At 48.4% G+C, this 288,358-nt stretch overlaps 1 protein-coding gene and 1 long non-coding RNA gene across 2 annotated transcripts; both read right to left on the bottom strand.

Annotated features, from left to right (window-relative positions):
- Nucleotides 1-104,555: 104,555 nt before the first annotated feature.
- Nucleotides 104,556-217,099, bottom strand: MBD2 (methyl-CpG binding domain protein 2). The gene is made up of 7 exons (XM_063960039.1): nucleotides 216,761-217,099; nucleotides 174,018-174,177; nucleotides 150,287-150,427; nucleotides 135,480-135,570; nucleotides 128,912-129,089; nucleotides 106,618-106,748; nucleotides 104,556-105,038 (listed from the first exon to the last, which is right to left on the bottom strand). Exons 1-6 carry the CDS (start codon nucleotides 216,868-216,870, stop codon nucleotides 106,631-106,633), a joined length of 798 nt encoding a protein of 265 aa, XP_063816109.1. The 5' UTR covers nucleotides 216,871-217,099; the 3' UTR covers nucleotides 104,556-105,038; nucleotides 106,618-106,630.
- A 29,238-nt stretch (nucleotides 217,100-246,337) lies between these two features.
- LOC134915107 (uncharacterized) lies at nucleotides 246,338-247,702 on the bottom strand. The gene is made up of 3 exons (XR_010177395.1): nucleotides 247,622-247,702; nucleotides 247,334-247,546; nucleotides 246,338-246,717 (listed from the first exon to the last, which is right to left on the bottom strand). It is a non-coding gene; the product is annotated as an uncharacterized LOC134915107 (long non-coding RNA).
- Nucleotides 247,703-288,358: the final 40,656 nt, after the last annotated feature.

Below are 288,358 nucleotides of genomic sequence, written 5' to 3'. Positions count from 1 at the left end.
TCTCAAGATCATTGATACCCCACGAGGTGAGATCTTGCATGGAGCCCCAGGTTGAGGGAGATTGTCAGTGATCTTGTATTTCTTCCATTTTTTAATAATTGCGCCAACAGTTGATCTCTTCTCACCAAGCTGCTTGCCTATTGTCGAGTAGCTCATCCCAGCCTTGTGCAGCTCTACAATTTTGTCCCTGGTGTCCTTAGACAGCTCTCTGGTCTTGGCCATGGTGGAGAGGTAGCAGTCTGACTGTTTGAGGGTGTGGACAGGTGTCTTTTATACAGATAACCAGTTCAAACAGGTGCCATTAATACAGGTAATGAGTGGAGGATAGAAGAGCTTCTTAAAGAAGAAGTAACAGGTCTGTGAGAGCCAGAAATCTTGATGCTTGGTAGGTGTCCAAATATTTATTTTCCACAATAATATACAAGTAAATTGTTTAAAAATCATACAATGTGATTTCCTGGGGTTTTTTTCAGATTCTGTCTCTCACAGTTGAAGTGTACCTATGATGGAAATTACAGACCTCTCTCATCTTTTTAAGTGGGTCAACTTGCACAATTGGTGGCTGTCCAAATACTTTTTTGCCCCACTGTATATATATATATATATATATATATATATATATATACCGAACTCGAACAGCCGGCACTCCATGGAAAGATATCAATAACCTGCCAGGGTGCTCTCTAGAGGCCTGCCAACCTCAGTGATATCCTCCAAATAATAGAGTCACTCCTGGACTACCAACTTGGTGAAAAACAAGGTGCTTTAATCTTCAACGTTTTGGGGTACTGCCCCCCGTCATCAGGACACACATAACACTCAGTGCAAAACAAACAGTGCTTAAATACATAAACTTACAGATCCCCAGGTCACGTTTACCGCCTCTCATCGTGTGTCTCGGCGTTTGTCGTCCCACTTCCGGTCCCGACTGTGACGTCAAGCCGGAAGTGACGTTCGCCGGCCCACATCGTCGGAGCTGTATAGGTTTCCATAGCAATGTGGCTATGTTATGTGTGTCCTGATGACGGGGGGCAGTACCCCGAAACGTTGAAGATTAAAGCACCTTGATTTTTCACCAAGTTGGTAGTCCAGGAGTGACTCTATTATTTGGAGGAGATAAATATATATATATATATATATATATATATATCACATTCTGTATCTGGAAACCCCTATTTAGAAATCCTGCATTTGCCCCTGGGACTTTTAAATTTGTTATTTCAGCAGGAACAGCATTGGGGGCGTCCCCATTGGAGAATACTACACCTGTGCGGTAACGATGTTGGTCACCTTAAGGGTATAGTTCTTATTTTTAGGATTAAGGTGGGATTTGGGTTAGCTTGCATTGGCCTGAAGTGCGTTTAGTGTGGTTGGACATTGGGGGTCATTCTGACCCGATCGCACGCTGCAGCTTATCGCAGCAGTGCGATCGGGTCAGAACTGCGCATGCGCCGGTGCCACAGTGCGCCGGCGCATGCCAGATGGCCTAAGGCTGTCGCTGCGCTACGATCACCTCTGCCTGTATGACAGGCAGAGGTGGTCGCTGGGCGAGGGGGGGGCGGAACGGCTGCGTTTGCCCGCCGTTTCATGGGTGCGGCCCGGCCAATGCAGGCATGGCTGGACCGTGCAGGGGGCGGGCCGCAGCAGCTGCGTGATGTCACACGCAGCCGCTGCGGGCCGGGGAGTGATGAGTAGCTCCCGGCCAGCACGCTAAAGCTGCACTGGTCGGGAGCTACTCCTAAAGTGCAAAAGCATTGCCGCTGTGCGATGCTTTTGCACTTCTGCCTTGGGGGGGGGGGGGGTCGGCACTGACATGCGGGGCAGGCTAGCCCTGTGCTGGGCGTTCCCCCGCATGTCTATGGTCATGATCGTAGCCCTGCAAAATTTTGCAGGGCTACGATCAACTTGGAATCGCCCCCATTGTTCCTAGGTTTCTCTGGAGGGGATCGCGAAATGTAGTAGCACTAGACAAGGCTAGGAAGAAGATTAACTTTGCTGCGTTGAAGTTTGTGTTGGCTACTGGTGGTTTGGATTTAGGCATCCGCTATTGGTGCTGCAGAGTCCTTTTTATGTTAGGAAAGATGGTGTGCATCTCTCCCATCTTGGGATTGGAGTTTTTCTGAAGGGTCTTTATTCTTGTATGGATTAGTTTATCTTCTGCATCTAGGGATAGGAGTTTTTTCTGATGAGTCTTTTTTCTTGTATTGATTAGTTTATTCTTAGTTGGATTCAATTTTCGTGTTGGGATGGCAGGCTCTCTCTGAGCCTGGCATGGCGGGAAGGCGCTACTGGCCAGCGGTCACGTGTAGCATAAGTGGTGTTGTGGGGCACTTACCCCTTTTGAAGGACGGCGAGTATGTCCTGTTTTTGTGGTGGGGCAGTGGGCGCTTCTTTGAGGGAGCGTCCTCACTGTACTATAGAAAGGGGTGGCGAGACCTTCACAACACAGGTTATGCTTGTATCTATGTATATATATATATATATATATATATATATATAGATAGATAGATGGGGCATTTCAGTCGTTGCCATTTCAGTTGGGGTGTTTAGTCACACCCATTTTGTAAGATCTTTTACTAGAGCTGGTTAGTGGTAGCGTCTTCCTGGCCGCCCACTACGAATAAGGTCATTCCAATTATTAAATTTAATGACCATTTAATCCAACACAGCTGTGTCTGTGACTTTATTTTAGTTGATAAGCTAGCTTAAAGTGTATGGTTAATGTTTAAGCACAATAAATTAATAGACGGCTTAAATACTTATAACACTGCTTGTGTTTTATATCACAGGGGCAGATGTACTAAGCCTTTGATAAAGTGGAGAGAGATAAACTACCAACCAATCAGCTCCTGGCATTTTTCAAATACAACCTGTCACATTACAGTTAAGAACCTATAGGCTGGTATTTTATCTCTCTCCCCTTTATCACTCTCCAAAGCTTAGCTCATCTCACCTGTTTTAGAACTCCTATAGAACCCGCTAGGTGAGGTCCAAGGTAGCCGCATGGTAAGGAGTGACTGTTTGCTACACTAACGCAGGGCCTTAACTAGGTGTGTGCGGAGGGGGCACCACACATAGCGCTGCAGAGTAGGGGGCGCTGTTGGCAATTATCTGTTTTAATTACTTTCACTTGCAGCTTCCCCCCTTTTTGAAGCTCACCATCTCCTGACCGCCCCTGTATCCTACCCTGACCCCTTCTGTCGCTAATACCTACACAACATTCATGAACTCAACTTGAGATTTCTTTGTTAATCAGTCACACTGTCCTTTATTACATTTCAAGATGCTGACATGCCCAGGATTTGAACCCATTGCCTGTGGCATTGCAGTCAGGCACTCTATTCATTGATCTGCTCTTGCATAGAAAGGTAGATAATTCTAAGATAGTGAATTTTAACTATTTGAAACTTACCTTGTACTTTGTGAAAAAATGATCAGCATTGCGGCTGAGCAGATCTATGTAGTGTGTAGCTGTAAGAGATTGGCTGTGTGGCTGCACACTACATAGATCTGCTCAATTGCGATGCTGATTATTTTTTACAACGTACCAGTAGCTTCATATAGTTCCCATAGTTTTTATGCAGGATCAAATAGCTCAATGAGTAGGGTGTTTGCTTAGAATTCAACAGGTTATAGGTTTGAATCCTGGGTATGGCAGTATATTAAAGTGTATTGTTTAATAAAGGGTATTGTCAGGGGTTAAAGTGGGGGGGGGACGAGGTGGAACTGAGTTCCACCACCTGTAATGGTCGGGGGAACTAGTTCCACCAACTCCATTGCCCTGCACAGTAATCCAACAGAAAAGCCCACCCCATCATCTGCGTTAATCGATGATACAGGCGGCACTCGTGTTACTGATGAGCTGCAGCCACCTACTCCTTCCTCAGGTCCTGGTGCCTCCATGGTCCTCCTCCATGAGTTCCACCACCTCACCAGGACCACTTTTAGCCCCGGGTATTGTAACTGAATAACAGCGAGCTCTCAAGTTAAGTGCTAGAGTGTGGAATAGAGAGGATTTGTGTCCAAATCCATTTTCTTGCAATGTTCTATAAATGTGTATTATATATAATGTGGGAAGGGGCATCATAGCATGGGCTTTCTCTGGGATCAATCTTATCCTGCTCCTTCCCCGAGAGGCATGCGCCTTATGTCCCTATTGGAAAAATGGAGGGGTTGGGGGCGCAATTCTTTCACTGGCACAAGGCACTCAAAAGTCTAGTTATAGCTCTGCAATAACGCAATATTAAAAATAATCCTTAATACTCAGGACACGTGTAGGGTAAACCTCCTGGAATCTATACACAGTACAGTGGGCACGATTCATCAACCTGTGATCATTAATAGCTCACCAGCCATCATGCCCATTTTCTTATTTCTCATTTGTTCATTGAATATTTGAGATAAAACTATGTTTTTAGCTCTTTTCTCACCCGTGTGTATTTTATAAAAAAGTCTAACGTGGAAAAGCCGATTATAGGATTCCACTGTTAAAAATCTGCTGTACAGTAGGTGTAGACGGCCGCCCCAGAGTGCAGCTTCCACTGGGATTAATAATTGATTCCACAATCTGCAGTGATATCCGTTGTGATAATAAGCGCAGCAGCCTGGCAAGCAGACGTATAAATCTTCTGATTTGAAGGTACTTGAATTGGCAGCATTTTGGCTACAGAGAAAAGGACCTTCACTGTTAACCTCAACCGGCTTTATATATTGAACGTAATCAAACATTTGGAGCATTTGAACACAACTACTGTCCTGTTTGTTTTCATGTATCAGTGTACAGAGAGAGAACCGATGCCCCTGCCCCCCCCTCACCTCTCGCACATGCCATGGTCAATACAGGTGCCACCATGGGCAGCGATTGTGCCGCCAGTACAGGCGCAGATGGAAAAAGCGTACAGGTTCCCCGATATGCGGAGCTCTACGCATTTCTGCCTGTGCGTGTGCAGCAAAGCGTCTGATGTGTTACAGGTCCTTATCAGTGAGAACTTGCACATATATGTGTATATATATATACATATATATATACATATGGGGGAAATGTATTAAAGCTTAGAAAGAGAAAGTGGAGAGAGATAAAGCACCAACTACTCAGCTCCTAACTGACATTTTTCAAACACAGCCTGTAACATGGCAGTTAGACTTAGAAGTTGATTTTGTATTTATTACATAGAGCCTATTCATTGCTGCACCTAACTGTAGTGCCATATTGATCTGGTTTTACCGGCTAAATTATCTGTAGTGGCACAGTCGGAAGCAAGCAGATGTTTGTGCATGTGTCCTAGTCCCACTGCACAATTCTCCTGATGGTTACTGCTCAAAAGCACAGATCGGAATTGCATGGAGAGAGATGGAATTTTGGTGGGTGTACTATATGTGCAGGGCCAGTTCTAGTCTTTGTGGGGCCCAGAGAAAAAGTTTCCTTTGGTGCTCCCCCTCCTCATTCAAAATAGACAGTGCGCAAAAATATATTGGTGTCGCTTCATGGAGCGTGGCCACAGAGCATGGCACGGCCACAGAGTTCAAGGGGCGTGGCTACAGAAAAGTACCAATTCACAGTACACCATACAGAAGTGTCCATTAGTCACATTACACCAGACAGTAGTACCTCTTATACACATTTTGCCATGTTAGAGCACCTTACACACATTACACCACAGTAGAGCAGAGCCCCTTATATACATTATGCCAGGTACAGCCCCTTATACACATTACACCAGGTAGAGAACCTTTTATAAACGTTATGCCAGGTAGAGCCCGTTACACATGGTGCGCCAGGTAGAGCCTCTTTTATACACATTACGGCAGGTAAAGCCACTTTAATACACATAACACCAGGTATAGCCCCTTTTATAAATATTTACACCAGGTAGAAACCAGGTACACCTTATACATGTTACACCAGGTAGAGACCCTTTTTTACACATTACACCAGGTAGAGCCCATTATGTGGCACCCTGGAAAATGGTGTGTGCGCCCCTTTAAAGTTTACTTACAGGTCCGCAGCAGCAAGGGGAAGTGCTGGCACAGCAGGCGTTAAGTGTAGACGCTGGTCCGATCACATGGTCTGTATACTGATGGCTGATTGAACAAGGCAGTCTGGGTGCAGAGGAGCCTTGTGGGAAGAAGAAGGAGGAGTCTGCAGGAGTGACTAGACGATCTGGACGCATGCTGAGTGAGGAGCAGAGTGGGAGCTGAGATCGGATGCCAACCGCAGGGTCATGCTGGGCGGTGAGAGCAGCGCTGCAGAGTAGAAGCGGGGTGCTACCGGGAATCCGAGAGCCAGATGAGCGAGCGTTAGACATCACAGCTGGAGACTGGACACCGCCAGGCCTAGTGAAAGGCGTGGACACTGTGGCCATCTTGTAACAGTGCGGTGTCATTGAAACTGGTCCAGCAACTGAATACCTCTTTGAGACTGATTGTGACCTAAGCCATGGGCAGACCAGACACCCGGCCCGAGTATCCATGTAGTCAAATGATGCGCAGTGTAAAGGGTGCGGACAGCAGAGCGCCATATCAATAAGTCAGTCCCTGTTAAGGGGTCAGTAAAGGCAACCATCACCCTGCTTTAACATTGTTGGGACACTAGAGACTGAGTTATTTGTGCAAGGACAAGTGAGTTGCTTCATCTGGAAAAGAATGAGTTATTTGTACAAGTGAAAGTTGACTGAGTTTATTTAACCAAGAGACCCTGATTGCCAATTAAATTATATTTGTCAGGAGACACTACCATCCCTTCGCTAGCTACATCCTCTTTTAAAATAAAACTGTCATCCACTGATATTATTACTGCCCAGGATTCTTTATAAATCTGTGTGCCTATTCCCCCATTACAACGCTGTGGCACCGAAAAATTCTACAAGAGCTCCAATGTTATTTGCCTGTGAAGATCATTACACCTTGGCTATGGAAATTTATTAAGTAATTGTTATTGAAAAGTGTGGTTTACTCTTCTCATTACCATATTATAGATTGTGATTATACTATGTCAATATCTGTGATTCAATTGATTGTTTTTTGCATTTTTGAATGATCCATTGTGATGTTACTGTAATGTCACTTTGAATGATTGAGTGATGTCACTTTGAATGATCCATTGTGATAGCCAATTGTCTTCTCTTTATCTTTCTTTAATGCCCAATTCTTCTTGTGATTATTCGTATTTTATGCCAATTAACCAATCATCATCCTCAATCCAGAGTTTATTGCGGCTCAATAAAAAGACATTCTGTTGGAATTGCTGACTCACTCCTGTTTCATATTACTCTAGCCTACCTCTCTGAGCAAGGTACTAAAGGACAAGGTAAGGGAAGAAACATTTCAGGGAAAAGATCCATCACAGCCACCCAACACCTCTGATACCTTTCTCAACCACTTAGACATAACTGCCAACCCCGGTGCAACAGTATGTCATACCATCACTTCTCCCCTTCAGTCAGTCACCCCTTGATGATTAACTGTCACAATCAAATTTATCTCCTATGCAGAAAACACTGTTCCTGAGAGATTTACATAGGATCCACTCTTCCCGAATGATTTACATAGGATTCAGTGTACTTTGGTCTTCAGAAAAATGGCTGCCACTTGTACAGCTCAGTCCGTACTAGAGACACAAATTGAGATAATACTTAATTCTCCTAAATTTAATCTTCTAGCAAAACTTTATTTAGGAATCTCCCTTCAGAGAATTAACAAACATTAGGTTCAACAATCTGTTTCATCATAGGGATGGACATCGGAGGCCTCTCATCGAATGGATGTGCTTTCAGCATCGATTCGTGCAATGTGATGGTTAGTTACCATCGCATACATACCAATCAATTGTAGAACCATTGTGATAGTCTGTGTATGTAGAAGAAACACAGTTTACATATGCACAAGAGGGACTTGTGTTTATGCCGCATCCATGCAGTATTTATAATAGCTATATTTTAGCATCAGGAGACAATCGCTTCTACACCATTCGATGTCAGCGAAAATTGTAAAGCTGCCATCAATGCCATTGGAAATAAACCATTGATGGTTGAGTACCATCGGCTACCGTTGTCCATCCCTATTTCTTCATTACTCAATAGCATTCTCAGCATCTGTGTCAGCACACAGGTAAGTACTTTTACTGACAGAGACAGATTTCTGCATACTGGATGTTATTCTTGGTTCTATGTGTTTTTTTTTCAGTATCTTAAATGCTTTTAAACATTGTTTAGTAAAATACGAAAACATTTTGTACCTGATTCTCCGTTTGAGACCAATCACACACAGTCATCACTATAATTTTTACACTTAAACCAGGGTCGGAGCACACACAACTCAGAACCCTTCTGGAGGCTGCATTTGAGACTTTGAGGCAACCGTGTTAGTTTCAATTGCGAATACACGTCCAGACCACACCCTTACCATACTATCGCTGCTACGTCAACTGCACATCCACTTCCTGCAACTACATGTCAATTTCAGCCCTGGTCTTGGCCCAACTACAGTAGTTCCAAGCAAACTCAACTCACGTTTGAAACATTAAAAAAAAAGTGATTTGTGAAAAGCCGCACATGCGCACTGTGAAAAATCACGACTTGAGACAAAAAAATCTCAAATTGCCTTTCAGACTGAGGTCGAGATGTCAAACAAATATTTACTGCATAACTTTTGTGGGATGCTTATTATTTGCGCTCTATCCCTCAAAGGCATCAAGGCACAATGCACATTGGAAGCCTGAAGAAGAGTCTGGTGAGCACACGGAGCCAACTTCCGGGATTTGCAGTGACATCATCAGTGGACGATCACGGCCAGATGCACCCACAATTTCCCAGCGCGTGGAGTTGGAAAACCATACCAGCTCCTTCCAATAACCCCCCAAAAGGGCTGCAAACATTAAAACCTACTATTTTCTATTTTACAGGTGCCCCTATTTATAAATTAGCGCTCATATTGTTTACCATGCTCAAGTAATAATCGATAACTAGGCCCCATAGTGAGAAACTGATGCTTTATGCAATGGTAAAGTGGAAATGTGGTAATGTGTAATTACACACCCCTATAAAACTCCGGTAATGCTGCTCTAAGGATCATTCCTAGCGTGGCTACGTGGGAAATATAGCAATTAATAAGCCCAGTGTTTTATTATTTTTATTTTCAAAAATTCTTTCTGCAAATAACCATTTTGTAAGCCCTAGAATCATAACTTCTTTCTTGTCCTCTATTATTATTTTTCTCACAATGATACTGTAGGATTAATCTTATTGCGTGCTTTAGCTATAATAATCATCGAAACTACTCGTAAGTGGCCAGGTATCATCTACTAAAATGACCTTATCTCGCTGCGAATGCACCAAAATGCTCTTTTATCTCCTCTTCCTCTCCACCTTTTGATTAGAAATTCTTCAGCACGGTAATAGTAATTCACCAAAGTATGGTTTTTACTTCAGAGTAAATGGTTTACAGCTGTTTGTTTACCCAGAATGCCTGAACATGGGCTTAATGCTGCTTGCACAGTACTTCCTTCCAGAAAGGCTGCTTAATGTTGCAAGACGCACTCAAGTAAATTATAACTCAGAGGTGGCTGGTGTTATTTCCCGATCACTATGTCTCTGTGCTTTCTCATGCATTTAGGAAGCACAAAAATAAAAACTAACTGACTGAATCTTCGCCATTTGGTAAAATGTTAAATGTATTTGAATAATGTCAAAGTTAATCATTGGTTGGGTGTATTAGATTTTCCTAAAGGTGAGATCTAACACAGTATAATGTAATTGTAAGTCAGAGATTTGCAACCCTGAAGCACTGCAGGTAATTGGCTTATCCTGTCTTTTTGAACAAAAAACAAGAACAAATAAAGCTGGGTAATTCAGCAATCTGGTTTAGTGTGGGAATGTATCTGTGTGTTATACAATAACATAAACATTCTAATCCACAGGTTCTCAAACTCGGTCTTTAGGACCCCACACAGTGCATGTTTTGCAGGTCTCCTCACAGAATCGCAAGTGAAATAATTAGCTCCACCTGTGGACCTTTTAAAATGTGTCAGTGAGTAATTAATACACCTGTGCACTTGCTGGGTTACCTGCAAAACATGCACTGTGTGGGGTCCTGAGGACCGAGTTTGAGAACCACTGTTCTAATCTATACATATAATAATACTGTAACCGTTGTGTCTGTACATAGCAATTTTTTTTACTGTTTATGTACTATGGAGACAAAACTGTCTGACTGCCTGTTTGTATGTCTGTTCATCCAGCTACTACTGGATAATTTTTGGATGGCATTTTCACTATTGTATAGCTTAGTGATCTAGAAAGAAACTGAGGTATGTATGATCTCGATGTGACATCAGGAAGAGGAACAATAAAGGAAAAAACAGACGCTTGACTTCTAGAGCAAAGCATTGCACTGAAAATTGGTGTTCCGATCAAACTTCTGCCAAAGTTATGCAATGGAACCCAACTTACAGTGACTGCTCTAAAGAGGAACCTTATTGAGGCAGAGGTTCTAATGGGATTTGACGCAGGTGAGACTGTAATACATATTTACTGGCAAGCTGCACAATCAGATTAATGATGTCACATACCTCCCAACATTGAAGAACTTGAAAGAGGGACATCTCGGCGTGCGTAGTGCGCATGCGCCCGGAAAGGGGGCGTGGTCTATGGGAAAGGGGGTTGCTTCACGGGAGAGGCGCTATCGCGAGCCACGCCCCCTTTTTCGTCAGTGAGGGGGCATAGCCAGCGCTCTATGGGCTGCTGACATGCCCTCTCTCCCACTGTCTGCACTTAATAGACGCTGTGCGCATACGCACAGCATCTATTCACCGCTGCTCTGCTAAGCAGGGCAGCGAGAGACAGAGCCTCCCAACTGCCCCCCCCCCCCCATGCAGGACACTGCGGGTGGGACAGCGGGACAGTCCCAAAAAAATGTGACTGTCCTGCGAAAATCGGGACAGTTGGGAGGTATGATGTCACTCAGGTGCTAAAAGGGAGGGGTAATTCTGAGTAAGAAAACCATTTTGGTATCCCTAATGCACAATGAGTGACTTTTGAAATAACACTACATAGTAGCAAAATATACAGAGGTCTTGGTTGCTTATATTTGCAAATATAGGGTTTAAGCCCCCAGGCCAATCGGCAAGGTGTCTCTGTTTCACTGGGGGTCCCTAACAATAGGTATGAATCCGGGATGTGGGACCCCACCACGTCAGCACAGGCTGGCCACCCCAGGGCAGCACACAGGTGAAAATTAAGAAATTAGTAAGGGTTAATTAAGAAGCACATAGGTGCTATGTAAGTGATAGGTGTGATTAAAATAATACAAAAATATTAAAAAGTGATTAGAAAAAACATTAGTAAGCATTAATAAAGTGTTAGAGTGTGCCACCCTAAAGTAGCCCAGCCACTCCAGCACAGGGGGCACCGCGCCCCAAACCCACCACAAAAAATAAATATAATACGTCAGATATCCCAGTGTAAGGCCACATGATAACGGCTCCTACAGCATCTGAAAGCCAGCTTACCTAGAGACACCCCTAGCTTCTCTAATGGCACTCTGGAGTCAGCAATCCCTCCTAATGCTGACCCATCCATGCCTCTCTAAACTGCAATACATATTTACTGGCAAGCTGCTCAAGATGAGACTGTGTTTATATCACGTGTGTTTATACCACGTATACCTCTTATCCCCAACAATTTCCTTTGTCATTTCAGTTTTAATGCAGTTTCCTGTAAGTGTCTGCTTCGCTAAAATGATCAGCAAGTTGCAGGAGCAAATGCTCAAGGCTGCAAGCAAAGACCTCAGGACCAGCTACTTCTCCCATGGACAGCTTTACGTGGCTTGCTCACGAGTTAGTAGCACCAAGCATCTTCATGCTAATCCCTGAAGGAAAAACTGCAAATATTGTTTACAAAGTCATTTTGTGATCAATGTCTACAATATAAAATATACATCACAATATTAGATGGCACTACTGTCTTTGTAAAATTAGTTCCACAGAGCAATAACAGACATCCACACGAGGAAAGCCGCTGGCAAACGCACGCTTAAAAAAAGTACCTCAGTGAAACACTGGCTACACAACCACGATATACCCCGACACACAGTGTCGGACTGGGACATGAAGGGCCTACCGGGGGAATGCAGTTATAGGGGACCATACTTAGCGGTGTGGCCAGCCTACAAAGGGGGTGCGGCCAGCCTCCACAGATGCTTGAAATACACAATAGTTTAGTGCAGTGTAATACAACATACTGTATCTACCATATATAATACAAGTGCATAGTCTGGAACCTGATTCCTAGAGGAAGGAGTGGGCCCTCAGGCAGTGGGGCCTACCGGTGGTTTCCCTGGTACCCCTGTGGGCCAGTCTGACCCTGCCAACACACCCCCAAAGCACTCGCTTACCTGCATTTGCTTTGTTGCCACCAAGAAATACCCACTTAGTGGCTGCAGACAAACAGCTAAGAAACAAACCACTCTGATTTGTGCATACGTTCGCAAAAATGTGTATGCAGCATTGTGCAAACACAAACTAGATGTGGCTGCATTCAGACCTACAGTATGTGGGACTCAGAATCAGGCTAGTTATAGTTAAGTAGATAAAAAGTCAGAGGTGCATAGTGCAATCCTGGCATCTTTACAAATGTACCTTGGACTAGGGTGTAAAACAAAATTGTAATATTGCCAGTAATAAACCCTTGATAGAGAGCAGTATTCTCTGGAGTGCTTTTCTCAGTTTAATAAAGAAAGCCCATGGGGGAATTTAATTATGGGCGAAGGGGCCGAATTGCTGTTGCTGCTGCATTTAAATGCCAGCAATGGCAGCTCAGTTCTCCCTCTTCACCCGGCTGGCCAAAGGCCCCATTTGCCTGAAAGCGCTCACTACCTAGAGGGTAGCAAGAACTTTTGAGCAAGATCCCCGTTGCACTCGTAGTAAAATGTGGCAGTGTCGGGCGGATTTGCTGGGCTTGCTCCCAATTTTCATATATGTTGACACAAGTGTGACACCCCTAGTGGTGGTTGTTGTGCGTAGTGTGGATCGTACCTGGTCTCAGAAAGCTCTTTGTATTCTTCTTCCTGTCACGGCACAGCGTCGACTTAAGGTGTTACACACACATGCCCTGCAAGTTTATGTGTTGCAATGTTGGAAATCAAGACCGGCTGACATATTGGATTTGGAATGAGCAGGTGGAACGCAAACTGTGCTGTGTTGGAACGCAAACCGGCGGCCATACTGGATCCAGTTTCTGCATGCGTCACTTCCACCACAGCACGGTGAGGTGTCCGGTAATGGAATGCAGCTGGTCTCAGTAATTAGAGGGGTAGCGATCCAGCCATGCTTCTTACAAAGCACCCGTTGCGGTCTGAAACGCATCAAGCGTGGCTCTTTGTACTCCATTTGGTGGCTGCAGACATTGGTGTGCATTTTACAAGGAGGGTACAGAATCCGTAACTGAAACCTTGCTGCATCCCCTACCTGTCACCTCCATGGGATATTGAATGGTGACCTATTTGTTCCTGCTTTCCCATTAAGGAGATTTATCATGCTTTTTATTACGTCTCTACTTTGTAAGTACATTGAGTTATTAAAATTCTTTTAGTATATCAAAGGTCTCTGCACTATAGTCTGTCTTTGTTCTTGTGTCCTTCCAATCTGTGTTGATTGGCGCGTGGGAGGAGGATTCTTGTTTTGTTTCTGATCAAAAGAAGAGGAATTCATTATCCTACAATACTGCCATAATAGTCTGGAACATTTTGTGAGGACTGCACATAGAAGAATACTTATATAATGCCTTTATGTGATTAAAGGACAACCTTTTAAGGGTCATTAACCTTCTTTAATATTGTGTGTGGATATCCCACTTGGTACTGTGTAAGTATCACATATTTGGTGGTGTAGTATTGCATCATTTATTCCTGTATGCTTTTCTTTTAGAGTGCTAGATGAGCACTCTATTTATGTAATCCTAGCAGCCAGGGCTGGTGCTAGGGTGTTCGGCGCTCTCCTGCAAACAATACATTTGTGCCCTCCCTCCCATACGTAATTAAGGGACAGTGCGCACCAAAGGGGTGTGGTCTCACATGGAAGGGGCGTGGTCACACAATAGTACCCCCAATTAAAATTACACCACATAGTATCACAATCTAATTCACATTATACCCCACGTACTGCCCCTGATTCATATTGCATCAAATAGTAGGTGCATTACTATTTGATGCAATATGAATCGGGGGCAGTACGTGGGGTATAATGTGAATAAGATTGTGATACTATGTGGCGTAATTTGAACATTACGACACACAGTAGTGCTCCTTATGCACATAACGCCGACAGTAGTGCTCCTTATGCACATAACGCCGACAGTAGTGCTCCTTATGCACATAACGCCGACAGTAGTGTCCCTTATACACATAACGCGGACAGTAGTAGTGCACCTTACACAGGGGAGGATGCAGAACAAAATGACGGGGGGGGGGGGGGGGCTCCATGACAGAGAAAGAGGAAGGGGAGAGAGGGGGGAGTGCGGTACTTACTGCACACAGAACAGTGAGGGAGTGCTGCAGGCGTCGCTGCCAAAAGTGCAGCGGGGAGGAGGAGAGAGGAGGAAGGGAGCCAGCTGGACCGGGCTGGAGAGACTTGCACCGGAGCTGCACGTCATACTGCCTGCATCTATCATACAGAGCCATAACTAGACATTTTGGTGCCCTGTGTCAGAAAGAGTATTGGTGCCCCTTTCCTCCTCCATATTTAATATACAAAAATATAGGGGTGTAGCTTTGTGGGGAAGGCCACAGAACAGTACCAACCGCATATTGGTGTCCGTTAGTCACATTACACCGCACAGCAGTGTGCATTACAAATGTTATGCTCACACAGTAGTGGTGCCCCTTACACACGTTATGACCACAGGAGTAGCAGTGTATGGAGACTCCGGGGCACATGTACAATAATACAGGGAGGAAGTATACCTCCAGGCTGCTCAGGTGATGGTGTGCATGTCATGGTCGTGTACCGTGTGCTAATACATTACATATATAATTATTATTATTATTATTATTATTATTATTATTATTATATACTGTACCATACTTATATCAGCACTGTGCTGGCAGAATAATGAGGCTGCTGATATATATGTGATAGCTGCTGCACAGTAAAGAAGACCGTACACCCTTATGATATATATATACTGTAGACCCTGTACATGGGGAACACTACAAAGCTATATAACACAGATCACTCCATGTGATCAACTCAGTTATAATATACCTATGGACACGGAAGTTGGAACTCCGTGTCCGCTACCATGCACCATGCATGCACCTCTGCTGGCTGTTACATGGAAAGGTACCTTCTGCACCAACTCCTGTACTGTCATCGCTGCTTCCGCCAGGTAAAAGACACATCATCACGGCTGGGCAGGCTGCTTTCACCTAGTGAGAAGTTTTTTTTTGGGGGGGGGGGGCGGTGTACCCAATGCGGCCGCCTCGAGAAGTGGCTCCCCTGTCACAGGCCCGCTAACTGGGCGGCCCTAGCAACCGGATGGGACACCTGATGGTAATGGTGCACCCTGCTCTTCTCCCCAGCAGCGGTATAGGGGCAGAGCACGGCAGGGTCTGGAGGTGATGGTTCCTGGGCGGCCACTGCTGCTCTCCGGAAAAGAGAACCACCAATCCCCATTACAAGGCAGACACCAGGAAATAAAGTGCTGTTTACATTTATTAACTTGTAATGTTTCATCACTGTAAACTGTTCAAGAGAAAAAGAGTCAACAACAGGCATAGTAATGAACAATCTTACAGTTGTAAAAAAAACAGTAAAGGCCACGATTACCATAATATTGTAATACTTTAGATCACAAAAAAAGACCCGATGATCAGGGGCGTTTTAAGAGAGATGGGGACCTGCGTGCAGCCTCCGTCGCCGGCCCCCTCCTCTCTGGCAGCTAGTAGACTCTGGCTTAAAGCCAGAGTCTACTGCGCATGCGCAGGTCTCCAGGAACATGGCGCCCGTGCCTTGTCCACGGGGACACCTCCAGTGAGAATGCCCAAATCACTCGGAAATGGCCGCAGTGGCCACTTTCCGAGTGATTTGTGCCCGCACTTCAAAGCTGCCGCCACAGGACCCCAGAGGGGTAAATATATTCTATGGGTGCACTGTGTGCGGTATGTGCCCCCCCCCCCCCCCCCCAAACCTAAGGGCCCATGTACACCGCACATACTGGACCCATTATAGAAACGCCTATGCTGATGATGCAATAGTTCAAATGCATTCAAATAACAACATAAATATTATTCACTATAATGAAGTAATGGAAGGTAAACGTATCACATAACAACTACTAGTGCAATAAGTCCTATAAGAATGCCTAACCTTAGCACAATGGATCCTGGTAAAGACTGGGTCAACCTGTTAATCTTCACTGGCCAGCTCTTTCATTGGTGCACATTAGGGTGGATAAAGGAGGTAAATGGCTTTTAGGATGCTCAGTATTGATTATCTCTATTCTTAGATACAATGGGCAATCCTGTTACTCCAGTATAACAACAATGGCTTTAGGATACTGTCCAAGTTACTAAACAATGTGGTAAGATGTCAGTGCTCTTAGCACGTTGCTATAATGCAGTCCAGCAAACTTTAGACGATGACAATACTGCCCATTTGCTTGCAGATCCGAACTGTGATGGGTAGCAGAGCGCTCCAAACACAACATGAGTTATTGCCGGGAAGCTGCGCTCTTTGTAGCTCAGTGGTTTCTAGGGTCAGACTGACTGTAGGGTTGGATAATGGACTTTACTTCTTACGAACATCTCATTAAAATATCTCACAGTTTTGAAGAAGAGTTTGCAGTGGTGTAGATGAGGGTACTAAACTGTGACGGGCTCAGTATATACATGTGTGGAGTAGCTGCTCATGGTTAGATACATAGACCTGGTCCACATCACTTTGGTAGCTGTTCAGTGTGACTCTCCTTGGCGTCTCTTTATATGCTTCTGCTGCCCACCTCCTGCTGGTGTCCGTGAGATACAAGAGCCCAGCAGCAGCAGCAGCTTCCGGTATTATAAAAAGATGGGGCAGAAAGACAAACAAAGGAGGAAATCTTGAAAGGGGGAGGGGGATTGGAGCAAGCTTAAATAAAGGCTCCCCCAGCAGCACAAACGGGTAGCTCCTATGGAAAGTAGAAACTAAGCAAGCATAGTGTTAGAATAGAGAATATGAACTTCAGTGAAGGTCACAGCAGCTCTGCTTGATCAAGGGAAAACACAACTTCCTAAAATGGCTGGCTAGCTATGCACCTAGAATTGTTTTTCTTTAACCATACAGCATGTGCTCGATTGGTGTGCACAAGCTTCCAATTTTCTTTAATACAGTCTGGGTACTGATGTAACATAAACAATACAGAGACCAGCGCTGGCTGTGCGGATATAAATAATCTGGACGGTTTGTTAAATTAAACAATAAACAATTTATTTACCAATGAACAATCAAAAAAATATATATAAAAGGGTATGCATATAGATAAAAGCTAATAAAATGTAAACAATGCCATAGAAATGGTTTGAATTAAGCTGCTAACCAATTGAAATATTTTTGAATTCAGCCGATCCACCAAAAAGGTTCCTGTAAATGAGTCCTCATAGGTTAGGACCTCCACCAAATAATAACAGTCAGCAATAAATACTGGATATTACCAGAACATTTGGAATCATCTCTTGATGTGCTATCAGCCTAAGGAATTGTCCATTTATGGCCAAAGGGAAGTCCAGATAGTAGAAGCTTAAGTTGATAATCCAGGTGGTGGAGTGCAGTGTCCAATAAATGCCAATGGTATCAGGAATCTAAGATCGCTGGTGTGGTGTCGGCTATCAGATTCAGGCTCTACGCATTTCGCTGGCTACAGGACATGCAGCTTCATCAGGAGCATACGATGTAATTTAATTTTGAAGAGCAATATCAAGTTAACATATGGGTAAAAAGCATTGTGTCCACTAGTGCCACACCAAGGCACTTCCCCTACCCCTGCGCACCTGGTGTCGTAGACAACAGCAAAAGAGGAGGCTTGGAGTAGTAACGTTGGTTCAAGTACAATCTAAGGACTCACCCTGCACCGCTCTAGATAGCAGTGTTCCACTCCAGAGACCCTACAAACCGCCACTTGGGCAGCATCTGCCACTACTCAGCCTTGCACCCTGGGTATGGCCCTGGTGGTCAGCCACTTTGCTAGGAGCTAAATGATTCACCTCCATTTCTTGTAGCTCATTTAAATAGCTCATCCCACTAGACAAAATTTATACAAGGTGCAAGAGTGCTCCTAGCCTATTTTCAGCATGATCAGGACACATTTTAAGCCCCCTTGCTATAGAACTGAACAGACCACAGTCCCCATTATGTTCATTGAGGACTGCAGTCTGAGCCAATTCACCAAGCTCCAAAAGTTAAGATTTTTGGAGCTTGACTCAAAAATATATCTCCATCTCCAAATGGCATTGGTTGTTCTAACCCTATGGAGAGAGAATCGGTGGAGCGGGGTCTTCTGATCCCTCTCCTTACCATGCCTCTCCCCTCTCAGACATTACAATAACTGCCTGTGCATGCGTAGTTGCTGTCACTGTGCTGCAGACTCCTCACTGGGGAAGGCACTTATGGGAGTTGCGGTCCTAGCAGGAGTATGTTAATTAATTGATGCAAATAATCACTGATTATTGTTGTGATTTGCAGAGATAGGAAAGTTATCTTTTCAGAGCCTCACGGCCGCAAATGAAAAGCATGTGACATGTGCAGGACAGTAGAGAGCCTGGCTGGGCCCAGGTACTTTTCAGGAGTGTGGCCTAATCACAGGAGGTGTGGCCTAATCACAGGAGGCGTGGCCTAATCACAGGAGGCGTGGCCCTGAAAAAAATACAGAAACAAATAGTACTGTAAGCGCCTCCCTGGCCCCACTGCACAGCCCAGCACACAGCATCAGGTGCAAGGCTGAGGGGAAGAGCTGCAGCTGCTGTTGCCAGGTAAGGGGGTGGGACTTGGGCCCCCACTAGGCACCTCCATCAGACATGGGCCCAGGTAGGTTGCACCTGCAACCCCCCCCCCCCCCCTTACCCCCTCCTTGGCACCACTGGCCTTGTGCTTTCCTTAATAATTGGGATCTACTATACAATCACAAACATTCAGTATTATTATAATTGGGTAATTGGGTGCTGCGGATCCCATTTGGCGCCATATAAATAGAGGATAATAATAATAGTATTGTATTAATTTTTTAAAGGCTTATTCAATTATAGTTTCTGTCTTGCTGAATCTTGTTCTGTGCATTCTGAAGTAACTTCATGGCAGCTCTTATTTTTTATTATTATTATTATTATTATTATTATTATTATTATTATTATTATTAATAATAATTAATATATTAATAATAATCCATTCTGCACATGCTCCCTATTGGGATTGCGTACTACTCTGAATCGGGCCCCATGTAAACCTCCTCTTTCTTTTAAACTGAAACTATTCTCTTTTACCTCTGTCCCTTCCTACAATAATGGCCCTCATTCCGAGTTGTTCGCTCGGAGATTTTCATCGCATCGCAGTGAGAATTCTCTTAGTGCGCATGCGCAATGTTCGCACTGCGACTGCGCCAAGTAACTTTACTATGAAGAAAGTAAGTTTACTCACGGCTTTTTCATCGCTCCCACGTTCGCATTGTGATTGACAGGAAATGGGTGTTACTGGGCGGATGCACGGCGTTTTAGGGGCGTGTGGCTGGAAACGCTACCGTTTCCGGAGAAAACGCAGGAGTGGCCGGGGAAACGGTGGGTGTGCCTGGGCGAACGCTGGGTGTGTTTATGACGTCAGCCAGGACCGAAAAGCACTGAACTGATCGCACAGGCAGAGTAAGTCTGAAGCTACTCAAAAACTGCTAACTCGTTTGTAATCGCAATATTGCGCATACATCGGTCGCACATTTAAGAAGCTAAGATTCACTCCCAGTAGGCGGCGGCTTAGCGTGTGTAACTCTGCTACATTCGCCTTGCGAGCGATCAACTCGGAATGAGGGCCAATGTCTGATATAATGAAATGTCTGAGACAATGTAGCCATCAGTCCATGCAGCCTCTGATGTAGTGAAAAATGACATTGTAAATCTCTCGCTGTTTAACTCATTTTCTAAACCAAGTTCCTATTGAATGCCCGGGAATCTTCCGGAAACAGCAGAGTTTTATGCTTCTTCTGATAGAAGCTGCAGTTGTAACTGCTATAGTATATCTGCTCCAGCCGCGCTCTCAGGGGTTAGCATAACACACTGCAGAGTAATTGGACTCAAGCCTCGTTAAGCACGTTACTATAATCTTCCATGAAGGTTTATATTGTAACTTACAGTTAATAACACCTAGGTTGGACTTTATGTCATTAATCACAGTGCTAAAATGAAAGGTCCTTCTGTTTTGTGGGTGTTGGAACATTATATAATTGTCGTATTATTTTAAAATCTATTAAACGCACATTTCTCTTTTTGGAAGTAGGCTAAATCATATTATCCTGCTTCCAAATTCAGGACGCTCTCCCAAACTCCAGAGGGAGATGTCGTGATCCACCTACTTCCCCAGAGAAGTGCAGGGGTGGCTGTGTGACTGAGATGAGCAATTTACGTGTGACTGTGATGAGCAATTTACACCCTAAAACACCCCAACATTTCCCAGTAGCCTTGGCAAAAAGTCAATGGGTGTGATTACATTTTATCCTCACCAGCAGCCCTATCCTCCTTTCACTATGTGTCAGGCTGTAGCTTCCTGCTGCCTCCATTCCCCTCCTCACATCATGTCACTGCCCCTGTCAAATGCAGCCCTGTCCTCACTGACACATCACTCATCTCCTGATATACTCTGTGCTGCTGGGATACCCCGGTCTTTCCACGATATAACTCTGTCTGTGGCGTCATGCTGCTCCATTCCCCTGCTCACATCATGTCACTGCCCCTGTCACATGCAGCCCTGTCCTCACAAACACATCACTCACCTCCTGATATACTCTGTGCTGCTGGGATACCCCGGTCTTTCCACGATATAACTCTGTCTGTGGCGTCATGCTGCTCCATTCCCCTGCTCACATCATGTCACTGCCCCTGTCACATGCAGCCCTGTCCTCACAAACACATCACTCATCTCCTGATATACTCTGTGCTGCTGGGATACCCCGGTCTTTCCACTATATAACCCTCAGTCTGTGGCGTCCTGCTGCTCCATTCCCTTTCTCACATCATGTCACTGCCCCTGTCACATGCAACCCTGTCCTCACAAACACATCACTCATCTCCTGATATACTCTGTGCTGCTGGAAGACTCTGCTTCTTCCACTAGATAACTCTCAGTCTGTGGCTTCCTGCTGCCTCCATTCCCCTCCTCACATCATGTCACGGCCCCTGCAGCCCCCTCCTCGCTAACACAATGACCCGACTGGATCCATCACTACCTCTGCAAGCTCATAGGGGTTTATTGATTAAAGGTTGTTTATCACCTATTTTCATCTTTTTTTATCTATGAAAAATGATCTCAATCGATGTTTCAGGTGCTGAAACACACATTTACTTATAGATGATTTGTTTATATTACTTTTTAAATGTTAGTAAATGTGTGTTTATCCCTAGAAGTACAACATCGATTTAGATCAATTTAAATATCGATAACAGCAGCTTTTAGTAAATAAACCCCATATACTGAAATGACCTATGCTGAAATGAATTCCGACCATCTGATTGGCTACAAGTACTTCTATCTCAATATACTGAGTACACATGGATAAACAGAATATGAAGAATGAACAGGAAAGTGATGAGACACCAGTCAGATACGTATGGAAAAGGAACGCGTTAAGCACAAAATATACTGTGCTTAGTTTAATTTAGTACAATGCTCCAAAATGACAGCACATTTACAGCTAATACATATGGATCAAATAGCCTAGGAATGTATTAATTATTTGTTTTGTAAGATCACATTTACATAAATTAGCATATGACATTCAGTGTATTCCTGATTTTGCTGTGATTTATCAAGCTTTCATTATATTTCATTGAAATGCTAAGTGAATTTAAATGGCTGTAATATTGTTTTCAGTTTCTGCCATCCTATAGTTTCACACATCCATCATTTTACCGATCATTTGGACAATTTTATTTGCGACCTAAATTAAAGGAAACCAAACGATTCAATTTCTTTATGTTTCTCATTATTGTCCACGTAGGCACTCATTCCGAGATGATCGTAGCTGTGCTAAATTTAGCACAGCTACGATCATTTACACTGACATGCGGGGGGACGCCCAGCAGTGGGTACCCGTTCGCTCGGCTGCGATAAAAAGCAGTGAGTGAACGGGTCAGAATGACCCCCTTTGTTAATATTTATACTTATATATTTCCTTAAGTCCTAGATCCCTCAGGATTGCCACTTTATATCTGTTCCTATACATAGCGTTGGTACGGTATCCGGTCTTTAGGTCGACAACACTTAGGTCGACACTCATTAGGTCAACCACTATTGGTCAACATGCATTAGGTCGACGTGGTCACTAGGTCAACATGGCAAAGGTCGACACATGAAAAAGGCGACATGAGTTTTCACTTTTTCCCCCCATTTTTTTAACTTTTTCATACTTTACGATCCACGTGGACTACGATTGCGAATAGTAACCTGTGAGGAGACACAGTGCACTAATTGGGGTTCCCGGTCACTTTACAAAGAAAACAGGAGGATCTAGGTAGACTAGAGGGGTATCTGGACTCCAGGTCGACAACAAAAAGGTCGACACACCTTAGGTCGATGCCAATTGGTCGACTTACTTAGGTCGGCATGGACAAAAGGTCGACATGGACAAAAGGTCGACAGGAACAAGGTCGACATGGAAAAAGGTCGACATGAGTTTTTCACAATTTTTTTCTTTTTTTGGAACCTTTTCATACTTAACGATCCACGTGGACTACGATTGGAACGGTAATCTGTGCCGAGCGAAGCAGAGCGGTGCGAAGGCACCATGCCCGAAGCATGGCGAGCGAACGCGGTGCTATAATTGGGGTTCCCCGTCACTCTACGAAGAAAATGACACCAAAAAAACATGGACCTTTTGTCCATGTCAACCTTTTGTCCATGTTGACCTAAGGTGTGTCGACCAATTGACGTCGACCTAAGGTGTGTCGACCTTTTTGTTGTCGACCTGGAGTCCCAGACCCGACTAGAGGAATGGTCAAGAACGTGGCAATTACAGTTTAATGCCAAAAAATGCAAAATCATGCACTTGGGTCTCAAAAATCCAAAGGCTAAATATAGTATTAATGGCACTATACTGGAAACTTCTGAGGAGGAAAGAGATCTAGGAGTCTCTATTTCAGGTGACTTAAAGGCAGGTAAGCAATGTAACAAAGCAATGAGGAAGGCTAGTCAGATGCTTGGCTGCATTGGGAGAGGAATCAGCAGCAGAAAGAAGTAATAATACCACTGTATAGGTCATTGGTACGGCCTCATCTAGAACACCGTGTTCAATTCTGGAGACCATATCTTCAAAAGGATATTACAGATTGAGTATCCCTTATCCAAAATGCTTGGGAACAGAGGTATTTTGGATATCGGATTTTTCCGTATTTTGGAATAATTGCATACCATAATGAGATATCATGGTGATAGGACCTAAATCTAAGCACAGAATGCATTTTTGTTACATATACACCTTATACACATAGCCGGAAGGTAATTTTAGCCAATAGTTTTGGTAACTTTGTGCATTGAACAAAGTGTGTGTATATTCACACAATTAATTTATGTTTCATATTCACCTTATACACACAGCCTGAAGGTCATTTAATACAATAGTTTTAATAACTTTGTGTATTAAACAAAGTTTGTGTACATTGAGCCATCAAAATACAAAGGTTTCACTAACTCACTCTTACTCAAAAAAGTCCGTATTTCGGAATATTCCGTATTTCGGAATATTTGGATATGGGATACTCAACCTGTAATCAGGGCCGGCGCTTCCATTAGGCAGCTTTAGGCAGCTGCCTATGGGCGCCTGGACCTGAAGGGCGGCCCGCTGAGGCTGCCTGGGGGAAAAATGAAGGTCTTCTTCCAGACACCCGGAGATGGCAGACTACACTCAGTCTGACGAGTGTGCGCCCGCCCATGTCTTTTCCTATTTGCCAGAGGTGGTCAGCGTGTGTAGGTCAGGTGGTCGTGTCACTCCCCCCCCCCCCCCTCCCCAAGTACCTGGCACTCCTCCACTTCCGAGGGCAGGCTGGACAGCCACTTCCACCGACAACCCCCCTGCATGATGACTGCGCTGATGGGTCCCTGCAGCTCTTCGGCCAGCACGGCAGCAGGGGCACCGACAGGAGACCCGTGGATACATGGTGAGTCAGAGTGTGATTATGGCAGCGCCGGCGTTTCTTCCCTGGAGCCTGGCCTGGCTCTGTAGTGCCAGCTTGCTGTGTATGTATGCAGGGCCAGATTATAGGAAAGACAGGGCGGGGCGGTCATCCAGGCGACCCCACTATGTGGCAGCAGGGGGAATGCATTGCCGCGATTCGCGGGTGGAAAGGGGGCGGGGCCTAATTCCGTGACTTGCCCGCCCCCATCGGAGACATGCCCTGATGCCTAGCAAGGCTGGAACAGGTAGTGTGTCTTTCCTCATCCCTCTTTCTCTCTCTCTCCCCCCCCTCTCCCCCCCCCCTCTCTCTCTTCCCCCCCTCTCTCTCTCTCTCTCTCTCTCTCTCTTCCCTCCTCTCCCTCCCTCTATCCAACTCCCTATCGCTCCCCCTCTCTATCTCCCCCCTCTCCCTCTCCTCTCTCTCCCACTATCTCTCACTCCCTCTATCTCCATCTATCTCTCCCTTCTCTTTCCCTCTGTCGATCCGCTCTATCACTCCTCTCTCTCTCCCTCTATCACTCCCCTCTCTCACCCTCTATCAATCCCCTCTTTCTCTCCCTCTATCGATCCCCCCTCTCTCTCCCTCTATCTCTCCCTCCCTCTATCTCCATCTATCTCTCCCTTCTCTTTCCCTCTGTCGATCCGCTCTATCACTCCTCTCTCTCTCCCTCTATCACTCCCCTCTCTCACCCTCTATCAATCCACTCTCTCTCTCCCTCTATCGATCCCCCTCTCTCTCCCTCTATCTCTCCCTCCCTCTATCTCCATCAATCTCTCCCTTCTCTTTCCCTCTGTCGATCCGCTCGATCACTCCTCTCTCTCTCCCTCTATCACTCCTCTCTCTCTCCCTCTATCACTCCTCTCTCTCTCCCTCTATCACTCCCCTCTCTCACCCTCTATCAATCCCCTCTCTCTCTCCCTCTATCACTCCTCTCTCTCTCCCTCTATCACTCCTCTCTCTCTCCCTCTATCACTCCCCTCTCTCACCCTCTATCAATCCCCTCTCTCTCTCCCTCTATCACTCCTCTCTCTCTCCCTCTATCACTCCTCTCTCTCCCTCTATCACTCCTCTCTCTCTCCCTCTATCACTCCTCTCTCTCTCCCTCTATCACTCCTCTCTCTCTCCCTCTATCACTCCCCTCTCTCACCCTCTATCAATCCCCTCTCTCTCTCCCTCTATCACTCCTCTCTCTCTCCCTCTATCACTCCTCTCTCTCCCTCTATCACTCCTCTCTCTCTCCCTCTATCACTCCCCTCTCTCACCCTCTATCAATCCCCTCTCTCTCTCCCTCTATCGATCCCCTCTCTCTCTCCCTCTATCGATCCCCTCTCTCTCTCCCTCTATCGATCCCCTCTCTCTCCATCTATCGATCCCCTCTCTCTCTCCCTCTATCGATCCCCTCTCTCTCTCCCTCTATCGATCCCCTCTCTCTCCCTCTATCGCTCCCCCTTCTCTCTCCCTCTGTCGCTCCCCTCTCTCTCCTTCTATCTCTCACTCTCTCTCCCTCTGTCGATCCCCTCTCTCTCGCTCTATCCATCTCCCTATCGCTCCCCCTCTCTATCTCTCCACTCTCCCTCTATCTCTCCGCTCTCCCTCCCTCTATCTCTCCGCTCTCCCTCCCTCTATCTCTCCGCTCTCTCTCCCTCTATCTCTCCCCACTCTCCCTCTATCTCTCCCCACTCTCCCTCTATGGCTCCCCTCTCTCTCCTTCTATGGCTCCCCTCTCTCTCCCTCTATGGCTCCCCTCTATCTCCCATCTTTCCTCCCTCTATCGCTCCCATCTCTCTCCCTCTCTATCTCTCTCCATCCTCCCCCCCCTCTCCCTCCCCCACTCTCTCTCCCCCTCCATCTCCCTCTCTCCCCCTCCATCTCTCTTTCTCTCTCTCCCATCCCACTCTTTCTCTCCCTGATGCGCACTCTCTCTGCCACTCACTACCCCACCCATCTCTTTTGCTCCCCCCTGTCTCCCTCCTTTCCTGACACCCTCTCTCTCCCACTTGCTCCCCTCCCTCTTTGTCTCTCTCTCCCTCTTTCTCTCGCTGACACACTCTCTCTCCTTGACACCCTCTGTCTCCCACTCTAGCGCACTTGCCCCTCCCTCTCACTGGCTCTCCCCTCTCTCCCTGACACACGCTCTCTCTTGCTCTCCTCTCTCTCTCCCTGACACCCTCTGTCTCTCTCCCACTCACTCCCCCTCCCTTTCCCTCTCTCCCTGACACGGTCTCTCTCCCTCCTTTCTCTCCCCCTCACTCTCTCTTCCCTCTTATCCCTCTTTCTCCATCACTCTTTCCCCCCTTTCTTTCCTTCTCCCTTCTCTAACACCCTCTCTCTCTCTCCACTCTCTTTCTCTCATTCCCTCTTTCCCTCTCTCTCTCTCGACAGAAAAAAAAAAAGAGAAAGAAACTCTTGTTGGGCACTCTTGTCTATGAAAAAATGGATTTAGTTAACACGTAACTTTTATTAGTTCTAATTAGAATAGATATACGATAGCCTCTGAGATACATTTTTCATGGGGCATAACTCTAGAAAGACATTTCTAGTGTTGGTGAAAATATCAGGAATAATTTTTAGAAATTTGAGTCCAATTACTCAATTCAAAACAGGGCACACTGCTAACTCGACTGCTCTCCACAGCTGCCCACTCTTCCTTCCTTCTATCCGGTCACAGCTGCGGCAGGACCCACACACTGCTGTCCACTGTGACTATACATCACACACAGCAGGCAGCAGCGGCTCTCCAGAACCTCACCGGAACTTTGTTCTACCCCTCTCCAGCTCTATTCCTCTTCTCTGCCCACACCTCATCTCATCTCTCTATCTCTCCAATCCAAAGTGCTGTCATTGGATCATGTGTCAGCAGTGTCCCTGCACTGAATTTAATTAAATTGATCAGGGACAATCTGACAATTTTTTTCTAATAGCAGACACTCTATATACCCCCGTCTCCTCTCTAGAGTGCCGGCTCTGCGGACATGGTCACTCTGTCATCACTGCGGCCCTTTGCATGTGACAGAGCCGCAGCTGCCATACAGAGCTCATACACCGTGAGACCTTCTTTTCTATCACCCCTGAGTGTACCCATCCAGGGTTTTATTGTGGTAGATACTGCACATCACTGAATCTAAACTAATCAGCAAAATTTTCACTGCACAACTTATACATTGTACCCATCTATGCGGCAGACTTATTTTGAACTGTACTTTAATGATTCTGATTTGTTTCTTTCATTACCCTTACACAGCAGTATTGTATCACATTAAGTTTTACATTGACACATTGTTAGCCAGTTCAGGAACACACTATTGTTTGTTACCATATAGAGGGAATCTGTTAGCTATTAAAATCCAGGTTGTTGAGATGGACTGCATATGCCACTCATGTGTGTGTGTGTGTGTGTGTGTGTGTGTGTGTGTGTGTGTGTGTGTGTGTGTGTGTGTGTGTGTGTGTGTGTGTGCGTGTGCGTGTGTGTGTAAATAGCTTCGGCCTAATATAGTGTCAGTCTGACCTTTAATTGATGAATCTCCTTATATCGAAGCATCCGGCTTTTTATTATCTATATTTCAGGTTCTGGACAATTTTATAACAGTATCAGACTGTCATTATATTTATATAGGACTGCCTATATGTTTTGAATTGAGTCATTGAACTCCAATTTCTTAATATTATTCCGGATATTTTCGCCAACAGTAGAAATTTCTTTCTTGTGTTATGCCCAATGTGAAATTTATCTGAGAGCTATCATATATCTATTCTAATTCTAACGAATAAAAGTTGAGTTTTAACTAATTCCATTTTTTCATAGACAAGAGTGCACAACAAAAGAGTTTCTTTCTGTCTTTTTTCTGTTAATACTATATTTATTCTCTGGGCGCACCTCCACCTGCTATATGAAATATACGCTAGTTATTTGATGTCTTTGATGTGGACTGTTCTTTGACCCCTCTCTAACTACTTTGACTTAAATTGCTGTGCTCGCTGACTGTTTCCCAAAACCTCCCCTCTCCTTGGTTGACACCCTCTCTCTCCCTGACACCCTCCCTCTCTCTCTCTCTCTCTCTCTCTCTCGCTCTCTCTCTCTCTCACGCTCTTCGTTTCTTTCTTTCTCTCTCTCCCTGACACCCTTTCTCTCTCTCTATCTCTGACACCCTCTTTCACTATCTCACTGTTCTCTTTCTCCCTGATACAGTCTCTCTCACTCATCCCCCCCTCTCTCTCTCTCCCTTGCTCCCCCCTCTTTTTCTCACTCCCTGAAACCCTCTTTTTATCTCTCTCTTCCCCGTTCTGTCTTACAACCAACCCTTACACACCGTGACTCACCCCTCTCACCTTTCCTAGATGGAAAGAGGGTATTGGGAGGGAGGGGAGGGGGGGGGGGTAAAAGGCAGAAGTTTTGCCTAGGGTGTTGAGAAACCTTGCACCGGCCCTGCCTATAATAAGTTAGAGACTGTACAAAGAAGGGCAACTAAAATGGTGCATGGCCTACATCACAAAACATACCCAGAAAGACTAAGAAATCTCAATATGTATAGTTTGGAGCAGAGAAGGGAAAGGGGGGACATGATAGAAACTTTCAAATATATCAAGGGTTCCTAACAAGTCCAGGAGGGAAACATTCTCCAAATGAAGAGAAGCAATAGGACATGAGGTCATGCACTGAGACTGGAGGGGGGGAGGTTCAGGGGGAATTTGAGGAAAAATTACTTCACAGAAAGGGTAGTGGACAAGTGGAATAGCCTCCCATCAGAGGTGGTAGAGGCTAAGACAGTAGAGCAATTTAAACATGCATGGGATAGACATAAGGATCAAATAAGGTTAGAGATTTAAAACTCATGTCGATCTTTTTACATGTCGACCTTTTCCATGTTGACCTAATGACCATGTTCACCTATTCCAGGTGTTGACCTAGACACTGTCAATAGAGGTCGACCTAATGACAGTCGACCTAGTTACTGTCGAACCAACGATCCACACCCCATGACTACCTGGGTTGTCATCAGAAATTGATGCGATTGAATTGTGATTGCGGTCTCAGGGGCTAATTCAGGTTGGATAGAATAAGCGTTCCAATGCGCAGTTTCCTGATAATCGGGAAATTGCGCACGCGCAGGACCCGTTCTGTGCATGTGCAGAACTGGTCCTGTGATTGACAGGCAGAGGCGTTTTGGGGGGGGGTGGCGGGGGTTGGGACGGCTGGCGTTGCTGAAAACTGGGGAGTGGCGACGCCAAGGACTGTGTAGCGTACACAAATGTTGTGAGAGGTAATAGCATGAATGGAGTATGTTCGGGGCATGTATCAGCAGCTGACTGCTATCCTCTATGCAAGAATCACATCTCCAGCGTCTTAGTTGTGGCGGTCACCCTGAGTGACAATGCACTTATTTTCGGAGTCGATGTTTTCAGGATCTATGTCAATGATGTGTGTGTACGCAGTTGCGGGTAGTTGCGAAGGCTCTAGTGGGCATCTCAATATGTTACATTAGTACATTTTCGCACATCGTCCCTCATTCCGAGTTGATCGCTCGCTAGCTGCTTTTAGCAGCAGTGCACACGCTTGGCCGCCGCCCTCTGGGAGTGTATCTTAGCTTAGCAGAATTGCTCGAAAATCTTTTCCTGCAGTTTCTAAGTAGCTCCAGACCTACTCTTAGATTGCGATCACTGCAGACTGTTTAGTTCCTGGTTTGACGTAACAAACACGCCCTGCATTCGGCCAGCCACTCCCCCATTTCTCCAGCCACTCCTGCGGTTTAGCCTGACACGCCTGCGTTTTTTAGCACACTCCCGGAAAACGGTCAGTTTCCGCCCAGAAACACCCACTTCCTGTCAATCACTCACCGATCAGCAGTGTATAAAGCGTGTATAAAATTGCTTAGGTTTGTGTGAAATTACTTGGCGCGTGCGCCCTGCGGCCCATACGCATGCGCAGAACAGCCGATTTTTAGCCTGATCGCTATGCTGCGAAAAACGGCAGCGAGCGATTAACTCGGAATGACCCCCATCATCTGAAGCAACACTAACGCATTACTATGAATCACATCCTCAGTGCTGCACAATCAGTCCTGGACTCAGACGCCATGTAAACATTTTATAGAGCTAGATACATTGCACAGTGCAAAAAAAAGTTAATTTAATGTATGTTGCATGTGGATGGTGAAAGTTGCATCATTGATTCCACTTGTTACACAGACAGCGTTTGCTACACAGGAAGTGTTTGCTATACAGGAAGTGCTTCAGCAGCCTTTGTTCAGCATGACTGCAGCGCCAGCTAGTAAATAGAAGACACACTTCTGCAGCTCTCCAGAATGTTGTGGTAATTTGGACACAGACCACTTTACACAGTGAAAGACTGCGTAGGTCATGTAATATGGCCGAAAGCAACATAAACTCACCGGATGGGCATGCGGCACGCCTCTTAGTGCATCACTCTGGCACGTAAGGGGTTACAGTTTTTGTGGGAGGAACGGAAGGAAAACTGCCTGGATTGTGATTGGCTGGATTCTGCATAGGGGCCGGTCTGACATACATATAGTCTTTAGACCCAGCACATCCTGCCTCTCCCAGCTTTTTCCGTGGACTGCTAAGTACACTTATTTCTATTATCTGCTTATTTTCCTTGCTCCATCTCATTTCCCTAGCTCTCTTTCTCTCTTGTGCTTTCCCTAATCTTCCTTCTATCTATCCCTGTGTCTCTTCTTTTGCCTATCTTTTTCTTAACCTTTATTGTAAGAGCATAGCTCCCAAACAGATGAGCAGCTTAGATCCTGCTGTACCATAAGTACGCAGCAGGATCTTCATAGTGCCGTAATCATGCTGCCCCAGCGCGGCGCGGCCCCTCCCCCCCTTCCCCCGGCTCATGGACTCCGTTATGGTCCGCCCCGGCCCGGGGGGAAGCCTGCCGCGCCTGCAGTGCGGGAGCGTGTGCGGCCACCCACCCGTGCTCACCTTGTTCTCTCCATCCCCGCCGCTGGCTGCGGCTGGGGACGGAGTGCCGGGGGTCCGTGAGCGGCTGAGGCGCCCTTCCAGGGACGGGGTTAAGCCGTCCCTGCACCCGCCTCTGCCGCGTATTGCTGGTACGTCGGGGCGGCTGGCGGGCGCGCTGGTCCTGGACTGACGGATCGGCGCTCCCGCCCGCCCCCTCCTCCCCCCCCTCCTCCACCATCAGCCCCCACATGTTTTTACCTCTACGGAGGGCAAGGGGGGTTTTCCACCATCTCTCACTCCTCCTCCATCTCTCCCTCTCCACTGGGTGGGCGGGGGGGTCGCGCTGCTGCCGGACGCAGTGGTTCCGTGCAGCGCGCGCGTGCTGACATATGTCAGGCCCACACCAGTGTAGCCCCAGGGAGGCCCCCTCTTACTGGGCCCGGTAGGGCTCATAATGTCCCAGCTCAGAAACGGGTTGCGTGCTCCCGCAGCGTCTTGGCACGCCGTGCCTGCTCTGCCATGGCTGACGGGCCGGTACCGCCGGCGGACCGTTTCGGGGGTGTCGCGCAGGGATGTTCTGCGTTCGCCCACGGTGGGAAGGGCCACCAGGCCTCTCCTGCAGTGGTTGGACCTGTGGCTCCGCCCCCATCTGTGTTTACACCCGCGTTTCATAGTAACGCTGCCAGTCTTGGCCGTGCGGCCCCGGCCGGTCCTATGCGGGCACCGGGTTGTCTGCCCCTCGCCGCGTCCGTATTGATAACTCGGACGCTGTTGCGGACAGCCCTCTATCGGCCGATGCGCTGCATCTTTTTAGTAGTGCCGGCATTCGGGTATTTTATTCCAAGTCTAATGCCCGAGATAGGAGTAGGTCCCGGCGCAGGAGGATCAGGCAGACCTCTTTGCAGCGGGGCAGCTAGGCCGGCATACCCTACAGTTAGGGTCCGCCCAGGTCCTTGCTCCTTACGGGTGGTGTGCGAACCTCCCTTGGGGGCGCGGGACTCGCGTGCCGTGCCTAAGCTTACAGCCACGGCGTCCGCACCTTTGGTGGACGCCACAGTCTTGTCCATCATTTGTTCCGCATTATGCTGCCTCCTTGGCTTATGGCATCGTGCAGACGTTTACGCCGTTCCTGTCCTCTGGCGGAACGGCCAACCCGCCAGCCCCGCTCGCGGCGGCTGCGGGACTGGTGGGGTCCACAGGAACAGGGTCTTTCTTTTGTCTCCCCAGCCGTGGACATCGGGACTGGAATGGAGTCGGCCATTACCTCAGCAAGTCATCCGGGGTGCAGGGATGGATGGTGTTGCTTCTCGTGCAGGTGAGTCTTCATCGGACCCTGACGGGTCCCAGGGTAGTGCGGTTACCCCCCCCCCCCCCCCCCCCGTAGCGGGTTGGGATCTAATACTCAGTCCCGCTGCTCTAGCGAGGGTAGCATTACGCATAGGGTTTCTGGCTAGCACAGTAGATGCAGGCGCAGGGACACGGGCTTATCCCTTGGCTCCACATACTCTGAGGGGGTTTCCTTCTCCGACGGCGGCTTGCACAGGGCAAACGGCGCATGTGCCGGTGTTCAACCTCTTCCGCCTTGCAAGTTTCCGTCGAGTCGGACACCGGTCACCGCGCTAACACGGTGGTGCAACGTGGTCTTAGGCCCCGGGACCGGGACAGGATCCGTAAGGGCCAATACGTCAATATCTTCGCCCTTACTGGCGATCATCGTGAAGTTTCGCTTGCGGCTAGGTAATAGGACAGGGCAGCTAAGGTGCTTTGCTATCATACTCTATTTGGTCAGGCGCATGTTAATCTTCACGGAGTGTTCTTTAGTGACGCGCACGGACGAGCACATGACCCTAGTGCGCTATCACTTCCTTCTACACATACGGTACCATAAGTATAACTGGTCGGCTTGGCAACGTTATGATTAGGACTTCCGGCGCAAACTTCACGGCCGGGAGACCTACAATTTCGGTAAACCGGACGTCGAATCGTGCTCGGAGCCGACACGGGGCGCCGAGGGGGGGCATTTCTGCGAGTCTATGTCCAACGCGGCCGGGCTCTCAATCTGCCGCTTTTCGAGTGGGTCCGTCGCGCACGGGGCATCGTAACCGCTTCGCTTTTAATAATGCCCAATGTGAATTTGGGGGTATGGTGGCATTTTTCCTCCGCTGCATGGGATCAAGGACTGCACCAGTCCTGGGACAGGGGGTTATTCCGGCCCGCAGAGTCGCGTTCCCACGGCCCAAGCGCTGGCCTTGGCCCCCGCCCAAAAATTAGATTACTTGCGCTCATACCCTGGCTGCGAGGGTACCCCAGGTGGTGTGGATGCCCAATTTTGGTTCTAGGGTTTCGCATACGGGTTCCCATTGCCGATATCTGGGTTAGTGGGTCCCGGGGCTGGTCCGACCCTGCGTTCAGCCTGAGAGTTTCCGGACGTGCTCCGACGGGATCTTCAGGCCGCGGTGTTGTTGGGCAGGATGATAGGCCCCTTTTCGAATTCCCACCCCTTACCGGATTTGGTCTTGTCCCCCGTCGGGACGGTGCCCAAGAATACCTCGGGCACATTTATGCTCCCACAACATCTTCCTTTCCTTCGGGGTCATCAGTACATTATGCTACCCCTGAGTATCAGTGTAGGGTCATTTACCTGTCCTTTGATTCGGCCATCACCACCATTAGGTCTTTTGGACCGTGGGCCGTGATGGGTCAATTGGACATCCAGTCAGCATTTCGTCTTCTCCATCTGCGCCTTTCGGCCTTTCGGTATATGGGTTTTACATTGGACTATGGCCTTACATAGATCGGTTCTTCCCTATGGGTTTTTCCATCTCTTGCGCATACTCCGAGAGATTCGGTTCTTTCCTCCATTGGTACCTGGAGCATGCAATGGGCGAACGGGGACTTTCGCACTGCTTGGACGGTTTCCTTTACATCGGGCCACTGGACTTGCTGTGGAGGAGACTCGCCCTCTTTGCACACTTTGGGGTTCCGGTGGTGCCTGGGACGGCTGGGGGGCCCTCTACATCCTTGGTTTATCTCGGAATTCAGATTGATACGGTCACCAGCCTCTGTAGGCTCCCAGGGGATATGGTGTTGCGTCTTCACGATGATATCCTTTGTGCGCTTGCTGCGGGCAAGCTTACTTGCATGAAGGCTCAATCCCTATTGTGCCTGCTTAATTTTGCTTGCAAAGTTATCCCCATAGGTAGGGTTTTCTGTAGAAAATTGGAGCGGGCGACGGTTGGAATTCGACGCCCGCATCATTTTCTCAGATTGTCCCTCGAAATTCGCAGGGAGTTACGTACATGGGGTGACTTTCTAGTTCGTTTCAACGGCATCTGTATTGGGCAGAAGGCGGTCGTGTCTAGCTCCTCCCGGAAGCTTTTCACGGATGCCTCTGGTGCTTGCGGTTTCGGAGATTCTTTCGCTACCGGTGGTGCGCGTCTCCTTGGCCGAGGGCCTGGATTAGCGAGCGCATCACGATTAACATGCTGTTGCTGAAAAACTTTCCTGTTATGGACGCATTGCAGCTATGGCGCGATGCACTGCGTATCAAACTAGTGCTTCTGCGTATCAAACTAGTGATCTTCTGGTGCGACACTTTGGGCGTGGTTTTTTGCCATCATCAGGCAAAGATCCGCATCCTTGCCGGGCCTACGGGGCATTGCGCAGATAGTCTTGCGAGGCTTGGTGAACAACATTCCGTTGCGAGCCAAGTATGTCCCAGCCGTGCGCAACGACATTGCTGATGCCCTTTCTCGCGGCGCTTGGCAGCGGTTTAGGTGGTTGGGTCCTGCAGCTTTACTCCAAGGGGAATTATGTTCTGCTTATGTGTGGCAGGTTATCCGCTCGGATTGAGGCTTTAGCCCACAGGTCGTTGGCTCCTGTAACTTTCGCGGCTTATCTGGTCGCCTGGGAGCGGTGGAGTCGCTGCCTTCTGGAGAGGGGCCATAGTGGTAAGACACCCCACGACTTACTTTTCGTTTACATCTGGGTTTTGTACACCAACTGAGGTTTGCGGGCGTACGTTGGTAGGGTTCTAGAGGGTATATCATAATTTCTGCAACTTCGGGAGGAGGTGGCCTTTATTAAGTCCATTTTCCTCCAGAGGGTGTTGAGTGGATGGGCTCCTGTGATCCCGTCCCCAATCACTGGGTCTTTGTTGAGGCGCATTTTAGGATCCCTACGGAGTATTTTCTCTTCGGGGTATGAAGTTCGCCTCTTCATGACGGCCTCTACGATGGTGTTTCACGGTGCGTTCAGGGTGGGCGAGCCGGTGTCCGTTTCTCTGACTTCTGCCTCGCCCATGCTGGCGGCCTACGTCGACGTACGTCCCGACGGTTTGCGGTGTGGGATTCAGCGCTCCAAGACTGCTGTAGCCGGCAGGGGCAGTGGGTTCGAGTGGATCGGGCTTGGGTGCGGGGCATTTGTCCATTTGCCGCGGCCCGGTCTCATTCGTCCGTACGGCCTCCTATGCCTGACGGGTGGCTCGTCCATTGTGACGGTTACCTGTTGACCAGATATCATTTCCGGCGGTTTTGGGGCGTTGTATTTTATACCTGGGTCTAACTCCGGCCGACTATGGGACTCACTCTTTCCGCATCGGCGCTGCTTTAGCTGCTGCTGCGGCGGGTTAGTCCAGAGTTGATGTCCGGGCACTGGGTAGGTGGAGGTCTGGTGCAGTCAGTCGCTATACCAGGCCTTTTCCTCCCAGTGCGCCCCTTTGAGGATTAGCCGCTCGTCACATTCGCCCTTTGCGATTGTGGGGGCCTTGAGGAATTTTTGCTTTATCGTTGGTTTTAATTACGGTTTTTGCCGGCTGACGAAGTTTTGTGTTTTTGCCTCAAGTCAAATTGGGCGACCCCCCCCCTCCCCCCCTCCCTGTTAGGGACGCAGGTTAGGTTTCCCAGTTTCCACTATATTTTGTTTATTAACCTCAGTCACAGGGACGCAGGTTAGGTTACTCATTTTCTCCATACTATATTTCATTTATTAACCTCGGGTGGCAATGATCTGGTACGCCGGGTCTTGAGGTCTGTTTAGCTTCGGTTCTGTTTTCTTTAGTTTGGAGTTGAGTTTTTCCTAATTTTATGCTTTGTTTAGTTGAGTGGAGTTTTCGGTTCGGTGGCGGTGGCAGGTTGGTAACCTGGCAGTTGGCCGGTTTCTGAACGGTTATTTTAGTTTAACTTAAGGAGTTTATTGTTAGTAAGTTCGGGTGAACTTTTAGGTATTTTTATAGTCTTATAATTAAGTGATGGGCTCCACCGTACTTGGTGGGCCCATATGATGGATCATAAACATGTGTGGATATCGGGGCCGGAGGCCCAATTTTTTATCCCGTAGGGGCGGAGCGTACCTCCGTCCCTACAACTGTTGGTGGGCAGGGGTAGTGGCAGAAGGTCGACCCCTGGCCTTGGATTTTGGATTTCTGATGTCTGGGATGTAGGCAGGAGGCCGATCCCGGAACATCTGGGGCAGAAGGCCCCCTCACACATATGTTTTATTGCTCGGGATGGAGGCAGCAGGCCGATCCCGGAACATCTGGGGCAGAAGGCCCCCTCACACACACATGTTTATTGCTCTATTTTGTCATATAATTTTGGATCACCCTTATTAAGTTGTTTATCATGCTTAACCGTTCTTCTCCCCGCCACCTTAGTTAGAGAGGGAAGTCTGCATTTTTAGTTTTAGTTTTAATAGGCCTTCCTCTCAGTCAAAATAAAAAGCTGACCCCTTTCACGCCAATTACAGTTGTTGTGTCTTCATTTATTAGGATAAGTGTGCTTGAGTGGCGTGCGGATGCATCTGACGTGTGAAGTTTAAGACTGCGTAGGTCATGTAATATGGCCGAAAGCAACATAAACTCACCGGATGGGCATGCGGCACGCCTCTTAGTGCATCACTCTGGCACGTAAGGGGTTACAGTTTTTGTGGGAGGAATGGAAGAAAAACTGCCTGGATTGTGATTGGCTGGATTCTGCATAGGGGCCGGTCTGACATACATATAGTCTTTAGACCCAGCACATCCTGCCTCTCCCAGCTTTTTCCATGACCCACCCTCCCGCCCTGGGGAGTTGGTTTTTGTTGCTCCAGTAGGGTTACTTGTGTCGGCTTTTGGTGGCCGGTTTCTGAACGGTTATTTTAGTTTAACTTAAGGAGTTTATTGTTAGTAAGTTCGGGTGAACTTTTAGGTATTTTTATAGTCTTATAATTAAGTGATGGGCTCCACCGTACTTGGTGGGCCCATATGATGGATCATAAACATGTGTGGATATCGGGGCCGGAGGCCCAATTTTTTATCCCGTAGGGGCGGAGCGTACCTCCGTCCCTACAACTGTTGGTGGGCAGGGGTAGTGGCAGAAGGTCGACCCCTGGCCTTGGATTTTGGATTTCCGATGTCTGGGATGTAGGCAGGAGGCCGATCCCGGAACATCTGGGGCAGAAGGCCCCCTCACACATATGTTTTATTGCTCGGGATGGAGGCAGCAGGCCGATCCCGGAACATCTGGGGCAGAAGGCCCCCTCACACACACATGTTTATTGCTCTATTTTGTCATATAATTTTGGATCACCCTTATTAAGTTGTTTATCATGCTTAACCGTTCTTCTCCCCGCCACCTTAGTTAGAGAGGGAAGTCTGCATTTTTAGTTTTAGTTTTAATAGGCCTTCCTCTCAGTCAAAATAAAAAGCTGACCCCTTTCACGCCAATTACAGTTGTTGTGTCTTCATTTATTAGGATAAGTGTGCTTGAGTGGCGTGCGGATGCATCTGACGTGTGAAGTTTAAGATGTCTGGCTGTGATGACACAAGGTCTATGGCGCATAGATCTGCTGGTTTTCGATGACACCATCATGGAGGCATGGCTCAAGTTCCAGAGTGAATGACACATACACCGCTGTGCTGGGCTCTCAGACAAAGCAAAAAAAGGTACAGGCATACACCTTGCTCAATCTAGTTGGTGCTGAAGCTATTAACAAAGAAGTATCCAGTCATATGCTGCCAGATTGAAACGACTAGCAAATAAATGTGATTATGTTGCATTAGCAAGTGAGCTCATCAGGGAAAGGATTGTGTGTGGGACTTATGACCAGTGCTTAAAGCGGTCCTGGAGCGGTGGTGGAACTCATTTCCCCATCACCCTTCCCCCCCCCCCCCCCCATTAGGCGGAGCCAGGACTAGTGCTAAGGATTAGGCCCCCCCCAGCTGCAAAAAAGGTGTGTGCTTTCAGTAGATGGGTGTGGTCACACAATAGTACCTCCAATTCAAATTACACCTCACTGTGGAACAATCTTATTCACATTATACTGCACGTAGTGCCCCTGATTCATATTAGTAGTGCCCCTTATTCACATTACAATACACAGCAGTGCCCCTTATTCACATTACTTCAATCATTACGGCCCCTTATTCACATTGCATCACTCAGTCGCTTCTACACAATGCCCACAGTAGTAGTGCCCCTTGTACATACTGCCCACAGTAGTATTGCCCCTTACATATAATGCCCACAGCAGTGGATCTTATACAAATCTCTACCTCTGTCACTCCAGCAGCTCAATCCCCTGCGTCCCACCAGCAGATTCCCTGTCTCTGTGTCCCTCCAGCCCCTCTCATCTTGTCTTTGGCCTGCACAAAGCCTGCTCCTCGTCGTGGCTCTTCTCTTACTTCAGCAACAGTGATGGCATGACATCACATACACTGTGCCAGAAAAGGAAGCCATTGAGACCTGAGGAGAGGATGAACGCCATCCTACAGACACAGCTTATGTGAGCAACAGGAGGGGCGGGTCACAGGCAGAGGACCATTGAGCTGCCAGGACCTGAGGAAGGGGGAGGTACCTGTAGATGGTCAGTGACACTAGCTGTCCCCCCCCCCACACACACACACACACACTTTAACCTATACTTATAACGATGTCACTTGTGTAAATTAACTATGTGAGAAGAAATTAACACTGTACACTCCAATAGAACGCCCATCACTTTGTTGCTCCATGTTTGATAGCAGCTATCTCTCTGGCAATAGCACCTTAGGGTATAGCACCTCAGGTTAATGTATGCACTGTAGGGGTTTTCATAAGAATTTCCTCATACGCAGTAGGAAATAATTGCTCAATGTCGGCACTGTGTTCAGTTCACGTCCACCTCTCAATCAGGCCACCTATGTCCTGTGCTGTCTGCATTATACCTTGCATTAAATGTCTCGTTATTAATAAACTGTAACACTGCAACAGTAATCCATCAATAGAACCAATACAAATCTGCATCCGCACTTCAGTGACAGAACGCTTGTCTGACCTTATTTGCTGCACCTAGCAGGATATAATGAGGACTATGGATTTATTGCTTGTGTGCTGTCCTTGAACTAAGGGTCTATTCAAAACACTGACAATTCCACAGTGTAGCAAGTGGAGATCATAATGTTGGGAGATCCTACTGTGTTTAGAGAACAAAATACATCAATGACTTGTTCTTTATTCAACACAGGAAGACCATAGAGAAATGCTTTTATTCTAAAAGAAATGGCAGTGTTTCATATTTTCCTATATTTCTATACTTTACTACAAAATAATAATTATTATTATTATTAATATTATTATTATTATTATTATTATTATTATTATCATTATTATCAGTAGCAGATTTTTGTTATGGCCTGTAGGATGCAGCCTATTGGAAGTCCTACCTGTCAGTCATAGACACACAAGGCAGTCCCATTGGGAGGTGTCTCTTCCTCTGGGACTGCCAGACCGTGCTGCGATACGCAGAGAGCTGTAGGAAGCCACACCCTGCCTTGACAACAACATCGGCTTCTATGGGCTGCAGCCGATGCAGTCCATAGATGCTGGGTGTTTGCGCATACGCAGTTGCACCGTGGTGTCTGCACATACACCGATCCCGGCACCTGCACAATGGCTGGCTGTGTCCTCCCACTAACTGTAAGTAGAAGGTGCTGCTGTTAATTATTATTATTATTATTATTATTATTAATTGCACATCTCTCTCACTCTCTCTCTCTCTCTCTCTCTCTCTCTCTCTCTCTCTCTCTGATATATATATATATTTATATTAATATATATATATATATGGCACATACCACTGACTCATCACAAAATCTCTTGAACCATAAGGGCTAGGAACTTGACATTTGGACAGTAGCTTGCTTTTGTGACGTAGTCACCCACTAAGAAGGGAACTTTCAAAATTCCACCCACAAAGGGGATAAAAGGAGTGAGATGATTATTGGGAATTCCCCCCTCACAGTAGAGATTAAAACAGCCCACCCATATAAAGAATGCATGGTGCCAGCGATACCAAGTCACGGAGGGGGGAGGACACAATGCTCTGTTCCTGGACTTCCTTGCCAGTGGCAATTGCAGAGCAGTCCATTATTCAAATAGGGGGGCCACATCAATTGCCACCCCTAAACACTGTCAAACTTTGCTGAGTGTGGCTCCCCTATTTGAATAATGGACTGCTCTGCAACTGCCACTGGCAAGGAAGTCTAGCCTTATGGTTCAGAAGATTTTGTGATGAGTCAGTGGTATTTGCCTTTTATATATATAGATTTCAGATATAAGTACTTAACCAACCTATTTCCAGTCAGGAGAGGATAGTGTCTCAGTTATCAGAGGTTAACTTGTCACTTGAACTAAACATTGCAGACTCTCTCAGAGGAAAGGAGACATAGATATTTTGACTCTTAAATGCATTAAAAGAAAGATTGATAGTCAGCAGCTGCTTACCTGGGTGTAAAGGGAACCGACAGCTCTCCCAGTGACCTTAAGTGTTGTGTGAAAATATTTACCGTTTTACCTCAAAGGAGGAGCCCTAAGGAGAACTAGAAGTTAAGCAAGGAGACCGAGGACCCTTTGGAATAGAGTCAGCCTATCCCTGCAAACCTTACATGATTAATATACAGCGGGCAGAGCTTGGCCTGCCGTCCCAGCATTTACAGCACTGAGCAGGGCAGCATCAGAAGCGGGACAGAGCAGAGAAGGCCAGTTATTCTTCTCAATGCCAGCCTTTTGACATCATCAATCCGGAGAAGGCCCGCATGGAGGAGTGGCCTGACAATGATTGGCAGTGGCGGGCGGAGCATGTCCTGTAGTAAGTCTAATTGCTGATCTTCTGTTATAAACTAACCATATAACTTTAGGCATATCCGGTTGTGCAGAAAATAAGACAAAGAGGGGGTTATTCAGACTTGGCTGCAATAGCGTCCTGCAGCGCAGTTTGCTGGCGCATGCACAGCAGATGCATAGTGGCTGTGTGAACACACACATCCCCGATGGATGCAACCGCAGCACGATTGACAGCGGCGGGCATTTTCGGGGCAGCGACGCAGCATTAGGGGAGGGCCAAACGAGGGCGGGCTGAGACTGCTTTCGGGTCGGCTGGGTGACATCACATGTACATTGGGGTTCCTGGTCATGTTACGGAAAATATGACACCATAAAACAGTTCAAAAATCCATGTAGACCTTTTCATGTGTCGACCTGCCCCGTGTTAACCATTTTCATGTGTCGACTATTTGTCCACGTCAACCATGTCAATGTCGACCAATAGTGGTCGACCTAATGACTGTCGACCTCAACACGGTCGACCATTCATACCAGAACCACGTGCACAACCCTTCTCCTTGCCGCAATTTGAGTGACAGTGGCAGGCGCTCAGGTGGGCGGTGTTTTGACATTTTGCGGGTGTGTCGGTCAAAACGGAGGCGCGTCACAAGCATTTTCGGGGTGACTGCGTAGCATCACGCGCAGCCGCTTTGATTCTAAAAAATGGTGGTGGACCGCTTGCCGGTGCAGCCTGCGCAGCCTGCGCAAGCAGGGGTTGACTTTAAATCGATGCATCCGCAATTAAATTGCGGATGCACCGTGAGACGGTGCCACACATGCAGGGTGGCCTCGCCCTGTGCTGGGCGGCCCCCAGCATGTGAGGAGATGGATGCAGATCCCGCTGTGGATGCAACAATCTGCATCCATCCCTGAATAACCCCCACTGTGAGGAACATAATCCTAAATTCCATGTAATACCTATGTTCTGTTGTCCTGCGTGCATTCTATTCAGCGAATTAAACAAAAACATTTTTGCAGGAATCAAAGAAAAAATGCTGCTGACAGAAATACATCTCCGAGGCTGCTGAAAGACGCGGCGGAGAATTAATGGCGTCTAGCGAGCACAATACTTAGTCCTGATTTCACCCTCAGCTGATTCTCTGCACAATAATAATGCATTCTGCGCGGATCAGGACAGGTGTGACTGTAAACTGTGAGACTTCCTATGGAATATTTGATTTAATCACACAGTGACAAAGAAAAGCTCCAAACAAGATAAATAGACTACATAAGCTGAAATGCAGCGCACCGGGAACATCAGCCATTGGGGGTAATTCCAAGTTGATCGCAGCAGGATTTTTGATAGCAACTGGGCAAAACCATGTGCACTGTAGGGGAGGCAGATATAACATGTGCAGAGAGAGTTAGATTTGGGTGTGGTGTGTTCAATCTGCAATCTAATTTGCAGTGTAAAAATAAAGCAGCCAGTATTTACCCTGCATAGAAATAAAATAACCCACCCAAATCTAACTCTTTCTGCACATGTTATATCTGCCTCCCCTGCAGTGCACATGGGGGGTAATTCCAAGTTGATCGCAGCAGGAAATTTTTTAGCAGTTGGGCAAAACCATGTGCACTGCAGGGGGGGCAGATATAACATGTGCAGAGAGAGTCAAATTTGGGTGTGGTGTGTTCAATCTGCAATCTAATTTGCAGTGTAAAAATAAAGCAGCCAGTATTTACCCTGCACAGAAACAAAATAACCCACCCAAATCTAACTCTCTCTGCACATGTTATATCTGCCTCCCCTGCAGTGCACATGGTTTTGGCCAACTGCTAAAAAATTTCCTGCTGCGATCAACTTGCAATTACCCCCATGGTTTTGCCCAGTTGCTATCAAAAATCCTGCTGCGATCAACTTGGAATTACCCCCATTATGTGGCCAGTAGACAGGGCAATAATGGGAGCTTTTAATTGGATGGAAAGATCAGTAGTAACATTAAAAACATATTTGGTTCTTTTCATGCCCAAGAGGTTGTCACCGGTACTTGGTTGTACACAGGGCTCAGCGGTTGATGTATCAAGAAGTGAAAAGAGTGTAGAAGTTGCCCATTTCAACCAATCAGCTTCTAGATAGCATTTAAAAAGAACATTCTATATAATGATAGGTACAAGCTGATTGGTTGCAATGGGCAACTTCTCCAATGGTCCATTTCTCCACTCTTTTCATTGCTTGACACAACAACCCCTTTACCTCAGAGTAGAGATAACTTATCACAGTATGAAATACTATAAAGTGGCCTATTAACAGGGCTTGTGGGGGACCTGCGGTAAAAGAGTTGTGGGGGCCCCTGCCCAAAAATGTCCCCTTGCCTTGCCCCCGCCTATATGTCCCATACTTGCCTCCCATGGCAGTGTGCTTCAGGCTCTTCTTTCTACATCTACAGCCTACATGCTGCCACAAGTCCCTACATCAGCGGCACAGACATGTGTCACATGATACTGATACATGCTGCCACAAGTCCCTACAACAGCGGCACAGACATGTTCTGTCACATGATACTGATACATGCTGCCACAAGTCCCTACATCAGCGGCACAGACATGTTCTGTCACATGATACTGATACATGCTGCCACAAGACCCTACCTCAGCGGCACAGACATGTTCTGTCACATGATACTGATACATGCTGCCACAAGTCCCTACATCAGCAGCACAGACATGTTCTGTCACATGATACTGATACATGCTGCCACAAGACCCTACCTCAGTGGCACAGACATGTTGTGTCACATGATACTGATACATGCTGCCACAAGTCCCTACATCAGCGGCACAGACATGTTGTGTCACATGATACTGATACATGCTGCCACAAGTCCCTACATCAGCGGCACAGACATGTTCTGTCACATGATACTGATACATGCTGCCACAAGTCCCTACATCAGCGGCACAGACATGTTCTGTCACATGATACTGATACATGCTGCCACAAGACCCTACCTCAGCGGCACAGACATGTTGTGTCACATGATACTGATACATGCTGCCACAAGTCCCTACCTCAGCGGCACAGACATGTTGTGTCACATGATACTGATACATGCTGCCACAAGTCCCTACATCAGCGGCACAGACATGTTGTGTCACATGATACTGATACATGCTATCACAATTCCCTACATCAGCGGCACAGACATGTTGTGTCACATGATACTGATACATGCTATCACAATTCCCTACATCAGCGGCACAGACATGTTGTGTCACATGATACTGATACATGCTGCCACAAGACCCTACCTTAGCGGCACAGACATGTTGTGTCACATGATACTGATACATGCTGCCACAAGTCCCTACATCAGCGGCACAGACATGTTGTGTCACATGATACTGATACATGCTGCCACAAGTCCCTACATCAGCGGCACAGACATGTTCTGTCACATGATAGTGATACATGCTGCCACAAGACCCTACCTCAGCGGCACAGACATGTTGTGTCACATGATACTGATACATGCTGCCACAAGTCCCTACCTCAGCGGCACAGACATGTTGTGTCACATGATACTGATACATGCTGCCACAAGTCCCTACATCAGCGGCACAGACATGTTGTGTCACATGATACTGATACATGCTGCCACAAGACCCTACCTCAGCGGCACAGACATGTTGTGTCACATGATACTGATACATGCTGCCACAAGTCCCTACATCAGCGGCACAGACATGTTGTGTCACATGATACTGATACATGCTGCCACAAGTCCCTACATCAGCGGCACAGACATGTTCTGTCACATGATACTGATACATGCTGCCACAAGACCCTACCTCAGCGGCACAGACATGTTGTGTCACATGATACTGATACATGCTGCCACAAGTCCCTACATCAGCGGCACAGACATGTTGTGTCACATGATACTGATACATGCTGCCACAGGTCCCTACATCAGCGGCACAGACATGTTGTGTCACATGATACTGATACATGCTGCCACAAGTCCCTACATCAGCGGCACAGACATGTTGTGTCACATGATACTGATACATGCTGCCACAAGTCCCTACATCAGCGGCACAGACATGTTGTGTCACATGATACTGATACATGCTGCCACAAGTCCCTACATCAGCGGCACAAACATGTTCTGTCACATGATACTGATACATGCTGCCACAAGACCCTACCTCAGCGGCACAGACATGTTGTGTCACATGATACTGATACATGCTGCCACAAGTCCCTACCTCAGCGGCACAGACATGTTGTGTCACATGATACTGATACATGCTGCCACAAGTCCCTACATCAGCGGCACAGACATGTTGTGTCACATGATACTGATACATGCTATCACAATTTCCTACATCAGCGGCACAGACATGTTGTGTCACATGATACTGATACATGCTGCCACAAGACCCTACCTCAGCGGCACAGACATGTTGTGTCACATGATACTGATACATGCTGCCACAAGTCCCTACATCAGCGGCACAGACATGTTGTGTCACATGATACTGATACATGCTGCCACAAGTCCCTACATCAGCGGCACAGACATGTTCTGTCACATGATACTGATACATGCTGCCACAAGTCCCTACATCAGCGGCACAGACATGTTCTGTCACATGATACTGATACATGCTGCCACAAGACCCTACCTCAGCGGCACAGACATGTTGTGTCACATGATACTGATACATGCTGCCACAAGTCCCTACCTCAGCGGCACAGACATGTTGTGTCACATGATACTGATACATGCTGCCACAAGTCCCTACATCAGCGGCACAGACATGTTGTGTCACATGATACTGATACATGCTATCACAATTCCCTACATCAGCGGCACAGACATGTTGTGTCACATGATACTGATACATGCTATCACAATTCCCTACATCAGCGGCACAGACATGTTGTGTCACATGATACTGATACATGCTGCCACAAGACCCTACCTCAGCGGCACAGACATGTTGTGTCACATGATACTGATACATGCTGCCACAAGTCCCTACCTCAGCGGCACAGACATGTTGTGTCACATGATACTGATACATGCTGCCACAAGTCCCTACATCAGCGGCACAGACATGTTGTGTCACATGATACTGATACATGCTGCCACAAGACCCTACCTCAGCGGCACAGACATGTTGTGTCACATGATACTGATACATGCTGCCACAAGTCCCTACATCAGCGGCACAGACATGTTGTGTCACATGATACTGATACATGCTGCCACAAGTCCCTACATCAGCGGCACAGACATGTTCTGTCACATGATACTGATACATGCTGCCACAAGTCCCTACATCAGCGGCACAGACATGTTGTGTCACATGATACTGATACATGCTGCCACAAGTCCCTACATCAGCGGCACAGACATGTTGTGTCACATGATACTGATACATGCTGCCACAAGTCCCTACATCAGCGGCACAAACATGTTCTGTCACATGATACTGATACATGCTGCCACAAGACCCTACCTCAGCGGCACAGACATGTTGTGTCACATGATACTGATACATGCTGCCACAAGTCCCTACCTCAGCGGCACAGACATGTTGTGTCACATGATACTGATACATGCTGCCACAAGTCCCTACATCAGCGGCACAGACATGTTGTGTCACATGATACTGATACATGCTATCACAATTTCCTACATCAGCGGCACAGACATGTTGTGTCACATGATACTGATACATGCTGCCACAAGACCCTACCTCAGCGGCACAGACATGTTGTGTCACATGATACTGATACATGCTGCCACAAGTCCCTACATCAGCGGCACAGACATGTTGTGTCACATGATACTGATACATGCTGCCACAAGTCCCTACATCAGCGGCACAGACATGTTCTGTCACATGATACTGATACATGCTGCCACAAGACCCTACCTCAGCGGCACAGACATGTTCTGTCACATGATACTGATACATGCTGCCACAAGACCCTACCTCAGCGGCACAGACATGTTGTGTCACATGATACTGATACATGCTGCCACAAGTCCCTACATCAGCGGCACAGACATGTTGTGTCACATGATACTGATACATGCTGCCACAAGTCCCTACATCAGCTTCACAGACATGTTGTGTCACATGATACTGATACATGCTGCCACAAGTCCCTACATCAGCGGCACAGACATGTTCTGTCACATGATACTGATACATGCTGCCACAAGACCCTACCCAGTGGCGGATTTAGCGGGGGCGATTAGGGCGAACGCCCCCCCTACATATACCGGCAGCGGGATGGAGACCGGGTCCCGCCGCGGTATTGGGAACGGGTTGGAGAGCGGTGCAGCGCGGCGGGGGACGAGGAGAGAGAGGAGCGTCCTGACGCGCGTACAGCGGCCTCTGTTCTGAGCACGCCCCCTCCTCCCTGTACGCGCGTCAGGACGCTCTCTCTCTGTCTTCGTCCCCCGCCGCGCTGGACCGCTCTCCACCCGTTCCCAATATCCTGGCAAGACCCGGCCTCCATCTATGAGTAGGTGTGTGTGTTGTGTGTGTGTGTGCCGTAGTCTTTGGAAAATTATGTGCATGAGCAGTTGCAAATACACACTCTAGTACGTGAACGTGGATATTGCGTGCAACTTAGAATCAGGCCCACAATATCTTATATAGCCAACAGTGCTCGTCTCAGTCCTTGGAGGTTTAGAAGTTCTTAATTTTAATATCACCATATGTAGCTGTTATTTGTGTAGCTGACACCAATATTGCAGAACATTAATGTTTATATTCATCAGTCATAGAAGGTCTGTGGAGTAGTGATGTATGTGTGTGTGTGTGTGTGTGTGTGTGTGTGTGTGTGTGTGTGTGTGTGTGTGTGTGTGTGTGTCCCATTTCTCCCCCCCCCCCCCCCCCCTCTCTTCTCCCTGCATTATGACCCTGCATTATTTTGCCTCATTCAGTGTGCTGTAATGTGCACTTCGCCTCATTCGGCTCATTCAGTGTGCTATAATGTGAATTTTGCCTCATTCTACGTGCTATAATGTGAATTTTGCATCATTCGGCTCAGTGTGCTATAACGTGAATTTTGGCTCATACAGTGTGCTATAATGTGAATTTTGCCTCATTCTGTGTGCTATAATGTGAATTTCGCATCATTCGGCTCAGTGTGCTATAGCGTGAATTTTGGCTCATACAGTGTGCTATAATGTGAATTTTGCCTCATTCTGCGTGCTATAATGTGAATTTCGCATCATTCGGCTCAGTGTGCTATAATGTGAATTTTGCCTCATTCTGCGTGCTATAATGTGAATTTCGCATCATTCGGCTCAGTGTGCTATAATGTGAATTTTGCCTCATTCTGCATGCTATAATGTGAATTTCGGCTCATTCTGTGTGCTATAATGTGAATTTTGGCTCATTCTGTGTGCTATAATGTGAATTTCGGCTCATTCAGCGTGCTATAATGTGAATTTCAGCTCATACAGTGTGCTATAATGTGAATTTCGGCTCATTCAGTGTCCTATAATGTGAATTTCGGATCATTCACTGTGCTACAATGTGAATTTCGGCTCATTCAGTGTGCTACAATGTGAATTTCAGCTCATACAGTGTGCTACGATGTGAATTTCGGCTCATTCAGTGTGCTTTAATGTGAATGTCGGCTCATTCAGTGTGCTACAATGTGAATTTCGGCTCATTCTGTGTGCTGTAGAAACAGAATTTGTTGGCAGATAAGAACCACTTGGCCCATCTAGTCTGCCCCCTTTTTTTTTTTTACATTATTTTTCTCTCTAACCTTATCTAATCCTTATTTCTTTGTAAGAATATCCTTATGTCTATCCCATGCATGTTTAAATTGCCCGACTGTCTTAGCCTCTACCACCTCTGATGGAAGGAATGGCGATTTGGCAGTCTGTATCACCAGTGCGCAGGGTTCTCTCCACTAACTGGCAACATTTTATTAGTAATGGCAACAATAGGAAATTTTAGAAGCGAACGGGAAGGGCATTACTAAGTGGGAGGGGCTATGATTAGGGGGAGGAGTCATAATTCTTAAACCGCCCCCCCTAAAAGTTAAGTCTAGATCCGCCACTGACCCTACCTCAGCGGCACAGACATGTTCTGTCACATGATACTGATACATGCTGCCACAAGTCCCTACATCAGCGGCACAGACATGTTCTGTCACATGATACTGATACCTGCTGCCACAAGACCCTACCTCAGCGGCACAGACATGTTGTGTCACATGATACTGATACATGCTGCCACAAGTCCCTACATCAGTGGCACAGACATGTTGTGTCACATGATACTGATACATGCTGCCACAAGTCCCTACATCAGCGGCACAGACATGTTCTGTCACATGATACTGATACATGCTGCCACAAGACCCTACCTCAGCGGCACAGACATGTTCTGTCACATGATACTGATACATGCTGCCACAAGACCCTACCTCAGCGGCACAGACATGTTGTGTCACATGATACTGATACATGCTGCCACAAGTCCCTACATCAGCGGCACAGACATGTTGTGTCACATGATACTGATACATGCTGCCACAAGTCCCTACATCAGCGGCACAGACATGTTGTGTCACATGATACTGATACATGCTGCCACAAGTCCCTACATCAGCGGCACAGACATGTTCTGTCACATGATACTGATACATGCTGCCACAAGTCCCTACATCAGCGGCACAGACATGTTCTGTCACATGATACTGATACATGCTGCCACAAGTCCCTACATCAGCGGCACAGGCATGTTGTGTCACATGATACTGATACATGCTGCCACAAGTCCCTACATCAGCGGCACAGACATGTTCTGTCACATGATACTGATACATGCTGCCACAAGACCCTACCTCAGCGGCACAGACATGTTGTGTCACATGATACTGAGACATGCTGCCACAAGTCCCTACATCAGCGGCACAGACATGTTGTGTCACATGATACTGATACATGCTGCCACAAGACCCTACCTCAGCGGCACAGACATGTTCTGTCACATGATACTGATACATGCTGCCACAAGTCCCTACATCAGCGGCACAGACATGTTGTGTCACATGATACTGATACATGCTGCCACAAGTCCCTACATCAGCGGCACAGACATGTTGTGTCACATGATACTGATACATGCTGCCACAAGTCCCTACATCAGCGGCACAGACATGTTCTGTCACATGATACTGATGAGGGGAGTAGGAAGCCGCTCTGCACTGCGTGAAGTCTGTGCGTGCAGAACGCAGAGCCGCGGCAGCCCCGATGCGGGAACACCTGTTCTCTGCAACTGCATGGCCAGATTGACCATGTGTGCGGACCCCCTGTAGTGCTCCCTCTCCCTTAATCTGGCCCAGTCTATTGGTACCACTTTTGGACACCATTGCAGGGATGATACATGATGCACCCACAGAATGCAGCAGACACAGCAGATAGCTGAAGGGTATGCAGTTAAGTTGACAGCAGTTGGGATCCCGGCGATCAGGACACCGACGCCAGGACCCATGACCACTGACAATACAGACAGCCTGAATCCCGGCTAACAGGGGCTATTCCCACTCCCACCGAGCCGCAGCATGGGGAGTGCAGCCTGCCCGCAAGGGTACTCTGTGCGCTCTCCCCGCTGCCGGCATACTGACGATCGGAATGCCGTTGTCGGTATACTGACGGCCAGCATCCTGATCGATGGTAAATCCTACTGATCCCAGCTGAAGTACACATGATATCAAAGTCACTACCCCTACGAAGGGGTACATTTACTACCAAGGGTGTATTTACTACCAAGGGGTGCATTTACTACCAAGGGGTGCATTTACTGGGAGTCAGCCATAATGAGGACATTTACAATGAGGATGCGACAGAGAAGACAGACCTACACAGAGAGGATTATAAAGAAATGGACAGAGACTCTCGTACTTGGTAGAGGCATGCACATTGCCCCTGTAGATTTGCCCCCAGTAGAGGTGCCCCTGTAGTTATGCCCCCTTAGATGTGCCCCCAGTAGAGATGCCCCCTGCAGATTTGCCCCAGTAGATGTGCCTCCAGTAGAGATGCCCCTGTAGTTATGCCCCCTTAGTTGTGCCCCCAGTAGAGATGCCCCTGTAGATTTGCCCCCATTAGATGTGCCCCCAGTAGAGATGCCCCTGTAATTATGCCCCCTTAGATGTGCCGCCAGTAGAGATGCCCCTGTAGTTATGCCCCCTTATATGTACCCCAATTAGATGTGCTGCCAGTAGAGATGCCCCCGTAGTTATGCCCCCTTAGCTGTCCCCCCAGTAGAGATGTCCCCTGTAGATTTGCCGCCATTAGATGTGCCCCCAGTAGAGATGCCCCTGTAGTTATGCCCCCTTAGATGTGCCCGCAGTAGAGATGCCCCTGTAGTTATGCCCCCTTAGATGTGCTCCCAGTAGAGATGCCCCCATTAGATGTGCTGCCAGTAGAGATGCCTCCTTGTAGCGCCGCTTACAAACACTATTAAAAAAAACTCACCAGCCCCGCTCCTGCTTCCTGACTGCTACTTCCGCTGCTGCTCTGTCTCTGCCTGCCGCCGGCTCCTCTCTATGGGAGAGACGTCATGACGTCTCTCCCATAGCAGCGCCGCACAGACACTAGAGGTCAATTATGACCTCTAGTGTCTGTCTTAAAATAGAGACTGCTGCAGCGGGCGCCTACACTGTCCACGGCACTTGCTGCAGCCGGAGTGCGGGATACGGGCGGGCGGCCCTGCTCGCCCGTGCCTAGATCCGCTCCTGATTCAAACAAAAGAGAAACACACAAAGAAGTGCATTATGGGCCTAATTCTGATCTGATTGTCGATGTGCTAAATTTAGCACATATACGATAATTTTCTCAGACATGCGGGGGGACGCCCAGCACAGGGCTAGTCCGCCCCGCATGTCTGGCCCTCCCCCCGCACTGATGCAAAAGCATCGCACGGCGGCGGTGGTGAGTAGCTCCCTGTCTGCTCAGCTCCTGCGCTCTAGCAGGGGGCTACCTGCCGCATCCCGGGTCGCAGCAGCTGTGTACCCCCCCCCCCTCCAACGGTCCGGACACGCCTGCATTGTCCAGGCCATATCCCGCCAATGGCGTTCTAATGCCGTTGGCATGCCCCTTCCCGCACCGCGGCCGCCTCTGCCTGTCAATCAGGCAGAGGAGATTGCAGCCCTGGGATGCTTTTAGCATCTCACTGTGCTCCCGGGGTGCACGCGCACACTCTACAAGAAAATTCAGACTGCGATCGCTGCGGATGCAGCGATGCAGTCTGAATTACCCCCCATGTGCACTGCAGGTGGGGCAGATGTAACATGTGCAGAGAGAGTTAGATTTAGGTGGGGTGTGTTCAAACTGAAATCTAAATTGCAGTGTAAAAATAAAGCAGCCAGTATTTACCCTGCACAGAAACAATATAACCCGCCCAAATCTCTCTGCACATGTTACATCTGCCCCCCCCCTGCAGTGCACATGGTTTTGCCCATTATCTAACAAATTTGCTGCTGCGATCAGGTCTAAGTCAGGCCCTATGTTTTATTGTCATAATAACTGTGTTGTACGTGACACTGCTTCTATGATGATAGTCAGAGATTAATAATCACCGTCAAATGCTATTGTCATTTCAAAGGCAAAGCTAATACTTAGATTACTGTTTCTTCCTGTAGCAAGTAGAGAATAAAATACATTTGTGGATTTCCACATGAGATCACATAAATATATATATGCTATGATACTCCAAATGATAATATTTTATAGAAGAAACATTCATGAAAAGCAACATAAACACTCAAAACCAGCAAATGTATTGGTTTTGATTCTATTTCACCATCGTGTTTTGTGATTTGGTTCAGATCTTGTTTTTGGTTCGGAATTTGGCTTCATTTAAAATCGATAAAAATCAATAAAAACAGCTAAACCATGATGTTTCAGGATGCGGTCAAGATCCCGCCGGACAGAATCCCGGCGGTCGAAATACCGACACCGGGATCCCGACCGGCACAATGCCGACATATTCTCCCTCTGTGGGTGTCCACGACACCCATAGAGGGAGAATAAATTAGTGTGGCGAGCACAGCGAGCCCGCAAGGGTCTGCGTTGCGCTCGCCCCCCCTGTCGGGATTGTGCCAGTCGGGATCCTGGTGTCGGTATTCCAACCGCCGGGATCCCGTCCGGTGGGATTTCGTACTGATCCCGTTATTTCGACCTCTTTACATGCAATCTAAAACCTGAATTCATTTTTCAAACCCAAGTTTCAAACTGACAACAGACCCGAGTCGGGACACGGTTACGCTCAGTACACCAAAGTGATTCCGAAGTGGGACCCTTAAGTTCAGGTGTGTTCGTAATTCAGGGAAACTGAGCTGCAAATCTCTAGTATCGCCTGCATGGCAGAAGAGCCTGTCTACTTTAATTTTTCAATGAAAGAAGGTTCCCTGTGGCCGACATCAGAAGGTCATGTTGTGGCTTAGGACCAGTTTATCCAATATGCCTCTGGCAGGGCAGTGGTACGTTATTGCAGTGGTGTCACAGAGTCATCACCAGAAGAACACAGCTGATATAAAGGTCACCTGGAACCATTTCAGCTTAAGTTGTGGACCCAATGAGTCCAGTAGAAAGATGTCTACAGTGAAACAAGCGAGATTACCCTGGTCGGAAATCCTGCTAACCCTCCTTTTTCGTGTGTTCCCATAGGTCACCGGTTCTCAAACTCGGTCCTCAGGACCCCACACGGTTCATGTTTTGCAGGTCACCTGTAGATTTTTAAAACGTGACAGTTGGTGATACACAGAGCACCTGCTGGGTGACATGGAAAACGTGAACCGTGTGGGGTCCTGAGGACCGAGTTTGAGAACCACTGCTCTAGGTCTTAGATTGTAAGTACATTTGGCCAGGACTATCTTTACCTCAGTTTATATCATTGCATGCATGTAAAGTGCAGTGTAATATAATAATAGGTTTAGTTGGACACATCTCTAGATGCGGCAAGCTCTGTGTTACCAGTATTTGTGAAAGGTGTATACCAGGAGTAAGAAGTGTGTATACTGTCTGCAGTACTGATGCCCCGCGATGTAATGAAGTGTAATATACACTAGAGGGCATGCTGTCCTGATATTCATGTTCCATGTAAAATGTATGAATGCAAATTGAATGAAACTAAACATACAGTATGTTGATATCACTGACAGATCATCATCATCATTACGTTTATTGCGCCAGCTGTTCAACACCCATCAAGAGATTCGCTTCCAGAATGGAATATCTCCATATGTGTCCAGGCTGACATGAAACACAATTATGGCACCATATCACTTACTGCAATCGCCCTCCACTTGCATGCCCCCATGCCTTCTCCGTTCCGCCTCTCCAGGTGTAAGGTGTCATAAGTGTAAGAGACGCCAGATTCTAGCTGCACCTTCACTTGGGGCTCAGTGGGAGGAATTGGGTGACAATGTACTGTAGGATAAGTGCGGCGTGGGTATGCAGACCAGATAGCGGACTATTCAGCAGTGAGAGCTTGAAGAGGTCCAGCCGATCTCTTGCACCAGGTATAGCACTGGTGCAGATGGACTGTGACCGGTTGGTCCTTTGGATGCTCCACACATGCACACTGCAGCCTGTACACTCTCCTGGAACATCCTGATGATGCTCCTGGCCAGAGGCAGAACTCTGGGAGGCAACGGAGTCATCTGCCGCCGGGCTCCTGCTCTGAAGGGGGGCACCTCTCCTCCCATTCTGTGACACCATTCAATTAAGTTAATTGATGGTTGCCATTATTTCTTCAGTGGCCAACTTCCTCACTGGTCCCTGCACCTTACAAATCACACCCTTTTTATTATACTGAAGATACACATTTTACATGAATATACCCAGGATTAGAAACTAGAAGCTATTTGCTCCTGTATAGGAAATATGAGAATTCTAACTACTGTATATGAAGTTACTTCTCTGACAATTACACATAACTTCATATAGTTACAATTCTCATGCTTCCTGTACAGGAGCAAATAGCTCAATCAGTAAAGTGACTGCTGTCAGTGTAACAGGTCATGGGATCTAATCCCGGGTATGACTGCTAAGAAATGTGTGATTTAAAATAAAAGACAATGAAATGTATATTTACAGTGTATACATGTTTTTTTTCAGAACACTTCATACACACACATACATACTGTATATATGCACACATACATACATACATACATACATACATATATCTATCTAAACATGGGGGGGCAACTGGGATGAACTTGCCTCCGGGCAACTTGTACGAACTTACGCCACTGCTCCTGGCGGTGCAGTATTTACCAATGCTGGCTGCCTCACCCCTCCCAGGGCTGGTTCTAGCCCTTGTGCGCCTCAGGTGAAAATAGGGGCGTGGCTTCATAAAGGGGTGTAGTCAATGTGCCCCCAGTAGTATTGCCCCCGTTTGTGCCCCCAGTAGTATTGCCCCCGTTTGTGGCCCCAGTAGTATTGCCCCCATTTGTGGCCCCAGTAGTATTGCTCCGTTTGTGGCCCCAGTAGTATTGCCCCCATTTGTGCCACTTTTAAAAAAAAATAAAAAAAATAATACTTACCATCCTCGCTCCTGATTCACGACCGCTGCTGCCCTTCGTCTCTGCCCGCTGGCGCCGCTCCTCTGATCTATGGGAGAGACGTCATGACGTCTCTCCCATAGAACCGCATAGACAGTTAGACAGTAGAGGTCAATCATGACCCCTAGTGTCTAAGTGCCGCTCCCACAATGCAGTGCAGTGCGCGATGACTTCATCGCGCACCGCACAGCAGTACCGGCACCGGGGGGGGGGGCACCACCAGTAGTGGATCTTGCCACGGCGGCGGTGCCCTCCGGAAGGTGGCGCCCCGGGCAAAAATCCTGTGTGCCCGTAGCAGGATCCGCTATTAACCCCTCCCATACCCCACTCCACAACTCATGCTGAATTAGGCTCCATGACTTGTCCCGTCTCCCTCATGCTGTGTAAAAATGATGCATAAGTATAGCAGGGCTGGGGCGGACATGGCGTATGCCACTTCCAAAAGTACTACTTAAATAATAACAGTCGTAAAACTCAAACCACATCGAGAATCAGCTAAAGTCCTCACACGAAACAGCATTTTACAATTACATATCTATGTGACCACAGGCTCCTGTATGTGTCCTGGGAATTTCCTGGGTAAATAGATTTTTCAACAGGGATGAAAAAGATGAACATCGTAACACGTGAAAATTGTATTTCACTCTGGATTTTGCCCCAAAGCTGCAAATTTAGCATTCTTTCCAAACACACTCCCAGCGATGATGAAATATATTATAAATACGTTTCTTGATTTACAGAAACCAATTAAGTGATCCCACAAAAATTATAATGCTTAAATGGAATAATATTTTTTATTTATTTTTTGTCTGTCCTTCTGTGGAACTGAAACAAATGTTTTTGGATTTCATTTAAAGGAAAAAATAATTTGGTCCACAACGCCAAGGTGAAGAATTTTGTGTTGTTTTGTGCTGCATTCATTAAACTTTTGTTGCAGAAAACCCAATACGTATTCCCTTAAGACTCTTGGCAGAGCCTGATTCCTCATTTTCAATTTGTTCTCCGTCCTAAGGTTACTGAACTGAGAAGGATTTAGATTCATAACTCTGAATTACAGGAAGCATCCAAAAGTGTTGAAATCCATCTTTGTGAAGACTATGGAGTCACAAAACTGGCGACGGCCCGCGTGTTCAGGAATTGTGATTAGTGAAGAGAGAATGCCTTCTCGTACATGGCAGCGTTGCCAATATTGTGCGAGAAGGACAGAATGGAAATAGTGTAACACCTCTTCCTAAATATACATTGCTGCAGGCCCTTGCTGGAGAAGGGGGGAGGGGGCGGGGGGCAGATTCAGCATCTATGAGCAAACAAATCTAATAGTCTTGTATTAATGTACAATAAGCAGGCTTGGACTGGCCCACAGGGCTACAGGGGAAACCACCGGTGGGCCCCACTGCCTGGGGGCCCACTCCTGCTCTAAGGATCAGGTTCTAGACTGTGCACTTGAATTATACATCATACATATGTTGCCTTATACTGGGCTATGGTGTTTTTTCTACAGTGCATTACTGTTATTAATCTGGTACATTATGATGCATGCAGCAGCTGAACTGACTGTATATATTTATGAAGGGGCCCAGACGTTGTACACTCTAATTTTTAGTCAAACCTATGAGGTGGCAGTCCACACCCCCTCAGCAGACTGGCCACACCCCTAAACACGGGCCCTTACCACTGCATTTCCCCGGTGGGCCAGACACGCCCCAGTCCGACACTGACAATAAGGATCCAAGTTATCCTATAGCAAAACTCTGCCGATGCGTATATCGCCTCACCACGAAGCAGCGCGGCACCAAATGCCGTCATTTCCCATCTATACAGAATAAATCAACGTGCACGACCAAGGATGACAAACTAAATAATAGAGAGTATAAAGTCTCAATTACAGTATATAGACTGCTGCAATCACAACATTGATCTTCAGAGTGTAGATTATAGAGCGGGTATAGATTATGGAGGATGAAGATGTTAAATGATAAGCAGCCATTATTAAATCTGTCAGGTCACTTGGGGCTGCAGGTTAAAAGACACTCCACCGCCTGTCTTCCTATGGAGGAATGCTGTGTAGCATGGCGGCTGTAAGGAACAGACATAACACTGGGCTGATTCTGAATCGGATGCACCTGTGCCAGCATTTTCTGTACAGCCGTGGCGGCCTGCTTACCAGTTTATGCTAATGCGCCTTTAAATACGGAAACCTGTGCGAATGCATGTGGGAGCCTATCCCGTTCTCCGTTGTTATGTCAGCTGTCATCATTAGTATGGGGAATTACGCCAGCCCCGAGCTGGGTTCACAAGCAGACATTCCATCTCCGACACATTACACCTACAGTTGGGAAAGGAAGTCAACTGACACGGGTCTGGGACTGAGGGTCGACAGCACAAAGGTCGACATGCCTTAGGTCGATGACAATTTGTCGACACACCTTAGGTCGACATGGACAAAAGGTCGACCGGAACAAGGTCGACATGGAAAAAGGTCGACATGAGTTTTTAATGTTTTTTTGGTGTCGTTTTCTTCGTAGAGTGACCGGGAACCACAATTAGTGCACCGCGTCCCCTCGCATGGCTCGCTTCGCTCGCCATGCTTCGGGCATGGTGCCTTCGCTCCGCTACCGCTTTGCTCGGCACACTTTACCGTTCCAATCGTAGTCCACGTGGATCGTTAAGTATGAAAAGGTTCCAAAAAAGAAAAAACGTGAAAAACTCATGTCAACCTTTTTCCATGTCGACCTTGTTCCTGTCGACCTTTTGTCCATGTCGACCTAAGGTGTGTCGACCAATTGGCGGTGACCTAAGGTGTGTCGACCTTTGTGCTGTCGACCTGGAGTCCGGATACCAACTGACACATGCATGAAACTCTTGTGAGAAAGAACAGAACAGTGCAATCGCCCAGTTTCCGCCCATAGACACCTACTTCACGGAAAGAGTGGTCCGGCGAGGGGCAGAGCAATTTGCTTAATCCACAAGATGCATCCGTATCTGCAGATACATCCATATCAGAATCAGGCCCACTGCGTCTGATTATAAGACTTGCCTGTTTCCTCTGTATTCTCTATTCTGTGTTACCTTCTCTGCAAATGTCAATCAAAACTCAAATAGGGGAGCCACACCAACTGCCAGCGAGTGACGGCTGGTGATGTTTGGTAGTGTTTGGAGTGGAAATTATTGTGGCTTCTCTATTTGAATTTTGGACTGTGCTGCAACTACCACTGGAAAAGAGAAAGTTATCTCTTTGCTTATTTTTTGAGATAATTATGTTTGTTAAATATACCCCCATGCGTGGTCACAGGGGAGAGGCAGATGCAGTTTATGGCGACCGTTATGCATACAGTGCCTGAAGGCAGATGTCATTTTCAGCCACAATGATGGCGCACAATGCTGCATACACTTACCTATACTGAGGCTGCAGTTTGAAAAACCTTAAGGCCCAGATTTATCAAGCCTTAAAGAGTGATACATTTTACGGTGATAAAGTAGCAACCAATCAGATCCTGACTGTCATTTTTCAAACACAGCCTGTAATATGACAGTTAGGAGCTGGTTGGTACTTTATCACCGTGCTATTTATCATTCTCCAAGGCTTGATAAATCTGGGCCTAAAGCTGTTACCATCCACTGCTTATTATATGTAACACAACTAACTGCTTGTTATACACCACCCACTGCTTATTATACACCCAGGGGCGGCGCCACCATTAGGCAGCTTTAGGCAGCTGCCTATGAGCGCCCGCAATTGGAGGGCGGCATTCTCCCTCTGAATCTGTTGTACTTAACAATGATGCAGTAGCCGTGGGTCCAGCCAGTCGCAGACGCAGCAATTTGTCACCCTCACCACCGGCAGTGCTGGCTGTCCTGTGGGGTGTTGGGCACAAGGTGTCAGTGTGAGGTAGGGGAAGGAGGATAGCAGTGCAGTCGCAGCAGATTTAATATGTATTCCCATTGAGGCCACGCCCCCTTTGCAGCCGTGTGCGGCACATGGGGAATACAGACAGAGTGTGACCCGGATGTCACTAGATGTGGTGATTGGTGAACACTTCTGAAAGGATATATGTCCTTATATTCTTTAACCCTCGATGTGATGGCCTCTCAGACGTCTGGGAGTGTAAACCTTTATGCTATGAGTTACATGCACAACACAAGCAGTAAAAATTCACACTGTTTATTATGAGGTTAACAAAAGTATATAAGACAATGCATATGGGTGTAACTGACATGTCGTTACACTCCCATTGGCTCGCCAGCAGCCACCAGGCAGAATAGAAAAAGGCGGATGTTCATATATGGGTTTTCTACAAGTTTCTCAAAACATTTAAAAAAGTCTGTAACAGGTTTCATCTGGTATAGAACTGTCCTTGAGAAACAGACACATACAAGCCTGGTATTGTATGAGGAGATAAAGGTATCCTGGCACAGGGTAATACGTATCTATGCAAACACATAACAGTTCATATAGCATGTTTTAACCCTTCATTAGGGAGGTAGAAATATTCACTTTTACACTATACTTATTATAAGGAAATTGATCATATAAAAAGTAATATTTACAAAGACAGAAGAGCTAACCCTTCAATCCCCTCTTAGAATCATGATTATTATATGACATGATTCTTGAGTGAGGCTCCTTTCTTGTTCCTCCAGTTCTTGAGATATTGGACATAATCGTCGGGTCCCTTACTATCAGAGGAGGTGACAGGACTGGTGGTTATATCATAGTACATCAGGGCCTTATCAATGCCTTTGGAGGTAAGTTTCTTTCCACAGGGAATTACACAATAAACTATAATGCCTACAAGAATTAAAGTTACAAGTATGAATATGCTTATTTGCACAAGAGCCTGTTTCCAATTTTCAAACCATCCAAAATATTGGCTCCATGGGTTATCAATACCTGAATTTTTCTTAAGTTCTATGGATAAGGTTTCTAACTTGTTTATGGCTAAAGTAACCTTACCATTGGGACCAGTGTTGTCAGGAATATATGTACAACAGCCTTCCACCTTACTAATGTAAACACATGTACCGCCTTTTTCTGCTAGGATCATGTCAAGGGCCATTCTATTTTGGAATGTCATTTGGGAAGTGGCTTCTAGCTGTTCAGCTATACCTTTAAGAGCATCTTTGGTATCATTAACAAATCTTTGTTGATTATAATATATATAATTAATCCAGGCTACGTTTTTATTTACAGTTACTATAGGAAACAATGACTCAAAACCCGCAGCCACCTCATCTCTAGCTTTGAACTCATTTGGAACACCTCTTGGGACCCCTATAGCATCAATGTATACGTGGGGGTCAAAGCTACCTCCTGGGAGTGCTCTTTTCTTTCGATTAGCAGGAGTATTAGAGGGAGGAGTGGGGTCATCGGTGATCATTAGGAGTGGCATTATGACTTTGGCCAGGGCACACTCACCATACCATGGTGTGTCTAATTTAATTCTAAGCTTCATATCCCCACATATGTAATAAATGTCGCCTAATGATCTAGTTTGGTTGACTAAAACAGTTGTTCTTTTATTTGCACAATACCCTGGTGGGAAGGTTTTTAAATTTCTCCCTGTGGTGGTGTTAGATGTATAACAAGTGTAGTTTCCAGGATATATGGTTATGGTGCTTCCTGGGTTGGGATTTTTTGACAATATGGGATATTCCCTTTTCCACATTTCGCACTGACTGTCATTTGTTTTGGTGTCATTAAAAAGGCTGAAAAAACAATTTTCTTGTTCTAGGGGTATATTAAGGGGCACTGTACCTAGGTGGGGCCTAGATTTGCCACAGACATAACAGTTGCTTTTATTGTGTTTGTTAGCACTATACTTCATCCATTCCAACCAAAAATTAATAGACAATCTTTCAAGTAAGTTCAGATGTTGACCATATCTGTTTCTGGCAGCTGATGGGCGATATCCCCAATCTGTTCCTGTATTCCACCCCACAGCTTCCCAGGAATTACAATTAGATCCATAATATCTAATGTCATAGTACCATTCGTCAGTAACACAAATATATACTGTCTCAGACATTCCTGATTTCCTTCTTTGTTGTATATAACATAAAATAGTCAAGGATATATGTGGCTACGTGTGTGTTAGAGGAATTATACCACAAGGTGGGGATCCCATTAGTGTGTGTAATATCAACCTCACATATTGTGTGGTGAGTGAGGGCCAGTAGGGCTATCAAGGTAGTCCCCAGGATAAAGATAGGGGACAGGTTCCTCATCTTCTTCTGTTCTTCTTTCTTCGCTAGGTGGGAGGTCAGGGCTGTCTGCCCCGGTTCGTACCTCACTGGAATCACTTGCTTCCCTCTCTAGGTCTGGTCTACGAACCTTTTTACTCGGGATGCATGGATCCAGGTAGGACTTTCCTCTGTCAGGACTGCTGTTCGGGTAACTGCTACGACCTCTGTCTCTGGACCATAGGTGAAGTCTCCTGGGCTCTTGTTCCTGGGGAGCACCTTCACCACGACTCTGTCTCCGACTTTAAAGGGGTGTGTAGGTTCCTGTGGATTCAAAAGGGTTTTTACAAACAACCTCATGTTCAATTTCATTCAGTTTTGTTATCAGGGACCTGACATACTCTTCTCTGATGAGTTCTAGATCTCCTTCCTGTATTACTAGTGGTTTCTTAGCCCAGGGTGTAGGAAAAGGGTCTACCCATTAGTATTTCAAAGGGTGAGTATCCTAGAGTTTTCTGTGGGGTATTCAAGATGCTGGTGTTTAGCTTTATTAGGGTTGTTCCTGAGGCAAGTGATGCATCTGCTAACATACTGGTCCACAAGTGATTTGGCATTAGTAACATAAAAATCATTGGTTAGTAGGAGGAGTGTTGTGGCTTCACCACGGTGACCAACACCACGGCACTGGGCAACGAGCAAAGGGGCACTGGACTGGGGTATACAGGGTTTCCCCTCTTTGCAGATTAATCCTGATTTAGGATTTTTTCTGCAGAATTGGGTAAGTCCAGTCGGAGAGATCAGTATTAGTCGCAGCAGCTTGAAGTTGAGTGAGCAGATGGACGTTGTCAAGGGAGGGACATGCTCTAGTGAGTGCAATGAGTTCTGCAGCTTGCGCGGACTGATAAGGTGTTGGTAGGGTTTCCAACACAGTGTCAGGGAGGGTGACAATGGCATAGCCAGCCTGGTATGTATTGTCATTGGGCCTACTACAGGAGCCGTCAACAAAAACTATGTCTGCGCCTGATATGGGAACGGGAGACATGTCAAGTCTGGGAGAAGTTTCAGCTTCAATGGAAGCAGCACAGTCATGTAGGTCGGGTGGTTCATCCTCGGGACCTTTCAAGCCCAAAAGGGCATTGAGAATGGGTGCAGGGCCAGAAGAACCAGCAGTGTACTTGATGGTAAGGGTAGGGTTACTCAAAAGGAGTACTTCATATCCACTAAGGCGTTGTGCTGACATGTGCTGTGTGTGTAAGCCTTTAAGTATTGCCAGGACATCATGTGTGGTGTGGAGTACTGTGATGTGGCCTAAAGTGAGGGTAGTGGCCATTTCTGCAACCATTGCACAGGCTGCCAAAGTCCTGAGGCAGGCAGGCATACCTTGCACAGACACTGGCATGACTTTGAAAAAAAATGCCACGGGGCGCAACTTCCCTCCATGAAACTGTGTGAGCACCCCCGCCATGGTTTTACAATTGTCCCTTGCATATAGATGGAAAGGTAGTACATAATTGGGGAGGCCAAGTGCCGGACTTTTCATCAACATACATTTTAAACTTTCATATGCAGTTAACATTTCTTGTGACCATTGTACAGTTTTAGGTTTGTCCTTCAGTGTGGCTTGTCTCAAAATGTTATCATAATAAGAGCAATCAGATATCCACTGTCTGCAGTAATTTACCATACCCAGGAAGGACAGTAGTTCCTTCTGGGTAGTTGGGGTGACCAGGCCCAATACAGACTGTATGCGTTGTGGACTGATTTTCCTCTCTCCCTGAGTGAGCACAAAACCTAAGTAATCAACATGCTTTTTACACCATTGCATTTTTATTTTGGACACCTTGTGTCCACATTCACAAAGCCAGTTTAGTAATGAAACACCATCCTCTCGGCAGGCCTCCTCAGTTTGACTACAGAGCAGCAGATCATCTGCATACTGTAGCAGGACTGAACCATGGTGAGGTTGCCAGGGCCTCAATGTGGCCTGGAGACAACAGGTGCGTCAATAATCTGCACCAGGTAAGTTGTTTACCCTCAAAAGAAAAGGCAAAAAGTAATTGTGTCTGTGAATCTACAGGTATGCTGAAAAAAGGCATTCTTCAAATCAATTACAGAGAAGAACGCAGCATCTGCAGGGATTGCAGAAATGAGTGAGTTTACATCTGGAACAATTGGTGCAATTGGGACAATTAGCTGATTGATCGCTCTGAGATTCTGTACAAATCTTATACTGCCATCAGCTTTGGCAACAGGGTTCACAGGAGTACAGTATGGTGATACAATATGTCTGAGAATACCCTGTTGTAAGAATTGCTGTATCATGGGGCGGAGACCTTCTATCTTTTCTGGTGAGAGGGGATACTGCATAGGTCAGAACACAAAACACTGGTTGTTGCACCGCTGTCCACTAAAAAGGGAATTTTACTTCCATTTATAATAAGTGGCAGCAGAGGTGAATCTTTACTATGACGGGTGAGTTGAATAAAGGCTGGGATACCCTCCTCCGGGCCCCGTCAGTGCGCGGGGTCTTTGGAATCTTCCCTGACTGCGGGGTTGGTTCTGTCTGTCAAAGCGTCTGGAGTTCTGATAGTTATGAATGGGTGGGGAAATGAGTAAGCTTTCTGAGTTAAGCAAAGGTAAGCCAGCGTCATCTGTCCAGCAGTCCTTAAACCTTTTCCAAAACGCAGTAACAGACTATGAAGGTTTCTGTTTACAAGCCACAGTGACAGGCAAAAAAAAAAGCACAGGCAAAAAAGCACAGGCTTTAAAGACTTCCTTCATATGTGTATAGCTGCGTCCTTTGCAAGCTTTGCGCAAATAAGATATACAGCCATCGAGGGTAATGGTGGGCTTGGGCAGTGTTTTACTATTATCTAAACTCTGGGTTATTGGTGCGTTAGGGATAGAGCTAGTGGACGCACCCTCCAGCAGTGAAGTTGGAGGCGATCCCATCTGTTGTGAAAGGGTTACTGCTGCCAAGAGATTTGTGTCTCTGAGCGCAGGATACATTGGAATGCAAGGGGGAGGGAGAGGGTTTTCAAAGATTTACAGTTTCTCTGCAGCTTCGCTTCTGTGCTGTTGGGAACTGACATTTTTTCTTAAATCTCCATATAGAAAGGGTAATTACTGCCTTCCCGTAGGAATGGGTCCTGTCCTGCTTTCTCTATCCATCCCGCTAAATTATCCACCCATGGGTTAACTAAGTAATACTCTGAGGTAGAGTTGCGGGCGACATACATCTTGCATGTTTCCCCTGGTAAAGGTGGGGGGTAAATGACTGTCTTACTCTGACCCCCTCCCATAGTAAAAAATGCAATTTACACCAACGTTCTATGCAATTTTACAATAACAATGCAATTTACAATAACTTTCTATGCATGCATCAGCTTAACCAGTTAATTAGTCATTGACAATATCACAATATTATCTTGTATAGTGAGAACATGAAATCTTTTGACGTGTACGATACTTACCATTCGTACAAGATGTCAGAAAAATACAGCGTTTTAGACAGGAAGCAAGAAAAGTGTTTGAGTAAAGATATCTGGCAGACGAAAACTTACCAGCCGTCTGGACCAAATATAAGAACTTATCTCACTACAAACATACAAAAATATATAGACGATCAAATCGAGGTATTCTCTACGTTACGTATAGACCCCAGGTCTATTTTTAAGTATCCCAGATACTAACGTCTTTGGAGAATTGCGCTTGGACCCCTGGTCCCTTCTCAGACGTATCTTTAAGTCCCAGACATTAAAGATGTTTGGTCACGTGTTCCCAGAACACTGACACGGATTCAGCTTCAGTGTATCTTTAAGTCCCAGACATTAAAGATGTTTGGTCACGTGTTCCCAGAACACTGACACGGATTCAGCTTCAGTGTATGACCGCAATCCCGCATGACAAAGACAGACAATAAATTCTCTATCTTTACCATTCGGGGACGATCACTGAATCGCGGACGTAGCCCCCAGCTGAAAGGATATATGTCCTTATATTCTTTAACCCTCGATGTGATGGCCTCTCAGACGTCTGGGAGTGTAAACCTTTATGCTATGAGTTACATGCACAACACAAGCAGTAAAAATTCACACTGTTTATTATGAGGTTAACAAAAGTATATAAGACAATGCATATGGGTGTAACTGACATGTCGTTACACTCCCATTGGCTCGCCAGCAGCCACCAGGCAGAATAGAAAAAGGCGGATGTTCATATATGGGTTTTCTACAAGTTTCTCAAAACATTTAAAAAAGTCTGTAACAGGTTTCATCTGGTATAGAACTGTCCTTGAGAAACAGACACATACAAGCCTGGTATTGTATGAGGAGATAAAGGTATCCTGGCACAGGGTAATACGTATCTATGCAAACACATAACAGTTCATATAGCATGTTTTAACCCTTCATTAGGGAGGTAGAAATATTCACTTTTACACTATACTTATTATAAGGAAATTGATCATATAAAAAGTAATATTTACAAAGACAGAAGAGCTAACCCTTCAACTTCTGACCTCCTGCTGATGTCAGTCAGTGCCATGTCTATTCAGCTAGTGCGGCTTGCAGTTGACATCTTCCCATGGTGGCAGAAGCCATTTTCTTGATTCTCCCCTGATCCTGTCCCTCCTGAGATCCTCTCCCTATGTGCTGGTCAGCAGTTCCAGTTCTCAGTGAGCCAGGTAAGGTCAACATTCTCTATGGTAGATATGACAACACTACACTTGGGGACTCCTCTCTTCCTGTACATTCCCATAGTCAGGCTTCATCCGAGACAGACATTACCTAACAACAGCATTATCACATACGGTAGGGTGACCATAGTATCCCTTTAACCTGGGATGCTCATGAATTACACAGGTTCTGTGGCTGGCTGACTACATGCCTGCATTTCACCTGGTTTTAAGCAGCCACCGAACCTGTGTAATTCATGAGTGTCCCAGGTTAAAGGGATAATATGGTCAGCCTACATATGGTGGCAGGCAGAGTATAGGTCACAAAGAGAATATTGGTCCAGGCAAATGTGCATGATTGGGGTACAGAACAAAAGGTCTGTACAGGAAGCCTACAAGTCTGAGTCTGGGTGATAAGCTGGAATCAGGAATACCAGCTGAGCGGCAGATACAGGGACACTGAAACAGTGGCATATTAACACTGGGAACATTAGAGAAGTGTGTTATATTGGTCTAGTTCCAAATAATTGACAGCACTTCTAATAGAGAATAGCATGCCATTCAGCAGGAACAGGTGAGCGTCACTAGAGAGCTGTGGTCTGTCATGTTAAATTGCTCTACTGTCCAAAGGGCCCTACACACAGGCCGACTGGCCGCCGAAATGCCCGACGGCCGATACAGGTCGACGGATGACCCGGCGGTGGGGGGGGAGTTGACAGGGGGAGCGGAGTTTAATCACTCCCCCCGTCACCCGGCTCCATAGCACTGCATGCAGGGGCACTTTAAGAGAGGAGGAGGCTTGTGTGCAGCCTCCTCCGATTGGGCCCTCTCCTCTCTGCCGGCAGCGCTGAGAGTCTGAGCACTAGAGCGCTCAGACTCTACTGCGCATGCACAGATCTCCAGGAAAATGGCACTGCGGCCATTTTCCATGAGATTTCTCTACTGTGCATGCGCAGAACTCTGTGAAAATGAGTTTTAATACCGCTTGGACGTCGCCGCGGGACTCCGGAGGGGTGAGTATTTAGAAAATGGGTGCAGTGTGTGCTATTCCACTTGTCCACTACCCTTTCTGTGAAGTTATTTCTCTTACATCCTAGAGGAAACTGGGGTCCACATTAGTACCATGGGGTATAGACGGGTCCACTAGGAGCCATGGGCACTTTAAGAATTTGATAGTGTGGGCTGGCTCCTCCCTCTATGCCCCTCCTACTAGACTCAGTTTTGAAAATGTGCCCGGAGGAGCCGGTCACGCTTATGGAAGCTCCTGAAGAGTTTTCTGCATTTATTTTTTCTGTTTGTTATTTTCAGGCAGGACTGGTTGGCACCAGACTGCCTGTTTCATGGGACTTAGGGGGGGAAAAGGGGGGTTGGCCCAACCTCCTATAGGGTTAATGGTCCCGTTCCCCGCTGACAGGACACTGAGCTTCTGAGGGAACCATTCGCAAGCCCCACCACGGCAAGCGTACATTCCCACAGCACGCCGCCACCCCTAACAGAGCCAGGAGACAGAAGAGTGGTGAGTACTATGCTGGCGTCCCAGTTAGCGGGTCGCCGGCTATTATGGCGTCATGAGGGTACAGAGCGCGGCTTTGAGAGCAGGCTGTGTCTCCAGGCTCAGAACAACGCGGCTGTACCGCTTATGAGGGGGCAAGCTGAGCCATCTAAAACTGTACCCACACTGGCAATACGCTTACAGGGACCCTGGTTCACTGTATTTAGCACCAAACACCTCAGCCAGTATTAAAAAAACCGGGGGGGGGGGGGGGGGGGGCTTCACTATGAGCGGATCCAGCAGCTCACCAGCTGCAGTTCCACAGTGACAGACTGACAGAGAAGCGCAGCTCCTCAGAAGGTACTCCAGATTACCTCAGCGGTACCAGGGGGTCATAGCAAGGGGGTAGGGGTGCGTTATTAGTGAACTAAGCACCTATCAGGGTACTTAGTCTGCGACCCAGCTAAACTTGCAATTAGCAGTAAGGGCGCTGTGTGGCTGGCTTCAAAATATTCTGTATCTCCCTAACAGGGCTCTGTGTGGGTGACTTGTGCTTTTCCTTTCCTGTGAGTGTGTTTCATGCACGGCAGAGTGTTTTTCTTCCCCAGGGGGATCACTACAGTGTACTCAGGATAGTACACATTCTCAAGCTAGTGGGTCCGAACCAGCATGAGTGGATTCACTGAAAGGGATGATCTCGATTATTTCTAACACATTTTATCCCAAAATGAGAAAGACACGCAATACTTAAGACAGTCTACGGATGACCTGATGAATAGAGATTCAGGCACCACACCAGCGCCTCAGACCCCTTCCATTTATCCACAAACGCACACTCTGGCTCAAATCCTGCAGGCTGACACTGATGATGAAGTGTCAGACGCAGAGGAGGGTGAGATGGACTCAGTGGGAGGGGGATGCAGCTCTGTCACAGGGGGTACAGGCTCTGATAGAAGCTATTAGAGACATTCTGCAGATTCCTGATAAGGTGACAGAGGTAGAGGAGGTATCTTATTTTAATAATAAAAAGAAATCCTCTGCTACTTTTCCTGCATCAACAGAGTTGAATTCTCTGTTTGAAGAAACCTGGGTTAATCCTGATAAAACAAGGAGTGAACATAATACCGTACCTGGACGATCTGCTGATAAAAGCACCATCCAGGGAGAGGTTGGACAACATTGCCCTCTCAACCCGACTACTCCAGGATCACTGGTTGATTCTGAACCTACCAAAATCTCATCTGTAACAACACGGAGGCTTCCGTTCCTGGGGATGATTCTGGATATGGAGGTACAGAAGGTATTCCTTCCTTTAGACAAGGCATTGGTAATCGATGGCACGGGATGTTCTAAAACCAACCCGGATATTGGTGCATTTATGCATTCGCCTCCTGGGGAAGATGGTAGCCTCTTACGAGGCACTGCCGTATGAAAGGTTTCACGCAAGGCCCTTCCATTTGGATCTGTTGGACAAATGGTCCGGATCACATCTTCATATGCACCAGAGGATCCGTCGCCAAAAGCCAGGATTTCTCTTCTGTGGTGGCTTCAGACTTCTCACCTGACCGAGGGCTGCAGGTTTGGGATTCAAAATTGGATTCTGCTAACCACAGACGCAAGCCTCAGAGGTTGGGGAGCTGTCACTCAGGGGGAACAGTTCCAAGGAAAATGGTCAAGTCAGGAAACTATCCTTCCAATCAACATTCTGGAACTAAGGGCCATATACAGTTCAATGCCCTTCTTCAGGCATCACATCTTCTTCAAGATCACGCCATTCAGGTTCAGTTGGACAATGTGACGGTGGTAACTTACATAAACCGACAGGGAGGAATGAAGAGGAGAGCAGCCATGTCAGAGGTAACAAGGATTCTCATCTGGGCAGAAAGACACGCTGTGTCATTGTCGGCAATCTTCATCCCGGGCGTAGACAACTGGGAAGCAGACTTCCTCAGCAGACACGACCTCCACCCAGGAGAGTGGGGCCTTCACCCGGAGGTGTTTAGGTGCTTGACACGTCGGTGGGGAGTGCCACAGATCGACATGATGGCCTCTTGTCTCAACAAGAAACTACAGCGGTATTGTTCCAGGTCGAGAGACCAACAAGCAGTGGCGATGGACGCTCTGGTGTCTACATGGGTCTACTGGATGGTGTACATGTTTCCACCACTTCCATTTATCCCAAAAATTCTCAAAAGAATAAAAAGGGAAAAGGTTCAAGCAACTCTCATTGCTCTGGACTGGCCAAGACGGGCTTGGTACACGGATCTGCTGGAGATGCTCCTTAAGGACCTCTTCGCGAGGAAGATTCTTCACTCCCCCCGTCACCCGGCTCCATAGCAGTGCAGGCAAATATGGATGATCTCGTCCATATTGGCCTGCATGCACAGGCGACGGGGCACCAGCTAAGAACGAGCGTGAGGCCGCGCATCGTTCATCGCTGGTGCCTCCACACTGAAAGGTATGAACATTATCTCGTTCATTAATGAACGAGATCGTTCATATCTTTCATTATTATCTGCCAGTGTGTAAGGCCTATTAGTGTACAAAATTGTTCTTTATCAGGTTGTTTGCTGATTTGTGTTACATTTTTAGTGATTTTGTTTTGTAATTACAGTATTATTGATCTGTCTGGTAGCAGTGTGCCACCTGGGATTTTATATATACAGGTATGTGTTAACTGGGCCTGACCAATTTCCTCCTCTTATTAATGCACCTGCCCGGCCAGTTGCTGCACTTTCAGGAAGATCTGCTACTAGCATAGAGCTGGTGAAAGTTTCAATGGTGCACCGATGGTGGTGTCTAAAGATAAACAAAGCATGATTGCAGCATCTATAAACACTGAAAGTGGGCATCTCAGTCCTTGCATATTCTTACGCATCGATATTCATGAGGGAAGGGCATTGTAGCAGCATTAGCATAAAGTCGCAGATGCATCTGCTACAAGAAATTCAAGGAAGGCCGCAACTGCATCCAACTCATAATCAGGCCTTATGCAGGGCTGTCTTTGTGTATGGGCTGATAGCTGAGAGTCCCCTTTTTCCAGGGATAACAGATTTTTGAAAATCAGCCCTGGAGAACCGGAGATATCTGACTTCAAAGCAGTAGTCCCTATCCGAGCCTGTTCTGTCTGACTTAGAGGTTTTTCTGAGGGTGTACTCCAAAAGCTGTGACTCTCCCCTTTAGGAGGACACTGACAGCCTGTCTCGACTATGCCCAGAACCAGAGATATCAGCCTTCCAGCAGTTTTATATTTTTATCAGTAAATTGCTCTGGCTCCTGAACTATGATCTCCAAGTCCCCAGAACCTTCTGAAAGGTGGGGCTCTATAATTGTTTCATCCAATTAAAAGCTAAGAAATCTATTTCAAGGAACTGGAGATATCTGCAGTCAAGCAAGTTGCCCTCCTACCGGAAAATGATGAATATTAAGCCCACTCCCCTATCCACCGCTCCCCTGCGTATTAAACACCCCCTACTGCCCTGGAAGTCATGTACTGGAGTCCCTTCTTTCAGCACAATACCCCCTTCTACAGTTTAGTGTTCTCCCTCCTGCCCCATCTGTGAAGTAAAGAAGTAATTAGCAGAAATTACTGCTCCAGGTCCTACATGCTGAGCGGAAGATAGAACACCCACTACCGCCCGCGGGTCATCAAAGCTGCTGCTGATAGCACCCCCCCCCACCCCTACCGCTGGAGGATGGGTAGGGTCCCAGTGCATGCTTTGCCCAGGGACTTACACTGCTGTTAAGACAGCCCTGGCCCTATGGGAAGGGATCCTGCCCCCTTCAACATACCCCATCCCTTCAACAGACCCCGCCCCTTACTAGGGCTGCTTCCATGACTTTCCCGGGCTGGTTTTCCATCCCAATCCGCCACAGATCCGTAACAGAACACTTCAATCTCTCCCAGCGGCCTGCGCTCATGCTATATATGGAGTGAATTTTCTTTTTGCTTGCAATGCTGTTATAATGTATGTTTGGCAGACATTTTGGTTTGATCAGAAGTATCAGACACTCATAAGATACCGGGTTTCACTGAACTGCAGTTAGGTCTGAAAGCGCCATTGATTGTCTTCTTCAAGCTGCTCCCAAAGGCACATTTTATAGGATTGCAGATGAAGGAAATAAACATTACGGCTCCTCATGAAATACACAGGGATTGAATATGGTTGTTGCGTTATTGTCCAGATGTTCTGGAGTTAAATACCAACAAAGAGAGGTGTGCTGGGCATTTGGCAGTATGTACTGCAGGATACTATTGATGGCCTCTTTCTTTTCATTTATTTCTGTAGTTTGCGGAAAAAGATCAATAAACCTGCAGGACATTTTTACAGAAATTTGCTGCATGGGAATTTCCAAAAACTAGAAATTGGAAGAAATGTTTTTTACAGTCACTGTGAGGAGCAGCGCTAAACAATGTAATGAGATGGGGGAAGACTTGAATAGAGATATGGGGCCTGATTCAGAACTGTACGCAGCTGCATTTGCAACTGCATATTCGGGCGCAGCGGTGCTGTGAAAACTTGCTAATGACACAGCCACTGTTATGCGCACATAGACACTCAATGCGGCGTCTATAACCCGGATGAATGACGGGCTTAGGGGGGAATTTAATTAGCCACAGTAAATTGCCATGGCTAATTGATCAGGGGGGTAATTCAATTAGCCGACACTAACAGGGATTTTTGTTCTGCTTGAAACAAAATTCCTGATAAACGCCGTGTTTTCACAGCTGCTATTATGAAAATATATGGATCCAGAAACTTATCCTGGATCCTGTGTGTTTTTGCACAAAAACGGGCCAAAAACAAAAACAGGGGGTAATTGAATAACCCCGGAAAAAAATGTGGTAAAGCTAGAATTTACCGCAATTTTTCACCGCCAAAACTGAATAGATGGAAATTGAATTTCCTAAGGCTGGATATCGGATACGGTTTACGGCTATAATAGATCAAAACTCTGGCTATGCAGATCCTTATATTTTGTGAAGGGTTGTGGAATATAAGCCTGATTCATGTTTGTAAGTAAAGCAAATTATCAAGCACCTGGGCAAAGTCATGTTGCACTGCAGGTGGGGCAGATGTAACATGTGCAGAGAGATTAGAATTGGATGGGGTGTGTTCAAACTGAAATCTAAATTGCAGTTTAAAAATGAAGCTGGTCTAACATTTGAGAGCTACACGCAAAAGCAGCCAGTATTTACCCTGCACAGTAAAAATATAACCCACCAAAGTCTAAATCTCTCTGCACATGTTACATCTGCCCCACCTGCAGTGCAACGTGGTTTTGCCCAAATGCTTGACAATTTGCTTTACTTACAAACATGAATCAGGCCACATATAAATAACTGGTAATAAATAAATATAGGACAAAAGGTGCATCATTTGCAGAGCACTGGAATTCTACAAAAATTCTGCAGATTTCATTTATTTGAGAAAAAAATACCAACTGCTATCAAAGAGCAGACAGTCCCAGCGACAGCCTGTCTGACATTTGTCCTCCAGCTTTTTTTATTTTAAACAAGTGAATAAAACCCTGAAATTGCTTTTTAGGATATATATTCTGTCTTCTAAAATACATGTAGCAATCAAAGAAATTAAGGGGTATAAGGATTATAAATCAAGACGCTACAGGAAGGGATTTTACAGCTCTGCTGGAAACAAAGTAAGTTCGAGCGAGTAGAAAATGGAAGGAATTTCAAGATCCAAAACTGCAGATTGCAAAATAAAAGACTATTAAAAACATTAAAATCTGGAGGGTGCCATTGAATAATTGTGCTTAATGTTAATAAATGTCCTTACTTAAGGGATGTGCTTAACTCAAACAACAGAATATAATAAGAGTGGGATGGAAGAAAAAAAAACTTATGCAGAGGAAATTATTCTTGTCTCTGGGTGAAAGCTTACTCTAACCTGCAAAGGACATGGTGTGATTGAAATGTTAAGATGTCTCATCATTCAGAATTAGGATCTTCTTTAAAAAAAAAATGTTCAAAAATGTTGGGTTGTCCTGCCATCTGGAGGCCAGAAATATTTTTGCAAGGTTTAATTTCCAAGGAATTACATTAACTGCAATAGTGTGAAGATGAGCACAGCTCTTTTCCGGAGGAACACAAATACGAACTGTGCCACAATGAAATGAAAACTCTTTTTTCTCATGGCCGTTACTTGAGGCAGCTCTGCAGCGTACAGTATAATTCCTCGCCGTTGTCCAAAACGCTAATTAAAATTCACAGTTAGATTAGGCTGCAAGCACCGAAGCACAGATGTTTTAGTAGCCAAAGACTCTGGGTTTTGCGGTTACCATCTGCTCCTTTCAACTGACCACTTTGTTACTGACCTACAGCTACAGACACGTAAAACTTTCCATACAGTTTTTCTACGTTTTGATGGCGCATGCAGATAAGGGGAAAAGCTGTTTCTTTGATGCAAGACTTATATTGGATACTTAGGCTTAGCGGGAGAGAAGGATCTGTGATTGGTCATTCTTCTGTATCGCAGAATAATTAGCGCGGTGGACAGATGTACAGTATTAGACTACTGGGATGAAATTGAAAATATGAATATAAAATATATTATTACAGACATTAAGCTGAGAGCCAAGTAGTAGTTTCGTTAAAACCAACTGCTACAGTTACCAACAGTCTCTGATTTTCATGGGCAATATACATTTTCTGCTCACTGTTTCTATTTCTATATCTATAATATTATTACAGTAGTTGGTATGCTGGTGACAGGTCACGTTATAGGTACAAATATCTAGTCAATACCTACCACTGGCCCAACCGCTCCTTCTCCACGCCTATCTTCACCTCTGCTCCACTTCCTCTACCTATCAACATATCCCAAGGGTCCATTCTCAGACGTACACAAAAATGGCAAGTTGCTCAAATCAATTTATTGGTCCATTATGGTTACAGGGGAGGGGCTAATCTAGACAAAAGAAAACATAGAATTCCCCCAGCGCACTGTAATTGAACAGTAAATGAGATTTACATCCTATAAGATAGTAGTAATGCAGAGATCTGAGCTACATATATTTGCAAAGATATAGCTAAGCCACCAGCCACTTCATGGCGTCTCTGATATGATGGTCCTAACACTACGTGATAATAGTACCCACTTCGGATCATACATGATACTAGTACACACATTTATATATTTAGGAATTGAGAGGCAAGTCAACTAGAGGCACCCCAAGATCTTCCAAATGGCACTACAATTGCCACAATGCCCTCCAACTGCTGATAGCAATTGTATCTATATATATATTGTAACAGGAGTCTTGCTAGAATGTGCTCTGCTACAAAAATTCCACCAGCGACCGACTCCAGGCTTGTGCAAAAACAACAAATACCTTTTATTCAGGTAGCTCAAAAACAAAGATATACATAAACAAAGATCACTGTCTTTAGTATAAAGTATACCAGGGAGGTTAGGCCCTGCCTCACTCCCTCTTACTTAATAAGGAACCCTTCAGGTCCCGGCATCCTGACACTAGTGTCCCAGCCCTCCAGATCCCACTGTCCCTAGCAGGCCTATCACCTGGACACTAACTGCCTTCAGGAGCCCTGACTCATGGGAGAGACTCTGCTTTAAACCCAGCACCCAGGTGCTGGCTGATGAAACAGCTTCTTGGGCTAAGAAGCCTATAAGACCTGGTCTGGGCCAAATGGATGGGAACCCGGTCCATCCACATTTCCCATCCACCCCCAGAACCCTGTGTGTAGCTTACAGGTGGCAAAGTACCTCTCCTGCCACAATATGAATTACTGATGTCCATCCCTAACACAGAGCCTGGTTCAGTGGTGGATGCAATGTCGATAACGTACCAAGTGGAGTGATGTTTTGTTACTGCGCAGGCATCGAAGCCGCACGTGTGGCAATGGATTAGTGGTGGCTGTCACACAGAGAATTTTTTTGCAAAGTGAGTGACAGGTAGAGAACATTGCGGGGAGATAACAGGTGCTGGCAAGTAAAATGAAGACCTGTCGGGATTTTTCTGGGAGTGCCAAAATCAGCCACAGCAAACTCATTCGCTGTTGGACTAGCCCCCGCTTCGGGCTTGATTCAGAGGCGCACGCAGTTGTATGTGCCGCTGCGATTACTTTGTCAATGGATTTGTGAAAAAATGCTAATGACTTAGCCGCCATGTTGTGCACAGAGACACCCACCACCGTGCCTCACATCCGCCACTTACGTACCTGAGCCCCTGGCATACATATAATGGATGCAGGGTGTGCAGGGGACGCAGAGTCCCGCGCCGGCAGCAGCAGCGCCACAGAGACCACCAGGAAACTGGCGTGACATAAATTTTTTGCCCGTTTTCACGCATGCGCAGTAGTAAAATCACTGGGAAAATGGCCGCTGTGCCATTTTCCCAGAGACCTGCACATGCTCACTAGACTCTGGGACAGCGTCAGGGTCTCCTAGTGACCCTAGTGCCCAGAGTCTATTACTCTGTCGGCTAGAGAGGAGGTGGCCAGTATGGAGACTGCACACGGGCTTCCTCCTATCTTGGAGCCACTGACATGAGCGGAAACATTGGGCACACCACTGAACCTCTAAGTAACCGTATGCTGTCTCCGAATGAGCGTCTCACCTACGACGCTGGAACTTCACCGGCTTTGATCAAATGTGCAATGGCTGACTTGAACACACCCAGAAAATGGTCCCGACACGCCTGCATTTTTCTTGCCACCCTCCATTACCTCCTCCTCCAAACGCTGACTACCTGTCACCCACTTGCAAAGAAATCCTCTGTGCATCTGCTATTCAATCACTGCATGTGCGCGGCGAGGCTTAGGCACAAGCGCAGTGGGATAAAATCTCTCGGCTGCGCCCACACGGCCACCTCTGATCAGGACCTGAGTCAGTGCAGACGCTGCGGAGAGGTAGTATGATCTGTAATCACTTGATGCCTTCTGGCTGTGGGCTCTAAAACAGCTGAGGGGCCACAGGTTGTCTATTATAGGCCTATACTATAAATAAAATGTATTTATACAGGAATTACTGGTAAATAAACAATGATATTCTCGCCGAGCACAATACCGTTTCCCTAGCCCACAGCTGTTGCTGCTGCCGTAGCAATCTGTCTCATGCATTAGACCACTGGATAGGCCTCTCTCATCGGGCAGTAATGGGAACTCCAACACTGCAGGGTATATAATAAATATACCTTTGTTTTATATTTATTTGTGGTCAATAAATCACACAGCAAAGAAAGTAGCTTGTGTTAATCAGTGGTAATAGACCTACAACGCCTGCAACAGAAAATCTGAATTCCATTCATGTAAAATCGTTCTTGTTTTTTAAACATACTTATATGACAAATGCTAGAATGCTATTTTTTTTGTTTGAATAGTGAAAGAAAATGTACACATTTATAAAACCATCCTATAATAGACCCTGCTGTGCATCATTAGTACTGTACTTTGGGGTCATTCCGACCCGTTCGCACGCCGCGTTTTTTCTCTGCGGTGCGAACGGGTGGGCAATGCGCATGTGCGGCGGCCGCTGTGCTCGTGCACGACGTTGCCCGGCGTCAGGGGTCGCCGGGTTACGTCGTGGCTACCAACGGAAGCGGTCGCAGCGGCGACCGCTAAGAAGATTGACAGGAAGGAGGCGTGGATGGGCGGATCAAGACCGTTGAAGACCGTTTTCAGGGAGTGGTGAGTAAAACGCAGGCGTGTCCAGGACAACGGATGGCGGAGGTGTGACATCAAAGCCGAACCCATCATCGCTGGATCCATCGCACAGGGTAAGTATGTCCAGCGCTAGTCTTCTTCTGCTTGATATTTTTTTATCTTAGCAGGGCTGCACAAGCGATCGCAGCCCTGCTAAGCTAAAATACACTCCCCCATAGGCGTGGACTATTGATCGCAGCAGCAGCTAAAAGTTGCTGGCTGCGATCAACTCGGAATGACCACCATTGTGCAACAGATGTACTCCTGTGGAAATAGGAAATATTTCAAAACGTCTCTCTGTAAAAGTATATTTGTAAATTTTCAAACATCACAACAGTGGGGGTGATTCAGAGTTGATCGCAGCTGTGCTAAATTTAGCACAGCTACAATCAGGCACACTGACATGGTGGGGGGACGCCCAGCACAGGGCTAGCCAGCCCCACATGTCAGGCCCCACCCCGTCGCAGAAGTACAAAAGCATTGCACAGCGGTGATGCTTTTGTACTGTAGGAGTAACTCCCTGCCAGCGCAGCTCCTGCACGCTGACAGTAGTTACCCATCGCTGTGAGGGCCGCAGCGGCTGCGTGTGACGTCACGCAGCCGCCGCAGACTGCCCCTCCCCTCCCCCAACGGTCCGAGCACACCTGCGTTGCCCGGACCGTGCCCCTAAACGGTGGCCAAACGCCGCCGGCCCGCCCCCTCCCGCCCAGCAACAGCCCTCTGTCTGTCAATCAGGCACAGGCAATCGCAGGGCTAAGACAGCCGTCGACTGTCTGGCATGCACCGGCGCACTGCGGCAGCGGCGCAGTTCAGACCCGATCGCTGCTGTGCAAAAACGCACAGCAGCGATCGGGTCTGAATGAGGCCCAGTGTCCCCAAGTACAGAAAACACTTATCAAAAAGTGTGAGGTGGGGGGGGGGGGGGGAAGGGGTCTTGGTGAGAAACATGGGTGGGAGAAGTTGTACTGTTGTAATGTGTTCTATATTTCCTACTAAATTAATAGTGCCTGGGAACCTCCATCCCCAGATAGGGCATACCATGTGTGACCAATATGAGGCGCTCTGGAGGCAGACCAATGATACAGTACTCGTTAGCTCTTTGTAACAACCTTTAGCCAGTGCTTTTTTCTGAAGGTACCAGACAGTTCTGGTATCTTATTTTCAGGAAGTTCTTTTACCATCATCGCTGGTATATTTTAAAACTCCTGCCTGCAACCTGTATTATAAGACTCCTCCGTTCCAGCTAGTTTATAGATCATGAAGACACCTGTCTACAGGATTGTCAGCAAGCAGAAGGTGAGCTTAGGGGGGTACCGGAACCTTTTTCATACAGATAAAGCATTGCCATTGGTGAATGTCAGACTATTTTAGGGCAAGATGCAAACAGAGCAGTATTTCCATACCTGTCTACTCTCCCAAATGTTATGGAACCCCAGCACTATTGTGTGAGACCCCTATAGCCAGTGAGAGAGTCTTCCACCAATAACAGCCTCCCATTGTTCCCTTAGTCTATGACTCACGCCGGTACTTAGGTTGCCATCTGGACTTATACTTCTAGCAGCAGGGTCTTCCACAATAGGCAGGAGACCACAGAATTATAGGGTGGAGTAGTAGCAGAGAACAAGTATGTGGGTTTCTGGGTGGTAACTGACCGTTTGCTGGGAGTGTCCGGAAAAACGCAGGCGTGCCCCAGCATTTTCATGGAGGATGTACGACGTCAGCTCCGGCCTCGATCAGCCTCTTCTCATTGCACTGAAGGAGTAAGTCCTGGGCTGCGCAGAGATTGCACACAGTGGATTTAAGCGGTATACACATGGGATCGCACACTTGCCCGGTGAATTTACACTCCCCCTGGGGGTGGCGACTATCTGAATGCAGGACAGCAAAATTATCAGCCCAGTGATCAGGTCTGAATCACCCCCACAGTCTGATAACATTTAGAACCTGTTATATGCACATGAAAAGTATTATTTGTATATGAAATGCAAAACTATCTATTTTATTTTGTGGCTAAAATAGTTAAATGTTAAAAGCATCCATTCCAGTATAGAAGTGTAAAGGCCCATAGACACTAGAAAAAATGTTTCCAGCGATTTGAGCGATAAGGATGGTTTTGAACGATTTATCGTTCAAATCGTCTAGTGTGTACTAGAGATGAGCGGGTTCGGTTCCTCGGGATCCGAACCCCCCCGAACTTCACCTATTTTACATGGTTCTGAGGCAGCCTCGGATCTTCCCACCTTGCTCGGTTAACCAGAACGCGCCCGAACGTCATCATCCCGCTGTCGGATTCTCGCGAGATTCGTATTCTATATAAGGAGCCGCGCGTCGCCGCCATTTTCACTCATGCATTGGAGATTGAACGGAGAGGACGTGGCAGCGTTCTCTCCCTGAAAAGCTCCGTAATCTGTGCTCAGTGTGCTGCAAATATCTGTGCTCAGTGTGCTGCAAATAATCTGTGCTCAGTGTGCCGAAAATATCTACGTTCTCTGCCTGAAAACGCTCCATATCTGTGCTCAGTGTGCTGCAAATATCTGTGCTCAGTGAGCTGCAAATAATCTGTGCTCAGTGTGCTGAAAATATCTACGTTCTCTGCCTGAAAACGCTCCATATCTGTGCTCAGTGTGCTGCAAATATCTGTGCTCAGTATGCTGCATTCTGGGGACTGGGGACCACCAGTATATAATAATTATAGTAGTACAGTACAGTAGGCCATTGCTGTATCTTGCAGCTCTGTGTCACTGCAAGTATCCATTCCATATCTGTGCGGCATTTTTGTGAGCAGTATATATAGTAGTACAGTGCAGCATTTTGGTGACTAACAGTATATAGTTGTACAGTACAGTAGGCCATTGCAGTATCTTGCAGCTCTGTGTCACTGCAAGTATCCATTCCATATCTGTGCAGATAGATAGTAGGGCCTCTACGATGCTAAACTCTTTTCTTTTCTCCTAGCAGCAGTGGCCCCTGACTAACTTAATCGACAGAGATTTTGTTGTGTAAATAGAAATATGAAATACATATATTGTTCTCCCGCTCAGGAAGTACAAGGTATGTTAGATACTCCTCAAAGACTAATGTTGCATTCCACCGTTCTAGATTCATGTCCATCACAGGTAGAGGAAATTATCTCGCAGATACCGGGTTCTCTATGAACTTAAGATGGACCGGACACTGGATTGATGGCTGAGGTAGTCCCAGTAGTGACACAGCAAGCACAAGAAGTTAATCAATTCTCCATAGTGCCCAATCCAGCTGTCATTTTAATAAAATCCTCTCCACCTCTACAAACTTTACTGTCACCAATCTCTATTCTGTTTTCTTCAGTTTCCTCTTCATCTCTGCGTTCACAAAGGGGGTATAATACATGGACCCGACTCTCCCGAGGTTTCAAGTGACAGCCTGAGTATTTTCTCCCAAGCCCTACATGACTGTTTACAGTCCTTCAGCCTGAGAATGAGTCGGTGCTGATACAATATGTTGATGACTTGTTGTTATGCGCTGATTCATTTGAGTCGTCCCTGGCAGATACTAAACAGTTTCTGTTTCATCTCTTCCAGACAGGACACAAGGGGATATATTTACAAAGATTCGTGTTTTTGCCGTTTTTAAGGGTGTTTCAACTCGAATGGTATCGGGTGCATTTTACTGCAACTTTTTGAATCCTGATACGATCATTCACTAAGCTGCCGATTTTTCCAAATTCGTATTTTCCGATGTCGATGTGATTAGTAATGTCAGGCAGTGTTTTACGGGATTGATGAGTAAAACACTGCCTGACAAAACAATAGGAATCCCGGCCGGATCTGTGAGATCCGTGCAGGGCTTCATTGTGTACCTTAAGAAAGTGTTTAAAGTGTTAAAAATTCAGAAAAAAATTGCGTGGGGTCCCCCCTCCTAAGCACAACCAGCCTCGGGCTCTTTGAGCCGGTCCTGGTTGACAAAATATGGGGGGGAAAATGACAGGGGTTCCCCCATATTTCATCAACCAGCACCGGGCTCTGCGCCTGGTCCTGGTTCAAAAAATACGGGGGACAAAAAGCGTAGGGGTCCCCCGTATTTCTTAAACCAGCACCGGGCTACACTAGCCAGGTACATAATGCCACAGCTGGGGGACACTTTTATTGTGGTCCCGGCGGCCCTGGCATTACATACCCAACTAGTCACCCCTGGTTGGGGTACCCTGGAGGAGTGGGAACCCCTTAAATCAAGGGGTCCCCCCCTCCAGCCACCCAAGGGCCAGGGGTGAAGCCCAAGGCTGTCCCCCCCATCCAAGGGCGGCGGATGGGGGGCTGATAGCCAAGTGTAAAAAATCAGAATATTGTTTTTAGTAGCAGTACTACAAGTCCCAGCAAGCCTCTCCCGCAAGCTGGTACTTGGAGAACCACAAGTACCAGCATGCGGGCGAAAACCGGGCCCGCTGGTACCTGTAGTAGTACTACTACTAAAAAAATACCCAACAAAAAACAGGACACACACACCATGACAGTATAAGTTTATTACATGCATGCACACCTCCAAACATACATACTTACCTATGTTCACACGAGGCTCGGTCCTCTTCTCCATGTAGAATCCTCGGGGTACCTGTGAAAAAAATTATACTCACATAATCCAGTGTTGCTTGTCTTCTTTGTATAATCCACGTACTTGGCAAAACAAAAAAACGGAAACCCGACCACGCACTGAAAGGGGTCCCATGTTTACACATGGGACCCCTTTCCCCCGACTGCCAGGACCCCCCCTGACTCCTGTCAAAGAGGGTCCCTTCAGCCAATCAGGGAGCGCCACGTTGTGGCACTCTCCTGATTGGCTGTGTGCTCCTGTAGTGTCTGTGAGGCTGCACACGGCAGAGATACAATGTAGCGCCTATGCGCTCCATTGTATCCAATGGTGGGAACTTTGCGGTCAGCGGTGAGGTTACTTTCGGTCAACCGCTGATCGCAAAGTTCCCACCATTGGATACAATGGAGCGCATAGGCGCTACATTGTATCTCTGCCGTGTGCATCCTCACAGACACTACAGGAGCACACATCCAATCAGGAGAGTGCCACGACGTGGCGCTCCCTGATTGGCTGAAGGGACCCTCTTTGACAGGAGTCAGGGGGGGTCCTGGCAGTCGGGGAAAGGGGTCCCATGTGTAAACATGGGACCCCTTTCAGTGCGTGGTCGGGTTTCCATTTTTTTGTTTTGCCAAGTACGTAGATTATACAAAGAAGACAAGCAACACTGGATTATGTGAGTATAATTTTTTTCACAGGTACCCCGAGGATTCCACATGGAGAAGAGGACCGAGCCTCGTGTGAACATAGGTAAGTATGTATGTTTGGAGGTGTGCATGTAGTAATAAACTTATACTGTTACGGTGTGTGTGTCCTGTTTTTTGTTGGGTATTTTTTTAGTAGTAGTAGTACTACAGGTACCAGCGGGCCCGGTTTTCGCCCGCATGCTGGTACTTGTGGTTCTCCAAGTACCAGCTTGCGGGGAGGCTTGCTGGGACTTGTAGTACTGATACTAAAAACAATATTCTGATTTTTTACACTTGGCTATCAGCCCCCCATCCGCCGCCCTTGGATGGGGGGGACAGCCTCGGGCTTCACCCCTGGCCCTTGGGTGGCTGGAGGGGGGGGGACTCCTTGATTTAAGGGGTTCCCACTCCTCCAGGGTACCCCGGCCAGGGGTGACTAGTTGGGTATGTAATGCCAGGGCCGCCGGGACCACAATAAAAGTGTCCCCCGGCTGTGGCATTATGTACCTGGCTAGGGTAGCCCGGTGCTGGTTTAAAAAATACGGTGGACCCCTACGCTTTTTGTCCCCCGTATTTTTTGAACCAGGACCAGGCGCAGAGCCCGGTGCTGGTTGATGAAATATGGGGGAACCCCTGTCATTTTTTTCCCCATATTTTTTCAACCAGGACCGGCTCAAAGAGCCCGAGGCTGGTTATGCTTAGGAGGGGGAACCCCACGCATTTTTTTTTCTGTTTTTACACTAAACACACTCTTTCCCATAGATAACCATGCACAGATCTCACTGATCCATGCATGGTTATCCAAACTCGACTGGAAAAAGCAGGTCTATTTTTTTGCTGCTTTTTTTAACGATTCACAAAAAAATAGACCCGCACTTGAGCACTCAGAGACTAACACCCAAATACGAATGAATACTGAATACCCGTATTGTATGAAATAACAGCCACGTTTGACCGATGGTCTATTCATTCGTATTTCAGAACTTTGCCGTTAAATCCATTACGAATAGACCAGACACTGCCAAGATTTGTGCTTAGTGAATTCCCGGATTGGGACTTTTAAAAAAAAAACACAAATCGGACAAACTCGATTTTTTAGTAAATATAAGCCAAGGTCTCAAGGGATAAACTGCAGTTGTGTAGGACAAGGGTTAAATACTTAGGACGTAGTACTGGTACATGATTTGACAGTTCATACACCACATGCCGTATTGGTCCTTCAAAGTTCTGCCCGAACCCGGTATGTCTCATCAGCACAAAAGGGAGCTGTCACTGAATGACACCAGTATATTACTGCATGTGCCTTGTAATGCACAAAGGGTGGAGGATGAGAATTTTGTATGGACACTGATATGCATGATTGTGTGGAATATCTGAATCAAACTTTTACTACGAGACCAGACATAAGTGACAGCCCGTTAGTAAACGCAGACCTGATATTTTTTTTCTCCCCCTAGACTGACGGTAGTTACCACAGACAGACAAACATGTCACAGGATATGCTGTTGTAGATGACCGAGGTATTATAGAAGCTGAAGCCTTTGGGCAGACCGCATGCAGCACTGGTCGCTGAGCTGCACTCACTGACCAGGGCATGCGAGTTGGCAAAAGATACGTCAGCCAATATATATACCGACTCTAGAGATGATTCTGGAGTGATGCTGTTAGGGTCTCCTGCTCTGTGCTGCCACGTCGTCATGGCAACCGGGAGACAAGTGCTAGCGGAGTAACTTGAGCGTAGCTGATACTCCGGTTCGGGTCTTTTGCTGTGCAGTGGTTACAGGCTCTGTGCACGGCAGGGGATCCGGTGCTGGTTTTGTGCTCACAGTCTGTGAGGTCTGAGTGGGGCGTGGACAGCACCTGCTATATAAACCCTCTTCTCAGGTTAGGCAGATGCTGCTGAATCTTTGTTGGTTAGTCAGTTCCTGAAAGCTAGCTAGTACCTCGCAGTTCCCCGATAAACCCGGTGGTAGGGGTTCTTTGACCCTTCGTCAGAGGGGGGGTACTGTTAGGGTCTCCTGCTCTGTGCTGCCACGTCGTCATGGCAACCGGGAGACAAGTGCTAGCGGAGTAACCTGAGCGTAGCTGATACTCCGGTTCGGGTCTTTTGCTGTGCAGTGGTTACAGGCTCTGTGCACGGCAGGGGATCCGGTGCTGGTTTTTGTGCTCACAGCTTGTGAGGTCTGAGTGGGGCGTGGACAGCACCTGCTATATAAACCCTCTTCTCAGGTTAGGCAGATGCTGCTGAATCTTTGTTGGTTAGTCAGTTCCTGAAAGCTAGCTAGTACTGTGTAAACTTTGTATTTGTTTGTTGCTTACTGCAAATAGGCCTTGGGATTTGGTATTACACTCTGCCAATCCAGACCTAGCAGTAAGACTGGAGTCAGTCGTTTAACCTGCTGGGGTTCTTTTGCTACTCTGTGAACATAGCAGGTTTGCGGCTGTATTCTCAGACTTGCCTGCCAAAATCCTTTCTCACTGTGCGAGGTGTTCAGGTGTCAGTTTAGTGGCAGTAAGCTGAACCAGTGCACTGCAAGTGAGGACTAGGATTGTGGAGACTCTCCTTGTGTCTATTATTCCATCTCTGACCAAGGAGTTTACTGCCACACCCGTTGGTAACCCTTTAGGGTTTTGCTGTTGCCCTTAGCAACAGCATTTCGGGTTCTCTACGTATTAAATCACTACATCTCGCTTCTTTCCATCTGAGCATTCCTAATACTAGGGAGACACCCAGTTTCTTAGCCTTTGGGCTTCTCTGTTCACTTTGTGTTTATTTTGTTACCCTATCACCTTCTGTGTATGTAATGTCATATTCCTCAGTCTGTCTGTGAGTTCATTTGTTTTGCATCCCTCACCGTTCAGACACCAGTACATTCCTGCTGGCACTGGTGTGCATAATAGATGCTCATGGTACTCTACAATGCAAACACACAACAATAAAATTGAGATGCAAATTTGTGTTCCCTACAGGAAAAGGAGGTCTGGAAGGTGAAGGGGTATGGTCAGGAGTCCTCAGGACTCTGGAGACATGGACAAGGTAAGCCAGTAGCCCCCAGGACGTATCTCGCAGGCCTAGCTGAGGCGGCACATGGTCTGACTCACCTAGGGTAAGGAAGGTATGTGCAAATTGGTAAAATCTTACTGGCGTGCACCAGGGTTCTCTTCTCAGGCAAGCAGGAAAGCAATGACCTGTCTTACTTGCACGAGGAAGAACATTTTGTAAGGTAGTACCAACAGAGCCATCCCATACTCCTCCTGCAGACGGACCTTTTCAGGTAATACAAATCAACTTCGTACAGTTAACACCCTGTAGGAATTTGAAATATGTATTGGTGTGCACTGATGTTTTCTCAAACTGGGTAGAGGCATTTCCTGCCGCCACAAATACTGCTGTGTTTACCGCAAAGAAAATTGTGCAAACATTTGTGTGTAGATATGGTATCCTTAGGAGTAGAAACAAAGTGATAGCTGAAACTGGACTATTGTGGTCATAGCCACTGCCACTAGTGTTATGTAGCATCGGAACCACTCCCAGATCCCCACTTAACGAATCACTCTCTTTGAAAAAAAAATTTTTGTGGGAAGACAACCTCATGTCATGATCGATCCGCACCAGGATCAGAAATACACCAGTGAGGTGACAGTACAGTACCTTATCGAGATGAGCCAGCATCTGAGAACTTAACAAAAGAACTTGAAACTGTTGATTCCTGGTAGGCCAACTGCTAACTGTCTTGATTGTGAACCAAGAGACTGTGTGATTATTCTTGCGCTCAGGTTGCCTAATAGACAGGTGGGAAGGACCGTACCAAGTTTTGTTGACAGCACGATTTCAGTGAAAGTAGCCGAGAGACTTGGAGCCACGATTCCCATCGCAGGAAACTCGTTAGTCCGGAAGGAACTCGTAAAGGGAGTGAAATCGCAGAAATATCACTGGAGAATCTGTTCCGTGAAGACTGAGAGGCGGCATTGTTGAACACTACCTGAGCGTACTAAAGGATTACAAAAAGACAAGTCGTAGTAATGGATTTGCTATTAGCAAGATTTGTTTTTCTCTGACGTCCTAGTGGATGCTGGGAACTCCGTAAGGACCATGGGGAATAGCGGCTCCGCAGGAGTCTGGGCACATCTAAAGAAAGCTTTAGGATCACCTGGTGTGCACTGGCTCCTCCCCCTATGACCCTCCTCCAAGCCCCAGTTAGATTTCTGTGCCCGACGAGAAGGGTGCACACTAGGGGCTCTCCTGAGCTCTTTGTGAAAGTTTTAGTTTAGGTTTATTATTTTCAGTGAGACCTGCTGGCAACAGGCTCACTGCATCGTGGGACTAAGGGGAGAAGAAACGGACTCACCTGCGTGCAGAGTGGATCGGGTTTCTTAGGCTACTGGACATTAGCTCCAGAGGGACGATCACAGGTTCAGCCTGGATGGGTCCCGGAGCCGCGTCGCCGGCCCCCTTACAGAGCCAGAAGAGCGAAGAGGTCCGGTGAAATCGGCGGCAGAAGACGATCCTGTCTTCAGATAAGGTAGCGCACAGCACCGCAGCTGTGCGCCATTGCTCTCAGCACACTTCACACTCCGGTCACTGAGGGTGCAGGGCGCTGGGGGGGCAGCGCCCTGAGACGCAATAAATCGATAAAAACCTTATATGGCTAAAATAAATGCATCACATATAACTCCTGGGCTATATGGATGCATTTAACCCCTGCCAAAACATACAGAAAAACGGATGATAAGGACGCCGAGAAAGGGGCGGAGCCTATCTCCTCAGCACACTGGCGCCATTTTCCCTCACAGCTCAGTTGGAGGGAAGCTCCCTGGCTCTCCCCTGCAGTCACTACACTACAGAAAGGGGTTAAAAAAGAGAGGGGGGCACAAATTAGGCGCAGTATAAACAATACAGCAGCTATAAAGGGAAAAACACTTATATAAGGTTATCCCTGTATATATATAGCGCTCTGGTGTGTGCTGGCAAACTCTCCCTCTGTCTCCCCAAAGGGCTAGTGGGTCCTGTCCTCTATCAGAGCATTCCCTGTGTGTGTGCTGTGTGTCGGTACGTTTGTGTCGACATGTATGAGGAGAAAAATGATGTGGAGACGGAGTAGAGTGTCTGTAATAGTGTTGTCACCCCCTAGGGGGTCGACACCTGAGTGGATGTACTGTTGAAATTGCGTGACAGTGTCAGCTTTGTATAAAAGACAGTGGTTGACATGAGACAGCCGGCTACTCAGCTTGTGCATGTCCAGACGTCTCATACAGTGGGCTCTAAAGCGCCCGTTACCTCAGATACAGACGCCGACACGGATACTGACTCCTGTGTCGACGGTGAAGAGACAACCGTGATTTCCAATAGGGCCACTCATTGCATGATTGATGCAATGGAAAATGTTTACACTTTTCTGATAATATGAATACCACCAAAAAAAGGGGTATTATGTTTGGTGAGGAAAAACTTCCTGTAGTTTTCCTGAATCTGAAAAATAAAATGAGGTGTGTGATGATGCGTGGGTTTCCCCCCGATAACAATTGATAATTCTAAAAAGTTATTGGCAGTATACCTTTTCCCGCCAGAAGTTAGGGTGCGTTGGGAAACACCCCCTACAGGGGATAAGGCGCTCACACGCTTGTAAGAACAAGGGCTCTACCCTCTCTTGAGATGGCCGCCCTTAAGGATCCTGCTGATAAAAAGCAGGAGGGTATCCTAAAATGTATTTACACACATACTAGTGTTATACTGCGACCAGCAATCGCCTCAGCCTGGATGTGCAGTGCTGGGTTGGCGTGGTCGGATTCCCTGACTGGAAATATTGATATCCTAGATAAGGACAGTATATTATTGCCTATAGAGCAATTAAAAGATGCATTTCTATATATGCATGATGCACAGCGGAATATTTGCCGACTGGCATCAAGTATAAGTGCGTTGTATTCTACCAGTAAAGTGGTCAGGGATTCCAAACGGCATTTGGAAGTATTGCCTTAAAAAAGGGGATGTACCCTAGGTCGCCTCTCAAAATAAGACGCCGTATTATCAGGCGCAGTCCTGGTTGGCAAGCGGACAAAAGGGTTCCTCTTTTCTGCTCGTGACAGAGGGAGAGGAAAATGGCTGCAGAGATCAGCCAGTTCCCAGGAACAGAAACCCTTTTCCGCCTCTGCCAAGCCCTCAGTATGACGCTAGGGCTTTACAAGTTCAGGCACGGTGGGGGCCCGTTCTCAGTGAATTTCAGTGCGCAGTGGGCTCACTCGCAAGTAGACCCCTGGATCCTTCAGGTAATATTTCAGGGGTACAAATTGGAATTCGAGACGTATTCCCCTCGCCGTTTCCAAAAGTCTGTTTTACCGACGTCTCCCGCTGACAGGGAGGCAGTTTTGGAAGCCATTCAACGGGGTATTATTCCACACTATTGTGGTACCGAAGCCAGACGGCTCGGTGAGACCGATTTTAAAATCTAAAATCTTTGAACACTTACATACAGAGGTTCAAATTCAAAATTGAGTCACTCAGAGCAGTGATTGCAAACCTGGAAGAAGGGGACTACATGATGTCTCGGGACATCAAGGATGCTTACCTTCATGTCAAAATTTACCCTTCTCACCAAGGGTATCTCAGGTTATGGTACAGAACTGTCACTATCAGTTCAGACGCTGCCGTAGGGAGGGTCCACGGCACCCCAGGTCTTTACTGAAGTAATGACCGAAATGATGATATTCCTTCGAAGGAAGGGAATTTTAGTTATCCTTTACTTGGACGATTCCCTGATAAGGGTAAGATCCAGGGAACAGTTGGAGATCGGTGTAGCACTATCTCAGGTAGTGTTGCGGCAGCACGATTGGATTCTCAATATTCCAGATTCGCAGCTGGTTCCGACGACTTGTCTTCTGTTCCTAGGGATGATCCTGGACACAGTCCAGAAAGAAGGTGTTTCTCCCGGAGGAAAAAGCCAGGGAGTTATCCGAGCTAGTCAGGAACCTCCTAAAACCAAACCAAAGTCTCAGTGCATCAATGCACAAGGGTTCTGGGTAAAAATGGTGGCTTCCTACGAAGCAATCCCATTCGGCAGATTCCACGCAAGACTTTCCAGTGGAACCTACTGGACAAATGGTCCGGGTCGCATCTTCAGATGCATCAGCGGATAACCCTGTCACCAGGGACAAGGGTATCCCTCCTGTGGTGGTTGCAGAGTGCTCATCTTCTAGAGGGCCGCAGATTCGGCATTCAGGACTGGGTCCTGGTGACCACGGATGCCAGCCTGCGAGGCTGGGGAGTAGTCACACAGGGAAGGAATATCCAGGGCTTATGGTCAAGCCTGGAGACATCACTTCACATAAATATCCTGAAGCTAAGGGCCATTTACAATGCTCTAAGCTTAGCAAGACCTCTGCTTCAAGGTCAGCCGGTGTTGATCCAGTCGGACAACATTACGGCAGTCAACCACGTAAACAGACAGGGTGCCACAAGAAGCAGGAGGGCAATGGCTGAAGCTGCAAGGATTCTTCGCTGGGCGAAAAACCATGTGATAGCACTGTCAGCAGTTTTCATTCCGGGAGTGGACAACTGGGAAGCAGATTTCCTCAGCACGACCTCCACCCGGGAGAGTAGGGACTTCACCCAGAAGTCTTCCACATGATTATAAACCGTTGGGAAAAACTCGACAGGTATTGCGCCAGGTCAAGGGACCCTCAGGCAATAGCTGTAGATGCTCTGGTAACACCGTGGGTGTACCAATCAGTGTATGGGTTCCCTCCTCTGCCTCTCATACCCAAGGTACTGAGATTGATAAGATGGAGAGGAGTAAGCACTATATTAGTGGCTCCGGATTGGCCAAGAAGGACTTGGTAACCGGAACTTCAAGAGATGCTCACGGAGGATCCGTGGCCTCTACCTCTAAGAAGGGACCTGCTTCAGCGGGGACCTTGTCTGTTCCAAGACTTGCCGCGGCTGCGTTGACGGCATGGCGGTTGAACGCCGGATCCTGAAGGAAAAAGGCATTCCGGATGAAGTCATCCCTATCCTGATCAAGGCCGGGAAGGATGTAACAGCAAAACATTATCACCGCATTTGGCGAAAATATGTTGCGTGGTGCGAGGCCAGTAAGGCTCGACGGAGGAAATTCAACTGGGTCGATTCCTACATTTCCTGCAAACAGGAGTATCTATGGGCCTGAAATTGGGGTCCATTAAGGTTCAAATTTCGGCTCTGTCGATTTTCTTCCAAAAAAGAACTAGCTTCAGTCCCTGAAGTTCAGACGTTTGTTAAAGGGGTACTGCATATACAGACTCCTTTTGTGCCTTCAGTGGCACTTTGGGATCTCAAGGTGGTTTTTGGGTTCCAAAAGTCACATTGGTTTGACCCACTTAAATCTGTGGAGTTAAAATAGCTCACAGAAAAAGTGGTCATGCTGTTGGCTCTGGCCTGGGCCAGGCGCGTGTCAGAATTGGTGGCTTTATCCTGTAAAAGCCCTTATCTGAGTTTCCATTCGGACAGGGCGGAATTGAGGACTCGTCCTCAGTTTCTCCCTAAGGTGGTTTCAGCGTTCACCTGAACCAAACCTATTGTGGTGCCTGCGGCTACTAGGGACTTGGAGGACTCCAAGTTGCTAGACGTTGTCAGGACCTGGAAAATATATGTTTCCAGGACGGCTGGAGTCAGGAAATCTGACTCGCTGTTTATCCTGTATGCACCCAACTAGCTGGGTGCTCCTGCTTCTAAGCAGACTATTGCTCGTTGGATTTGTAGTACAATTCAGCTTGCACATTCTGTGGCAGGCCTGCCACAGCCAAAAATAAAAAAAAAAATCTGTAAATGCCCACTCCACAAGGAAGGTGGGCTCATCTTGGGCAGCTGCCAAGGGGTCTCGGCTTTACAACTTTGCCGAGCAGTTACTTGGTCAGGAGCAAATACGTTTGTAAAATTCTACAAATTTGATACCCTGGCTGAGGAGGACCGGGAGTTCTCTCATTGGGTGCTGCAGAGTCATCCGCACTCTCCCGCCCGTTTTGGGAGCTTTGGTATAATCCCCATGGTCCTTACGGAGTTCCCAGCATCCACTAGGACGTCAGAGAAAATAAGAATTTACTTACCGATAATTCTATTTCTCGTAGTCCGTAGTGGATGCTGGGCGCCCATCCCAAGTGCGGATTGTCTGCAATACTGGTACATAATTATTGTTACCAAAAAATTCGGGTTATTGCTGTAGTGAGCCATCTTTTCTAGAGGCTCCTCTATTATCATGCTGTTAACTGGGTTCAGATCACAAGTTGTACAGTGTGATTGGTGTGGCTGGTATGAGTCTTACCCGGGATTCAAAATCCTTCCTTATTGTGTACGCTCGTCCGGGCACAGTATCCTAACTGAGGCTTGGAGGAGGGTCATAGGGGGAGGAGCCAGTGAACACCAGGTGATCCTAAAGCTTTCTTTAGATGTGCCCAGACTCCTGCGGAGCCGCTATTCCCCATGGTCCTTACGGAGTTCCCAGCATCCACTACGGACTACGAGAAATAGAATTATCGGTAAGTAAATTCTTATTTGTTCTACCATTCTTTTTCCCGTTGAAAAATATATTTTTTTCTCTAGGACATTCTATTTTTGTGAGGTTTCATGAGGATTTTCTAGAGAGAGGACACAAGGTCCAAAGGACACTGCACAGGTGAGCGAAATTTTTTTAAAGGATATCGATAAATAAACCAACCATTTAAAGAAAGATTTACAATTAGGGCCAATGAGAGGTCCCTATAAAAATCAATGGGGGTTGGAGGTGCGCCACTAAGCTGAGTTATAGTATTTTTCAGGGGGGGATTATTAGTGTGAGCCACTAGTGGGCCTAACACTAAAAAGAGGCTTAGTGTGTGGCGCACTCTTTTGAAATGATCATTCAATATTAAAATATTTTAAATTTTTATTTCCATATTTAAAAAATAAGCACCATAAACAGGCATAGTGTTTAGTCTGATAACCTGAAAGTGCAGAAGAAAAATCATGAATGAGCTAAACAGTAGCTAAACTAGCACTGATCAATTTCACTAATATTTCACATAGCTTAATTAACCCTAATTGAACAACCTTTTTTCTACTTTTGCCTAGATAATAAATTTACTGAAAATTGGCATCATTTTGGTGACCCAACTTCATTGGCGAAATATACATGGTAGTTATCCTATATTTATATCTTATATAGGATTTTTCTTCTGCACTTTCAGGTTATCAGACTAAACACTATGCCTGTTTATGGTGCTTATTTTTTAAATATGGAAATAAAAATTTAAAATATTTTAATATTGAATAATCATTTCAAAAGAGTGCGCCACACACTAAGCCTCTTTTTAGTGTTAGGCCCACTAGTGGCTCACACTAATAATCCCCCCTGAAAAGAGGTTTCATGAGGAGTCGAGTGTGAGAATGGAACTGGTTCTGGAGAAAGGAGCGATGTCTTGATAGCAGGGGTGGGGAACCTTAGGCCCGAGGGCCGTATAAGGCCCTCAAAGCCACTTGATCCTGCCCAGCCAGGCTCACCTAAACGAGAGAAGATGCAGAGCGCCCGCTGAGATTTTACCACCAGCGGGCGCCCGGCTCCTCAGCAGCAGCCACAGGCAGGAGCTCACTCCTGAGATCCAGCTTCTGGCTCAGGCAGTGTACATGTGTGGCTGTGCGGCGCTATGGGAGAGACGTCATGACATCTCTCCCATAGTTTCGAGGAGAGGGAGGGCAGCGGTCCGGAAGCAGGAGCAGGGCTGGTGAGCATTGTGTTTTTTTTTCTTTCTTTTAATGTGCGTGTGTAAGCGGCACTACTAGGGGGCATATTTAATGGGGCATAACTACAGGGGGCATAACTACAGGGGGCATATTTAATGGGGCATAACAACTGACGGGGCCTATCTAATGGGCCAAAACAACTGACAGGGGGCATATCTAATGGGGCATAACTACAGGGGGCATATTTAATGGGGCATAACTACAGGGGGCATATCTAATGGGGCATAACTACAGGGGGCATATTTAATGGGGCATAACAACTGACGGAGCATATCTAATGGGCCAAAACAACTGACAGTGGGCATATCTAATGGGGCATAACAACTGACAGGGTGCAAATCTAATCAGGCATAACAAGTGACTGGGGGCATAACTACTGACTGGGGGCAGGCTAATTTAAGTTGATAATTTTTGTATGGCCCCCGAAGGATTTAATAAATATCCAAATGGCCCTTGGTAGAAAAAAGGTTCCCCCACCCCTGATTTATAGGATCCCAGGATCAGCCTATCACTTTGTTTAAAGCCAGAGAAAATCAAAGGTCTAGTAGTTACGGAGTTCGGAAGTAACGTGATAGGCTATTGTCTGAGGAATACTGTATTTTGTAGTTATTGTGACCCTATAATTGAAGATGAGTGCATCCACAGATGTCAGTTTAGCAATAAGGCTGCATTTGACAGACATCCCTTGAGTGATTACCACTCACTAGTGGGTAAGGTCGTAAACCAAACGGAATGTTGGGTGTGCTCACATGTACCTCTAAGACAAAATAATGCAGGAGTAGTGCCATATTCTTTAGCGTTAGCGGAGGTACTTGAATTACACGGGGGGGGGGGGGGGGAGACGACCAGTGGAAGAGGAATATAATATAACTGAACCCCCTAGTCTTAAGATCCACCAGTACCATAAATCCCTGGTATGTTTAAATCTCACCAATTTCAGGAAACCAGGAAATTGGGTGGTAATCGGGAACAATCAGACAATGGCTTGTTGACACATAGCAGATAAAGAGTTCATTAATATATGTGGAAGAAAAGTAGAAAAGTTTATGAGTGGCTCTCACCGAACTCCGAAGGTTTATGTTATCTAGGAAGGACACAACCTGAAATAATAACCCTTGTTCAATGATGAAACAGACCTAGCATACGATCCAGAAATGGAAACAATGTTCAGGGAATGATAGGAATATATATCATAAAAATTTTATATGTCTCTTTCAGAACTTGTCTGTGTTTTCTCCCTTTAACCAGGAAAACCTCTATCGAATCCGAACATCAGTGTACAAAGACGTAGGTACATGTATGTATGCAACGATTGTTCAGATCAGACATCATAGGCTATAGCACTGTCCCAGCATACTCTATAGGTTGAATGTCGTCCCACGGCCGCCGAGTGCATATAGAGGATGTCCCGTCCTCTTCCCTGTCTTCCCCAACTATAGTCAATGTCTAATTTGTGAAATGAATACATACGTGTGTCTAGGTCACCAATTATTGTTTGAATTTTTTTTTTATTATGTTTAGTGTGACAGTTATTGTTTACTGTCAAAGGGTGGACTGTCGAAGTCAAAAATATTACATACACACAACATACAAACTCCAAACAGAGAGGTCTCTGTGCGCATACACGCAGTGTGCACAGGATATACAGTAGCATATGCATTCACAGAGAAGCCACAAAGACATATTCAACTCATATTCATACAACACCTAGACAAAAAACATATTTAGCACCATTTTGTATTAAATTATATTTATATAATAGAGTGTAACATCATATATATATGTATTATTGGAACGGAGCAAGTTAATTATATCATGCTTAGTGTCAAAATGATCAGGATAATGTGTGTATTAATTTGATAGCTATGGGTAAATTGTAGCACATTGCAACGATTAGTTATGACCAAATGTATGAATACAAAGGACTTCCTGAGACTTGAAACTGGCTTCACAGCATGGCCCTGGGAGCAAACACATGTGTTTGCAACATAGGACAAAAGCCCTCACACTGACCTATGAGCCATCGAGTTTTTGAGAGGTCTGGCCTCTGGAAGAAGATGAAACCCACTGTTGTATACAACCATTATTTCACTGTATAAAAAGAGGGACCCAGGATCAGGCAGCACACACACATTCTCATTCACTCTCACACACACACACCCTTATCAGAAGTCTCCTACCTGATGACTGGCTGCCTGGAAAACTTGCGTATGTATATTGGCTGTAACTGATTCTTATGTAACTGCAACTGCTTCTTTTGTAACGGTAACTCTGTAACCAAATTTATATGTTATTTTGTATGCATAACTTTTTATATCAAATATATATATATCTGAGCGTTGGACCTCAGTAATACAATGTGTGCGACTGCTTGCTTTTTCTTAAGGGACATAGTGCTGTGACGTTCAGCGCACTTTTATCGTATATGGTAATAAGATGCGCCTTGCGTCCGCAGTATATATATTAACGCTGGCATTTAAGTGTTTGTTAGAAATAATGGAAATTCACAGAGTTCTCGTTCATTAATGAACGAGAACGTTTATATCGTGCAGTGAGATCTGCCAGTGTGTAGGGCCCATAAGAGTTAAGGTTGTTGAATATAGTATTATGGGAGGAATGGTTTACTGACAGTCTGCTTTAAGGGAGCAAGTACCTGTGTATTCATTAATTCCAAACAAGTTATGTTGCATGCTATAAAGTGTTTTTATTTAAAAACCTGCGATACTTGGGTCAGGGGTAGCCTTCACCTCTCTGCCATGGAGGAAAAAGGAAGCACACCTACTGCGAATGACTGAACCTACCGGAACCACCATACACCAAAAAAACTAGATTTATGGCAAGAACTTACCTTTGTTAAATATCTTTCTGCGAGGTACACTGGGCTCCACAGGGAATCACATTGGGGGTGTAGAGTATGATCTTGATCCAAGGCACCAACAGGCTCAAAGCTTTGACCTTCTTCCCAGAATGCCTAGCGCCACCTCCTCTGTGCACAGGAGCTCAGTTTTTAGTTAACCAGTCCAATGCAGTAGCAGGCAAAAGAGACGACAACTGTTAGTAGCCACAAACACCACACACTCACGACAGGAGAGGGTGTCAGCGGCTAATGCCATACCAACCCAAAGAAGCTAAGTGCATCAGGGTGGGCGCCCTGTGGAGCCCAGTGTACCTCGCAGAAAGAGATTTAACAATGGAAAGTTCTTACCATAAATCTCGTTTTCTGCTGCGGGGTACACTGGGCTCCACAGGGAATTACATTGGGGATGTCCTAAAGCAGTTCCTTATGGGAGGGGACGCACTGTAGCGGGCACAAGAACCCGGTGTCCAAAGTAAGCATTCTGGGAGGCGAATGTATCAAAGGCATAGAACCTTATGAACGTGTTCACTGAGGACCACGTAGCCACCTTGCACAATTGTTCAAGAGTGGCACAACGGCGGGCCGCCCAAGAAGGTCCAACTGACCGAGTAGAATGGGCCTTAATAGTAGCAGGAGCTGGAAGACCAGCCTGTACGTAAGCATGTGCAATCACCATTCTAATCCAACTGGTCAGGGTCTGCTTGTGAGCAGGCCAGCCACGTCTGTGAAAACCAAACAGAACAAAGAGAGAATTCGACATCATGATGGAGGCAGTTCTCTTTACGTAGATACAGAAAGCCCATACCACATCCAAAGACCACTCTTTGCTAGACAAATCGAGAGAGGCCAAGGCCGGAACCACGATATCCTGATTAAGGTGGAAAGAAGACACCACCTTAGGTAAATATCCAGGGCGTGTTCTAAGAACCGCTCGATCACGGCGAAAAATCAGATCGGGAGACCTACAAGACAAGGCATCCAAATCTGACACCTGTCTAGCAGAAGCAATAGCTAGCAGAAACACTACCTTAAGAGAAAGCCACTTAAGGTCAGCAGATTCAAGAGGCTCAAACGGAGACCCTTGCAATGCCTCCAGAAACACCGACAAGTCCCAAGGGGCCACCGGCGGGACATAAGGAGGTTGAATCCGCAACACACCCTGAGTGAACGTATGCACATCAGGTGAAGTTGGAATCTTTCTCTGAAACCAAACCGACAAGGCAGAAATATGAACCTTGATGGAGGCCAGACGAAGGCCCAAGTCCAAGCCTTGTTGTAGAAAGGCCAAAAGTTTGGCCGTACTAAACCTGTAAGCGTCATGATTGTTAGATGCGCACCAAGCAAAGTAAGAATTCCAGACCCTATGACAAATCTGGGCGGAAGCCGGTTTCTGGGCCTTTAACATGGTTTGAATGACCGCCTCAGAAAATCCTTCTGCCCTTAAGACGGAAGCTTCAAGAGCTACGCCGTCAAATCCAACCGGGATAAATCCTGGTATACACAGGGGCCCTTAACGAGGAGATCTGGGCGCTGCGGAAGTAGAAGAGGACGCTCTATTGTGAGACCCTGAAGGTCTGAGAACCAATGCCGTCTGGGCCACGCTGGAGCGATCAGAAGTAGGATACCTCCTTCTTGTTTGAACTTCCTTATTACTCTGTGCAGGAGGACATCGGAGGGAACACGTACGGCAGCCGAAAGTTCCATGGAATTGCCAGTGCATCCACGAACGCTGCTTGAGGATCCCTTGTCCTTGCTCTGAAGAGCAGAACCTTGTGATTGTGTCGAGACGCCATCAGGTCATCATCTGGAAGGCGCTACTTGTCCACAAGGAGTTGAAAAACTTCTGGATGGAGGCTCCACTCTCCGGCGTGTACGTCCTGACTGAGAAAGTCCGCTTCCCAGTTTAGGACCCCCAGAATGAACACTGCCGATATGGCTGGTAGATGACATTCCGCCCACTGAAGAATCCGTGATCCTTCCCTCATTGCCATGCGGCTTTGAGTGCCGCCTTGATGATTTATGTACGCCACCGTGGTGGCGTTGTCCGACTGTACTTGAACAGGTTTGTTCTGTATCAGATGCTGGGCCAAGTTCAATGAGTTGAACACCGCCTGCAATTCTAGAATGTTTATCGGGAGGAGAGACTCCTCTTTGGTCCACCGACCCTGAAGGGAGTGTTGCTCCAACACCATGGCCCAACCCCTCAGACTGGCATCCGTCGTCAGAAGGACCCAGTTGGAGATCCAGAAGGGATGACCCCTGCTTAATCGTTGGTCCTGAAGCCACCAGCTAAGTGACAGGCGGACCTCCGGCAATAATGAGATCATATGAGACCTGATCCGGTGAGGCAGGCCGTCCAACTTAGCAAGAATCAGCCTCTGGAGAGGGCGGGAATTAAATTAAGCGTACTCCACCATTTCGAAAGCCGACACCATGAGACCTAGTACTTGCATTGCCGAATGTATCGACACTTGCGGACGAGATAGGAAGCATCGAATCCTGTCCTGAAGTTTCAGGACTTTCTCCTGAGACAAGAACAACCGCTGGTTGCGAGTGTCCAACAACGCTCCCAGGTGCACCATGCCCTGAGCAGGGAGGATTTCTTCCAGTTGATGAGCCACCCGTGGGCTCGCAGTAACCGGATAGTCAAATCTAGATGACATAGGAGAGTCTCTAGGGAATTTGCCAGGATCAACAAGTCGTCCAAGTACGGTAGGATCCTGACCCCTTGACGGCGGAGTATAGCCGTCATTACCGCCATAACTGGTAATGGAGGTTGCCGACCGCAAACCTCAGGTACTGCTGATGCGACACTGCAATGGGAATATGTAGGTAAGCATCCTGTATGTCCAGTGAGACCATAAAGTCCCCAGGCTCCAAGGCTAGAACAATCGAGCGAAGAGTTTCCATACGGAACTTAGAGACCTTCACAAACTTGTTCAGGGACTTGAGATTGAGAATGGGCCGGGAAGACCAATTTGGTTTCGGGACTAGGAACAGCGGGGAATAGAACCCCTTGCCTCTCTGAGCCAGAGGCACCTGTACTACCACTCCTGTGTCCAGGAGGGACTGTACCACCGAATGAAGAGTTTTTGCCTTCACCTGATCCGAAAGGACGTCTGTCAGGCCAAATCGACGAGAGGGACGATTCTTGAAGGATACGGCGTAACGTCGAGTGACGACGTCCCGTACCCAGACATCGGAAGTGGTCTACAACCATTCCTGGGTAAACCCTAGAAGTCGGCCCCCCACCCTGGGATCCCCCAGAGGGAGGCCCGTCGCGTCATGCGGCAGGCTTGTCAGTCTTGGAAGCGGGCTGACGGGCTTATTGGGTTTGGAAGTGCGAACCTGCTTTGGGTACGCCTGACCTTTTACTTTCCCTGAAGGATGAAAGGAGCGAAAGGAAGTACTTTTAGCCTTCGGCACCGAAAGAGCAGTACTAGGAAGACATGCTGTTTTAACAGACGCTAAGTCAGCCACTATCTTGTCAAGGTTTTCTCCGAAAAGAATGTCTCCTTTGAAGGGTATTACCTCCAGAGAATTCGGCGAGCCAAAATGGACATGGTAGAAGCCTTGGCCGCCAAAATACCGGCATCAGAAGCCGCCTCTTTAATGTAATGAGACGCTGTAACAATATATGATAGGCACTGTCTAGCATGATCAGAAGCATTGGAAGGCAACTCCGCCTCCAGCTCCTGAACCCACTCTTCCACAGCTTCTGCAGCCCAAGTTGCTGCAATAGTGGGCCTACGCACTGCATCGTTTAGGGTGTAGACTGCCTTCAAACAACCCTCCACATGCTTGTCCGTCGGCTCTCTCAAGGACGTGACAGTAGTTACAGGCAGAGCAGAGGATAGGCTCCTGTTCATCATCAACTTGAAGAATAAGCCTGATAGCCTCTAACAAGTCAGGAACACCCACCTGCGAAACAACTTCCCCATCAGAAGCATCAGGAACAAAATCTGTGGGGTCTGTATAAGTGCCATCCTCATCAGACGAGGTGTCTGGGATATGGGTGGATTGTGAGGAAGTAATTGCCTGTTTAGAGGATCCTTTGGTCTTAGGCGGGCGAGGGTTAGACTTTTGAGTAGTCAGTGATTGGTTCAATTGCTGTAAATGATTGGACAGTTGATCTGTCCATGGCGGGTTAACCGCAGGGACCATAAGCAGTTGTACCGGCACAGGAGGTCCCATAGGGGGCGTTAGTCTAGTTACCAGCGTATTCAATAGCGTGGAGAAGGTAGCCCAAGGTGGGTCATTTTGCACCCCCGTTGCTACAGTTCCACTGGGGAACAAGGAACCCCCAGAACCTGAACCCTCAGCTGCTATGTTATCCTCAAATGTGTCTGCAGCGTCAACACCACACAGTGTGGGATCAGCCCCAGCTCCGTTGCCCTTTGTATCTGACATAATCAAAAGCTCAATGCAAGGCAACACAGTACAATTATCAGCAGCAAAATACCTGACAAGAACTCCATGGGCAGTGTATCAGCACAAACAGGGAATTCAAGAGGTATATGGTGACTAAAAATCACAGAGAAAAATACACACTGAGTATATCCTGTGAACTGCCTATATTAAGTTAAACCTGACACACTTAGCCCCCTCAGGATATAGAATATAGGGATAGTAATCTGAGTGAGAGACACACGAAATGGAGTTCACACAGCAGCTATATGCACACACACAAAGTCACAGTTTGTACAATGCAGAAATTATGACATGCAATAAAACTGCACTGGGCTAGCAATACAGAGTAGTACTATGTATAGCTAAACACTGAATCAGATACAGTATAACAATACACAGTAAAGACTGCATGTATATCACAGGGTACTTGTACTAAATAACCCTGACTAAATGCACTTTTTCTTAAGTATTCTACATGTCTGCTGACAGTGTTAGTTAAGTGTCCTGTAAAATGCACAGCGCTGACAGGCAGGCGGCTTTACAGAGGAGGATTTGGCCAGACAGTCCCAGGAACAGTGTTGCTCTGTGTAATGGCGCCCAAACACTGACTGGGAGTGAGGGAGAGAGAGATATGCAGCTCCAGGGCGGGGACATTTACTCTAAATGGCGGCCTGGGGCTGGGGGAGGGGCTACAGGTCAAAGCCTTATCCCCCTGCTGGACTTCACCACCGGGTACTGGGGGCTAAGAAAAACATTTTTGGAGAGAAAAAAACCGACCTGTGCCCATGTCCTGGTGGTCTAGTGGGGTCCCTGTACTGCCACAGTGTCCATGCAGCGATCCGGGAGAACAGCGGTCGTGTGTGTGAATGACTTCAGAAGGAAACCGGAGCCTCTGCTGTAGGTACCCGGCAACCAGGGCGCGGGAGTGTACAGCGCCGCTGGGGGAGGTGATGGAGCTGCAGCAGGAGATGTCTCACTGACATCTAACACAGTCAGTGTCTCTGCTGCAGCCCTTGAAGTCTTCACATTTTCTTAAAAGCTTCTTTTAGGGCTGCTGGAGCAGCCCCCCTGTTGTATGCCTGCTTACTGCAAGCCACCAACTACAAAAACTAAGCTCCTGTGCACTGAGGCGGGGCTATAGAGGAGGCGGCACTAGGCATTCTGGGAAGAAGGTCAAAGCTTTGATCCTGTTGGTGCCTCGGATCAAGATCCTACTCTACACCCCCAATGTCATTCCCTGTGGAGCCCAGTGTACCCCGCAGCAGAAAGGGAGTGTTACAAGAGGATGCAGTCAGCATCCCGGCACACTGAATGCCAGTGATCAGGTGACAGATGACGGAATCCTGGCACCGGAACCCTGACCTAAGTCATCCTTAGCCCTAGCCGCCACCCTAGGCGGGTTAGGGGCAGGAGGGGTAAATCAGTTACCCCGTCCTCGTCAGCATTCTAAAAGTCGGGATACCACAGTCAGTCCTGTGACCTAGGGTGACCATATTATCCCTTTTACCTGGGATGCTCATGGATTACACAGGTTCTGTGGCTGATTAAAACCAGTTGAAATGTAGGCTTGAAGTCAGCCAGCCACAGAACCTGTGTAATTCCAGAGCGTCCCAGGCAAAAGGGATAATATGGTCACCCTACATGACCACCTGCATCCCAACCTCTGGGATAGCGTACCGCACCCGTTACAAGAGTACTTGACTGTTAGGATCTCCTGCTCTGTGCTGCCATGGCAACCGGGAGGCAAGTGTTAGCGAAGTAACCTGAGCGCAGCTGATACTCCGTTCCGGGTTTTTACTGTGTAGTGGTTACAGGCTCTGTGCACGGCAGGGAATCCGGCGCTGGTTTTGTGCTCACAGTCTGTGAGGTCTGAGTGGGGCATGGACAGCACCTGCTATATAAACCATCCTCTCAGGCTAGGCAAATGCTGCTGAATCTTTGTTTGTTAGTCAGTTCCAGAGAGTTAGCTAGTACTGTGTGACTTTGTATTTACTTGTTGCTTACTGCGAATAGGCCTTGGGATTCGGTACTTCATTCTGCCAATCCGGACCTAGCAGTAAGACTGGAGTCAGTTGTTTGACCTGCTGGGGTTCTTTTGCTATTCTGTGAACCCAGCAGGTTTGCGGCTGTACTCTCAGACCTGCTTGCTTAATCCTCCCTCACTGTGCAGGGCGTCCAGGTGTCAGTTTAGTGGCAGTAAGCTGAACCTGTGCCCTGCAAGTGGGGGTTAGGATTGTGGATATTCTCCTTGTGTCTATATTTCTATCTCTGACCAAGGAGTTTATTCCCACACCCGTTGGTAACCCTTTGGGGTTTTTTCTGTTGCCCTTTCAGGTGCTCCACATGTTAAATCACTACACATCGCTTCATTGTCCGCTCTATTCCATCTGAGCATTCATGACACTAGGGAGACACCCAATTCCTGAGCCTTTGGGCTTCTCCGTTCACTTTGTGTTTATTAGTTATTCCATCACCTCCTGTGTATGTTATGTTATACTGTCTGTGAGTTCGTTTGCTTCGCTTCCCGCTCTGTTCATACACCGGTATACTCCTATTAGCACTGGTGTGCGTAACATTGACCTTGTCCTTTAAATATTGGTATATTTTATTAAATTGTTATTTTGTATTACTTGTGTCAGCTGTGCTTTTAGTAGCGCCACCCGATTTATTTGTTGATGGAGAAACCAAAATCCAGACTAAAGTGGATCTAGGAGGGAGTATGAGGAGTATTAGCTCTATTTATTACTGTGACTGGTGTGATGTTCTACTCTGCAATCACTCTTAACCAGATTAGGTAGAAGCATTGACTAAATTACTTAATATTAGGCCGCAGTGACGCAGTCATCAGCTATTATCTAATACACATCAGCCCAGGTCTTATGGATATTTATATACTAACATGCTCCGAGAGGGCAACAGGAAAAATACTCAGTGTTGCTGCATCGTAAACTGCAACTATCCCGAAAAACGGAGACATGGTAGAAACGTGGAAGCAAATACTGTACATGCTAGCCAATCATACACTGCCGATGAAGAGAATAAAAATAGCATCGGTCCATGTTGGGACTGAAACATCGATGTATAATTGTATCAAGGCATTTTCTGAATAAGAACAATTCAAATCTGGTAAGGCCACCCCTTTTTTTTCCATAGATAGATAGATAGATAGATAGATAGATAGATAGATAGACAGACAGACAGACAGACAGACTTACTTTCACACCAAATATATCAAGATGATCAAACACACAATGACAAAATTAAATCATGGCACATAAAGGTCTTTATATATTTTTTTATTTAAATATAAGATGGCAATAATGTACACAAGTCTCTCAGCTGAGGTATAAAAAGGGATTTTAAATAAACTGCAATATCTATAAACGCCAATCAGAAATTCAAGAGACATCATCGGTTTATTACACCAATATTAATAATAAAAATATGCGCTCCGAACACCAGCTGGCTGCTTCCTGATATTTAAAACATAGGATCAATTAATAATAATAATAAAAATAATAATAATAATAATATTGCTTTACATTTAAAAAGTCAGACATTCAGCAGACAAAATAAAGACGTTTTCCTTTCAATAATAATATAGATCTGTACATCAAAAATAGAATTCTAGGAAGGCATCGGATTGTTGCTATAGACAAAAACAAAAGTCCTATATAAATGTGCATACGTCTTCATTGTAAGGTCAGACCAAGGAATTGCGGTTGTTTGTTTTTGATTGTTTTATTTTAAACGGTGATTGTACCTAGGAGAGAGAACAGAGAGAACATTATAAGATTACAGTCTCTGGGTTACTGAACACAAAATCATTACGTAGGATTTAGATGTAAGATTGGTGAAGCTCTTCTTTAATAATAACAATTTAACAAGCACAATATATTGGTGTAATATGTTCAGGGGTCACGCCCTTCATGATTATAAATCACGTTTGAAACTGCATTAGAATGACACGGTGTGAAAATACAGCACTGTTTGCAACTGTGCACAGCAGTAGTTAGCAAAGCAAAAACCTGAAAGTAACTTTGCATCTGCAACAAACCATGCTGCAATGCAAAGGGGAGCAAATACATGTATTTATTGTTTTTGCATGCAGGGTAAATACTGGCTGCTTTTGCATGTAGCCCACACATAATGGTCAGCTTTATTTTTACACTGCAATTTATATTTCAGTTTGAACAGGCCCCTCTCAAATATAAATCTCTCTGCAACATTTTACATCTGCCCCACCTGCAGTGCAACATGGTTGAGATGTCAACTTTCAGGATCCCAGCAGTCGGAATGCCGACACCCATTAGAATGCTGACGTTAGATACCCGACAGGGTCAGGAGACCAATAGCGGAATCCGGACAGCAAGCATCCTGACTGTATAGCGGGCAGGTTAAGGCCATGGGAGGGGGGGGATCGGCTGTTAGTGTTCCCCCTAGGAATTTTTGAGGGCAGGGCGCTGGTCTGTGGGGGCACTTGAGCACGCGTCTCGGCGGGCGGTGGCGTCACTACAGGGGGCATGGGCGGCATCACTAAAGGGGGCGTGGGCGGCTGGTGGCGTCACTAAAGGGGGCTTCCCCCAAGCGCTCTCCTGCAGTGTGAATGGATGCTGTGCGCATGCGCACGGCATCTATACACGCTGGGAGAGCAGGAAGCGGGCAGGCTGTTTAGCAGGGCGCCGCAGAAAGGGCAGGGCGGGTTTTGCCTTAATAAAATCGGGCAGGGCGCGGCGCCCTGCTAAAACAGCCTAGAGTGAACACTAGGCTATGGTTAGGCACCAACGGGGGGGAGGTTAAGTTTAGGCACTAAGGGGGGAGAGTTAGGGTTAGGCTGCGGGGAAGGGGTGGGGGTTAGGTTTAGGCACCCCCGGGGGGAGATGCCTAAATCTACACAGTTACTTGCTCTTTGCTCACAACTTAGAATCAGCCTGATATCTGCTCTTAAGAGTTCTCGGGGCTCCAAATCAAGGTCAAAAACAGCTGACAATACTACAGATACAGTACAATGCACCTTTTTCTATAGTTCAGAATGCACCAATTGGACACTTTCCTAATCCCTCCCAGCAAACGCCCCAGTGTAATGGGGCGGTTGCCATCGATCCTGCGGTGCCGTGGCCCTAACATGACGCCGCTACACTCCTCTATCTTGGTAATGTATAAGTGGACGGCTCGCTGTCAGGATCAGTGAGGCGCTCAGGAAAGAGGGAGGCACTGTGTAATAAGTACCATCGTAGCGGCAACAGAATGGGGAGTGTCCACAGCACATGCATATCCGAGTATGCAAGTATCTCCTTAGAATTTATAGTAATGACAGAACTGTACACAGGGAAGATGCTCACCCAAGACGGAGAGTTATGTTCCGATAGCGATTTCTGTGTTATTAGCGGTATCGGCAGCACGCGCCAGGATATCGGCCATTAGAGCCTCTTCTAGTTTCTTTCGGACATGATGTACTCTCTCTTCTTGTTTTCTATAACATACAAAATAAAGTTATAAGAGATTGCCCACATTGGTCGAGTGTGGTTTGTCTTGACAGAATCAATCATATAGGTTAGTAAAAGACAAAGAAAAATCCATGTTTTTGTACGTGAAATTTAATCTTCAGTTTACAAGTAGGAGCGGATAGAACTGGCACTGAGAGATGAGGGTGCTCACAGCAGCACATTGTATTTCAGGAAATTAGTGTGGGAGACGGTAACTGGTTTACTTTATGATTGCTAGTAAAGACACGTTCTAATGTGACTGGGGTAGTAATAATGCCACAGCAAGCATGGGGGAAGATGTATTAATCCTGTTGAAGTGATAAAGCAGTGATAAGTGAATTGCGATAACCAGCCAATAATTCCGAGTTTGAAAAATGACAGTTAGGAGCTGATTGGCTGGTGCATTTTCACTTATCACTGCTTTATCACTTCTCCAGGCTTAATACATCTGCCCCATTGTGTTGCGATATCTCAGTGTTCATTTAACGTCTGTGCTACAGACTTCAGTAAGTTAACCGGTTAATATATCTCTCAGGCATATGGAGACTTTGCCCACAGGCTGAGACAGGTCTTCACATCACAGTGCTGTTTGAGAGCAATTGCACATTCGTAACCAACTAACCATTCTGAGACCAGACCACTGCCCGTCAGCACTTATAGCGAGATATCACCTAGCAGTCAGTGCTAGGTGATTGCTCTGTAGAACCTACACTGTGTACACCACACAAAGGGGCAGATGTATTAACCTGGAGAAGGCATAAGGAAGTGATAAACCAGTGATATGTGCAAGATGATAAAGGCAGCAGCCAATCAGATTCTAACTGTTAATTTACATATTGGAGCTGATTGGCTGGTGCCTTTATCACCTTGCACATCTCACTGGTTTATCACTTCCTTATGCCTTCTCCAGGTTAATACATCTGCCCCAAAGTTTTAATGAGTCGCCCGCTGTTGACTTGCATCAGTCTCCTACTTTCCTGAACTACTGTGTACTGACCTGGTTGCTACCTGACCCTGCTTTGCTTAAATCCTCACCAGCTATATACCCAATGCTGTGTGGCGAACCTTGGATTATGTTTTGTATAGTTGTCGGTGACAGTCATAATGTGAGGAAGGGGGTAGACTCAAGCATAATGCCACAGACTGAGTTACCGTGCAAGGAGCAAGTAGTCATGTGATGCTCTTATCAAACTAATACAGAGAGACTGATGTCACATCAGCCTGTATATTAAATTAAATTCATATAGCCAACTTGATAGAAGATTTGGTGGACTTCATTATGTTTAAACACTCCAGTTATTGCATACTTGTTCTTCTGCTTGGTAACACACAGCCCCCACTTTTTACTTAGATAAATAATATTTGCAATAGAATAAGCGGTATGTAAAATAGCCAAATAAGTAACATGTTCAGCATAATATACAACAATAATTAGACACCAGACTGTGTCCTGGGCGCTTATAAGATAAGTGATATAAGAAAAAAGATATAAAATATATACAATACGTTCCTCATAAAGATGGATGACCTCAGAATTAATTCACTCCTTATGTGAATATTATGATCTCGTCCAATAGAATTGAGTCGAGGTTATCCGTACATGTGAAACAAAAAAATAACACGCAATGTGTGATATTGCTAATAGTCCAGAAATGAGACAGTTATAAAACAGATGAAATGAACGGTGATCCACAATTGTCTCGCGTACCCCACTCACACTGAGCAATGTATAGATGTGCCCATAAAGGTATCTTTCAACGCAATGATGTTAGCAGCATCCAAGTGACTAAACATAAGGTGTGATGAATTAGTCATACATAGGCGTACCAAAGACTCACACAAGGGATGTCGAGTACATTCCTCAAAAGGTATCTTTAAGCTTTCTATTTTTCACAAAAAATGAGGCGTACCCCAACTCACACTTGAACTTGCAGTTCTATTCCTATCAAGGTTTCTTTATCCTTGAGTGGTGTTGTCAGCAAACTCCAATGTTCTGGTTTGATGGCTCGCAAGTATGCAGAGAAAAAGAATAACAGCAGACAGTGTGTAGTATTGTTTTAAGAAGAAATGTGCACAAATAATGAGGCACTGGTGATTAGTGGGAAACTGATAATTATTGCATATCCCACTCACATCAAAAAATAGATGGTGAGGTGCCCATACAGATATTATTTATATGGGGACTCTCCCAAACCATGGGTGAGAGGTTTTGATCCAGAAGAGATTAATACACAAGCGTACCCGAACTCACACAAGATGTATGACAGACGTTCCTCTAACGGTATCTTTCACACCTTAACCCTCAAATGTGGGCGTACCCAGACTCACGTTGAAGTGGCATGGAGGAATCCTATCAGGGTATCTTTGCGGGCTCGAGTGATTTATTCTGTCTATTCTGTCTTGAACAACTTCACCAGTCAGTGTGTGATGGCAGGAAGGATCTTATAAAGTCTATTGATCACACTTAATGATGTGTGATAGTCCCAAAAAAATCCCAAATGCAAATGGTGCTTTATAAAAACAATTACTTCTTTAATCCATTCCAACAGCACAAAAAATTGAAGTTAAAAATTTTATATATAATACATAAAAAATATGAAAAAATAATTTCCTATTTAAAAAAATATTTTCGTTGGCCTTTTAAAAGAAATTGAAGAATAGGAATCTTGCTACTCACAGTCCAGATAATGTCGACGCGTTTCGGTCGTGTGACCTTTGTCAAGACCTTTGTCAAGATGTCTTGACAAAGGTCACACGACCGAAACGCGTCGACATTATCTGGACTGTGAGTAGCAAGATTCCTATTCTTCAATTTCTTTTAAAAGGCCAACGAAAATATTTTTTTAAATAGGAAATTATTTTTTCATATTTTTTATGTATTATATATAAAATTTTTAACTTCAATTTTTTGTGCTGTTGGAATGGATTAAAGAAGTAATTGTTTTTATAAAGCACCATTTGCATTTGGGATTTTTTTGGGACTATCACACATCATTAAGTGTGATCAATAGACTTTATAAGATCCTTCCTGCCATCACACACTGACTGGTGAAGTTGTTCAAGACAGAATAGACAGAATAAATCACTCGAGCCCGCAAAGATACCCTGATAGGATTCCTCCATGCCACTTCAACGTGAGTCTGGGTACGCCCACATTTGAGGGTTAAGGTGTGAAAGATACCGTTAGAGGAACGTCTGTCATACATCTTGTGTGAGTTCGGGTACGCTTGTGTATTAATCTCTTCTGGATCAAAACCTCTCACCCATGGTTTGGGAGAGTCCCCATATAAATAATATCTGTATGGGCACCTCACCATCTATTTTTTGATGTGAGTGGGATATGCAATAATTATCAGTTTCCCACTAATCACCAGTGCCTCATTATTTGTGCACATTTCTTCTTAAAACAATACTACACACTGTCTGCTGTTATTCTTTTTCTCTGCATACTTGCGAGCCATCAAACCAGAACATTGGAGTTTGCTGACAACACCACTCAAGGATAAAGAAACCTTGATAGGAATAGAACTGCAAGTTCAAGTGTGAGTTGGGGTACGCCTCATTTTTTGTGAAAAATAGAAAGCTTAAAGATACCTTTTGAGGAATGTACTCGACATCCCTTGTGTGAGTCTTTGGTACGCCTATGTATGACTAATTCATCACACCTTATGTTTAGTCACTTGGATGCTGCTAACATCATTGCGTTGAAAGATACCTTTATGGGCACATCTATACATTGCTCAGTGTGAGTGGGGTACGCGAGACAATTGTGGATCACCGTTCATTTCATCTGTTTTATAACTGTCTCATTTCTGGACTATTAGCAATATCACACATTGCGTGTTATTTTTTTGTTTCACATGTACGGATAACCTCGACTCAATTCTATTGGACGAGATCATAATATTCACATAAGGAGTGAATTAATTCTGAGGTCATCCATCTTTATGAGGAACGTATTGTATATATTTTATATCTTTTTTCTTATATCACTTATCTTATAAGCGCCCAGGACACAGTCTGGTGTCTAATTATTGTTGTATATCTGTGTTCTATAAATGTGGTGACATTTATTTTGACACCAGAAGTGTACAGGCGGCTTTGCGCCAAGGAAATTTGTTTCACTGTTCTTATACTTTGATGTTCAGCATAATGGCTACAAGGAATAATATGCAAGAGGCCTGATCAGAACATTGGTTTTAATCCGGAGGACCAGACAGACAGTTCACAGGCCACAAAGATAGAGATCAGTCACTCGCAGAGGATGCTGTGACTTTGGGGACACGTCTAGATTCTTGGCAGCACAAGAGACAGGAAACAGCATCTTCAAGAGAGATTGGTAGCGCTGCCCATTAATGTATTGATGAAATGATCTGCCCGCATGCCCGGCGTTTACACAAACTGCTGCGCTTACACTGTCCTGGGTGAACCGGGGGTAAAGCACTACCCTTATAAAATTGTGATACAGAATCAGATCAGCACAATGGCCCTCATTCCGAGTTGTTCGCTCGCAAGCTGCTTTTAGCAGCTTTGCACATGCTAAGCCGCCGCCTACTGGGAGTGAATCTTAGCTTAGCAAAATTGCGAACGAAAGATTCTCAAAATTGCGAATAGACACTTCTTAGCAGTTTCTGAGTAACTCCACACTTACTCTGCCACTGCGATCAGTTCAGTCAGTTTCGTTCCTGGTTTGACGTCACAAACACACCCAGCGTTCACCCAGACACTCCTCCGTTTCTCCAGCCACTCCCGCGTTTTTCCCAGAAACGCCAGCTTTTTTCCCACACTCCCATAAAACGGCCAGTTTCCGCCCAGAAACACCCACTTCCTGTCAATCACACTCCGATCACCAGAACGAAGAAAAAACCTCGTATGCCGTGAGTAAAATACCAAACTTCTTAGCAAATTACTTGGCGCAGCCGCAGTGCGAACATTGCGCATGCCCAGTTTGCGGAAAATCGCTGCGAGTTTGCGGAATGATGGCCAATATGTGGGACTATGGGGGAGATGTACTAAGCAGTGAAAAGAGCGGAGAAGTGAGCCAGTGGAGATGTTGCACATGGCAACCAATCAGCAGTGAAGTAACACTTATTATTTGCATACTATAAAATTATACAGAGCAGCCATGGGCAACTTCTCCACTCTTATCACTGCTTTATACATCTCCCCCTATATTACATAGTGTGTATCTGCAGGATTATTGGGACTATAGCTACATGCAATGTTGTACATTTACAGGATTGCCAAAACATTCTGAAATTAAACAATTCTCATGTAGATCGATCTGAATAATTATATAACAAAAATATGAGGCAAAAACGTTCTTTAAGGTACTTTTATAGGTGCAATTTGGTTGGATGTGAGGATTTAAGCTAGGTACACACTATACAATTATCTGGCTGGTTGGAATGAAAATCTGGTAATGGATGAGAACAAATGACAATAGACCATTTGCTCCCAAACACTGGAAAACGGACAAAACCTGTCGTTCATACAAATTGGTTAAAACACAAATTTAACCAACTTGGATGAACAACTGTTTTTGTCCATTTTGCCGTTTTTGGGAGCAAATGGTGGACTGCCATTTGCTCTCATCCATTACCAAATTTTCAGTCCAACCATCTAAATCTGGCAGATTATCTGCCAGATAATTGTATAGTGTGTACCTAGGCTTACAAAGTAGTGCAGGAATCTGTACAGTAATAACCATGGATCTGCTGTAATTGCATAAATTCTATATTACTCTTAACTGAATTGCCCGTTCAGACGCTTTATACTTCCAAACGGTTGTAGACAAACAATTTGGGGACTATGGGGCTAATTCAGTAAGGACTGCAAATTCTGCTAATTAGCAGAATTTGCAATCATTTTGTTAACATGCTGGGGCCGCTCATCGCAGGGCAAGGCCGCCCAGCATGCTAACCAACGCCTCCCCCCCCTTCAACAAGCAGAAATTGCGAACGCATCACAATTTCTGCTTGTTAGCAGAAATTAAGGATGCCTCTTGCTGCCGCAGGAGGCCCACCGCCATGTTTCTTATCGCGGTGGCTGCGTGTGACGTCATGCAGCCGCCGCAAACACTCCCCTGCCACGCCCCACCTCCCCTCATTTGCCAGCCTCCGCAACGCTTCGTCTCCGCCCTGGAAACGGAGCGTTGCCGCCCTGCAACCGCCCCTGCCTGATTGACAGGCAGAGGCGATCGTATTTTCTGCGATGCAACCTGAATCAGCCCCTATGTGTCAAACCTTAAAGAGAGATAAAGTGGAGGTTTCCCATAGCAACCTGTTTTTCTCATTTTGTACAGCTGTGATATATAAATGATAGCTAAGGTGTGATACTTCTTCCCCTAAGTCTGAAAAAATAAGAATTTACTCACCGGTAATTCTATTTCTCGTAGTCCGTAGTGGATGCTGGGTACTCCGTAAGGACCATGGGGAATAGACGGGCTCCGCAGGAGACTGGGCACTCTTTAAAGAAAGATTAGGTACTACATCTGGTGTGCACTGGCTCCTCCCTTTACGCCCCTCCTCCAGACCCCAGTTAGGGAAACTGTGCCCGGAAGAGCTGACATTACTAGGAAAGGATTTGGAATCCAGGGTAAGACTCATACCAGCCACACCAATCACACCGTACAACTCGTGATAACTATACCCAGTTAACAGTATGAACAACAACTGAGCCTCATTAAACAGATGGCTCAGAACAATAACCCTATAGTTAAGCAATAACTATATACAAGTATTGCAGAAAGTCCGCACTTGGGACGGGCTCCCAGCATCCACTACGGACTACGAGAAATAGAATTACCGGTGAGTAAATTCTTATTTTCTCTGACGTCCTAGTGGATGCTGGGTACTCCGTAAGGACCATGGGGATTATACCAAAGCTCCCAAACGGGCGGGAGAGTGCGGATGACTCTGCAGCACCGAATGAGCAAACTCAAGGTCCTCCTCAGCCAGGGTATCAAACTTGTAGAATTTTGCAAACGTGTTTGATCCCGACCAGGTAGCAGCTCGGCAAAGTTGTAAAGCCGAGACCCCTCGGGCAGCCGCCCAAGAAGAGCCCACCTTCCTCGTGGAATGGGCTTTTACTGATTTAGGATGCGGCAGTCCAGCCGCAGAATGTGCAAGTTGAATCGTGCTACAGATCCAGCGAGCAATAGTCTGCTTAGAAGCAGGAGCACCCAGCTTGTTGGGTGCATGCAGGATAAACAGCGAGTCAGTTTTTCTGACTCTAGCCATCCTGGAAACATAGATTTTCAGGGCCCGGACTACGTCCAGCAACTTGGAAGCCTCCAAGTCCCGAGTAGCCGCAGGCACCACAATAGGTTGGTTCAAATGAAACGCTGATACCACCTTAGGGAGAAATTGGGGACGAGTCCTCAATTCTGCCCTGTCCATATGGAAGATCAGATAGGGGCTTTTACATGACAAAGCCGCCAATTCTGACACACGCCTAGCCGAAGCCAAGGCCAAAAGCATGACCACTTTCCACGTGAGATATTTCAACTCCACGGTCTGAAGTGGCTCAAACCAATGTGATTTTAGGAAATCCAACACAACGTTGAGATCCCAAGGTGCCACTGGAGGCACAAAAGGGGGCTGAATATGCAGCACTCCCTTAACAAACGTCTGAACTTCAGGCAGTGAAGCCAGTTCTTTTTGAAAGAAAATAGACAGGGCCAAAATCTGGACTTTTATGGATCCCAATTTTAGGCCCATAGTGACTCCTGACTGTAGGAAGTGCAGAAATCGACCCAGCTGAAATTCCTCTGTTGGGGCCTTCATAGCCTCACACCAAGCAACATATTTTCGCCATATGCGGTGATAATGTTTTGCTGTCACATCCTTCCTAGCTTTTATCAGCGTAGGAATGACTTCAACCGGAATGCCCTTTTCCATCAGGATCCGGCGTTCAACCGCCATGCCGTCAAACGCAGCCGCGGTAAGTCTTGGAACAGACAGGGCCCCTGCTGTAGCAGGTCCTGTCGGAGCGGCAGAGGCCAAGGGTCCTCTGAGATAATTTCTTGTAGTTCCGGGTACCAAGTTCTTCTTGGCCAATCCGGAACGATGAGTATAGTTCTTACTCCTCTCTTTCTTATTATCCTCAGTACCTTTGGTTTGAGAGGAAGAGGAGGGAACACATAAACCGACTGGTACACCCACGGTGTCACTAGAGCGTCCACAGCTATCGCCTGAGGGTCCCTTGACCTGGCGCAATATCTTTTTAGCTTTTTGTTGAGGCGGGACGCCATCATGTCCACCTGTGGCCTTTCCCAACGATTTACAATCAGCTGGAAGACTTCTGGATGAAGTCCCCACTCTCCCAGGTGGAGGTCGTGCCTGCTGAGGAAGTCTGCTTCCCAGTTGTCCACTCCCGGAATGAACACTGCTGACAGTGCTATCACGTGATTCTCCGCCCATCGGAAAATCCTTGTGGCTTCTGCCATTGCCATCCTGCTTCTTGTGCCGCCCTGTCGGTTTACATGGGCGACCGCCGTGATGTTGTCTGACTGAATCAGCACCGGCTGGTTTTGAAGCAGGGGTTCTGCTTGACTCAGGGCATTGTAAATGGCCCTTAGTTCCAGAATATTTATGTGTAGGGAAGTCTCCTGACTCGACCATTGTCCTTGGAAGTTTCTTCCCTGAGTGACTGCCCCCCAACCTCGGAGGCTTGCATCCGTGGTCACCAGGACCCAGTCCTGTATGCCGAATCTGCGGCCCTCGAGAAGATGAGCACGCTGCAGCCACCACAGCAGAGACACCCTGGCCCTCGGGGACAGGGTGATCAGCCGATGCATCTGAAGATGCGATCCGGACCACTTGTCCAACAGATCCCACTGAAAGATCCTTGCATGGAACCTGCCGAAGGGAATTGCTTCGTAAGAAGCTACCATCTTTCCCAGGACTCGCGTGCAGTGATGCACCGACACCTGTTTTGGTTTCAGGAGGTCTCTGACCAGAGATGACAACTCCTTGGCCTTCTCCTCCGGGAGAAACACCTTCTTCTGTTCTGTGTCCAGAATCATACCCAAGAACAGCAGACGCGTCGTAGGAACCAGCTGCGACTTTGGGATATTCAGAATCCAGCCGTGCTGTTGCAGCACTTCCTGAGATAGTGCTACTCCGACCAACAACTGCTCCATGGACCTCGCCTTTAGAAGGAGATTGTCCAAGTACGGGACAATTCTAACTCCCTTCTTTCGAAGGAGTATCATCATTTCGGCCATTACCTTGGTAAATACCCTCGGTGCCATGGACAGACCAAACGGCAACGTCTGGAATTGGTAATGGCAGTCCTGTACCACAAATCGGAGGTACTCCTGGTGAGGTGGGTAAATGGGGACATGTAGGTAAGCATCCTTGATGTCCAGTGATACCATATAATCCCCCTCTTCCAGGCTTGCAATAACCGCCCTGAGCGATTCCATTTTGAACTTGAACTTCCTTATATAAGTGTTCAAGGATTTAAAATTTAGAATGGGTCTCACCGAACCGTCTGGTTTCGGTACCACAAACATTGTGGAATAGTAACCCCGTCCCTGTTGAAGGAGGGGAACTTTGATTATCACCTGCTGGAGGTACAGCTTGTGAATTGCCGCCAGTACTACCTCCCTGTCTTTGGGAGTAGCTGGCAAGGCTGATTTGAGGTAACAAAGAGGGGAAAACGTCTCGAACTCCAGCTTGTATCCCTGAGATACCACTTGTAGAACCCAGAGATCCACCTGTGAGCGAACCCCCTGGTCGCTGAAGTTCCGGAGACGGGCCCCCACTGCACCTGGCTCCACCTGTGGAGCCCCAGCATCATGCGGTGGACTTAGTGGAAGCAGGGGAGGATTTTTGTTCCTGGGAACTGGCTGTCTGGTGCAGCTTTTTCCCTCTACCCCTGCCTCTGGGCAGAAAGGACGCGCCTCTAACCCGCTTGCCTTTCTGAGGCCGAAAGGACTGTACTTGATAATACGGTGCTTTCTTAGGCTGTGAGGGAACCGAACTGTTGCTGTGGATACGAGGTCCGAGAGACCGTCCCCAAACAATTTATCACCCTTATAAGGCAAAACCTCCATGTGCCTTTAAGAATCAGCATCACCTGTCCACTGCCGAGTCCATAATACTCTCCTGGCAGAAATGGACATTGCATTAATTCCCTCTGTGCATCCCTCATATATAAGACTACGTCTTTAATATGCTCTATGGTTAGCAAAATAGTGTTCCTGTCAAGGGTATCAATGTTATCAGACAGGGAATCAGACCATGCTGCTGCAGCACTACACATCCATGCTGAAGCAATAGCAGGTCTCAGTATAGTACCTGAGTGTGTATACACAGACTTCAGGATAGCCTCCTGCTTTCTATCTGCAGGCTCCTTTAAGGCGGCCGTATCCTGAGACGGCAGTGCCACCTTTTTTGATAAGCGTGTGAGCGCCTTGTCCACCCTAGGGGATGTCTCCCAGCGTAACCTATCCGTTGGCGGGAAAGGGTACGCCATTAGTATCCGCTTAGAAATCACTAGTTTCTTATCTGGGGAACCCCACGCTTCTTCACACAATTCATTTAACTCATCAGATGGGGGAAAAGTCACTGGCTGCTTTTTCTCCCCAAACATAATACCCTTTTTTGTGGTAACCGGGTTAATGTCAGAAATGTGCAACACATTTTTCATTGCCGTAATCATGCATCGGATGGCCCTTCTGGATTGTACATTTGTCTCATCCTCGTCGACACTGGAGTCAGACTCCGTGTCGACATCTGTGTCTGCCATCTGAGGTAGCGGGCGTTTTTGAGCCCCTGATGGCCTCTGAGATGCCTGGGCAGGCGCGGGCTGAGATGCCGGCTGTCCCAAAGCTGCGTCATCGAACCTTTTATGCAAGGAGTTGACACTGTCGGTTAATACCTTCCACATATCCATCCACTCTGGTGTCGGCCCCGCAGGGGGCGACATCACACTTATCGGCACCTGCTCCGCCTCCACGTAAGCGTCCTCATCAAACATGTCGACACAGCCGTACCGACACACCGCACACACACACAGGGAATGCTCTGACTGAGGACAGGACCCCACAAAGTCCTTTGGAGAGACAGAGAGAGAGTATGCCAGCACACACCAGAGCGCTATATAACAGAGGGATTTACACTATACACAAAGTGAATTTTCCCCCAATAGCTGCTTATATCACAATTTGCGCCTAAATTTATGTGCCCCCCCTCTCTTTTTTACCCTTTCTGTAGTGTATACTGCAGGGGAGAGCCTGGGGAGCGTCCTTCCAGCGGAGCTGTGAAGAGAAAATGGCGCTGGCTGTGCTGAGGAAGATAGCCCCGCCCCTTCAGCGGGAACGGACGATCGAGGTCGGGCCCTGTGTTCGATTCCTCTGGAGCTAATGGTGTCCAGTAGCCTTAGAAGCACAAGCTAGCTGCAAGCAGGTAGGTTTGCTTCTCTCCCCTAAGTCCCACGTAGCAGTGAGTCTGTTGCCAGCAGATCTCACTGAAAATAAAAAACCTAACAAATACTTTCTTTATAGTGAACTCAGGAGAGCCCACTAAGTGCATCCAGCTCTGGCCGGGCACAGATTCTAACTGGGGTCTGCAGGAGGGGCGTAGAGGGAGGAGCCAGTGCACACCAGATGTAGTACCTAATCTTTCTTTAAAGAGTGCCCAGTCTCCTGCGGAGCCAGTCTATTCCCCATGGTCCTTACGGAGTACCCAGCATCCACTAGGACGTCAGAGAAACAACATTTGAAAAAATTTTTACTGCAAAGGATAACCTTATTTCTTTACTGCGCAGGAAGATTGTGCGCCAGATTGCCGGTTGATCCACAAGTGTACATAAGAATACACGTAAATAATAAGAATTTACTCACCGGTAATTCTATTTCTCGTAGTCCGTAGTGGATGCTGGGAACTCCGTAAGGACCATGGGGAATAGCGGGCTCCGAAGGAGGCTGGGCACTCTAGAAAGATCTTAGACTACCTGGTGTGCACTGGCTCCTCCCACTATGACCCTCCTCCAAGCCTCAGTTAGGTACTGTGCCCGGACGAGCGTACACAATAAGGAAGGATTTTGAATCCCGGGTAAGACTCATACCAGCCACACCAATCACACCGTACAACTCGTGATATGAAACACAGTTAACAGTATGAAACAATAGAGCCTCTCAACAGATGGCTCAACAATAACCCGATTTAGTTAACAATAACTATGTACAAGTATTGCAGATAAACCGCACTTGGGATGGGCGCCCAGCATCCACTACGGACTACGAGAAATAGAATTACCGGTGAGTAAATTCTTATTTTCTCTAACGTCCTAGTGGATGCTGGGAACTCCATAAGGACCATGGGGATTATACCAAAGCTCCCAAACGGGCGGGAGAGTGCGGATGACTCTGCAGCACTGAATGAGAGAACTCCAGGTCCTCCTCAGCCAGGGTATCAAATTTGTAGAATTTTGCAAACGTGTTTGCCCCTGACCAAGTAGCTGCTCGGCAAAGTTGTAAAGCCGAGACCTCTCGGGCAGCCGCCCAAGATGAGCCCACCTTCCTTGTGGAATGGGCATTGACAGATTTTGGCTGTGGCAGGCCTGCCACAGTATGTGCAAGCTGAATTGTACTACAAATCCAACGAGCAATAGTCTGCTTAGAAGCAGGAGCACCCAGCTTGTTAGGTGCATATAGGATAAACAGCGAGTCAGATTTTCTGACTCTAGCCGTTCTGGAAACATATTTTCAGTGCCCTGACAACGTCTAGCAACTTGGAGTCCTCCAAGTCCCTAGTAGCCTAGGCACCACAATAGGCTGGTTCAGGTGAAACGCTGACACCACCTTTGGGAGAAACTGGGGACGAGTCCTCAATTCTGCCCTATCCATATGGAAAATCAAATAAGGGCTTTTACAAGACAAAGCCGCCAACTTTGATACTCGCCTGGCAGAAGCCAAGGCCAATAACATAACCACCTTCCACGTGAGATATTTCAGATCCACGGTTTTTAGTGGTTCAAACCAATGTGATTTTAAGAAACTCAACACCACGTTGAGATCCCAAGGTGCCACAGGAGGCACAAACGGGGGCTGACTCTGCAGCACTCCTTTTATAAATGTCTGAACTTCAGGTACTGAAGCTAGTTCTTTTTGAAAGAAAATCGACAGAGCCGAGATCTGTACCTTAATGGAACCCAATTTAAGGCCCATAGTCACTCCTGCTTGCAGGAAATGCAGAAATCGACCTAGTTGAAATTCCTCTGTTGGGGCCCTTTCGGCCTCACACCATGCAACATATTTTCGCCATATGCGGTGATAATGAGTTGCTGTAACCTCTTTCCTGGCTTTAGTAAGCGTAGGAATGACTTCCTCCGGAATGCCCTTTTCCTTCAGGATCCGGCGTTCAACCGCCATGCCGACAAACGCAGCCGCGGTAAGTCTTGGAACAGACAGGGCCCCTGCTGCCGCAGGTCCTGTGAGTGGCAGAGGCCATGGGTCCTCTGATATAAATTCTTGAAGTTCTGGGTACCAAGCTCTTCTTGGCCATCCACGAGTATCGTTCTTACTCCTCGCCTTCTTATTATTCTCAGTACCTTTGGTATGAGAGGCAGAGGGGAGAACACATAAACCGACTGGTACACCCACGGGGTTACCAGAGCGTCCATAGCTATCGCCTGAGGGTCCCTTGACCCGGTGCAATATCTTTTATAGCTTTTTGTTGAGGCGGGACGCCATCATGTCCACCTGTGGCCTTTCCCAATGGTGTACAATCCTATTGGAAGACTTCTGGAGGAAGTCCCCATTCTCCCGGGTGGAGGTCGTGTCTGTTGAGAAGATCTGCTTCCCAGTTGTCCACTCCGGGAATGAACACTGCTGACAGTGCTAACACATGATTTTCCGCCTATCGGAGAATCCTTGTGGCTTCTGCCATCGCCATCCTGCTTCTTGTGCCGCCCTGTTGGTTTACATGGGCGACTGCCGTGATGTTGTCTGATTGGATCAGTACCGGCTGGTTTTGAAGCAGAGGCCTTGCCGGCCTCAGGGCATTGTAAATGGCCCTCAGGTCCAGAATATTTATGTGTAGGGAAATAACCTGACTTGACCAAAGTCCCTGGAAATTTCTTCCCTGTGTGACTGCCTCCCAGCCTCAAAGGCTGGAATCCATGGTCACTAGGACCTAGTCCTGTATGCCGAACCTGCGGCCCTCTTGAAGATGGGCACTCTGCAGCCACCACAGTAGAGATACCCTGGTCCTTGGAGACAGGGTTATCAGCCTATGCATCGGAAGATGCGATCCGGACCACTTGTCCAACAGGTCCCTCTGAAAAGTTCTTGTATGGAACCTGCCTAATGGGATTGCTTCGTAGGAAGCTACCATTTTTCCCAGGACTCGCGTGCAATGATGCACCGCTACCTATTTTGGCTTCAGGAGGTCTCTGACTAGAGATGACAACTCCTTGGCTTTCTCCTCCGGGAGAAACACTATTTCTGGTTTATGTCCAGAACCATCCCCAGGAACAGTAGACGTGTCATAGGAACCAGCTGTGACTTTGGACTGTTTAGAATCCAACCATGCTGTTGTAGCACTTTCCAAAATAGTGCTACCCCGACTACCAACTGCTCCTTGGACCTCGCCCTTATAACGAGATTGTCCAAGTTCGGGATAATTACAACTCCCTTTTTTTGAAGGAGTATCAACATTTCAGCCATTACCTTGATAAAACACCCTCGGTGCCATGTACAGTCCAAACGGCAGTGTCTGGACTTGGTAATGGTAATCCTGTACCACAAATCTGAGGTACTCCTGGCGAGGATGGTAAATGGGGACATGCAGGTAAGCATCCTTGATGTCCCAGGATACCATGTAATCCCCCTCGTCCAGGCTTGGAATAATCGCCCTGAGCGATTCCATCTTGAACTTGAATTTTTGTGTTCAAGGATTTTAAATATAAAATGGGTCACACCGAACCATGCGGTTTCGGTACCCCAACCCGTGTGGAATAGTAACCCCGTCCTTGTTGAAGTAGGGGCACCTTGAGTATTACCTGCTGGGAATACCGCTTATTAATTGCCTCTAGCACAGCCTCCCTGCCTGAGGGAGTTGTCAGCAAGGCATATTTTAGGAAACGGCTGGGGGGAGACATCTCGAATTCCAGCTTGTACCCCTGAAATACTACTTGAAAGAAACAGGGATCCACCTGTGAGCGAGCCCACTAATTGCTGAAATTTTTGAGACGGCCCCCCACCGTACCTGGCTACACCTGTGGAGCACCCGCGTCATGGTGTGGCCTCACAGGAGGCGGGGGAAGAATCTTGATTCTGGGAACAGGCTGACTGGTGCAGCTTTTTTCCCTCTACCCTTGTCTCTGTACAGAAAGGAAGCGCCATTTGACCCGCTTGCTTTTCTGAAGCCGAAAGGACTGTACCTTTGTCTGTGAGGAAACCCGAGGTAAAATTATTTCTTCCCAGCAGTTGCTGTGGATACGAGGTCCCAGAGACCATCCCCAAATAATTCCTCACCCTTATAAGGCTCTCTATGCGCTTTTTAAGTCAGCATCACCTGTCCAGTGACAGGTCTCTAATACCCTCCTGACAGAATGGACATTACATTTATTTTGGATGCCAGTCGGCAAAATATCCCTCTGTGCATCCCCCATATATAAGACGACGTCTTTAATATGTTTTTATGTTTGCCAACTAGTATCCCTGTTTGACAGGGTCACCGACCACGCTGCAGCAGCACTATCTGCAGGTCTCAGTCTAGTACCTGAGTGTGTAAATACAGACTTCAGGATAGCCTCCTGTTTTTTATCAACAGGTACCTATTAAAGTGGCCGTATCCTAAGACGGCAGTGCCACCTTTTTTGACAAACGTGTGAGCGCCTTATCCACCCTAGGGGATATCTCCCAGCGTAACTTATCCACCTGGCGGGAAAGGGTACGCCATCAGTAACTTTTTATAAATTACCAGTTTCTTAACGGGGGAACCCACGCTTTCACACACTTCATTTATTCATCTGATGGGGGAACAAAACACTGCCTGTTTTTTCTCCCCAAACCTAAAACCCATTTTTAGAGGTGCTTGGGTTAAAGTCAGAAATGTATAACACATTTTTTATTGCCGGGATCACGTCACGGATGTTCCTAGTGGACTGTGTATATGTCTCCACCTTGTCGACACTGGAGTCAGACTCCGTGTCGACATCTGTGTCTGCCATCTGAGAGAGCGGGCGTTTTTGAGCCCCTGATGGCCTTTGAGACGCCTGGGCAGGCGCGGGCTGCGAAGCCGGCTGTCCCACAGCTGTTACGTCATCCACCCTTTTATGTAAGGAGTTGACACTGTCGGTTAATACCTTTCACCTATCCATCCACTCTGGTGTCGGCCCCACAGGGGGCGACATCACATATATCGGCCTCTGTTCTGTCACCATATAAGCCTCCTCATTCAACATGTCGACACAGCCGTACCGACACACCGCAGACACACAGGGAATGCTCTAAACGAGGACAGGACCCACAAAAGCCCTTTGGGGGGACAGAGTAAGAGTATGCCAGCACACACCAGAGCGCTATATATATATACAGGGACTAACTGAGTTATGTCCCTAATAGCTTTTATATAATATACTGTATACAGTGCCAATTTTAATGCCCCCCCTCTCTTTTCCCTCTTACTGTACTGTAGAATTGCAGGGAAGAGCCAGGGAGCTTCCCTCCAGCCGAGCTGTGAGGGAAAAATGGCGCCAGTGTGCTGAGGAGATAGGCTCCGCCCCTTTTTCGCGGCCTATTCTCCCGTTTTTTATGGAATTCTGGCAGGGGTATTTACCTCATATATAGCCCCTGGGGCCATATATTGAGGTATTTTAGCCAGCCAAGGTGTTTTTATTGCTGCCTCAGGGCGCCCTGCACCCTCAGTGACCGGAGTGTGAAGTGTGTATGAGGAGCAATGGCGCACAGCTGCAGTGCTGTGCGCTACCTTGGTGAAGACAGGATGTCTTCATGCCGCCGATTTTCCGGACCATCTTCTTGCTTCTGGCTCTGTAAGGGGGACGGCGGCGCGGCTCCGGGACCGAACATCAAGGCTGGGCCTGCGGTCGATCCCTCTGGAGCTAATGGTGTCCAGTAGCCTAAGAAGCCCAATCCGGCTGCAAGCAGGCGAGTTCGCTTCTTCTCCCCTTAGTCCCTCGCTGCAGTGAGCCTGTTGCCAGCAGGTCTCACTGAAAATAACAAATTCTAAGACTATAACTTTCTAAGAGCTCAGGAGAGCCCCTAGTGTGCATCCAACCTCGGCCGGGCACGAAATCTAACTGAGGCTTGGAGGAGGGTCATAGTGGGAGGAGCCAGTGCACACCAGGTAGTCTAAGATCTTTCTAGAGTGCCCAGCCTCCTTCGGAGCCCGCTATTCCCCATGGTCCTTACGGAGTTCCCAGCATCCACTAGGACGTTAGAGAAAGTGTCATTGTTTAGTTGAAAATGGAGACACATTTATCACATATATGCAGATTCAGGATTGAATTCAGCAGGATTTTACCCAGCCAGGATCTAAGTGACCTGCTATAACCTATTCTGAATATACTGTAGGGCTTGGTTATGAGGTGGAAGTAAAGCTGGAAAAAGTAACTGTACACCTGGGCAAAATCATGGAAGAAACGAGAACTTTTGCAACACCCCCCCAATCCATAACAGTTTGGTCTGTTCCTGGTTTTACTATCCAGGTGCTTATTAGTATAGCAGAACATGACATTATTTCAGACGCACATGTAAAATCTGCTTCCACAGCAAGTTTCCGATGTCTTATAAAATGCGGCGCTCTTGTTGGAAGAGAAGTTTTGGCTGACACAGACAACATATATTTATTTTAACGCAATCTCTTTATTTAGATGGCACATGGGAGATTTCTTTACCTTCAACCCAAAAGCATTTTTACAGCCTCTTTATTACCCTCTCTGCTCATCCGACATAAAACTTTTTCAATCCCACTGGTGTTTATATGTAATACAGCCGGATTCTTTGTCTTCAAGTGGTATAAATCTGCCAGCCGTTGTATACAGTAACAACTGATGGAACCACTGTGCAAATGCCCCAGAGATTCCTTACACAAATCTCAGGCTACGGGATACCGATCGCTAACATAACAGTTTGCACACAGGAACAGCACGCAGGCATATAAAAGACATCTGTTTCTAAGGAGATTATCCAGGGCTGTTTACGCAGATAAAACTTTTAAGATTAAAAACCCCAAAACAAAGGCTGTTTCCGTGTCTCATACAGAGATCAGGGATGACTATGGAAAGACGCTGACGCAACATTCACACGTGTTCTCATACACTAGTGTCTTCATTTGTGCCAAGCCGCCTATCTCGGAGAGCCAGTCCCGGACGGCTTGTTTGCGGCAAGCCTCGATCTCGCTCAAAAATGAGATTCTTATTCGCATACATAAAACAAGTGGAAGCAACACAGCTACTTTGCTAGATTACACTGGTCAATTGGATGTGCAGCACTTTTACATCTGTGCGCGACTGAGCCTGAATCTGTATGCGAAATGCTACGATGCAGCAGCTGCGGCTTTTTTCCACTCTAAGTTCCGTTGTGCTTTCCCTGAGACTTTTGTATGTTTTTAAAACTAATTCCTGTGCGGTTTAAGTAGCAGCCCAGTATCTCTAGCATATCATAGATATACGGTACATAAACCTGATGGTTATGTACAGTATATCTCCAGTGGTGGGGCGGCATCACATGCACAGGATCCATTCTGCGCAGAACGGGTCCTGCATCTTTGCACGCAGTGCCCCAAGCATCAGACTGCCAAATCTGGCCCCAATAGGTCATCTGCGGCACAACTGGGAGATTATGGCGCTCACTGCTCAGCCTGACCGGCAGGAGCGTCACAAGCATAGAGTATCAAAAACAGCGGCTCCGCATGCTGCACTGGAGTACAGGACACAACACGTATTTCCTAAATAGATAAAACATCTACCCCTGCAGCAATACATCTACCCAATACAGAGGAGGTGGACTAACTAGATGTGCCTTCCCTCCAAACCCCATACCACCTGCCCACCTTCAATGCCCAACTCAACTGCTTGGTGACAATGTACAAAGACACTGAGATACCACACCAGCCCAGTGCCACAGAAACGCCTTTCCGCGCAATTCTCACTGCACTGGGAACACAGATTTTATTCAAGTAGTGTTTTGCCCTAAGGTTTCAGTGGTGACGTTTAAGTGTAAACAAAACCCCAACAAACCCTCGGTTTCTGCCACCCTGATGTCCTGCCCCTTGATGCAGCAATGTTATTATACCATGTATTCTTGTTTTGCTCATTTGTTTATGTACTTTGTTAGGCGCGGCAGAATCCTTGTGGCGCCACAAATAAATGAGGATGAAGAGGGAGAGAGAGAGGGAGAAGAAGAAGAACAAAATGTTTTATCCGGACTATGGCCTTCATTCCGAGTTGATCGCTCGCTAGCTGCTTTTAGCAGCAGTGCACACGCTAGGCCGCTGCCCTCTGGGAGTGTATCTTAGCTTAGCAGAATTGCGAACGAAAGGTTAGCAGAATTGCTTGAAAATCTTTTCATGCAGTTTCTGAGCAGTTCCAAACCTACTACTACGTTGCGATCACTGCAGACAGTTTAGTTCCTGCTTTGACGTCACAAACACGCCCTGCTTTGACGCCAGCCACTCCCCCGTTTCCCCAGGCACGCCTGCGTGTTTACCTGACGCGCCTGCGTTTTTTAGCACACTCCCGGAAAACGGTCAGTTACCACCCAGAAACACCCACTTCCTGTCAATCACTCACCGATCAACAGAGCGACAGAAAAGCGTCGCTCGACCATGTGTAAAACTGCATAGTTTTGTGTGAAAGTACTTGGCGCGTGCGTACTGCGGCCCGTACGCATGCGCAGAAGTGCCGATTTTTTGCCTGATCGCTGCGAACAACGGCAGCTAGCGATCAACTCGGAATGAGGGCCAATATAAGAGCCACAATTACATTACAGTTTAGTTTCATTGTTAACTACTCAAAGATGCCCTCTAGTGGTGGAACTACAGAAGACATGGGCATCTATTGCTCACTATGGCAACAGTATTTTATTTATATGAAGCTTTTTTGCTAGTAAGATTCAAAGCACTTTACATTTGCAAATATGGTGGGGGGAAACAAACAGACATAGAAGTGGTAAGGAAACAGGATGAATTGGAGGGGTGGCCAGCCAAATTAGGTGCACTCAAGTAACGCATAAAGGGCTTAATTCAGATGGATCTGAGGTACATAGCGTAAATTACAGAATGTTGTTACTTTGCGCATAGGCTGGATCCATACTGTGCACGTGCAGTATGGTTCCTGCATCATTGGGCGCACTATGGCTGCAGTTGTTTGGGGGCGGGGAGGGGGTGGCGATGGGCTCCGTTTCACAAAACAGGTGTGTTGCCCGCTGTGGGGAGAGTGACGAGGCCAGGAGTCCCATCGGAAGACTCCATCCTCTTGGTTGGAGCTGCGGCGGTGGGGTCACGCAGCCGGCCAATGGTGTCGCTGATGCCACATTGCTGCAACCTAGGATGCAGCACGGATCACTAATACATGCAGGAGGCGTCTACTTATACCAGATGCCTCCTGCTGCAGTAACATATCTTAGCATTAGGGCTGCTCACTCCAACCACACAGAATCAGGCCCAAAGATTGCAGGGGACGAGGATATAAATGGTAAAGACAGCCTGCACACGTAATGGAAGCGACCGTTTGTGCAACACGCTTGCTGTAGATACGCTCTCCAGAACTACTAACATATTCATAACCATATTAAGGATACGGTACGGACTGTGCAGTCACTATATACAGTATATAATAGCTTACAGTAGACATTATAAAGGTTCATTATTTATCAAAGTGCAGAAGAGAAGACGTCTTTGTTAGTAATTATAGCAGAGGTTTCCAAACGCGGTCCTGAAGGCACCCCAACAGTCCAGGATTTAGGTCTATCCATGGCTTAGCACAGAGGGTTACATCAAAGTGACCGAGGTGCTAATTAAGTCACCTGTGGCCAAGCATGGATACATTGAAAACCTGGACCGTTGGGGTGCCTTGAGAACCGCGTTTGGGAACCTCTGAATTATAAATCGGTGGTTCTCAAACTCGGTCCTCAGGACCCCACACAGTGCATGTTTTGCAGGTCACCCAGCAGGTGCACAGGTGTATTAATTACTCACTGACACATTTTAAAAGGTCCACAGGTGGAGCTAATTATTTCACTTGCGATTCTGTGAGGAGACCTGCAAAACATGCACTGTGTGGGGTCCTGAGGCCTGAGTTTGAGAACCTGTGGTCTAAATAGTCGCTTTGAGATTGAAATGTAGAAGAGAATGATGTTGTTGTTTTTTTTTTACTTTGTTTTTATTGAAAATTGCATCATTTCCATCTTGCTTATTTTTAATCTTTACTTTTAAGAACAACTTTGGGTGATGTGAAATACACTTGTTTCAGGTGATTTGGGACCTGCTGTACTACAGATAATAAACTGATCTACCTCTTCAAATAACCCTTTCAACTGGAGACTTGGGATCATTTGCACTAGCATTAAAGCGGGTCATTCAGTCTGATTGCTGCTGTGCGTTTTCGCACAGCAGGCGATCAGATCCGAACTGCGCATGTGTATGCACCGCAATGTGCAGGCGCAACGTATGGCTGCAAAGGGGATTGTCGGTCAGCGGCGGATCTGTGCGAAGGATCCATTCGCACGGGCGTTTGCAAGGAGATTGACAGGAAGAGGGTGTTTCTGGGTGGCAACTGACCGTTTTCAGGGAGTGTCTAGAAAAACGCAGGCGGGATCAGGCGTTTGCAGGGCGGGTGTCTGACGTCAATTCCGGTCCCGAACAGGCTGATGTGATCGCAGCGGCTGAGTAATTCCTGGGCTGCGCAGAGACTGCACAAAATCAGTTTGTGCAGCTCTGCTACAAATGCGTTCGCACACTTGCACAGCGAAAATACACTCCCCCTGTAGGTGGTGACTATCTGATCGCAGGACAGCAAAAATCACTGCCTAGCAATCAGATCTGAATGACCCCCCCAAGTCCGTTCCAGGAGCCTCACTGACCATCAGCGGATACTTAAACCTGACGATTACCTGTCTAGACCAGCATGGGGCAAACCGTGCACATACACCTCCGGAGCCCCAGACACTCACCGAATGTCCTCATCTGTGACGATAAAAGCTTTGCAGAGCGGTTGTGATGTGTTAAGCCAGACAGACGGGTTTTTCTCCACCGCTGCAGACAGCTGTCCTGTGATTGGTGCAGAGCCAGTGTGCAGCGCACTGGCAATGGCGGAAAGTAGAGTGTTCTCGTTATTGCCTGGACCAACACCTGCGGGGGGGAAAACACACATTTACTATTCAGCCCTACAAACTGCACAATGCAATGTGAACACACAGTAAAGAACGAGTCTGAAGGCAAGAAATTACAATACTGTGCGAGGCCTTGGCCAAGCATCTATTAGTCCCTGAGGAGCGCCACCTATGGGTTAGGAGGATCTCCAAACCTATTTATCAGGACCCTGGGGCAGATGTATTAAACTGGAGAAGGCATAAGGAAGTGATAAACCAGTGATATGTGCAAGGTGATAAAGGCACCAGCCAATCAGATCCTAACTGTTAATTTACATAGTGGAGCTGATTGGCTGGTGCCTTTATCACCTTGCACATATCACTGGTTTATCACTTCCTTATGCCTTCTCCAGGTGAATACATCTGCCCCCCGTGTTTGCCAGATATGCAACATTTTCTACGAAGAGCGTCCTCTTTTGGTGTTGCAGACGGGGAAACGGGCACAGTGTCTCAGCTAAATAAGGGTGAGCATCGCTGCAATATACCATCCCAACTTCATCCTTTTCAATTTTATTACCTGCCCCCTACTAGTCGGGGGAATTGGACATAGGATACTACAGGCAGAAAATTCAAAATAATAAATACCAAAGATACATATGTGCTATTATATCCTATATAATAAAAGACTAACACTGCTCCTCGCCTCTATGGGGGGGAATTCAAGAGATTTGCGCACCAGCAGCCAATAGATGGCGCCCGACATAGCAGTTCAAGTGTTGCTCAGTTCGGGCGCTGACATTACTGTTATGTTGTTCCATCATTTTGACGGGCTGGTACCTAGCGCCACATAAATATCTGTTTTAATACTGATGACTTTCTTCACGGACTCATCCAAAACAAATGGTTCATTACGGCAAAATTGATAATAGAATGTATTCATTATGTAAGATTACCAATTAAAATAAATGACTGCATACACAGATAATGGAGTTAGATAGCAATTATACGGCATATCTGGGATTAGAATTCAGAACCAGTGGTGACTTATTAGCTGACGACACCGGTTTCCTAGTGGACAATACTAAAGACAGGTAAATAATACAGGTTGATAAATTCTCATTCTTCTCTTTTTCTCCATTTGTAACAAATGTATATTTTGCTATTAAAAGCTATTTAGTTTTTTATTCTTATCTTTCCTGTCATGAGTAACTCAGCACCAACTTGATCATCTTATTTGCTAAGTTATGTTATGTTACAATACACTGATATCGGCAAGTACGGTAAACGTTATCAGATAGGAGGGCTTCCGTGTTTTACTTATCAAGACAAAATGGGTCAATCAAACAAATTCATTTTTCAGCTAGTAACACCCTGAAATGACAATGTTTGTAAGAAATGTTGTTATATTCTAATACTTAGGGGCTAATTCACACCCGATCGCTGCAGTGCGCATGCCAGAGAGCCGATGGCCATCTCAATCCAGCAATCGTCTCTGCGGGATGGGGTGGTCGCTGGGTAGGAGGGGGAGGGCCGGCGGCGTGCCCAGACCGTGCAGGGGGTGGGCCGCGGCGTCTGCGTGACATCACACGCAGCCGCTACTACCCAGGAAGCGACGAGTACTGTAGCTCCCTGTCAGCGCGCAGGAGCTGCGCTGGTAGGGAGCTAGTCCTCAGGTACAAAAGCATCGCCGCTGTGTGATGCTTTTGTACCTGAGACCTGTGCGGGGGGGGGGGGGGGGGGCAGAGCCTGACATGCGGGGCGGACAAGCCCTGTGATGGGCGTCCCCCCGCATGTCTGTGAAACGGATCGTGGCACAGCTACGATCAGGTCTGAATTAAGCCCTTAGTTCAGCAGGTCCTACAATTCCTCTGTTGAATACAACACTAAGGTCTGCTGAGCCGTTACTGATGAATAAAATAAGAGGATTTAGTTCTCGATGAGGAAGGAAAAAAATAGGTAGTTTATAGATCTCTTTGGCCACTGGAGAAACTGCTGACATGCAATATACAGACTGTATTTTATCTTACACTATCAGGTGGTTTCACATGAGGAGCACCTGAGGCCTCCAGGCAGTGGAGGGCGCCATTTCATGGGCTACAGTAATATTGCACCAAAGTAAACTAGCACCCAGCGACATCACTGCAGCATCTCGTGACTGATAGTGAATTACAGTACCCATATCCGTGAGAGGCACAGATTCCTAGTGATGAGAGCGGCTGAATGTGGCAATAATTGACTGTAATAAATGTAAACATGCCTATGTATTTATCTGTGCAGGATGACCCGTGTCTGCAGCATGTTGTACTGGATGAACACTGGGCGCTAATTCAGACCTGATCCCAGCAGCAAAATCTTCCTCTAATGGGCAAAACCATGTGCACTGCAGGTGGGGCAGATATAACATGTGCAGAGAGAGTTAGATTTAGGTGGGTTATATTGTTTCTGTGCAGGGTAAATACTGGCTGCTTTATTTTTACACTGCAATTTAGATTTCAGTTTGAACACATCCCACCCAAATCTAACTCTCTCTGCACATGTTACATCTGCCCCACCTGCACTGCACATGGTTTTGCCCATTAGAGAAAAAGTTTACTACTGTGATCAGGTCTGAATTAGGCCCGTTGTCTGTTCCTGTGTAAGTACAGACACAGTGTGTATTTGTGCTCTAAGCGTCCCCTTGTGGAATGATACAGAAGGGACACCGAGGAATTAGTAAATGATGTTATTGCTACTGGTGCAATATAGCTCCGTCATTGAGTAAGTGAAGCAATATCTGACGTAGGATGAGCAATGTCTCGTGTGTACTGGACTGATGATCGGATGGGTATCCAGGATGATGAGACTGCAGAGATCACACAGCTGACTTCACAGTGTCAGAGTGTTACAGCAACAACTAAGGGATGCCCAGCTCATTCCGCTCCCCACTAACATCAACTGCAGGTTTCAGTGCCACAAATCATCGCAACATTTGGTTACGAATATGGAAAACAAAAACTTACACAGAATATTATCTTGATATCGCGTGTTTGGTTCCGGTACTCTTCCTTGGTGAAACTGGCCACTGCACCCCATCATAACCCACTCATCAGCTGATCACAACGCATGGCTGTAAGCCTGATTTGCTGGACTACATGAACAGTGTAACGTGGGTCGCCATCCGTTAGGAGAAAGTACATAACTCCTCTCAAGCTGGAGTAATATAGAAACCTGCCATTATATTACTATAAAAGTGCAGCATGCGGTCCGAATACCAAGCAGCCTGTTCTAGCTTGCATTTGGTCACCCCACTGCGGGATAGTCAGATCCTGTTGGGCACGGTTAGCATGGCTGAACAATACAATCATTGCCCAAGTGGAGTGTCCCAATCTATTTAAAAGGTTCAGATCAGAGTTAGATTGGGATTGGGATATTTTCGGTCCCTCTCACATATCAATAGTCCGTGCGATCTAACACAGCCTACGTGGCGGGCAGAATTGTACCGGCACCTTAGCTGGTCGTCAAGTTCAAAAAATGAGAGAACAATAGGAAATGAAACCAAGAACTCATCCTAATTAAACTACACTGTACATGCACATTGTTACCAATAAACCAAGGTGAGCCAGAATAATGCTGCAGGACGTGTAAATATAGATCTCTGTCAATTTGCTTGTTAACTATGAACATAAACGACTACAGACCCCAGAAATGATCTTGCTAAACTGTGGCTGTATTACATATTGGGGGTAATTCTGAGTTGATCGCAGCAGGAACTTTGTTAGCAGTTGGGCAAAACCATGTGCACTGCAGGGGGGGCAGATGTAACATGTGCAGAGAGAGTTAGATTTGGGTGGGTTATTTTGTTTCTGTGCAGGGTAAATACTGGCTGCTTTATTTTTACACTGCAATTTAGATTGCAGATTGAACACACCACACCCAAATCTAACTCTCTCTGCACATGTTACATCTGCCTCCCCTGCAGTGCACATGGTTTTGCCCAACTGCTAACAAAATTCCTGCTGCGATCAACTCAGAATTCCTCCCATTGGATGATCGTGGCTGAGATGCAGTATACTATATATTGGATAAGGTAGGGGGGGGGGGGGTCTTTTATATGCTGGTCATTTGGATTCATGGGTGTAAGAACGGCTACAGGCAGGCGACTGGGTAAGCTTTAGCACCACTTTGACTATAGTGCTGTTGTACATTGGCGAGTGTGGCTTTATAAACCAAGCACCGGTGCCTTGTGTAGTACTTCCTGTCTGTAACGCTCTCCCAGTGGATCTCATACGGTATGTCACCGGACGGGCAGTTTGTCTCCTCATCTGCACAAAGCAATGAAATAACTGATACCTCTTTCACATCGCCAAAATAACCCGGGTTATTGCCGGGACGAGTTGCATTGTGAAAGCGACAAAATTAATAACTCGGGTCGAGCAACCCAGCATTTCAACCTGGGTTAAAAGAAGGGTTAAACACAGGTTGGACCCGGGTCACTGTGCAGTGTGAAAGCCTCTGACCCGGGATATTCAATCCGGGTCTCAGAAAAAGCTGCTGATTGGCTGTTTATGTGTCTGCCCAGAGCAGTTCACAGTCCCTCCTTGTATTTCCTTTAAAACCTCATCAGTGTGAGCCAGAAAAGTTCATTTTAAATCACAGTGGGTGACCCGAGATCAGTGTGAAAGGCACCAACCTGGGAATAACTCGGGTCGAAGCTGCAATGTGAGCCAGCTCGTACCCGGGTCGGACCTGGGTTCAAAAGCCGAATCCGACCTGGGTTTGCGATCTGTCTGCATATACCTCTCCTAAAATCACGCCAAATAGCCCAGTTTAGCGCATGACAGACTTTGCGACTCAGCTGCACCAAAACACGAATTCTATGTACCTAGTAAACAATCCGCCAACTAAGACACAAAACGGAGGAAAAAGTAGAGGAACTGAAGAACAGTATACAATCTAGGATACAAAGGCAAATGACAGGTTCGATACGAGTGACCCACGCCATGCATCGCTGTGTACAATAGGAGACTTTACACCAATTCCTTTGCTACAAATACACTGATCCTACTACACAGGTGTCCTCATACACCAAGCCGCAATACGCCACGCCGCGCCAGGCGCCTGTTGAGAGTGGACTGCGCCAAGTGGTTTAGCGTCTTTTCACTTGAATGTGAATCTTAATCACAATACAATGCAACACTTCATGAGACTGCACTGATTAATCTGATAGAATACGAGATATGCGCCAACATGGTTCCAGCAGCCTATGGGGTATATTCAATTGAAGTCGGATCCACTCCGACATTCATTTGGCCTATTCAATGGACGTCTCAATTCGACTTTTGCAAAAGTAGTAGCGCTGTAGCGCTGCTCTCCCCCGTCTGCCCGTGGCTCTCCCCCATCCCTCCTGTCTCACAGCCGCCGCTCCGTCCCTCCTGTCTCACAGCCGCCGCTCCGTCCCTCTTGTCTCACAGCCGCCGCTCCGTCCCTCCTGTCTCACAGCCGCCGCTCCGTCCCTCTTGTCTCACAGCCGCCGCTCCGTCCCTCCTGTCTCACAGCCGCCGCTCCGTCCCTCTTGTCTCACAGCCGCCGCTCCATTCCCCGTCACTGCCGCCGCTCCGTCCCGCTCCCCCTCTCTCGCTTGCTGGAGCTGGGCGGACGCTGCTGTGATCGGCGGCTGTCCTCCAGCGCTGCTCTCCCCGTCCCCGCCTCGGCTCTTCCCGTCCCCGACGCTGCTGTCCCCATCTCATTCGACTTTTTTTAAAGTCGAACTGAGATGGTCGAACGACTGCGCATGCACCGCAATTAGCAAGCGCGTCACCAAACAGTGACAGGATGGTGCGAAAATTTCAATTGCAAGGGTTGTTCGCAAGATGATTAACAAGAAGCGGACGTTTTGGGGTGGTAACTGGCCGTTTTCTGGGAGTGTCAGGAAAAACGCAGGCGTTCCCAAGCGTTTTCAGGGAAGGTGTGCGACGTCCGCTCCGGCCCCGATCAGCCTGTTCTCATCGCACTGTTAGGAGTAAGTCCCGGGCTGCGCACACACTGCGCAATATGGAAAAATCATTGGATGGTGAGTGAGTTGCGAACGGATTTGCCGCTGTCCGCTGCCTGGCGGAATGTTTGCACGCCATACACAAGCATTTCCACACTTGCATGGGGCGGGTTTTCCCTCTCTATCTGCTCGCAGACCTCTGCAAATTTGCAACACAGCGATCAGGTCTGAGAGAGGAAAAAGTAGCATAAGGAAGAAAACTGAGTAACAAGGACGCTGTGCAGGATACGCGCCAGACGTCTGACGCAATACGATCCATAAAGGAGAGGTGTACAAGGACACGTCTGTATTAATAATAGAAGATGATGCATTAGCTCCACATTAGCACAGAACGTCACATTCTATTTATAGTATAGCAATATAGAAGGTAACCCAAATACGTGGCTGTACTAGTCATACCTTGCAGGCCCTTAGGAAGTTCCATTGATTTTAGAACTTGTTCCGTTACATCTGATGCACACAGTCCCTCTAGTCTCTTCTCCCAGAACAGCTAAAATAAAATATAAAGATCATTTATTTTCCAAGAACCTTAAGGAGTCTTAGTTTTACTGTAGATCATCACCTAAACAAAAGTGTTTCCATCACTTACAGAACCACCAAGAAGTCGTATAAACAAGGTGTGCTGGCAATTGTGTCATCTCATAATATTCTTATTACAGTATTTAACAAGTCCCGGTAACTATGTGCAGGGGTGTAGCCAGAGCCGGTCCTAGGCATAGGCAAACTAGGCAATTGCCTAGGGCATTTGATATGCCTAGGGGCACCAGCAGCTTCTGCTGATAAAAATGATATGCGGCATGCCTATATTCTGTGTGTAGCATTTCGTATGCAGATACAGCCACAGTTGCACACAGAATATAGGCATGCTGCATATCCTTTTAATCAGCAGAAGCTGCTTGTGCATCCTAGCCACATAGCAATGCAAATAAGATGCATTTTCATTAAACAAGGCTCCCAATGTTACCAGAGCTGCCAGCTGACTCATGCCAGGCATCTCCTGCTGCATGGCGTATTGAGACAAGATGTAAGCGGACACATCTGTATACAAGCAGAGGCAGAGGTCAGAGTGTTAGCAGCCATGTGAGTGTTGTGTGCGGGTAGGTTTGTTGTGCAATAGTGTTAGGCATATGTGTAAGGGACATTATATGTAAAAGTGCATTCATAAAGGTTGGAATAATGTGTAAGGCACATTATATTTATAAGGACATTAATGTGTGTCATATGTGTTAGGGGCATTACTGTGTGGTATTATGTGTATAGTGGCATTACAGTATGTGTATAAAGGTGTTCTACTGTGTGGTGTTACGTATAGAAAGGGCACTACTGTGTGGTGTAATGTGAATAAAGAACAATAGGGTGTGGTGTAATGTGAATAAGAGGCACTTCTGTGAGGAGTAACGTTTATAAGGTAAATTGGTACTACTGTGTGATGCAACGTAAATAAGGGACACTATCGCATGATAAAATGTGAATAAAGTTGCAGTACTGTGTGGCGTAATTTGAATTGGGGGTACTATTGTGTTGCCATGCCCCTTGCCAGCAAAAACACGCCCCTTTTTGGGCTGTGCACCGAATGTGCGCTCTTTTCCTATTTAAAATATAGGGGGTAGGAACGACAAAATAAGGACTGCTATGGGTGTGGGGTGATGGCGCTGGGAAAGGGGTGCAGGGTCAGAAGCGGAACAAGTGGTGGTGCTAGGGGGCACCATCCAAAATCTTGCCTAGGGCATCATATTGGTTAGGGCCGGCTCTGGGCGTAGCCAGAACTTTGGGGCCACATAGCTACATTTTAAAGGGTCCTCTGTCTCAATTCTTCTAGAGAGACACCTCTCCTTCCAGAGACACCCCTCCTTCTACAGAGACACCCCTCCTTCTAGAGAGACACCTCTCCGCAGTTCATTTTATGCACCATAATAGTGCCCTAGTTCATTTTCTAAACCTCGGAAGTGCGTTAGTTAATGTTATGCCCTAAAGTAGTGCCCTAGTTTATTCTATGATTCATAGTAGTGCGCTAGTTCATTTTATGTTGGGTATTCAATTACCTGCGGTCAATGACCGCGGGTAGTTGTATCGCCAAGGGCTATCCTATTAGCCCCGATGTGGCGGGCTCCTCCCACTGATGCCGGCATTTATCAGGGATTACGCTTCGGGTGCCTCTGCGATAAGCAGACTGCTGGGGCCGCGATAACACCATATCACCGATCCCATGCGTTATCGTGCGATCACAGTCCATTTTCCGCTGATGAAACGGCCTGTAATAGGATACCGCAATAATGACCATCGCAATATCAGGACTTTTTTATCAGCTGAAAACGGATCGGGGCTAATTGGATACCCCACTATGTCACATTCTAGGTCTGCCAGTGCACAATATGTCACACAGTACCCCCAGTTCATATTATGAATCATTGTCATACACTCCAGTTTATTTTCTACAACATTACATTGAGCAGGTCCAGGAGCGTAACCAGATATGTTGTAGGCCCCAAGACAAAAGTTGGTAAGGGCCCCTAGGTATCACCCAATGGTGAAAATCTTTCTATGACATGTGATGGTCACAGGGAAGGCGGGCCCCTCTCAACTCTGGGCCCCACAGCAGCTGCACTCCCTGCACCTATGTCAGCTACGCCCTCGTATATAACACATATAACTGTGACATGGAAGGTGGCCCCTCTCAGCTCTGGGCCCCATAGCAGCTGCACTCCCTGCACCTATGGTAGCTACGCCCTTGTATATATCACATGTAACTGTGACAGGGAAGGTGGCCTCTCTCAGCTCTGGGCCCCATAGCAGCTGCACTCCCTGCACCTATGTCAGCTATGCCCTTGTATATAACACATGTAACTGTGACAGGGAAGGTGGGCCCCCCTCAGCTCTGGGCCCCATAGCAGCTGCACTTCCTGCACATATGTCAGCTACGCCCTTGTATATAACACATGTAACTGTGACAGGGAAGGTGGCCCCTCTCAACTCTGGGTCCCATAGCAGCTGCACTCCCTGCACCTATGTCAGCTACGCCCTTGTATATAACACATGTAACTGTGACAGGGAAGATGGCTCCTCTCAGCTCTGGGCCCCATAGCAGCTGCACTTCCTGCACCTATGGTAGCTACACCCTGTATATAACACATGTAACTGTGACAGGGAAGGTGGCTCCTCTCAGCTCTGGGCCCCATAGCAGCTGCACTTCCTGCACCTATGGTAGCTACACCCTGTATATAACACATGTAACTGTGACAGGGAAGGTGGTCCCTCTCAACTCTGGACCCCATAGCAGCTGCACTCCCTGCACCTATGTCAGCTACGCCCTTGTATATAACACATATAACTGTGACAGGGAAGGTGGCTCCTCTCAGCTCTGGGCCCCATAGCAGCTGCACTTCCTGCACCTATGGTAGCTACACCCTGTATATAACACATGTAACTGTGACAGGGAAGGTGGTCCCTCTCAACTCTGGACCCCATAGCAGCTGCACTCCCTGCACCTATGTCAGCTACACCCTGTATATAACACATGTAACTGTGACGGAAGGTGGCCCCTCTCAGCTCTGGGCCCCATAGCAGCTGCACTCCCTGCACCTATGGTAGATACACCCTTGTATATAACCCATGTAACTGTGACAGGGAAGGTGGTCCCCCCTCAGCTCTGGGTCCCATAGCAGCTGCACTCCCTGCACCTATGTCAGCTACGCCCTTGCATATATCACATGTAACTGTGACAGGGAAGGTGGTCCCCCCTCAGCTCTGGGCCCCATAGCAGCTGCACTCCCTGCACCAAGTCAGCTACGCCCTTGTATATAACACATGTAACTGTGACAGGGAAGGTGGCTCCTCTCAGCTCTGAGCCCCATAGCAACTGCACTCCCTCCACCTATGGTAGCTACGCCCTGTATATAACACATGTAACTGTGAAAGGGAAGGTGGCCCCTCTCAGCTCTGGGCCCCATAGCAGCTGCACTCCCTGCACCTATGGTAGATACACCCTTGTATATAACCCATGTAACTGTGACAGGGAAGGTGGTCCCCCCTCAGCTCTGGGTCCCATAGCAGCTGCACTCCCTGCACCTATGGTAGCTACGCCCTTGCATATATCACATGTAACTGTGACAGGGAAGGTGGTCCCCCCTCAGCTCTGGGCCCCATAGCAGCTGCACTCCCTGCACCAAGTCAGCTACGCCCTTGTATATAACACATGTAACTGTGACAGGGAAGGTGGGCCCCTCTCAGCTCTGGGTCCCATAGCAGCTGCACTTCCTGCACCTATGGTAGCTACGCCCTGTATATAACACATGTAACTGTGACAGGTAAGGTGGCCCCTCTCAGCTCTGAGCCCCATAGCAACTGCACTCCCTCCACCTATGGTAGCTACGCCCTGTATATAACACATGTAACTGTGACAGGGAAGGTGGCCCCTCTCAGCTCTGGGCCCCATAGCAGCTGCACTCCCTGCACCTATGGTAGCTACGCCCTTGTATATATCACATGTAACTGTGACAGGGAAGGTGGCCTCTCTCAGCTCTGGGCCCCATAGCAGCTGCACTTCCTGCACCTATGGTAGCTACACCCTGTATATAACACATGTAACTGTGACAGGGAAGGTGGTCCCTCTCAACTCTGGACCCCATAGCAGCTGCACTCCCTGCACCTATGTCAGCTACGCCCTTGTATATAACACATATAACTGTGACATGGAAGGTGGCCCCTCTCAGCTCTGGGCCCCATAGCAGCTGCACTCCCTGCACCTATGTCAGCTACGCCCTTGTATATATCACATGTAACTGTGACAGGGAAGGTGGTCCCCCCTCAGCTCTGGGCCCCATAGCAGCTGCACTCCCTGCACCAAGTCAGCTACGCCCCTGTATATAACACATGTAACTGTGACAGGGAAGATGGCTCCTCTCAGCTCTGGGCCCCATAGCAGCTGCACTCCCTGCACCTATGTCAGCTACGCCCTTGTATATAACACATATAACTGTGACATGGAAGGTGGCCCCTCTCAGCTCTGGGCCCCATAGCAGCTGCACTCCCTGCACCTATGTCAGCTACGCCCTTGTATATATCACATGTAACTGTGACAGGGAAGGTGGTCCCCCCTCAGCTCTGGGCCCCATAGCAGCTGCACTCCCTGCACCAAGTCAGCTACGCCCTTGTATATAACACATGTAACTGTGACAGGGAAGGTGGCCCCTCTCAGCTCTGAGCCCCATAGCAACTGCACTCCCTCCACCTATGGTAGCTACGCCCTGTATATAACACATGTAACTGTGAAAGGGAAGGTGGCCCCTCTCAACTCTGGGTCCCATAGCAGCTGCACTCCCTGCATCTATGTCAGCTACGCCCTTGTATATAACACATGTAACTGTGACAGGGAAGATGGCTCCTCTCAGCTCTGGGCCCCATAGCAGCTGCACTTCCTGCACCTATGGTAGCTACACCCTGTATATAACACATGTAACTGTGACAGGGAAGGTGGCTCCTCTCAGCTCTGGGCCCCATAGCAGCTGCACTTCCTGCACCTATGGTAGCTACACCCTGTATATAACACATGTAACTGTGACAGGGAAGGTGGTCCCTCTCAACTCTGGACCCCATAGCAGCTGCACTCCCTGCACCTATGTCAGCTACGCCCTTGTATATAACACATATAACTGTGACATGGAAGGTGGCCCCTCTCAGCTCTGGGCCCCATAGCAGCTGCACTCCCTGCACCTATGTCAGCTACGCCCTTGTATATATCACATGTAACTGTGACAGGGAAGGTGGTCCCCCCTCAGCTCTGGGCCCCATAGCAGCTGCACTCCCTGCACCAAGTCAGCTACGCCCCTGTATATAACACATGTAACTGTGACAGGGAAGATGGCTCCTCTCAGCTCTGGGCCCCATAGCAGCTGCACTCCCTGCACCTATGGTAGCTACGCCCTGTATATAACACATGTAACTGTGACAGGGAAGGTGGCCCCTCTCAGCTCTGAGCCCCATAGCAACTGCACTCCCTCCACCTATGGTAGCTACGCCCTGTATATAACACATGTAACTGTGAAAGGGAAGGTGGCCCCTCTCAGCTCTGGGCCCCATAGCAGCTGCACTCCCTGCACCTATGGTAGCTACGCCCTTGTATATATCACATGTAACTGTGACAGGGAAGGTGGCCTCTCTCAGCTCTGGGCCCCATAGCAGCTGCACTCCCTGCACCTATGTCAGCTACGCCCTTGTATATAACACATGTAACTGTGACAGGGAAGGTGGGCCCCCCTCAGCTCTGGGCCTCATAGCAGCTGCACTTCCTGCACATATGTCAGCTACGCCCTTGTATATAACACATGTAACTGTGACAGGGAAGGTGGCCCCTCTCAACTCTGGGTCCCATAGCAGCTGCACTCCCTGCACCTATGTCAGCTACGCCCTTGTATATAACACATGTAAACTGTGACAGGGAAGATGGCTCCTCTCAGCTCTGGGCCCCATAGCAGCTGCACTTCCTGCACCTATGGTAGCTACACCCTGTATATAACACATGTAACTGTGACAGGGAAGGTGGCTCCTCTCAGCTCTGGGCCCCATAGCAGCTGCACTTCCTGCACCTATGGTAGCTACACCCTGTATATAACACATGTAACTGTGACAGGGAAGGTGGTCCCTCTCAACTCTGGACCCCATAGCAGCTGCACTCCCTGCACCTATGTCAGCTACGCCCTTGTATATAACACATATAACTGTGACATGGAAGGTGGCCCCTCTCAGCTCTGGGCCCCATAGCAGCTGCACTCCCTGCACCAAGTCAGCTACGCCCCTGTATATAACACATGTAACTGTGACAGGGAAGATGGCTCCTCTCAGCTCTGGGCCCCATAGCAGCTGCACTCCCTGCACCTATGGTAGCTACGCCCTGTATATAACACATGTAACTGTGACAGGGAAGGTGGCCCTTCTCAGCTCTGAGCCCCATAGCAGCTGCACTCCCTGCACCTATGGTAGCTACGCCCTGTATATAACACATGTAACTGTGAAAGGGAAGGTGGCCACTCTCTGCTCTGGGCCGCATAGCAACTGCACTCCCTGCACCTATGGTAGCTACGCCCTGTATATAACACATGTAACTGTGACAGGGAAGGTGGCCCCTCTCAGCTCTGGGCCCCATAGCAGCTGCACTCCCTGCACCTATGGCAGCTACACCCTTGACTGTATGGTCAGGTCTGCTTGATGTGTACCACAATGACCATGTTCCCTTATCTCCTCTTCACACAGTCCTTAGGTTGGTGATGATGTTGCTGTCACAGTAAAACATCTTGGTATGTGGCCTAGGAGCACTTGGCACCAGATTTTGCTTGTATTGTACAAGCACTTGCAATGATACAGGATCAATGCTTGGTGCATGCAGAACAATTGCCACAATAAAGAGGGCTCAATGTATTCTGTGCATAGTGCAAACAGCGGGCACGAGCGTTCACTGTACACATTCAATGGAACATAACCGGACAGGCTTGGGCTCTGGCCCATCCAGTACTGGCTCTACAGTATCTGTATTGTGTGCGGTTGGCATTTTGCCAGCACAGAGTGCACTAAATAAAGGGGACAGGGAGCAGTGAACAGCTTTATGTAAAAGCCTTTAAATGAATATACGATCAGACCCACAATGACTCCCACGGTCAGTAGCTTGTACGGAGGGCAACCAACACTGAGAATGAGGCCCTCTACACTAGGTAAAAGGTATACATGAGGGAGACAGACTGTAAGCAGCCAGGGAACATGTATACACCGAGAATGAATCCACAAAATGAGTCTCTAGCAGTAACAGGCTGATGCAGAGCATCTTGCGTGAATTTGCACGGAGCATGCTCAGAAAATCCGTCTCCCCAGAGCTATAAGCAATTTGGGTGCATGAACCGCTGGCAGTGTCTTGGATTTCAGTCACTGCGCGTGTCTAGATGTACCACTGACGCACCATCAAACCTGCACTAGCCCTATGGCATGTGCCGTTTATCCATCCGAGTATAGCGCCCTGTGTGAGCGGCTGTGCCTCTTTGGATGCAGAAGCTTCAGCGACACATCCGCGTCGGCCTCGCCACCCCCCTATTACATCCCAGGAACACCCACTAAAATTCTCATACTGGTATCTGATACTGTGCTGCGTCTCTCTTCACAGACAATCGGCGAGCATGCGCGGTGTGGCCCGGATGTATGCGCAGACTTAAAATATCATCAGCGTGAGTGCAACACCGCCACTGCACCCACTGCTGAATCAGGGGCTAAGAGGAGGAAGCGTATTCACGTAGGCAAAGTTCAGCAAGGGCACGTTCACGCAAATAATGCCAACCTGCAAGCGGATAGACGCCTGCCCAGAGGTGCACGGGTGTGGTTCAGCGGGTCCACCCTAACCAGGTCGACAGTCATTAGGTTACCCACTATTGGTCGACAGTGACTAGGTCGACACCTGAAATAGGTCTACACGGTCATCAGGTCGACATGGAAAAAGGTCGACATGAATTTAAAAAAAAAATTGTGTAGTTTTCTTCGTAAAGTGACGGGGAACCCCAATTAGTGCACCGTGTCCCCTCGCATGGCTCGCTTCGCACGCCATGCTTCGGGAAAGGTGCACCGTTCCCAACCATAGTCCACATGGATCGTAAAGTATGAAAAAGTTTAAAAAATAAATAAATAAAAAACTGTGAAAAACGCATGTCGACCTTTTCATGTGTCGACCGTTGCCATGTCGAGCAATAGTGGTCGACCTAATGCCGTTCGACCTAAATGTGGTTGACCTAACGACCGGATACAGAGGTGCGCCTATTGCACCTAGTACAGGGATGATACAAGTGAATGCCAATACTGACTTGTAGAGTACACCAGGCACAAATGCTGGCCACACATAGATGCACAGGACTCTGCATATTAAGATGCACAGGACTCTGCATATTGGGGGTCATTCCGAGTTGATCGCTAGATAAAAAGGTTCGCTGTGCAGCGATTAAATGAAAAAGTGGCACTTCTGGACATGCATATGCTGCGCAGTGCGCACACGCGATGTACTTTCACAACGGGCAAAGTATTTTTACACAGGGTCTAGCGAACCTTTTCAGTCGCAATGGCAGCCGCAGAGTGATTGACATGAAGTGGGCGTTTCTGTGCGTCAACTGACCGTTTTCAGGGAGTGTTCGAAAAAACGAAGGCGTGCTAGGAAAAACGCAGGCGTGGCTGGTCGAACGCAGGGCGTGTTTGTGACGTCAAATCTGGAACTGAACAGTCTGAAGTGATCGCAAGCGCTGAGTAAGTCTGAAGCTACTCTGAAACTGCACAATTTTTTTTTGTAGTCGCTCTGCGATCCTTTCGTTTGCACTTCTGCTAAGCTAAAATACACTCCCAGTGGGCGGCGGCATAGCGTTTGCACGGCTGCTAAAAACTGCTAGCGAGCGATCAACTCAGAATGATCCCCCATTGTCTAATATACTAGTGCACACTTCTCTTGTGTAATACACGCCCGATTAACTTCAAACCCCTTTATCGGACCCAAAACCTTCAGTCAACGGTGTTATCTGGAAGCTTTCAACAGCCCTGATATAATGGCCTGGTAATATTAAATTGCAGGACGCTCCACACTAATATTAAATTGCAGGACGCTCCACACTAAGAGACACAGCTAAGGCGATGCACTTACAGAGAAATCACAAATGCAACGGAACGGTCTTCCCATCACAGAGGCAACTTACCCTCATCTCAGCGCATGCCCTTGCTTTATTACCGGTATCAAGAGGTAGCGGCATAATAACAGTTTTAAACAGGTTGTGCAAAATTAAATAGTGAACATTTCCTATTATGTATAGAGTATATATAATGTATTTTCAGTTTCTCCTATATAATCTCTTTAAATGGAGATCAGTGCATTCTTGTGGCCTCTAGATGTCCCTGTTGCTGCACATGCACAGTGCTTCGGATGACAGCTGTAAATCGCCCTAGCACAGTAGTAAACACCTGCAGGCTATGAAACAGTATTCTGCAAGTTTGATACTTTTTATTTATTTATTTATTTAGCATTATACAATACAAGCAATGTTCAAAAGAATGCAGCCTGTCTAACAAGGCACTTAATCACCAAGTAGTATCACAGGCTATTGGTAAAATGACGGGTGGCATTCACACGAGTATTCATTTATTTTCTACTGTGGGTAGGTGATGGGTGCAGTGTAATGCACATAGAGACAGGAGACTAAGGAGTTTATTTACTAAACGGCGGCTTTTCAAAGCTGCCACTTACAGGCTTTCTTGGCCACAGAATGTGGAATTTAGTTTTGCAATTGACAGTCCTGATGTTTTAAATTCTGCAGATGAAAACTCTCCACCCTGTTCAAGATCTGCGCCTCCCAACCACACGCATTATCTGGTCCCATTCACGGTTCGGGCTGCACCCACTCTGTGGAATGCCCTCCCTCACACAAGACTTTCTTCTAGCCTCAAAAAAAACCTTCACACGCTCCCTAAAACAGTCAGACAGCTTCTCACATTCCAGAGCCACCCACATAACCTCCACAGACTACTCTACCCCACCAGCTCCCTCTACACAGTGCACACATGACTGATGTTCCCCTTCTACACTCTCACACCCCAGGACAACACTGCTGTGTGACTGGATAACACAGCCCGCCAAGAGCCTCTGCCATCTCTCTAGACCAGTACACTGTGGGGGTCATTCCGAGTTGATCGCTCGCTGCCGATTTTCGCAGCGGTCAGGTGAAAAAACGGCATTTATGCGCATGCGTATGCCCCGCAATGCGCACGCGCGACGTACGGGTACAAAGCCCGTTGTGGTTGTGCTCAGGTTCTAGCAAAGTTTTTCTTCGCACTGACAGTCGCAAGAAGATTGACAGGAAGGGGGCGCTTCTGGGTGTCAACTGACCGTTTTCAGGGAGTGTTTGGAAAAACGCAGCAAGTCTGAAAAAACGCAGGCGTGGCTGGGCGGATGTATGATGTCAAACGCGGATGTATGACGTCAAACCCGGACATGAATAGGCTGAAGTGATCGCAAGCGCTGAGTAGGTTCAGAGCTACTCAAACTGCACAAACTGGTTTTGTAGAGCTCGGCTGCACATGCGTTCGCACTTCTGCTAAGCTAAAATACACTCCCCAGTGGGCGGCGGCATAGCGTTATCACGGCTGCTAAAACTAGCCAGCGAGCGATCAACTCGGAATGACCCCCCCATATCCTGACTGTCACAATACTGGCGAGGTAGGTGATTCTCCCTCTATGGGTGTCCACGACACCCACAAAAGGAGAATAGAACCTTTAGCTCGCCACTGAGCTCGCAAGGGGCTTCGTTGCGCTCAACCCCCTGCCCCCCCGATGTCGGGATACTGACATTCGGCATCCCGGCAGGCGGTAATTCATACCGAACCCCTTATCCCGATGTATCAACTGCCTATTTCCATATAGCAGGGCCCTCTTACCGCTCTGTCTGCACGCTAGTACAGTAATTGTACAGCGCAATGGGATATGTTTGCGCTATTTAAGTAAACGTTAATAAATACATAAGTAAACTAATTTGATAACGTTTTGATCCTGCGTTACGGATAAAACATAGTGATATAGAGGCAGAGGAGATGCTTGAGGTAGAGGAACCCAAAACATAACTACCATGGTTCCCTCACCAAATGTAACCACCGTAACCCAGTGAATGAATAGGCAATCTGACCAGGCCTCTATGTGGCGGTGCCTCTCTGGCATCTATTCGCCAGGTGATCAGGCCGCTCGTTCCCAATACACAGCGCCCGGACCTCAGCGAAGGATGCCAAAATCTCCAGGTGTTTGGCGTTAGGACAGAATGTCCAAATTACAGAGGACGGGTGTGGATCATAGGGTCGATAGTAACTAGGTCGACAGTCATTAGGTTGACATGGAAAAAGGTCAACACGAGTTAAAAAAAAAAAGTATGGTGTTGTTTTCTTAATAAAGTGACCGGGAACCTCAATTAGTGCACCGCATCCCCTCGCATGGCTTGCGAGCTTCAGGGAAAGGTGCCTCGCTGCACTCAGCAACGGTTACTATTTCCAATCGCAGACCACGCGGATCGTAAAGTTTGAAAAAGTTCAAAAAATTTGAAAAACTCATGCCGACCTTTTTTCATGTCGACCTAGTGACCATGGCGACCTATAGACCATGTCAACCAATAGTGGTCGACCTAATGAGTGTCGACCTAAAGACCGGATACCGAGAAGACACCAGGAGCACAATCAGATGGATGATGGGATACACTGGCAGACGTCATCACTGTCTGAGCTAATTCACCAACTATCCAACCCGACCTATAGTTCCGCATCCGACCGGCGCTCTCTCCATACACACTGCACGTGGTAGTACAATGAGGGCACAATACAGCCGGACGTGCTGTCACAATTGTCACCTACTGCCAAGCGGTTTTTATGGAGTGATTTAAAGCGAAGGGATTAATGAGCGGATGGCGCCTGGCAGAGACTGGTCTGATCAGGGTGACTGCCAGCCACTTACGATCCATAGAACTTTGGACCCATGTCTTAAGGGAAACAACTTGTGTGAGAAACACACTCTACAGCGATATGTCACCAACCACAGAGGAAGAGATCAGAGAGTGTGTTTATAGCCCTGCTGCTTCCTGCAGGTCTCTTTTTTGGTAAACCACAAGGTTCACAAGCCAACGTCAATAGCACGTAGCTGACAAAGGGCTTCCACACCCAGCCCAGCCAGCAGATCAGCTTGTAAAAAGGTAAGCCCCTAGATTAAATCACTATGGCGGGTGTTGCACTGTACGGGAATGACAATTTATAGGCACAATTGGACTGCGTGCAATTGCTTGTTGAAAACACGTGGCAACCAGATGGAAGCCTTTGGTTGTAAAAGCTGACATTGGCCAAGATTTCTTTTTTTCATAGATCTATTTAAAATTTGTAAACATTATACACTATAAAACAGCGAGATGCAGATCAGATCTAGGAGAACAACTCGCCAGGTAAAAAGGTCAAAGATTATGTTCAATTCCCCTAGATTGTAAACTCTTTGGAGCAGGGCCCTCTTCCCTCCTGTTCTCCCAGTCCTCTTCTCTCGCACTTCAATTACAGCGCTCTCCTACTCAGCGACCGTCCGCATCTACTCGTACTTGTCACCGTTTATCTCTTACAGCGGCTGCCGCCCCTACTAGTACGCGGATTACTCCTTTGCTTCCTGACATCTCAGCTGTAGTGTGTACTGAGAACTGTGCTGCTAATTGTTACCTGTGCTCTGTTTTAGTTTGTCAGTCACTGTAATGTTACGTTCTGCGTACCCTCTATTGTTCTAATGTCTGCTGTACCTACAGAGCTGCGAAACACTTGTGGCGCCTTATAAATAAAATACAATAAGAATTAGATAATTTTTCCTATAGAGGATGGTGATGAAAAAGACAGTGAAGGACATCTATAGTCCGTCCCAACTTCAGCAGCTTTCTAAGCACTGAGGAACAGAGGATAAGCAAATGTATTACTAAACGCGCACCGGAGTGGGAGAAACACTCTATGCTCCAAATATGCACTTTGGGCCTAATTCAGACCTCGTCGCTGATGTCCGAAAATCGCTATGTTCTTCAGAACGCAATTTAAGACATAGAGGGGGGAGGGGGGGGAATGGGGCATCAACGCTGCGTTTTGTGGGCGTCGATGCTCCGTTTAAAGGGCGTGGTCCGGACCGTTGCTAACGCAGGTCACGGAGGCTGCATGACGTCACACGCAGCCGCTGCGACCCAAAACATGGCGGGTAGCTGTCTGCTTACACACCTAGGATGCGTAGGCAGAGGGCTACTCGAAACGTGCGAAAGCATCGCCACCGTGCGATGCTTTTGCATGTCTGCGGAGGTGGGGGGGGGGGGGGGCAGGACCTGGCATGCGGGGCGGACTCGCCCTGTGCTGGGCGTCCCCCCCACATGTCAAAGAATTTGATCGCAGATGTGAGTTTTTTCGCACATCTATGATCAGGTCTGAATTACCCCCTTTGTCAGGCGCAAACCAAACACAGAAAAGAGCCTGCGCGAAAAAAGCTCATCACAATATATTTTACAGCTGTGCTAAAAGAAAGAATCAACTCTGTAATTTATTATTACACAGTAGACTCTAATAACCAGAGTGGGACTGAAATCGGGGACATCTGATCCAGCTATGCGTTGCAATGTATCTTGAGCTGCATCCAACCCCTAGCTGTACTCTTGGTTTGATATTCATTGTCATCAGTATGCACATGCAGCAGTATTACTTGTTCCAAAAAGATCTGTCTGAACACAGGTGGATTTATGCTGACATAGCCCGCAGCTGCATTGGCACACCCTCACTGATCTTCGCCTACGCCCTGTAAGAGTTCAAGCCAGCATCAGGCCCTATATTTACTGTTGAAATACAGGCATGTTTTATTGCCAGGCTGCAGCGCCACCTATGGGCTGTAACTATTTACAAACCAACATACCTGGAGACGGCATAAGGAAGTGAGAAACCCGTGATAAATGCACCAGCCAATCAGCTCCAATATGTAAATTAACAGTTAGGATCTGATTGGCTGGTGCATTTATCACTGGTTTATCATTTCCTTATGCATACCTCCCAACTTTACTGTACTGTGGAGCGGGACACTTGCGCGGCAAAGCCGCGCGTGCTCCAGAAAAAGGGGCGTGGCCTGTGAAAAGGGGGCGTGGCTTCGCGGGAGGACCCGCGATCGCGAGCCACGCCACCGTTTTCGTCACTGAGGGGGCATGCCCAGCGCTCTGTGAGCCGCTGGCATGCTCCCTCTCCCTCTGACTCCACTGAATAGACGCTGTGCGCATGCGCACAGCGTCTATTCACCGCTGCTCTGCTAAGCAGAGCAGCGATTGACAGAGCCTCCCAACTGACCCCCCCACCGCGGGACACTGCGGCCCGCGGGTGGGACAGCGGGACAGTCCCCAAAAAATGGGACTGTCCCGCGAAAATCGGGACAGTTGGGAGGTATGCCTTATGCCTTCTCCAGGTTAATACATCTGCCCCACAGTACTAAGAATGCATGAGGATAATGATAAGACATTAAACAGCCATAAGTTGGATCATGCTCCAATGCCAGCCTCTGCCTTCCTGCACTGATTCGGGGAACTCTTTTGATTTGATTCCCAGTTACCCAATCACATTCCAGAGACCAGCATATCCCACAAAGCAGAAGTTCCAAGCTCGTTCTCTGTATAAAACCTCTATACCTGGCGAGGCTGTTCAATGACGCGCTGGGGATCGGATTTCACTTTATTGCTGGGGTGGTTGGTAATTTTGGTAACTGGTTGCTTGAAGATGGAAGCAGTCTGGCGAATCGGTAAGGAGGTGTTCAAGTCTGGTTTATTACCCTAATAGGAGAAAAAAAAAATGAAGGAAATGAAAGTGTATTTCTAATGTTGCAGAATAATAAATATACTGCAGTTAAAACAACAGCCTTCTTCTTCCTTCCTTTACATATAAGTGATCACTAAGTCTATATGGTTGGTTCTAAATCGGAGTGGGAGAAGGGACCATCTGTCGTCACTAGGGGAGGAGACAAGTCACCAGGGGGAGGAGCTACGGCCGAAAAGGGTACCTGAAAAGTATACTCGCCAAGCTTCGGGCTCTGTGTAATAGTTGGTGGCGTGGATAGTAGAGGAACTATCCCGCTGGTCTAGCTTCTCCCCCTTGTGCCGTGGCTCCCCCCCCCTGACATAAAAGGTCCCTTAGGCCACTTGAATCTAGCATCAACCAAGTCTATACTGGCAGAACCTAAATTTAGATTGTGATCGTCCGCTGCTAGAGACAATTAAGGGCTATTTACTAAGCCTTGGAAGGAGGTAAAGTGGACGCAGATAAAGTATCAGCCAATCAGCTCATAACTATCATTTTTCAAACCCAGCCTGTGACATGGCAGTTAGGAGCTGATTGGCTGGTACTTAGGGGGACATTTACTAAGCAGTGATAAGAGCGGAGAAGTGAGCCAGTGGAGAAGTTGCCCCTGGCAACCAATCAGCACTGAAGTAACATCTATAATTTGCATACTATAAAATTATACAGAGCTGCTGATTGGTTGCCATGGGCAACTTCTCCACTGGCTCACTTCTCCGCTCTTATCACTGCTTAGTAAATGTCCCCCTTAATTTCCATCCAAGGCTTAGTAAACAGACCCAATAACATTAAATAATTCAACAGGAAGAAAAAAAAAATATTGTACATAATTAAAATCACAACGCTGTATACTTAAATTCCCCAGAATAACACCAGATATTTGGAAAAAGGCTCCTGCCTGAAATTGCCTGCTCCTGATATCTGACCGATAGGTCGTCCTAACTAACCTTATTTGGCAACACCGGTAACCAAGGCAACTAACTACATGTGACACGGATTTCTTTAGTTTTCAAAGTGTAATAACCGATAACACAAGAAGAAGGAAACGCAACACAAAGGCAAATAAAAATATGCTGCCCAGATAATAACGCTCCCAATTCACCTCAATATCTTCAAACCGTAATTAAAAGATACGCATTGCAGTCACAGCAACGTGTTCCGGCTGACATGGGAGACTGACGTTTGTGACCAGAGGACGAGGTTCTCTTTTCCACGCTTCACAAACTTGTCATCAGAAAGAGGAAGCGATACCAGCGGCACTGAGCGTGCCCCCAGACTACTAACACGTCAAACCAAAGCAGCTGTGGCGGGCAGCAGCTGCGTAGATCGCCATGAACGGGCGTTGCAACAGGAATCTCAGCAACGCGGCCATGAATCCGGTGTCGCAACCAGACTCCAGAACGCACTCAGCGGAACCAGCGCATCTATGGGGTGTGGTAACTAACAGACGGCCAAAGTGACGGCATTTATCATATCAACATTAACACAAATGTTATGTTAGCATGCCGACATGGTAGTTTTGTTCTAACTGCGTCCCTACCGTGTAATCCTCTTGGACAAGTTGACATTATGTCAACATTTTTTTTAGGAGTAGACATTAATGATGTCAACATTTTAAACATGTTGACATCATCCATGTCGACCTTCTGACGTAAATGTGAATGCCGACATTCTGACTGCCGTCATCATGACTGCATATGGCATCTTAGTACACTGCCCATGTATACTGACACGGGCATTGCATTTGAACAAGGAGAGGGCATTTGGGTTTAGCGGAGAGCTGGTAGTAAACCGTGGAGCAGCCATTTACATCTATCTTATTGAAAGGGATCAGTACGAGATCCCGCCGGACGGGATCCCGGTGGTCAGAATACCGACACCGGGATCCCGACCGGCACAATCCCGACAGGGGGGCGAGCGCAACGCAACGCAGCCCCTTTGCGGGCTCGCCACGCTTGGCACACTAATTTATTCTCCCTCTATGGGTGTCGTGGATACCCACAGAGGGAGAATATGTCGGGATTGTGTCGGTCGGGATCCCGGTGTCGGTATTATGACCGTCGGGATCCCGTCCGGCGGGAACTTGACCGCATCCTTATTGAAAACGTTCTGTGGTATCATCCACAGTAATGTAAAGAACGAACAATGTAAAAAATATTTGTGGACAAAATAAAATGAGACATACAGTCATATACACACGGATTCCATGTAACAACATTCAGTCATTTACTTAGGGAGTGGAGGCATTACCGAGGCATGAAGCAGAAAGTGCCTCATGGCTCAGTAATGTCAGTAGTCTCTAATAAGTTGCATTCTTGCGAGTAATCAGCCTGCTATACGGCTGCCTGTACTGTGTGCAATAAACCACGTATGGCCTACGTATTTAACCTGTATCTGTCATGTTCTAAGCTACTTCTCTCACACCAAGAACACAGAGCCTAGAAAAAAGTATTCAGCCATAAATATGTTTTTGTGTTTTACCATCACAGATTCTGAATTTGAAAGACTGAAAAAAATTTAGTTTTTTTTAAATGATGCAAAAAGTCCTGATTACTAACTTTAATAATAATAATAATAATAATAATAATAATATTACAAATAATAATACTAAATAATGTTCCCCCAAGGATTGGGCTGGGCAGGAAGCATAGGTGCAGGGCAGGAAGCGCCCGCACTTGAAAAGGAGGCGCGGCCCCATCGGCGTCACTATAGGGGGCAGTACGGCCCCCTTGGTGTCACTAATGGATGCATACCCCCATCGTGGCATCACTGATGGGGGCGTGTCCAGCACCTGCGGAGGTATTTGGCTTCCCCCAAGCGCTCCCTTCATCTACTCACTCGGTGGCAGGCTGTTTTAGCAGGGTGCCTCTAAAGGGACATGGCGCATTTTGCCCTTTAAAAATGGGCAGGGCGCGGCACCCTGCTTAAACAGCCTAACGTGAAGACTAATAAAAATAACTATCCCAAAACTTTTCCACAGTTATCAGTGAGATGTACTATAGCCCACTTACCATGCCACTGCAGCTGTTTCTGCTTTGCTTCTAATCGAGGTGAAGCAGGAAGCAATAGGGTAACTCCAAGTTGATCGCAGCAGGAATTTTGTTAGCAGTTGGGCAAAACCATGTGCACTGCAGGGGAGGCAGATATAACATGTGCAGAGAGAGTTAGATTTGGGTGTGGTGTGTTCAATCTGCAATCTAATTTGCAGTGTAACAATAAAGCAGACAGTATTTACCCTGCACAGAAACAAAATAACCCACCCAAATCTAACTCTTTCTGCACATGTTATATCTGCCCCCCCTACAGTGCACATGGTTTTGCCCAACTGCTAACAAAAATCCTGCTGCGATCAACTTGGAATTACCCCCAATAACACAGAGATGTACTAACATCTCGGCTACAAGAGTGGGGGAGAGAAAACACAGAATACAAAAAGTGTCTGCTTATGAGGCCTAATTCAGATCTGACCGCTGGGCTGCGTTTTTTGCTGTCCTGCGATCAGATAGTCGCCGCCTACATGGGGATTGTATTTTCGCTGTGCAAGTGTGCGATCCCATGTGTAGCAGAGCTGCGCAAAATCACGTTGTGCAGTCTCTGCGCAGCCCAGGACTTACTGAGGTTAGTGAAATTTCCATACACTGTGAATTATCCCTACCAGGGTATTCCATTTACACAAACCTAAGTAAGGTGTGTATGTATGCATATATATGGATGGGGGATCCGGTCTGAAGATCGACACTGTCTAGGTCGACAATGTTTAGGTCAACCACTATAGGTCGACAGGGTTGGAAGGTCGACAGGGTTTCTAGGTCGACAGGTCAAAGGGTCGACATGAGTTTTTCACAATTTTTTTTCTCTTTTTTTGAACTTTTTCATACTTAACGATCCACGTGGACTACGATTGGAACGGTAGTCTGTGCCGAGCGAAGCGGTAGCGGAGTGAGGTACCTTGCCCGAAGCATGGCGAGCGAACACGGTGCACTAATTGGGGTTCCTGGTCACTCTACGAAGAAAACGACACCAAAAATAAAAAAATAAAAAACTCATGTCAACTTTTTGACCTGTCGATCTAGCACATGTCGATATAGAACCCCTGTCGACCTTCCAACCCTGTCGACCTATAGTGGTCGACCTAAACATTGTCGACCTAGACAGTGTCGATCTAATGATCCACACACATGTATGGCACCCCGTGCAGTTTGCTCAAAATTTGAATAGTAGAGAAGCTGCAGTGTTGTATCTACAATGGGTGCATGGTGTGCGGTGCCCATGGGCCCCCACACTGCATGCCCTGCCCCCATTTCTTCCAGAGCGATTGAATCCTGTTGATAGGGGCCGGAGCCGGCGTCAGACACCCTCCCTGAATACGCCTGAGCCCGCCTGCGTTTTTCCGGACACTCCCTGAAAACGGTCAGTTGCCACCAACAAACGGCCTCTTCCTGTCAATCACCTTGCGAACGCCCGTGCGAATGGATCCTTCGCACCATCCCGCCGTTGACCGCAGATGCCCGTTGTAGCCGTCCGACACGCCGGCGCATTGCGGCTCATACACATGCGCAGTTCGTATCTGCTCACTCACTGTGTGGAAACGCACAGCAGCGATCAGATCTGATTTAGGCCCCTAGTTTTTTAGTAACATTTGCATGAGTTTTTGGCTAAATTCTCCGATGTTTGCAGAGAAGACGTTCAATGTAAGTGTCACATAGCACGGGTTATAGCGCATCTGAAACTCATCAGTCAGCAGATTGTATACTAGTACAGAAGTGAGCAACACGGTCGATGTAGTGGTCAGCATTACTGAACCACAGCTACAAGGTCATACAAAGTCCAATTCTTGAGCAAGGCACTATCTGTGCGGAGTTTGCATGTTATCCTCATGTTTGCATGGATTTTCACCAACACTACCAAAAATATACTGGTAGGTTAACCCTAGTGTGTGAGCCCAAGTGGTAGAGACTATGGCAAAGACTGGTACGAGAGACTGTAAGGCGCTGTGTGATATGTGTGCGCTACATAAGAAGTGTGTACCCACGCTGCCTGACATGTTACATGTGTTACACCCGCAGACACACAGGATTCTGCAGCACAGCATGTGAGTAGGTTTTATTTATTTATCTTCAACAATTCCTACGTGTACAACTGTGGGAGAACCCCATACATTCAGCTATCCTTCCCCAGCGGTCCGGAACCAGACACAATACCATGGTACATAAATTACACTGAGTCTGCAACAGCATGGAAGGAATGCAGCCTACTACAGATGTCCCAACCGCACAGCGGCACTGCTACGTTTACAAGACGGATACAGTATATGTAACATAGCGATGCAGAAAGTGATCTTACCCAGCAACCAGCTGAAAGGCTGATCGCCTGCCAGGGAATAACAGCAAGAGAGATCTGTGCAGCACAGCAGAATCTGGCACTGACTGGTGGATACTGGAAGCAGAGGGAAAGCCTAAGATTCCTCCCCCCCCCCCACAGAGGACAAGACCTTCTAACAGAGGCCCAGTAGGTGGGAGAAGTCCAGCAATGCCATTCATTCCTGTGGAAATACTTTAGAACGGGCATCGGGCCTAATTCAGACCTGCTCGTAGCAGCAAATTTGTTAGCAGATGGGCAAAACCATGGCCCTCATTCCGAGTTGATCGGTCGCAAGGCGAATTTAGCAGAGTTACACACGCTAAGCCGCCGCCTACTGGGAGTGTATCTTAGCATCTTAAAATTGCGACCGATGTATTCGCAATATTGCGATTACAAACTACTTAGCAGTTTTAGAGTAGCTCCAGACTTACTCTGCCTGTGCGATCAGTTCAGTGCTTGTCGTTCCTGGTTTGACGTCACAAACACACCCAGCGTTCGCCCAACCACTCCCCCGTTTCTCCGGCCACTCCTGCGTTTTTTCCGGAAACGGTAGCGTTTTCAGCCACACTCCCATAAAACGGCCTGTTTCCGCCCAGTAACACCCATTTCCTGTCAATCACATTACGATCGCCGGAGCGATGAAAAAGCCGTGAGTAAAAATACTATCTTCATAGCAAAGATACTTGGCGCAGTCGCAGTGCGAATATTGCACATGCGCACTAAGCAGAATTTCACTGCGATGCGATGAAAAATACCGAGCGAACGACTCGGAATGAGGGCCCATGTGCACTGCAGGTGTGGCAGATGTAACGTGCATAGAGAGTTAGATTTGGGTGGGTTATTTTGTTTCTGTGCAGGGTAAATACTGGCTGCTTTATTTTTACACTGCAATTTAGATTGCAGATTGAACACACCGCACCCAAATCTAACTCTCTCTGCACATGTTATATCTGCCTCCACTGCAGTGCACATGGTTTTGCCCAACTGCCAACAAATTTGCTGCTGCGATCAACTCTGAATTAGGCCCTTTGGGGGTCATTTCGACCTGATCGTAGCTGTGCTAAATGTAACACAGCTACGGCCATCTTCCCTGACGAGCAGGGGGGGGGGGCGCCCAGCACAGGGCTAGTGCGCCCCGCATGTCAGGCCGTTTCCCCCCCCCCCCCCCGCACAAGTACAAAAGCATCGTCCCTACCCGGCTCGCAGCGGATGCGTGTGATGTCACGCAGCTGCTGCGGCCCGCCCCCGGCTCGGTCTGGCCACGTCCGCGCTGGCCGGACCGCGCCCACAAAACGGCGCCCAAACTCCGCCGTCCCGCGCCCTCCCGCCCAGCGACCGCCCCTGCCTGATTGACGGTTGTCAGCCATGGGGATAAGGCTGTTAGGTCGACACAGCTTAAGTCGACAGTCATTACGTCGACCACTGAAGGTCGACATGCATTAGGCCGACAGGGGCAATGGGTCGACATGTACTAGGTCGACAGGTCAAAAGGTCGACATGAGATTTTCACATTGTTTTTAATTTTTTTGGATTTTTTCATTCTTAAGGATCCACGTGGACTACGATTGGAACGGTAATCTGTGCCGATCAAAGCGGTAGCGGAGCGAGGCACCTTGCCCGAAGCATGGTGAGCGCAGCGAGCCATGCCAGGGGACACGGTGCACTAACTGGGGTTCCCCGTCACTTTACGGAGAAAACAACGCCAAAAACAGTCAAAAAACCCATGCCGACCTTTTGACTTGTCGACCTAGTACATGTCGACCTAATGACCATGTCGACCTACTGTCCCTGTCGACCTTCCATGGTCAAACTAATGACTGTCGACCTAAGTTGAGTCGACCCAACGACCCATACCCCAGCCATGCGCCGGCGCAGTTCTGACCTGAACGCTGCGCTGCAAAGAACTGCGAAGAACTGCAGCGAGCGTTCAGGTCAGAATAACCCCCTTAGTCACACAGTTTGCCAATGGGCCCATTTTACAAGGAATGCGTTTTATATCTTAGTATGTAAGAGTAAACCTTATATCGTTTTGTCTTAAGTGACGCAAAATAAATAGTTTATGGACATTTCATAAAAGTGGACATAAATAAAATAAAAAATTTCCATGACTCGTCATATTTTTTATTTCTTTTTTTACACTATTTCTACTACCCCATATAGGGCCCGATTCAGTAAGGAATTCTGCGATCAAACAGTCGCCACCCATAAATCGAGAAAAAACGCCCATCGTGAAAATTGCGAATGCATTGCAATATGCGAGCTGGCCGCAAAACCATAAGCAATTACCGGAACATCAAAGATTTTTCCTATCTGCGCCAGGCAAGGTCGTCCACAATTTTTGCTACACAAGAGGCTGGAAGTGGTCATCGCTGACGTCAGAGGCCCTCTATAAAAACGCCTGGGCACGCCTGGGGTTTTTCAGACACACCCAGAAAACGTCCTGTTTCCGCCCAGAAACGCCGGCTTCCTGTCACTCAAACAGCGGCCGCATTGCGATCACAATGTGTACGCATTTTCTGTCACTGTGTTTGCTAGTGCGTGCGCAATGCAAACGCTGAGCATGCACAGTCGTTCATTAATTGGCCAGATTGCGAATCGCAAATTTTGCAATCCAACCTGAATTAGCCCCATAGTCTCTAAATGTAATCATCTTGTTCTCTGGAGTGTTAGTAACATATCAGAGTCCAGGTATTCCAAATAGGTGTACTTCATACAAAGGTCCAATCTGGACTTCTCACAATGGGGGTCATTCAGAGTTGATTGTAGTTGTGCTAAATTTAGCACAGCTACGATCATTCACACTGACATGCGGGGGGGCGCCCGTTCGGTCCGGCCACGCCTGCGTTGGCCGGAGCAAACCCACGAAACGGCGGCCAAACGCCGCCGTTCCGCCCCTTCCCGACCAGCGATCGCCTCTGCCTGTCAATCAGGCAGAGGCGAGTGCATCCCTGCTATGCTAACGCAGCGAGCGAACGGGTCAGAATGACCCCCAATGTCCCTAGAGGATTCCCATAAAGAATCCTGGCACCCACCCATCAATTACTACGGAACTCCGCCCTTGTCCAGAGCTGGACCGTCAGTGGGTCACAGAATGTCCAGTTCAATTACAGGCAGGAGCTTGCAATAATATGCAGAGGAATGGCAAAGGAGGAGCAGACAATCCAAACAGTGATAAAAGGGCTCTCTACTATCAATCCCCCCATTTATCACAAACTGAGGATTAAATCAACTAGCCTTACCTAGCGAAACCAGCTCCCAGCAACATGGACACTGTCTGACAGGTCTGCAGACCTGCATATCCACGGACACACCTTGCCTTCCATGCCTTGTTATAATGTGCAATAGGTTATAACACTGCTCATGACGTATATATTCCAGTACAGCAGGGCAAGCAGAGTAGTCTCGTGAAGACACGGATCTGCAAACCCATTAAGATTTTCCCAGGGATCTGTGAGCCCGAGCGATGTACAAAACCTGGAGAGAGGGCAGCCACAACCTGGAAAGAGTGCAGCCACAACCTGGAGAGAGCGCAGCCACAACCTGGAGAGAGCGCAGCCACAACCTGGAGAGAGCACAGCCACAACCTGGAGAGAGCGCAGCCACAACCTGGAAAGAGCGCAGCCACAACCTGGAAAGAGCGCAGCCACAACCTGGAGAGAGCGCAGCCACAACCTGGAGAGAGCGCAGCCACAACCTGGAGAGAGCGCAGCCACAACCTGGAGAGAGCGCAGCCACTACCTGAAGAGAGCGCAGCCACTACCTGGAGAGAGCGCAGCCACAACCTGGAGAGAGCGCAGCCACAACCTGGAGAGAGCGCAGCCATAACCTGCAGAGAGCGCAGATACAACCTGGAGAGAGCACAGCCACAACCTGGAGAGAGCGCAGCCACAACCTGGAGAGAGCGCAGCCACAACCTGGAGAGAGCGCAGCCACAACCTGCAGAGAGCGCAGCCACAACCTGCAGAGAGCGCAGCCACAACCTGCAGAGAGCGCAGCCACAACCTGCAGAGAGCGCAGCCACAACCTGGAGAGAGCGCAGCCACAACCTGGAGAGAGCGCAGCCACTACCTGAAGAGAGCGCAGCCACCACCTGAAGAGAGCGCAGCCACTACCTGAAGAGAGCGCAGCCACAACCTGGAGAGAGTGCAGATATAACCTGGAGAGAGCGCAGCCACAACCTGGAGAGAGCGCAGCCACAACCTGGAGAGACCGCAGCCACAACCTGGAGAGAGCGCAGCCACAACCTGGAGAGAGCGCAGCCACAACCTGGAGAGAGCGCAGCCACAACCTGGAGAGAGCGCAGCCACAACCTGCAGAGAGTGCAGATATAACCTGCAGAGAGCGCAGCCACAACCTGCAGAGAGCGCAGCCACAACCTGGAGAGAGCGCAGCCACAACCTGGAGAGAGCGCAGCCACAACCTGGAGAGAGCGCAGCCACAACCTGGAGAGAGCGCAGCCACAACCTGGAGAGAGCGCAGCCACTACCTGAAGAGAGCGCAGCCACCAACTGAAGAGAGCGCAGCCACAACCTGGGGAGAGCGCAGCCACAACCTGGGGAGAGCGCAGCCACAACCTGGGGAGAGCGCAGCCACAACCTGGGGAGAGCGCAGCCACAACCTGGAGAGAGCGCAGCCACAACCTGGAGAGAGCGCAGCCACAACCTGGAGAGAGCGCAGCCACAACCTGGAGAGAGTGCAGCCACAACCTCAAGAGAGTGCAGCCATGATTACAATCCACCAGCGAGTCTAATGTCTAAACCTCTCATTATGAGAGGTGTAAGAGGATGTAACGTGCAAGTTGATTAATATATATATATATATATATATACACGTAGACAGTGTGTGACTGGCACTCGGGAGACTTGAAAAGATAGGCTGACACAGTTGCTGATGGCAACGTTTCAGTGCTGTTGCTCCTTTATCAAGACGAACCGGTTCGTCTTGATAAAGGAGCGACAGCTCTGAAACGTTGACATCAGCAACTGTGTCAGCCTATCTTTTCAAGTCTCCCGAGTGCCAGTCACACACTGTCTACGTCCATATTTCTAAAGGACAGGGCACCGGAGCCATTTCTATTATAAATTACAGGAGGAGTGCCAAACCTCTATATCCACTGCTATATATATATATATATATATATATTTCTCGGACGTCCTAGTGGATGCTGGGAACTCCGTAAGGACCATGGGGAATAGCGGGCTCCGAAGGAGGCTGGGCACTCTAGAAAGATCTTAGACTACCTGGTGTGCACTGGCTCCTCCCACTATGACCCTCCTCCAAGCCTCAGTTAGATTTCGTGCCCGGCCGAGGTTGGATGCACACTAGGGGCTCTCCTGAGCTCTTAGAAAGTAATAGTCTTAGATTTTTTTATTTTCAGTGAGACCTGCTGGCAACAGGCTCACTGCAGCGAGGGACTAAGGGGAGAAGAAGCGAACTCGCCTGCTTGCAGCCGGATTGGGCTTCTTAGGCTACTGAACACCATTAGCTCCAGAGGGATCGACCGCAGGCCCAGCCTTGATGTTCGGTCCCGGAGCCGCGCCGCCGTCCCCCTTACAGAGCCAGAAGCAAGAAGATGGTCCGGAAAATCGGCGGCATGAAGACTCTGTCTTCACCAAGGTAGCGCACAGCACTGCAGCTGTGCGCCATTGCTCCTCTCACACACTTCGGTCACTGAGGGTGCAGGGCGCTGGGGGGGGGGCGCCCTGAGGCAGCAATAAAAACACCTTGGCTGGCTAAAATACCTCAATATATAGCCCCAGGGGTTATATATGAGGTAAATACCCCTGCCAGAATTCCATAAAAAACAGGAGAATAGGCCGCGAAAAAGGGGCGGAGCCTATCTCCTCAGCACACTGGCGCCATTTTCCCTCACAGCTCCGCTGGAAGGAAGCTCCCTAGCTCTCCCCTGCAGTCTACAAAGGGTTAATAAAGAGGGGGGGGGGGCACTAAATTTAGGCGCAGTATACATTATATATAAAAACAGCAGCTATAGGGGACATAACTCAGTTAGTCCCTGCATTATATAGCGCTCTGGTGTGTGCTGGCATACTCTCACTCTGTCCCCCCAAAGGGCTTTTGTGGGTCCTGTCCTCGTTTAGAGCATTCCCTGTGTGTCTGCGGTGTGTCGGTACGGCTGTGTCGACATGTTGAATGAGGAGGCTTATATGGTGACGGAACAGAGGCCGATATATGTGATGTCGCCCCCTGTGGGGCCGACACCAGAGTGGATGGATAGGTGAAAGGTATTAACCGACAGTGTCAACTCCTTACATAAAAGGGTGGATGACGTAACAGCTGTGGGACAGCCGGCTTCGCAGCCCGCGCCTGCCCAGGCGTCTCAAAGGCCATCAGGGGCTCAAAAACGCCCGCTCTCTCAGATGGCAGACACAGATGTCGACACGGAGTTTGACTCCAGTGTCGACAAGGTGGAGACATATACACAATCCAATCCGTGACTTGATCCCGGCAATAAAAAATGTGTTATACATTTCTGACTTTAACCCAAGCACCTCTAAAAATGGGTTTTAGGTTTGGGGAGAAAAAACAGGCAGTGTTTTGTTCCCCCATCAGATGAATAAATGAAGTGTGTGAAAAGCGTGGGTTCCTCCGTTAAGAAACTGGTAATTTATAAAACGTTACTGATGGCGTACCCTTTCCCGCCAGGTGGATAAGTTACGCTGGGAGATATCCCCTAGGGTGGATAAGGCGCTCACACGTTTGTCAAAAAAAGGTGGCACTGCCGTCTTAGGATACGGCCACTTTAATAGGTACCTGTTGATAAAAAACAGGAGGCTATCCTAAAGTCTGTATTTACACACTCAGGTACTAGACTGAGACCTGCAGATAGTGCTGCTGCAGCGTGGTCGGTGACCCTGTCAAACAGGGATACTAGTTGGCAAACATAAAAACATATTAAAGACGTTGTCTTATATATGGGGGATGCACAGAGGGATATTTTGCCGGCTGGCATCCAAAATAAATGTAATGTCCATTCTGTCAGGAGGGTATTAGAGACCTGTCACTGGACAGGTGATGCTGACTTAAAAAGCGCATAGAGAGCCTTATAAGGGTGAGGAATTATTTGGGGATGGTCTCTGGGACCTCGTATCCACAGCAACTGCTGGGAAGAAATAATTTTACCTCAGGTTTCCTCACAGACAAAGGTACAGTCCTTTCGGCTTCAGAAAAGCAAGCGGGTCAAATGGCGCTTCCTTTCTGTACAGAGACAAGGGTAGAGGGAAAAAGCTGCACCAGTCAGCCTGTTCCCAGAATCAAGATTCTTCCCCCGCCTCCTGTGAGTCCACACCATGACGTGGGTGCTCCACAGGTGTAGCCAGGTACGGTGGGCGGCCGTCTCAAAAATTTCAGCAATTAGTGGGCTCGCTCACAGGTGGATCCCTGTTTCTTTCAAGTAGTATTTCAGGGGTACAAGCTGGAATTCGAGATGTCTCCCCCCAGCCGTTTCCTAAAATATGCCTTGCTGACAACTCCCTCAGGCAGGGAGGCTGTGCTAGAGGCAATTAATAAGCGGTATTCCCAGCAGGTAATACTCAAGGTGCCCCTACTTCAACAAGGACGGGGTTACTATTCCACACGGGTTGGGGTACCGAAACCACATGGTTCGGTGTGACCCATTTTATATTTAAAATCCTTGAACACTTACATAAAAAAATTCAAGTTCAAGATGGAATCGCTCAGGGCGGTTATTGCAAGCCTGGACGAGGGGGATTACATGGTATCCCGGAACATCAAGGATGCTTACCTGCATGTCCCCATTTACCATCCTCGCCAGGAGTACCTCAGATTTGTGGTACAGGATTACCATTACCAAGTCCAGACACTGCCGTTTGGACTGTACATGGCACCGAGGGTGTTTTATCAAGGTAATGGCCGAAATGATGATACTCCTTCGAAAAAAGGGAGTTGTAATTATCCCGTACTTGGACAATCTCGTTATAAGGGCGAGGTCCAAGGAGCAGTTGGTAGTCGGGGTAGCACTATTTTGGAAAGTGCTACAACAGCATGGTTGGATTCTAAACAGTCCAAAGTCACAGCTGGTTCCTATGACACGTCTACTGTTCCTGGGGATGGTACTGGACATAAACCAGAAATAGTGTTTCTCCCGGAGGAGAAAGCCAAGGAGTTGTCATCTCTAGTCAGAGACCTCCTGAAGCCAAAATAGGTAGCGGTGCATCATTGCACGCGAGTCCTGGGAAAAATGGTAGCTTCCTACGAAGCAATCCCATTAGGCAGGTTCCATACAAGAACTTTTCAGAGGGACCTGTTGGACAAGTGGTCCGGATCGCATCTTCCGATGCATAGGCTGATAACCCTGTCTCCAAGGACCAGGGTATCTCTACTGTGGTGGCTGCAGAGTGCCCATCTTCAAGAGGGCCGCAGGTTCGGCATACAGGACTAGGTCCTAGTGACCATGGATTCCAGCCTTTGAGGCTGGGAGGCAGTCACACAGGGAAGAAATTTCCAGGGACTTTGGTCAAGTCAGGTTATTTCCCTACACATAAATATTCTGGACCTGAGAGCCATTTACAATGCCCTGAGGCCGGCAAGGCCTCTGCTTCAAAACCAGTCGGTACTGATCCAATCAGACAACATCACGGCAGTCGCCCATGTAAACCAACAGGGCGGCACAAGAAGCAGGATGGCGATGGCAGAAGCCACAAGGATTCTCCGATAGGCGGAAAATCATGTGTTAGCACTGTCAGCAGTGTTCATTCCCGGAGTGGACAACTGGGAAGCAGATCTTCTCAACAGACACGACCTCCACCCGGGAGAATGGGGACTTCCTCCAGAAGTCTTCCAATAGGATTGTACACCATTGGGAAAGGCCACAGGTGGACATGATGGCGTCCCGCCTCAACAAAAAGCTATAAAAGATATTGCACCGGGTCAAGGGACCCTCAGGCGATAGCTATGGACGCTCTGGTAACACCGTGGGTGTACCAGTCGGTTTATGTGTTCTCCCCTCTGCCTCTCATACCAAAGGTACTGAGAATAATAAGAAGGCGAGGAGTAAGAACGATACTCGTGGATGGCCAAGAAGAGCTTGGTACCCAAAACTTCAAGAATTTATATCAGAGGACCCATGGCCTCTGCCACTCAGACAGGACCTGCGGCAGCAGGGGCCCTGTCTGTTCCAAGACTTACCGCGGCTGCGTTCGACGGCATGGCGGTTGAACGCCGGATCCTGAAGGGAAAGGGCATTCCGGAGGAAGTCATTCCTACGCTTACTAAAGCCAGGAAAGAGGTTACAGCAACTCATTATCACCGCATATGGCGAAAATATGTTGCATGGTGTGAGGCCGAAAGGGCCCCAACAGAGGAATTTCAACTAGGTCGATTTCTGCATTTCCTGCAAGCAGGAGTGACTATGGGCCTTAAATTGGGTTCCATTAAGGTACAGATCTCGGCTCTGTCGATTTTCTTTCAAAAAGAACTAGCTTCAGTACCTGAAGTTCAGACATTTATAAAAGGAGTGCTGCATAGTCAGCCCCCGTTTGTGCCTCCTGTGGCACCTTGGGATCTCAACGTGGTGTTGAGTTTCTTAAAATCACATTGGTTTGAACCACTAAAAACCGTGGATCTGAAATATCTCACGTGGAAGGTGGTTATGTTATTGGCCTTGGCTTCTGCCAGGCGAGTATCAAAATTGGCGGCTTTGTCTTGTAAAAGCCCTTATTTGATTTTCCATATGGATAGGGCAGAATCGAGGACTCGTCCCCAGTTTCTCCCAAAGGTGGTGTCAGCGTTTCACCTGAACCAGCCTATTGTGGTGCCTGCGGCTACTAGGGACTTGGAGGACTCCAAGTTGCTGGACGTTGTCAGGGCACTGAAAATATATGTTTCCAGAACGGCTAGAATCAGAAAATCTGACTCGCTGTTTATCCTATATGCACCTAACAAGTTGGGTGCTGCTGCTTCTAAGCAGACTATTGCTCGTTGGATTTGTAGTACAATTCAGCTTGCACATACTGTGGCAGGCCTGCCACAGCCAAAATCTGTCAATGCCCATTCCACAAGGAAGGTGGGCTCATCTTGGGCGGCTGCCCGAGGGGTCTCGGCTTTACAACTTTGCCGAGCAGCTACTTGGTCAGGGGCAAACACGTTTGCAAAATTCTACAAATTTGATACCCTGGCTGAGGAGGACCTGGAGTTCTCTCATTCGGTGCTGCAGAGTCATCCGCACTCTCCCGCCCGTTTGGGAGCTTTGGTATAATCCCCATGGTCCTTACGGAGTTCCCAGCATCCACTAGGACGTCAGAGAAAATAAGAATTTACTTACCGATAATTCTATTTCTCGGAGTCCGTAGTGGATGCTGGGGTTCCTGAAAGGACCATGGGGAATAGCGGCTCCGCAGGAGACAGGGCACAAAAGTAAAGCTTTTACAGGTCAGGTGGTGTGTACTGGCTCCTCCCCCTATGACCCTCCTCCAGACTCCAGTTAGGTACTGTGCCCGGACGAGCGTACACAATAAGGGAGGATTTTGAATCCCGGGTAAGACTCATACCAGCCACACCAATCACACCGTACAACTTGTGATCTAAACCCAGTTAACAGTATGATAACAGAGGAGCCTCTGAAAGATGGCTTCCTAAACAATAACCCAAATTAGTTAACAATAACTATGTACAAGTATTGCAGATAATCCGCACTTGGGATGGGCGCCCAGCATCCACTACGGACTCCGAGAAATAGAATTATCGGTAAGTAAATTCTTATTTTCTCTATCGTCCTAAGTGGATGCTGGGGTTCCTGAAAGGACCATGGGGATTATACCAAAGCTCCCAAACGGGCGGGAGAGTGCGGATGACTCTGCAGCACCGAATGAGAGAACTCCAGGTCCTCTTTTGCCAGGGTATCAAATTTGTAAAATTTTACAAACGTGTTCTCCCCTGACCACGTAGCTGCTCGGCAGAGTTGTAATGCCGAGACCCCTCGGGCAGCCGCCCAAGATGAGCCCACCTTCCTTGTGGAATGGGCCTTAACAGATTTAGGCTGTGGCAGGCCTGCCACAGAATGTGCAAGTTGAATTGTGTTACAAATCCAACGAGCAATCGACTGCTTAGAAGCAGGAGCACCCAACTTGTTGGGTGCATACAGTATAAACAGCGAGTCAGATTTTCTGACTCCAGCCGTCCTTGAAATATATATTTTTAAGGCTCTGACAACGTCTAACAACTTGGAGTCCTCCAAGTCGTCTGTAGCCGCAGGCACTACAATAGGCTGGTTCAGGTGAAACGCTGATACCACCTTAGGGAGAAAATGCGGACGTGTCCGCAGCTCTGCCCTATCCGAATGGAAAATTAAATAAGGGCTTTTATAAGATAAAGCCGCCAATTCAGATACTCTCCTGGCCGAAGCCAGGGCCAGTAACATAGTCACTTTCCATGTGAGATATTTCAAATCCACATTCTTTAGTGGTTCAAACCAATGGGATTTGAGGAAATCTAAAACTACATTTAGATTCCACGGTGCCACCGGAGGCACCACAGGAGGCTGTATATGCAGTACTCCTTTGACAAAAGTCTGGACCTCAGGGACTGAGGCCAATTCTTTTTGGAAGAATATTGACAGGGCCGAAATTTGAACCTTTATAGATCCCAATTTGAGACCCATAGACAATCCTGATTGCAGGAAATGTAGGAAACGACCCAGTTGAAATTCCTCCGTCGGAGCACTCCGATCCTCGCACCACGCAACATATTTTCGCCAAATACGGTGATAATGTTTCGCGGTGACTTCCTTCCTTGCCTTTATCAAGGTAGGAATGACCTCTTCTGGAATGCCTTTTCCTTTTAGGATCTGGCGTTCAACCGCCATGCCGTCAAACGCAGCCGCGGTAAGTCTTGAAAGAGACACGGACCCTGCTGGAGCAGGTCCCTTCTCAGAGGTAGAGGCCACGGCTCGTCCGTGACCATCTCTTGAAGTTCCGGGTACCAAGTCCTTCTTGGCCAATCCGGAGCCACTAGTATCGTTCTTACTCCTCTTCGCCGTATAATTCTCAATACCTTTGGTATGAGAGGCAGAGGAGGAAACACATACACCGACTGATACACCCAAGGTGTTACCAGCGCGTCCACAGCTATTGCCTGCGGATCTCTTGACCTGGCGCAATACCTGTCCAGTTTTTTGTTGAGGCGAGACGCCATCATGTCCACCATTGGTTTTTCCCAACGGTTTATTAGCATGTGAAAAACTTCTGGATGAAGTCCCCACTCTCCCGGGTGAAGATCGTGTCTGCTGAGGAAGTCTGCTTCCCAGTTGTCCACGCCCGGGATGAATACTGCTGACAAAGCTATCACGTGATTCTCCTCCCAGCGAAGGATCCTGGCAGCTTCTGCCATTGCACTCCTGCTTCTTGTGCCGCCCTGTCTGTTTACATGGGCGACTGCCGTGATGTTGTCCGACTGGATCAACACCGGTCTTCCTTGAAGCAGAGGTTCCGCCTGGCTTAGAGCATTGTAGATCGCTCTTAGTTCCAGAATGTTTATGTGCAGAGACTTTTCCAGGCTCGTCCACACTCCCTGGAAGTTTCTTCCCTGTGTGACTGCTCCCCAGCCTCTCAGGCTGGCGTCCGTGGTCACCAGGATCCAATCCTGTATGCCAATTCTGCGGCCCTCCAATAGATGAGCCTCCTGCAACCACCACAGGAGAGATACCCTTGTCCTTGGCGACAGGGTTATCCGCAGGTGCATCTGAAGATGCGACCCTGACCATTTGTCCAACAGATCCCTTTGAAAAATTCTTGCATGGAATCTACCGAACGGAATTGCTTCGTAAGAAGCTACCATTTTTCCCAGGACTCTTGTGCATTGATGTACAGACACCTTTCCTGGTTTTAGGAGGTTCCTGACCAGGTCGGATAACTCCTTGGCTTTTTCCTCGGGAAGAAAAACCTTTTTCTGAACTGTGTCCAGAATCATCCCCAGGAACAGCAGACGAGTTGTCGGCATTAATTGGGATTTTGGAATATTCAGAATCCATCCGTGCTGCTTTAGCACCTCTTGAGATAGTGCTAATCCCATCTCTAGCTGTTCTCTGGACCTTGCCCTTATTAGGAGATCGTCCAAGTATGGGATAATTAATACGCCTTTTCTTCGAAGAAGAATCATCATCTCGGCCATTACCTTTGTAAAGACCCGAGGTGCCGTGGACAACCCAAACGGCAGCGTCTGAAACTGATAGTGACAGTTTTGTACAACGAACCTGAGGTACCCCTGGTGTGAGGGGTAAATTGGAACGTGGAGATACGCATCCTTGATGTCCAAGGATACCATAAAATCCCCTTCTTCCAGGTTCGCTATCACTGCTCTGAGTGACTCCATCTTGAACTTGAACTTCTTTATGTACAGGTTCAAGGACTTCAGATTTAGAATAGGCCTTACCGAGCCATCCGGCTTCGGTACCACAAATAGAGTGGAGTAATACCCCTTCCCTTGCTGTAGAAGAGGTACCTTGACTATCACCTGCTGAGAGTACAGCTTGTGAATGGCTTCCAAAACCGTCTCCCTTTCGGAGGGGGACGTTGGTAAAGCAGACTTCAGGAAACGGCGAGGTGGAGACGTCTCTAATTCCAACCTGTACCCCTGAGATATTATCTGCAGGATCCAGGGATTTACCTGCGAGTGAGCCCACTGCGCGCTGTAATTCTTGAGACGCCCGCCTACCGCCCCCGAGTCCGCTTGAGAAGCCCCAGCGTCATGCTGAGGCTTTTGTAGAAGCCGGGGAGGGCTTCTGTTCCTGGGAAGGAGCTGCCTGTTGCTGTCTCTTCCCTCGTCCTCTGCCTCGTGGCAGATATGAATAGCCCTTTGCTCTCTTGTTTTTAAAGGAACGAAAGGGCTGCGGTTGAAAGGTCGGTGCCTTTTTCTGTTGGGGAGTGACTTGAGGTAGAAAGGTGGATTTCCCGGCCGTAGCCGTGGCCACCAAATCCGATAGACCGACCCCAAATAACTCCTCCCCCTTATACGGCAAAACTTCCATATGCCGTTTTGAATCCGCATCGCCTGTCCACTGTCGTGTCCATAAAGCTCTTCTGGCCGAAATGGACATAGCACTTACCCGTGATGCCAGTGTGCAGATATCTCTCTGTGCATCACGCATATAAAGAAAAGCATCCTTTATTTGTTCTAACGACAGTAAAATATTGTCCCTGTCCAGGGTATCAATATTTTCGATCAGGGACTCTGACCAAACTACCCCAGCACTGCACATCCAGGCAGTCGCAATAGCTGGTCGTAGTATAACACCTGCATGTGTGTATATACTTTTTTGGATATTTTCCATCCTCCTATCTGATGGATCCTTAAGTGCGGCCGTCTCAGGAGAGGGTAACGCCACTTGTTTTGATAAGCGTGTTAGCGCTTTGTCCACCCTAGGAGGTGTTTCCCAGCGCTCCCTAACCTCTGGTGGGAAAGGGTATAAAGCCAATAACTTCTTTGAAATTAGCAGTTTTTTATCGGGGGCAACCCACGCTTCATCACACACGTCATTTAATTCTTCTGATTCGGGAAAAACTACTGGTAGTTTTTTCACACCCCACATAATACCCTGTTTAGTGGTACCTGTAGTATCAGCTAATTGTAACGCCTCCTTCATTGCCAAAATCATATAACGTGTGGCCCTACTGGAAAATACGGTTGATTCGTCGCCCTCACCACTGGAATCAGTGCCTGTGTCTGGGTCTGTGTCGACCGACTGAGGCAAAGGGCGTTTTACAGCCCCTGACGGTGCTTGAGGCGCCTGGACAGGCACTAATTGATTGTCCGGCCGCCTCATGTCGGCAAACGACTGTTTAAGCGAATTGACGCTATCCCGTAATTCCACAAATAAAGGCATCCATTCCGGTGTCGACTCCCTAGGGGGTGACATCCTCATATTTGGCAATTGCTCCGCCTCCACACCAATATCGTCCTCATACATGTCGACACACACGTACCGACACACAGCAGACACACAGGGAATGCTCCATACGAAGACAGGACCCACTAGCCCTTTGGGGAGACAGAGGGAGAGTCTGCCAGCACACACCAAAAAGCGCTATATATGACAGGGATAGCCTTATGATTAAGTGCTCCCTTATAGCTGCTTTTTATATAAATATATAGCCATTAATATGCCCCCCCTCTCTGTTTTACCCTGTTTCTGTAGTGCAGTGCAGGGGAGAGACCTGGGAGCCGTCCTGACCAGCGGAGCTGTGACAGAAAATGGCGCCGTGTGCTGAGGAGATAGGCCCCGCCCCTTTTTCGGCGGGCTCGTCTCCCGCTATTTAGTACATTTAGGCAGGGGTAAATATCTCCATATAGCCTCTGGGGCTATATGTGAGGTATTTTTTGCCTTTTAAAAGGTTTTCATTTGCCTCCCAGGGCGCCCCCCCCCCAGCGCCCTGCACCCTCAGTGACTGCCGTGTGAAGTGTGCTGAGAGGAAAATGGCGCACAGCTGCAGTGCTGTGCGCTACCTTAGAAGACTGCTGGAGTCTTCAGCCGCCGATTCTGGACCTCTTCTTGCTTCAGCATCTGCGAGGGGGCCGGCGGCGCGGCTCCGGTGACCATCCAGGCTGTACCTGTGATCGTCCCTCTGGAGCTTCATGTCCAGTAGCCAAGAAGCCAATCCATCCTGCACGCAGGTGAGTTCACTTCTTCTCCCCTCTGTCCCTCGTTGCAGTGATCCTGTTGCCAGCAGGAATCACTGTAAAATAAAAAACCTAAGCTAAACTGTCTAAGCAGCTCTTTATGAGAGCCACCTAGAATTGCACCCTTCTCGGCCGGGCACAAAAATCTAACTGGAGTCTGGAGGAGGGTCATAGGGGGAGGAGCCAGTACACACCACCTGACCTGTAAAAGCTTTACTTTTGTGCCCTGTCTCCTGCGGAGCCGCTATTCCCCATGGTCCTTTCAGGAACCCCAGCATCCACTTAGGACGATAGAGAAAATAAGAATTTACTCACCGGTAATTCTATTTCTCGTAGTCTGTAGTGGATGCTGGGCGCCCATCCCAAGTGCGGTTTATCTGCAATACTTGTACATAGTTATTGTTAACTAAATCGGGTTATTGTTGAGCCATCTGTTGAGAGGCTCTATTGTTTCATACTGTTAACTGTGTTTCATATCACGAGTTGTACGGTGTGATTGGTGTGGCTGGTATGAGTCTTACCCGGGATTCAAAATCCTTCCTTATTGTGTACGCTCGTCCGGGCACAGTACCTAACTGAGGCTTGGAGGAGGGTCATAGTGGGAGGAGCCAGTGCACACCAGGTAGTCTAAGATCTTTCTAGAGTGCCCAGCCTCCTTCGGAGCCCGCTATTCCCCATGGTCCTTACGGAGTTCCCAGCATCCACTACGGACTACGAGAAATAGAATTACCGGTGAGTAAATTCTTATTATAATGTTACGGGAAGCGATCAGAACTGAGGGTGTTGGATACAGCTGGCCACACCTGTTGTCTAGGACAATTGGTCAAATTAATCCGACTGGTGTGAAAATGAATGGGTGCATGGCGGAGGGGAGGACAATTCTGTCACCTGGGGATGCAGACGTGTGCCAGCAGGAAGCTCTGATGATGATAAATGACTGCAGTCAGCAATGAAAGCTAATACGGCAAACAGCAGAGGAAACCAGCAGGAGAGGGGGAGTCTGACATACAGTATATACAGCGATATGTGCTTCTATTGAGGTGGGAGTGCGTGCTCTTCAAGCACCAGTTCTAGGTTTGATATTTATTCTAAAGAGATTATCTGTGAGTCACTGATTTATACAGACGCTCAGCATCATTACATTGCACAAACTATGCAGGGAAGCCAGCATACTGTAATACCCTGACAATAACCATACTCGCTGGTCACACGTCCCAAATTCCATACGCACCAGCTTCAGACTGCTGCAACCTGTGCATAGACCGGGAAGTGTCACGGGCAGCTGGACTGAGAGAAGAATGAATACAATAGTGGTTGCTGAACCTCTCCACAGACCTAACCACCAGTGCATGTGTGACTGACTGGCATCCTCAGAAGCAGGCAAGTCAGATAATGATCTTGGTGCCCATATTTTCACCTCTCTATTGCCAGGAAAGGAGCGGATCTAGTATTGGGGTTAATAGAGGGCAGTTGTCAGAGCAAACTGCAACAGAACATCTATACTGTGCTAATGTTTTGACACCATGACACATATCGCCACCTACCAGATGTTAGAAGGTACTGCACCAGTGAGTCAAGTTTATTATCATTTCTAGAAAAACTTGGTACTTTATCAATTCCGCCATCATTGGTCTGACGGGTGTCGGGATTCTGGCGTCAGTATTTCGAACTGCCGAGATCTTGACCGTATACCGTTACAAGAGCGCCCCAAACCAAAAGTCATAGGCCATTTTTGTTCTAATAGAAGTGAATAATCACGCTCATTGATAGAACTTCACTAAATGTTTGCTGGAAAGGCCATAGACTTTGGGCCTCATTCAGGTTTGTTAGCAAACCAAAAAAACTGACTAATGGGCAAAACCATGCTGCACTGCAGGTGGGGCAGATGTAACATGTGCAGAGAGAGTTAGATTTGGGTGGGGTGTGTTCAAACTGAAATCTAACTTGCAGTGTAAAAATAAAGCAGCCAGTATTTACCCTGCACAGAAACAATATAGCCCACCCAAATCTACATCTCTCTGCACATGTTACATCTGCCCCACCTGCAGTGCAACATGGTTTTGCCCATTAGTGTGCTACTTCAGAGGCCCTGGTGGATTCAAAGGAGGATGGAATTAATAAACCGCAATTCAGTGGAACCAACAGACACTGCTGCTGCTACCGTCCTTTATGTACAGCATTCCACTTACTCCTGAATACTCCCCTCATGGGAACCTCAGTAGACCCCATTGTTAATTTTAATAGTGCGGACTTGTTGTGCGGTGAATGCTTCACCGGCAACATACACTTCTCAGCTACGATCGAAAGCTGAGCTAGAGGTCAACTTCAGTGGCAAGGGTGGCTTGGAGGGAAATGACAATATTTCCTGGAAAATTAGCAAATTACTTAGATCAGTTACCGAAGTTACGAGTCTAAACTTTTTGTTTGCGGTTTTACAGATTCCTGTGGTTATGTGGGCTGCCATCGCCACATAGCATCACAGATAGGGTTCTTTAGTATCAGTTTCAGGCTAGGAAGAGTTTTGTAGAACTGAAAAGGTCATTGGAGCTTCTAACAAACCTTTGTTTGATTGAGAGGGTCATTTCTTAGTCTCTGTTTGTTCTTCTGCAATTTACTGGGCATCATCTTTCCCGTTCTGAAGTCAAAACTGTTGAGGTCAACAGAGTTCCCCAGGTACCTGGCCAACTGGGGCTTGCTTCTGAACTTCTTACCGCTTGGACTAGAAAGAAGAAAATACTTTAGTAGAATTCTTTAAAAAAGAGAGAGGGGACTTAGCTTCAGGAACGAGTCCTGCAAACTGTAAGAATTCTTTACGTATAGGTTCAAATAAATAATATGCATCTGGTTCATTATGTACTGGAAGCGGACCAGGTCCTTCAACCCTCAAACTCAAGGCCGCACAACCTGACATTGGGGCAGATGTATTAAGCCTGGAGAAGGCATATGGAAGTGATAAAGCGGTGATAAGTGCAAGGAGATAACGCACCAGCCAATCAGCTTATAACAGTCAATTTACATATTAGAGCTGATTGGCTGGTGCGTTATCACCTTGCACTTATCACTGCTTTATCACTTCTCCAGGCTTAATACATCTGCCCCACTAATGTTTAATCATTTTAATTAATAACTGCTTCTAGGCTTTTATTTACTCCTCCATGTAATTCATGAAGCCACATTCTACTAGGTCCACTGGGAACAGGTAGCGAAGTACAAAGGAGGTAAATTATGTAATCTGATTGTCAGCCAAATGCTTCATATTACTCACTACATAAAAAGATTGCGGCCAATACGGCCTGCGTTTCAGATTCATACTGCAGACTATGGTGGTTGCCATCACCAAGACCTTGGGTGCTGAGAGTGATCACCAGGCCGGCAAGGTGGCACCAACACACAAGTAAAATTTAGTGAACAATTGGTGGGACGCATGGAGAAAATTAACACAATCTTACGACGCCATTGACCCACTGGTACGGTAGAGAGGGTACAGGGATGTGCACAAGTCTCCATCCAGGCAAGTAGGCGCATTCAGTTCTGTGCGTGCAATGTGGGAGCAATTACAGCCGACTTACGTCAATGAGTTGCCTTAGGTTATATGAAAGACGGCGTTACTACACTAAATAATGATGGAAGCGCAGGGGGCACTGTGTGGCAGTACGCCGGCTACAATATTGTGTTTGGGTGGAGGAATACTGGCTGATCTGCATAGTGGGGGTTGACGGGGGGGAGAGCGGCTCTTATTTAGTAGGAGTCATTGGCTGGTACACTGTGAGGAGCACAGATATACTGTGGGGGACTCAATGCTGGTCTGGTGTGGGGACAGTAGCTGGATAATGGGATATACTGTGCAGGTAATGTTACCTGTATAAAATAGCCCTGATCATGGAACCTGGTGTGGCCCGTGCACCAGAGATTGTGTCCAGACAATTTTGAAACCCCAACTTTTGGAGGAACTTACCCAGGCCAGGCCTAGGTCTTTATCATCATCAAATCAGGAGCAGTTATTAATTCAGCAGGAATGTCCAAAGTGCTCCTTTTCCCTATGTACAGTGGAGGCAGATATACGGGCTACATTAATATTCATATGAATGAAGCCTATATATGAACTAAGCACTAGTGACAGCACAGAGACCCAAACTGGCCAACCACTACACACTGTAGCTGATCCATAGTATGAACACAAGTCATCAGGAACATTGCATGTGCAGAAGTCCATGCCTACATTTGCCTGTACGCGGAACTGTACTCATTTCTGCATCAGTACTGCCCTTATCCGTACAACTGGTCTCACAGTCCTTATCCTTATCAGTGCGCACCTGCACCAGCCCTAGCCTTGGTGCAAATCATCTGTCTGTACAAAGATGTATTTACACCAATATTCAAATATGCATGGCCACAATTCCATTCATACGCCCTCACTGAGGATTGCCCATGTACAAACGCCCGGTTCCAGCTCAGAGGCGCCCTTTAAGCCGCGTGTAAAGAAACGACTGACTCGCCTTCACCTATGCGCTAACACCCATTTGCTCTTCACTGGGTCAGAGTCATCCTACTGACTTGCATTTAACACAATAAAAGTGGAAATCCAGAATGACAGCTTTCCAAATCAGCTGTTCAGTGTAACCCCTGTACATTTGGAACCTGCATCACTCACAGAACTGGCGTTCCTGCCAATATGGGTTTTTTTTTTTGCCTTTGAAACATCTCAGCAATGCCCATACCCCATATTGCCAGATTAGCCACTGCGGAGACCTTTGCAGCATGGCAGGAATAATGGTGCCACCAGTGACTGGCAGCCCAGACATTTAGCTGTCTAAGGGCACCGTGCCACCTTCCAGCGCACAGGCTCTTAGCACTTCTACATACTGGCTGCTTGCGACATATGTATTTCACAATATCCTATGTCCACCACTGTAGGTCTACTGTAACAGCGTGCTCCAGCTTGGCATCTTAAGTTCTACATGCAAGACCCTGTAGCTCAGGCAGACGACGCAGCCACACGTAGCCGACGGTAATGATCGCGCTGCAGACAGTCTGCAGCTGTCAGAGGCAGGACATAGCTATTAGCTGCACGGAAGAGTGTTTCACAGTTTTTACACAAGTCCTGCCACATTTGCACTAGCATACTTCTGTCGTACGTGCTGCATGTGCTCGTATACTTGTCTTAGGCAAACACAGCCACTAGCCAGGCCGCAGTATGACTCAGACACAGATCGCTGCTCCCAGCCTGAAGGCGCGGTGCTGACAGGGTCACGGTAAAATCAACTCGTTCTGGTGCCAAATGCACTACAGCAGCTCTCTCCCTGTGCACTAGTGTAACGTACATGAAAACACCTAGATATATTCTGCAGATTTATATATTATATATAATTTGTGGTGGCACTCAGGAGTGCGTAGCTAATTCTTCCAGCTAGTACCAGTGTGGAAGGCACCAGAAATCTCGCATCAGAAGACGCGCACAGGCACGGTGTTATATATAATATTTGTCTTGGGGGACAAAAGTGATGTCATCACGGCCAAGCACAGTGTCACAGTGCATGCGGCCATGGAACACAGGCTACGGTATGAAATCAAAGGTATGGCTTCTGCGCAATTCAGGTTGGAAAAATGTAAACTTTTTTTTTCTTAACCCTTTATGACCCATTGCACGTTGACAGTGAATCCCAGTGAAGACAGTGGTGAGGTAGATGAATGAGGCCCTATGTAACCTCCCAAAAAAAAATAAGAATTTACTTACCGATAATTCTATTTCTCGGAGTCCGTAGTGGATGCTGGGGTTCCTGAAAGGACCATGGGGAATAGCGGCTCCGCAGGAGACAGGGCACAAAAGTAAAGCTTTCCGATCAGGTGGTGTGCACTGGCTCCTCCCCCTATGACCCTCCTCCAAGCCAGTTAGGTACTGTGCCCGGACGAGCGTACACAATAAGGGAGGAATTTTGAATCCCGGGTAAGACTCATACCAGCCACACCAATCACACCGTACAACTTGTGATCTAAACCCAGTTAACAGTATGATAACAGCGGAGCCTCTGAAAAGATGGCTCACAACAATAATAACCCGATTTTTGTAACTATGTACAAGTATTGCAGATAATCCGCACTTGGGATGGGCGCCCAGCATCCACTACGGACTCCGAGAAATAGAATTATCGGTAAGTAAATTCTTATTTTCTCTATCGTCCTAGTGGATGCTGGGGTTCCTGAAAGGACCATGGGGATTATACCAAAGCTCCCAAACGGGCGGGAGAGTGCGGATGACTCTGCAGCACCGAATGAGAGAACTCCAGGTCCTCCTTAGCCAGGGTATCAAATTTGTAGAATTTAGCAAACGTGTTTGCCCCTGACCAAGTAGCTGCTCGGCAAAGTTGTAAAGCCGAGACCCCTCGGGCAGCCGCCCAAGATGAGCCCACCTTCCTTGTGGAATGGGCATTTACATATTTTGGCTGTGGCAGGCCTGCCACAGAATGTGCAAGCTGAATTGTATTACACATCCAACTAGCAATAGTCTGCTTAGAAGCAAGAGCACCCAGTTTGTTGGGTGCATACAGGATAACAGCAAGTCAGTTTTCCTGACTCCAGCCGTCCTGGAACATATTTTCAGGGCCCTGACAACATCTAGCAACTTGGAGTCCTCCAAGTCCCTAGTAGGTGCAAGGCACCACAATAAGCTGGTTCAGGTGAAACACTGACACCACCTTAGGGAGAGAACTGGGGACGAGTCCGCAGCTCTGCCCTGTCCGAATGGACAAACAGATATGGGCTTTTTTGAGAAAAAACCACCAATTTGACACTCGCCTGGTCCAGGCCAGGGCCAAGAGCATGGTCACTTTTCATGTGAGATGCTTCAAATCCACAGATTTGACTGGTTTTAAACCAATGTGATTTGAGGAATCCCAGAACTACGTTGAGATCCCACAGTGCCACTGGAGGCACAAAAGGGGGTTGTATATGCAATACTCCCTTGACAAACTTCTGGACTTCAGGAACTGAAGCCAATTCTTTCTGGAAGAAAATCGACAGGGCCGAAATTTGAACCTTAATGGACCCCAATTTGAGGCCCATAGACACTCCTGTTTGCAGGAAATGCAGGAAACGACCGAGTTGAAATTTCTTTGTGGGGCCTTCCTGGCCTCACACCACGCAACATATTTTCGCCACATGTGGTGATAATGTTGTGCGGTCACCTCCTTTCTGGCTTTGACCAGGGTAGGAATGACCTCTTCCGGAATGCCTTTTTCCCTTAGGATCCGGCTTTCCACCGCCATGCCGACAAACGCAGCTGCGGTAAGTCTTGGAACAGACATGGTACTTGCTGAAGCAAGTCCCTTCTTAGCGGCAGAGGCCATAAGACCTCTGTAAGCATCTCTTGAAGTTCCGGGTACCAAGTCCTTCTTGGCCAATCCGGAGCCATGAGTATAGTTCTTACTCCTCTACGTCTTATAATTCTCAGCACCTTAGGTATGAGAAGCAGAGGAGGGAACACATACACCGACTGGTACACCCACGGTGTTACCAGAACGTCCACAGCTATTGCCTGAGGGTCTCTTGACCTGGCGCAATACCTGTCCCGTTTTTTGTTCAGACGGGACGCCATCATGTCCACCTTTGGTATTTCCCAACGGTTTACAATCATGTGGAAAAAACTTCCCGATGAAGTTTCCACTCTCCCGGGTGGAGGTCGTGCCTGCTGAGGAAGTCTGCTTCCCAGTTTCCATTCCCGGGATGAAACACTGCTGACAGTGCTATCACATGAATTTCCGCCCAGCGAAAAGTCCTTGCAGTTTTTGCCATTGCCCTCCTGCTTCTTGTGTCGCCCTGTCTGTTTACGTGGGCGACTGCCGTGATGTTTTTCCCACTGGATCAATACCGGCTGACCTTGAAGCAGAGGTCTTGCTAAGCTTAGAGCATTATAAATTTACCCTTAGCTCCAGTATATTTATGTGGAGAAAAGTCTCCAGACTTGATCACACTCCCTGGAAATTTTTTCCTTGTGTGACTGCTCCCCAGCCTCTCGGGCTGGGCTCCGTGGTCACCAGCATCCAATCCTGAATGCCGAATCTGCGGCCCTCTAGAAGATGAGCACTCTATAACCACCACAGGAGAGACACCCTTGTCCTTGGATATAGGGTTATCCGCTGATGCATCTGAAGATGCGATCCGGACCATTTGTCCAGCAGATCCCACTGAAAAGTTCTTGCGTGAAATCTGCCGAATGGAATTGCTTCGTAGGAAGCCACCATTTTTACCAGGACCCTTGTGCAATGATGCACTGTTTTTAGGAGGTTCCTGACTAGCTCGGATAACTCCCTGGCTTTCTCTTCCGGGAGAAACACCTTTTTCTGGACTGTGTCCAGAATCATCCCTAGGCACAGCAGACGTGTCGTCGGGATCAGCTGCGATTTTGGAATATTTAGAATCCACCCGTGCTGTTGTAGCAGTATCCTAGATAGTGCTACTCCGACCTCCAACTGTTCCCTGGACTATGCCCTTATCAGGAGATCGTCCAAGTAAGGGATAATTAAGACACCTTTTCTTCGAAGAAGAATCATCATTTCGGCCATTACCTTGGTAAAGACCCGGGGTGCCGTGGACAATCCAAACGGCAGCGTCTGAAACTGATAGTGACAGTTCTGCACCACGAACCTGAGGTACCCTTAGTGAGAAGGGCAAATTTGGGACATAGAGGTAAGGATCCCTGATGTCCCGGGACACTATATAGTCCCCTTCTTCCTGGTTCGTTATCACTGCTCTGAGCGACTCCATCTTGATTTGAACCTTTGTAAGTGTTCAAAAAAAATTTTTTAGAATAAGTCTCACCTAGCCTTCTGGCTTCAGTACCACAATATAGTGTGGAATAATACCCCTTTTCTTGTAGTAGGAGGGGTAATTTAATTATCACCTGCTGGGAATACAGCTTGTGAATTTTTTCCCATACTGCCTCCTTGTCGGAGGGAGACCTTGGTAAAGCAGACTTCAGGAGCCTGCGAAGGGGAAACTTCTCGACATTCCAATCTGTACCCCTGGGATACTACTTGTAGGATCCAGGGGTCCTGTACGGTCTCAGCGCCATGCTGAGAACTTGTCAGAAGCGGTGGAACGCTTCTGTTCCTGGGAATGGGCTGCCTGCTGCAGTCTTCTTCCCTTTCCTCTATCCCTGGGCAGATATGATCTTATAGGGACGAAAGGACTGAGGCTGAAAAGACGGTGTCTTTTTCTGCAGAGATGTGACTTAGGGTAAAAACGGTGGATTTTCCAGCAGTTGCCGTGGCCACCAGGTCCGATGGACCGACCCCAAATAACTCCTCTTCCTTTATACGGCAATACACCTTTGTGCCGTTTGGAATCTGCATCACCTGACCACTGTCGTGTCCATAACATCTTCTGGCAGTTATGGACATCGCATTTACTCTTGATGCCAGAGTGCAAATATCCCTCTGTGCATCTCGCATATATAGAAATGCATCCTTTAAATGCTCTATAGTCAATAAAATACTGTCCCTGTCAAGGGTATCAATATTTTTAGTCAGGGAATCCGACCAAGCCACCCCAGCTCTGCACATCCAGGCTGAGGCGATCGCTGGTCGCAGTATAACACCAGTATGTGTGTATATACTTTTTATGATATTTTCCAACCTCCTGTCAGCTGGACCTTGAGGACGGCCCTATCTATAGACGGTACCGCCACTTGTTTTGATAAGCGTGTGAGCGCCTTATCCACCCTAAGGGGTGTTTCCCAACGCGCCCTAACTTCTGGCGGGAAAGGGTATACCGCCCATAATTTTCTATCGGGGGGAACCCACGCATCATCACACACTTTATTTAAATTTATCTGATTCAGGAAAAACTATGGTAGTTTTTTCACATCCCACATAATACCCTCTTTTGTGGTACTTGTAGTATCAGAAATATGTAACACCTCCTTCATTGCCTTTAACGTGTGGCCCTAATAAGGAATACGTTTGTTTATTCACCGTCGACACTGGATTCAGTGTCCCTGTCTGTGTCTGTGTCGACCGACTAAAGTAAACGGGCGTTTTAAAACCCCTGACGGTGTTTTTGAGACGTCTGGACCGGTACTAATTGTTTGTCGGCCGTCTCATGTCGTCAACCGACCTTGCAGCGTGTTGACATTATCACGTAATTCCCTAAATAAGCCATCCATTCCGGTGTCGACTCCCTAGAGAGTGACATCACCATTACAGGCAATTGCTCCGCCTCCTCACCAACATCGTCCTCCTACATGTCGACACACACGTACCGACACACAGCACACACACAGGGAATGCTCTGATAGAGGACAGGACCCACTAGCCCTTTGGAGAGACAGAGGGAGAGTTTGCCAGCACACACCAAAAACGCTATAATTATATAGGGACAACCTTATATAAGTGTTTTCCCTTATAGCATCTTTTTTATATATTTCTAACGCCAAATTAGTGCCCCCCCTCTCTGTTTTAACCCTGTTTCTGTAGTGCAGTGCAGGGGAGAGCCTGGGAGCCTTCCCTCCAGCCTTTCTGTGAGGGAAAATGGCGCTGTGTGCTGAGGAGATAGGCCCCGCCCCTTTTTCGGCGGCCTCGTCTCCCGCTCTTAACGGATTCTGGCAGGAGTTAAATATCTCCATATAGCCTCCGGAGGCTATATGTGAGGTATTTTTAGCCAAAATAGGTATTCATTTGCCTCCCAGGGCGCCCCCCTCCCAGCGCCCTGCACCCTCAGTGACTGCCGTGTGAAGTGTGCTGAGAGGAAAATGGCGCACAGCTGCAGTGCTGTGCGCTACCTTTAGAAGACTGAGGAGTCTTCTGCCGCCGATTCTGGACCTCTTCTTACTTCAGCATCTGCAAGGGGGCCGGCGGCAAGGCTCCGGTGACCATCCAGGCTGTACCTGTGATCGTCCCTCTGGAGCTGATGTCCAGTAGCCAAGAAGCCAATCCATCCTGCACGCAGGTGAGTTCACTTCTTCTCCCCTAAGTCCCTCGTTGCAGTGATCCTGTTGCCAGCAGGACTCACTGTAAAATAAAAAACCTAAGCTAAACTTTTCTAAGCAGCTCTTTAGGAGAGCCACCTAGATTGCACCCTTCTCGGCCGGGCACAAAAATCTAACTGGCTTGGAGGAGGGTCATAGGGGGAGGAGCCAGTGCACACCACCTGATCGGAAAGCTTTACTTTTGTGCCCTGTCTCCTGCGGAGCCGCTATTCCCCATGGTCCTTTCAGGAACCCCAGCATCCACTAGGACGATAGAGAAATATGGTTTGGTCATTTAGACCCAACGTTCATCCTAATGGACAATGATTTGCTAGCGTTGTAGCTCGAACACCAAAATATTGCGATTCGTTGTTATTCGATATTTTCAAACTCCAATTACTGTCCGTATAACGATTTTGCCAAAAGCCAATTGATAACGTACGTCGTATTACTTGTAAAGTGAGACACTCATCTCGTGGCGATCTCTCTGGGAGAAGCCAGCTGTCAAACTCACAGAGACCGTCACAAGCCGGTGGCGACATCAGTATTTTCGTACGTTTAAATAAATATTGGTATTTGAATGGCAACCATCATCGCAACACAATCTATGCATTACAGTTTTTAATAATGTCCAGTTAAATGGACAAGGGGCCATATAGGAGTTAAGCTTGACCAGTGTGTCATCCAGACTGTATAATCTGTAAGATCAGGCCTACATGGAAGACCTGCTAAAGAACCACCAACACAATCGTACAATGGCCTTACCCATGCTGAGAAGCGATCACCTGCTCGACTCAGTGTTGATACAGGCCAGAGGTTCTTCAGAACCCACACTCAACGTGAACTGTGACCTTCGGGCCTGACTCGCAAGCGGCTCCATGCTGTATGTAGATGGAACTGCAAAGTGAATGCTAATGTCACTATAGGCATGTCCTCATGCATACCACCCCACCTTTATCTATACACGACACTGGCAGTCACCGTCGGCAGTTACACCTACCCTATGCTACAGTAGGTGCAGGAGATCCGTCTGAATACGGCGTCTAGAGTGCATCCACATGACTCAGAACAGTGAGCCAAAGTGACAGTCATCTGATCTATGTAACACAATGGCGCCAACAGGGGCAGTCAGTCAGAAGGGAATGCATAGAGTGGCCGACAGCGGACATCACTAATCCGGTCACCGGTAAAATATCTAAGAGACAGATTCTTACCAGAGCCACTATAGGACTATGCAGGCTGCAATAGTGAGCATGGATGTCCAGCACCATATTAAACCTGGGTGCTATCAATCATCAGAGAAAGCAGCACTCGCACAGAGCATATATAGAACACTCTACATAGTTTAGAACGGTCATTATTTAGTGGGCCTTAATGGTCTGACAATTCTATGTAACTACATTTTTTCAAAGGCAAAGCGAGTTAGTGTTTAAGCTGATAAAAAAAATACTATTTATGGCAACAGAAATTAATTTATCATAATATTGTGGCCACTAGGTGGCCCTGTTCTGGTGGCATCTGTGAATGACACTTTTTTTTTTTTTTTTACCTGGAAGGGCAGTGGTCCATTGTTAAATGGGCAGATTAGGGTGTGCTAATGTGAAAGGAGGGCAGGCCTTCAGGCAGTGGCGGATCCGGGGAGGGGGGGCACGCGGGCCTGTGCCCCTCCTGTCATGTCTAGCACTTAATTAAAAAAAACAACAACAACAGTCCCTTGAAAAAAGAAGTGGCGGCACAGACTGTGCAGTTCACTGGCGCCCGCCGCGATGGAGGGTCTAGTGGCGGCGGCAGCAGTACTAATGAGTCAGACTCATTACAGTACGCTGCAGCCGCGGCCAGTGTGTTAGTAGCTGGGAGCCAGTGGGAGGCGAGCAGAGCGAACTGGCGATTCCACCATTGAGAGGAGAGAGGCACAGGAGGACGCATACAGCGCCAGACAAGAGATTGAGCCTCCCACAACCGCACGGCCCGGCCAAGCCTCCCCCATACAGAAGCGCCCTGTGCTGGGGATCTCTGCACAGGAGCGCCCCCCCTCCTCCTCATTGCTACGTTCCCCTGACGGGCAGAGACATGGCGTGGAAGCTCCTCAGCCATAACTCCACACAAAACAGCTAAGCAAAGAGTGCTTTTAATTGCGGAAATGGCGGAGGGGAGCTGCGGGTACCTATCAGGAGCAGTGGGTACTCGACTGGACTGTACTCCTGGGCACCTGGCTACACAGCAGAAGTGGGTCTGATGTCAGAGGGCTTCCAGTTCAGGTGGAGATGCTTAATTCAATGTGTATGTCTGCATGTAACTGTATTAATGTGTGTGTATATAGCCAGTTGTTGCTTCCCTCCCCTCTGTACAATAACACCCCCCCCCCCACACACACACACACTATTGGCCTTCCATATGGAGGAGACCCCGTTCACTGCTGCCCTACCCTCCATATCCCCCCATCCCTCCTCCTACTGCCCTTGTTGTGAGGCCGCGCGCACCTTCATGGGACCACACGCCAAAGGCGTGCACAAGTTGCCCCCCCCCCCCCTGTCATTTTTTCCTGGACCCGCCCCTGCCTTCAGGGATGGAAGATGGAAGTTATTTTGTCCCTAGCAGTTAATGGTGGTATGTGTGCACGGTTGGTTCTATATCGGAGTGGCTGAAGGGACCTTGTGACGTACCTAGGGGAGGAGCTACGTCACCAGGGGGAGGAGCTACGGGCGAACAGGGTACCCGAAAAGTTCGCTCGCCACGCTTCGGGCACGGTGGCTCGCTCCGCTCCGCTCACCACCTAATTACTAAAGGTAATAGTTGGTGGCTTGGATAGTAGAGGAACTATCCCGCTGGCCCAGCTCCTCCCCCTTGCATCGTAACTCCTCCCCCTTACGGAAAAGGTCCCTTAGCCCACTTGATTCTAGCATCTACCATGTGTGCACGGCACTACCACAAACTGCCCCGGTGAGGTCACCAGCTTGCAGCGCACTGATAGGCTGCTTACTCATATAAATGGGATAAGCCCATAAAATGGCCACCTCCTACATGGAAAATGCAATCAGAATCAATGGGAGACTGAACTCAACTGTTTCATGTTTTCAACCCTACAAATTATTTAACGGTTTAGGCGACAGGTGCACATGTTATATTCCTGGTTATACATTAACTTCATCCCAGTTTATGGAATCATTTGTTTATGAGCTACTTGATAAGTAGTCAAACAAAATGGCTACAGCGCCGCGTTTAATGAGGCAACGATGTAACATAAAGTGACACATTCATCTCATAGATGTAAGGTTATGGCTGCACAAACCACCAAAGCAGCCTAGAGCTCAGTAATACCCATAAGCATATAAAAAGATATGTAACCTAGCCAGCCACACATTCACATCTGTGCAACAGCGGAGCCTGCTCTGGAAGACAATGTGGCGTCTGCAGAACGGGTTCCGGTCTCTAGGTCGACAGTAACTAGGTCAACCACTATTGGTTGACAGTCACTAGGTCGACAGGGTCTCTAGGTCAACATGTTCGGGGTCGACAGGTCAAAAGGTCGACATGAGTTTTTCACAATTTTTTTCTTTTTATGAACTTTTTCATACTTTACGATCCACGTGGACTACAATTGGGAACGGTAACCTGTGCTGAGTGCAGCGGTAGCAGAGCGAGGCACCTTGCCCAAAGCATGGCGAGCAAAGCGAGCCACGCGAGGGGACACGGTGCACTAATTGGGGTTCCCGGTTACTGTACGAAGAAAATTACACAAAAAAAATAAGAATTTACTTACCGATAATTCTATTTCTCGGAGTCCGTAGTGGATGCTGGGGTTCCTGAAAGGACCATGGGGAATAGCGGCTCCGCAGGAGACAGGGCACAAAAAAGTAAAGCTTTAGGATCAGGTGGTGTGCACTGGCTCCTCCCCCTATGACCCTCCTCCAAGCCAGTTAGGTACTGTGCCCGGACGAGCGTACACAATAAGGGAGGAATTTTGAATCCCGGGTAAGACTCATACCAGCCACACCAATCACACCGTACAACTTGTGATCTAAACCCAGTTAACAGTATGATAACAGCGGAGCCTCTGAAAAGATGGCTCACAACAATAATAACCCGATTTTTGTAACTATGTACAAGTATTGCAGATAATCCGCACTTGGGATGGGCGCCCAGCATCCACTACGGACTCCGAGAAATAGAATTATCGGTAAGTAAATTCTTATTTTCTCTATCGTCCTAGTGGATGCTGGGGTTCCTGAAAGGACCATGGGGATTATACCAAAGCTCCCAAACGGGCGGGAGAGTGCGGATGACTCTGCAGCACCGAATGAGAGAACTCCAGGTCCTCTTTTGCCAGGATATCAAATTTGTAGAAATTTACAAACGTGTTCTCCCCTGACCACGTAGCTGCTCGGCAGAGTTGTAATGCCGAGACCTCTCGGGCAGCCGCCCAAGATGAGCCCACCTTCCTTGTGGAATGGGCCTTAACCGATTTAGACTGTGGCAGGCCTGCCTCAGAATGTGCAAGTTGAATTGTGTTACAAATCCAACGAGCAATCGACTGCTTAGAAGCAGGCGCACCCAACTTGTTGGGTGCATACAGTATAAACAGCGAGTCAGATTTTCTGACTCCAGCTGTCCTGGAACATATTTTCAGGGCCCTGACAACTTCTAGCAACTTGGAGTCCTCCAAGTCCCTAGTAGGTGCAAGGCACCACAATAAGCTGGTTCAGGTGAAACACTGACACCACCTTAGGGAGAGAACTGGGGACGAGTCCGCAGCTCTGCCCTGTCCGAATGGACAAACAGATATGGGCTTTTTTGAGAAAAAACCACCAATTTGACACTCGCCTGGTCCAGGCCAGGGCCAAGAGCATGGTCACTTTTTATGTGAGATGCTTCAAATCCACATATTTGACTGGTTTTAAACCAATGTGATTTGAGGAATCCCAGAACTACGTTGAGATCCCACAGTGCCACTAGAGGCACAAAAAAGGGTTTTGTATATGCAATACTCCCTTGACAAACTTCTGGACTTCAGGAACTGAAGCCAATTCTTTCTGGAAGAAAATTTACAGGGCCGAATTTGAACCTTAATGGACCCCAATTTGAGACCCATAGACACTCCTGTTTGCAGGAAATGCAGGAAACGACCGAGTTGAAATTTCTTTGTGGGGCCTTCCTGGCCTCACACCACGCAACATATTTTCGCCACACGTGGTGATAATGTTGTGCGGTCACCTCCTTTCTGGCTTTGACCAGGGTAGGAATGACCTCTTCCGGAATGCCTTTTTTCCCTTAGGATCCGGCTTTCCATCTCCATGCCGACAAACGCAGCTGCGGTAAGTCTTGGAACAGACATGGTACTTGCTGAAGCAAGTCCCTTCTTAGCGGCAGAGGCCATAAGACCTCTGTAAGCATCTCTTGAAGTTCCGGGTACCAAGTCCTCCTTGGCCAATCCGGAGCCATGAGTATAGTTCTTACTCCTCTACGTCTTATAATTCTCAGCACCTTAGGTATGAGAAGCAGAGGAGGGAACACATACACCGACTGGTACACCCACGGTGTTACCAGAACGTCCACATCTATTGCCTGAGGGTCTCTTGACCTGGCGCAATACCTGTCCCGTTTTTTGTTCAGCCGGGACGCCATCATGTCCACCTTTGGTATTTCCCAACGGTTTACAATCATGTGGAAAAAACTTCTCAATGAAGTTTCCACTCTCCCGGGTGGAGGTCGTGCTGAGGAAGTCTGCTTCCCAGTTTCCATTCCCGGGATGAAAAACTGCTGACAGTGTTATCACATGATTTTCCGCCCAGCGAAAAGTCCTTGCAGTTTCTGCCATTGCCCTCCTGCTTCTTGTGTCGCCCTGTCTGTTTACGTGGGCGACTGCCGTGATGTTTTTCCCACTGGATCAATACCGGCTGACCTTGAAGCAGAGGTCTTGCTAAGCTTAGAGCATTATAAATTTACCCTTAGCTCCAGTATATTTATGTGGAGAAAAGTCTCCATACTTGATCACACTCCCTGGAAATTTTTCCCTTGTGTGACTGCTCCCCAGCCTCTCAGGCTGGGCTCCGTGGTTACCAGCATCCAATCCTGAATGCCGAATCTGCGGCCCTCTAGAAGATGAGCAGTCTATAACCACCACAGGAGAGACACCCTTGTCCTTGGATATTGGGTTATCCGCTGATGCATCTGAAGATGCGATCCGGACCATTTGTCCAGCAGATCCCACTGAAAAGTTCTTACGTGAAATCTGCCGAATGGAATTGCTTCGTAGGAAGCCACCATTTTTACCAGGACCCTTGTGCAATGATGCACTGTTTTTTTTTTTAGGAGGTTCCTGACTTGCTCGGATAACTCCCTGGCTTTCTCTTCCGGGAGAAACACCTTTTTCTGGACTGTGTCCAGAATCATCCCTAGGCACAGCAGACGTGTCGTCGGGATCAGCTGCGATTTTGGAATATTTAGAATCCACCCGTGCTGATTGTAGCAGTATCCGAGATAGTGCTACTCCGACCTCCAACTGTTCCCTGGACTATGCCCCTATCAGGAGATCGTCCAAGTAAGGGATAATTTAGACGCCTTTTCTTCGAAGAAGAATCATCAATTCGGCCATTACCTTGGTAAAGACCCCGGGGTGCCGTGGACAATCCAAACGGCAGCGTCTGAAACTGATAGTGACAGTTCTGCACCACGAACCTGAGGTACCCTTAGTGAGAAGGGCAAATTTGGGACATAGAGGTAAGCATCCCTGATGTCCCAGGACACTATATAGTCCCCTTCTTCCTGGTTCGTTATCACTGCTCTGAGTGACTTCATCTTAATTTGAACCTTTGTAAGTGTTCAAAAAAAATTTTTAGAATAAGTCTCACCTAGCCTTCTGGCTTCAGTACCACAATATAGTGTGGAATAATACCCCTTTTCTGTAGTAGGAGGGGTAATTTAATTGTCACCTGCTGGGAATACAGCTTGTGAATTTTTTCCCATACTACCTCCTTGTCGGAGGGAGACTTGGTAAAGCAGACTTCAGGAGCCTGCGAAGGGGAAACGTCTCGACATTCCCATCTGTACCCCCGGGATACTACTTGTAGGATCCAGGGGTCCTGTACGGTCTCAGCGCCATGCTGAGAACTTGTCAGACGCGGTGAAACGCTTCTGTTCCTGGGAATAGGCTGCCTGCTGCAGTCTTCTTCCCTTTCCTCTATCCCTGGGCAGATATGATCTTATAGGGACGAGAGGACTGAGGCTGAAAAGACGGTGTCTTTTTCTGCAGAGATGTGACTTAGGGTAAAAAACGGTGGATTTTCCAGCAGTTGCCGTGACCACCAGGTCCGAAGGACCGACCCCAAACAAGTCCTCTTCCTTTATACGGCCATACTGTGCCGTTTGGAATCTGCATCACCTGACCACTGTCGTGTCCATAACATCTTCTGGCAGTTATGGACATCGCGTTTATTCATGATGCCAGAGTGCAAATATCCCTCTGTGCATCTCGCATATATAGAAATGCTCTATAGTCAATAAAATACTGTCCCTGTCAAGGGTATCAATATTTTTAGTCAGGGAATCCGACCAAGCCACCCTAGCTCTGCACATCCAGGCTGAGGCGATCGCTGGCCGCAGTATAACACCAGTATGTGTGTATATACTTTTTATTATATTTTCCAGCCTTGTCAGCTGGTCCTTGAGGACGGCCCTATCTATAGACGGTACCGCCACTTGTTTTGATAAGCGTGTGAGCGCCTTATCCACCTTAAGGGGTGTTTCCCAACGCGCCCTAACTTCTGGCGGGAAAGGGTATACCGCCCATAATTTTCTATCGGGGGGAACCCACGCATCATCACACACTTTATTTAATTTATCTGATTCAGGAAAAACTATGGTAGTTTTTTCACATCCCACATAATACCCTCTTTTGTGGTACTTGTAGTATCAGAAATACGTAACACCTCCTTCATTGCCTTTAACGTGTGGCCCTAATAAGGAATACGTTTGTTTATTCACCGTCGACACTGGATTCAGTGTCCCTGTCTGTGTCTGTGTCGACCGACTAAAGTAAACGGGCGTTTTAAAACCCTTGACGGTGTTTTTGAGACGTCTGGACCGTACTAATTGTTTGTCGGCCGTCTCATGTCGTCAACCGACCTTGCAGCGTGTTGACATTATCACGTAATTTCCTAAATAAGCCATCCATTCCGGTGTCGACTCCCTAGAGAGTGACATCACCATTACAGGCAATTGCTCCGCCTCCTCACCAACATCGTCCTCCTACCTGTCGACACACACGTACCGACACACAGCACACACACAGGGAATGCTCTGATAGAGGACAGGACCCACTAGCCCTTTGGAGAGACAGAGGGAGAGTTTGCCAGCACACACCAAAAACGCTATAATTATATAGGGACAACCTTATATAAGTGTTTTCCCTTATAGCATCTTAATATATATATAAGCATATCGCCAAATTAGTGCCCCCCCTCTCTGTTTTAACCCTGTTTCTGTAGTGCAGTGCAGGGGAGAGCCTGGGAGCCTTCCCTCCAGCCTTTCTGTGAGGGAAAATGGCGCTGTGTGCTGAGGAGATAGGCCCCGCCCCTTTTTCGGCGGCCTCGTCTCCCGCTCTTAACGGATTCTGGCAGGGGTTAAATATCTCCATATAGCCTCCGGAGGCTATATGTGAGGTATTTTTAGCCAAAATAGGTATTCATTTGCCTCCCAGGGCGCCCCCCTCCCAGCGCCCTGCACCCTCAGTGACTGCCGTGTGAAGTGTGCTGAGAGGAAAATGGCGCACAGCTGCAGTGCTGTGCGCTACCTTTAGAAGACTGAGGAGTCTTCTGCCGCCGATTCTGGACCTCTTCTTACTTCAGCATCTGCAAGGGGGCCGGCGGCAAGGCTCCGGTGACCATCCAGGCTGTACCTGTGATCGTCCCTCTGGAGCTGATGTCCAGTAGCCAAGAAGCCAATCCATCCTGCACGCAGGTGAGTTCACTTCTTCTCCCCTAAGTCCCTCGTTGCAGTGATCCTGTTGCCAGCAGGACTCACTGTAAAATAAAAAACCTAAGCTAAACTTTCCTAAGCAGCTCTTTAGGAGAGCCACCTAGATTGCACCCTTCTCGGCCGGGCACAAAAATCTAACTGGCTTGGAGGAGGGTCATAGGGGGAGGAGCCAGTGCACACCACCTGATCCTAAAGCTTTACTTTTTTGTGCCCTGTCTCCTGCGGAGCCGCTATTCCCCATGGTCCTTTCAGGAACCCCAGCATCCACTAGGACGATAGAGAAAAAACATAAAAAACTCATGTCGACCTTTTGACCTGTCAACATAGAACATGTCGACCTAGAGACCCTGTCGACCTAGTTACTGTCGACCAATAGTGGTCGACCTAGTTACTATCTACCTTCCACACCACACCCCTGCGGAACACAGGAAGTGATACAAAAAAAAACTAACAACTTTGTTTCAAATTATACAAATAATCTAGACAATACAACACAATACTGCTAATACAATGTGCAGCTCAGCAATATTTGTGGAATGAAATTGCAATAGGTGTAAGTAAGCTGCTGGTTTCATCACAGCACTGGGTCATGAGTTTATTCCCAACCAAAGGTGGGTGTGTGTGTGGCGCTATATAAATTAGTGATGGTGACAAATGTTAAATTGATGCCCCAATCAATGAACGGTTAAGGCAAGTACTACGCAATGGTCAGGTCATGTGATCGCACAAGATACAACCACAAAGCATGATCACATGACCTGTATGACGACTGTCAGTGGGGGAGGAGATGCACAGGTACAGAGATAAAGTCCGAGGAACAGAGAGAGATCAAGGCACAGAAAGAATCTGACCCACTCCAGCACAGCAGCTATACCCAGGGCCGCCATCAGGGGGGGGACTACAGGGACTGGAGTCCCGGGCCCTTACAAAGAGGGGGGCCCACTCCGGGCTCCTACCGCCGATATCTGGAGAGCTGCATCAGGCTGCGCAACAGGTCCCAGTTCATTTGTCTGGTCATACGAGTTATTCATTAAAATGCCTCTGCCCAATGGGGGTCTGTCCCCTTGGACCAATGGGAAGCAGCAAGCTCCTGCTCTTACTCCAGCAGTGCTGGATCCCTGGGAAGAAACTGGCAAAGTTTCCAGGAAGGAGAAGTTCAGCTACACTTTAATGATTAACTGGCAGTGGTCATGGCCCAGGGATCTGCAGGTTACCAAGGCACTGCACACTTGCTCCAATAGATCTGGAAGTTAGGCTCTAAATGGACAATATGCCTACATCCCATATCGTGGGATGGAGCATGTGATGGAGAAAGACCTTAGGGCAGATTCTATTACACGTGAGAACCTCTGCTCTGTGTGCGCAGCACATAACAGCTCAGTTCTGCTCTCACCTCCATGGGCTGCAAGCCGAGGTGAGCAAGAGGCACATACACAAAGCTGATCTGTCGTCAGCTCGCATGTAACTGAATCTGTGAGCACCACAATGGGATATAAGACAAGTTCATAGGCCAGAGGTTAATAGCAATCAGGAGACAAAAAAAAAAGTGATGATGCTGCGGATGGACCAAACGCAGCCCGCCAGGGAATCAGATGCAGCCTGCGGCCTCCCAAAACCTACACCCGGCCCAACAATCACCTAGCAACGTGACGCCAAGTGCCGCCAAGAACCCACAAGCCCCAGAACTCTCTCACCATATCTGAGCAGTGCATACTGTGTTGCTCTTGACAATCAACCAAATCCTGGAGCTGAAACAATTCCACAACCCCAGGCCTGCCGGCCTTGTGGGAATATCCAGTTCCTGCATTTAAAGGAGCTACAAAATCACCTTAAGAACATGTGAGGAAGTAAGTAATGTCCCCTATAGGCTGCTTCAGGGGAGTGCTGCACCCTGTCCGATTTTAAAATGACAAAATGCACCCTTCCCTTATCCTGGGGCCCTGCTGAAGCAGTCTGCCCTCTGTTGCCGTCCACCCGCAGGACGCAGTGTCCCGCGGGTGGGAAAAGTTGTGGTTTATTGATCACCGCCAGTGAATAGATGTGTGGGGAGAGCTTGGAGGCAGTTCCATAAGTGCTGGGTACACCCCAAAGAGTGACAAGGTCGCACCCCCTCTCTGGCTGGCCAAACCCCTCTTTCCCTGACGGTGCGCTGCCCACTGTGCACCCTAGAGTGGAAACTAAAGAGCTGATTTATCAACAAGTTTGATCATACGCGACAAGTTTTTACGCAGCTCCCAACTGTCATTTTTCAAACACATGACAGTTAGCAGCTGATTGGCTGGAGCACCATTTATCATACGTAAGGAGTTTTAAAACTTGTTGCGTATGATAAAAACGCATTGATAAATCAGACCCACTGTATGAATCCCCCCTGAAATAGTAATGTACACACCAGTCTCTGGATTCGGGATCCGGTCTCTAGATCGACAGGTCAAAAGGTTGACATGAAATTTTCACAATTTTTTTCTTTTTTTGAACCTTTTCATACTTAACGATCCACGTGGACTACAATTGGGAACGGTAACCTGTGCCGAGCGCAGCGAGCGAAGCACCTTGCCCGAAGCATGGCGAGCGAAGCGAGGGGACACGGCGCACTAACTGGGGTTCCCGGACACTGTACGAAGAAAACGACACAAAAAAAACATAAAAACCTCATGTCGACCTTTTGACCTGTCGCCCTAGAACATGTCGAACAAGAGACCCTGTCGACCTAGAAACCCTGTCGACCTAGTTACTGTCGACCAATAGTGGTCGACCTAGACACTGTCGACCTAGTTACTATCTACCTTCCATACCACACCCCTGGAATCAGCACGTTGCTGCGAGCTTTACTTCTCCAATATCATAAACACCAAGGGCCCAATTCCGAGTTGCACGCAGTTCCGGTGTTCTCGGAGTTGAGCGATTTATTTACTACTATGCGAGGATCCCTAAAAACTTGAACAGCGCAAGCGTCACGCCGTGTGTACGCACAGAGTCGCAGTAGCGGGTGAGACGCATGGGGTGTGAGGTGTAATGGGTGTTACTGGGCAGAGACTGGGAGGTGGCCTCTCAGACACACGGAGATGGTCCATGTTATGGGAGTGTGGCATGGGCATGACACTGAAATGGTTACAAACTCAGATGCTCAATCACTCACACTTCAGACCACACTATGACAGAGAATCTGCACTTACAACAGGGCTGGTGGTGCACCAAGCGGTATTACAGCATCTTAAGACACACAAAGTGGACGTCCCACTGCTGGCACAATCACATGCATGGCTGTACAAAGGGGAAAAGGGTCGATACTGACATGAGCATAAAGTCGAAGATGCCACTACGGCAAAAGACGATAAAGCAATCGCAACAAAGCGTGACTCAGAAGTTAGGAACATCACATTACAGATCAGCCATGGAGGAGATATGGATGAACCCTGCCTGGACAACCTGTGACCAATTACATTAACTTTCCGATATTGCACCTCTGCATTATACTGAGAGTTATCCCAGTGTACCAGGCGCAGCCAGCACAGCGGGGGGAACACAAACACACATACAACAAAGAGGTAACGCCGTCAGCACAACAGTAACAGAGCAGGTATCAGCACATTATACACAATGCGGCCATCACACCACGCTGGTACTCCGGAACATGTGATTATCTGGACATTTATACATCAGTATTTACAAGTACACTGCATTTTCTTTTTCATATGCCTGGATCACAAGGCACTAATGAGCAGTGACCCATGGCAACCACTCACAAATGAGCAGCAACTAATGACAACTATCACAAATGAGCAGTAACCCATGGCAACTACTCACAAATGAGCAGTAACTAATGACAACTATCACAAATGAGCAGTAACTAATGACAACTATCACAAATGAGCAGTAACTAATGACAACTATCACAAATGAGTGGTGACCCACGGCAACCACCACATATGAGCAGTAACCTATAGCAACCAATCACAAATTAGCAGTAACCCATGGCAACCAATCACAAATGAACTAATGACAACCATCACAAATGCGTGGTGACCCACAGCAACCACCACAAATGAGCAATAACTAATGACAACTATCACAAATGCGTGGTGACCCACGGCAACCACCACATATGAGCAGTAACCTATAGCAACCAATCACAAATTAGCAGTAACCCATGGCAACCAATCACAAATGAACTAATGACAACCATCACAAATGCGTGGTGACCCACAGCAACCACCACAAATGAGCAATAACTAATGACAACCATCACAAATGCGTGGTGACCCACAGCAACCACCACAAATGAGCAGTAACTAATGACAACTATCACAAATGACTGGTGACCCACAGCAACCACCACAAATGAGCAGTAACCCATGGCAACCAATCACACATGAGCAGTAACCCACAGCAACCAATCAGAGATGAGCATTAACGCATGGCAACCAATCACTAATTTAGGTCAGTATACTGCAAGTTAAACTATGGGGTTGCCAGGTGCTACGGCACAATTCTGCTACCCCCATCAATTTATTGTGTACCAGATTTAGAAGTTTTGTACAATAACCATTTTCTTGGCATTTAATTCCCATAATATGGAACAACAGGTGCCATTACCAAACAGGTCATCAAACAGCTGCTAATAAGTCATACACCCGCATGATGCAACGATGATTGCAGTATACAATTATCCCAGCACATGTGGCAATGCACAGCCTTTGTTGCACAAGTGTGGCTGAGGGAATAAGATCATTAACAATTCCCACCTAATAGCAGCGGCTGAGTCACAGACATCGCACATTACCCGCCCCCTCGCCAGGCGTGTTACTAAGCATTACCCTTATCACACCACAGTACGCTTCGGGTTTGTGGAGTGCATAGTGCTAAATGGTCAGCTTAAAAATAAATGAAAAGCGGTGGTGATGTCTCCCATAGCAACCACTCAGATTCTATCATTATCTAGTATGCAATAGATGGAAGCTTTAGTAATTCTGCGGCTTAGAATGTAAGCTCTGGTGAGTAGGACCCTCTCTCGTCATGTTACGTAATTATGCATTTATTGGGTTGAAATTATGTATCCATGGGCTTGATTCCAATTTGTACCGCGTGAACTGCGTTTCTAAATGCGCAGTTGCGTACTTAACCGCAAGTTTCTGAGAAGGCCATTGTGCGGCATTTGCGAATATGGGTGGTAACCAAAATCGAACGTAAAAAGAGTCTGCGTTGTGGGCGTGTTCTGGGAGTGTCATGGGCGGGGGTCTGCACGTGGGCGAGTTCTCTCACGCAGAACTGCTGATACAGCGGCCAGATTTGTTGAAAGTTTCATAATTCTGAGTGTCCCAGGACCTACACAAGCCACCAATGTTTCCCCGAAGTTGCAGTGTGCCTGGTCCATCTGGTGGATCTGCACAATACTCAGATACGTCATTTTTACCACAGTCCATCTCCTGCTTCCACACAGTCCATCTCCTGCTTCCACACCGTCCATCTCCTGCTTCCACACCGTCCATCTCCTGCTTCCACACCCTCCATCTCCTGCTTCCACACCCTCCATCTCCTGCTTCCACACCCTCCATCTCCTGCTTCCACACCCTCCATCTCCTGCTTCCACACCCTCCATCTCCTGCTTCTACGCAGTCCATCTCCTGCTTCCACACCCTCCATCTCCTGCTTCCACACCCTCCATCTCCTGCTTCCACACCCTCCATCTCCTGCTTCCACACCCTCCATCTCCTGCTTCCACACCCTCCATCTCCTGCTTCCACACCCTCCATCTCCTGCTTCCACACCCTCCATCTCCTGCTTCCACACCCTCCATCTCCTGCTTCTACACCCTCCATCTCCTGCTTCTACACCCTCCATCTCCTGCTTCCACACCCTCCATCTCCTGCTTCCACACCCTCCATCTCCTGCTTCCACACCCTCCATCTCCTGCTTCCACACCCTCCATCTCCTGCTTCCACACCCTCCATCTCCTGCTTCCACACCCTCCATTTCCTGCTTCCACACCCTCCATCTCCTGCTTCCACACCCTCCATCTCCTGCTTCCACACCCTCCATCTCCTGCTTCCACACCCTCCATCTCCTGCTTCCACACCCTCCATCTCCTGCTCCACACCCTCCATCTCCTGCTTCCACACCCTCCATCTCCTGCTTCCACACCCTCCATTTCCTGCTTCCACACCGTCCATTTCCTGCTTCCACACCCTCCATCTCCTGCTTCCACACCCTCCATCTCCTGCTTCCACACCCTCCATCTCCTGCTTCCACACCCTCCATCTCCTGCTTCCACGCAGTCCATCTCCTGCTTCCACACCCTCCATCTCCTGCTTCCACACCCTCCATCTCCTGCTTCCACACCCTCCATCTCCTGCTTCCACACCCTCCATCTCCTGCTTCCACACCCTCCATCTCCTGCTTCCACACCCTCCATTTCCTGCTTCCACGCAGTCCATCTCCTGCTTCCACACCGTCCATCTCCTGCTTCCACACCGTCCATCTCCTGCTTCCACACCCTCCATCTCCTGCTTCCACACCCTCCATCTCCTGCTTCCACACCCTCCATCTCCTGCTTCCACACCCTCCATCTCCTGCTTCCACACCCTCCATCTCCTGCTTCCACACCCTCCATTTCCTGCTTCTACGCAGTCCATCTCCTGCTTCCACACCATCCATCTCCTGCTTCCACACCCTCCATCTCCTGCTTCCACACCCTCCATTTCCTGCTTCTACGCAGTCCATCTCCTGCTTCCACACCGTCCATCTCCTGCTTCCACACCGTCCATCTCCTGCTTCCACACCCTCCATCTCCTGCTTCCACACCCTCCATCTCCTGCTTCCACACCCTCCATCTCCTGCTTCCACACCGTCCATCTCCTGCTTCCACACCGTCCATCTCCTGCTTCCACACCCTCCATCTCCTGCTTCCACACCCTCCATCTCCTGCTTCCACACCCTCCATCTCCTGCTTCCACACCCTCCATCTCCTGCTTCCACACCCTCCATCTCCTGCTTCCACACCCTCCATCTCCTGCTTCCACACCCTCCATCTCCTGCTTCCACACCCTCCATCTCCTGCTTCCACACCCTCCATTTCCTGCTTCTACGCAGTCCATCTCCTGCTTCCACACCGTCCATCTCCTGCTTCCACACCGTCCATCTCCTGCTTCTACACCGTCCATCTCCTGCTTCCACACCGTCCATCTCCTGCTTCCACACCGTCCATCTCCTGCTTCCACACCGTCCATCTCCTGCTTCCACACCCTCCATCTCCTGCTTCCACACCCTCCATTTCCTGCTTCTACGCAGTCCATCTCCTGCTTCCACACCATCCATCTCCTGCTTCCACACCCTCCATCTCCTGCTTCCACACCCTCCATTTCCTGCTTCTACGCAGTCCATCTCCTGCTTCCACACCGTCCATCTCCTGCTTCTACGCAGTCCATCTCCTGCTTCCACACCGTCCATCTCCTGCTTCCACACAGTCCATCTCCTGCTTCCACACAGTCCATCTCCTGCTTCCACACCGTCCATCTCCTGCTTCCACACCGTCCATCTCCTGCTTCCACACCGTCCATCTCCTGCTTCCACACCGTCCATCTCCTGCTTCCACACCCTCCATCTCCTGCTTCCACACCCTCCATCTCCTGCTTCCACACCCTCCATCTCCTGCTTCCACACCCTCCATCTCCTGCTTCCACACCCTCCATCTCCTGCTTCCACACCCTCCATCTCCTGCTTCCACACCCTCCATCTCCTGCTTCCACACCCTCCATTTCCTGCTTCTACGCAGTCCATCTCCTGCTTCCACACCGTCCATCTCCTGCTTCCACACCGTCCATCTCCTGCTTCTACACCGTCCATCTCCTGCTTCCACACCGTCCATCTCCTGCTTCCACACCGTCCATCTCCTGCTTCCACACCGTCCATCTCCTGCTTCCACACCGTCCATCTCCTGCTTCTACGCAGTCCATCTCCTGCTTCCACACCGTCCATCTCCTGCTTCCACACCGTCCATCTCCTGCTTCCACACCGTCCATCTCCTGCTTCCACACCGTCCATCTCCTGCTTCTACGCAGTCCATCTCCTGCTTCCACACCGTCCATCTCCTGCTTCCACACCGTCCATCTCCTGCTTCCACACCGTCCATCTCCTGCTTCTACGCAGTCCATCTCCTGCTTCCACACCGTCCATCTCCTGCTTCCACACCGTCCATCTCCTGCTTCCACACCGTCCATCTCCTGCTTCCACACCGTCCATCTCCTGCTTCCACACCGTCCATCTCCTGCTTCCACACCGTCCATCTCCTGCTTCTACGCAGTCCATCTCCTGCTTCCACACCCTCCATCTCCTGCTTCCACACCCTCCATCTCCTGCTTCCACACCCTCCATCTCCTGCTTCCACACCCTCCATCTCCTGCTTCCACACCCTCCATCTCCTGCTTCCACACCCTCCATCTCCTGCTTCCACACCCTCCATTTCCTGCTTCTACGCAGTCCATCTCCTGCTTCCACACCGTCCATCTCCTGCTTCCACACCGTCCATCTCCTGCTTCTACACCGTCCATCTCCTGCTTCCACACCGTCCATCTCCTGCTTCCACACCCTCCATCTCCTGCTTCCACACCGTCCATCTCCTGCTTCCACACCGTCCATCTCCTGCTTCTACGCAGTCCATCTCCTGCTTCCACACCGTCCATCTCCTGCTTCCACACAGTCCATCTCCTGCTTCCACACCGTCCATCTCCTGCTTCCACACCGTCCATCTCCTGCTTCCACACAGTCCATCTCCTGCTTCCACACCGTCCATCTCCTGCTTCCACACCGTCCATCTCCTGCTTCCACACCCTCCATCTCCTGCTTCCACACCCTCCATCTCCTGCTTCCACACCCTCCATCTCCTGCTTCCACACCCTCCATCTCCTGCTTCCACACCCTCCATCTCCTGCTTCCACACCGTCCATCTCCTGCTTCTACGCAGTCCATCTCCTGCTTCTACGCAGTCCATCTCCTGCTTCTACACCCTCCATCTCCTGCTTCTACACCCTCCATCTCCTGCTTCTACACCCTCCATCTCCTGCTTCTACGCAGTCCATCTCCTACTTCTACGCAGTCCATCTCCTACTTCTACGCAGTCCATCTCCTACTTCTACGCAGTCCATCTCCTGCTTCCACACCGTCCATCTCCATCTCCTGCTTCCACACCCTCCATCTCCTGCTTCCACACCCTCCATCTCCTGCTTATACCCCGTCCATCTCCTGCTTATACCCCGTCCATCTCCTGCTTATACCCCGTCCATCTCCTGCTTATACCCCGTCCATCTCCTGCTTATACCCCGTCCATCTCCTGCTTATACCCCGTCCATCTCCTGCTTATACCCCGTCCATCTCCTGCTTATACCCCGTCCATCTCCTGCTTATACCCCGTCCATCTCCTGCTTATACCCCGTCCATCTCCTGCTTATACCCCGTCCATCTCCTGCTTATACCCCGTCCATCTCCTGCTTATACCCCGTCCATCTCCTGCTTATACCCCGTCCATCTCCTGCTTTTACCCCGTCCATCTCCTGCTTATACCCCGTCCATCTCCTGCTTATACACCGTTCGTCTCCTGCTTATACCCCGTTCGTCTCCACACCGTCCATCTCCTGCTTCCACACCGTCCATCTCCTGCTTCCACACCGTCCATCTCCTGCTTCCACACCGTCCATCTCCTGCTTCCACACCGTCCATCTCCTGCTTCTACGCAGTCCATCTCCTGCTTCTACGCAGTCCATCTCCTGCTTCCACACCGTCCATCTCCTGCTTCCACACAGTCCATCTCCTGCTTCCACACCGTCCATCTCCTGCTTCCACACCGTCCATCTCCTGCTTCCACACAGTCCATCTCCTGCTTCCACACAGTCCATCTCCTGCTTCCACACCGTCCATCTCCTGCTTCCACACCCTCCATCTCCTGCTTCCACACCCTCCATCTCCTGCTTCCACACCCTCCATCTCCTGCTTCCACACCCTCCATCTCCTGCTTCCACACCCTCCATCTCCTGCTTCCACACCCTCCATCTCCTGCTTCCACACCCTCCATCTCCTGCTTCCACACCCTCCATCTCCTGCTTCCACACCGTCCATCTCCTGCTTCTACGCAGTCCATCTCCTGCTTCTACGCAGTCCATCTCCTGCTTCTACACCCTCCATCTCCTGCTTCTACACCCTCCATCTCCTGCTTCTACACCCTCCATCTCCTGCTTCTACGCAGTCCATCTCCTACTTCTACGCAGTCCATCTCCTACTTCTACGCAGTCCATCTCCTACTTCTACGCAGTCCATCTCCTGCTTCCACACCGTCCATCTCCATCTCCTGCTTCCACACCCTCCATCTCCTGCTTCCACACCCTCCATCTCCTGCTTATACCCCGTCCATCTCCTGCTTATACCCCGTCCATCTCCTGCTTATACCCCGTCCATCTCCTGCTTATACCCCGTCCATCTCCTGCTTATACCCCGTCCATCTCCTGCTTATACCCCGTCCATCTCCTGCTTATACCCCGTCCATCTCCTGCTTATACCCCGTCCATCTCCTGCTTATACCCCGTCCATCTCCTGCTTATACCCCGTCCATCTCCTGCTTATACCCCGTCCATCTCCTGCTTATACCCCGTCCATCTCCTGCTTATACCCCGTCCATCTCCTGCTTTTACCCCGTCCATCTCCTGCTTATACCCCGTCCATCTCCTGCTTATACCCCGTCCATCTCCTGCTTATACACCGTTCGTCTCCTGCTTATACCCCGTCCGTCTCCTGCTTCCACACCGTCCATCTCCTGCTTCCACACCGTCCATCTCCTGCTTCCACACCGTCCATCTCCTGCTTCCACACCGTCCATCTCCTGCTTCCACACCGTCCATCTCCTGCTTCCACACCGTCCATCTCCTGCTTCCACACCCTCCATCTCCTGCTTCCACACCCTCCATCTCCTGCTTCCACACCCTCCATCTCCTGCTTCCACACCCTCCATCTCCTGCTTCCACACCCTCCATCTCCTGCTTCCACACCGTCCATCTCCTGCTTCTACGCAGTCCATCTCCTGCTTCTACGCAGTCCATCTCCTGCTTCTACACCCTCCATCTCCTGCTTCTACACCCTCCATCTCCTGCTTCTACACCCTCCATCTCCTGCTTCTACACCCTCCATCTCCTGCTTCTACGCAGTCCATCTCCTACTTCTACGCAGTCCATCTCCTACTTCTACGCAGTCCATCTCCTACTTCTACGCAGTCCATCTCCTGCTTCCACACCGTCCATCTCCATCTCCTGCTTCCACACCCTCCATCTCCTGCTTCCACACCCTCCATCTCCTGCTTATACCCCGTCCATCTCCTGCTTATACCCCGTCCATCTCCTGCTTATACCCCGTCCATCTCCTGCTTATACCCCGTCCATCTCCTGCTTATACCCCGTCCATCTCCTGCTTATACCCCGTCCATCTCCTGCTTATACCCCGTCCATCTCCTGCTTATACCCCGTCCATCTCCTGCTTATACCCCGTCCATCTCCTGCTTATACCCCGTCCATCTCCTGCTTATACCCCGTCCATCTCCTGCTTATACCCCGTCCATCTCCTGCTTATACCCCGTCCATCTCCTGCTTTTACCCCGTCCATCTCCTGCTTATACCCCGTCCATCTCCTGCTTATACCCCGTCCATCTCCTGCTTATACACCGTTCGTCTCCTGCTTATACCCCGTCCATCTCCTGCTTCCACACCCTCCATCTCCTGCTTCTACACCCTCCATCTCCTGCTTCTACGCAGTCCATCTCCTACTTCTACGCAGTCCATCTCCTACTTCTACGCAGTCCATCTCCTACTTCTACGCAGTCCATCTCCTGCTTCCACACCGTCCATCTCCATCTCCTGCTTCCACACCCTCCATCTCCTGCTTCCACACCCTCCATCTCCTGCTTATACCCCGTCCATCTCCTGCTTATACCCCGTCCATCTCCTGCTTATACCCCGTCCATCTCCTGCTTATACCCCGTCCATCTCCTGCTTATACCCCGTCCATCTCCTGCTTATACCCCGTCCATCTCCTGCTTATACCCCGTCCATCTCCTGCTTATACCCCGTCCATCTCCTGCTTATACCCCGTCCATCTCCTGCTTATACCCCGTCCATCTCCTGCTTATACCCCGTCCATCTCCTGCTTTTACCCCGTCCATCTCCTGCTTATACCCCGTCCATCTCCTGCTTATACCCCGTCCATCTCCTGCTTATACACCGTTCGTCTCCTGCTTATACCCCGTCCATCTCCTGCTTCCACACCGTCCATCTCCTGCTTATACACCGTTCGTCTCCTGCTTCCACACCGTCCATCTCCTGCTTATACACCGTTCATCTCCTGCTTCCACACCGTCCATCTCCTGCTTATACACCGTTCATCTCCTGCTTCCACACCGTCCATCTCCTGCTTATACACCGTTCGTCTCCTGCTTCCATACCGTCCATCTCCTGCTTATACCCCGTCCATCTCCTGCTTATACCCCGTCCATCTCCTGCTTATACCCCGTCCATCTCCTGCTTATACCCCGTCCATCTCCTGCTTATACCCCGTCCATCTCCTGCTTATACCCCGTCCATCTCCTGCTTATACCCCGTCCATCTCCTGCTTATACCCCGTCCATCTCCTGCTTATACCCCGTCCATCTCCTGCTTTTACCCCGTCCATCTCCTGCTTATACCCCGTCCATCTCCTGCTTATACCCCGTCCATCTCCTGCTTATACCCCGTCCATCTCCTGCTTATACCCCGTCCATCTCCTGCTTTTACCCCGTCCATCTCCTGCTTTTACCCCGTCCATCTCCTGCTTATACCCCGTCCGTCTCCTGCTTATACACCGTTCGTCTCCTGCTTATACACCGTCCATCTCCTGCTTATACCCCGTCCCTCTCCTGCTTATACACCGTCCATCTCCTGCTTATACCCCGTCCATCTCCTGCTTATACCCCGTCCATCTCCTGCTTATACCCCGTCCATCTCCTGCTTATACCCCGTCCATCTCCTGCTTATACCCCGTCCATCTCCTGCTTATACCCCGTCCATCTCCTGCTTATACCCCGTCCATCTCCTGCTTTTACCCCGTCCATCTCCTGCTTATACCCCGTCCGTCTCCTGCTTATACCCCGTCCGTCTCCTGCTTATACCCCGTCCATCTCCTGCTTATACCCCGTCCATCTCCTGCTTATACCCCGTCCATCTCCTGCTTATACACCGTTCGTCTCCTGCTTATACCCCGTCCATCTCCTGCTTATACCCCGTCCATCTCCTGCTTATACCCCGTCCCTCTCCTGCTTATACCCCGTCCCTCTCCTGCTTATACCCCGTCCGTCTCCTGCTTATACACCGTTCGTCTCCTGCTTATACCCCGTCCATCTCCTGCTTATACCCCGTCCATCTCCTGCTTATACCCCGTCCATCTCCTGCTTATACCCCGTCCATCTCCTGCTTATACCCCGTCCATCTCCTGCTTATACCCCGTTCGTCTCCTGCTTATACCCCGTCCATCTCCTGCTTATACCCCGTCCATCTCCTGCTTATACCCCGTCCGTCTCCTGCTTATACACCGTTCGTCTCCTGCTTATACCCCGTCCATCTCCTGCTTATACACCGTCCATCTCCTGCTTATACCCCGTCCATCTCCTGCTTATACCCCGTCCATCTCCTGCTTATACACCGTTCGTCTCCTGCTTATACCCCGTCCATCTCCTGCATATACCCCGTCCATCTCCTGCTTATACCCCGTCCATCTCCTGCTTATACACCGTTCGTCTCCTGCTTATACCCCGTCCATCTCCTGCTTATACACCGTCCATCTCCTGCTTATACCCCGTCCATCTCCTGCTTATACCCCGTCCATCTCCTGCTTATACACCGTTCGTCTCCTGCTTATACCCCGTCCATCTCCTGCTTATACACCGTTCGTCTCCTGCTTATACACCGTTCGTCTCCTGCTTATACCCCGTCCATCTCCTGCTTATACACCGTCCATCTCCTGCTTATACCCCGTCCATCTCCTGCTTATACCCCGTCCATCTCCTGCTTATACACCGTTCGTCTCCTGCTTATACCCCGTCCATCTCCTGCTTATACCCCGTCCATCTCCTGCTTATACCCCGTCCATCTCCTGCTTATACCCCGTCCATCTCCTGCTTATACACCGTTCGTCTCCTGCTTATACCCCGTCCATCTCCTGCTTATACACCGTCCATCTCCTGCTTATACACCGTCCATCTCCTGCTTATACCCCGTCCATCTCCTGCTTATACCCCGTCCATCTCCTGCTTATACACCGTTCGTCTCCTGCTTATACCCCGTCCATCTCCTGCTTATACCCCGTCCATCTCCTGCTTATACCCCGTCCATCTCCTGCTTATACCCCGTCCATCTCCTGCTTATACCCCGTCCGTCTCCTGCTTATACACCGTTCGTCTCCTGCTTATACCCCGTCCATCTCCTGCTTATACACCGTCCATCTCCTGCTTATACCCCGTCCATCTCCTGCTTATACCCCGTCCATCTCCTGCTTATACACCGTTCGTCTCCTGCTTATACCCCGTCCATCTCCTGCTTATACCCCGTCCATCTCCTGCTTATACACCGTTCGTCTCCTGCTTATACCCCGTCCATCTCCTGCTTATACACTGTCCATCTCCTGCTTATACCCCGTCCATCTCCTGCTTATACCCCGTCCATCTCCTGCTTATACACCGTTCGTCTCCTGCTTATACCCCGTCCATCTCCTGCTTATACCCCGTCCATCTCCTGCTTATACCCCGTCCATCTCCTGCTTATACACCGTTCGTCTCCTGCTTATACACCGTTCGTCTCCTGCTTATACCCCGTCCATCTCCTGCTTATACACCGTCCATCTCCTGCTTATACCCCGTCCATCTCCTGCTTATACCCCGTCCATCTCCTGCTTATACACCGTTCGTCTCCTGCTTATACCCCGTCCATCTCCTGCTTATACCCCGTCCATCTCCTGCTTATACCCCGTCCATCTCCTGCTTATACACCGTTCGTCTCCTGCTTATACCCCGTCCATCTCCTGCTTATACACCGTCCATCTCCTGCTTATACCCCGTCCATCTCCTGCTTATACCCCGTCCATCTCCTGCTTATACACAGTTCGTCTCCTGCTTATACCCCGTCCATCTCCTGCTTATACACCGTCCATCTCCTGCTTATACCCCGTCCATCTCCTGCTTATACCCCGTCCATCTCCTGCTTATACACAGTTCGTCTCCTGCTTATACCCCGTCCATCTCCTGCTTATACACCGTCCATCTCCTGCTTATACCCCGTCCATCTCCTGCTTATACCCCGTCCATCTCCTGCTTATACCCCGTCCATCTCCTGCTTATACACCGTTCGTCTCCTGCTTATACCCCGTCCATCTCCTGCTTATACCCCGTCCATCTCCTGCTTATACCCCGTCCATCTCCTGCTTATACACCGTTCGTCTCCTGCTTATACCCCGTCCATCTCCTGCTTATACACCGTCCATCTCCTGCTTATACCCCGTCCATCTCCTGCTTATACCCCGTCCATCTCCTGCTTATACACAGTTCGTCTCCTGCTTATACCCCGTCCATCTCCTGCTTATACCCCGTCCATCTCCTGCTTATACCCCGTCCATCTCCTGCTTATACCCCGTCCATCTCCTGCTTATACACCGTTCGTCTCCTGCTTATACCCCGTCCATCTCCTGCTTATACACCGTCCATCTCCTGCTTATACCCCGTCCATCTCCTGCTTATACCCCGTCCATCTCCTGCTTATACACCGTTCGTCTCCTGCTTATACCCCGTCCATCTCCTGCTTATACCCCGTCCATCTCCTGCTTATACCCCGTCCATCTCCTGCTTATACCCCGTCCATCTCCTGCTTATACACCGTTCGTCTCCTGCTTATACCCCGTCCATCTCCTGCTTATACCCCGTCCATCTCCTGCTTATACACCGTTCGTCTCCTGCTTATACCCCGTCCATCTCCTGCTTATACCCCGTCCATCTCCTGCTTATACCCCGTCCATCTCCTGCTTATACCCCGTCCATCTCCTGCTTATACACCGTCCATCTCCTGCTTATACACCGTCCATCTCCTGCTTATACCCCGTCCATCTCCTGCTTATACCCCGTCCATCTCCTGCTTATACACCGTTCGTCTCCTGCTTATACCCCGTCCATCTCCTGCTTATACACCGTCCATCTCCTGCTTATACCCCGTCCCTCTCCTGCTTATACCCCGTCCATCTCCTGCTTATACCCCGTCCATCTCCTGCTTATACCCCGTCCATCTCCTGCTTATACACCGTTCGTCTCCTGCTTATACCCCGTCCATCTCCTGCTTATACACCGTCCATCTCCTGCTTATACCCCGTCCATCTCCTGCTTATACCCCGTCCGTCTCCTGCTTATACACCGTTCGTCTCCTGCTTATACCCCGTCCATCTCCTGCTTATACACCGTCCATCTCCTGCTTATACCCCGTCCATCTCCTGCTTATACCCCGTCCATCTCCTGCTTATACACCGTTCGTCTCCTGCTTATACCCCGTCCATCTCCTGCTTATACCCCGTCCATCTCCTGCTTATACCCCGTCCATCTCCTGCTTATACCCCGTCCATCTCCTGCTTATACACCGTTCGTCTCCTGCTTATACCCCGTCCATCTCCTGCTTATACCCCGTCCGTCTCCTGCTTATACACCGTTCGTCTCCTGCTTATACCCCGTCCATCTCCTGCTTATACCCCGTCCATCTCCTGCTTATACACCGTCCATCTCCTGCTTATACACCGTCCATCTCCTGCTTATACCCCGTCCATCTCCTGCTTATACCCCGTCCATCTCCTGCTTATACACCGTTCGTCTCCTGCTTATACCCCGTCCATCTCCTGCTTATACACCGTCCATCTCCTGCTTATACCCCGTCCCTCTCCTGCTTATACCCCGTCCATCTCCTGCTTATACCCCGTCCATCTCCTGCTTATACCCCGTCCATCTCCTGCTTATACACCGTTCGTCTCCTGCTTATACCCCGTCCATCTCCTGCTTATACACCGTCCATCTCCTGCTTATACACCGTCCATCTCCTGCTTATACCCCGTCCATCTCCTGCTTATACCCCGTCCATCTCATTCTTATACACCGTCCGTCTCCATATTTTAGCACTTCAGGTGGGGCCGTGATCACATTTGCTGCAGCACTGATGTACAAATCAGTATCAGGACCAATGTTAATTTGTTTGGTGACTGTATCTGTCCATACTGCCCCCCCCCCCCCATACCCATGTTATCCTGCATGTTACTGCTATGTATGGTGTGACGCAACTCTTGTGGCATCATCGAAAAGGTGATAATAATAAATAGATTTATTTCAATTCACTTGTTTTAAACTTTAGTACTACAGGTCGGGTGTAATCCGTCATCCGGATACCCAGGTCGGGTGTAATCCGTCATCCGGATACCCAGGTCGGGTGTAATCCGTCATCCGGATACCCAGGTCGGGTGTAATCCGTCATCCGGATACCCGTTAACCGAAATATTCAGAAAACTGAAATATTTCAGCCCTGTAGTGACATCATGACCCCCAGACCCGATGCGCCGGACCCGCCGCAGACCCCCGTGACCCATCTGGATAACAAGCATTCTATTATCTGGAAAAATCACATATCCGGATTGCTCCTGGTCCCGAGCATTCCGGATATGGGATACTCGACACTCCATCGGTGCTGCAGGGAGCAGAGACGAGGGGCAGCAACGGTGACACCCACACAGCCCTGGGATCCGGACTGAAAGTCGACAGTAACTAGGTCGACCATGTCTAGGTCGACCACTATTGGTCGACATGTTCTAGGTTGACAGGTCAAAAGGTCGACATGAGTTTTTCGCAATTTTTTCTTTTTTTGAACCTTTTCATACTTCACGATCTACGTGGACTACGATTGGAACGGTAATCTGTGCCGAGCGAATCGGTAGCGGAGCGAAGGCACCATGCCCGAAGCATGGCGAGCGAACGCGGTGCACTAATTGGGGTTCCCAGTCACTCTACGAAGAAAACGACACCAAAATAACATGAAAAACTCATGTTGACCTTTTGACCTGTCGACCTAAAGACCCTGTCAACCTAGACACCCTGTCGACCTAGTTACTGTCGACCAATAGTGGTCGACCTAGTTACTGTCGACTTTCAATACCACACCCCACAGCCCTACCCTCTGTGCGGCGGCACCGCTCACACACCCCTAGTTGCAGCCCTGCCTCTTGCACTAATACAATGCGGGTTATCCAGGCAGCAATTTTTTTTATTTACTACCATAGCAACCAGTTATTTGTACAGCCGAAGCCAATGGCATTTCCTCCCTCATTGATATCACTTGGGAATAGATAAGACTGCATTGTCAGGAATATTGGTTCAGCTGACAAAATGGACGCAGTCGCTGTGTGCTGGTTACAGTTCCAGCTGTGGGCCTAATTCAGAACTGATCGCTCCTCTGCGTTTTTGCAGAGGGCTGCGATCAGACAGCCGCCGCCCAAAGAGAGTGAAAATCCGCGATATGCAAGTGTGCGAATGCATGCGTACGCTGTGCAAAAACTTCGCCAGACAGCGGACAGCTGCAAATCCGTTCGCAACTCAATCACCATAGAATTATTTTCCTCTTCTGTGCGCAGCCCAGGACTTACTCCTACAGTACGAAAGAAACGGGCTGACGTCACACACCCGCCCTGAAAACGCTTGGGAACGCCTGCGTTTTTCCTGACACTCACAGAAAACGGCCAGTTACCACCCCCCAAACGTCTGCATCCTGTCAATCAACTTGCGTGCGATCAAAATTTTCACACCATTCTCTTGCAGTTTGGCCTTGCGCCTGCGCATTGCGATCCATGCGTAGTCGTTGGATAATCGCCCGTCATGCGAAATCGCACACCAGCGATCAGGACTGAATTAGGCCCTATATCACTAGGGGGGAAAGTGTGTTTTAACATAGATCACTTTGGAAGACTATAAGATGATTGTTAGTATTAATCATTTTTCCTTGGTTGATTCCTCAAGGCTGCCATTAATGATTTAGAATTCTGCTGCATCATGGGCTACCATGGCAGCCACAGTCACAAGGCACACGACTGAGCAGAGATGCTCAGGAACACTCCAAAGTTCTCTCAGGTCTGTAACATCCCCATTGCCATCACATCCCATGCCGAGAGCCATAGGCCTAAGTTTGTGTGATGGCAGCCATAATGATTTTAATGAGGACATCTAAGAACAAATTAAAAGTGCTTAACTGGGGGCATTATGTGTATCTTCCACTATTGGGGGCATTATGTGTATCTGCCACTATTGGGGGCATATTTTTTGTATGGCCACCCGAAGGATTTTATAAATATCCGAATGGCCCTTTGCAGAAAAAATGTTCCCCACCCCTGGTCTAGATTGACAGTCATTAGGCCGACAGGGTTAAAAGGTCAACAGGTAAAAGGTTGAAAGGTAAAAGGTCGACTTGGTTGACACACTTTTTTTGGGGTGGGTAATTTTGTATGTTTAACCACATCTACCGCTGTGCTCACCTCAGGTTACTATTCCCAATGGTAGTCCAATTGGATAGTAAATCAAGCCAAAGTTGGTAAAAAAACAACAACATGTGTCAACCTTAAGCACTGTCTATCTTTTACCTGTCGACCTAGGCACTGTCTACCTATACATTGGAACCCTGCCTGGTTACGCGTCCACCTCGTCTAGCAGAACATTTGTACACATTCCACAGCATATACTGAACAACCTTCATTTTCAGAGCAATTAAAAATGTTAAACAAATAATGGAATGTACAATTTGCTATTTTTCATAGTATAAATGGACCAAATCCACGTACTTCTCCGCTCCGTGGTAAGTGTACTGTACAAGTAATGCAGCGTCAGATCCATCACAATGTTTTAAATCCTTTAGATTTAGCCGTACATTCTATGTACACGTATGAGTGAATAAGACAGAGATCCAGACGCCCATTATTCGGGCGGAGCCGCTGGATCAACCAGTATATGGGTAGCTGTACTGTGTTATCATCATACATACAGTATGTATACACCATATAATCCTGAAATATTATCGCTAGCTATTTTTTTTTTTGCAGCGCTGTGATCAGATAGTCGCCGCCTATGGGGGAGTGTATTTTCACTTTGCAAGTGTGTGAACGCTTTTGCAACCGAGCGGTACAAAAAAGTTTTTTGCAGTTTCTGAGTAGCTCTGGACTTACTCAGCCGCTGCGATCACTTCAGTCTTTTTGGTGCCAGAATTGACGTCAGACATCCACCCAGCAAACACTTGGACACGCCTGCATTTTCCCAAACACTCCCAGAAAACGCTCAGTTGCCACCCACAAACCCCCTCATTCTGTCAATCATCTTGCGATCGGCTGCGCGAATGGATTCTTTGTTAAATCCATCGCCCAGCACCAATCCTCTTTGCACCCGTACGATGCGCCTGTTCATTGCGGTGCATACGCATGCGCAGTTTTGACCTAATCGCAGCGCTGCAAAAAATAGCTAGCGAGCAATCACCTTGGAATGACCCCTGTGACGGCTGCCTGCTACAGCTGATGACTAGGTCAGACTATGATACTACAGTGTTACATTTATATACTGTTACACTGTAAGACACTCAGCACAGTCACCAGGCCAGCTACTGCATCCTACTATCCTTCTTCCTTTTGTATCTGCCTAAACTATCTCTCTACTTACAAAACACACCCCAATTTCTTACTTAATGTGTTCAACAGCTCCCCAGATCTCAAGCACTACAACCCCCACATCTCCATTCTGCCACAGATCACCATAACCCCACCAGTCTCCCCTGCCACAGAATCTCATCTCTGCCACAGGATGCCACAGTCCCACCTGCCATAAAGCTCCAAAACCAACTCCAGTTCTTCCCTGCCAGAGTGCTGCAGACCCACCAGCCACAAAGCTTCATTACTCCCCAGATCTCCCCTGCCGCAGAGTGCCACAGATTTCCTATGCCACAGAGGGCCACAACCCCTCCAGCACTCCCATGCCAGAGCACCACAGCCCATCCAGCACTCCTCTTCCACAGAGCGCTGCAGCCCCACCAGCCACATAGCTTCATTACTCCCCAGCTCTCCCCTGCCGCTGAGTGCCCCAGCTATCCTATGGCACAAAGATCCAGAGCCCCTCCAGCTCTCCCCTGCCAGAGCGCCACAGGCCCCCCAGCTCTACTCTACCACAGAGCGCCACAGGCCCCCCAGCTCTCCTCTACCACAGAGCGCCACAGGCCCTCCAGCTCTCCTCTACCACAGAGCACCACAGGCCCCCCAGCTCTACTCTACCACAGAGCGCCACAGGCCCCCCAGCTCTACTCTACCACAGAGCGCCACAGGCCCCCCAGCTCTACTCTACCACAGAGCGCCACAGGCCCCCCAGCTCTCCTCTACCACAGAGCGCCACAGGCCCTCCAGCTCTCCTCTACCACACAGCGCCACAGCCCCTCCAGCTCTCCTCTACCACAGAGCGCCACAGGCCCTCCAGCTCTCCTCTACCACAGAGCGCCACAGGCCCCCCAGCTCTCCTCTACCACAGAGCGCCACAGGCCCCCCAGCTCTACTCTACCACAGAGCGCCACAGGCCCCCCAGCTCTCCTCTACCACAGAGCGCCACAGGCCCCCCAGCTCTCCTCTACCACAGAGCGCCACAGCCCCTCCAGCTCTCCTCTACCACAGAGCGCCACAGCCCCCTCCAGCTCTCCTCTACCACAGAGCACCACAGCCCCCTCCAGCTCTCCTCTACCACAGAGCACCACAGCCCCCTCCAGCTCTCCTCTACCACAGAGCACCACAGCCCCCTCCAGCTCTCCTCTACCACAGAGCACCACAGCCCCCTCCAGCTCTCCTCTACCACAGAGCGCCACAGCCCCCTCCAGCTCTCCTCTACCACAGAGCGCCACAGCCCCTCCAGCTCTCCTCTACCACAGAGCGCCACAGGCCCCTCCAGCTCTCCTCTACCACAGAGCACCACAGCCCCCTCCAGCTCTACTCTACCACAGAGCGCCACAGCCCCTCCAGCTCTCCTCTACCACAGAGCACCACAGTCCCTCCAGCTCTCCTCTACCACAGAGCACCACAGCCCCTCCAGCTCTCCTCTACCACAGAGCGCCACAGCCCCTCCAGCTCTCCTCTACCACAGAGCGCCACAGCCCCTCCAGCTCTCCTCTACCACAGAGCACCACAGTCCCTCCAGCTCTACTCTACCACAGAGCGCCACAGGCCCTCCAGCTCTCCTCTACCACACAGCGCCACTGCCGCCCTCCCAGTTCTCCGCACTAGACCACCACAGCCCCCAGCTCTCCCCACTACAGACCACCACAGCCCCCAGCTCTCTCCACTACAGACCACCACAGCCCCCAGCTCTCTCCACTACAGACCACCACAGCCCCCAGCTCTCCCCACTACAGACCACCACAGCCCCCAGCTCTCTCCACTACAGACCACCACAGCCCCCAGCTCTCCCCACTACAGACCACCACAGCCCCCAGCTCTCCCCACTACAGACCACCACAGCCCCCAGCTCTCAGTTACCATAGACCGCCACAGCCCCAGCTCTCCCCACAGCACAGCACTACAGCAACCTCCTGTACTCACCTTTACTACTGAGCACCAAAACGCCCCAACTCTCCCCTACCAAGGAATGTGTCAAAACCCACAAGCTCTCCCCTGCCACATAGCACCAAACCCACCCGCACTGTCCTATGCAAAGTGTCCCCAGCTCTTTCCTGCCACACAGCAACCCCAGCTCTCCCCGGCCACACTGCGGCCCCAGCTCTCCCCGGCCACACTGCGCCCCCAGCTCTCCCCGGCCACACTGCGGCCCCAGCTTTCCTCGGCCACACAGCCCCCCCAGCCACACAGCCCCCCCCCCCCAGCTCTCCCCGGCCACACTGCGCTCCCAGCTCTCCCCAGCCACACAGCGCCCCCAGCTCTCCCCGGCCACACAGCGCCCCCACCACTCCCCGGACACACTGCGCCCCCAGCTCTGCCCGGCCACACAGCACCCCCAGCTCTCCCCGGCCACACAGCACCCCCAGCACTCCCCGGCCACACTGCGCCCCCAGCTCTGCCCGGCCACACAGCCTCCCCGGCCACACAGCGCCCCCAGCTCTCCCCGGCCACACAGCGCCCCCAGCACTCCCGGCCACACAGCGCCCCCAGCTCTCCCCGGCCACACAGCGCCCCCAGCACTCCCCGGCCACACAGCCCCCCCAGCTCTGCCCGGCCACACAGCCCCCCCAGCTCTCCCCGGCCACACAACGCCCAAGCTCTCCCCGGCCACACAGCGCCCCCAGCACCCCCGGCCACACTGCGCCCCCAGCTCTCCCCGGCCACACAGCACCCCCAGCTCTCCCCGGCCACACAGCACCCCCAGCTCTGCCCGGCCACACAGCGCCCCCAGCTCTGCCCGGCCACACAGCGCCCCCAGCTCTCCCCGGCCACACAGCGCCCCCAGCTCTCCCCGGCCACACGGCGCCCACAGCTCTCCCCGGCCACACAGCGCCCACAGCTCTCCCCGGCCACACAGCGCCCCCAGCTCTCCCCGGCCACACTGCGCCCCCAGCTCTCCCCGGCCACACTGCGCCCCCAGTTCTTGCTAGCCACACAACACCACTAGCTCTCCCCAGCCACACAGCACCCCCAGCTCTGCCCGGCCACACAGTCCCCCCAGCTCTCCCCGGCCACACAGCGCCCCCAGCTCTGCCCGGCCACACAGCCCCCCCAGCTCTCCCCGGCCACACAGCCCCCCCAGCTCTCCCCGGCCATACAGCACCCCCAGCTCTCCCCGACCACACAGCGCCCCCAGCTCACGCAGCCCCCCCAGCTCTCCCCGGCCACACAGCACCCCCTGCTCTCCCCGACCACACAGCGCCCCCAGCTTTCCCCGGCCACACTGCGCCCCCAGCTCTCCCCGGCCACACAGCACCCCCAGCTCTCCCCGGCCACACAGCACCCCCAGCTCTGCCCGGCCACACAGCACCCCCAGGCCACACTGTGCCTCCATCTTTCCATAGCAACTCTGTGCCCCAAGCTCTACCCAGCTATACAGTGCCCCAGCCACGCCCCCAGCTTTCCCTGTATATACAGCACCCCCAGCTCTCCCCGGCCACACAGCAACTACAGTTCTCCCCGCAAACAAAGCGCCCCCAGCTCTCCCCGGCCACATAGCAACCCCAGTTCTCCCTGGCAACACAGCACCCCAAGCTCTCCCCTGCCATACAGCACCCCCCAGCTCTCCTCGGCCACACAGCGCCTCCAGCTCTCTCCGGCCACACAGCCCCCCCTCCCCCCAGCTAAACAGCGCCCCCAACTCTCCCCGGCTACACAGCGCCCCCATCTCTCTCTGGCCACACACCTACCCCGTCCCTGGCCACACAGCCCCCCCCCCCCCCCCCCCACACACACACACACAGTGTGGCAGCCCCCCACCTCTTCCCTGCCACATAGCACCCACAGCTTTCATTTGAGACAAAACGCCCCAAACATTTATAGCACTTAATTTACCTACTAGTAGTACTCTGATACCCAGCACTGCCAGCCCAGTATCTGATACCCAGCACTGCCAGCCCAGTACCTGATACCCAGCACTGCCAGCCCAGTATCTGATACCCAGCACTGCCAGCCTAGTACCTGATACCCAGCACTGCCAGCCCAGTACCTGATACCCAGCACTGCCAGCCCAGTACCTGATACCCAGCACTGCCAGCCCAGTACCTGATACCCAGCACTGCCAGCCCAGTACCTGATACCCAGCACTGCCAGCCCAGTATCTGATACCCAGCACTGCCAGCCCAGTACCTGATACCCAGCACTGCCAGCCCAGTACCTGATACCCAGCACTGCCAGCCCAGTATCTGATACCCAGCACTGCCAGCTACCTGATACCCAGCACTGCCAGCCTAGTATCTGATACCCAGCACTGCCAGCCCAGTACCTGATACCCAGCACTGCCAGCCCAGTACCTGATAACCAGCACTGCCACCCAGCAATGCCAGCCCAGTACCTTATACCCAGCACTGCCAGCCCAGTATCTGATACCCAGTACTGCCAGCCCAGTACCTGATACCCAGCACTGCCAGCCCAGTACCTGATACCCAGCCACTGCCAGCCCAGTACCTGATACCCAGCACTGCCAGCCCAGTACCTGATACCCAGCACTGCCAGCCCAGTACCTGATACCCAGCACTGCCAGCCCAGTACCTGATAACCAACACTGCCAGCCCAGTACCTGATACCCAGCCACTGCCAGCCCAGTAACTATACCCAGCCACTGCCAGCCCAGTACCTGAAGTAGTAGACATCGCTCTTCCCTGCACTGAGCCCGGACTTTCTAATGACCTCTTCCTTCTTCCAGCCCGGTGGCAGCGCAGGGCACTCCATCCTCCGCTTCTCCATACGCCGGCTTGCTCCCTACACCATAGCCCGCAGCAGCCTCTCTGCCACCCGCCGGCCGCCTGGCAGTGACTGACTAGCTGTCAGATCTCCAGCCAGCGCAGCTCCCCCTGGCGGCCCAATTCCCTTCCGCAAACTAGTCCCGGCGTGACGGGCGGAGAGATACACCGATACCCCGGGGACTGTCAGTGACCCGCCCTGAGAGGGCTGCCGTGGCGGATAATAACAACTCATGATAGGGCATAGCACTGCGGTCCCCCGCGGCTGGGACCGGCCAAGCTGCTGCCAGCGTCCCGAGCGTGACGAAACTACAACTCCCATGAGCCTTGGCTGCTGACAGAGCGGTGCGATACTCCTGGGAGTTGTAGTTTAGCTATTACCGCACCCCTGTGTTCCTCCGCATGACAGTGGTGTGATTATAGTGCATTGCCTGGGAAAGTGGTGTAATAGTGCAGTGCATATGGATGGGCAATGTTATATACTGTACAAACAGAGTAACAGACAGTGCTTTCTCTGATACATGGTGCCAGTGCTCACCTAAAGTTACAGGTTATTACAAGACTTATAGGAGTTTCCCCGCTCTACATATTTCCCGCCTGTCCTGATTGATTTTAGAGTAGGGATAGGCAGTCGACAGTCCCAAATCGGAATTTTGGATTGACGTGGAACTGAAATTTAATGCAAAACACATATGCCCGCAACCTTCCCACTTTTGGTGAGACAGTGCTGCTTTTCTAGTGGGCCGCAGTGTTCCGCAGTGAGGGAAAAGTCAGGCGTTGTCCTCAGGCCGGCTCTACCACTAGGCAGCTTTTTTTACCCTTCCTGAGCAACGTATTTTACTTTATCGCTTAGTAGCCACCGCAGACGAGCGATGCACAGCCCCGCGGGTCGTTAACAACCCTCGCTGTCGGCCGTGCATGCAGCTCAATTTGGACTGTCGTCCAAAAACTGCTCACACGGCCCGTCTGCGGCGTGACGTCATTGAGCGTTATCGTTTGCATATCGCTCCATTTGTACGCCTTGCCGCCGACCAGCCCGGGAGGGGAACCACTAGGCACGTCGCTTATAGCACATCGCCTTGTGTGTACCCACCTTTAGGCAGCTGCCTAGGGCGCTGGGATCTGGGGGCCGCCCCTGAGTCTGCCCAGTGTCAGACTGGGGCATAAAGGGCCCACCGGGGGAATGCAGTGATAGGGGCCCATACTTAGGGGTGTGGCCAGCCTACAAAGGGGGTGTGGCCAGCCTCCACAGAGGCTTGAAATACACGATAGTTTAGTGCAGTGTAATGCAACATATCTACCATGTATAATACAAGTACACAGTCTGGAACCTGATCCTTAGAGGAAGGAGTGGGCCCTCAGGCAGTGGGTCCTACCGGTGGTTTCCCTGGTACCTCTATGGGCCAGTCCGACCCTGAGTCTGCCTATAACAAAATGAAGGATGAATTTAATGCAGGCGGCTGTGGGACTTCTAAGACGCCACCTCCTCCAGAGGGGACACTAGGCAGTGGCGGCACCGGGGTAAGTGACATCCAGTGCGGCTTAGAGACCCCCTGTGCACTGGTGTTTCTATAATGGGTGCAGTGTGTGCGGTGCACATGGGCCCCTGAGTCCAGAGGGGGCCCCACCGCACACGCTGCACCCAATTTTAAAATATTCTCCCTCCGGAGTCCAGCGCTGTGAAAACACAGTGAAAATGGCTCAGCGGCCATTTTCACGGAGTTTTGCGCGTGCACAGTAGAGAAATCTCAGAGAAAATGTCCGCCGCACCATTTTCCCAGAGATCTGCGCATGCGCAGTAGAGTCCTCTAGTGCTCAGACTCTACAGCGCTCTGGGCAGAGAGGAGGGGGCCCGAATGGAGGAGGCTGAACACGGGCCTCCTCCTCTCTTAAAGCGCCCCTGCGTGTGCAATCAGAAGGGGATGTGGCTTCATGAGTAGGGGCGTGGTCTTGCGTAAGCCCCCCACTGACATCACTACAGGAGGTGTGGCCTAACAGGTAGTGCTTGATTACCTCACCCCGGGGGCAGTAACCGAGTGCTGCAGGATAATGTCACAGTTCAGCACCCGCCTCCTGTCACTGAGGAGGAGCCAACAGTGCATGCAGAATCTCCGGGGTGCAGCCCTGTATCCCTGGGAACGCTGGACACGCCCCCGGAGTGGTGTAAATGTGGGGTTCCTGCTAAGACATGCCCTCTTTTCCACACTCTTGCTCTAAAGGGGGGGATTTATCGCACTGAGTGTCACTGCCCCCGGTGCCGCCACTGACCTCCACACTTTCACTTGAGGGGCTGGAAAGTGGGCATTGATGTGTATTTGTGTGGTGGGGCAGTAGACTGAAGTTTTGCCCAGGGTGCCAACTGCCGAGAAAGCATGCACCAGTCCTGGGGGGTGTAGTATGGTATGCCGGTGGCCGGGCTCCCGGCAACCAGCATACCGGCGCCGGAAGCCCGACCGCCGGCATACCAACAGTGTGGCGAGCGCAAATAAGCCACGCTATTTATTCTCCCTCCAGGGGGGTCGTGGACCCCCACAAGGGAGATAAACTGTCAGTATGCCGGCTGTCGGGATCCCGGCGCCGGTATACTGTGCGCCGGGATCCCGAAAGTCAGCAACCTGAAGACCACCCGTCCTGGGTGTCCCTCTAGCCTGATGCTTTGCTTAGCAGAGCAGTAGTGAATGGACGTCTCGCCCGGCATCTAGACACAACAGAGAGTCACTGGGTAATTACACTGCACATCTGGGAACAAAAAAAAAATCAGCTTCACAGTATCAGCCCCATTCCCTTCTGAGGACTGAGAAATCCCTGACGCTCATGAAGTGACGTATCCTAAAGGAAGGCCATAGGAGGCAAGTGTGTGCTTGCTCTGGAAATGTTTATCTTCCAGGAACGGTTTGAGGTGTGATCCCTGGAACTTCCAGCAATAGCTTTCCATGCACCTGCTAAAAGCCTGCGGTCCAGGGGAACATGCAGAATGGGTGCATCATCAACTAGAAGGAATTTTTGATGTTCATGGAACTGCTATAGAGGTGAACGTACGCTGGTTTGCGGAGCATATCTTGTATCCATGTATTTGCACTGCGCATGGGGGGTCATTCCGAGTTGATCGCTCGCTAGCAGTTTTTAGCAGCCGCGTAAACGCATTACCGTCGCCCACTGGGGTGTGTATTTTAGCTTTGCAGAAGTGCGAACACTTGTGCAGCAGAGCGCCTGCAAAATCTTTTTGAGCAAAACAAGACCAGCCCTGTAGTTACTCTTCATGTGCGTTGATTGTAACGATGGTGGGACGGCTTTTGATGTCACACACCCACCCAGCATTCGCCCAGCCACGCCTTCGTTTTTTCAAACACTCCCAGAAAACGGCTGTTGACACTCAGAAACACCCCCTTCCTGTCAATCTTCCTGCGTTGTGCCGTGCGACTGAAAGCTTCGCTAGAACCTGTGCAAAATCACAAAGGGCTTTGTACCCGTACGTCGCGCGTGCGCATTGCGGTGCATATGCATGCGCAGATTAGCCATTTTTTTCACTGATCGCTGCGCTGCGAACAACGGCCACTAGCGATCAACTCGGAATGACCCCGATGGTACGGAGTGCAGCACACGTGATCAAGGGTGTAGCCGAGCTGAATGCATTTCAGTCACACCCACACTTGTAATTGAAAGGGTGTAAATGGGATTTAATGGGACATTTTCACATGTAGTCAATGGTCAGCGTGAGCGCGTCGATGGATGTGCGGGCTATGCAGACTCACCCGGAAGTAACCATAAATGGTTAACAACTATCAATGGTTTGCCACTGATGGTCGATAGTTTGCCACCGATGTTGTAGATCCAATGGTTCTCTGCCACGGCATAGAAGGCAGCAATGTTTATTGTCCGTGTTCAGCACTGCTTTGTCCCACCTCCTTTCTTGATTGGTCTGCTGGTTAGGCATCCTTATTCAGTGCTGCCCACCTTCACGGATTGACCCCCTGCACACGTGCCTAGGGGCGTCGCTCGCTGGGGCGCGGCACACCTGGCTGATAAGGTCCAGACGATTCTTTTTTTTTCATCAATACAACTTTTTATAGATAGATAGATAGATAGATAGATAGATAGATCAGACTTCATCAAGGGCTCTGATGGACGAAACGCGTTGGGTATACTGCGATTGACTCTCCATTTTTAAGATAAGCAGCACTCTCTTATCCTATATTTTTTATCAGTGTATAGTTGTTTTTACTGAGTTTATATGATCCAGTGTTCTAGCCATTTTTATACCCAATGTTTTTAGTATTATATATCCTCCGTATTTTAAGCCCACCCTGATTTTTTCTTTTTTCTTAAATTGTATAAATAAATATACTTTTATATTTTTCCAATACGTATCCGGCAAATTCTTCATTTTTATACAACTTATCAGACACTGTCGGTCGCTGACACCTCTATCCCTCTCTTCCCATATATATATATATATATATATATATATATATGTATTTTATTTACCAAATGATGGGGGTAAGACAATGGACAGCAAATTCTGGTCCAGGAGTTGGTAGTAGGGGGAGGTTGGGGCTGCTTTGGTGGTATTGAAGCATCCGGACTGGCACCCCAAAATGAAAGGGGCAATGACGTGATAAAAGGGGGGGGGGGGGGGGTTGGTGGGCAATAATGTGCCTAGGGGCGGCCTGACCCCTAAATTCGGCCCTGGGTAGAAACAGGCAAACATTCTTACAAAATGTCTATTAAGCTTTAATATATTATCCGAGAGTGTCACAGATTTCAGGATGCTCGGGGGTCATTCTGACCCTATCGCTCGCTGTAGTTTGTTGCAGCGCAGCGATCGGGTAGGAACTGCGCCGGCGCCGCAGTGCGCCGGCGCATGGCAGTCGTCGGTGCCCAGCGATCACCTGTGAGACCGAGGCGGTCGTTGGGCGGGAGTGGGCTGAACGGCAGCGTTAAGCCGCCGTTTTGGGGGAGCGGTCCGGCAACCGCAGGCGTGGCCGGACCGTTGGCCAGCGGGAGGGACGAGTAACTCCCAGCCAGCCGCAGGAGCTGCGCTGGCCGGGAGTTACGCCTCAAATACAAAGGCATCGCCGCTGTGCGATGCTTTTGTATTTGTGCGGGGGGGGGGGGGCGGCACTGACATGCGGGGCGGACCAGCCCTGTGCTGGGCGTCCCCCCGCATGTCTGAGTTAACGATCGTAGCTGTGCTAAATTTAGCACAGCTACGATCAACTCTGAATGACCCCCGCTCATCCCAAGACCTAGGTGAGTAGATCAGTATCCCAGATTCTGCTCTTTTCCCTAATGAAGTTGTTGGTGCAGGCCTTGTGACACAATTTGTCATGCCACCTAACACAATGCTGGGATTTGCGCAATTGTACAGTGGGGGAAGCTGAGTGGGGGGGGGGGGGTGCAATGCTATAAGCTACACCAGGGGTAGCCAACCTGGTCCCTGGGAACTACTAACAGTTCATGTTTTCTAGACCACCTGGCTGGTGCACAGGGGGCGTGGGTTATTAGAGCTACACTAAAAAGGTCTACAATCAATAGGTCGACCACTAGTGGTTGACATGCATCAAAAGGTCGACATGGAATTAGAGATGAGCGGGTTCGGTTCCTCGGAATCCGAACCCGCCCGAACTTCAGCTTTTTTTACACGGATCCGAGCGACTCGGATCTTCCCGCCTTGCTCGGTTAACCCGAGCGCGCCCGAACGTCATCATGACGCTGTCGGATTCTCGCGAGGCTCGGATTCTATCGCGAGACTCGGATTCTATATAAGGAGCCGCGCGTCGCCGCCATTTTCACACGTGCATTGAGATTGATAGGGAGAGGACGTGGCTGGCGTCCTCTCCATTTAGATTATAAGAGAGAGAGATTTACTGGAGCTTAGGACTAGGAGGAGTACTGTAGAAGTGTAGAGAGTGCAGAGAGTTTACTAGTGAGTGACCACCAGACAGTGCAGTTTATTTAATATATCCGTTCTCTGCCTGAAAAAAGCGATACACACAGTGACTCAGTCACATACCATATCTGTGTGCACTGCTCAGGCTCAGCCCAGTGTGCTGCATCATCTATATATATTATATATCTGTCTGACTGCTCAGCTCACACAGCTTATAATTGTGGGGGAGACTGGGGAGCACTGCAGTGCCAGTTATAGGTTATAGCAGGAGCCAGGAGTACATAATATTATATAGTGAGTGACCACCAGACAGTGCAGTTTATTTAATATATCCGTTCTCTGCCTGAAAAAAGCGATACACACTGACTCAGTCACATACCATATCTGTGTGCACTGCTCAGGCTCAGCCCAGTGTGCTGCATCATCTATATATATTATATATCTGTCTGACTGCTCAGCTCACACAGCTTATAATTGTGGGGGAGACTGGGGAGCACTGCAGTGCCAGTTATAGGTTATAGCAGGAGCCAGGAGTACATAATATTATATAGTGAGTGACCACCAGACAGTGCAGTTTATTTAATATATCCGTTCTCTGCCTGAAAAAAGAGATACACACAGTGACTCAGTCACATACAGTGCCAGATTAAGGTCCATATGGGCCTGGAGCTGAAATTTAGGAAGGGCCTATTGTGTGCCTTGGCAGGAGGTGTGACCAGCGCTGCGGTGGTGTGACTAGTGATGTGGGTGTGTGATCAGTGTGGTGTGGGTGTGGTCTAAATAGGGGGTGTGGCCTATGCCATGTGAGTGACACAGTCACCACTTACTGACAGACACTACTTACTGACACACACACACACACAACACAAAGCTTACTGACACAATCACCACTTACTGACAGACACTATTTACTAACACACACTCACAACACAAAACTTACCGACACAGACACTTACTGATAGATATTACTGACTGACACACACGCACAACACAGATAAACTTACTGACACAGACATTACTTACTGACACACACACAACACAATACTTATACCGCTCTCCCATCACAATGCCGGGTCCCACCTGGGAATTGGAAATGGGTCCATTCCTGGGTGGGACCCGGCATTTGACCCTACACACCGCCAACCCGACCCGGCAATTTGCCGGTTCGGGTTGCCATCTGTGGGCGGAGATGGAGTCGGCATCAGGTGCAGAGGCGGTGCTGGGAGATGAGATCATCCCTATGCAGTGAACGGGTCCCGGGTTGCATCGACCTGGGTGACCCGTTCACACTGCACCGGACCTGGTATTTAACCCGAGAATAACCCTTCTTTATTCCCGGGTTGAACTACTGGGTCAGGCAATCCAGAATTCGCCCATGACCCTTTTCACAACACACATCGGAACGTGTCGACCCAGCAATATACCCAGTCTATACCAGGTTATTTTTGCGGTGTGAAAGGGGTATTACTGACACAGACACCCACCACTTACTGACAGACACTACTTACTGACACACACACACACACACACACACACACACACACACACACACACACTACAAAACCTACTGACAAACACTACTTACTGACTCACACAAAACTTACTGACACAGACACCATGCAAAATGTACTGACACAAACACTACTTACTGACAGACACTTCTTACTGACACCTGTGGTGCACACAGCATTTTTTTCTCAGTGGTACTGTGCCTGCGTGCCGTGGGCGTGGTCACATGTCATTAAGGGATGTAACCATGTGACACTAGGTTAAGTGGTAAATATTATGTGAATCCATGGCACAGACACCCCCTGTCCCTGCGGACTACAGAGACAAGGACAGCAGGATGTGACACTTGTTATAGAATAAAAAATATTATATATAAGATGTGTACCCAGCACTCATCCTGGTATAATGTGAATATTTGCTCCAGTGCCCTCCTTCGGTTTATCAGGCTGTGGACAGAGTACAATGAGGCATCACTCCCGAGTCTTGCTGGTGCAGTAAGATTTATTTAGTAAGATTCTGGATCAATAAATCTTACTGCACCAGCAAAACTTGGTAGTGCCGCCTCATTGTACTTGTGGGGAGGGGTCCCGACCATTAGAGTTACTCACCGGGGTGTAGTATGAGTTGCCGGCGGCCGGGTCCCCGGCGGCCAGCATACCGGCGCCGGGATCCAGACTGCCGGCTTCCCGACAGCAAAGTGAGCGCAAATGAGCCCCTTGCGGGCTCAGTGGCGCGCTTAAGTGCCACGCTATCCTCCCTCCAGGGGGTTCGTGGACCCCCAAAATGGAGAAAAGGTGTCGGTATGCCGGTTGTCGGGATTCCGGCGCCGGTATACTGTGCGCTGGGATCCCAAAAACTGGTATACTGAATACCACCCACACACCGGTGGCCCGGCACTCCATCGTCACTTTTTCTCTGCCAGTCTGCCAGGTGCGGGATGGTGATGACATCACCTTCATGCTCCCAGCAGTCCTTTTCCTGGAAAAGGAAGAAGGTGCTGGCGGCGCCTCTGAGCAAGATCTAGGAGCTTGGTGGTGGTGTTTTACAGTGTGGCGGGGGTATGGGGTACTGGCGGACACATTCTTAATGGTACGCCATACCGGAGCGTACTGCCACACTTGCAGGACTGACTAACACACACACACACAACGCAAAACATATTGACACACACGACACAACACAAAACTTACACAGACACACACACACACAAAATGCAAAACTTACTGACACAGACACAATGCAAAACTTACTGACACTACTTACTGACACACACACACACACACACACACAAAACCTACTGACACTACTTACTGACAGACACTACTTACTTAGCGACACACACACATCCCCCCCCTTCAAAACTTACTGACATAGACACCACTTACATAGCAGACCTCGGGGCCTGGTGTGGGCTGCTACTCACATGGTTTGCATGCCCCCTCAGCTCTGACATCCAGGGACCCAGCTCTCCTAAAAGACAGCAGCCTCCTGTCAAGACCCTTCCTCTCTTTCAATGTTATTGTTGGGAAGCTGCAGCAGGAAAGGTATGCTGCAGCAAAAACGTTTAGGTTTTGATGGACAAGGGGCCGCGGCTTCTGATGGGTTCGGGGGCAGAGCCTCGGAGATATCTCCGAGGCCCCGCCCCCATGCCCATCAGAAGCCCCGCCCCCTCGCCCATCAAAACATAATTGCTTTTGCTGCAGCATACCTTTCCTGCTGCAGCTTTCCAACAATAACATGCCTCATGAAAGAGGGGCAGGGTCTTGACAGGAGGCTGCTGTCTCGTAACTATTTACGTGGCTCCGCCCCCTTGCCCGTCCGAAGTCCCGCCCCCTTGCCCGTCCGAAGCCCCGCCCCTTACAACACAAAGCGGTCAGGACACAGGCTAACCAGTTTGGGGTGGGGGTGAATGGGCAGCCAGACGTGAGTGAGCTGATGTATGTGCTGACAGGAAATGTTTTTTTTCCTGGCAGCACTGGCTACTGCCTGCACTGCAGGGAGGTCTGTGGGCCTATTTTCAATGGGGGGCTTGGAGCTGCAGCTCCATCCGCCCCATTGTTAATCCGGCCATGGTCACATACCATATCTGTGTGCACTGCTCAGGCTCAGCCCAGTGTGCTGCATCATCTATATATATTATATATCTGTCTGACTGCTCAGCTCACACAGCTTATAATTGTGGGGGAGACTGGGGAGCACTGCAGTGCCAGTTATAGGTTATAGCAGGAGCCAGGAGTACATAATATTATATTAAAATTAAACAGTGCACACTTTTGCTGCAGGAGTGCCACTGCCAGTGTGACTGACCAGTGACCTGACCACACTGACCACCAGTATAGTTAGTAGTATACTTATATTGTGATTGCCTGAAAAAGTTAAACACTCGTCGTGTGACTTCACTTGTGTGTTGTTGTTTTTTTTATTCTATAAAAATAAAACTCAATCTGCTGACAGTGTCCAGCAGGTCCGTCATTATATAATATATAATATATACCTGTCCGGCTGCAGTAGTGATATATATATATTTTTTATATCATTTATCATCCAGTCGCAGCAGACACAGTACGGTAGTTCACGGCTGTGGCTACCTCTGTGTCTGCACTCGGCAGGCAGTCCGTCCATAATTGTATACCACCTAACCGTGGTTTTTTTTTCTTCTTTATACATACATACTACTACGACATCTCTTTATCAACCAGTCTATATTATTAGCAGCAGACACAGTACAGTACGGTAGTTCACGGCTGTGGCTACCTCTGTGTCTGCACTCGGCAGGCAGTCCGTCCATAATTGTATACCACCTAACCGTGGTTTTTTTTTCTTTCTTCTTTATACATACATAGTTACATAGACATCTCTTTATCAACCAGTCTATATTAGCAGCAGACACAGTACAGTACGGTAGTTCACGGCTGTGGCTACCTCTGTGTCTGCACTCGGCAGGCAGTCCATAATTGTATACTAGTATCCATCTCCATTGTTTACCTGAGGTGCCTTTTAGTTGTGCCTATTAAAATATGGAGAACAAAAATGTTGAGGTTCCAAAATTAGGGAAAGATCAAGATCCACTTCCACCTCGTGCTGAAGCTGCTGCCACTAGTCATGGCCGAGACGATGAAATGCCAGCAACGTCGTCTGCCAAGGCCGATGCCCAATGTCATAGTACAGAGCATGTCAAATCCAAAACACCAAATATCAGAAAAAAAAGGACTCCAAAACCTAAAATAAAATTGTCGGAGGAGAAGCGTAAACTTGCCAATATGCCATTTACGACACGGAGTGGCAAGGAACGGCTGAGGCCCTGGCCTATGTTCATGGCTAGTGGTTCAGCTTCACATGAGGATGGAAGCACTCAGCCTCTCGCTAGAAAAATGAAAAGACTCAAGCTGGCAAAAGCAGCACAGCAAAGAACTGTGCATTCTTCGAAATCCCAAATCCACAAGGAGAGTCCAATTGTGTCGGTTGCGATGCCTGACCTTCCCAACACTGGACGTGAAGAGCATGCGCCTTCCACCATTTGCACGCCCCCTGCAAGTGCTGGAAGGAGCACCCGCAGTCCAGTTCCTGATAGTCAGATTGAAGATGTCAGTGTTGAAGTACACCAGGATGAGGAGGATATGGGTGTTGCTGGCGCTGGGGAGGAAATTGACCAGGAGGATTCTGATGGTGAGGTGGTTTGTTTAAGTCAGGCACCCGGGGAGACACCTGTTGTCCGTGGGAGGAATATGGCCGTTGACATGCCAGGTGAAAATACCAAAAAAATCAGCTCTTCGGTGTGGAGGTATTTCACCAGAAATGCGGACAACAGGTGTCAAGCCGTGTGTTCCCTTTGTCAAGCTGTAATAAGTAGGGGTAAGGACGTTAACCACCTCGGAACATCCTCCCTTATACGTCACCTGCAGCGCATTCATAATAAGTCAGTGACAAGTTCAAAAACTTTGGGTGACAGCGGAAGCAGTCCACTGACCAGTAAATCCCTTCCTCTTGTAACCAAGCTCACGCAAACCACCCCACCAACTCCCTCAGTGTCAATTTCCTCCTTCCCCAGGAATGCCAATAGTCCTGCAGGCCATGTCACTGGCAATTCTGACGAGTCCTCTCCTGCCTGGGATTCCTCCGATGCATCCTTGCGTGTAACGCCTACTGCTGCTGGCGCTGCTGTTGTTGCTGCTGGGAGTCGATGGTCATCCCAGAGGGGAAGTCGTAAGCCCACTTGTACTACTTCCAGTAAGCAATTGACTGTTCAACAGTCCTTTGCGAGGAAGATGAAATATCACAGCAGTCATCCTGCTGCAAAGCGGATAACTGAGGCCTTGACAACTATGTTGGTGTTAGACGTGCGTCCGGTATCCGCCGTTAGTTCACAGGGAACTAGACAATTTATTGAGGCAGTGTGCCCCCGTTACCAAATACCATCTAGGTTCCACTTCTCTAGGCAGGCGATACCGAGAATGTACACGGACGTCAGAAAAAGACTCACCAGTGTCCTAAAAAATGCAGTTGTACCCAATGTCCACTTAACCACGGACATGTGGACAAGTGGAGCAGGGCAGGGTCAGGACTATATGACTGTGACAGCCCACTGGGTAGATGTATGGACTCCCGCCGCAAGAACAGCAGCGGCGGCACCAGTAGCAGCATCTCGCAAACGCCAACTCTTTCCTAGGCAGGCTACGCTTTGTATCACCGCTTTCCAGAATACGCACACAGCTGAAAACCTCTTACGGCAACTGAGGAAGATCATCGCGGAATGGCTTACCCCAATTGGACTCTCCTGTGGATTTGTGGCATCGGACAACGCCAGCAATATTGTGTGTGCATTAAATATGGGCAAATTCCAGCACGTCCCATGTTTTGCACATACCTTGAATTTGGTGGTGCAGAATTTTTTAAAAAACGACAGGGGCGTGCAAGAGATGCTGTCGGTGGCCAGAAGAATTGCGGGACACTTTCGGCGTACAGGCACCACGTACAGAAGACTGGAGCACCACCAAAAACTACTGAACCTGCCCTGCCATCATCTGAAGCAAGAAGTGGTAACGAGGTGGAATTCAACCCTCTATATGCTTCAGAGGTTGGAGGAGCAGCAAAAGGCCATTCAAGCCTATACAATTGAGCACGATATAGTAGGTGGAATGCACCTGTCTCAAGCGCAGTGGAGAATGATTTCAACGTTGTGCAAGGTTCTGATGCCCTTTGAACTTGCCACACGTGAAGTCAGTTCAGACACTGCCAGCCTGAGTCAGGTCATTCCCCTCATCAGGCTTTTGCAGAAGAAGCTGGAGACATTGAAGGAGGAGCTAACATGGAGCGATTCCGCTAGGCATGTGGGACTTGTGGATGGAGCCCTTAATTCGCTTAACAAGGATTCACGGGTGGTCAATCTGTTGAAATCAGAGCACTACATTTTGGCCACCGTGCTCGATCCTAGATTTAAAGCCTACCTTGGATCTCTCTTTCCGGCAGACACAAGTCTGCTGGGGTTGAAAGACCTGCTGGTGACAAAATTGTCAAGTCAAGCGGAACGCGACCTGTCAACATCTCCTCCTTCACATTCTCCCGCAACTGGGGGTGCGAGGAAAAGGCTCAGAATTCCGAGCCCACCCGCTGGCGGTGATGCAGGGCAGTCTGGAGCGACTGCTGATGCTGACATCTGGTCCGGACTGAAGGACCTGACAACGATTACGGACATGTCGTCTACTGTCACTGCATATGATTCTCTCAACATTGATAGAATGGTGGAGGATTATATGAGTGACCGCATCCAAGTAGGCACGTCACACAGTCCGTACTTATACTGGCAGGAAAAAGAGGCAATTTGGAGGCCCTTGCACAAACTGGCTTTATTCTACCTAAGTTGCCCTCCCACAAGTGTGTACTCCGAAAGAGTGTTTAGTGCCGCCGCTCACCTTGTCAGCAATCGGCGTACGAGGTTACATCCAGAAAATGTGGAGAAGATGATGTTCATTAAAATGAATTATAATCAATTCCTCCGCGGAGACATTGACCAGCAGCAATTGCCTCCACAAAGTACACAGGGAGCTGAGATGGTGGATTCCAGTGGGGACGAATTGATAATCTGTGAGGAGGGGGATGTACACGGTGATATATCGGAGGATGATGATGAGGTGGACATCTTGCCTCTGTAGAGCCAGTTTGTGCAAGGAGAGATTAATTGCTTCTTTTTTGGGGGGGGTCCAAACCAACCCGTCATATCAGTCACAGTCGTGTGGCAGACCCTGTCACTGAAATGATGGGTTGGTTAAAGTGTGCATGTCCTGTTTTGTTTATACAACATAAGGGTGGGTGGGAAGGCCCAAGGACAATTCCATCTTGCACCTCTTTTTTCTTTTCTTTTTCTTTGCATCATGTGCTGATTGGGGAGGGTTTTTTGGAAGGGACATCCTGCGTGACACTGCAGTGCCACTCCTAAATGGGCCCGGTGTTTGTGTCGGCCACTAGGGTCGCTAATCTTACTCACACAGTCAGCTACCTCATTGCGCCTCTTTTTTTCTTTGCGTCATGTGCTGTTTGGGGAGGGTTTTTTGGAAGGGACATCCTGCGTGACACTGCAGTGCCACTCCTAGATGGGCCCGGTGTTTGTGTCGGCCACAAGGGTCGCTAATCTTACTCACACAGCTACCTCATTGCGCCTCTTTTTTTCTTTGCGTCATGTGCTGTTTGGGGAGGGTTTTTTGGAAGGGACATCCTGCGTGACACTGCAGTGCCACTCCTAGATGGGCCCGGTGTTTGTGTCGGCCACTAGGGTCGCTAATCTTACTCACACAGCTACCTCATTGCGCCTCTTTTTTTCTTTGCGTCATGTGCTGTTTGGGGAGGGTTTTTTGGAAGGGCCATCCTGCGTGACACTGCAGTGCCACTCCTAGATGGGCCCGGTGTTTGTGTCGGCCACTAGGGTCGCTAATCTTACTCACACAGCTACCTCATTGCGCCTCTTTTTTTCTTTGCGTCATGTGCTGTTTGGGGAGGGTTTTTTGGAAGGGACATCCTGCGTGACACTGCAGTGCCACTCCTAGATGGGCCCGGTGTTTGTGTCGGCCACTAGGGTCGCTTATCTTACTCACACAGCGACCTCGGTGCAAATTTTAGGACTAAAAATAATATTGTGAGGTGTGAGGTATTCAGAATAGACTGAAAATGAGTGTAAATTATGGTTTTTGAGGTTAATAATACTTTGGGATCAAAATGACCCCCAAATTCTATGATTTAAGCTGTTTTTTAGTGTTTTTTGAAAAAAACACCCGAATCCAAAACACACCCGAATCCGACAAAAAAAATTCGGTGAGGTTTTGCCAAAACGCGTTCGAACCCAAAACACGGCCGCGGAACCGAACCCAAAACCAAAACACAAAACCCGAAAAATTTCAGGCGCTCATCTCTACATGGAATATGTATACAGTGGAAAAGGTTGACAGAGTCAAAAGGTCGACATTGAAATGGTCGAAACAAAAAAAAGGTAGACACAATTTACATTTTTGTGTGTGTGTGTTTTGTCACTTTTCTGACACAAACAAGCTTCGTTAGTGTATGGCGTCCTCTCGCACGGGTTGCTTTGCTCACCATTCTTCAGGTAAGCTGCTCTCACTCCGCTACCATTGCACCTGGCACAGATTACTATTCCCGATTGTAGTCCATGTGGATGGTAAAGTATGAAAACGTTTTTGAAAAATACCCTGTGTCAAACATATGTGTGTCAACAATTGCCATGTCGACCTTTTGAACTGTCTACATTTTACATGTCGACCTTTTGACCCTGTCGACCTAATGCATGTCGACCATTAGTGGTAGACCTATTGACTGTAGACCTTTTTAGTGTAGATCTATAGTCCGGATTCCCTGACATGCGGGGGGACGCTCAGCACAGGGCTAGTCCGCCCCGCATGTCAGGCCCTACTCCGTCGTACAAGTACAAAAGCATCACAGGCGCGGCGATGCCTTCGTACTGTAGGAGTAGCTCCCAGCCAGCGCAGCTCCTGCACGCTGGCAGGGAGCTACTCGTTGCTACCTGGGTCGCAGCGGCTGCGTGTGATGTCATGTAGCCGCCGCGGCCCATTGCCCAGACCGCGCCCCCTAAACAGCGGCCAAACACCACCGGCCCGCCCCCTCCCGCCCAGCAACCGCGGCTCCGGCGCATGGCACTTCAGACCTGGTCACTGCTGTGCGAACACGCATAGCACCAATCAGGTGTGAATTAGTTCCCCTGTGCACAGGTATAGTCATTACTAACTGTCACATTTTCAAATGTCATGCATACATTCCTAACCGACACATTCTACGGGATCCGGACTATAAGTCGACATACATTTAGGGGTGTATTCAATAACTGTCGGAAGCTGCCGTCTTGTTGGAAAGACGGCAGCTTCCGACAGAAATAGATCGGAAAGGGGTTCCGACCCATTCAATAGGGGCTGATCCGTGTGCTTCTGTCGGAAATGGGACCAAATCCAACAGGTTTTGGCCCCCTTTCCGACAAACTCAATCCGACTTGAAAACAAGTCGGATTGAGGTGAGGAGACGGGCGGTGCTGCGGGCGGCTGGGGGAGCTGAGATCGGCGGCCGCTCAGCTCCCCCCGCCGCCCAGCTTACCGGTCCCCATATCCCAGGATGAGGGGCCCGGGGAGGAAGAGCCAGCACGGAAGATGAGGACGCCCGGCCGGCAGGTTGCAGCAGCAGCTGGGAGGTTGAGGACGCCCGGCCGGCACTGGGATCGGGGGGAACAGCAGCAGCAGCGGCCAAATCTGACAGTCGGATTTAGCAGTTTAATGAATAGTGCGGACAATGCTTGTCAGAAAGGATCCGACACTTATTGAATATACCCCTATGTCGACAGTAGTCATTATGATGTCCGCATATGGTCGACAGGCACAAGGTCATCATGGACAAAAGGTCGATATATGAAAGGTCAACACTGGAAAAGGCTGTTAGGTTCCAAAAGGTTGAATCTTTACCCGAGGCTTCATTGCGCTCACCCTCCCTGCCGGCATTCTAGCTCCCGGGATGCCGATGTTGGTATACTGACAGTCGGCATCCCGTGCGATGGGATCACATACCGATCCCTCTGAGAGCTGTGTGGGGTCTGTATACCACTATCCCAGCACTGGGATCCCTGGAAAGGTTAAAACAAATGAAAAAAAAAAAGTAACACTATCACATAACAGTGTCAGTTCTCAAGCGCAAATATAGGAAGTGAAAGAAGGCATCTGATTGGCTGCAATGGATAACACCAACATTTCTACTCAGTAACCTGTGGCTTTTTATATAATGTCCAGCCAATGTGATAATAAATATGCGGATAATCTTTCAGGGCCTCAGAGGTGGGTAACCGGTCTTTAGGTCGACAACACTTAGGTCGACACTTATTAGGTCAATCACTATTGGCCGACATGCATTAGGTCGACATGGCCATTCGGTCGACATGTGGAAAGGTCGACGTGTATTATTAATACTTTTTGTAAAAAAGTTTTGAACTTTTTCATACTTAACGATGCACGTGGATTACAATTGGGAATAGTAACCTGCCTGAAGCATAGTGAGCGAACCGAGCCGTGCGAGGTGACACGGTGCACTAATTGTGGTTCCCAGTCACTTTCTGAAGAAAACGACACTATTTTTTTTTTTTTTTAACTCATGTTGACCTTTTTCCATGTCGGCCTTATCCGTGTCGACCTAATGACCATGTTAACCTATTTTAGGTGTTGACCTAGTCACTGTCGACCAATAGTGGTCGACCTAATGACTGTCGACGCAACGATCCACACCCCAGAAGTGGACGGTATGCAGATGTTTGCACAGTAGTCCAATGCTTTTTGCACTGCAAAGTCCAGGAAAACAAAGAATTTAAATCCCCTTTAAAATCTGTGACATCACATACGGTAAGTGTCCGCACTCTTAGGCAATGTAGCTGTAAAGTGCTATGTCGCTGACCCGTGTTTCCTCTCTGCATTACTATACATTATACGTTTCATGCCCTTCTTTATCTGAAGCTTATGTTGAGTGCCATAGGCGATCCCTGCAGCGGAAGGGCTAACCCCAAATCACATGACTTCACTCTGTCACATTTCCCGTAAAGCTTCCCTTGCTGTGACCGCCAGAACTATCTCTCTGGCCTTCAGCCCTCCGTGACTCACTGTGCAGTTATGCAATATCACGCAAAAATATATTTCACTTTTTATTTCAGCTTGTAAAAGGTCCAAAGGCCGTTAAATCACAGGTCTGAAACTACACAAGGAAAATAAGAGTTAAATATCGACGTAAGGTTTTCCAATAGCGCAAGGCAGTCCCATACAGTCAGTAGCGGATCTTGCCACGGGCAAGCAGGGCTTTTGCCCTGGGCGCCGCCTTCCGGAGGGTCCCCCGCTGTGAAGGGAACTAGACGCTACCCATCTAGTTTCCCTTCGTGGAGAGGACCTTTGCTGTGCGGTGCGCGATGACATCATCGCGCACCGCACAGAAATGTGGGACTGACACAAACGCTAGGGGTCATAATTGACCTCTAGTGTCTATCTGTCCCATAGATCCGAGGAGAGGAGCGGCGCTGGCGGAGGTCTGCAGAGGTCGGGAATCAGGAGCGGGGATAGTATTAATTATTATTATTTTTGTGTAAGCAGAGCTACTCCTACCCCCTGTAGGAGTAGCGCCGCTTACACAAAAAAAAATGGGGGCACAAATGGGGGCACAACTCTACAGGGGGCGTAACTGACCACGCCTCCTGTATGAAGCCACGCCCCTATTTCCCGCCAGGGGGCACCAAAAGGGCTAGAACCGGCCCTGTATACAGTATGTATCACACTCCGGAACGCGATACATTCCATCTTACACGGGTAAGAACCGATAAGTGGGGGGTAATTTTCTGTTCAGGTGTCGGGACATATCTGCTTGTGTGTGGGCAGATGTATCTAGGCTTTGGGCCCAATTCAGACCTGATTGCTGTGCTGCTAATTTTGCTGTCCTGCGATCAGATAGTCGCCGCCCAAGGGGAGTGTAATTTAGCCCGTGCAAGTGTCGCATGTGTACGCCGCGCTACAAATGTCCCTCAGTCAGCAGACAGCTGCAAATCCGTTTGCACCTCACTCACCATTGAATGATTATTCCAGTGTGTGCAGTGTGTGCGCAGCCCAGGACTTACTCCTACAGTGTGATGAGAACAGGCTGATCGGGGCCGGAGCTGATGTCACACACCCTCCCTGGAAACGCTTGGGAACGCCTGTGTTTTCCCTGGCACTCCCAGAAAACGGCCAGTTACCACCCACAGACTCCCTCTTCCTGTCAGTCAGCATGCGAGTGGCTGTGTGATTGAAATATTCGCACCAGCTTGTCACTGTTCGGCGATGCCTGTTGTTGTTTGGCGACGCGCGTGCGCATTGCGGAGCATACGAATGCACAGTCAATCGATAATCGCCCACTGTGCAATAACGCACAGCAGCGATTAGATCTGAATCGGGCCCTATGGGGGTCATTCCGAGTTGATCGCTAGCTGCATTTGTTCGCGGTGCAACGATGAGGCAAAAAAACGGCACTTCTGCGCATGCGGCGCAATGCACACGCGCGAAGTAATATTACAAAGAACGATGTCGTTTCACACAAGTTCTAGCAAAGCTTTTCAGTCGCACTGCTGGCCGCAGAGTGATTGACATGAAGTGGGCGTTTCTGGGTGGCAACTGACCGTTTTCAGGGAGTGTTCGAAAAAACGCAGGCGTGCCAGGAAAAACGCAGGCATGGAGTGTTTGTGACATCAAAACAGGAACTGATTAGTCTGAAGTGATCGCTAGCGCTGAGTAGGTTTTGAGCTACTCTGAAACTGCACAAAATTATTTTGTAGCCGCACAGCGATCCTTTCGTTCGCACTTCTGCTAAGCTAAAATACACTCCCAGTGGGAGGCGGCATAGCCTTTGTACGGCTGCTAAAAACAGCTAGCGAGCGATCAACTCGGAATGACCCCCTATGTACGTTACATTTTGTGAAAACGACAGTTTACACATGGTTGTCATGCAAATATATTTTTTACTATCTGTATTATGACTTTCCCTATGTCGACCATGTCAGTGTCAACCAGTAGTGGTCCACCTAATATCTGTCGACCTAATCCATGCCGACCCATTGATCCATAACATCTCTGGGCCTGAATTCAACAGTAAATGCTGTCGCAGCGGCATAGTCAGTATGCAGCGGCTGTGCAAACATATGCAAATGTCGGCTACTCAATACTGAGTTCACCCTCTGTAACATGATGGCTTCATTTATTATTTGCCAAATGCAGGTGTTGGAATGAATAAAATGACTGTCCAATATATTTCCCAAATAACCATATAAAATTTTAGTTTGACCCATAAGCAAATCCGTTTTCACACAGTGGCCTGATTCTGCACGCTATCCGCACGCAGGGCCCGATTCCTGTTTGTTAGGAATTGCGCGGGTGCAAGGAAGCAGCCGTGCAAATCTGTGTCATTTAAATTTCTAATGCAGCAGGGGGGAACCAAAGGGGTTAAATGCTTCCTGTTAGCATTAGTAAGGAACTCAGTGCTGCGTCTGAGGATGCAGCCTGGAATCACATTCGCAACCATCACTAACATCGGTCGCAATTCGCGATGGTTACAAGCACCAGCCAGCTTGCGGAAGCTGACGCTTACTCAGACTGGACACAGGATCCAGACACCAGGGTTCCGGAAGTCGGCGCCCCATAACGCAAACCCTGGACCCGTCACTCCTTCAAAATGTCAACATCACAAGACCCGTTTTACACCAGCAGTCTGTACTCTTGAGTTCATAGACATCATCATTATCAGTCGAGCTGCTGAGTTCGGTATGGAATGCCGCCTGTCGGGATGCCAGGGGTCAGAATACCGACCGCGGCATCCCAACGATCAGAATCTCGACAGGGGAGGGGATGTATACTTACCTTCCACACATGGCACCCTAACACTCCCTCCCCGCAGCCTAAACTTAACCCCTCCCCCCCCCCCTGCATCCTAACCCTCCGTGGAGGGGTGCCTATCCCTAACTCCTAGCCTAGCCCCCCTTCCCTGCAGCCTAAACATAACCCCCCCCCCCCCCCCCGGGCCACAGCCTAACCCTCCCTCTGCAGCCTAAACCTAACCTCCTTATTTTATATGTATTTTATGGGGATCGGTATGAAAATACCGACATTTAAAATACCGACAAGGTCAAAATACCGACATGTAAAATGCAGACAGGTCAAGATACCAACATGCGTTTTCTGTTGTTTTTTGTGTGTGTATGTCGACATAGGTTGACATGGACAACATATAAGTGTACCGCGTCCCCTCACATGGCTCGCTCGGCACACTATTATGTTCCTGGTCCACTGGGATGGTAAAGTATGAACAAGTCGGTTTCAATGAAAAAATCATGAAAAACTCATGTCGGCATTTTGACCTGTCGCATTTTACATGTCAGTATTTTGACCTTGTCGGTATTTTAAATGTCAGTATTTTGTCCATGTCAGGATTTTGACCGTCGGTCAATTGCTGCCGGGATTTCGACCATCAGGATTTTGATTGGAGGTAAATTGACTGCATCCCATTTTATGTTAATAATAGTATCAAGCGTTACTTTCATTTAAAGCCACAAGTGCTCTACTCCGCATCATCTCTCCAGTTCCCGCATATGAATAAATTATCCCTGCTTCCAGTCTTAGGATCTTTGTATTCCCGGGGAACCTCTGTGCAGGAGTACGCCAGGCAGATCCACTCCGAGAATCCGATTACTCAGAGCAGACAAGACCAGACCTTTCCTGCAATGACGTGTGTGCTGTAATTGCAGTGTGGGAATGAGAGTGTCCCACCCAAGGACTTATCATTTTGTGGCGGGTTGTATTGTCGGTGATCGGCTAAAGAGGGAAATATCTCCTGCACTCACAGGCAGCCCAACCATAATTTAATGCCGGAAGGAAATAATTGTATTTAATCAGATTTTATTGAAATGTTCATTGGCGGCTACATCAGGACAGGGCTGAGTTAGTGGAGCTAAGGCTGAGACAGTCTGTACAGTATAGAGTAGGTTACAAAGTAGGTGAGAGTGTGTATAGTCACACAGTACAGTTTCCAGAATTAACATTCGCTGCGTACCAAAATGAACGTGACACACAAGAGCAGCAGCTGTAAGGAAGGCGAGGCCCACGGCGTTATTTAGGTGTCGGATATACTCTTGAGGGGGATTTAAATGTGATACAGGAATCCCAGACGGACCTGTTAGTATGGTGCTAATTAGAAACACATCTCTATAGCTGATGTATGACGTCAGTCATTGTGGTCTAGGCAGTAATGAAGAGGAAGCGGTGTGGTTTACTACAGACGAGAGCTTTGGCAGCTGCGATGAGTGAGATGAGAAGGGATTTTAGAGAAGTGATGGAAGCAGCTCTGTAAATTCAATTATGAGCCTGAGATGGGTCCTAAAGATCCAGAAGGGCTTGATTCTGCATCGTAGGCAGGACCTCATTCAGTGAGGATCGCAAAATGTGCGAACCGCAATCCGGACGATTATCGAACTGCACAGCGTTTGCATTGCGCATGCGCAAGTAAAAATAGTGACAAATTGCGTACACCTCGTGATCGCAATGCAGCCGCTGTTTGACTGACAGGAAGCCGGCGTTTCTGGGCGGAAACCTGCCATTTTCTGGTAGAGGGCGGGATGTATTAAGATACATCGCCGCCCCTCGCCGTTTACCGTAGTGATGTTGATCGTATATGTACTAACATATGCGATCAATATCGCAATGCGGTGACGGAGGCCCCCCGCGATACCTGTGAGGTGGTCTTCGGGGGGTCTTCGTCATCTCCCTCGGCTCTCCAGACTGCCTACACGCCGGGAAGCAGCAGCATGTTGCCTCCAGCGCCTCCTCCTCCCCCCCCCTGCAGCCGGAAGGACCTCCGGCTGCGTTGCTAGGGGGAGGAGGAGATTACCTTCCGGGTCCAGGGCAGCCTGGAGGAAGGTAAGCCGGGGGGGAAGGGGGTCGGCGTCTGCGGCGGGTTGCGGCGGTCGGCGTTAAGAAGCCCATAGGCTTCTATAGGGTATCGCCATCCAGAGATGGCGATACCCTGGACGGCGAAAACGCGGCGGTAGGGTCTTAGTAAATTTGAAAATGCTGTAAAACCCCCATTTTCGAGGGTTTTACCGCTTTTTTCCTTTAGTACATTCCGCCCTGTGTCTGAAAAAACGCATGCGTGCCCAGGTATTTTTAAGGAGGGCCTCTGACATCAGTGATGACCACTTCCAGCCTCTTGCGTCACAAGAATTGTGGATGACTTTGCCTGGCGCAGATAGGAAAAATCTTCAATGTTCCGGTAATTGAGTATGGTTCTGCGATCAGCCGGCTTATTGTGATGTATCCGCAGTTTCTGCAGTGGGCATTTTTTCTCTATTTCTGGGCGGGGACTATTTGATCGCAGAAACTGCTTTTTAGCAGAAATTGCAATCCTTACTGAATGAGGTCCGCAATACGCAACGCTGAGCTTCACGTAGCTGAACGTAGTAAAGTGGTTTACTATTTATTTTTATAGCTATTTTCTGCTCATATCTTTTACCCTTTACCTAATAAAGGTTCTTATTCACATTTGCTTTGCCTTTATTATGTTTATCTAATCTACATATGTGAATGCTAGTATGCCCCTTAGCCCCGTTTGTCACATGACGTTACAGCACATTACTTCTCATCACTATGACAACCATCCCTTCAGCTGATACGCTGGTGATAGAGAGGATCATAGGGGGTCATTCCGAGTTGATCGCTCGCTAGCAGGTTTTAGCAGCCGTGCTATCGCTATGCTGCCGCCCACTGGGAGTGTATTTTAGCTTAGCAGAAGTGCGAACGGTTGTTTTGCAGAGCGCCTGCAAAAAAGTTTTGTGTAGTTTCAGAGTAGCTCAAAACCTACTCAGCGCTTGCGATCACTTCAGACTATTCAGTTCCGGATTTGACGTCACACACCTGCCCAGCGTTCGCCCAGCCACGCCTGCGTTTTTCCTGGCACGCCTGCGTTTTTCCTAACATTCACTGAAAACGGTCAGTTACCACCCAGAAATGCCGACTTCATGTCAATGACTCTGCGGCAACCAGTGCGACTGAAATGCATCGCTAGACCCTGTGCAAAACTGCATTGTTCGTTGTGCCCGTACGTCACGCGTGTGCATTGCACCGCATACGCATGCGCAGAACTGCCGTTTTTTTAGCCTGATCGCTGCGCTGCGAACAAATGCAGCTAGCGATCAACTCGGAATGACCCCCATAGTGTTTATCCTGTGGGAGACACCTCATATTTTGGGTAGTCCCCCGAACCTGCGGAAGAGTGAGCACCCCTCCTGCATTCCACCCACTTCCTAGTGAAGTGGGCAGAATGAGGAGGTAAATACAGTGAATCCGCGGTCCCTGCGGAGGGGGAGGGCCTAATTATGCAATTCTATGCTACTTGCGCCATTTAAGTCCCACCCCTATGCAAATATGTTCCAATGACAACATGTTCCTCGCAAGGGGGTGTGATCTAATGACACAATTAGCCTGGCCTGGCCCCTGTTTCCGCCCTGGGTAAAGCAATGCACTGAGGCTCCTAAACACATATTCACAGGACAAAGAACAAAAAAAAAAAAAAAAACATAACGTACCCCTCCTGCGGTCCCACGCCATCTCTCCACATGCTTCCATACAGTGAATGACTGCCAGCACTCTGGTGGATAGCTCCAGCCATCCACCAATCAGCATGCTGACAGCCATTTATTGTTTGGCTGCAAGCTGGGAGGCAGATAGAGAATGCTGCACTCTGATTGGCAGATAGATCCATCCACCAATCAGCATGTTGGCAGTCATTCACTGTCTGGCTACAGGCTGGGAGGCAGGTAGAGAATGCTGCCTGATCGTTCTGATTGTGTGTAATTCACAATCAGAGAAGCAAGGCAGCATTCTCTACCTGCCTCCCAGCCTGTAGTCAGACAGTAAATGGCTGCCAACATACTGATTGGTGGATGGATCTATCTGCCAATCAGAGTGCAGCATTCTCTACCTGCCTTGGTGGATGGATCTATCTGCCAATCAGAGTGCAGCTAGGTCTAAGAGTCGGGGGTTAGCGGCTATGGCTAACCCCACCCCCCTCTAATGCCTAATCCTAACCCCCCACCCACCCGGGCTCTAACCCTAGTCCCCGATACTTTTCTTTGGGTTGTCAGTAGTCTGTGTTCCGATTGGTGTCGGGATTCCAGCGTCGATCACATGACTGCCGCCATACCGACTGCCGGGATGCTAACCGCATCACGAACCAGTCCCTAAATTTGAGAAAAATGCATTTAAAAATGCCAGTGGACTTAAAGACCTAGACATAAGATGTATTAGGCATGACTCTTACCAGTAACAATTGGGCACCCTCCTCTTGGTAATGTTGGAGAATAATGATATGGGACAGTAGGTGGCGCTGTATCTGAAGATGTTACAATGAAGCCTTTATTTGCTGTGATAGTATCTTCTAAAGATGGATACCTATGGTTAACCACTTATGGTTTTTGACCATTGAGAGGAAACCATTGAAGGCTGAACCACCGATGACCCTCAGTCACATACCGACGTCGGACCTCCTCGGCCGATGATCACCATTGGTGAACATTCATTGATGGTGGTAACTATTGGTGTCAGGCCAATGATGGTTGATGGTCATCCTCAGTATTATTTTTGGGCATTGCGCAACCCCACGTTCAGTGCAAGCATGGATTATACAGTAGATAGAGCAAGATACAAAATACGTGTTGCATCATAGGAGGCCTGCACAGGTCATGCTTATGTTTCATGATTTAATATGGGGGCCGAGTCTTCACCGGCTTTTGTCTGTACTTAAGCAACTATTCTGAATTGATCCCGTCCTGCAGCAGGAGATTGCACACGGGAACATTTGTATGACACAGAAGCACGATTCTGGGCCTGATTATGAGACACCCGCGTTTGAATGCTGATATTTTGCTAATGGAATTATAATGCAACGGTGCAGTCTTCTTCAGGTGAATGTATGACACCCAACAATGGTTTTCCATCCGCAGCCGCAGTCATCATCTCCAATATCAGCAATCACAATGTTCAAGTCTGTAGTCAGAATTTCCTCTTCAAACTTATAATTATCTATCTGTGAACAGAAACAATTTATTTCAAGCCATTTAAAAAGACGGTCACCCAAGTTATCCAAAGAAATGGTAGTTTAGTGTCACACTATAAATTTACATATTTATAAATGTATTTAGCGTGACTAATATCTGAAAGTTTAATGGAATGGAAACATTTACTATGGGGGTCATTCAGACCTGATGGCACGCTAGATTTTTGCGATCAGGTCAGAACTGCGCATGAGTATGCACCGCAATGCGCAGGCACGTCGCACGGGTGCAAAGCGGATCGTTGCTGTGCGATGGGTTTTACGAAGAATCCATTCACACAGACGATCGCACGGAGATTGACAGGAAGAAGGCATTTGTGGGTGGCAACTGACGATTTTCTGGGAGTGGTTGGAAAAACGCAGGCGTGTTCAAGTGTTTGCAGTGCGGGTGTCTGACGTTAATTCCGGGACCGGACAGGCTGAAGTGATCGCAGCGGCTGAGTAAGTTCTGGGCAACTCAGAAACAGCCCAAAATTTTTTGCAGTGCTCGGCTGCACATGCGATCGCACACTTGCAAAGCAAAAATACACTTTCCTATAGGCGGCGACTATCTGTTCGCAGGCTTGCAAAAAATAGCTAGCGAGCGATCAGGTCTGAATTAGGCCCTATGTTAACAGGGGCACCAAAAAGGGAAGGGGGAGGGGGGCTGCAGGTACTGTATACATGGGCCTGGACTTGTTGGAGAGGCCTGGGTCAGCTGCTTAGGGGGACATTGATATGGGATGGGGGGGGGGGGGGGGGCGTTGCCACACCTCCTGGATTTTACCACACCACTTCCAGTACCCCAGCTCCTCCCCTGCTATTGATGGCCGTGTGAATTACTGTTTTTAAAGAGGGGGGCACATCCTAGTACTTTGGGGTCAGGCTGAATGTAGTTAGAGACACAGGGGGTCATTTAGACCGGATCGCTCGCTAGCTGGTTTTTGCAGTCCTGCGTTCGCATTGTCGCCGTGCACCGGGGAGTGTATTTTAGCTGTGCAAGTGTGCGATCGCATGTGCAGCCGAGCGGTACAAAAACATTTTGTGCAGTTTCTGAGTAGCCCAGAACTTACTCAGCCGCTGCGATCACTTCATCCTGTCCGGGCCCGGAATTGACGTTAGACACCCGCACTGCAAACACCTGGACACGCCTGCGTTTTTCCAACCACTCCCTGAAAACGGTCAGTTGCCACCCACAAACGACTTCTTCCTGTCAATCTCCTTGCGGTCGGCTGTGCGAATGGATTCTTCATAAAACCCATCGCACAGCAATGATCCGCTTTGCACCCGTGCAACGCGCCTGCGCATTGCGGTGCATACGCATGCGCAGTTCTGACCTGATTGCAGCGCTGCAAAAACCGCTAGCGAGCGATCGGGTCTGAATGACCCCCACAGAGTGGGCAGTAAGGGTCTTTGGCAAAACTGTTAATGCTGTTTCAATGGGAATGCTATTAGGTATAATATTACATTTAACAGCACCATATTAATATCTACCAAACATCTTTTTAGCCTGCGGCAATTTTTTTTCTAATTAGCGGGTTGAAGTATATAGATAGACAGCTGCCATTTAAAACAAAATTATGTTAATCGGAAAAAAGATAAATGTAAAAAAATACCTTATTTCCTGCTCACAGTGGGGTATATTTACTAAGCTCCCGATTTTGTCCGTGATGGCGTTTTTTGTTCTAAGTGGCATCTCGGTCATTTACTAAACAGTAATCACGGCAGTGATGAGGCCATTCGTATTTTTTTTCTTGTCCAAGTGAAAAATTACGAATGAATACACCATCGGTCAAATTACGCCTGTTTAGATGTGAATCTCGGTCATTTACTAACCATTCGTAATTGTATTTGCTGCCGCGAAAATGGTTTCGCGGCCGCGAAAAATTACGATTCGCATTTTTTTCCTAAAAAAAAACGCGCCAGCCTTTGAAAACCGCGTTTACATGTGAACTGAATTATCCATTACTCACACCTGTTTTTTTGGCCCTATAAAAGTGTTTCAGGCACATTCTGAACTTCTCTCACTCTGAAATGGCGGCTGTGGTGTGTGGCAATGGATTTTTGTTGGCTGTGGGATACGTTAGACTGCTCCATGAGAATTCCAGGAATCAGGACCAGGTAAGTGAACATGGCCAACAGGTTGTCCAGGTACCGCGGAGGCTGCGCCAGCCTCGTTTTTTTAGAGGTCGTTTAAACCTAAATGCATTGTCCGATGATAGGGTCATACAGATGTTCCGCCTAAATAGAAACAACATTTTTCACCTGTATGACCTTGTCAAACTGGGCATAGACCCTGAGACAGCACGCTCTCGCTCTGTCTCAGGCCTACACAAACTCCTGGCTGTGTTACACTTTATGGCTACTGGGAGCTTCCAGGCTGTGGCAGGCGACGTCATTGGGATCTCACAGCCCACCTTTTCAAAATCTTTGATGCAGGTGAGTCTAAAAATACATATGCGGTTATGGCTAAGTGTTGCTTGTGTAAGTTGAAACACCACAGTATTGTAGAGAATACCTAACATGACACTCACCTTAGCTTATTTAATGTCCACTCAGGTTTTGGATGTGTTGGAGCCACACATTAAAGCCTCAATCTGCTTCCCTACTGAGGAGTCGGAGTGGAGTGCTGTCAGGGTAGCTTTCTATGAGCTTGCTGGCATGCCCAATGTGCTGGGGGCCATAGATTGCACACACGTTCAGCTGAGATCACCTAAGGGCCGCCAGTATATATATACTAATAGGCATATGGATCAATCAACTAATGTCCAGGTGGTCTGTGATGCAAACTTAAAAATTATGAGTGTTGTTGCAGGTTACCCTGGTGCCTGCCATGACTCCTTCATCCTCAGTCAGTCATCGCTCTTCGATAAATTTGAGGAGGGACAAATGCCTGATGGCTGGCTGTTGGGTATGTTGAAAATGTTATGTGTGTATGTCTTTTAACCACAGCCTAGATTTTGGAGGAGGTGAGAGAATAATCTAACATATGTCCTAATGTTGACTATATATGTTTTTCAGGTGATGGGGGTTACGGCTGCTACTCTTGGCTCCTTACTCCATTGTCCCTACCTGATTCTCCTGCTGAACACAGTTATAATCATGCACATAAGGCTACGCGGAATGTGATAGAAAGATGTTTTGGGGTGCTGAAGTCACGTTTTCGGTGTCTTGATAAATCTGGTGGCCTTTTGTTGTATAGTCCCTCAAAGGTGACTCGAATTGTGTTCTGCTGCTGTTTTCTCCATAATCTGTGTTTAAGTCAACATCTGGCACATGGTGAGGGAGAAAGCAGTCAGCAAGCAGAGGAGTTAGATACATCTGGTGACAGTGTGAGTACAATTGTAGGGAGGCAGGTACGTCAAGAAGTGATCGTGCGATATTTTACAGGTAAGTTTTATTATGCTGTAATTATCCTTCACTAAACACTTTGCTCTACTTTCTATTGTGTGTTCTGTTACTTACTGTTTGTTGTTTATAGTGGTGTGTCCATTGTGCTTAGTTGATGCTAACAAAACATTTACAGTCATTACCCTTGAAAAACATAACTACATACATACAGACCAGCTTCTTAAATTTTGGAGACGGACACAGGAATGTGTTTTTTTAACAAATTCTTTTATTTATTTGCACAAAAAGTTTTATGTTATTTTTTTCTTTTGTGTGTGCTGGGTGCTGGCTCACTGGCACGTGCTCTTGATGAACGCCGGACAGGGGAGGTTACTGGCGTTTGAACAGGGGTCGTGGTTCCCGAGCTGGAGGTAACTTGCTGAGCACCCATCATAGCAATATTGCTGCTCAGATTATTTAAACTGGCAATCAGCTGAGTGTTTGTAGCAGTGTGGCTGGCTACAATCCTGGATAAGGCCTCATTCACCACTTGATTGTGTTGAATTATCTGAACTAGTGCCTGCTGATGTCGCTGTTGTTCATCTATAATGCGGGATAAATTAGCATTCATTTGGCTGTTTTCTGCCCTAATTTGCTCCATAGAGGTAGCCATTCTCCCTACTTGTACTATTAGTCTGCCCGAGTTGCGACTAATACGCGGTAGATGATGGGGCAGACTGGCAAGGTGTTGTGTATGTTGGGTCAGGGTGGCATTGCTTTGGGCCTGTTGGCTTGTCCAACTTGCCCAAAAATCGTCCGGAATTTGGCTTGGGGGCGGAGCTTGTGGCAGTTGTGGACTGCTGGATGGTTGGGGTATATCCTGCAACTGGATTGGCATGCTTGGATCCTCAGCTGTTAATTGCAGTGTGAAGGATGGCTGTTGTTCTGGTCCCTGCTGGTCCTCGGCGGACATCAGGTTGTGCTCTGTATGGGGTAGGCAACATGCAATGTTGTAATTTTTAGAATTTGTCAAGGCTAATGCAACACATTATTACATTCCTAAAACTACATTTTTGCATTAGTAGCTCTTGTTTTTTGCAACTTAAAAAATTGTTAACATTTTGTGATAAAAAAAACAACACAGGCGCAAACATTGGCAAATTAGCATATTCCTCACCTAACTAACTTCCCTCCACAACATTACACTGTTAGATTCCCTCCCCTCACCACGATATAGACTACTTACCTGTATAGTCCAGAGGAGCTGAGCAAGTAAGCCATCTACATACTGGACAGGGGCGATGTGTGAACACTGTAATAGGTTTTTTTTTTGGGCCCAAAATTTATTTGTCTTCATATTTTTGAAAAATGTGAACGTGTGTGTGCTTAATGTATACTCAAATCTGTTCTTTTCATACAAATAGGTTGTCTAGACCATCCACTAAGACCTTATCTATTTTTAATAAAGCACCTTGAGCAATTGAAGACGTGACATCACATTGCTTGTTGAGGAAAACATGTAAACTCCAAACCAACTAACAACATCTTAAGTGTACTGTGTATATTATTGCTTATGTGTTTAATTTATGTTTTTACTCACCAGATAACTGAGGTGATCTGGGCTCATCACTCTGCGAACTCGCCAATAGTGCCAGTGGTGGCTGGGGTGACACTGCCGATAGTCTTCGCCTGGGTGGGGATGATGGAGGTGCAGAATCAGAGCCAAGACGCCGTGTCTTAGTTGGCCTCCTGGGTAAGTGTCCCAAGCCCTGTGATGGGCGCCTTACAGGAGGTCGGCTTCCAGAAGCAGAACCTAGGTGCAAAATTTAGCATTATTATTTTGTACTTCTATGTGTTTTCAGAATATGTGACTACAGTGAAGACTTACCTGCAATACCACCATCATCCTGACTGGTCTGAGGCCTGTCTGGGCGGCTGGTCTGTGTGACTGTGGAAAAAGTGACCCCAACATTATTACCATGTTTTTTGTCAAATGAACCAGTGAAAACCATTAATGTACTGTAAGCATCTATTTGGTTTGGTTTCCAAAAAAAAAATAAGCTTAAGAGCTTCTATATTCATGATTTTTAGTTGAATATCAAAATGTACTTGATGTGGCACACAATAAAGTTTATACCTAAAAGATTTTGGACTCAGATATTGCAGAGATTCAGTACTTGGCAATTTTAAAATAATTTAATGTTTTAAAAATTGCCCCGCTTTTAAGTTTTTACTTAAAACAAATACATTTTGAGGTTTTAAAACAAACACACATGTTCAAGCATTATCGCAAAAAATTGCACCAAAAAAAAAAAAAAAAAAAATTTAAAAAAACTGCACGTTTTTGTTATAAAAAAAAAATAAAAAAAAAAAAAGGAGCAAAAAAACACATTCAAAAAACAAACACACCTTAAGGGAGCATAGGCATGCAATCTGTTTTTTGCAAAAAAAAACATCCTTAAAACTTTAAAAATTACATTAAAGAAATTGAACACACATTTTAAGAACAATAATACAAAACAAACTTACCATCCTGCGTGGGTCGGTCCGAATCCCGGACATGAGTAGCAGACACCACCTCGCCAGGAATCAATGCCCGCACAGGCTCCTCCCAGTCCCGATAGCTTACACGTAAAGGTGGCCCACCTCCGGTTCTACGTGCAGATTTGGACTCTTTGGCCATCTTGGCCTTGACACGCCGCTTAATATCGTAAAATCGCTTGCGGCACGTGTCCTCTGTCCGCCTCACCACACCCTCACTATTTACAGCAAGTATAACTTGCCCCCACAGGGCAGACTTCCTGCGGGAGGACACCCTGGCAGCATCCTGACCAAACAATTGGCGATGGTGCTTCATCAGCTCACGTACCAACGCCATGTTTTCAGCATAGCTGAACTTTATATTCCTGCCAGTCTTGGTAGTGGTGCGTGGCTGCGGAGCCACAACACCATCACTATCACTGGAAAATCCAGCAACAGGCACCCCCTCCTCCTCCTCCTCACTAACCTCCTCCCTCTCACTACCCCCCTCCACCTCACTACCAGCCTCCACCTCACTACCAGCCTCCACCTCACTACCAGCCTCCACCTCACTACCAGCCTCCACCTCACTAACCTCCGCCACCACACTGACCTCTGAGTCGGACATGACAAACAACATAAAACACTGAAAAATGAAAACACAAAACACACTCCTCCACTACTCCTACTACACACCACACAGCCAACACACGCTCACTCACTCACAAACAATGACAAAAGACTGAAATAATAAAACAAGGACAAAAAAGCTTACAAACTGGGAAAAAACAATACTACAAAGTTCACAAGACTCCTAACACACACAGTACAGCACTCAACAATCACCAAACTCCTCTCCAAATCCACCAAAAACTCCACCAAACTCACCAACTCCAAATACACCTTCCTCTCTCCTCTCCACTAGCTAAACCCACGAGGTGCGGAGTGTTTGGGGCGTTTTTATAGTAACATGCACAGACACTCCTCCTTTACGAATACAACCAATCACGGCCGCGTGACGTAAACGAAACTTAGAAGTCAAAACGCGGCAGCAAATTCCAAATCACTGCCGTAACAGACTTGTGACGCAGTCGTAAAAAAAAAAACCCCAACGCGGCCGCGAAATAGCAAACGCGGCCGCAATCAACAGCAGAAAAGCACGAATGACATCGACATCGGAAGATTGAAAAAATACGAATACGAACGCTTAGTAAATGAGTCGTAATCAATTCAAAAAGTTGCAAGTTTACACTGTCGATGTCAGTCGCGATTGAACTTGAACATGATTCTGAAATATACGAATCTTAGTAAATAAACCCCAGTGGGGTATATTTACTAAGCTCCCGATTTTGACCCAGATGCCGTTTTTTCTTCAAAGTGTCATCTCGGTTAATCTCGGTCATTTACTAAACACTAATCACGGCAGTGATGAGGGCATTCGTAATTTTTTGCAAGTTCAGGTAAAAAATTACGAATGAATACACCATCGGTCAAAACGCGGCTGTTTAAGTATGAATCTCGGTCATTTACTAAGAAGTGCAAAGCCAAAAAAGAACAAACACTGCCGTCAAAAATTACAACTCGTAAAAAAGTGCTTAAAAAAAACAGACCTTTTTTTTTTATTCGTGATTGGATAGGCATGCACGTATCCATGAGATCCGTGCATGTATATCAGTGGGAAGGGGTGGGAAAGTGCTTATTTTTTCAAAAAAAATTGCGTGGGGTCCCCCCTCCTAAGCATAACCAGCCTCGGGCTCTTTGAGCCGATCCTGGTTGAAGAAATATGGGGAAAAAAATGACAGGGGTTCCCCCATATTTAAGCAACCAGCATCGGGCTCTGCGCCTGGTCCTGGTCCCAAAAATACGGGGGACAAAAAGAGTAGGGGTCCCCCGTATTTTTAAAACCAGCACCGGGCTCCACTAGCTGGACAGATAATGCCACAGCCGGGGGTCACTTTTATACAGCGCCCTGCGGCCGTGGCATCAAAAATCCAACTAGTCACCCCTGGCCGGGGTACCCTGGGGGAGTGGGAACCCCTTCAATCAAGGGGTCCCCCCCCCCAGCCACCCAAGGGCCAGGGGTGAAGCCCGAGGCTGTCCCCCCCCATCCAATGGGCTGCGGATGGGAGGGCTGATAGCCTTTGTTGTAAAATAAAAGATATTGTTTTTAGTAGCAGTACTACAAGTCCCAGCAAGCCTCCCCCGCATGCTGGTACTTGGAGAACCACAAGTACCAGCATGCGGCGGAAAAACGGGCCCGCTGGTACCTGTAGTACTACCACTAAAAAAATACCCAAAAAAAGACAAGACACACACAACGTGAAAGTATAATTTTATTACATACATACACACATACATACATACTTACCTATGGCCCCACGCAGGTCGGTCCTCTTGTCCAGTAGAATCCAAGGGGTACCTGTTGAATAAATTATACTCACGAGATCCAGGGGTCCAGGCTCCTCGGCAAATCCAGGGTTAATCCACGTACTTGTTAAAAATAAAAAAACGGTATTCCGACCACGAACTGAAAGGGGACCCATGTTTGCACATGGGTCACCTTCCCACGAATGCCAGAAACCCACTTTGACTTCTGTCTAAGTGGGTTTCTTCAGCCAATCAGGGAGTGCCACGTTGTAGCACTCTCCTGATCAGCTGTGTGGTCCTGTCCTCACTGACAGGCAGCACACGGCAGTGTTACAATGTAGCGCCTATGCGCTACATTGTAACCAATGCTGGGAACTTTCTGCTCAGCGGTGACGTCACTTTAGGTCAACCGCAGGGCAGAAAGTTCCCAGCATTGGTTACAATGTAGCGCATAGGCGCTACATTGTAACACTGCCGTGTGCTGCCTGTCAGTGAGGACAAGAGCACACAGCTGATCAGGAGAGTGCTACAACGTGGCACTCCCTGATTGGCTGAAGAAACCCACTTAGACAGAAGTCAAAGTGGGTTTCTGGCATTCGTGGGAAGGTGACCCATGTGCAAACATGGGTCCCCTTTCAGTTCGTGGTCGGAATACCGTTTTTTTATTTTTAACAAGTACGTGGATTAACCCTGGATTTGCCGAGGAGCCTGGACCCCTGGATCTCGTGAGTATAATTTATTCAACAGGTACCCCTTGGATTCTACTGGACAAGAGGACCGACCTGCGTGGGGCCATAGGTAAGTATGTATGTATGTGTGTATGTATGTAATAAAATTATACTTTCACGGTGTGTGTGTCTTGTCTTTTTTTGGGTATTTTTTTAGTGGTAGTACTACAGGTACCAGCGGGCCCGTTTTTCCGCCGCATGCTGGTACTTGTGGTTCTCCAAGTACCAGCATGCGGGGGAGGCTTGCTGGGACTTGTAGTACTGCTACTAAAAACAATATCTTTTATTTTACAACAAAGGCTATCAGCCCTCCCATCCGCAGCCCATTGGATGGGGGGGGACAGCCTCGGGCTTCACCCCTGGCCCTTGGGTGGCTGGGGGGGGGGGACCCCTTGATTGAAGGGGTTCCCACTCCCCCAGGGTACCCCGGCCAGGGGTGACTAGTTGGATTTTTGATGCCACGGCCGCAGGGCACTATATAAAAGTGACCCCCGGCTGTGGCATTATCTGTCCAGCTAGTGGAGCCCGGTGCTGGTTTTAAAAATACGGGGGACCCCTACTCTTTTTGTCCCCCGTATTTTTGGGACCAGGACCAGGCGCAGAGCCCGATGCTGGTTGCTTAAATATGGGGGAACCCCTGTCATTTTTTTCCCCATATTTCTGCAACCAGGATCGGCTCAAAGAGCCCGAGGCTGGTTATGCTTAGGAGGGGGGACCCCACGCATTTTTTTTTGGGGATTTTACATTGTTTAATTAAAAAAAAAAAAAAAAAAGAACCCCAGCACGGATCACACAGATCCGGCCGAGATTGATTGTAAAAAAAAACGGCAGTGTTTTGCTAATCACTGCCGTAAAATTAGGTAAAAAAAAACGAATGACATCGACATCGGAAGAAAAGAAAAACACGAATACGACAGCTTAGTAAATCCATCGTAATAAATTCAAAAAGTTGCAGTTTTACACTGTCGATGTCATTCGTGATTGAACTTTGACCTATTTTCGGGAATTACGAATGTTAGTAAATGTACCCCAGTGTTTCTCTTTTGTAGCCAGTATCACTATCCGTGAGAAAACAATATGGCTGCTACCACTGTAGGAATTTAAAATTTTCACTTTTAACTAAGGGGGTCATTCCGAGTTGATCGGAGCTGTGCTAAATTTAGCACAGCTACGATCATTCACACTGACATGCGGGGGGACGCCCAGCACATGGCTATCCCGCCCCGCATGTCAGTGCCGGCCCCCCCGTAGAAGTGCAAAGGCATCGCACAGCGGCGATGCCTTTGCACTTCATGAGTAGCTCCCGGCCAGCGCAGCTTTAGCGTGCTGGCCGGAAGCTACTCATCGCTCCCCGGCCTGCAGCGGCTGCGTGTGACGTCACGCAGCCGCTGTGGCCCGCCCCCCATTTGGTCCGGCCACGCCTGCGTTGGCAGGACCGCTCCCACAAAATGGCTGCCATTCCGTCCCCTCCCACCCAGCGATCGCCTCTGCCTGTCAATCAGGCAGAGGCGATCGCAGCCCTGCTACGGCCTTCGGCTGTCTGGCATGCGCCGGCGAACTACGGCGCCGGCGCATCCGCAGTAGGGACCCGTTAGCTCGGCTGTGACAAAAAGCAGCGAGCGAACGGGTCAGAATGACCCCCTAAGTCAGGACTATTGAAAGTCTCTCAATCTATAAGATCACAAGATGTCATGACTTTTAATTTTTAATTTGTTTCAGAACCCTAACTAGGTCATATCATACTTGCCGATATTCAGGGTGCCAGCTCGGCATGGCGGGGGCGTGACTTGGCACACTGGGGGCGTGACGGAGGAGGGGTGATGCTGGATAGGGGCGGAGCGGGGGAGGTGTCTGTAAAATTGCGTCATCGTGGACCCGCCCCCGCTACACAATGCTGACAATATAGGCATTGTGAGGCAGGGGGCGGGGCCACAATGACGCAATTTACAGCAAATCACATCATCGCCCCCCCCTCTGCGGGAGCTCGTGTGCGGCTGCGGGGGAAGTACAGGCAGGTGCTGTTGGCCGGGAGACTTGCCCACTCTTCCGGGAGGCTCGGAGCGCCACCCGATTTTCAGGAGCCTCCCGGCCGTCCCGGGAGAGTAGGTAAGTATGGGTCATATCCCTTTAATCCCATTGATTTACATGTTCAGTGTCGGCCTGGGGTATGAAGGGATTACCGGGATGTCCAGTGGTAAGGAATATGACCAGCCACCAGTGGTAGTGATGCCAGCCTGCTGAGGCGGTAAAACAGGGATGGGGAACCTTCGGCCCTCCAGCTGCTGTTGAACTACACATCCCAGCATGCCCTGCAACAGTTTTAGCATGGCCAAATAGCAAAACTGTAGCAGGGCATGCTGGTATGTGTAGTTGAACAACAGCTGGAGGGCCAAAGGTTCCCCACCCCTGCGGTAAAACATCGTCATAGGCACATCTGTAGAACAGGAAGTACTAGTGTAAAACTATAGAAGGAAACTGTAAGAATTGTGAACAGAGGCTGAAACAGAAGCAGATTCAGGAATTACACCACATCTCTGACAATTTCCATTTTTGTTACACTGGTTGCTTTCATGGTTACCAGGTGCTTAGCAGCACTGACCACAGCTGGGGTTGACTGACTTACTGGGATTTGTTCCTTCCAAGTGATTTATAAGGCTGTTGCCAGCACATTCTCATTGTATGCTATTGTGTTAACTTGCTCAGGCACTGTGCTATGCACCTGTTTGGTCAAAAAAAAAAGATTATGTTTGTTTATGACCATCCTTTTCTGCTGCCAGCCGTTGGGTTCTGAGACCCTGGGGCAGATGTATTAACCTGGAGAAGGTATAAAGAAGTGATAAAGCAGTGATAAGTGCACGGTGATAATGCCACAGGCCAATCATTACGGATGTGAAAAATGACAGTTAGGAGGTGATTGGCTGGTGCGTTATCACCTTGCACTTATCACTTCTTTATCCTTTCTCCAGGCTTAATACATCTTCCCCCCTGTTCCCTATGCTTACCACACTGTCCCTTTAAACCGGGACACTTATGAAGTACACCGGCTCTTTGGCTGAGTAAAACCAGGTGAAATGCAGGCTTGAAGTCAGCCAGCCACAGAGCTTGTGTAATACATTAGCGTCCTGGTTTAATGGGAGAGTATGACAAGCCTAAACATTACGGTGGGTTGAAAAGGCGGGTCAAAAAGGAAAATTTATTCCATGATTCCTCGATTGCGAGGGTCCAAAAAAATAATAATTGTGTGACCACTCGAGAAGATGATTGCCGTTTAGTTTTTAAAAATTGGATAATATCTTAGTCGGCCCACTAGCGCCTAAAGATTTTGTATTCTCTCTCTTTATACCACTTCTCTAATATTCTGATTCAGCCCTAAAACACCTCTATGCAGACGATGCCCAATTGTATCTTCCCTGCTCTCTCTATTCCTCTTTTACTCCCGGGAAGACTTGAATGATCTGCGGAGAGGTTAATGACTCCATTTTCAGAATCCTGGGAAAGCAGAACAGCCTCTAGGCGGTCTGGGAGTTTGATGACCTGATTTGAGGTGAATCACATCATCGTGACCCTCGCCCCTGGCTGCACAGTGCCGGGAATCGTGCCATTGTACCGTGTGAGTCATTGCCCCACTCATCGCACACCTCCCAGCTGGAGCTTCCCCTCCAGGATCTCCCAGACGAGGACAGTAAAAATGCAGCTAAGTATAACTTGCATTATACTTGCCTGGTGCTGTTTTTAAAATGTACCTTTATTTTGCCACAATTTCATTTCTCTTACGTCCTAGAGGATGCTGGGGACTCCGTAAGGACCATGGGGTATAGACGGGCTCCGCAGGAGACATGGGCACTATAAAGAACTTTTAGTATGGGTGTGCACTGGCTCCTCCCTCTATGCCCCTCCTCCAGACCTCAGTTAGATCTTCTGCCCAGAGGAGATAGGGTGCATTACAGGGGAGCTCTCCTGAGTTTCTCTGTGTAAAGAATTTTGTTAGTTTTTTTATTTTCAGGGAGCACTGCTGGCAACAGGCTCCCTGCATCGTGGGACTGAGGAGAGAAGCAGACCTACTTAAATGATAGGCTCTGCTTCTTAGGCTACTGGACACCATTAGCTCCAGAGGGAGTCGGAACATAGGTCTCACCCTGTAGTTCGTCCCGGAGCCGCGCTGCCGTCCTCCTCGCAGAGCCGGAAGATAGAAGCCGGGTGAGTATGAGAAGAAAAGAAGACTTCAAGGCGGCAGAAGATTTCAGATCTTCACTGAGGTAAGCGCGCAGCGGTAACGCTGCGCGCCATTGCTCCCACACAAAACACACACACAGAGCGGGACCGAAGCCCGCCGCTAGAGGGGGCGGGGCTTGATCCCTCAGCACTAACCAGCGCCATTTTCTCCACAGAAGCTGCAGAGAACGCTGGCTCCCCGGACTCTCCCCTGCTGAACGAGCTCAGAGGGCTGAAAAAGAGGAGGGGGGCACAATTACAGGCGCAGTGAGTGGGAAAATGAGTGTTATAATATAAAAGCGCTATCTGGGTTTATTACAGTGTCAGTTTGGCGCTGGGTGTGTGCTGGTATACTCTCTCTCTCCAAAGGGCCTCATTGGGGAATTGTCCCCTTATAGTTATATCCCGGTGTGTGTGGGGTGTCGGTACGTGCGTGTTGGCATGTTTGAAGCGGAAGGCTCGTCCAAGGAGGAGGTGGAGCAGATGAGTGGTGAGTCCCCGTCGGTGGTGCCGACTCAGGATTGGATGGATATGTGGCATATGTTAAATGCAAGTGTAGCATCCTTACATAAGAGACTGGACAAAGCAGAGTCCAGGGAGACAACAGGGGGTCAATCCACGGATTGGACCGACTCACAGGGCCCTTCGGGGTCTCAGAAGCATCCCTTGTCACAAATAGTAGACACGGATACCGACACGGACTCTGACTCCAGTGTCGACTATGATGAAGCAAGATTGCACCCTAGGGTGACAAAAAGTATTCAATGTATGATTATTGCAATAAAGGATATTTTGCATATCACTGACGAACCCTCTGTTCCCGACACGAGGGTACACATGTTTAAGGGGAAGAAGCAGGTAGTAACCTTTCCCCCATCTCATGAACTTAACGAGTTATGTGAAAAAGCTTGGGAAACTCCAGATAAGAGACTGCAGATTCCCAAAAGGGTTCTTATGGCGTACCCTTTTCCTACACAGGATAGGGTACGTTGGGAATCCTCTCCTAGCGTGGACAAGGCTTTAGCACGCCTGTCCAAGAAGGTGGCGCTGCCGTCTCCTGACACGGCGGCCCTCAAGGATACTGCGGAACGCAAGCAGGAGACTACATTAAAGTCTATTTATACACATACTGGTACTTTGCTCAGACCGGCAATTGCGTCGGCATGGGTATGTAGCGCAGTGACAGCTTGGACAGATACCCTGTCAGCTGACCTGGATACCCTAGATAGGGATACCATTTTGTTAACTTTAGCCCATATTAAGGACGTGGTCTTATATATGAGAGACGCTCAAAGAGACATTGGATTGCTGGGTTCCAGAGCCAATGCCATGGCTATTTCTGCCAGACGATCCTTATGGACCCGCCAATGGACGGGTGATGCGGACTCAAAAAAGCATATGGAGGTTTTACCTTACAAGGGTGACGTGTTGTTTGGGGAGGGGCTCACAGACCTGGTTTCCACAGCTACCGCGGGTAATTCTACCTTTTTACCTTTTGTTCCCCAACAGCAAAAGAAAACTCCACAATATCAGATGCCGTCCTTTCGGTCGCATAAGTCCAGAAGAGGTCGGGGCTCCTCTTTCCTTGCCAGAGGTAAGGGTAGAGGTAAGAGAACACCTGCTTCGGATAGTTCCCAGGAGCAGAAGTCCTCCCCGGCTTCCACTAAGTCCACTGCATGACGTCGGGGCTCCCCTACGGGACTCCGCACCGGTGGGGGCACGCGTTAAACTCTTCAGCCACGTCTGGGTTTGGTCAGATGTGGATCCTTGGGCGAGGGAAACTGTTTCCCAGGGCTACAAGCTGGAATTCGAGGAGGTGCCCCCACGCCGGTTTTTCAAGTCGGCCTTACCAGCTTCTTCCCCAGAGAGGGAAGTAGTGTTATCTGCAATTCAAACGCTGTGTCAACAGCAAGTGATCGTCAGGGTTCCCCTGAACCAACAGGGAAAAGGATATTATTCGACCCTGTTTGTGGTCCCGAAGCCGGATGGTTCGGTCAGACCCATTTTAAATCTAAAATCCCTAAACCTGTACTTTAAAAGATTCAAATTCAAGATGGAATCGCTCCGAGCTGTAATATCCAGCCTGGAATGGGGGGATTTTATGGTGTCACTAGACATAAAGGATGCTTACCTTCATGTCCCCATATATCCCTCTCATCAGGAGTACCTGAGATTCGCTGTACAGGACTGTCATTACCAGTTTCAGACGTTGCCGTTTGGGCTTTCCACGGCCCAGAGGATGTTCGCCAAGGTAATGGTGGAAATTATGGTGATCCTGCGAAGGCAGTGAGTCACAATTATCCCATACTTGGACGATCTCCTGATAAAGGCGAGATCAAGAGATCAATTGCTGAAGAACGTGTCGCTCTCCCTGAGAGTGGTCCAACAGCACGGTTGGATTCTCAATCTGCCAAAGTCGCAATTGGTTCCAACAACTCGAGCCCAGGACCTCCAGAACATGGTTAGAGACCTGCTAAAGCCAAAAAGAGTGTCAGTTCATCAATGCACTCGAGTTCTGGGAAAAATGGTGGCCTCATACGAGGCCATCCCCTTCGGCAGGTTTCATGCAAGGACGTTTCAATGGGACCTTCTGGACAAGTGGTCCGGATCCCATCTACAAATGCATCAAAAGATAACACTGTCCCCCAGGGCCAGGGTGTCTCTTCTATGGTGGCTGCAAAGTGCTCACCTTCTAGAGCAGTGGTGGCCAACCTGTGGCTCTTGAGCCACATGCGGCTCTTTCTCTATTCAAATGTGGCTCCCGACACTTGAGGTCACATGACCACAACAGATCCGGAAACACTACAAGGACTGAGAACTGAGGGAGCCAGATACCCACCGGCAAACAGAGCACACATAAGGGCCTGCTGCAATGGCATGAGTTGAGGAAAGGGGTGCAGTGACACATGAGGATAGGCTGGAGTTACACAAGGGGGAGCTGGTTGGAGTGACACAGGAGGGTGCCTGCTAGAGTGACACAGGAGGGTGCTGACAGGAGTGACATATGGGGGAGCTTAAGTGTATTATGTCAATCTGGCTTTTTCAATATATTTTACATGGATCTGGCTTTAAAAATGTATTTTATGTGGACCTGGATTTTTCAAAAATTTTATGTGGAAGTGGCTTTTTCAATGTATTTTATACCAGGGGTATGGCCTAGCAGGCACAAGGCCACATCCCATTTTTGCACACACACCTTCAGTTTGATGTCTGCTCTTAGATGTATCTAACAAGATTTTGTGGCTCTTTGTCTCTGACTGGTTAGCCACCCCTGTTCTAGAGGGTCGCAGGTTCGGCATTCAGGACTAGGTTCTGGTAACCACGGACGCGAGCCTCCGAGGATGGGGAGCAGTCACCCAAGGAAGGAATTTTCAGGGACTATGGTCAAGCCAGGAGTCCAGTCTGCACATAAACGTGCTGGAATTAAGGGCCATATACAACGGCCTTCGACAAGCGGAGGGTCTTCTTCGCAACCTACCGGTTCTGATTCAATCAGACAATGTCACAGCCGTGGCTCATGTGAATCGCCAAGGCGGGACAAGGAGCAGGATCGCAATGGCGGAAGCCACCAGGATTCTTCGCTGGGCGGAAAATCACGTAAGCGCTCTGTCAGCTGTCTTCATTCCGGGAGTGGACAACTGGGAAGCGGACTTCCTCAGCAGACACGATCTCCATCCAGGAGAGTGGGGACTTCATCAAGAAGTCTTTGCAGAGATAACTGCTCTCTGGGGAATTCCTCAAATAGGCATGATGGCGTCACGCCTCAACAAAAAGCTTCGGAGGTACTGTGCCAGGTCCCGGGACCCTCAGGCAGTAGCAGTAGACGCCCTGGTGACACCATGGGTGTTTCAGTCGGTCTATGTGTTTCCTCCTCTTCCCCTCATCGCAAAAATTTTGAGGATAATAAGACAAAAAAGAGTACAGTCAATACTCATTGTTCCAGACTGGCTTCGAAGGGCCTAGTACTCAGATCTTCAGGAAATGCTCACAGAAGATCCTTGGCCCCTTCCTCTCAGGGAAGACCTGTTGCAGCAGGGGCCCTGCGTATTCCAAGACTTACCGCGGTTACGTTTGACGGCATGGCGGTTGAACGCCGAATCCTAGCCAGGAAAGGTATTCCGGAGGAGGTCATACCTACTCTGATAAAGGCTAGGAAGGAGGTGATGGCGAAACATTATCACCGTATCTGGCGGAAATATGTCTCTTGGTGTGAAACCAAGAATGCTCCTACGGAAGATTTCCATCTGGGCCGTTTTCTCCACTTCCTACAGACAGGAGTGGATATGGGCCTAAAGTTAGGCTATGTTAAGGTACAGATTTCAGAAGGAATTGGCTTCTCTACCAGAAGTCCAGACTTTTGTAAAGGGAGTGCTGCACATCCAGCCTCCTTTTGTGCCCCCAGTGGCACCCTGGGACCTTAACGTGGTGTTACGGTTCCTTAAATCTCACTGGTTTGAGCCCCTTCAAACGGTTGAATTGAAATTTCTCACCTGGAAGGTGGTCATGTTATTGGCCTTGGCATCTGCAAGGCGTGTGTCAGAATTGGCGGCCTTGTCTCACAAGAGCCCCTACTTGATTTTTCATGTGGAATTGAGGACTCGTCCTCAATTTCTACCTAAGGTGGTGTCTTCATTTCATATGAACCAACCTATCGTGGTGCCTGTGGCTACGAGTGACTTGGAGGACTCCAAGTCCTTGGATGTAGTCAGGGCCTTAAAAATTTATGTAGCCAGAACGGCTAGGGTTAGGAAAACAGAGGCTCTGTTTGTCCTGTATGCGGCCAACAAGATTGGCACCCCTGCTTCAAAGCACACTATTGCTCGCTGGATCTGTAACACGATTCAGCAGGCTTATTCTATGGCTGGATTGCCGGTACCAAATTCGGTAAAGGCCCATTCCACTAGGAAGGTAGGCTCTTTTTGGGCGGCTGCCCGAGGCGTCTCGGCATTACAGCTTTGCCGAACAGCTACTTGGTCGGGTTCAAACACGCTGACGAGGACCTCGCATTTGCTCGGTTGGTGCTGCAGAGTCATCCGCACTCTCCCGCCCGATCTGGAGCTTTGGTATAAACCCCATGGTCCTTACGGAGTCCCCAGCATCCTCTTGGACGTAAGAGAAAATAAGATTTTAAACCAACCTACCGGTAAATCTTTTTCTCCTAGTCCGTAGAGGATGCTGGGCGCCCGTCCCAGTGCGGACTGGATCTGCAAGACTTGTATATAGTTATTGCTTACATAAGGGTTATGTTGCAGTTGGAATCGGTCTTTGACTGATGCTGTTATTTGTTCATACTGTTAACTGGTTATGTGTATTCCAGGTTATATGATATGATTGGTGTGGGCTGGTATGAATCTTGCCCTTAGATTAACAAAATCCTTTCCTCGTGTTGTCCATCTCCTCTGGGCACAGTTCTCTAACTGAGGTCTGGAGGAGGGGCATAGAGGGAGGAGCCAGTGCACACCCATACTAAAAGTTCTTTATAGTGCCCATGTCTCCTGCGGAGCCCGTCTATACCCCATGGTCCTTACGGAGTCCCCAGCATCCTCTACGGACTAGGAGAAAAAGATTTACCGGTAGGTTTAAAATCTTATTTTTTCTTTACCATATTTAAAATTTGATCTGCCACAAAGACATAATCTCGGTCACCTGTGCCAGGAGAGCTCACATGTTCAGGTCCTTACTTAGAAATTGTAAAAATATTCTTGATGCAACCGCCATACCATATTAATATGCAAAATTAGCACATGCAATCACACTAAGGGGTGTATTCAATAGCTGTCGGAAGCTGCCGTCTTGTCGGAAAGACGGCAGCTTCCAACAGATTTCGGTCGGAAGGGGTTCCGACCTATTCAAAAAGTGCAGGTTTTTTTATAGCGGAATAGCCGCCGATCCGCGTGCTTCTGTCGGAAACGGGGCCAAATCCGACAGGTTTTGGCTCCCTTTCCGACAATCTCAATCTGAAAAGTCGGATTGAGGTGAGGAGACGGGGGCCAGTGCAGCGGGCTTTGGGGATGAGAGGTACCTTGACGGCCGTCCCCCAGCCAGGCACCTCTCCCCTGCAGTGTGGCACTGGACGGCCGTGATGTGCGTCTCCAGCAGCTCCCTGTGTTCTCACACACGAGGAGCTGCTGACAGCCGCATGGACACCAGCCAAATCCGACAGTCAGATTTGGCCACTCTATTGAATAAGGGTTGTCGTATCCATTCCGACAAATGCATGTCGGAATGGATCAGACTCTTACTGAATATACCCTTAGACGTAGGTCAATGGGGAAGTTTGTATCACTTGTGCCTAGCATTTGTGTATTGGCCACTATGAAAGTGACCTTTTTGTACCTGTCGAACATTTGGTATTGACCTATTGACTGTCAACCATAACATTGCTGATCCATTAATCCACACCCCTTAGGGTGTACTGTTAAAAACCCAGCTCCTAAGCGGCAGTTTCTCTTACTGGTAGCGTAACACTGCTGGCAAGGAGTTAAAACAATATTTGACCCCGATGCGACCCACAGAAGCCGGATATAGGTAACGTCATCTCAAGATGGCGTTATTTAGCATAGAAAAGCCTAACTTTTTGCTGCTTGATAAATTCAGCATACACCGCAGACCCCATAGCAGGCTATAGTGATGCGGAAAGCTGCAGAAATGGAGGGATCAAAGGAGAAATCAGAGAATTCTCTTGCAAAAAGACAGAGAAAGAGGCAAGGCCTTAACTAGGGTGTGCACTGTGCAACAGGCACCCTGCAGTCTGTACAGCCAATCGGAGCAACCGTAGGACGCTCCTGTCAGAGACGGACTTACTTGTGCTGGCGGCCCCATCCCTTCTGCGCAACTTTTATATGATGTCATGCCTGCAATGATATCATGATGTTGTGTGCTTCAGGGATGGAGCGGAAACAGAGCACACTTGAGCCCTGTTAGAGCACTGGAAAGAGGTTATCACTGCTTGATAAACAGACCTCTGTAAATGGTAAAATGTAATACTTATATAATAAATACTTTCTCCCTGATGAGGCAGCAATCTCAGTTTGTAGCTGCTGTTATAAGATGAAAAACACCACAGCGCCACCTGCTGCCCATACTGGGGACTGTAATTATGCTGAGCCAACCAATGCTATTGGGTTAACAAATAGATACCATAATTGTAAATGGGCAAGGACACTGGTCTATGGGGGTCATTCCGACCCGATCGCTCGCTGCAGTTTGTCGCAGCGCAGCGTTCGGGTTCGGAACTGTGCATGCGCCGGCGCATGCGGTCCAGCCAACGCAGGCGTGGCCGGAACGTTGGGGGGCGGGCCGCGGCGGCTGCGTGACGTGTCACGCAGCCACTGCGGACAGCGGGAACGACGAGTAACTCCCCGCCAGCTGCAGGAGCTGTGCTGGCCGGGAGTTACTCCTCAAATACAAAGGGATCGTCGCTGTGCGATGCTTTTGTATTTGTGCGGGGGGGGGGGGGGGGGCTGGCACAGACATGCGGGGCGTCCCCCCACATGTCTGAGTTTACTATCGTAGCTGTGCTAAACTTAGCACAGCTACGATGAACTCGGAATGAACCCCTATATACACAGGAAAAGCCTGGAGTTCACACAGAAGGTGTTACCTAGGTTGCATATTTCCCATCTCATCACACACTCCAGAGTCCCATCTATATCACAGCCTGAGTCAACATTGTCCAGATCTTATACCCACAAGAAACCTGCCTACAGGGTTACTCAGAGTTGTTGGCAAACAAAAAAAGTTAGCAATTGGGCAAAACCATGTGCACTGCAGGGGGGGGGGGGGGGGGGGGCAGATATAACATGTGCAGAGAGAGTTAGATTTGGGTGGGTTATATTGTTTCTGTGCAGGGTGAATACTGGCTGCTTTATATTTACACTGCAATTTAGATTTCAGTTTGAACACACCCCACCCAAATCTAACTCTCTCTGCACATGTTACATCTGCCTCCACTGCAGTGCACGTGGGGGTCATTCCGAGTTGATAGCTCGTTATTTTTTTTCGCAACGGAGCGATTAGTCGCTAATGCGCATGTGCAATGTCCGCAGTGCGACTGCGCCAAGTAAATTTGCTATGCAGTTAGGTATTTTACTCACGGCATTACAAGTTTTTTTCATCGTTCTGCTGATGGTAGTGTGATTGACAGGAAGTGGGTGTTTCTGGGCGGAAACTGGCTGTTTTATGGGTGTGTGCAAAAAAACGCTACCGTTTCTGGGAAAAACGCGGGAGTGGCTGGAGAAACGGGGGAGTGTCTGGGCGAACGCTGGGAGTGTTTGTGACGTCAAACCAGGAACGACAAGCACTGAACTGATCGCAGTGGCAGAGTAAGTCCCGAGCTACTCAGAAACTGCTAAGAAATTTCTATTCGCAATTTTGAGAATCTTTCGTTCGCAATTCTGCTAAGCTAAGATTCACTCCCAGAGGGCGGCGGCCTAGCGTGTGCAATGCTGCTAAAAGCAGCTAGCGAGCGAACAACTTGGAATGAGGGCCATGGTTTTGTCCAATTGCTAACTTTTTTAGTTTGATAACAACTCTGCGTACGCAACTTTGAGCAACTGCAGGCAATTAAGAGTCATACTCAGCAGCAGCACTGGATGCGGCAGATGGGTGTATTCTCATTGAGGCAAAATCTTAAGGAAATGACGTGGGCATGGAGATGGAATTGTGAGCTATTCAGAGGCAGGGCCTGACTGCCCATCTGACTCTTCTGGCAAATGTCAGTAGGGCCGATGGCCTAATGAGCCAGTCCAGCTGTGCAGAGAGACCGGGATTGGCCGAGCAGACCTGCTCGGCTCACAGAAACAGGTTTGCAAAGCAGCTCCATCTCCCTGCAATCTGCCTGGCCACCTGACATACAGAGATGGGTCCATGCCGTGAGGCCAAGCCCACGTGACTTGTGACCATGTCTCCCCCGATACATGCGCACAATACTTTGCCAGGGCCATTTCTCTTTCATCCATCTGGGGGACCCTGCCCACTACTGATGGGTTAGAGTGTGTGGGAAGGGAGTTTGGCACAGAACCTATAAAAACGAACTCCTCCCCCCTCTAACCCCTCCCATCTCCAGCCTGACCAGCAGATTACCTCAGTTTTAGTACAGACAGATTTTCTTCACTATAGATTTTAGTTAGGTTTCTTTTGTTTGTTTTGGTTTTCTTATGTGCTTAGTCCCTGTTTACAGGTGACAAGTATAATAGGAGTGGGGTAAGTTACTGTAGTTATGGACTTTCCCACTCTGCAGGGCCTCTAAGAAGTCACCATACCGTTTAGTCACTGGGGCTTACTTGATTCCGGTACCGGAATCAAGGCACTGTACTGGTAAGACAGCCACAACCTGCCTGGGCAGTGTTGGGCTCTTATTGCAAGTGTTGTATCTATGCTGCATGTATGAGGAGGGCGCTTGTGTGTTTCCACACTATCCAGACTTCAGTTCAGGAAACAGACCTTTCCCCTTCTCAGAGCTGACAGAGCGGTTCAGTCCCGCTGCCGCCGCTCGTTTCACCGGAGCCGCGTCCCTCAGTTCGGTGTGGAGGTCACTTTCCTGAAGGGTATGTACGGAGGTCCGTTTACTGAAGGGGGGCGGTAGCCGCGGCGGGACACAGGAGGGAGGTGATGTCTTCCCGCCTTACATTCCCACCCAGCAACGTCTTCCCACCCGCCGTCCTCACTCTGTGGGGGCGGGACTGAGCCACAGACACCATCTACTTATCGCTGACTGAGAGGACACAGCGGGGGATGCTGCGTTGCACACATCACATTTACACAGGGAATCCAGCGTCTCACCCTGTTTTAGTACAGGCGGGGAGCAGCAAAATAGCAAGTATAGCACAGCTGTTTCAAAACATGCACTGTGTGGGGTCCTGAGGACCGAGTTTGAGAACCTGTGATCTAGAATCTAGGTTCTTTTATTACTCACACTGTGATTTCTACAGGTGGGGCACACTACACAGCATTACAACACAAAATTAGAGGGAAATCTTTTATAAGTTTAACTCTCTATAGGACTACTGTCTTTTTATTTGTTATTTACTTATTGTTTACTTAATAGGCCACTGATAGGGTTTAACAATAGCCAGTAAACCAGACAAATCTGCTAAAGGGAAAGCAGGCTCAGCCTTGTATTTTGCCTGTTCTCAGTGTGGCTCCAAAATTTCAAAGGGTACCACGGATCCTGGTTCTCTCTGCACTGCATGCTCCGTGACACCTGTTGTAGAGCAGCCTAGTGGGAATATAGATCAGTCTATTCCTCTGTGGGCCAGGAACATGCCTGATGCTATTGCTGATTTGCATCAGTCCCAATCAGGTACTGATTCCGGTCAACCTACTGTGGAGCCACCATGGGCAAGAGTCTTTCAGACTTAGCACAGTCTATTAGCAAAATTGTGACTGCTTCAAGCTCAGCGGCCACTAAACGACAGCATCCGCTGCCCGCTATCACCTTCCCAGGAGAGGAGTTAGATTCGGTAGCCCCCCCCCCCCCCCCCCTGGAAGAAGGTGAACGATATTCTGAGTGGGAGGATACTTCCGCTTGGGAAGAAGAGGAATTGTCTACAAGTTCAGGTGTCAGGTTATCGGTAGAGGCCATCCGTCAGACTCTTAATCTTCAAAACGAGGCAGAGACTTCGACAGACTTTTTCAAGCGGCAGAAAAGACAAGTAGCTGTCTTTCCCTCATATACACATTTTGCAGAAATTTTGAAAGAACCTTGGCTTAAGCCGGATTCACGCTTTCAGGCTCCTAAACAATTAAGATTTCTATATCTTTTTGCAGAAGAGGACACACAATTCTGGGAAACTGCTCCGAAGGTGGATGCTCCTATTTCTCATTTGGCGAAGGCTACAGTAATCCCTTTGGTACAATCATTGACGTTGAAGGATCCAACGGATAGGAAGATTGAGGCGATTCTTAAATCCATTTTTGCCTTATCGGGTATTTCTCTGCGTCCAGTCCTCGCTGGCGCCTGGGTCCTTAAGGCCGTAGACGACTGACTAGCTCGAGTGGTATCTGGCATGCAGTCTGATGACCCATCGGAAGCTATTCAGCTAACTGAACAAATTTCTGAGGCTCTCACTTATGTTGGTGAGGCCTTGTTGGACTCGGCCTCTCTACAGTCGCGTGTATCTGCTCTAGCGGTTACAGCGAGACATTCACTCTGGCTTCGTGTTTGGAATGTTGACTCTGATTCAAAACTGACTGATTCGGAACAGCCGTTCCATTTGAAGGAGAATTCCTTTTTGATACAGAATTTACGAAGATTATCTCCGATACTACGGGTGGCAAAAGCCCTTTTTTTCCAGTTGCTCCTCAGAAGCCGAAAGCAACTAAATTTCGGTCCTTTCATACTCAAGGCAGGGGCGGTTTCCAGTCCTTTCGAGCCTTTTCAAGATTTCCATGCTGAGGTGCGTACCGTGGTAGAGGTTCACAGGCACCTCGTGGACCAGCAGTGAAGCCTGCCGCATGACGCGGGGAGGTCTCCGGAGGGATCCTTGGTGGTGGGACAGTTCAAAGAAGTGTGTCTCCTGTCACAACCGGATTGGTGGGTGACGGGGGTCATAACCAGAGGTTACATTTTGGATCTTGAAGAACCTGTCCCAGACCGCTTTTTCATCACTCCTCTCCTAAGAGATCCCCCCAGACGACAAGCACTAATTCAGGCAACTTACACGCTTTTACGGCATGGAGTAATTATTTCAGTTCCCAAACTACAACGTGGTCAAGGCTTTTACTCAAGTCTTTTTCTCATAAACAAACCAGATGGTTCGTTTCAACCCACTTTAAATGTAAAATGCCTGAATCCGTATCTCTCCGTCCAGAAATTCAAGATGGAATCAATTCATTCAATCATCACGGCCATGGAACCGGAGGAGTATTTGGCATCTATCGACATAAAGGAAGCGTACCTCCATGTTCCAATTTGGTCGGGTCATCAACATCTGTTGAGGTTCGCACGAGGGCCTTGGCATTTCCAGTTTCAAGCTCTTCCTTTCGGTCTTTCCACGGCCCCTCGAGTATTTACAAAAATTTTGGGTCACGTAGTGGCGATCCTCAGATGTCAGGGGGTCAACATTACTCCTTACCTGGATGATATGTTGCTAAAAGCTCCGTCACAGGAACATCTTCAACAACACCTACAACGCACCACGGACACTACAATCCTTCGGATGGATTGTGAATTTCCAGAAATCTTCCTTAATCCCCTCTCAGGAGATGGTTTTTCTAGGTCTCCTGTACAAAGTCAGAAGGTTTTTCTACCTCAGGACAAACTTCAGTATCTGCAATCCAGAGTCCGCTCCCTGTTGCAATTGCCAAGGGTCTCGGTTCTCAGATGTATGCAAGTGTTGGGCAAGATGGTGGCGACCTTCGAAGCGGTACCATATGCCAGATTATATGCTCGGGCCCTTCAGGCTCAGATTCTGGGCTCTTGGAATCAAACTGGTCCACATCTGGACTTCCAATTGTGCCGGCTGTCGGTTCGGACTCGACAGTCTCTCCATTGGTGGCTTCACAGTCCCAAAGTAACCAAGGGGGCACTGTTCACTGTTTGGTCATGGATGATGGTCACCAAGGATACTAGCCTCATCGGTTGGGGGGCGGTGTTTCAACCTTAGCACTTCCAGGGACTCTGGAAAGGTCAAGAATCGAAGTTACCGATCAACATTTTAGAGTTGAGAGCAATTCGGTATGCTCCAATTCAGGTACAAACCAGCGTCCAAGGTCATCCGGTACGCATTCAATCAGAAAACGCCACGGCTGTGGCTTACATAAACAAGGTGGAACTCGCAGTTGGAGAGCCATGAAGGAGGTCGCCCATATTCTCCAGTGGGCGGAAAGGTGGATTCCAACCATCTCCGCAGTTCACATTCCAGGAGTGGACAACTGGGAAGCAGATTTCTTAAGCCATCACACGATACATCTGGGAGAATGGGAACTTCATCAAGAAGTCTTTCTGGCCCTAGTGTCTCTGTGGGGAACACCCGACATCGACCTTATGGCATCTCGTCTCATCCAAAAGCTACCTCGGTACGGCTCACGTACTCAGGACCCTCAAGCAACGCTAATCGATGCCTTGACAGCTCCGTGGCAATTTCGACTGGGAGATGTGTTTCCACCATTTCCCTTGATACCGCGCCTACTTCTCTCCGGATGCATTGAACATCTCCCGGTCATTCTTGTAGCACCAGACTGGCCTCATCGTCAGTGGTACACTCTTCTCCGCAGCATGGTGACCAAATAACCATTCTGTCTGCTTCTGCGACTCAATCTACTACTACAAGGTCCTCGTCACCACCACAATTTAAATCGTCTGACTTTGATGGCTTGGGTCTTGAATCCAGCATTTTAAGAGCAAAAGGGTTATCTCGACCAGTGGTGAAGTATATGCTTCACGCTCGGAAACCAGTCTTCTCTCATATTTATCACAGAGTATGGCGTATCTACATTGCTTGGTGTGAAAGGCATGGGTTGTCACCGCAACTCTCTCATTTACCTCGTCTGTTTTTCCTTCAGAAATGTCTGACTAAAGGACTTCGTTTGTCTTCCCTTAAGGGACAAATTTCGGCACTGTCGGTACTTTTTCAGAAAAGATCGGCTGTCATTCCGGAGGTCCAGACATTCCTTCAAGGTGTAATCAGGATTCAACCTCCTTTTATTCCTCCGGTTCTACCTTGGGATTTAAATATGATTCTTCAGGCTCTCCAGAAGCCTCCGTTTGAACCACTAGAATCTGTTGAGTTACGCTTTCTTACTCTGAAAGTGTTTTTTCTCTTGGCCATTGCTTCGGCCAGGCGTGTTTCAGCGTTAGCGGCGCTTTCTTGCAGACCACCTTTGTTGATTTTTCACGACTATCGAGTGGTCTTATGTACGAAGCCTTCCTTCTTGCCAAAAGTTGTGTCGGCTTTCCATATGAATCAGAACATAGTACTTCCAGCGTTTGTTCCAGAGTCTTCTGGAAAAGATTGTCATTTAGCGTTACTGGATGTTGTTAGAGCCTTACGCATTTATTTGTCCCGTACAGAGTCTATTCGTTGTACGGATACCTTTTTGGTTTTGATTGATGCGCCCAAACGTGGCTGGCCGGCCTCTAAGAACACGGTGGCGTGCTGGGTTACTTCTGCTATTCGGCAGGCTTATGTTTCTTCGGCATTACCTATTCCTGACTCATTGAGGGCTCATTCGACTAGAGCTGTTGGAGCCTCTTGGGCTGTTCGCGGTGGTGTATCTGTTGAGCAGCTGTGTCGAGCAGGGACCTGGTCGTCCGTGCATACCTTCACGAAGTTCTACCGTTTTCATACTTTTGGTTTGGAGACTGACTCTATTGTGCGTCAAATTTTGCAGACAGCTATGACGTCTGTGTCTCCCTCCTCTAATTAGCTTGCTTTGGGAAATCCCATCAGTAAATGTGTAGCGTCCCCCAGATGGATGAAAGAGAAAATAAGAATTTACTTACAGATAATTCTATTTCTCGTAGTCCGTAGTGGATGCTGGGAACTCCGTAAGGACTATGGGGAATAGCGGCTCCGCAGGAGACTGGGCACAAAAGTAAAGCTTTAGGACTACCTGGTGTGCACTGGCTCCTCACCCTATGACCCTCCTCCAAGCCTCAGTTAGGATACTGTGCCCGGACGAGCGTACACAATAAGGAAGGATTCATGAATCCTGGGTAAGACTCATACCAGCCACACCAATCACACCGTACAACTTGTGATCTGAACCCAGTTAACAGCATGATAACAGAGGAGCCTCTGGAAAGATGGCTCACAACAACAATAACCCGATTTAGTTAACAATAACTATGTACAAGTATTGCAGACAATCCGCACTTGGGATGGGCGCCCAGCATCCACTACGGACTACGAGAAATAGAATTATCGGTAAGTAAATTCTTATTTTCTCTGACGTCCTAGTGGATGCTGGGAACTCCGTAAGGACCATGGGGATTATACCAAAGCTCCCAAACGGGCGGGAGAGTGCGGATGACTCTGCAGCACCGAATGAGAGAACTCCAGGTCCTCCTCAGCCAGGGTATCAAATTTGTAGAATTTAGCAAACGTGTTTGCCCCTGACCAAGTAGCTGCTCGGCAAAGTTGTAAAGCCGAGACCCCTCGGGCAGCCGCCCAAGATGAGCTCACCTTCCTTGTGGAATGGGCTTTTACAGATTTTGGCTGTGGCAGGCCTGCCACAGAATGTGCAAGCTGAATTGTACTACAAATCCAACGAGCAATAGTCTGCTTAGAAGCAGGAGCACCCAGCTTGTTGGGTGCATACAGGATAAACAGCGAGTCAGATTTTCTGACTCCAGCCGTCCTGGAAACATATATTTTCAGGGCCCTGACTACGTCCAGCAACTTGGAGTCCTCCAAATCCCTAGTAGCCGCAGGTACCACAATAGGCTGGTTCAGGTGAAACGCTGAAACCACCTTAGGGAGAAATTGAGGACGAGTCCTCAATTCTGCCCTGTCCGTATGAAAAATCAGGTAAGGGCTTTTATAGGATAAAGCCGCCAATTCTGACACACGCCTGGCCGAAGACAGGGCCAACAGCATTACCACTTTTCATGTGAGATATTTTAAGTCCACAGTGGTGAGTGGTTCAAACCAATGTGATTTTAGGAACCCCAAAACTACATTGAGATCCCAAGGTGCCACTGGAGGCACAAAAGGAGGCTGTATATGCAGCACCCCCTTGACAAACGTCTGAACTTCAGGAACTGAAGCCAGTTCTTTCTGGAAGAAAATCGACAGGGCCGAAATTTGAACCTTAATGGACCCCAATTTTAGGCCCATAGACACTCCTGTTTGCAGGAAATGCAGGAATCGACCCAGTTGAAATTCCTCTGTAGGGGCCTTCCTGGCCTCGCACCACGCAACATATTTACGCCAAATACGGTGATAATGCCTTGCGGTTACATCCTTCCTGGCTTTGATCAGGGTAGGGATGACTTCATCCGGAATGCCTTTTTCCTTCAGGATCCGGCGTTCAACCGCCATGCCGTCAAACGCAGCCGCGGTAAGTCTTGGAACAGACAGGGTCCTTGGTGGAGCAGGTCCCTTCTTAGAGGTAGAGGCCACGGGTCCTCTGTGAGCATCTCTTGAAGTTCCGGGTACCAAGTCCGTCTTGGCCAATCCGGAGCCACGAGTATAGTTCTTACTCCTCTCCGTCTTATAATTCTCAGTACCTTGGGTATGAGAGGCAGAGGAGGGAACACATACACTGACTGGTACACCCACGGTGTTACCAGAGCGTCCACAGCTATCGCCTGAGGGTCCCTTGACCTGGCGCAATACCTGTCTAGTTTTTTGTTGAGGCGGGACGCCATCATGTCCACCTTTGGTTTTTCCCAACGGATCACAATCATGTGGAAGACTTCTGGATGAAGTCCCCACTCTCCCGGGTGGAGGTCGTGCCTGCTGAGGAAGTCTGCTTCCCAGTTGTCCACTCCCGGAATGAACACTGCTGACAGTGCTATCACATGATTTTCCGCCCAGCGAAGAATCCTTGCAGCTTCTGCCATTGCCCTCCTGCTTCTTGTGCCGCCCTGTCTGTTTACGTGGGCGACTGCCGTGATGTTGTCTGACTGGATCAGCACCGGCTGACCTTGAAGCAGAGGTCTTGCTAGGCTTAGAGCATTGTAAATGGCCCTTAGCTCCAGGATATTTATGTGAAGTGATGTCTCCAGGCTTGACCACAAGCCCTGGAAATTCCTTCCCTGTGTGACTGCTCCCCAGCCTCGCAGGCTGGCATCCGTGGTCACCAGGACCCAGTCCTGAATGCCGAATCTGCGGCCCTCTAGAAGATGAGCACTCTGTAACCACCACAGGAGAGACACCCTGGTCTTCGGTGATAGGGTTATCCGCTGATGCATCTGAAGATGCGATCCGGACCATTTGTCCAGCAGGTCCCACTGAAAAGTTCTTGCGTGGAATCTGCCGAATGGGATTGCTTCGTAGGAAGCCACCATTTTTCCCAGGACCCTTGTGCATTGATGCACTGAGACTTGGCCTGGTTTTAGGAGGTTTCTGACTAGCTCGGATAACTCCCTGGCTTTCTCCTCCGGGAGAAACACCTTTTTCTGGACTGTGTCCAGGATCATCCCTAGGAATAGAAGACGTGTCGTCGGGATCAGCTGCGATTTTGGAATATTGAGAATCCAACCGTGCTGCCGCAACACTACCTGAGATAGTGCTACCCCGACTTCCAACTGTTCCCTGGATCTTGCCCTTATCAGGAGATCGTCCAAGTAAGGGATAACTAAAACTCCCTTCCTTCGAAGGAGTATCATCATTTCGGCCATTACTTTGGTAAAGACCCGGGGTGCCGTGGACAATCCAAACGGCAGCGTCTGAAACTGATAGTGACAGTTCTGTACCACAAACCTGAGGTACCCTTGGTGAGAAGGGTAAATTGGGACATGGAGGTAAGCATCCTTGATGTCCAGAGACACCATATAATCCCCTTCTTCCAGGTTCGCAATCACCGCTCTGAGTGACTCCATCTTGAACTTGAACCTCTGTATGTAAGTGTTCAAGGATTTTAGATTTAAAATAGGTCTCACCGAGCCGTCCGGCTTCGGTACCACAAACAGCGTGGAATAATACCCCTTTCCCTGTTGCAGGAGGGGTACCTTGATTATCACCTGCTGGGAATACAGCTTGTGAATGGCTTCCAATACCGCCTTCCTGTCGGAGGGAGACGTCGGTAAAGCAGACTTTAGGAAACGGCGAGGGGGAGACGTCTCGAATTCCAATTTGTACCCCTGAGATACCACCTGAAGGATCCAGGGGTCCACTTGTGAGTGAGCGCACTGCGCGCTGAAATTCTTGAGACGGGCCCCCACCGTGCCTGAGTCCGCTTGTAACGCCCCAGCGTCATGCTGAGGACTTGGCAGAGGCGGGAGAGGGCTTCTGTTCCTGGGAACTGACTGTTTGCTGCAGCCTTTTCCCTCTCCCTCTGCCACGGGGCAGAAAAGAGGAGCCCTTTGCCCGCTTGCCCTTATGGGGCCGAAAGGACTGCGCCTGATAATATGGCGTCTTCTTATGTTGAGAGGCTACCTGGGGTAAAAATGTGGATTTCCCAGCAGCTGCCGTGGCTACCAGGTCTGATAGACCTACCCCAAATAACTCCTCCCCTTTATAAGGCAATACTTCCATATGCCTTTTGGAATCCGCATCACCTGACCACTGCCGCGTCCATAACCCTCTTCTGGCAGAAATGGACAGCGCACTTACTCTTGATGCCAGTCGGCAGATATCCCTCTGTGCATCACGCATATATAGAAATGCATCTTTTAAATGCTCTATAGTCAGTAATATACTGTCCCTGTCTAGGGTATCAATATTGTCCGTCAGGGAATCCGACCAAGCCACCCCAGCACTGCACATCCAGGCGGAGGCGATTGCTGGTCGCAGTATAACTCCCGTATGAGTGTATATACATTTTAGGATATTCTCCTGCTTTCTGTCAGCAGGTTCCTTAAGGGCGGCCGTCTCAGGAGAGGGTAGTGCCACCTGTTTAGACAAGCGTGTGAGCGCTTTATCCACCCTAGGGGGTGTTTCCCAACGTGCCCTATCCTCTGGCGGGAAAGGGTATGATGCCAATAACATTTTAGGAATTATCAGTTTTTTATCGGGGGAAACCCACGCTTCATCACACACTTCATTTAATTCCTCAGAAGCAGGAAAAACTACAGGCAGTTTTTTCTCACCAAACATAATACCCTTTTTAGTGGTACTTGTATTATCAGAAATATGTAAAACATTTTTCATTGCCTCAATCATGTAACGTGTGGCCCTACTGGAAGTCACATTCGTCTCTTCATCGTCGACACTGGAGTCAGTATCCGTGTCGGCGTCTGTATCTGCCATCTGAGGTAACGGGCGTTTTAGAGCCCCTGATGGCCTTTGAGACGCCTGGACAGGCACAAGCTGAGTAGCCGGCTGCCTCATGTCATCAACCGTCTTTTGTAAAGAGCTGACACTGTCACGTAATTCCTTCCATAAGCCCATCCACTCAGGTGTCGACTCCCTAGGGGGTGACATCTCTATTACAGGCAATTGCTCCGCCTCCACATCATTTTCCTCCTCAAACATGTCGACACAATCGTACCGACACACAGCACACACACAGGGAATGCTCTGATAGAGGACAGGACCCCACTAGCCCTTTGGGGAGACAGAGGGAGAGTATGCCAGCACACACCAGAGCGCTATATATAAACAGGGATTAACCTTATAGAAGTGTTTTACCCCTTATAGCTGCTGTTATGTTAATACTGCGCCTAATTAGTGCCCCCCTCTCTTGTTTTACCCTTTTCTGTAGTGCAGGACTGCAGGGGAGAGTCAGGGAGACGTCCTTCCAGCGGAGCTGTGAGGGAAAATGGTGCCAGTGTGCTGAGGAGATAGGCTCCGCCCCCTTCTCGGCAGACTATTCTCCCGCTTTTTGCTATATTCTGGCAGGGGTTAAAATACATCCATATAGCCCTGGGGGTTATATGTGATGTATTTTCGCCAGCCAAGGTGTTTTTATTGCTGCTCAGGGCGCCCCCCCCCCCAGCGCCCTGCACCCTCAGTGACCGGAGTGTGAAGTGTGCCTGAGGAGCAATGGCGCACAGCTGCAGTGCTGTGCGCTACCTTGGTGAAGACTGGATGTCTTCTGCAGCCGATTTTCCGGACCTCTTCTTGCTTCTGGCTCTGTAAGGGGGCCGGCGGCGCGGCTCTGGGACCGGACTCCGAGGCTGGGCCTGTGTTCGGTCCCTCTGGAGCTAATGGTGTCCAGTAGCCAAGAAGCCCAAGCTGGCTGCAAGCAGGCAGGTTCGCTTCTTCTCCCCTTAGTCCCTCGATGCAGTGAGCCTGTTGCCAGCAGGTCTCACTGAAAATAAAAAAACCTAAAACTAAACTTTTTCTAAGAAACTCAGGAGAGCCTCCTAGAATGCACCCTTCTTGGCCGGGCACAAAAATCTAACTGAGGCTTGGAGGAGGGTCATAGGGGGAGGAGCCAGTGCACACCAGGTAGTCCTAAAGCTTTACTTTTGTGCCCAGTCTCCTGCGGAGCCGCTATTCCCCATGGTCCTTACGGAGTTCCCAGCATCCACTAGGACGTCAGAGAAAATAAGAATTTACTTACCGATAATTCTATTTCTCATAGTCCGTAGTGGATGCTGGGAACTCCGTAAGGACCATGGGGAATAGCAGCTCCGCAGGAGACTGGGCACAAAAGTAAAAGCTTTTAGGTCACCTGGTGTGCACTGGCTCCTCCCCCCATGACCCTCCTCCAAGCCTCAGTTAGGATACTGTGCCCAGACGAGCGTACATAATAAGGAAGGATCTTGAATCCCGGGTAAGACTCATACCAGCCACACCAATCACACCGTACAACTTGTGATCTGAACCCAGTTAACAGTATGATAAACGTAGGAGCCTCTGAAAAGATGGCTCACAACAATAAATAACCCGATTTTTGTAACAATAACTATATACAAGTATTGCAGACAATCCGCACTTGGGATGGGCGCCCAGCATCCACTACGGACTATGAGAAATAGAATTATCGGTAAGTAAATTCTTATTTTCTCTGACGTCCTAGTGGATGCTGGGAACTCCGTAAGGACCATGGGGATTATACCAAAGCTCCCAAACGGGCGGGAGAGTGCGGATGACTCTGCAGCACCGAATGAGAGAACTCCAGGTCCTCCTCAGCCAGGGTATCGAATTTGTAAAATTTAGCAAACGTGTTTGCCCCTGACCAAGTAGCTGCTCGGCAAAGTTGTAAAGCCGAGACCCCTCGGGCAGCCGCCCAAGATGAGCCCACTTTCCTTGTGGAATGGGCTTTTACAGATTTTGGCTGTGGCAGGCCTGCCACAGAATGTGCAAGCTGAATTGTACTACAAATCCGACGAGCAATCGTCTGCTTAGAAGCAGGAGCACCCAGCTTGTTGGGTGCATACAGGATAAACAGCGAGTCAGATTTTCTGACTCCAGCCGTCCTGGAAACATATATTTTCAGGGCCCTGACTACGTCCAGCAACTTGGAGTCCTCCAAGTCCCTAGTAGCCGCAGGCACCACAATAGGCTGGTTCATGTGAAACGCTGAAACCACCTTAGGGAGAAATTGAGGGCGAGTCCTCAGTTCTGCCCTGTCTGAATGAAAAATTAGGTAAGGGCTTTTATATGATAAAGCCGCCAATTCAGAGACACGCCTGGCTGAAGCCAGGGCTAACAGCATGACCACTTTCCATGTGAGATATTTCAATTCCACAGTGGTGAGTGGTTCAAACCAATGTGATTTTAGGAGACTCAACACTACATTGAGATCCCAAGGTGCCACTGGAGGCACAAAAGGAGGCTGTATATGCAGTACCCCTTTGACAAACGTCTGAACTTCAGGCACTGAAGCCAGTTCTTTTTGGAAGAAGATTGACAGGGCCGAAATTTGAACCTTAATGGACCCTAATTTTAGGCCCATAGATAGTCCTGTTTGCAGGAAATGCAGGAAACGACCCAGTTGAAATTCCTCTGTAGGGGCCTTCTTGGCCTCACACCATGCAACATATTTCCGCCAAATGCGGTGATAATGTTTTGCGGTTACATCCTTTCTGGCCTTGACCAGGGTAGGGATGACTTCATCTGGAATGCCTTTTTCCTTCAGGATCCGGCGTTCAACCTCCATGCCGTCAAACGCAGCCGCGGTAAGTCTTGAAACAGACAAGGTCCCTGCTGGAGCAGGTCCTTTCTGAGAGGTAGAGGCCACGGGTCCTCCGTGAGCATCTCTTGAAGTTCCGGGTACCAAGTCCTTCTTGGCCAATCCGGAGCCACGAGTATAGTTCTTACTCCTCTCCTTCTTATGATTCTCAGTACTTTGGGTATGAGAGGCAGAGGAGGGAACACATACACTGACTGGTACACCCACGGTGTTACCAGAGCGTCCACCGCTATTGCCTGAGGGTCCCTTGACCTGGCGCAATATCTGTCTAGTTTCTTGACGAGACGAGACGCCATCATGTCCACCTTTGGTTTTTCCCAACGGTTTACAATCACGTGGAAGACTTCTGGGTGAAGTCCCCACTCCCCCGGGTGGAGGTCGTGTCTGCTGAGGAAGTCTGCTTCCCAGTTGTCCACTCCCGGAATGAACACCGCTGACAGTGCTGTCACATGATTTTCCGCCCAGCGAAGAATTCTTGCAGCTTCTGCCATTGCCCTCCTGCTTACGTGGGCGACTGCCGTGATGTTGTCCGATTGGATCAAAACCGACTGACCCTGAAGCAGAGGCCTTGCTTGACTTAGAGCATTGTAAATTGCCCTTAGTTCCAGGATATTTATATGAAGAGACGTTTCCATGCTTGACCACAAGTCCTGGAAGTTTCTTCCCTGTGTGACTGCTCCCCAGCCTCTCAGGCTGGCATCCGTGGTCACCAGAATCCAGTCCTGAATGCCGAATCTGCAGCCCTCTAGAAGATGAGCACTCTGCAACCACCACAGGAGAGACACCCTTGTCCTTGGAGATAGGGTTATCCGCTGATGCATCTGAAGATGCGATCCGGACCATTTGTCCAGCAGATCCCACTGAAACGTTCTTGCATGGAATCTTCCGAATGGAATCGCTTCGTAAGAAGCCACCATCTTTCCCAGGACCCTTGTGCATTGATGCACTGACACTTGTCCTGGTTTCAGGAGGTTCCTGACTAGCTCGGATAACTCCCTGGCCTTCTCCTCCGGGAGAAACACCTTTTTCTGGACTGTGTCCAGAATCATCCCTAGGAACAGTAGACGTGTTGTTGGAATCAGCTGCGATTTTGGAATATTTAGAATCCACCCGTGCTGACGTAGCACCACCTGAGATAGTGCTACTCCGACCTCTAACTGTTCCCTGGACCTTGCCCTTATCAGGAGATCGTCCAAGTAAGGGATAATTAAGACGCCTTTTCTTCGAAGAAGAATCATCATTTCGGCCATTACCTTGGTAAAGACCCGTGGTGCCGTGGACAACCCAAACGGCAGCGTCTGAAACTGATAATGACAGTTCTGTACCACAAACCTGAGGTACCCTTGGTGAGAAGGGTAGATTGGGACATGGAGATAAGCATCTTTGATGTCCAGAGACACCATATAGTCCCCTTCTTCCAGGTTTGCTATCACTGCTCTGAGTGATTCCATCTTGAATTTGAACCTTTTTATGTAAGTGTTCAATGATTTTAGATTTAAAATCGGTCTCACCGAGCCGTCCGGCTTCGGTACCACAAACAGCGTGGAATAATACCCCTTTCCCTGTTGTAGGAGGGGTACCTTGATTATCACCTGCTGGGAATACAGCTTGTGAATAGCTTCCAATACTGCCTCCCTGTCGGAGGGAGACGTTGGTAGAGCAGACTTCAGGAACCGGCGAGGGGGAGACGTCTCGAATTCCAGTTTGTACCCCTGTGATACTACCTGCAGGATCCAGGGGTCCACTTGCGAGTGAGCCCACTGCGCGTTGAAATTTTTGAGACGGGCCCCCACCGTGCCTGAGTCCACCTGTAAAGCCCCAGCGTCATGCTGAAGACTTGGCAGAAGCGGGGGAGGGCTTCTGATCCTGGGAAGAGGCTGCTTGCTGCAGTCTTTTTCCCCTTCCTCTGCCCCGGGGCAGAAATGAGTGGCCTTTTGCCCGCTTGCCCTTATGGGGACGAAAGGACTGAGTTTGAAAAGACGGTGTCTTTTTCTGCTGAGAGGTGACCTGGGGTAAAAAGGTGGATTTCCCAGCCGTCGCCGTGGCCACCAGGTCTGATAGACCGACCCCAAATAACTCCTCCCCTTTATACGGCAAAACTTCCATATGCCGTTTTGAATCCGCATCACCTGACCACTGTCGTGTCCATAAACTTCTTCTGGCAGAAATGGACAACACACTTACTCTTGATGCCAGGGTGCAAATATCCCTCCGTGCATCTCGCATATATAGTAATGCATCCTTTAAATGCTCTATAGTCAATAATATACTGTCCCTATCCAGGGTATCAATATTTTCAGTCAGGGAATCCGACCAAGCCACTCCAGCACTGCACATCCAGGCTGAGGCGATTGCTGGTCGTAGTATAACACCAGTATGTGTGTATATACCTTTTAGGATATTTTCCAGCTTTCTATCAGCTGGTTCCTTGAGGGCGGCCGTATCAGGAGACGGTAACGCCACTTGTTTTGATAAGCGTGTGAGCGCCTTATCTACCCTAGGGGGTGTTTCCCAACGCGCCCTAACCTCTGGCGGGAAAGGGTATAATGCCAATAATTTATTAGAAATCAGCAGTTTTTTATCGGGGGAAACCCACGCTTTGTCACACACCTCATTTAATTCATCTGATTCAGGAAAAACTATGGGTAGTTTTTTCACACCCCACATAATACCCTTTTTTGTGGTACTTGTAGTATCAGAAATGTTCAAAGCCTCCTTCATTGCCGTGATCATGTAACGTGTGGCCCTACTGGACATTACGTTTGTCTCGTCACCGTCGACACTGGAGTCAGTATCCGTGTCTGGGTCTGTGTCGACCATCTGAGGTAACGGGCGCTTTAGAGCCCCTGACGGTGTTTGAGACGCCTGGACAGGCACTAACTGATTTGTCGGCTGTCTCATGTCGTCAACAGTTTTTTGCAAAGTGCTGACACTGTCACGTAATTCCTTCCATACGACCATCCAGTCAGGTGTCGACTCCCTAGGGGGTGACATCACTATTACAGGCAATTGCTCCGCCTCCACATCATTTTCCTCCTCATACATGTCGACACAATCGTACCGACACACAGCACACACACAGGGAATGCTCTGATAGAGGACAGGACCCCACGAGCCCTTTGGGGAGACAGAGGGAGAGTTTGCCAGCACACACCAGAGCGCTATATATATGCAGGGATAACCTTATATAAGTGTTTCTCCCTTCTATAGCTGCTATATATGTATTTTCTGCCAATTAGTGCCCCCCCTCTCTGTTTTACCCTGATTCTGTAGCAGGACTGCAGGGGAGAGTCTGGGAGCCTTCCTTCCAGCGGAACTGTGAGGGAAAATGGCGCTTGTGTGCTGAGGAGATAGGCTCCGCCCCCTTCACGGCGGCCTTTTCTCCCGCTTTTTTTAGGAAAACTGGCAGGGGTGAAACGCATCCATATAGCCCAGGAGCTATATGTGATGTATTTCTTTAGCCATATAAGGTTTAAACATGTTTTATTGCGTCTCAGGGCGCTCCCCCCCAGCGCCCTGCACCCTCAGTGACCGGAGTGTGAAGTGTGCTGAGAGCAATGGCGCACAGCTGCAGTGCTGTGCGCTACCTTATTGAAGACAGGAACGTCTTCTGCCGCCGATTTTTCCGGACCTCTTCGCTCTTCTGGCTCTGTAAGGGGGGCGGCGGCGCGGCTCCGGGACCCATCCAGGCTGAACCTGTGATCGTCCCTCTGGAGCTAATGTCCAGTAGCCAAGAAGCCCAATCCACTCTGCAGTCAGGTGAGTTCGCTTCTTCTCCCCTTAGTCCCACGATGCAGTGAGCCTGTTGCCAGCAGGTCTCACTGAAAATAAAAAAACCTATTTAGAACTTTTACTCTAAGCAGGTCTGGAGAGCTACCTAGCATGCACCCTTCTCGGCCGGGCACAAAAATCTAACTGAGGCTTGGAGGAGGGTCATGGGGGGAGGAGCCAGTGCACACCAGGTGACCTAAAAGCTTTTACTTTTGTGCCCAGTCTCCTGCAGAGCCGCTATTCCCCATGGTCCTTACGGAGTTCCCAGCATCCACTAGGACGTCAGAGAAATAGGGATTTTTGTTTACTTACCTTAAAATCTCTTTGTCTGATTCCATCTGGGGGACGCTGCGACCCCTCCCGTATTTTTGTCTGGTTTATTGGTTATATTGTTCTGCCTCTTCCGGCTTTGCTAAAAGTTAACTGAGGTAATCTGCTGGTCAGGCTGGAGATGGGAGGGGATAGAGGGGGGAGGAGTTCATTTTTATAGGTACTGTGCCAAACTCCCATCCTACACACTCTAACCCATCAGTAAGTGCGCAGCGTCCCCCAGATGGAATAAGAGAAAGAAATTTTATGGTAAGTAAACAAAAATCCCTATTTCCCACCCCCAGTCCATTCCTGGTCAGAGGTGAGCATATGCAGGATCTGTCTGACCTCAGAAGGATCCAAGGATAGGCTGGTGCCGATAGCGATAACAGCTATTATCACAAGCAGGTATATAGAGCTTCTCAGGAGTTCAGATGAGGTGCCATACTTGCCTAAGCACCCAGAAGGTATGGGAGACTCCCCTTTTTTTCTGGGTAGTCACCTGCACCCCGGGAGGAGTAAGAGGATCTCCAACATCCCGTCCAAGTGAAGTAGCCAGGATGGGGAGATGATACCGGGGATTGCAGGTCTGTATGGAGGGGGCATCATTTTAGCCCCAACCCTTCTTCACAAACTCACGATTTAGACTTTTGCTGAAGTGGGGGGCGGGGTCTAATGGCGTGAAGAGCTGCGTCACACCAACTTCACCCCTCTCTGGCCTATCCATCCATTCTGCCCTTTCCCCCCACCACCAGGGATTAAGTCTGCATCCTTTAATCTTCATCTGCCCCTCCATCCCATTACATCTCACCTCCTCCACTCCGTCCCTTCTGCTGCAACTCACCAATCTTTTCAACCTGTCCCTCTCATCCGGCTCAGTCTCTACCTCCAAACACAACCTCCACCTATCCTTTAGACAAGCTCTCAACCTTGGCTCTATAAGTACAGTCCTATCTCTCTCATCCAAGCTCATTAAAATGAATGTCTACCTCTGCCTTACCACTCCATTCTTCACGGTCTTGAAACTGGTTTCTGCCCATCCCACTCCACTGAAACCTTCCCACCAATGACCTCCTGACAACCAAATCAAAGGGACACTACTCTTATCCTCCTTGTTGTTTGCTGCCTTTGATATTGTTGATCGCTCTCTCCTCCTTCACACCCTCCATTACACTAGCCTCTGACTCACACCTCTTCGTTCTCCACCTGCATCACTACATCCAACAAATCTCCGCTTTATTTCCATTGCATGTTGTCCCCCAAGAGCCCATCGTCCCTTCTTTCTACACCCTCCTCCTTTGGAAATCGGCTACTTCAGCCTCCAGTACCATCATTACATTGAGGACACTTAAATATTCCTCTACTCCCCTAAGTTTTCTCTCTCCATCTTTAACTGCCTCTCTGTCAACTCATCCTGGATGTCCCAGGACCTTGCTACTTTATGACCAGACAAAACTCATTGTTTTCCCCTCTTCTAGAATACTTAGTCAACCCACCTCTTTCCTTTGAGAACACCGTCTTTTCTGTCCCTTTTGTCTGCTGCCTTGGTGTCTTCCTCAATAACACTCTTTCCTTCTCTCTACACAATCAGACCATCTCTGTCTTGCCACTCCCACCTCCGTAACTAGGATTCGGCCTTTCCTCAACCCCAAATTCCACTAAAACCTCTGTCTGATTCAGGTGGAATCTAGATACCAATTTTGGCTGAAGAGAAGGCTTAGTATGATGGACAGCCCTGTCCTCATGATAAATACAGGGAGACCTACACTAGAGTGCTACCTGTTCTGACAGTCTCGAAGCAGAAACCATCTTCAATAATCTCGCTGTTAAATCCAATTGATTTACAAGGTCTTGTCACAGCAAGTTGGCAGAAGGGACCTACTGCAATCTTTTGGATGTCACAGCACAATAACCTTCTCGGTCTGTCTGGTGCCACTAGAATGATCCTAGCACCCTCTGTCCCTTGTTTTAGGACCTGGGGAAGTATGGTAATCAAAAAGAAGTTAGAAGAGATGCCATCATGTGGTTAACTGAGGTTCTGAAACTCGGTCCTCAAGGTCCAGGTTTTAAGTTTATCCATGCTTGGGCACAGCTGAATTAATTAGAACTTCAGGCAATTTGATTTAGCCACCTGTGCTGAGCCAAGGATATACCTAAAACCTTGACCATTGGGGTGACTTTGAGAACCTCAGTGTTAACCCCATTTTTTAATAATCAGGAAGAATAATTGTCTGAATTAATTTGTCTCTATATAGCTAAGATTTTATAAGATGGCAAGAATACAGTAAAGAGTTGCATCCGATACAAGTTCCAGAAATACGATTGGTTGGGAGGAGCAAGGCTCCACTTCTGGTCTTTTATTAGCAAACCATGTAACTCCAGAGTCTGGGCTGCAATCCTTAACCAGGACTAGAGAAAGGACAAGGATCCTGCTTAAAGTAGCAGGACCTACAACTAGGAACAGCTGTTACTTACCTGGCTCTCAGAAGAGGCCATAATCACTTGCATATTCTTTGTAAATACTCTCAGATGTATCCAGGCTGAAAGGAAGACCATGAAACGGAAAGTGGATATTATTAATCTGAGTAGACATTGATGCTCTGCCCAGACTGATACATGAAGAAAGGAATCATTGTTATCTATGGAAGTCAGAAACTTGTATTTTTCCATGCCACTTATTACTGAATAGCTGCTGTACCCAGATCCGCTTGGATGCCCTTATACCCGCAGCACTGTCACAACCAAGTGAAGATTTTCTCTTAGGCATTGTGAAGTCTCAACAAAAATTAACCGCTAAGCAGTGCAGGGGACCCCTCCACGCGGAGCCCTACCCATAGCCCCTCGACGACAGATAGTGATGTTACTTAGCCTAAAACCTGCCTGGGAAAATCACCTACACAATGGAGAAAAAATAAGATTTTACTTACCGATAAATCTATTTCTCGTAGTCCGTAGTGGATGCTGGGGACTCCGTCAGGACCATGGGGAATAGCGGCTCCGCAGGAGACAGGGCACAAAAGTAAAAGCTTTAGGATCAGGTGGTGTGCACTGGCTCCTCCCCCTATGACCCTCCTCCAAGCCTCAGTTAGGATACTGTGCCCGGACGAGCGTACACAATAAGGAAGGATTTTGAATCCCGGGTAAGACTCATACCAGCCACACCAATCACACTGTACAACCTGTGATCTGAACCCAGTTAACAGCATGATAACAGCGGAGCCTCTGAAAAGATGGCTCACAACAATAATAACCCGATTTTTGTAACAATAACTATGTACAAGTATTGCAGACAATCCGCACTTGGGATGGGCGCCCAGCATCCACTACGGACTACGAGAAATAGATTTATCGGTAAGTAAAATCTTATTTTCTCTGACGTCCTAGTGGATGCTGGGGACTCCGTCAGGACCATGGGGATTATACCAAAGCTCCCAAACGGGCGGGAGAGTGCGGATGACTCTGCAGCACCGAATGAGAGAACTCCAGGTCCTCTTTAGCCAGGGTATCAAATTTGTAGAATTTTACAAACGTGTTCTCCCCCGACCACGTAGCTGCTCGGCAGAGTTGTAATGCCGAGACCCCTCGGGCAGCCGCCCAGGATGAGCCCACCTTCCTTGTGGAATGGGCCTTGACAGATTTAGGCTGTGGCAGGCCTGCCACAGAATGTGCAAGTTGAAATGTGCTACAAATCCGACGAGCAATCGTCTGCTTAGAAGCAAGAGCACCCAGTTTGTTGGGTGCATACAGGATAACAGCGAGTCAGTTTTCCTGACTCCAGCCGTCCTGGAAACCTATATTTTCAGGGCCCTGACAACATCTAGCAACTTGGAGTCCTCCAAGTCCCTAGTAGCCGCAGGTACCACAATAAGCTGGTTCAGGTGAAACGCTGACACCACCTTGGGAAGAAACTGGGGACGAGTCCGCAGCTCTGCCCTGTCCGAATGGACAATCAGATATGGCTTTTGTGAGACAAAGCCGCCAATTTTGACACTCGCCTGGCCGAGGCCAGGGCCAACAGCATGGTCACTTTTCATGTGAGATATTTCAAATCCACAGATTTGAGCGGTTTAAAATGTGATTTGAGGAATCCCAGAACTACGTTGAGATCCCACAGTGCCACTGGAGGCACAAAAAAGGGGTTGTATATGCAATACTCCCTTGACAAACTTCTGGACTTCAGGAACTGAAGCCAATTCTTTCTGGAAGAAAATTGACAGGGCCGAAATTTGAACCTTAATGGACCCCAATTTGAGGCCCATAGACACTCCTGTTTTCAGGAAATGCAGGAATCGACCGAGTTGAAATTTCTTCGTGGGGCCTTCCTGGCCTCACACCACGCAACATATTTTCGCCACATGTGGTGATAATGTTTTGCGGTCACCTCCTTCCTGGCTTTGACCAGGGTAGGAATGACCTCTTCCGGAATGCCTTTTTCCCTTAGGATCTGGCGTTCCACCGCCATGCCGTCAAACGCAGCCGCGGTAAGTCTTGGAACAGACCTGGTACTTGCTGAAGCAAGTCCCTTCTTAGCGGCAGAGGCCATGAGTCCTCTGTGAGCATTTCTTGAAGTTCCGGGTGCCACGTCCTTCTTGGCCAATCCGGAGCCACGAGTATAGTTCTTACTCCTCTACGTCTTATAATTCTCAGTACCTTGGTTATGAGAAGCAGAGGAGGGAACACATACACCGACTGGTACACCCACGGTGCTACCAGAACGTCCACAGATATTGCTTGAGGGTCTCTTGACCTGGCGCAATACCTGTCCAGTTTTTTGTTCAGGCGGGACGCCATCATGTCCACCTTTGGTCTTTCCCAACGGTTCACAATCATGTGGAATACTTCCCGATGAAGTCCCCACTCTCCCGGGTGGAGGTCGTGCCTGCTGAGGAAGTCTGCTTCCCAGTTGTCCACTCCCGGAATGAACACTGCTGACAGTGCTATCACATGATTTTTCGCCCAGCGAAGAATCCTTGCAGTTTCTGCCATTGCCCTCCTGCTTCTTGTGCCGCCCTGTCTGTTTACGTGGGCGACTGCCGTGATGTTGTCCCACTGGATCAATACCGGCTGACCTTGAAGCAGAGGTCTTGCTAAGCTTAGAACATTGTAAATTGCCCTTAGCTCCAGTATATTTTTGTGGAGAGAAGTCTCTAGACTTGATCACACTCCCTGGAAATTTTTTTTTTTCCCTGTGTGACTGCTCCCCAGCCTCTCAGGCTGGCATCCGTGGTCACCAGGACCCAGTCCTGAATGCCGAATCTGCGGCCCTTTAGTAGATGAGCACTCTGCAGCCACCGCAGAAGAAACACCCTTGTCCTTGGAGACAGGGTTATCCGTCTGATGCATCTGAAGATGCGATCCGGACCATTTTTCCAGCAGATCCCACTGAAAAGTTCTTGCGTGAAATCTACCGAATGGAATCGCTTCGTAAGAAGCCACCATTTTTCCCAGGACCCTTGTGCAATGATGCACTGACACTTTTCCTGGTTTTAGGAGGTTCCTGACTAGCTCGGATAACTCCCTGGCTTTCTTCTCCGGGAGAAACACCTTTTTCTGGACTGTGTCCAGAATCATCCCTAGGAACAGCAGACGTGTTGTCGGAATCAGCTGCGGTTTTGGAATATTTAGAATCCACCCGTGCTGTCGTAGAACTACTTGAGATAGTGCTACTCCGACCTCCAACTGTTCTATGGACCTTGCCCCTATCAGGAGGTCGTCCATTTTCTTTGAAGAAGAATCATCATTTCGGCCATTACCTTGGTAAGGACCCGGGGTGCCGTGGATAATCCAACCGGCAGCGTCTGAAACTGATAGTGACAGTTCTGTACCACGAACCTGAGGTACCCTTGGTGAGAAGGGCAAATTGGGACATGGAGGTAAGCATCCCTGATGTCCCGGGACACCATATAGTCCCCTTCTTCCTGGTTCGCTATCACTGCTCTGAGTGACTCCATCTTGATTTGAACCTTTGTATGTAAGTGTTCAACTATTTCAGATTTAGAATAGGTCTCACCGAGCCGTCTGGCTTCAGTACCACAATATAGTGTGGAATAATACCCCTTTCCTTGTTGTAGGAGGGGTACTTTGATTATCACCTGCTGGGAATACAGCTTGTGAATTGTTTCCACTACTGCCTCCCTGTCGGAGGGAGACGTTGGTAAAGCAGACTTCAGGAACCTGCGAGGGGGAGACGTCTCGAATTTCCAATCTGTACCCCTGGGATACTACTTGTAGGATCCAGGGGTCCACTTGCGAGTGAGCCCACTGCGTGCTGAAACTCTTGAGACGACCCCCCCCACCGCACCTGAGTCCGCTTGTACGGCCCCAGCGTCATGCTGAGGACTTGGCAGAAGCGGTGGAGGGCTTCTGTTTCTGGGAATGGGCTGCCTGCTGCAGTCTTCTTCCCTTTCCTCTATCCCATGGCAGATATGACTGTCCTTTTGCCCGCTTGCCCTTATGGGGACGAAAGGACTGAGGCTGAAAAGACGTTGTCTTTTTCTCCTTTATACGGCAATACTTCCATGTGCCGTTTGGAATCTGCATCACCTGACCACTGTCGTGTCCATAAACAACTTCTGGCAGATATGGACATCGCACTTACTCTTGATGCCAGAGTGCAAATATCCCTCTGTGCATCTCGCATATATAGAAATGCATCCTTTAAATGCTCTATAGTCAATAAAATACTGTCCCTGTCAAGGGTATCAATATTTTCAGTCAGGGAATCCGACCAAGCCACCCCAGCGCTGCACATCCAGGCTGAGGCGATCGCTGGTCGCAGTATAACACCAGTATGTATATACTTTTTAGGATATTTTCCAGCCTCCTATCAGCTGGCTCCTTGAGGGCGGCCCTATCTGGAGACGGTACCGCCACTTGTTTTGATAAGCGTGTGAGCGCCTTATCCACCCTAAGGGGTGTTTCCCAACGCGCCATAACTTCTGGCGGGAAAGGGTATACCGCCAATAATTTTCTATCGGGGGAAACCCACGCATCATCACACACTTCATTTAATTTATCTGATTCAG

The sequence above is a fragment of the Pseudophryne corroboree genome, chromosome 1 (assembly GCF_028390025.1).
Source record: "Pseudophryne corroboree isolate aPseCor3 chromosome 1, aPseCor3.hap2, whole genome shotgun sequence".
Taxonomy (NCBI): domain Eukaryota; kingdom Metazoa; phylum Chordata; class Amphibia; order Anura; family Myobatrachidae; genus Pseudophryne; species Pseudophryne corroboree.
This window is presented reverse-complemented; position numbering and strand designations above follow the sequence as displayed.

Coding starts and splice junctions, on each gene's coding strand:
- MBD2 (XM_063960039.1), bottom strand. CDS start 216,870: ATGGAGAAGCGGAGGATGGAGTGCCCTGCGCTGCCACCGGGCTGGAAG. Junction 150,428..174,017: donor ACCCTCTCAATCAAACAAAG/GTTTGTTAGAAG, acceptor TTCTCCTATTAG/GGTAATAAACCAGACTTGAA. Junction 135,571..150,286: donor TCATTGAACAGCCTCGCCAG/GTATAGAGGTTT, acceptor ATTTTATTTTAG/CTGTTCTGGGAGAAGAGACT.